Source organism: Trichomycterus rosablanca, chromosome 3, assembly GCF_030014385.1.
Source record: "Trichomycterus rosablanca isolate fTriRos1 chromosome 3, fTriRos1.hap1, whole genome shotgun sequence".
Lineage (NCBI taxonomy): Eukaryota > Metazoa > Chordata > Actinopteri > Siluriformes > Trichomycteridae > Trichomycterus > Trichomycterus rosablanca.
In genome coordinates, this window is record NC_085990.1 from 34,717,687 (window position 1) to 34,946,778 (window position 229,092).

At 38.7% G+C, this 229,092-nt stretch overlaps 2 protein-coding genes across 2 annotated transcripts; both read right to left on the minus strand.

The window, feature by feature from the left end:
• Positions 1-95,524: 95,524 nt before the first annotated feature.
• On the minus strand, positions 95,525-96,523 carry LOC134310462 (C-C chemokine receptor type 4-like). Its single transcript, XM_062992054.1, has one exon. The coding sequence runs from the start codon at positions 96,521-96,523 to the stop codon at positions 95,525-95,527; it is 999 nt and encodes a 332-aa protein (XP_062848124.1).
• A 2,702-nt stretch (positions 96,524-99,225) lies between these two features.
• Positions 99,226-219,744, minus strand: si:dkey-225n22.4 (collagen alpha-1(XXI) chain). The gene is made up of 30 exons (XM_062991196.1): positions 219,560-219,744; positions 211,815-212,087; positions 199,827-199,942; positions 198,338-198,898; positions 197,766-197,931; positions 196,386-196,611; positions 186,460-186,633; positions 181,149-181,226; positions 181,014-181,025; positions 180,845-180,937; positions 179,407-179,451; positions 178,613-178,666; positions 178,472-178,525; positions 176,283-176,336; positions 175,643-175,696; positions 174,685-174,738; positions 153,884-153,937; positions 137,645-137,689; positions 132,723-132,776; positions 129,346-129,399; positions 129,054-129,107; positions 127,478-127,549; positions 127,192-127,227; positions 123,184-123,228; positions 120,347-120,379; positions 108,716-108,862; positions 108,144-108,198; positions 102,103-102,294; positions 101,883-101,960; positions 99,226-99,955 (listed from the first exon to the last, which is right to left on the minus strand). Exons 3-30 carry the CDS (start codon positions 199,900-199,902, stop codon positions 99,765-99,767), a joined length of 2,811 nt encoding a protein of 936 aa, XP_062847266.1. The 5' UTR covers positions 199,903-199,942; positions 211,815-212,087; positions 219,560-219,744; the 3' UTR covers positions 99,226-99,764.
• Between the last annotated feature and the right edge of the window lie 9,348 nt (positions 219,745-229,092).

A 229,092-nucleotide genomic window follows, 5' to 3' on the forward strand; every position in this document is an offset into this window, starting at 1 on the left:
AAATAGGAATGACTTTTTACTTAATGTTATAAAGGATTAATTTAATATTTAATAAAAGATTGTTGAATTATCTACAGTATAATAAACATTTATTATGAGCAAGCCGTAGCCTAGTGGTTAAGGTACTGGACTAGTAATCAGAAGGTCGCTGGTTCAAGCCCCACCACTGCCAGGTTACTTGAGCAAGGCCCTTAACCCTCAATTGCTCAGACAGTATACTGTAACTGTAATGTAAGTCGCTTTGGATAATGGCATCTGCTAAATGCCAAAAATGTAATGTAAATGTAAATTATGTATATGTTCTTGAAACTCATTTGTAGCATTCAACCCTTACATCAATTCAGTAAGACTTTTTTTCTAAAGACCTTATGCAAGTCTTTAGCTTTCTGGTCCATCATAATGTGTCACACACGAGTCACATCTGAACAGAAGGCCGGTCTCACATCAGTCTTGTGCCTGCATTTTCTTATTACACAGCCATGCTGTGGTAACACACTGAATAAATGTGTTATGTTGAAATAAGCACGCACATCCCTAAAATGACACCTATAAGTGTACATGCTGTATCTTAGTGTTATTAGTGCCTACTGGCCACTAATTAAACCCAATAATATGACACACTGGTAACAATATGTATTTTTTTCTTTTGGATGGAACACGGTGTCCATTATTTAAAAAAAATAAAAATAAAAATAAGAAGAAAGGTTAACTTTCAGACCACAATACTTATTCACACTGTATCAGCCTATTTTAAGTAAGTTTAATTACAGAGAAGTCATTGGTGTTTCTGGGCAGTTTTTATGCAATACAATCTAAGGGATCAGTGGTAGGGGAAGCAGTACTGAATGCCAGTGACTTTTAATCCCTCAGACCTGCTTCTGTAATTAATAGGGATGTAACAATACACTACCCACGATGCAATACAATTCATGATATGATGTTTTCCTTTTTTTTTTTTTTTTTTTTTTTTTTTTTTTTTTTTTTTATAAAAACAAAATGAAGTTGAACACATTATGACAGTTTCCCTTTATTATTTCTCTTAAACTAAAATAAAATAAAATACTCCATTTGTGCTTATCTTTTATTTATTTAAATAATGAATGCCCTCTTATTTCTGAGGTAGGTACAAGCTATGCCAAATAATGCTTATTGTGTAAAAAAGCAAATGAAATTTTAAAACAAATCCAACATATAAATAAATAAATAAATAATACAAATAAAGTATCCTCAAATAAATACATTTGGCTGAAAAAAATCCCCCTACCTGGCAACTTTGTGAAGTGCCATCAACCAGGCGAGGTGAATAGCGCCAGTGCCCTCTGCTGTTTAAAGTGAATATTGATTTATCTTAAATGAAAAAACGATTCGAATCGTGGCACATGTGCACCGATTTTTAACTGTCTTGTGGTGCCTCGTTACATCCCTAGTAATTAATGTAACCACGACCAAAATACTTGTCAGTAAATGCATTTCATTGCTGCATATATGAAAGGATGGTAAGACTCTACCATGCAAGGTGAAAGCGATATGTTAACATATAGAAAAGCCACAGACTTCTTTGAGCTCAAGCTTATCTGACATATACTTGTACAAAGATTAAACGTGCTGTGGAATGGCGAGTCCAGCTTTCTTTCTTTTTCTTTTTTTCCCTTACTTTTTGGAAATAATAGATCTTATTTTGTTATTTGGGCCAACCAGGAAAAGGATCATCATAAAAAGAACAACCCACATTTTTTCCATCCAGGCAGCATCCTTTTTCAGACACACCTGCTTGTTTTAGCAAGACAAAGCCAAGCCAGGGGTGGCACAGTGGCTTAGTGGGTAGCACTGTCACCTCACAGCAAGAAGGTCCTGGGTTCGATCCCCAGGTGGGGTGGTCCGGGTCCTTTCTGTCTGACTAAGTCGATGACTTATTAGAATCCTCTCTGCTTAGGCTGCCTAGGTTTTTGTACACACCCATAGTACTCAAAACCTTCACTATATACATGGTGAAATTAAAACATTTTATATTCTATGTACTTATGACAGTAAAATCAGCCACATGCATCTTAAAAAATACTGTGATATAAATATTTGGTCATACCGCCCAGCCCTAGTTGAGACCCTAGTTGAAAATTTATTTTGAGTGTATAAAATAATAATAAACATGATTAAAAACAGTTAAAAAAAGTTTAAACAATTGCCTTTGTTCTCTTCTCAGGTAAATAAGATGTTTCTAGTGTCCCAAAGAATTGGCAATGGATTTGTATTTATTTAAGTAAAGTTAAGATGTCAGAATATATTAACATTATCTCTAAGCACAGTATTAGCCAAATAGATAGTTCTATTAAGCTCTGAAAGTGGTACGTAATTGAGTCCAAAGGACATGCATGTAAATCAGCTCAGACATTTCATTTTAAATGCCCTGAACTAAATAGCACAATTAAGATAATGTGTTTTAAATTAGACTTGAGTTTCTTAAAAATGTATCCTGTCTAACCTTTTGTCACTATTGAAAATAATCTACATCGTTTAATTAGAATATTTCTGATGTTCCTGGTTCCATTAACAATTAAGTCACAATGTTAATGCCAACATAATGTCATTATGCTCTTAACCTTGATATTTATTGTGTTTGTTTAGCTGCCAGTAATGCACACTGCCCTCTTACTATCATCCTAAAGCACATAAACACAGATGCCTGGTGATATTTCCCATCTGCCATCCAAATGGATCTCTGTATGCTGGATAGCTTGTCACCACTTATTTCTATCTCATCCTTGCCAAACACCTGTAGGCATAAACCAAGGGCACCTTTCAGGCAAGCAGACAAAGGAGGAAAGCCAACTCTCGATACAAATGGATAAATCATTTTTGTTTATTGACATACAGTATTTCTTCTACATGTTCTTGTAAAGAGACGGCTATCAGTGCATAAATGAATATCATATCTTATACCTCTCATAGACTAGACAATGACCTCACTCACTCACTTTCTTAACCGCTCAACCAGTTAGGGTCGCGGGGGGTGCCTATCCCAGCTTTTCAATGGGCGCAAGGCACACATTAACACCCTGGGCAGGGTGGCAGTCCATTGCAGGGCAGACACACACACAAACCCCACACAGAAAGGACCCGGACTGCCCCGCCTGAGGATCGAACCCAGGACCACCTTGCTGTGAGGCGACAGTGCTACCCACCGAGCAGCCCTAGACAATGACCTGTATTTTAAAATTAAATGTTAATAATATTAATATTATTATTAGCTACTTTGATTAGCAGTATGAAAAATAATTTTAAACATTTAAAAACAGCCTCCCTTTCCCAAGTGTGTTAGGAAAGGTATGTGGTGCATCAGTGTCCATGGCATCGGTGACTCGCATATGTGTAAAGGTAACTTATAATTCTGAGGTGAAGAAGGTCCTGGGTTAGATCCCCAGGTGGGGCAATCCAGGTCCTTTCTGTATGGAGTTTGCATGTTCTCCCCATGTTTGTGTGGGTTTCCACTGGGAGCTCCGGTTTCCTCTCACAGTCCAAAGACGTGCAATCAGGTTAATCAGAGATACGAAATTTTCCATGACTGTGTTTGACATTAAACTTGTGAACTGATGAATCTTGTGTAACGAATAACTACCGTTTCTGTCATGAATGTAACCAAAGTGTAAAACATGCCGTTAAAATCCTAATGAATGAATAAATAAATAAATAAATAAATAAATCATTCTTAGGTGTATATTTCTATTTTGAAGAGACGTGCTGCTATTAGGGTGACATCTTTACCAGTGAATTCTGTAGTTATTTCAACAGGAGTGTATGTGCCTGACTGGCCTGCCTGTAGTTCATATCTGTCTCCTATTGAAAATATACACCGATTAGGCATAACATTATGACCGTGTTTCTACACTCACTGTTGTAGTCTACACTGCACTTTGTAGTTTTACAATTACTGACTGTAGTCCATCTGTTTCTCTACATACTGTTTTAGCCCGCTTTCACCTTGTTCTTCAATGGTCAAGACCACAGAGCAGGTATTATTTGGGTGGTGGATCATTCTCAGTACTGCAGTGACACTGACATGGTGGTGGTGTGTTAGTGTATGTTGTGCTGGTATGAGTGGATAAGACACAGCAGTGCTGATGGAGTTTTCAAACACCTAACTGTCACTGCTGGACTGAGAATAGTCCACCAACCAAAAATATCCAGCCAGCAGTGCCCCGTGGGCAGCGTCCTGTGACCACTGATGAAGGTCTAGAAGATGACCAACTCAAACAGCAGCAATAGATGAGTGATCGTCTCTGACTTTACATCTACAAGGTGAACCAACTAGGTAGGAGTGTCTAATAGAGTGGACAGTGAGTGGACACGGTATTTAAAAACTTTAGCAGCGCTGCTGTGTCTGATCCACCCATACCAGCACAACACACAAACACACCACCACCATGTCATTGTCACTACCTAAATAATACCTGCTCTGTGGGGGTCCTGACCATTGAAGAACAGGGTGAAAGCAGGCTAAAAAAAAGTATGTAGAGAAACAGATGGACTACAGTCAGTAATTGTAGAACTACAAAGTGCTTCTATATGGTAAATGGAGCTGATAAAATGGACAGCAAGTGTAGAAACAGAGGTGGTTTTAATGTTATGGCTGATTGGTGTATGATCCATCATAAAATAGAGAACCAGACGATGGTGACCATAGACTGTTGAGCAGCTGAAGTGTTGTATCAAGCATAAATGGACTTTTTGAGTGAGCCGCAGGCATCACATTCTAAGTGTGTTTACAAAATCAGTAAAATTGATCAATGGTTGTCAGTCCTATCTTTCTACTTTTGTCAGTTCAATAAAGATTAAAGAGAATTAACAAATCAGATTCTTCTTTTAATTGCATTTTACAAAATGTCCCAACTTTTCTGCAAATGTGGTTTGTAAATCAGGTTACTTCAGTACAGCCAATACTCCCAAGAGAGATCCTGAAAGTCAAGAAGACAACGTTTAACCGAGCAGTCTTATTAAAGAAGTCCTGACCCAGGACCTTTACTATTTTTATCCATCTCTATATATAAATACAGACATGCTTTTAACCTCTCTCCTCCTAATGTTTCATTAGTAGCCGTTAAGCTATATCTGAATGACCTGTAGTCTCTTACTACCTAAGTCAGATTTGTGTCGACCCGGCCCTACAAGTACAGCGCTAAAACTCATTTTGTTAGCAAATGTAAATATTTGAGTGAAAATGTTAAAAAATAAGTGAATTTACCTGTGTACGGGATGCATATGTGTGTAAAAAGTGTTGATTAATTTACTTCTCCAGAAACAATCTAAATGCAAATTGGACCTCTCTCTATCTGTATGTTCCAGGACATAATGAGGTTTGCATTCAAATGGCCTGCTTGAATCTCACTTGCTAGAAGTACAAAGTTAAAATTTAGGACAATACCTCATCACAAACTGAAATTATTGTCAGAGTGGCATGTTGGATCAAATAAACGGTCATATCTGTGGTCATACCAGTCAACATTCAGTTCTTACATTTAGTATGCATACTGAATGTTTTAGGAATTCCTCCAGCTTCAAATCATGGTCTATAGATTTCAATCTGTGGAAATGTTGTAACATCTAAATTGCATTATCAGTTTGCATTACTTTGCTTTCATGTTAGCCTTTTGTTTTGCACTTATGGTAACCGATGCTGCCCCGAACCCACAAATGGTTATTAGGCCACCCTGGCCTTATTAGATGCTGCTGAAAGGAGGTCTTAATTTTATTTCCTGTGCTTTCTGCCTCTCATGAAGTCAATACTTGGGACATAAAAATTCTAGTCCTGCTTACAGTTTCATCCTAAAAAGCTTTAATGTATGCTTAACCAGATTGCTGGGGTCAAGTCCAGGATTTTATTAAATTTTTGTCTGCTTGTGAGTAGTTGATCTGTAAAGAACCTTTTTACTTTGTGGGTAAGGGTGACTGAGTCAGAACCTTTTGGAAGCCATAAGAACTATATCACATTTCCTGTTATTACTTTAACCAGAATTGATTATCAGAATTAAAAAAGTAATAACAAAATCGGGCGGCACGGTGGCTAAGTGGGTAGCACTGTCACCTCAAAGCAAGAAGGTCCTGAGTTCCATCCCTAGGTGGGGCGGTCTGGGTCATTTCTGTGTGGAGTTTGCATGTTCTCCCCATGTCTGTGTGGGTTTCCTCCCACAGTCTAAGACATGCAAGTGAGGTGAACTGGAGATACAAAATTGTCCATGTGATGTCGTGTGATATTAGGTACTGGGTTATTTGCCAATTAGCCCATAACTTGGCCCATATAACTAATAAAAGTAAAGAAAAATGTCAGACACACATGCAATTCTATTAAATCTACATATAAAGCTTTAATGAAGAAAGATGTTGACATTTACATATAGGGACACACAATGTATCATATTACATCTTAACTTAAGTGGCTACACATACTTTAGCATGTCTGGCATAAATGTCATCATTAGGTGGCAGATCATCTTTTACAATTTAATCCTAGCAATACTTAGCTGCTGTGTATTGCAAATACTGAACAGGGTTTTTTTTTTTTTTTTTTTTTTTTTTTTTTTTTTTTTTTTTATTTAAACATACAGCATCTGGAGGTCCTGGGTTCGATCCCCAGGTGGGGCGGTCTTGGTTCTTTCTGTGTGGAGTTTGCATGTTCTTCCCGCGTCTGCGTGGGTTTCCTTCAGGAGCTCTGGTTTTCTCCCACAGTCCAAAGACATGCAAGTAAGGTGAATTGGAGATACTAAATTGTCCACGACTGTGTTTGACATTAAACTTGTGAACTGATGAATAATTACCGTTTCTGCCATGAATGTAACAAGTGTAAAACATGACGTTAAAATCCTAATAAAACAAACGTACATACAGCTTCTAGAGAATGTATCTAAGCATTTTGAAGTATGCAGCTTAGGTACTTATTTAGATCTTTATTATCTTAAGGCTTGATTACTTAATCTTGCTTCTGTCTTAACTTATTACATTTGTCATCATTGTCCAGCAAATAATCCAGAATGCATAAGCCTGACCTATGTTTAATCTCTTCATTCATACATGTTGTTTTTGCATGTAATTTTTATTTTTTATAATTAGGTTATATTCTTGTAAGAACAGGTGTGGCCAAAACATCTAAGATCATGAGAATCAGTAGGGGTACATTTAGTGTGCATTTGCCAAATTTCATGCATGGTAAAGTAATATCTGACTGCCTAGTATACACTGATCAGCCATAACATAAAAACTTGTTTCTACACTCACTGTCCATTTTATCAGCTCCACTTACCATATAGAAGCGCTTTGTAGTTCTACAATTACTGACTGTAGTCCATCTGTTTCTCTACATACTTTTTTAGCCTGCTTTCACCCTGTTCTTTAATGGTCAGGACCCCCACAGGACCACCACAGAGCAGGTATTATTTAGGTGGTGGGTCATTCTCAGCACTGCAGTGACACTGACATGGTGGTGGTGTGTTAGTGTGTGTTGTGCTGGTATGAGTGGATCAGACACAGCAGTGCTGCTGGAGTTTTTAAATACCGTGTCCACTCAATGTCCACTCTATAAGACACTCCTACCTAGTTGGTCCACCTTGTAGATGTTAAGTCAGAGACGATCGCTCATCTGTTGCTGGTCATCTTTAAGATCTTCATCAGTGGTCACAGGACGCTGCCCACGAGGCGCTGTTGGCTAGATGTTTTTTGGTTGGTGGACTATTCTCAGTCCAGCAGTGACAGTGAGGTGTTTAAAAACTCCAGCAGCGCTGCTGTGTCTTATCCACTCATACCAGCACAACACACACTAACACACCACCACCATGTCAGTCACTGTAGTGCTGAGAATGATTCACCACCCAAATAATGGTCCTGGGAGAGTCCTGACCATTGAAGAACAGCATGAAAGGGGGGCTAACAAAGCATGCAGAGAAACAGATGGGACTACAGTCAGTAATTGTAGAAACTACAAAGTGCTTTCAAATGGTAAGTGGAGCTGATAAAATGGACAGTGAATATAGAAACAAGGAGGTGGTTTTAATGTTATGGCTGATCGGTGTATTTTAGTATTTGTAAAGAGACTTGTTTAGAAAAATATTTTCATTTACAAGTAAAGTCAAAGCTTTTACACATACCCAAGTGTATCTAAAGTAAACACAGGCAAAACCAATCTTATATCTATGTCTTGTTTATCTTGTGTAAATTTCATATCATATGACATTTTGGAAGTAGGAATTACTCTATGTACTTAGCAAATTAAAAGTACAGAGTTAAGATCATTTACTTTCAGCCCTGCTGACACTATGCTTAAGCTAAGGGAGGACAATTATTATTTTTTTATCTATGACGCATTCCATTTCGTTCCAAGGTTTATTTATAAATCCTTTAAGTAAAACCAACAGAGTATGCTGCTTTACAAATTTAACATTGCAGCTAAAACACTTTGAAATAAAGCTTCAGTCGTGCTTTGGATATACTTTTTGTTATTTATTTATTCATTAAGGGATATGTCACCACCAGTCTGCATTTAGAAAATATGGATAAATGTCCCAAGTAGAGCACTTGGTGAACTAAAGGTGCTATTAAAGGGCAGATCCTCTGACATGACATTTTCTTTTCTTGAATGCCTCTATAGTGGATTTAAACATTGTAGCCCACTACTGTAAAGAGGTGTGTGCCCTTTCAGCTAGAATCCAGATAAAACCCTCAAGCTAAAAGAGAGCACTGAATCACCCACGTCTGAGCAATATTATTTAATTTATTACTAAAAATAAAACAAAATAACTGCTTGTAATTTTGTTGCAACAGTTCAGGAAAGGCATTGATTTTTCCCCTGTGCACAAAGCCATGAATGATTTGAGTTCAGTAAGAAGAAATTACTGTGACCTAGCACAGAGACCTAGTTTCAAAAGCTTAATTTGAGTCTGATTTAGTCATTCAAAACCAGTTTTAAAACACCCAGTTGCTTAAAAGATGTAGACATTATGAGGTAATCTTACTTTTTTATACTTTTATCATACTTGACTGTATTGTTGGGTTTAAATGCCTAACCTTTTCTCTTTCCAACATAGTTCTGGTTATTTTATTAAAATAAATTAATATTTTAATACACTAACTACAAAATTTTTTTCCCTTGATGTATTTGTCCTTGTCCATGTGATAAGTGAAAATTAAAGGGGTTTCATTCTTTTATAGCAATCACAAAGCCAATGACAATGTATAGCTTGCTAAACTCTAAACACACATGTTCTAGCATCTTCTAATTTATGGCAGATGTGTTTTTGTTCTTAAATTATAGTTTTCTTTTTTTGAACTTTGCAATGAGACTAATGCCTATTTTATATATATATTTTTTTTATCCATAACTATAGGCAATAGTTCATACAGATGATTTACTTATGATAAAGTTGTTTAAAAATGGCCCTATTTATATTGGTAAAAAAGTCACCAGCTCTTCATAATTAGTAACTCAACATCAGAAGGCTATGCCACACAGTATAATAATAATGTTATATGTTAAATAACGTAATAATGTTAAATTGATTACATTTTAACAAATTACACCAACAAACCAATATTCTTTAAAATAAAAAAAATTAAAAAAGAATAGAAAAGCTTAAATCATTAAAATCATTAAAATCCCAAAGCTTTAACAACTTACATTATATGGCCAACATATGGAAAAGCAATTCATGAGCTTGTTGGACATCTCATTTTATAACTAGGGACAGTAATAGGAAGTTTCTTTTTGTAGCTATAATAAAAGCCTATAAAACCTTTTTTATAGTCTATGGGAATTTGTGGCCATTCAGTCAAAATAGTATTTTTAAGGCCTTGGCTATGTTAAAGAAAATGACTCTTACTCCAATTGCCTAATTTTTAACAATAATTGTATCAGTAAGTGTGACTAAAACACCTCAACTCAATATCACGTGTTCACAAACTTCTGGCCATATATTGTATATGTTTTTTACAATATAAACATTTGACTTTACCTGTAAAAGCAGGGAGCATTTAGAATCCAAATAAGGACGCTGACAGTAAACTTAATCCAGGTGTTGCATGTGAAAGTAGTCCAGCTTCCAAATATCCAGCCAACAGTGTCCACTGCTTAAAAACTGACTAGTAAAATGAGTATAAAATAAATCCATCGTGACAACGTATTTAAAAAATGTGAAAGGTTTTACTCTACCCATGCCAGCACAGGTAGTTTTATGTGTAATCTCAAAAATGATCACACAGAAGGAATCGATTCATACTGAATTTTTGTTAGTGAGTTTACGTTATTGAATAACAAACTCCATTTCTGGAAAAGTAAGGACATTTTCATAAATGCAATAAAAACGTTTTTTTTTTTCATTCTCTTATCCAATAAACCTTTATTTATATGATAAAATACAAATAAATGACTTTTAAAGTTTTGGTTGATTGTATTTACTGAATATTAACAGTTATTAATTTGATGCCTCATCACATTAAAAAAAGGCTGAGACGGGTCAACAAAGTAAAGAGTTTATATTTACATTACATTTGCTACATTTAGCAAGAACTTCTGTACAAAGTGACCTACACTTGTGACATGATCAGTCCATGCGGATAAGGGTAAATGATGTTCCTCAAGGGCCCAACAGTGGCAACCTGGCAGATGTGGGGCTTAAACCAGCAACCTTTCAATTACTAGTCTAGTACACTAACCTCTTTATAGAACATTCAAGTTACACCATTTCTAAAACATTGCACAATAAGCAGGTAAATTGGTAACAGGTATCAACGTTAGATTCTAAAGGCTTAGTATTTGCAAGTGAAGATGGGTCACAGCTCATCACTTTGTCTCAAACTTTGTGAGAAAATTGTCAATATGTTCAAAAAGAACATGTGGGTGGCACGGTTGCTAAGTGGGTAGCACTGTCTCCTCACAGCAAGAAGGTCCTGGGTTCGATCCCCAGGTGGGGTGGTTCTTGTTCTTTCTGTATGGAGTTTGCATGTTCTTCCCTGTGTCTGAGTGGGTCCGGAGCTCCGGTTTCCTCCCACAGTCCAAAGACATGCAATTAAGGTGAACTGGAGATACTAAATGGTCCATGACTGTGTTCGATATAACCTTGTGAACTGATGAATCTTGTGTAACGAGTAACTACCATGTCTGCCATTAATGTAACCAAAGAGTGAAAAAGATTACGTTAAAATCCTAATAAACAAACATACAAAAAGAACATGTCATAAGTCAAAATGGCAAATAATTTAGGTGTTTTACCATTGAAACATATTCAGGAAATCTAGATAAATCTCAGTTTAATGTGTGTGACTTTTGAGCCCTCACATGGCATTGCATGAGAAAGTCTTGTAATTGTTATAAATGTAGCCACATACTGTATGTTCGGGAGTACATTGGAAAACCATTGTCATTTATCACAGTCTACCACTATCAAGAAATGCAACATACATCTAATACCTAAACACCACACATCAGTTCTGTGCAGAAATGCTATCGAGTTTTTTGAGCTTATCTCAGATAGACAGTGAAAATGTCTGCTGTAGTTATGTCAGTCCATGTTTTAGCATATTGTCAGGTAAACAGATGTTAAACAGACTGTTATCACCAAAAGGTGCAAAAGCCAACATCTGTAATGGTTTTTTGGGTGCATCATTGCCCACATAATGGGTGAACAGTAAATATGTGAAAGTGCCATTTAGAGAGATGTACAGTATATTGGGATTGTAGAGAGATACATGCTGCCATCAAGACGACGTATTTTCTAGGAAAGCCCATGGTTATATCAGCATGATGATGCAAGGCCTCTTTTGGCACATGCTTAGGTTTTCATTGAGTGAGTAAGTGAGGTGAGTGAGTGAGGTGAGTGAGTAAGTGTTGATCGTTTTTACTACCTCATTAATGTAAATATTATAATTTTTATTGTTATTATTTTGCACTGTTTTTATTAATATATTATTCTATTTTATATTTTTTGCACATGTAACTGTTCTGTATATTTTTGTTCTTTCTTATTTTTTTTTTATATTTCCCTGTAACTTGCTTTGGCAATCCGAATGTCCTTATTTGTCATGCCAATAAAGCTTCTTTTGAGTGTGTGAGTGTGTGAGTGTGTGAGTGTGTGAGTGTGTGAGTGTGTGAGTGTGTGAGTGTGTGAGTGTAATAGTACTGTACAGTAGATTATGCAATAACAGATTTAGACCCTTTCTCTCTGTGCATTTACTGTTAAACCTCTAACCCCTCTGTCTGATCACAGCCAAATTACTGTGTTCATCAAAAAGACAGAAACTAACCCCACCACACACACACGGCCCAGTAAGCTGTACAACATCCCCAAATCCTACAGATGGGCCGAGAACAGCGCAGAGGAGTTCCAGAAAGCAATTAGCAGCACAGAAATCCAAATTAGCTTAGATAACTTTCTGGACACTGTGTACATTCACAGTAAAGAAGGAGTAAATCAGGCAGTTAAAAATATTAATCAGATCTTTAAAAATACAGCAAATAAAGCTCAATTAAAAATTTAATCTAAATCAAAACCTAAATCTACAAAAGATGACAGCTGGTTCGACAAAGACTGTCAAATCCTAAGAACAGAACTCCGTAAAATATCAAACCAAGAACACAGAGACCCAAACAACAGTAACACACAACTTCTTTACTGTGAAACCCTCAAACAATATAAACGTACACTCAGAACCAAAAAAGCTCAGTACAACCAAAAACAACTAACAATTATTGAACAATCAATTAACACACACCAATTCTGGGACAATTGGAACAAATTAAAACATAGAGAACAGGAAGAATTGGCCATTCAGGATGGGGATATCTGTACAACCCATTTCCAATCACTCTTTAAAAATGTAGAATTAGATTCAAATCCTGAACAAAATCAATTTATTAGTAAGTTAGAGGAACTGGAACGGGCTGTTAAAAACCACCAGAATTCTCTAGACTCTCTCATTACTGAGCAGGAACTTAAAGACAACATTAAAAAACGAAAAACAAAGAAATCATCAGGACCTGACGGGATCCTGAATGAAATGATCAAACACAGCAGCTCCAAATTTCACCTGGCAATGTTAAAAGTCTTTAACCTGGTTCTGAGTGTCGGTTCCTTCCCTGAAATCTGGAATCAAGGTCTCATAACACCCATCTACAAAAGTGGAGATAAATTCCACCCTAATAATTACCGGGGCATCTGTGTGAACAGTAATTTGGGGAAGTTATTCTGTAGTATAATTAACTCACGATTATTACACCTCCTTACCCAACACAACGTCCTGAGTAAAAGTCAGATTGGTTTTCTACCAAATTACCGCACTACCGATCATATTTACACCCTACACACCCTGATCGAAAAATATGTAGTTCAAAATAACTCTAAAATATTTGCATGTTTTATTGATTTTAAAAAAGCTTTTGATTCCATTTGGCATGAAGGATTGTTTTATAAAATGTTAGAGAGTGGTGTAGGGGGTAAAACATATGATCTTATTAAATCCATGTACACAGAAAACCAGTGCGGAATAAGAATCGGCAGTAAGAGAACACATCTCATCTCTCAGGAGCGTGGAGTGAGACAGGGCTGCTGTTTAAGTCCAACTCTATTTAACATCTATATTAATGAATTGGCCTCCATGTTAGAGCACTCAGCCACGCCCGGTCTCACTACACGACTCCGAGATTAAACTCCTGCTGTATGCAGATGATCTGGTCCTGCTGTCCCCCAGCGCTCAGGGTCTCCAGCACAAACTGGACCTGCTGCAGCAATACTGTCAGACCTGGGCCCTGACAGTCAACCTCAAAAAGACCAAAATTATGACCTTCCAGAAAAGAGCCAGATCTCAGGGAACCAAACACACATACTGTATAAATTAGGACACCATGAAATTGAGCACACTAAAGATTATACTTACCTCGGACTAAACATCAGTTCCACAGGAAACTTTAATCCGGCAGTAAATGAACTGAGAGAAAAAGCTCGCAGGGCCTTCTACGCCATAAAACGTCAAACATTCGTGGAAATTCCGATTAGAATTTGGCTTAAAATTTTTGAATCAATAATTGAACCGATTGCTCTATATGGCAGTGAAGTTTGGGGTTCGCTTACACACCATCAATTCCATAATTGGGACAAACATCCATTAGAGACCCTGCACACAGAGTTCTGTAAAAGCATCCTAAAGGTGCATAGACACACCACGAACAATGCATGCAGGGCAGAATTAGGCCGATTTCCACTAATTATCAACATACAGAGAAGAGCAATCAACTTCTGGAACCATCTAAATAAGAGCGACCCCCAATCTTATCATTATAAAGCCCTGAAACGCCAAGAGCTGAGCAAACATACCAGTCCCCTCATCCAACTGGTTCTGAGTCACTACACCCATACACCACTAACACACACAGAAACTATAATAACACACGCCGACACACCACTAACACACACTAACACAATAAAGACTCAGGAACAGGAGAAATCTGTAAACCCAATTAGAATAAACCAAATTACACAAAAACGCCGAACTAAATATCTGAATTATTGGGAAACTGAAACTAAATCTCAAAGTAAAATGCAGTGTTATTTGGCCCTAAACAGACACTACAGTGCAGCAGATTATCTGAGCACAGTATCCGACCCTAAATTAAGAAACACCCTGACGAGGTACAGACTGAGCGCACACGACCTGGCCGTGGAGACGGGGCGACACACCCGGTCCTGGCTGCCCCGGGAGGAGAGGTTGTGTCAGCACTGCACTCTCAGTACAGTAGAGACGGAGCTGCACTTCCTCACCCGGTGTACCAAGTACCACCACGTCCGCTCCCAATTCTTCCCTAAATTTAATAACATCATCCCCAACTTTACCTCCCTCCCAGACCCCGACAAACTGCCCCACCTACTGGGGGAGCACAGAGAGAGCTGCACACTAGCAGCACTCTATACTCACACCTGCCACCAGGTGAGGGACAGTGGGTGACCATGTCTCATACACACGCACACACACGCACACACAAACTGATCGTTTTTCTACCTCATTAATGTAAATATTATAATTTTTATTGTTATTATTTTTGCACTGTTTTTATTAATATTTTATTCTATTTTATAATATTTTTTGCACATGTAACTGTTCTGTATATTTTTGTTTTTTCTTATTTTTATTTTTATATTTCCCTGTAACTTGCTTTGGCAATACGAATGTCCTTATTTGTCATGCCAATAATGCTTCTTTTGAGTTTGAGTTGAGTGTGCGAGTGTGCGAGTTAGTGAGAGAGACTGACTGGTCTGCCTGCAGTCTAGATGTGTTTCCTTTTAAAAATGAATGGTGCATCATATAGAAGACAGACAAAGGTGATGTACCACCATGATGATGTTACACCTTGCTAAACATGCAACTGTCCTGGTTTCTGAGTGTATTGATGACGTCACATTCTAAATTTAGTTTTTCACAAAATACAAATAAGTTGGTCTGTGGAAAACATTGGAATTTTTGTGTATTTTTGTAATTTCTATGTAGGTTCATGATAATTTACTAGATGCCAGATTACTGTTTTTATAGCAGTTTACAGAATGACCCACCTTCTCTAGAAATTGGGTTTGTAATTATATTTCTTCCACAAAAAAAATGGTATAACCCTATAATGCAGTGCGTATCATATATGATACATGAGTTTTAGCGACCTCTACGTCATCAGTATGTATATCATTTTCCTGAAAACTTGACGTGTACAATTTGACACTTGTCTTTTACCCCCTGTTGGATTATTCATGTACTGCATGCACCAGAGGATCTTTTATTGAGAGATCCAAAATGGCTATTTTTTTAAAGCAATTTTTTCAGTGGATGTTTTTATAAATTTTGTGAAATATAGGGTTAAAAAACACATTTTTACTGATCTTTTAATAGGAAGAACTAGTGGATTAATGCAACTTATAAGTACTAGATATTTTATAATTTATTTTGTTGTAAAATCAGGTTGAATATGTGTGTATCAAATTATATACTGCAGGTATTTAGGGCAATTGTCGTTTTATGCATTTTATCCATAATGAATTCCACAAAGCAACATACACTAATTATTTATGTATTATGTTTTAATTACCTAATTGAAAGTCAGATCAAGACTCATTTTATTTAAAATTTTAGTGGCGATGCAATGGTTTTTGGGGTTTTTGAGACCCCAGTTATTTATTTATATGTTTTAAATTACCAAAAACAAAAAAACATAGTGTTAATAGAAAAAATTTAATATTTGACCGAAATAATCATTTTCAAAAAAAAAAAAAAAAAAAAAAAGACATTTTGGTATCCACCAGGAATTAACTGTAAGCTGTGACGTAGTGTCTACAACAAAAAAATACAAGAAAATAACTAAAATACCGGGTAAATATACACTCAAGGGTTATTCTACCTTTGTTGTTGTTCTTTTATGTCATGTCACTACGGCATCATTGCTTGTGATGGTTGGCTGCACAGATCAGCTTTCTCCAATGCCTTCTGTGTCATGTCACTTGTAGCAGTCTAGCCCCTGAAAATTCAATCTACACTTCTTGTATACTGAATTTAATATAGTCATGTTAAGAGTTCAACTACATCTGAGCTGGTATAATATGTTTAATAGATGCTCTTTACTTTTTTACTGTGGGACCATATCTATTATTTAAGTAATGAGACAATGTTCATTACAGCATTGATGACAATTGATGAGAATTTTTCCCAGAGAAATGTAACTGCAATATAGGACATGATTTCTCCCCCAAAGTCAAAATCCCAGACAGAGAGGTGATAATTTACTAGTTATTTGCGGTGACAGTGAAGGCACACACTACCATTTCACACACCACAAAATGTTTTCACCTTTCAGCCTCAGGGCATCATCAAACAGCTCAAGCCACTGGGAAAAGAAAGTAACTGTCTGATTCTATCCGAGTGTCCAAACAAATGCTCTGATTGCTTGCTGCATCACATAGAAGCGCTGTGACATACTTCCTACCCAATGAGTGCAGCCAATTTCACTCTCAGCAACATCATGCCTTGGGCAGCACAGACACTACTGAGACTCTGACTCACTGCTGCATTGCCAAAGCTGGGCTTTAAAGGCATGAGCTTATTAATATTATTATTCTGGTCTTACGCCAGAAACACACTAAGGTACAACAAATATATACTAATAGCAGGTTTTTAGACTTATGCCATGCCATAACTCTCTGCCATCTAAGCCTATTCATATCTACACAGATTGGACAATGTAAAGCAACTAGAAACAGCAAATGAAGTACCTTAATGTCCCCTTCCCAATCTCCACTACTTTTTGCTACAGTAGACCCCTGACTTACGAATTTAATTGGTTCCGAAGGGCTGTTCTTAAGTCAAACTGTTTGTTAGTTAAACCTATTTTTCCCCATAAGAAATAATGTAAATACAGTTAATCCATGCCAGACCTCACAAACCCCCCCCCCCCCCCCCCCCCCACCTAACCTTTCTAATGTCTTAAATGGTCTTTTTTGTTATAAATACAAGTATATTTCCCCTTAAATCTTAAATTATAGAATAGACATTCCTGTAATAAACAGTAATAAACAACAATACAGTAGTACTGTACATAAATCACATTTCAGTACAGTACGTGTGCTGGACCATACACCATAACAAATTTCCTTTTTTTTTTATATAAAATGTATCTACCAGAAACAACGATAACTCTCATATTTCTCTATTGTTTCCTTCTTTATTTCAGTAGTGTTGTATTTTGTAGGTGTAACTGCACGAAAGAAAGAATACGTTTCGATTTCCTTCTTCTCTCTCACTAACTGTTCCCTCTGTCTGATACACTGACAGCTACTGACAGGTGTAATTATACAACAACAGAAAGTAATGGATTTGTTAATTTTCTCACCACTACGCTTCTTCTGCACATTCTTTGGGGCCATTTTAATGTAGAATTTTACAAAATATAAAGGAAACACCGAAAAAAACACTGTCCGCTGTCCGAATGTTCGCTCACTGTATTTATGTATATATATATATTATATATATATGTGTGTGTGTGTGTGTGTGTGTGTGTGTGTGTGTGTGTGTATATATATATATATATATATATATATACAGTGTATCACAAAAGTGAGTACACCCCTCACATTTCTGCAGATATTTAAGTATATCTTTTCATGGGACAACACTGACAAAATTACACTTTGACACAATGAAAAGTAGTCTGTGTGCAGCTTATATAACAGTGTAAATTTATTCTTCCCTCAAAATAACTCAATATACAGCCATTAATGTCTAAACCACCGGCAACAAAAGTGAGTACACCCCTTAGTGAAAGTTCCTGAAGTGTCAATATTTTGTGTGGCCACCATTATTTCCCAGAACTGCCTTAACTCTCCTGGGCATGGAGTTTACCAGAGCTTCACAGGTTGCCACTGGAATGCTTTTCCACTCCTCCATGACGACATCACAGAGCTGGCGGATATTCAAGACTTTGCGCTCCTCCACCTTCCACTTGAGGATGCCCCAAAGATGTTCTATTGGGTTTAGGTCTGGAGACATGCTTGGCCAGTCCATCACCTTTACCCTCAGCCTCTTCAATAAAGCAGTGGTCGTCTTAGAGGTGTGTTTGGGGTCATTATCATGCTGGAACACTGCCCTGCGACCCAGTTTCCGGAGGGAGGGGATCATGCTCTGCTTCAGTATTTCACAGTACATATTGGAGTTCATGTGTCCCTCAATGAAATGTAACTCCCCAACACCTGCTGCACTCATGCAGCCCCAGACCATGGCATTCCCACCACCATGCTTGACTGTAGGCATGACACACTTATCTTTGTACTCCTCACCTGATTGCCGCCACACATGCTTGAGACCATCTGAACCAAACAAATTAGTCTTGGTCTCATCAGACCATAGGACATGGTTCCAGTAATCCATGTCCTTTGTTGACATGTCTTCAGCAAACTGTTTGCGGGCTTTCTTTTGTAGAGACTTCAGAAGAGGCTTCCTTCTGGGGTGACAGCCATGCAGACCAATTTGATGTAGTGTGCGGCGTATGGTCTGAGCACTGACAGGCTGACCCCCCACCTTTTCAATCTCTGCAGCAATGCTGACAGCACTCCTGCGCATATCTTTCAAAGACAGCAGTTGGATGTGACGCTGAGCACGTGCACTCAGCTTCTTTGGACGACCAACGCGAGGTCTGTTCTGAGTGGACCCTGCTCTTTTAAAACGCTGGATGATCTTGGCCACTGTGCTGCAGCTCAGTTTCAGGGTGTTGGCAATCTTCTTGTAGCCTTGGCCATCTTCATGTAGCGCAACAATTCATCTTTTAAGATCCTCAGAGAGTTCTTTGCCATGAGGTGCCATGTTGGAACTTTCAGTGACCAGTATGAGAGAGTGTGAGAGCTGTACTACTAAATTGAACACACCTGCTCCCTATGCACACCTGAGACCTAGTAACACTAACGAGTCATATGACATTTTGGAGGGAAAATGACAAGCAGTGCTCAATTTGGACATTTAGGGGTGTAGTCTCTTAGGGGTGTACTCACTTTTGTTGCCGGTGGTTTAGACATTAATGGCTGTATATTGAGTTATTTTGAGGGAAGAATAAATTTACACTGTTATATAAGCTGCACACAGACTACTTTTCATTTTGTCAAAGTGTCATTTTGTCAGTGTTGTCCCATGAAAAGATATACTTAAATATCTGCAGAAATGTGAGGGGTGTACTCACTTTTGTGATACACTGTATATATATGTGTGTGTGTGTGTGTGTGTGTGTATATATATATATATATATAAATATATATATATATATATATATATATACTGTATATATATATATATATATATATATATATATACTGTATATACAGTGTATCGCAAAAGTGAGTACACCCCTCACATTTCTGCAAATATTTTATTATATCTTTTAATGGGACAACACTATAGACATGAAACTTGGATATAACTTAGAGTAGTCAGTGTACAGCTTGTATAGCAGTGTAGATTTACTGTCTTCTGAAAATAACTCAACACACAGCCATTAATGTCTAAATAGCTGGCAACATAAGTGAGTACACCCCACAGTGAACATGTCCAAATTGTGCCCAAAGTGTCAATATTTTGTGTGACCACCATTATTATCCAGCACTGCCTTAACCCTACTGGGTATGGATTTCACCAGAGCTGCACAGGTTGCTACTGGAATCCTCTTCCACTCCTCCATGATGACATCACGGAGCTGGTGGATGTTAGACACCTTGAACTCCTCCACCTTCCACTTGAGGATGCGCCACAGGTGCTCAATTGGGTTTAGTCCATCACCTTTACCTTCAGCTTCCTCAGCAAGGCAGTTGTCATCTTGGAGGTTGTTTGGGGTCGTTATCCTGTTGGAATGCTCTGTTTCAGAATGTCACAGTACATGTTGGAATTCATGTTTCCCTCAATGAACTGCAGCTCCCCAGTGCCAGCAACACTCATGCAGCCCAAGACCATGATGCTACCACCACCATGCTTGACTGTAGGCAAGATACAGTTGTCTTGGTACTTCTCACCAGGGCGCCGCCACACATGCTGGACACCATCTGAGCCAAACAAGTTTATCTTGGTCTCGTCAGACCACAGGGCATTCCAGTAATCCATGTTCTTGGACTGCTTGTCTTCAGCAAACTGTTTGCGGGCTTTCTTGTGCGTCAGCTTCCTTCTGGGATGACGACCATGCAGACCGAGTTGATGCAGTGTGCGGCGTATGGTCTGAGCACTGACAGGCTGACCTCCCACGTCTTCAACCTCTGCAGCAATGCTGGCAGCACTCATGTGTCTATTTTTTAAAGCCAACCTCTGGATATGACGCCGAACACGTGGACTCAACTTCTTTGGTCGACCCTGGCGAAGCCTGTTCCGAGTGGAACCTGTCCTGGAAAACCGCTGTATGACCTTGGCCACCATGCTGTAGCTCAGTTTCAGGGTGTTAGCAATCTTCTTATAGCCCAGGCCATCTTTGTGGAGAGCAACAATTCTATTTCTCACATCCTCAGAGAGTTCTTTGCCATGAGGTGCCATGTTGAATATCCAGTGGCCAGTATGAGAGAATTGTACCCAAAAAACCAAATTTAACAGCCCTGCTCCCCATTTACACCTGGGACCTTGACACATGACAACAGGGAGGGACAATGACACATTTGGGCACAATTTGGACATGTTCACTGTGGGGTGTACTCACTTATGTTGCCAGCTATTTAGACATTAATGGCTGTGTGTTGAGTTATTTTCAGAAGACAGTAAATCTACACTGCTATACAAGCTGTACACTGACTACTCTAAGTTATATCCAAGTTTCATGTCTATAGTGTTGTCCCATGAAAAGATATAATGAAATATTTGCAGAAATGTGAGGGGTGTACTCACTTTTGTGATACACTGTATATATATATATATATATACAGTGTATCACAAAAGTGAGTACACCCCTCACATTTCTGCAGATATTTAAGTATATCTTTTCATTGGACAACACTGACAAAATGACACTTTGACACAATGAAAAGTAGTCTGTGTGCAGCTTATATAACAGTGTAAATTTATTCTTCCCTCAAAATAACTCAATATACAGCCATTAATGTCTAAACCACCGGCAACAAAAGTGAGTACACCCCTAAGAGACTACACCCCTAAATGTCCAAATTGAGCACTGCTTGTCATTTTCCCTCCAAAATGTTATGTGACTCGTTAGTGTTACTAGGTCTCAGGTGTGCATAGGGAGCAAGTGTGTTCAATTTAGTAGTACAGCTCTCACACTCTCTCATACTGGTCACTGAAAGTTCCAACATGGCACCTCATGGCAAAGAACTCTCTGAGGATCTTAAAAGACAAATTGTTGCGCTACATTATGATGGCCAAGGCTACAAGAAGATTGCCAACACCCTGAAACTGAGCTGCAGCACAGTGGCCAAGATCATCCAGCGTTTTAAAAGAGCAGGGTCCACTCAGAACAGACCTCGCGTTGGTCGTCCAAAGAAGCTGAGTGCACGTGCTCAGCGTCACATCCAACTGCTGTCTTTGAAAGATAGGCGCAGGAGTGCTGTCAGCATTGCTGCAGAGATTGAAAAGGTGGGGGGTCAGCCTGTCAGTGCTCAGACCATACGCCACACACTACATCAAATTGGTCTGCATGGCTGTCACCCCAGAAGGAAGCCTCTTCTGAAGTCTCTACACAAGAAAGCCCGCAAACAGTTTGCTGAAGACATGTCAACAAAGGACATGGATTACTGGAACCATGTCCTATGGTCTGATGAGACCAAGATTAATTTGTTTGGTTCAGATGGTCTCAAGCATGTGTGGCGGCAATCAGGTGAGGAGTACAAATATAAGTGTGTCATGCCTACAGTCAAGCATGGTGGTGGGAATGCCATGGTCTGGGACTGCATGAGTGCAGCAGGTGTTGGGGAGTTACATTTCATTGAGGGACACATGAACTCCAATATGTACTGTGAAATACTGAAGCAGAGCATGATCCCCTCCCTCCGGAAACTGGGTCGCAGGGCAGTGTTCCAGCATGATAATGACCCCAAACACGCCTCTAAGACGACCACTGCTTTATTGAAGAGGCTGAGGGTAAAGGTGATGGACTGGCCAAGCATGTCTCCAGACCTAAACCCAATAGAACATCTTTGGGGCATCCTCAAGCGGAAGGTGGAGGAGCGCAAAGTCTCGAATATCCGCCAGCTCCGTGATGTCGTCATGGAGGAGTGGAAAAGCATTCCAGTGGCAACCTGTGAAGCTCTGGTAAACTCCATGCCCAGGAGAGTTAAGGCAGTTCTGGGAAATAATGGTGGCCACACAAAATATTGACACTTCAGGAACTTTCACTAAGGGGTGTACTCACTTTTGTTGCCGGTGGTTTAGACATTAATGGCTGTATATTGAGTTATTTTGAGGGAAGAATAAATGTACACTGTTATATAAGCTGCACACAGACTACTTTTCATTGTGTCAAAGTGTCATTTTGTCAGTGTTGTCCCATGAAAAGATATACTTAAATATCTGCAGAAATGTGAGGGGTGCACTCACTTTTGTGATACACTGTATATATATATATATATATATATATATATATATATATATATATATACATATATATATATATACACACACACACATATTTATATACATATATATATATATATAGAGAGAGAGAGAGAGAGAGAGAGAGAGACGGTCGGACTTGTTCGTGACGTCACGTGTTTCACAAATTTCGGTTCGTAATCCGAAATTTGTTTGTACATTAAGTTGAAAAAGATCGCTCATAACCCGACATGTTCGTATGGTAAACCATTCATAACTCAAGGGTCTACTGTAATATAAAAATTATTATTATTGATGTTAATAATAGTCATAATAATAATAGTTTTAGATCCTTATATAAATGCATTATAAGACTAGGAAAGTATGAGGAAATGTGCAAAATAAAGATTGTTTCATTCATTTAAAAAAGGCTATGTAACACGTCACCCATGTCAAAAAAAGTACAGATTGTGCTATTTTGTGCAGCAACAACTGCAATTAGACTCTTACTAATTAGAGATTAGTCTGTCACTAATGTGGAAAAACTATGGCCCTTTTTACATAATAACTTTCGTTTAACCAGACTGAACGGCTTTATAAGGAAACTGCTATTATTGTTCAATGGGTAGCACTGTCTCCCCACAGCAAGAAGGTCTTGGTTTCGAACACCAGGTGGGGCGACCGGGTCCTTTCTGTGTGGAGTTTGCATGTTCTCTTCGTGTCTATGTGGGTTTCCTCAGAGAGCTCCGGTTTCCTCCCACAGTCCAAAGACGTGCAGTCAGGTTAATTGGAGATACTAAATTGTCCATGACTGTGTTTCATATTTAACTTGTGAACTGATGAATCTTGTGTAATGAGTAGCTATGGTTTCTGTCATGGATGTAACCAAGGTATGTAAAAACATGACGTTAAAATCCTAATAAATAAATATTCATTGTTTTGTCAATTATGGCAAATGTGTAGCATTTGGTGGTACATTAACGTGGCAAAATGCTTTAATGTATGATCAGTGATCTTTTTATTTGAGCATTCATTGTCATCATTGTCATAGTCCAAAGATTAGAGATTTGTCCATAACCATAAACCATAGGCAGGCTAGACATGTTAAACATCAAGAGATCAAAAGAACAAAAACATGAAAACAGGGCAAGGAACATAAAATAAGAAGAAAAAACACAAAACTAAAGTCAGGAAGAGGACACGGAGAAACAACAATACATAATACAAGATACAGAATATCAAAATATTTAATTTTAGAATAGAAAATGATGCATTGAGATGGGATAGAAGCTATAGCTTTTCAGACTTTGTGTGTTTGTGGGGCACAATTACCCTTGGTGGTCTGTAATGACTTAGTTATAATCAGTACTAATACTGAAGTGATTTCCAAGTTAGAACTCTTGGATTCAATTTATAATGGAAAATGATGCATTGAGATGCAAAGAAGCTATAGCTTTTCAGACTGTTTGTGGGGCACTCAGGTGGCTACACAATATATGCAATGGTAAAGAAAATTCCCAGAAGCCAGTGACACTTGTGGTGGAACCTCTGTCCCAACAGCAAGACACTCCAGAGACAAGGCATCTGCATTTTGATTACTCTTTCCTGTGTGATACTTAATAGTAAAATTGAAGGATCCCAATTGGGATGCCTACTCAATACACTGCTCAATTGCCCCAAGCTTGGCGGTCTGTAAATGTCTCAAAGGATTATAATCAGTAATAATGGTAAAGTGATTTCCAAGTAAAAAACAGTCACAGCCCATTTAACTGTGATGCATGGCTAGCATCTACTTCCAAAATGAAGGCCTTGTTAGTCAGCATATGCCAAAACTAGGGCAGAGGCCAGTCGCTATATCCAAAACTGAAATGCATGTGTGCACTCCTTCATAATTCCAAGCTGCTGTCAGAGAAGTTGATGTGGTCTTTCTGTTACTAGTAGTAACTTGTAAAACCAATGACATGGGCACCTTCATTCCTTGACCACTTCAATCACCTTACATTTACATTTTTGGCATTTAGCAGAAACTTTTATCCAAAGCGACTTACAGTACTATGACAGTATACACTCTAAGCAACTGAGGGTTAAAGGCCTTCCACAAGGGACCAACACAAACTGCAATCTAGCAGTGGTGGGGCTTGAACCAATGACCTTTCCATTACTAGTCCAGTACCTTAACTGCAAGGCTATAACTGCTCTAATCTTCTCCCCAGATACCACATGGCCCTCGTAGCTCACCTGGTGTCTGAAAAAAACAACACTTTGACAATTAAAATTTCAGTTCTTGTTTTTGGAGCCGGGCAAACAGTTCCTCTGGCTTTTCTATATGCTGTTCCACAGTGGCCGAAAACACAATCTCATCGTCATTGTAAAGAAGCACACACAGATGGCTTGTGGTCCCCAAACATGTGCTTCATGAGGCACTGAAATGTAGGTGGAGCATTCCAGAAACTGAAAGGCATTCTATTAAATTTGAATAATTCAAAGTGAGTGTGAAAATGAGTCTTAAATTTGTCTTTTTCAGCAATGAGCACTTGGATGTACCCGCTGGCCAGGTTAAGAGTGGAAAAACATCTTGCCCCAGACAGTGGATGTAAGGACTCTTTGATACCAGGAAGAGGATATGCACTAGGTAAGTCTCTGAAATCAACTATTGATAATCCATGCAAAGCCAAAGACTTCCATCTTTCCTGGTCACCAAGACAATAGGAGAAGAATAAAAGCTGCTACTTACTCAAAAACCTTGGCTACCCAAAAGCTGTTGATGTGTTTCTAATCACCTTTTTTCTTTTTCCCACTAATGCTCTCACATGAGCTTCCAATTTGAATAAAAGTGTGATTATAATGACAGCTTAGAACATAAAAAGGGGGAGTCCATATTCTTTTAGCCATGCAGTACCCTTTTGTTATTCACTCATCATGTAGCTTTTAGTTTTCTTTAAATAAAAACCTGTTGTATCAAATTCATAATGAGTGCCATCACAACACCTGATTTATTAGGAAAACCAACCCACATTACTGTTTCATCACTGAAGAATCATGTCAAATATGGTACAGATGTTCCCCTAATCCAATCTGAATAGGGCATTACAACACTGCTTTTTTTTTTTTGTCATAAAACCCTTATGCCATAAAATAGTCATCTGTTCCACGTGTTGTGTATATTTATTGCTTATTGTTTCTACAGATGACTAAAAGATGGCAAGAAAAAGAGAACTGCACATTGCTTCATTGACTTTTAGTTAAAATTATTGTTTTAGTTTAATAGGTGCAGTAATACCGCAGTATTTGAATGGGCACAGAAAAGTCATCAGCTGCAGTGAATTATAATCACTCACAAAGTTAACTAGCAGTGAAACCTCATACACTACCAAATTAATGTACATTAAAGTTTGCCTAATGTACATTATATTTTAATCTAACTGATTTTGTCATGGGCCCTAGCACTGACACCTCACAGTAAGAAGGTCCTGGGTTCGATCCCCAGGCGGGGCGGTACGTGTCCTTTCTGTGCAGAGTTTGCATGTATTCCCCGTGTTTGCGTGGGTTTCCTACAGGGACTCCGGTTTCTTCCTACAGTCCAAAAAACATGCAGTCAGGTTAATTGTAGACACTGAATTGCCATATAGGTGAATGGTTGTGTGTGTGTGTATGTATGTATGTGTGCCTGCCCTGCGATGAACTGGTGCCCCGTCCAGGGTGTTACTGTGTGCCTTGCACCCATTGAAAAGCTGGGATAGGCTCCAGCAACCCCCCCGCGACCATAATTGGATAAGCGGTCAAGAAAGTGAGTGTAATTTTGTCATATTGAACTGAAAAGCCGCAATTAACTCATAAAAGAACTATTCTTTAGATATAATTTAGATATAATAGCAAGTTACATAGACCAAAATTAAGAATACACACTATAAGGAATTACATTATACAAACAAGTATCTGTGTAATCACAACACACTACAACAGGACCTGTGGGTACATATGGAGGTGTTATTTGGGTATACATCGTAAGGCTAGTATAGATTGTATCAACTGTAAAGTCTAAATTATAAAGTATACAGTGCAAAGATAAACAATGTGTATGTGAATGTGCAAAGAGGTGCATATGTGCCTGTCTGTGCATGTGCCTGTCTGTGCATGTGCACACACAGATGTGCCCATTTTAGTCAGAGAAAAGAACAGCTGTAAAAAGCACTGAAGTTCCAAAACTGGCCCATCATGCAGTACAAGTGTATGTAAACTTTTGACCTCAATTTAAAATCAAGTCGACTGTGTTTTTAATCACTATTGAATACAGCTACTTCTGTTTTTGTTTGAGCCTCTATGAATTTCTTGTTTTACCTCTTGTTTCTTCAAGACATTATATGAATCGTGGTCAGACACATGCACACATGACCACTTTCAGCATTTTATGTATTCTCTTCTTTTGGTGATTTGTGCCTGACTGCTTCCTCTTTTCCTTTGATGAAGCCTGATCCATGCCTTGTGGGCTCTGTCTGCTCTTACCCCATCCAGTAGATTAGGCCCGTTCATTAAAAGATGATGTAAAGGCTTTGCCACAATTTGCTGACTGAATTCTCACTTCATCCAGACGTGTTCTCTTCCTGTCTGAGAGCCAGATAGGAGCAGAGGGATGTAGACTGATTTGAATAGATGGCTGGTAGAGTTCTGAAGTCTTGTTTAAGCCTTTATTGGCTGTTTTTTATAAGGTAATTTATTAGAAATGGCTTTAATTTAGAGTGTTTGAAGTCTAAATTAAACCGTGTTAACAGTAGCCTTTTCCTATAACCATTAAGAGGTGGGATAATGACAGTGTTCTCAGAATGGAAAATAGACATTAGAACCTAATCTCGTTCAAGATTCTTTAGAGTTGTAGTGAGTAAGGATGACACAGTGGTGAAATGAATAGCGCTGGTGCCACACAGCTCTAAGGTTTTGGGTTCTACATATGGATATGATAGTGGATCTGCCCTGCTTTGCTTATTACATTATAATATTTAAAAAAAATCATTAGTAAGTAAGTAAACAAATAAATACGTTAATGAGATTAAACTTTTGGCTGTTTATGCTTATAAATAAATACATTCTGTTAACTAGTAAAAATGTCATAATGTATGATGTGTCAGTTCAACATACATAAATATACACACCGATCAGCCATTATATTAAAACCACCTCCTTGTTTCTACACACATTCTCCAGTTTATCGGCTTCACTTACCTAAAGAAGCACTTTGTAGTTCTACAATTACTGACTGTAGTCCATCTGTTTCTCTGCATGCTTTGTTGGCCCCCTTTCATGCAGTTCTTCAATGGTCAGGACCACCACAGTGCAGGTATTATTTGAGTGGTGGATCATTTTCAGCACTGCAGTTACACTTACATGGTGGTGGTGTGTTAGTGTGTGTTGTGCTGGTATGAGTGGATAAGACAGCAGTGCTGATGGAGGTTTTTAAACACCTCACTGTCACTGCTGGACTGAGAATAGTCCATCAACCAAAAATATTCAGCCAACAGTGCCCCGTGGGCAGCTTTAAGATCGTCTCTGACTTTACATCTACAACGTGGACCAACTAGGTAGGAGTGTCTAATAGAGTGGACAGTGATTGGACACAGTATTTAAAAACTCCAGCAGCGCTGCTTTGTCTGATCCACTCATACCAGCACAACACACACTAACACACCACCACTATGTCATTGTCACTGCAGTACTAAGAAACATCCACCACCTAAGTAATAACTGCTCTGTGGTGGTCCTGTTGGGGGTCCTGACCATTGAAGAACAGGGTGAAAGCAGGCTAAAAAAAGTATGTAGAGAAATAGATGGACTACAGTCAGTAATTGTAGAACTACAAAGTGCTTCTATACTGTATGGTAAGTGGAGCTGATAAAATGGACAGCGTAGAAACAAGGAGGTGGTTTTAATGTTATGGCTGATCAGTGTGTGTATGTATGTATGTACAGTGTATCACAAAAGTGAGTACACCCCTCACATTTCTGCAAATATTTCATTATATCTTTTCATGGGACAACACTATAGACATGAAACTTGGATATAACTTAGAGTAGTCAGTGTACAGCTTGTATAGCAGTGTAGATTTACTGTCTTCTGAAAATAACTCAACACACAGCCATTAATGTCTAAATAGCTGGCAACATAAGTGAGTACACCCCACAGTGAACATGTCCAAATTGTGCCCAAATGTGTCGTTGTCCCTCCCTGGTGTCATGTGTCAAGGTCCCAGGTGTAAATGGGGAGCAGGGCTGTTAAATTTGGTGTTTTGGGTACAATTCTCTCATACTGGCCACTGGATATTCAACATGGCACCTCATGGCAAAGAACTCTCTGAGGATGTAAGAAAAAGAATTGTTGCTCTCCACAAAGATGGCCTGGGCTATAAGAAGATTGCTAACACCCTGAAACTGAGCTACAGCATGGTGGCCAAGGTCATACAGCGGTTTTCCAGGACAGGTTCCACTCGGAACAGGCTTCGCCAGGGTCGACCAAAGAAGTTGAGTCCACGTGTTCGGCGTCATATCCAGAGGTTGGCTTTAAAAAATAGACACATGAGTGCTGCCAGCATTGCTGCAGAGGTTGAAGACGTGGGAGGTCAGCCTGTCAGTGCTCAGACCATACGCCGCACACTGCATCAACTCGGTCTGCATGGTCGTCATCCTAGAAGGAAGCTGACGCACAAGAAAGCCCGCAAACAGTTTGCTGAAGACAAGCAGTCCAAGAACATGGATTACTGGAATGCCCTGTGGTCTGACGAGACCAAGATAAACTTGTTTGGCTCAGATGGTGTCCAGCATGTGTGGCGTCGCCCTGGTGAGAAGTACCAAGACAACTGTATCTTGCCTACAGTCAAGCATGGTGGTGGTAGCATCATGGTCTTGGGCTGCATGAGTGTTGCTGGCACTGGGGAGCTGCAGTTCATTGAGGGAAACATGAATTCCAACATGTACTGTGACATTCTGAAACAGAGCATGATCCCCTCCCTTCGAAAACTGGGCCTCATGGCAGTTTTCCAAAAGGATAACGACCCCAAACACAACCTCCAAGATGACAACTGCCTTGCTAAGGAAGCTGAAGGTAAAGGTGATGGACTAAACGCATTTGAGCACCTGTGGCGCATCCTCAAGTGGAAGGTGGAGGAGTTCAAGGTGTCTAACATCCACCAGCTCCGTGATGTCATCATGGAGGAGTGGAAGAGGATTCCAGTAGCAACCTGTGCAGCTCTGGTGAATTCCATGCCCAGGAGGGTTAAGGCAGTGCTGGATAATAATGGTGGTCACACAAAATATTGACACTTTGGGCACAATTTGGACATGTTCACTGTGGGGTGTACTCACTTATGTTGCCAGCCATTTAGACATTAATGGCTGTGTGTTGAGTTATTTTCAGAAGACAGTAAATCTACACTGCTATACAAGCTGTACACTGACTACTCTAAGTTATATCCAAGTTTTAGTTCTATAGTGTTGTCCCATGAAAAGATATAATAAAATATTTGCAGAAATGTGAGGGGTGTACTCACTTTTGTGATACACTGTATGTATGTGTATATATATATAATTCTGTTCATAAGTACAATACAACAGTACATTTGATCTTACCTGATTCAGGATTGTTAGTTAAATAGTGGGCTGACTGTTGTGTTTTACACAACAAACATTTTATAGCTTCCAATCAGCTTACAATAAGACCACAGACAGCAAATAAAGAAAAATGAAGGCGTTTAAACTGGCTTTACACTCAGAGCGTTTAAGGTGAACACAGGCTTGGCGACTGGCAACATTACATTATGGGCTAACAGAAGTTGAATTTAAGTAAAGCCTGAACACAAACACAATTACCACAGCAAAACAAAAAGCAATGACTAAAATAAGTACAACGAATTACTCATAAGGACAAAGCCACAGTTTGCAGGAACATACAATTATCTCACAATGCTGTATGATAAATATAAAGAAAGAATTTAAAGAAATAGATACAATTATTTTAGGTACAGAAAAGATTGGCTGACTGTGCATGGACACAGAGCAACTACAATATAAAATAATTATCTGATTATAAACGGTGGCTCGGTGGGTAGCACTGGCACCTCACAGCAAGAAGGTCCTGGGTTCCATCCTCAGGTGGGGCGGTCTGGGTCCTTCTGTGTGGAGTTTGTATGTTCTCCCTGTGTCTGTGTGGGTTTCCTACCACAGTCCAAAGACATGCAAGTGAGGTAAATTGGAGATACAAAATTGTCCATGACTTGTGTTACATTGAACTTGTGAACTAATGAATCTTGTGTAACAAGTAACTACTGTGACTGTCATGAATGTAACCAAAGTGTCGAAAACATGATGTTAAAATCCTAATAAATAAATCTGATTATAAACACACTAAAGTAATATTGAATGGCTATCCACAGTTTGCTTTCAATGACCACATTAACTCCTCAGTTAAAGTGTCCTGGGGCCAAGTGTAACACGGCTCAGCTGCTACAGAAGTTAAGCAGTAAGCCACGTTGCAGTCCTGTCCTTCTGCATAAGCATTTTTGGCCAGGGCAGGGGTCTGGCCATTTCACGCTTTTAGCTGCAGGGTGTGACCCACCCCATTACATCAAGGATTTAATTCACTGTCTCTTCTTTAGCTTTGCTTTTTTTACTTTCCAAAAGGTGGAGTGGTGACTTCGGTTTGCCTCTAGGTGTGAACAATGTTCAGAATGAAACAGGTAATTAAAATAAATAAATGCTGAAGCAACAGAATCAATAGAATAGGATGTTAAAAGACTATTATATAACTCCATTACAGTTATTGCTTAAAAAAATCATTTATTTAACAAGCCCGTGTACCAGCTGAGTGGATTATTTTATGCCCTTAAACTAAAGTGTGATGAAAGTGGTTCTTAGTTTTACTGTTATTAAGCAATAGTTCTATTTTATTCTGTTTTATTAAACAATTTTCATCCCCTCAAAATAAAGTGACAGATTTAAACAATGTTAACTTCATATTTAAAATCCTATCCCGGGTTTCAGCATTACATGTGATTGGATTCAACAGGTGCCTAGACACCCACTCATCACATTTGCAGGTGTAAAAGCTTCCACTTTTTAGCCATTACCATTTAGCCATTCTATTGTTTCCCATAAGATTATGAAGTGTGTCTGTGACATTTTGGGCCCATTTGTAAGGCATGGCATTATTGTTCATCAAGAAGACCTTAAAATTCAAACACAAAACCAAAAGGCTACTAGAATCCATCCACACCAAACTTTTTAAACCATATGTTTATGAACCTAACTTTGTGCACATATGTGCAGACATGCTGGAAAAAGAAATGGCTTTTCCAAAACAATTACCACAGAGTTTGAAGCATACACTTTATTTTATTTTTTTATAATTTATGTTTAACACTTGTGCGGCATATAGTGTATTTTATTATTGTATTTTTACATTTACATTTTCAGCATTTAGTAGACACTTTTATCCAAAGTGACTTACATTACTGTGACAGAACATTGTCTAAGCAATTGAGGATTAAGGGCCTTGCTCAAGGGCCCAACAGTGGCAACCTGGCAGTAGTGGGGCTTCAACCCCACACAGGAGATCACCAGAGCAGATATTATTTGGGTGATGGATCATTCTTAGCACTGCAGTGACACTGACATGGTGGTGTGTTTGTGTTTTGTGCTGATATGAGTGGATCAGACACAGCAGTGCTGATGAAGTTTTTAAACACCTCAGTGTCACTGCTGGACTGAGAATAGTCCACCAACCAAAAACAACAGTGCCCCATGGGCAGCGTCCTGTGACCACTGATGGTCTAAAAGATGACCAACTCAAACAGCAATAGATAAGCGATTGTCTCTGACTTTCCATCTACAAGGTGGACCAACTAGGTAGGAATGTCTAATAGAGTGGACAGTGAGTGGACACGGTATTTAAAAAATTCAGCAGCACTGCTGTGTCTGATCCACTCATACCAGCACAACACACACTAACACACCACCACCATGTCAGTGTCACTGCAGTGCTGAGAATGATTCAACACCTAAATAATACCTGCTCTGTGGGGGTCCTGACCATTTGAAGAACAGGATGAAAGCAGGCTAAAAAGTATGTAGAGAAACAGATGGACTACAATCAGTAATTGTAGAACTACAAAGTGCTCTTATATGGTAAGTGGAGCTGATAAAATGGACAGTGAGTGTAGAAACAAGGAGGTGGTTTTAATGTTATGGCTGATCGATGTACGTATGTATATAATTTCAAACTGCCCATAACCACACTTAAAATAAAATTTCCAGTTCCAATGTACCGTGTTTTGTTTTACATAAATAATTAAATGTAAACATTTGAACATATCTAAACAAGTTTCAACATAGGCTTGAAAAACAACTAGCATTTCTGTATATATTGTTTATGATACGCTTTTAAATGTGTTATAAAGACATTGTGCACATAGTCTTTAAAAAGTGTTATAAAAATAAAATAATTAATAATTATACCTTTGATTTATATAGTGCCTTTTACAAACTCAGTCACTCTACAATTGCAGTACCATAAAAATAACAATTGTGTGGAAAAAAAACAACTATAAAACAAATACTGTTTAAAAGCAGTGTCTTCAAAAGAGGAAAGAGGAAACAGACAATAATAAGTCATGAGGAGTTTGGGGCAAGGAAGTCCTAAGCTGGTGGGCTGCACTGATCTGGCACCCACTGAGAAGAGCCTAGTATAAAGCAACAGTGAGAAACCTGTCAACAGATGAGTTAAGTGTGCCAGTGCAGCTGGTTAAGAATAAGGGTGATGTGGGGACATTTTTCTGGTACACTGTTTCAGTACATCCAAAAGTTTTAGTTGTACTAAAGTGTATTGATCACTTAACTGGTAGATTGATATGGGATAATATAAAAGCATGAACCAATGTTTGGCATCAGTAGTAGTGAGTAATGGGCACATTTTACAAAGATGGAAAATATGCAGATTGGGTTAGTGACAATATGAGTCTCAAATGTGTGTGAGGAATCAAAATGTACTCCAACGTTCCTTACATTAGGAGAGGTTTTCCTTAAAACACCATAAATGTCAATAGTGGTGTTAAAAATGCATATGTAGTCTTGGTCATTTAAACTCTGATGAAAATAAAGGTCAACTAACTTGTTTTAATAACAAAGAAAAAATGCAGTGTTTCTTACATTTACTTTGACTTTTATTTCATTGCAGACAGTTTGAACCTGAGATAGTTCATGTTTTATCTACTCAACTTCATTTTATTTGTTAATATACATCCATTCCTGCATTTCAGACCTGCAACACAAGTCGTGACAGTAAAGCATTTAACACTTTGTAATGTTGCCATTCCTTCTCACAACTCTTAAAAGACGTTTTTGGCCCCAAGGATAACAAGCAATGAAGTGTTGTCATCAGGGCACGGGGTTGTCATCACGCTTTTTTTGTTTCAAAATGTTCCACACCACTCTCGTACTATCTTCTTCTTCAGCCATGCCTTTGTAATGTGTGCAGCATGTGGTTTTGCATTGTCTTGTTAAGAAATGCATGGGCATGCTTGGAAAAGATGATGTCCTAAAGGCAGCATATGTTGCTCTAAGATCTCAATGTACTTTTCTGCATTAATGCTGCCATCACAGAAGTGTAAATGACCTTTGCCAAGGACACTGAAACAACCCCTTACCATGACAGACCCTGGCTTTTAGACTTGTTGCTGTTACTGTCTCAATGGTCCTTTTCTCTCTTGGTCCAGGCACACGGCATCCATTCCTGCCAAAAATGATCTAAGTGCATTTGTGAATGTAACTCCGAATTGTAGTGCTTGACTGGTTTGCCAAAGTAATCCCTTGCCCATGTGGTTATATCCGCTATTGATGAATGATGGTTCTTGAATCAGTGCCATCTGAGCGATCAGAGATCACATTTGTTCAGCTTAGGTTTGTGCCCTTGCCATTTTGCACTGAAATTCCTCCAGATTCCTTGAATCGTTTAATGATATTATGCACTGTAGAGGGAGAAATATGCAAATCCCTTCTGATCTTTCTTTGAGAAACATTGTTTGCATTTGTTGACAAACTGGAGATCCTCTGCCCACCTTTGCTCAAACGAAGACTCAGCCTTTTGTGAGTACTGCTTTTGTACCAAATCATGATTATAATCACCTGTTGACATCACCTGTTTGAAATCACATCATTAGTTAGATTTTTCATGCCTCATTACTAGCCCTAAATTTGCCCCTGTCCCAACTTTTATTCGGAATGTGCTGCAGGCCTAAAATGCAAGAATTAATGTACAGTATATTAACAAATAAAATATCTTGGTTTTACACTGTCTGCAATGAATTAAAGGTCAACATTTTCTTAAATGCATTTTCCAAATGTTTCTGAATTGTATATTTATTTATTGTTTTTTTAAAGTTATGAAAACCTAATGTAGGTACTATTTACATAAATGTTATGGGATATTAAAAACCCAGTGTAGGAGGAAATTATTCACATAGTGATGCTATTCTAGTGCACATTCGTGGCCTAATGGCCTTTCTGATGTAGCTTAGCAGCACTGCGTGGCCATAAACGCTACGTGTGTTAAAAAGACATGACTAAGTTTACACTACAAATATTTTAACTCAGTATATTTGTATGATAGGAAAAGCATGATAATGATGCATACTCTATGGGATTACCTACCTTTTAAAAGAATATGCTACCTGGAATTTAAACTTGCAGTAGTATAACAGTGTATTAAGAGTGTTTTCACATAAGAAATGAGATGATGCTATATGTATGGCTAGAAGTTCTGCTCTTGTTTACTTTTTTATTCCTCAGTATTTATACTAGCATTAATAACCAAAATCATTTAAACACTTGACCATGAGCTGGTTGGGCATCCATTTTTAAAATTCTATTTATGCATTTCTTGTTTTTTCTCCCAATCTAGTCCAATTACTCAAGAGGGTCATACCTAGCACAAACCCCCTCCGACACGTGTGCAGTTGCCAACTGCTTCTTGTCACCTGCTTCAGGCAGGTTCACATAGGGATCAGTATCGCATAAGAAGAGGTACACTCTGCTCTCCATTATCCCCCATCTGCCAAAGGCAGGCACCATTGATCAGCCAGCAAAGACCATAACTGCATCAGTGATAAGAAACCCTTCCAGCTCTCCACCTGGCAGACATTAGCCAGCCATGTCTGTGTATAAATGCCTGGCTGGTTGGTAGCAGAGCTGAGATTTATACCTGAAAGCTTAAGATCTCAGCCCTGATAGGCTAGTGTGTTTTGGACATTCATTTGTGTTCATTTGAAGTTTCACACCCTCTTTGCAGCTATAACAGTCTTCTTCTGAAAAGTCTGTCTATAACATTTTGCAATATCTGAAGGGATGTGTGCTTATTTAGTCAAAGAACATTTACGAGGTGGGGCACTGATTTTGGATGAAAGAGCCTGCTTTTTTTTTTACATTTTGAAGTCAGGGTTTTGTGTAGGCTTTTACACTGAAATCTTACTCACCCCTGACCTCTAATTTTGCACAGGGCTTCAGTCATGATGGGACAGGAACTAGTTTTTTTTTTCTCAGTTTGTTGTTATGAAAGCAGATTGTCTTAGTACCTGTCAGAAACAGAATAAGCAGGTAGACACCACATCCATCAACGATGGATGGATGGATGGATAAATAGGTTGATGGATACATTCAGGTGTTTGAAAGATTCTTTTATCAAAAGCGGCTTACAAATTTAACACAATACAATTAAAGTAACTGAAGCTTGGGAACATTGCTTGGTGGTGACAGTGGTGTGGCTTGAACCCTCAACCTTCTGATCAATAGTCCAACACCGAAACCTCTGGTTCAACATTGCCCTGGACATTGTGATTATAGGATTATGTAATTGTGTGTGTCTGCTCAGCCATTTCACAAAGCTCCTGACAAAAGCTTATGACATACATGCTTTAGCATCTGTCAGTTACATTCTATGTTGGCTTACCTTTTGGAACCTTGGTGGCTGTAGTTGTGCATCTAAATGTTTTAAATAAATAAAAAATAAATAATAAACTAAACATAAAAAAAAACTCTAGGGCTCCAACAGCAGTCATTTACCTGTATATGTGGCCAAAATTGCCAAATCAATGCAGTACACATTGATTTATAAGTAATGCTATTGTAATATATTTTAAATTTCAGGTTTAGCAGAATAATGAGTTTTCTACTGTGTAGTTCTTGCCAGTGGCACTTCAGGCACTGACCTCTCCTGCACAGAAATAAATAATGCTGTCCATCACTGGCTCTGATTCACAGTTTTGCCTTCTGTCAGCAATAAAAAGGCACGATTCCTTTACTCTGGCTAGTCCAAATGCCTACTCTTAAACTGAATATTTTAGTAGTGTGTGTTATATAAATCAATGCTTCACTTAAAGAAATCAATAGTGTTTGATTTAGGAGGGAAAATATGCTACATTTTTAGGTTCAGGCTCAGTGTGTGAGATATTATATTTGTAAAAGTAAAGATCTGTGAAAAAAGTATTAATAAACTCTCCATGTTCTCTTTTTCTTTCTTTCTACATACACATATCAGGCATAACATTATGACCACCTTCATAATATTGTGTTGGTCCTCCTTTTGCTGCCAAAACAGCCCTGACCCATCTAGGCATGGACTCCACTAGAACCCTGAAGGTGTGCTGTGGTATCTGGCACCAAGATATTAGCAGCAGATTCTTTAACTCCTGTAAGTTGTGAGGTGGGGCCTCCATGGATCGGACTTGTTTGTCCAGCACATCCCACAGATGCTCGATTGGATTGAGATCTGGGGAATTTGGAGGCCAAGTCCAACACCTCAAACTCGTTGTTGTGCTCCTCAAATCATTCCTGAACCATTTTTGCTTTGTGGCAGGGCGCATTACCTTGCTGAAAGAGGCCACAGCCATCAGGGAATAGCATTTCCATGAAAGGATGTACATGGTCTGCAACAATGCTTAGGTAGGTGGTACGTGTCAATGTAACATCCACATGGATGGCAGGTCCCAAGGTTTTCCAGCAGTACATTGGCCAAAGCATCACACTGCCTCCGCCGGCTTGCCTTCTTCCCATAGTGCATCCTGGTGCCATGTGTTTCCCAGGTAAGCGACGCACCCGGCCATCCACGTGATGTAAAAGAAAACATGATTTAGACTAGACCACCTTCTTGTTGCCGCTTTCGGTAGTGGACAGGGGTCAGCATGGGCACCCTGACTGGTCTGCGGCTGTGCAGCCCCATATGCAACAAACTGCGATGCACTGTGTATTCTGACACCTTTTTATCAGAACCAGCATTAACTACTGACCACTGCAGACTGGGAACACCCCACAAGAGCTGCAGTTTTGGAGATTCTCTGACCCAGTCGTCTAGCCATCACAATTTGGCCCTTGTCAAACTCACTCAAATCCTTACGCTTGCTCATTTTTCCTGTTTCTAACACATCAACTTTGAGGATAAAATGTTCACTTGCTGCCTAATATATCCCACCCACTAACAGGTGCCATGATGAAGAGATAATCAGTGTTATTCTTTTAGCATATAGCAGACACTTTAATTCAAAGCTGTTTACTACTCCGAGCACCCAGAGATGCTCAGATGAATCCAAGGTAACACTAAGTGTAATAAAAATGTAAAATGTTAATCTCACAAAACAACACTGTGACTTTAATCAGGCTGTGCATATGTAAAATAAACAAATTGCACCCAAAGGCAAAATCCCACCAACAGGCAGATGTTTTTATAATACTGATGTATCCAAAGAGGTGTCAAAATTTCCCACAAACTCAAACATGAAATAATGTAGGCCACTGAGTGAAATCATTGCCAAGCAGGACAGGATCAAGTCCCAGAAGACAAAGCTGGAAATACTCAGCCTGGAGGATCTTGTGGCACCGCTGCTTCAGATGCTGATGTGACAGATCTATAACTCACAGTGACTGCAAGCTGGTGCCAGTTGCCTGGTACTCGGTGGGCACCGAGCCCACCGGTGCCACTGGCAGAAGTGTGCTTCTTCTTATATCAGCTCAAGGCAAGCAACATATGGTTCAATGCAGCCGAGGGACAGTGCAGTAGTTCTGGCATGCCACATTATCTAGAGGGAAAGAATGCAATACCCCTGCGAAAACATTAAACACTTTAATTATGTTAAGTTGAAGTCAAAGGATTACAAACAGTTATATGAGACATGTCCTGAGAATTCAGTAATTACTGCAAATGTTTTTAAACTCTTTAATACAATTACACATATATTAATGGTACAGTAAAGCTTTTACCATTTTATAATGTTGCCATTCTTTTTCACAACACTTTTACAGTAAAGTTTTACATGGCATATGTGAATGTTACTTCATATTGCAGTGATTGAAAAATGTTTGCCAAAGTAATCCCCTGCCCATGTGGTTATATCAGCTTTTGAGGAAAGCTTGGCTTGACCCTTTACACACTAAATTCCTCCTGATTACCTAAATAATTTAAAATTTTATGCACTGTAGATGGAGAAATATGCAAATCCCTTCCAATCTTAATTTACAAAACATGTTTTAAATATTTTAATAATTTGTTCACTTATTTGTTGACAAACTGAAGATCCTCTGCCAATCATTGCACTTCAAACACTCAGCCTTTCGTAAATACTGCTTTTGTAAGTACCAAACCATGATTATAATTACAATTATCTGGGTTTTTTTTTAACCTCATTACTAGTCCTTAATTAACCCTATCCCAACTTTTATCAGCACAGGAAACAGCATGTGTTGTAAGCCTGACATGTAGGAATGGATGTATATGAAATATACATGTACATGAAATATCTTGGTTTCATACTGTCTGCAATTAATTATAAGTACGGCCCCACCTAATTCACGGCCGTATCAGTCACTCATACCAGGCCAATACACACTAACACATCACCACCATGCCAGTGTCACTGCAGTGCTGAGAATGATCCACCACCCAAATAATACCTACTATGTGGTGGTCCTGACCATTGAAGAACAGCAAGAAAGCAGGCTAACAAAGCATGCAGAGAAACAGATGGACTACAGTCAGTAATTGTAGAACTACAAAGTGCTTCTATATGGTAAGTGGAGCAGATAAAATTGACAGAGTGTAGAAACAAGGAGGTGGTTTTAATGTTATGGCTGATCAGTGTGTGTGTGTGTATGTATATATACAGTATATATACTGTATATATATATACTGTATATATATATATATATATATATATATATATATATACACATATATACATTATATATATATATATATATATATATATATATATATATATATACGTATATTAGGGCTGTCAAACGATTAAAAATTTTTATCGCGAATAATCTCAGAATTTCATATAGTTAATCGCGATTAATCACATTAAAAAAAATCTGTGTAAATATTATAGAAAACAAGTTTTTTTAAGTGAAATGTTACAATTAAAATGGTGAACACATTTTATGCTAAATGTACTGATGTTAAAAACTGCTGGGACAAGAGAAAACTGTAAGGGAGTTTTATTCACTCACATACTAGGCAGTAATACTATCCAGCAGAGACCCTTGACTTCGTATATATGTCAGATGCGCAGTTATTGTAACAGACTTTTCTGTGGTTGTATCGTGACAATGGTTTGATGGACGTTTCTACACGAAGTGAGTGTGTTTTGACTAGGGATGCATCGATACCATTTTTTCCCAACCGAGTACAAGTACATGTATTTTTGTACTCGCCGATACCGATACTGATACCTATTTAGAATGATGCAATCTGGAGCATTATGGAATAGTGTAGTTTTTAGTGTAAAATAGTGCAGTCGAACAGTTGCTTGGGTTGCCATCACTAATTGTAAAAAAAACAACCACCGCACAGACATCATTGAGAAAGCTTCTGACAAGCTAACGTTAACGTTCATTAATAAACGCACGTAATTAACGTTGTGCACATCATACATGCGATGCGATTCTGCTGATTGAAATATTTACTTTAAAAAGATAATACAGTCCGATCCCATCTGAGCCGATTCTATCAGCACGTACATTCGTGGTTCACCTCAGTAAATCGTAAACGACTCTGAGTCGGCTCCCGCCCTGTGGTAATAAGCAGTATAATTAAGCCTGAGCTTAATCAGGTAAGCGAGTCACACAAAATGTTCTGTAGTAGTTGGTGTTTATTTACAACCGCAACATTAATTATAACAGTAAACACGGAGAATTGACTGAGAAAAGAAACTTACGCTGCGCTTACAATGAATCGATTCCTGAATCACTTGTATCGACACTGAACAGAGTATTGAACACACACACGTCCTATAACAGCGGTCGCTGCTTTTGTAACCGGTTATCTTCACCGTGAGCTCTATTTTGAAGGGGTTTTTTTGTCAAACGGAGCTAAATAACATTAAACGTGCGTGTGTGCGTGGTCAGTGAGAATAATTCAATCTGTCTCCCGTGGGTGAAAATGAATTGCTTTAGTTTTAGAAGTGAAAAAATCTCGTAATGTAATTTGCGTTAACGGCACTATTTTTTTTAATCGCGTTAAATTGAGATCGCGTTAATGCGTTATTATCGCGTTAACTTCGACAGCCCTAATATATATATATATATATATATATATATATACATACCCATAAATATGTTCCCATAAATAACATATTATGTTATTTATGGGAATTATGGCTTCTTGAAGGGAGCTCTTTTGGCTCTGTTCATTTTAAAGAGCCGTTAAAAAAAAAAAAGGCTCTTCCTTCTTCGGGAGGCGCTACTAGGTAAACTATAAGACAGCCTTGATATTAATATCAATGATGAACAATCATGCACATTTTGCTTCCTTGGCTTAAATGTAGGCCTAATTCAAACAACACTTAAATGAGAAAAAAAACTACAGGGAAGAGACATACTGTGGTTGCATTAAGTTTCAGAAAAATCCTCTCTTGTGCAGAGATGTACTTGTGTTTGTTTCTGCTTTAAAACATAAGCGCCATGAAATAATCAGATTTAACATAATAAAACAAGTTTATAGTTTTTTAATTATTTGTCATTATACTACTAGCTCTCTGTGTGTGTCTGTGTCTCGCTCGCTCTCCGTGATACTGAAAGTGTTTTCGGATTTGAATTTCGACAATAAACAGCTCTTATTATGACTGATTGATTCCCTCTACTGATGCCAAGCTGAATGGGTGGATTACAGCCGCTAAGAACTGCGCAAAAATAAAAAAATATATAACGGCTCCCATAGGCACGACTCGGTTCCTTTCGTTCATTTCAGAGAGTCGTTCAATGGAATCGGATCGTTCTCGAATGACCCATCACTATAAATTAGGTCCTAGTTCAAACATACTGTAGTCACCAAATAATGTAGCTGGAATATCTTTTCTTGGTTGTGATTTTTTTTTTGTAACAGCTGGTCATGTTTTCAGATTCATAATAGATATACATTTCAATAATTAAAATCCATGCATAAAATTAATTAAACAGTTACAATAAGTAGAAGCTGGCAACAAGGAGAACTTTAAGTACTCATATAAGTTATTATGTTCTGCCACTTAAGCTTGTGTTTCTTCCATCGCCCATTCCAGGGCTTTACCCGGGCAGTAGCTGTTGTAGCAAAAAGGTGATTCCCCATCTCCCCCCCTTGTCTCTCTCAGATACAGCCAATTGTTCCTGTTGAGCACTCAGAGCCACTTAAGCACTAACCAAGGTTGATTTGCAAACAACTCAAACCTCTTTTACAGATGCAAACAGAAGTCATAGCATCTTAGTCTGCCATGTGATAGCATTTATCCAGGGGCTCTTTGTTGTGTAATTACGGCAAACAGCAAAAAATGAGAACACAGAAAAAAGAGACGAGTAATTAACTGAATGCTCAGGTAATAGATTACAGGTGCCATCCACTGGTTATCCACCATTTTTCCCCCCACACCCACCTGCTACACATTGAATTATTCTTTTTAATTTCACTTGTTAAACTTTTACTTTAGTGAACCATTTGTATTCATGAGATGCAAGAATGGCGCCCCATTCATTTCCTTAATTCCAAGACAATGTAGTCATGGGGCAGTCTAAAGTCTGAAATAAAATAATCCTCAAAATGCCAAGGAAGTACTGCTTAAAAAGGTAGATTTCAAATGCCATAAAATAGCATAGCTCTGGGAAGCAATTAAATCTAAGTGGAAGGTGTTTTATATCCTTTTTTTATATGGGACAGTCTAATTATCTTTAAAAACGATGACTTGTGCATGTCCCTGTTTTAAATCATCAAGAACCTGCACATTAAAATATAACCTTATTTCAGTGCAAAGATTACTGTGCATTTAATCCCTTAGATGTTCAATTCTCAAAGGAATAATTACTGTGGGTATTACTATGAATACATTAAATAAGGTCACAGTCTGATGTAACAATTTCACAACTATTCTCCAAATAACATTAAGAAAGTGTCACTTAATTGCAATTTACTGGTAGGAACTCAGTTTAAGGTGAAACAAACATTCAACAACGCATTGCGAGGGGAGGGTTTGGATTTATGTAAGCAATATGCAAAAACTTGCCTGAGTCTAAGTGTTGACAAATCTTAGCTGCTGCCATGGTTAATGCATTAGCATGATTTCTTTGATAAGAACCATCTCTGTCATTTATGCAGCTCCTAAAAACTACATTCTGGCTTAGCCAAAGTGAACTGGTGTCATTATATTGCACTTTTCATTTTTCTCAATCAGCCCCTCCATCAGCAACATATTCAGCCATCTGAAACGCCATGCGGTCTGTTTAACAATCCTGCCAGGACCACAGGCGCACTTTTGTGCTTCAAGTAATTAATTTCCCCGGAAAAAGCAGCAAACTCGATTGGAGATCTGCGGAAAGATAGATTAGGCTTTTGTGTGGGTACTGCAGTACTTCTGAATAAATGTATTGCCTTGGGTTTTGATTTGACTGAGATGAAGCCAGCTTTTAGCATTCATTGAGTGGATGGATGAGGGCAGCTTCGTCTATGCAGTTTAAAATGACAACATTGTTTCAGCCACTTCAAAAATGGCTTTTTGCTAAAAGGATGGAGATGACGAAGTTGGGTCAAAGTATTAATGACAAGGTTTTATGCAGATTGATTGGCTGTGCTGATTGGTTGAATTTGGCCTGGCACCACTATTTGTTTATTTATTTATAATTTTGGTTACAAAGCCTGGAGCATACATAGAAAAAAATTGTACATGATTATAATTTAATCAGTAAAATACGTGGTTTGGACGAGTAATTGGCCCCTCAAAGTAACCTTTATACAACCAATCACCTTCCAGATCACACACCAGGCTAACTGACACACCAATTGTAGTAATATTGAATAATTTAGAATAAAACCAGCTGTTCCTTGTAGGAAAGCACAAGTTAGGAAAAGGATACAAAAAGATTTCAGCTACTTTAACTATCCCTCCAAGCATCATTATCAAAGGGAAAAGTGTATGGCACCACCAACACCATGCCAAGATCAGGCTGTCCCTTCAAACTAGATGACCGAACCAGGATGATCTTGATCGGGCAACTTACAAGACATGAGTGGATTAGACTGGTTGGTCTGTGTATGCGACCACAAGCTTTACACAGATCTTTACATGCGTGTATGTTAGTGATAAAGAAGCTGCTCCTGAAAAGTGCCATCCTAAAAGGCTTGAAGATTCTAACGTTATGTGGCAAATGATTTGATAGTCAGATGAGATTAAGTTTATTGGACTGAACTCTAAGCAGTATGTTAGTAGAAAACCAAACACAGCGCACCACTGAAAACACACCATACCTACCGTGAAGCATGGTGGTGACAACACTGACATATGAATATTTCTCTTTACCAGGAACTGGGAATAGGTCAAGATTGATAGGAAAATAAATTCTTCTGTCCAAATTCTTAAGGAAATCATGTGGCCGTCTGCTAAACAGCTAAAGATGGGCAGGAGGGTCATCTTCTAGCACAACACAAAAAAAAGTAGAATAGGAAGGTGAATGTCCTTTAGAGGCCAAGTCAGAGCACCAATTAAAAACTGATAGGACATCTGTGGATAGACTTGAAGAGAGCAGTGTATTGTTGGTCACTTCAAAATATAAGTGAATTGTACAAGGAAGAATGGGCCAATATTCTCTAATGTAGGTGTGCAAAGCTAGTAGGGACAGATTCAAACAGACTAATAGCTGTAATTAAAGCAAAGGTGGCTCTACAGAATACTAAATCAGGGGACTAATCACATTTCCAATTGTTATGTCTACATACACATACAGTACATACACATACACGTTTATATATATAATAACATTAAAACCACCTCCTTGTTTCTATACTCACTATCCATTTTATCAGCTCCACCATAAAGAAACACTTTGAAGTTCTACAATTACTGACTGTAGTTCATCTGTTTCTCTGCATGCTTTTTTAGACTGCTTTCACCCTGTTCTTCAATGGTCAGGACCACCACAGAGCAGGTATTATTTAGGTGGTGGATCATTCTTAGCACTGCGCTGACACTGACATGGTGGTGTGTTAGTGTGTGTTGTGTGTCCACTCACTTTCCACTCCACTCTATTAGACACTCCTACCTAGTTGGTTCACCTAGTAGATGTAAAGTCAGAGACGATTGCTCATCTATTGCTGCTGTTTGAGTTGGTCATCTTCTAGACCTTCATCAGTGGTCACAGGACACTGCCCACAGGGTGCTGTTGGCTGGATATATTTTTGGTTGGTGGACTATTCTCAGTCCAGCAGTGACAGTGAGGTTTTTAAAAACTCCAGCAGCATTGCTGTGTCTGATCCACTCATACTAGCACAACACACTAACACACCACCACCATGTCATTGTCACTGCAGAGCTGAGAATCATCCACCACCTAAATAATACCTGCTCTGTGGTGGTCTTGTGGGGGTCCTGACCATTGAAGAACAGGGTGAAAGCAGGCTAAAAAGGTATGTAGAGAAACAGATGGACTGCAGTCAGTAATTGTAGAACTACAAAGTGCTTCTATATGGTAAGTGGAGCTGATAAAATGGACAGTGAGTGTAAATATATATAAATATATATAAATAAATATATATATATATAAATATATATAAATAAATATATATATATATATATATATATATATATATATATATATATATATATATATATATATATATATATATATATATATATATATTAGGGCTGTCGAAGTTAACGCGATAATAACGCATTAACGCGACCTCAATTTAACGCGATTAAAAAAATTAGTGCCATTAACGCAAATTCTAGTTCATGTTGACACTTGACTGGTAGAACAAACGTTTTAATGTCGGACTTGCCACCGTTTTTCATTTGCGGTTTGTTAACATAATGTAACCGATCGTGGTAGTGATGCACTTGCATAATAAAGAAATAAATACACGCTATATTCACAAGTTGTCGGGAGCAGAACACTTTATTACACTTAATTAACTTCTTCTTCTGTACCGAATACCGGAAAGCTGAGTCGAGCACGTTAGTTCATGAACTATGGAAGCCCCAAAGGGTGAAAACACACTCACTTCGTGTAGAAACGTCCATCAAACCATCGTCACGATACAACCACAGACAAGTCTGATACAATAACTACGCCTTATCCCACCTAAAGCACCGCTGATCTACAATGTTTGCTGATGGAGAAATTCTAACCTACAATCTGACATTTACTGCCTAGTATGTGAGTGAATAAAACTCCCTTACAGTTTTCTCTTGTCCCAGCAGTTTTTAACATCAGTACATTTAGCATAATATGTGTTCACCATTTTAATTGTAACATTTCACTTAAAAATCCTTGTTTTCTATAACATTTACACAGATTTTTTTTAATGCGATTAATCGCGATTAACTATATGAAATTCTGAGATTAATCGCGATTAAAAATTTTAATCGTTTGACAGCCCTAATATATATATAAAACATATTTTTATAAATATATATATATATATATAATTTCAGGCTGTAAAACAGAACAAAAGTGACTATTTCAAAGGGGTATTGATATTTTCTATAGGCACTGTATATTGCAGCACATGAACTTTATATGAGAGAGAATCTGTTGAAGGCGGCTGGATTGTCTTGGGAGTTGGTGACGTTACTCATCAATGGCCATTGGCTATTGAAAATTACTTCATAACATACACGTTCACTGTGGCAGCTAGCAGACATGGTAGCGCATGGGCCAGACCTGTTTTCCTGTCTTGGTTTCTCACAACATGGCTTCTTTTCCAGGAACACTCAGGCAACGCTAAAGCAAATTCTGCTCTGTCATATTTTCCTTATCTTCATACTCCACTGCCAACAAAATAGTTTAACCTTGAATTCAAAGTCCTTCAATAAGCAGGTTTGAATGCTAAAGAGGTGTCTTCCTGTTCTATTAAACAGTTACTGGCATGGGAGCAAATGGGTGTAGCTGCTCCCTGTGTCTAATAGCTGTTTTCGCTTCACTTGCCTGTGTGTTGATGTTGATGATATCTTCGCTGTATGTGTGCTGCTTTGGGTGACTTTCTGAATACATTTCTGAATCCTTCACTCCCCCACATGTGCTTAAACTCTTTGAACATTACCTGTTGCAGAAACTGTCTAACATGATCAAATGTGTTGCCTGCAGTGTTTGGCTCCACAGAAAATATCTCTTCTCCTCACAATGTATTCTAGCTTCAGCTTAATATGCAAGAGAAACATTTTACATGTAAAATCTGTTCGAGCACCAAGGTGCAAAATATCTGATATTTTTGATAGTGAGGTTGCATTGCAATATGTTTCCTTTAAAGATTTCTGTAATGCAAAGAACACAACTTGTATCTTGAATTTAAGTTCTTAAATTATTATTATATTTTATATACATATATACACACCGATCAAGGATAACATTATGACCACCTTCCTAATATTGTGTTGGTCCTCCTTTTCCTGCAAAAACAGCCCTGACTCATCAAGGCATGGACTCCACTAGACCCCTAAAGGTGTGCTGTGGTACCTGGCACTAAGACGTAAGCAGCAAGTTGCAAGGTGGGGCCTCCATGGATCGGACTTGTTTGTCCAGCACATCCCACAGATGCTTGATTGGAGACGTGTTGTTGTGCTCCTCAAACCATTCCTGAACCATTTTTGCTTTGTGGCAGGGAGCATTATCCTGCTGAAAGAGGCCACAGCCATCAGGGAATACCGGTTCCATGAAATGGTGTACATGGTCTGCAACAATGCTTAGGTAGGTGGTACATGTCATAAGTAACATCCACATGGATGGCAGGACCCAAGGTTTCCCAGCAGAACGTTGCCCAAAGCATCACACTGCCTCCGCCGGCTTGCCTTCTTCTCATAGTGCATCCTGGTGCCATGTGTTCCCCAGGTAAGCGACGCACACGCACCCGGCCATCCACGTGATGTGAAAGAAAACGTGATTCATCAGAACAGGCCACCTTCTTCCATTGCTCCGTGGTCCAGTTCCGATGCTCATGTGCCCATTGTTGCCACTTTCAGCGGTGGACAGGGGTCAGCATGGGCAACCTGACTGGTCTGCGGCTATGCAGCCCCATACGCAACAAACTGTGATGCACTGTGTATTCTGACACCTTTCTATCAGAACCAGCATTAACTTCTTTAGGAATTTGAGCTACAGTAGCTCGTCTGTTGGATCAGACCACACAGGCCAGCCTTCGCTCCCCACGTGCACCAATGAGCCTTGGCCGTCCATGACCCTGTCGCCAGCTTACCACTGTTCCTTCCTTGGACCACTTTTGATAGATACTGACCACTGCAGACCGGGAACACTTGCTGAAATCCTTACGCTTGCCCATTTTTCCTGCTTCTAACACATCAACTTTAAGGATGAAATGTTCACTTGCTGCCTAATATATCCCACCCACTAACAGGTGCCGTGATGAAGAGGTAACTTAGACACTGGGTACAGCAGTTCCAGAATTAGACAGACCACATCCATGAAGTAGTTTGGTGTAAGTCTTTATTTCTTCATCTCTGCATTTGTGTTCTGGTTTTCTTACTTGCACATCAAGTCAAAATAGTTTTGGATTCGCTGGGAATATGCAGCCTCATTTGAGCCATAGTGCTGTAGAGCTTTTAGCTTTCTGGCATCCCTAAGCTGAGGTACATTGGAAGGACACACAGTTAAACGGTGTGTAGTTTAGGCATGATGCCAAGTTTATTACCAGGCTTGTGTATGTGTGATTCTCACTCTTTTGGTAAGCAGTTCTTTGTAGATGTGGAAAACGGTACAATATGGTTAATTTGTCTCAAATATCACGTTTCTGTAATAAACTCTACGCCAAAAAGCATGTAGACATTTGACCATAAGATTGTTATAAATTCCATTTAGGAATCATAGCCATAAATAGATGTTGCCTTTACGCTCATCCCTTTTGTTGGTTTGCTATAACAGCCTCTTCCATTGTGGGAAGGCTTTTATCAAGATTTTGGAGTGTCCCGTTTTATCAAAATAGCCTTGTGAGGTCAGACACTGATGTTGGATATAAAGTCATAGCAATGTGTTGTCCAGTTCATTCCAAAGCTGGGTTAGAATCAAGTGTCCATGCAAGCTACTGGAGTTGCTTCATACCAAACTCACCAAACTATTTCTTAATGAACCTTGCTTCTGCACCTGTTAGCAATGAGTGTGCAATGGAGTGGTGTCCACATACTTTTGGCCAAATAGCGTATGACAGTGATGAAAATGATTATACATATTGGATATATCTATTGGAAAAATTTCTGTGAAGGTTTATAAATCAGTACAAATGATATAGGCTTTTTTGAGCACCTTCATCAATGTTTAATTGGATATGTAGTATGTATAATCAATTTCTTTGGTTAGTTTGTCTTGTTTTATTGATTGAAATGACAACCGGCTGAGCAGGACAAATTTCCACTTTCTTGGCAATCTAATGAAAATCTGATCTTTGTGGTTGACTCTGTCAGGCCACTTCCATCTGTCTGTGTTTGAGAGATGGGGTGGGGCACGTTGATTTTTCTCATACCTTGGCAGATGCTCCATGTATCTCACTCCGGCATGCTTTACCGCTTTCTCAGTAGTTTGAATCTGTGAAGGCTTGGCCCACTGACTAGATCAGAGAAGGCAGTCTTAAAGACAGCCATCCCACCCCCACTTTTCCTCTCATCTAACATGGTGGCAGATCAATCATTTGAAAGTTGGAATGACAGCTTCATTCCCTTATTAATGCAGCAAAGAGGGCCCTGCCAGGCCTATGATCTATCTCCAAGCGGCCTCATTAGTCTTTGCGGTCCCCTCGGGTCCCACAGTGCAGGTGGAACCAATTTGCAGTCACTCCAGTGGTCCAACAAAAGTTAAGCCCAAGTTTTTCTTGTATTTCCTATGTCCATGTTGCTCGGGTGCCTCATTCTAAATGCATTGAATTAAGTTATAAAAACATCTAATTACTGTGTATGAAAAATAAAAGTTAAACAATTACATGAAAGCATTTTTAATATTCAGTTTTTGTTTTATCCTTTAACACAATCTTCTGATGTTTATTTTTAGACCATCAAGGGCACACGTTCCTCCTACAAACAAAGGAAATTATTCATTTAGGATTCACACCTACAGAGAAAGCAGGCTGGTTTGATGAGATATCTATATTTTCCGAAACATGGAAAACATGGCAACTCAGGAGTGTGGGTGCTGCACAGCAACATGAGTCCTGGAGACCTGGGGTAAATTCTCACCTCTGGTCATTGTTTTGTATGTCTATCCCCCGTCTGTCGGGTTACTTTCCACCTCCTTTGACTACGCTAAATCTCAAGTGATAGTGTGATAGCCTCCTTTCTGTATCCATCCTAGTTTCCAGTGTAAGCAAAGGGCATCAAATTCTTCAAACTGTGCAGCATAGTATATGAAATCTTAATACATTTTAACTGGCACAATGGAGTGGCTAGTAGAGTAGGTGCAAGGGTGTAGGCATCAGAGTGAATCCTTGTGTCATTGTTTGAATGTTTTTTGGTCCAAACCTAAGGGCAGTAAAATAAATTATTAATATTATCATTATTATTATTGCTTAGATACCTTATTACCTAATAGACAACCCCCCTTCCCCCCAACATGTGAAAAAAGGGACAGTTGTAGCTCAGTGGTTAAGGTGCTGAACTAGAAATCATAAGGTTGCTGGTTCAAGCCCATTCACCACCAGGTTGACACTGTTGGGCCCTTAAGTAAGGTCCTTAACTCTCAGTTGCTTAAACTGTGTTCAATCATAATTGTAACTCGCTTTGGATAAAAACCACTGCTAAATGCTGCAAATGTATATGAAAGATGCCGAACACTGCTCACAATAAAGCATATTCTGATCGAATGCCCCAAATATACCAAAGAGAGACAACAGCTACACATACCTGGAACTGTTAAAGAAACCTTCAACCAAGAAAATGCAAGATCAATCCTAAACTTCCTGGCAGGAACAAAAATGAAAACGAAAATATAAATAGACTTTCCACCGGTCGGCTAGGCGCCATCTGGTGGGCTTAATTGGCAGTGCCTGCAGCAGATCCTAATTGGCCACCGTACCTGCAGGGTGGGGACCGGACTATGTGTGGGTGGGATCTTCATACGCTGTGTAAGGACACTGATTGGTGGAAAAGACGCCTGTGCAGAATACAGGGGTGACAAGAGGAGGGCTGTGCACCTGTCGGAAGAGGCGTGTACAGCGACGTGCTCTCCTCGGATGCAATCTGTTATCTCTCAGCAGCGGAAGACAAATTGAGTGTGCTAAATTGGGAGGAAAATGGTGAGAAAATGCATATATACATATATATACAGCAGCGCTGCTGAAGACCGAAAATATATCCAGCCAACAGCGCCCTATGGGCAGCATCCTGTGACCACTGATGAAGGTCTCGAAGATGACCAACTCAAACAGCAGCAATAGAAGAGCGATTGTCTCTGACTTTACATTTACAAGGTGGACCAACTAGGTAGGAGTGTCTAATAGAGAGGACAGTGAGTGGACACGGTATTAAAAAACTCCAGCAGTGCTGCTTTGTCTCATACCAGCACAACACACACTAACACACCACCACCATGTCATTGTCACTGCAGTGCTGAGAATGATCCACCACATAAATAATACCTGCTCTGTGGTGGTCCTGTTGGGGTCATGACCATTGAAGAACAGAGTGAAAGCAGGCTAAAAAGGTATGTAATGAAATAGATGGACTACAGTCAGTAATTGTAGAACTTAAAAGTGCTTCTATATGGTAAGTGGAGCTAATAAAATGGACAGTGAGTGTAGAAACAAGGAGGTGGTTTTAATGTTATGACTGATCAGTATATATATTCAATGACTTAAACATAACACAGATCATGTCATAAATTACACAATCATGTATAAAGTGGCGTATAACTCAAATAAATAAATGAAACAAATATTACTCTACATCTATTGTGAACATCTGTATTAATACAGTAGTGACACACTTGAGAAACACACTATACTTAATTCCTCTGGTGGGAATATTGTTTATCAAGTCTAGCTAACAGGTCCTGTAAATCAGTAATGGATATGCAACAGCCACCATACCTTAAAATGTATTTACTGACACTGGTAAAAAAAATTGTATAATAATAAAATATATATTTTTCTATCTTATATCTTCCTTTTTCTGAATCCCAAAAACACCTTCTGCTATGATCAATTTACCCTAAGTACCCATCAGCTAAATGAGTGTCCAAAATGTGGTTAAGTAAATCACATTACTATACATTTAGTAAGGATGTCTGTCATAAATGAAAATAAATTTTCAGCCGTTTGACATTGTGGGTGCAGGAATCCAAGTTTAGTAGACATTTTCTTCAGAAACTGATTCATCATATAATGCATCGATGTCTGCAGGTTTAGCAGTGCTTCCTCAAGGGGATGGTAGGTGAATACAAAACTGCTGAGTGAATGTCACCTCTTCTATTGTTTGCCTCTGGGGCTAGTGTGAAACTAAACTGAAACAAACAATTTATTTCTCTGACCTTTTCTGATTTAAATTGTGATTCAGAGCATGGCATACATGAGTGTGAAAATGTGAGTTTTGCAGGAGAAAATAATAGGAGGAAATGAGATTAGGGATTGTGGTCTGAAGAGGGAAATGTAAAACTGCAGTAGAGTTGTATTATGGACAGGTCTCTGATGAGGTTTTGTGCAATTACCCTTTGGTTAAAATTTATTGAAACTGTTATTTGTCTGAAACTATGTTATTTGTCAAGCCCTTTGGTTGAAATGTATTGAAACAATGTTATTTGTCAAACAAGGTGGCATAAATACACCAAGTGGATTAAATAATGAAAACTTATAATATATTATCACAAAAAGACCTGCTTTAATCTTAAAATGCTGTCCAAGTTGTTTTATACCAGTGGACAGTGGTAGCCTAGTGGGTAGAGCTTTGGGCTATCAATCAGAAGATTGGTGGTTCAAATCCAGGCTCTGCTATGCAGCCACTGTTGGGCTCTTGAGCAAGGCCCTTAACCCTGTCTGCTCCAGGGGCGTTGTACTGTACAATGGCTGACCCTGCGCTCTGACCCCAGCTTACAAACAAGCTGGGATATGCGAAGAAAGAATGTCATTGTACTGTACATCTGTATATGTGTGTATATGTATACATGACAAATAATGGTGTTCTTCCAAAGAATGAAACAGATTGAGATTTTCATAATCAACCTCCAAAACCTACATTTAGTACGCCATAGATGGCAACAGACTTTTATCAAACCCTTCTTGAATAATTTTAGCACTATGTAGGCATTTGTATCCTGTCTTTGTGGAATATCATCACCATAAAAGACCCTTAACCTGTTGGTCCTTTGAACTTCATACCTGTTGGTTGTTATATGACAATGGCAAAACAACAGCTGGGCCTCATGATGGTGCTTATGCTATTATACTGTAGATCTATATCATGTATGCAGTTGACAGCAGAAATTGTGGATTAAAGACCACTTTTTGATTCCTGTAAATCTACACTATATGGCCAAAAATGTGGACGCCTGATCATGAGCTTGTTGGACGCTACATTCCAAAATCAAGGACATTGATCACTCAGGTGTGTCTTGCGCTAAAATTCAGGGGCAAGCCGTAGCCTAGTGGTTAAGGTACTGGTCCAGTAATCAGAAGGTTGCTGGTTCAAGCCTCACCACTGCCAGGTTGCAGCTGTTGGGTCCTTGAGCAAGGCCCTTAACCCTCAATTGCTCAGACTGTATACTGTGACTGTACTGTAAGTCGCTTTGGATAAAAGCGCCTGCTAAATGCCGTAAATGTAAAATTCGCACTTTTTTTGTTCCATATATATTTTTATATTTTTCTTGTGTAGCACTAGTAGCATAATCTCAGACTTTGTAGTGTAAAACATAAAATGCCAGCTCCCTTGTGCTAAAGCTTTCATAACTTATTTATTTTCTAGCGTCACAGGGCCTGACATGATCTCTTTCCGAGAATACAATGTGACTTAAAATTGCATGAAAATAAATTCTTTAAAAATTATTTTAAAAACTATTTATGTAAAAAAAGATAAGTTGACTGGATTTATTATTTTTTTCTCCTATACTGGGGAAATAACATTTTCTGATTATATATTAGAGTGGCACCTTGTCCAGGGTGTTATCATGCCTTTTATTTTTATAGAGGGTGCCAGAACCATAGCAATCCCAATATTTATAGAACACTTAGTAAAAGTACATAAATAATGGGGAGTGATGGGGGTTGGGCATAGTAATAGAATTATACCTGTCTGTAGGGTTGGGTGGTATGACCAAACGGTTTTTTGCAATTCTGACTTTCACAGTATATCATGTTTAATTGTTTGTTTCACTGGGACTTTTTATATGTCTGTGGCTGATTTTACAGTCATAAGTACAAAGAATATAAAACATTTTTATTTCTCCATGTATATAATGAAGGTTTTGAGTACTATAAGGTTTGCTTGGCCCCACAAAATGACACAATATATGATAGAATCAGTACACGTGAAACTATAGGTGCAATGTATGTACAGTATGATGTTTATTATTAATATAATATTTAAGTATTATACAATTACCATTAGCTGTCTATTTAACAAATAACAAATCACTGATGAAGTGAACAGTTATACTATTATACTGAGGTACATCTCCACTGATTGTACAACTTCATCACAGTTCTGTTGTAGAAAAGAGGATGACTTTATATTTCTACGCTTCCAGCTTGCTTTAGTGTTTGGTATAATGTTGGTATAGCAATTCAACTAAAGTATTTTCGCCTCTGTAGTAACAACGCCTAATTATTTGCTTTTTTGCAACAACTGTACCCCGACAAACTGTACAGTATATAGTGTTTTAATCTGTGTAGGAACAAAAAAAACTTGCCAACACAGCTTATTTTGTTGCAGTTTTTTTTTTTTCTCACCATATTGAGAAAACCGCTCTTATCTGTGAACACTGTTATGCTGACGCTACCTGGTTACCAAGTGAGCTGTATCTAATCTGCACGGCGCTCCATAGCGCTTTTAGCGGTGAACAATATTATATGATTTGGTGGCTATTGAAGATTACAGCTGTTGTATTAGCTGTGCTACGGTATGGCGGTATATGAAAAATCCATACCGCACGAGGAATCAAACCCGGTACACCAAATGTGCTGTCATACCGCCCAGCTCTACCTGTCTGCATTGCCAATAATGGCTAGCAGTCGAGACACAGAAGATCAAAGTTCTAAGCACCTTGCTGGGCATTTATTTGCTCAAGGTGGAAGTGTCTCTGGGTTTCCTTTATTTACTCTTTTTAAGAAAACCGGTGCTCTGAGCAGCTTGCCATATTGTGAAACCCTGTCTTAATCTCTGTTCCAACTTTTCCATTGCAGGCTAGGGATGTTTTGTGTCCTTTATCCAATGTGGATTAATACTTATTATACTGTTTTCATTATTTTGGCCACCACATTTATTTTCCCTTTACTGCAGTATTGTTATACTTTGGTTAAGCATCCTGCAAATTGGTTTTTTTTTATTCTTACAGGTGCAGGGCTACACTTGTATAAACAATGTTTTTACAAGTAAGTAAGTAAGTAAGTAATTTAAGTTATTAATATTCATATAAACATTTGTGTTGCTGTTGTTATAAGCTGTTATCTTCTTATCAAGCAAGTTAATTTCTAGTTTACATTTGTTTGTGCAGCAACTGTACATGCTTAATGACTAGAGATGCATTGTACATCACAGTATAATAGAGTATATGCAGATATTACCAGGATAAGAAGTTGCTGAACATAGTGCTCAAGGCAATCATATACTTAACTTCTGTTTAGACCACTTCTGTTAGTGATAGTGATCAGCTTGTAAAAGCAATTTGGCTGAAGTGTTCGAAAAATAATCACTACAGCAACTTAAACCAGAATCAATGCTCTTCCCCCACCAGCCCCTGAGCAAAAAAAGATAAGACTGCTCCATTGATCCCATGTCCGCAGTTATCTTCAAAGAAAGTTTAGATCTGCTTATTGACATTAGTATTGAAGTGGAGTCAGAGTTTTATTTCACATCTTTCACAGACTGCCATAGTAAAGCCACTGCTGTAACATCATTACGGTAATGCATGAATTCTCCCACTGTTTTCCTACTGTACATCTCAGTGGTACCCTGTTCTGCTTTACTAAAGATCTTTAATATAGGCTATGACTGTAATATACTTGCAATGTAAATGAAACATACTGACATGTAAATGAAATGATGTAGTTAATGCTTTAATTAGTTAATAATTATCACACATACAACATATATACATTATGTATATGTATCCCACGCTTGGAAGGCCTCCTTCTGCTTGACGGCTTACTTCACCATGGGTGTCCACCACTGGGTTTTTGTGTTGCCGCCATAACAGGCACAAACAAACCTTTTTTGGAACATGTGAAAAGATCCCTTAGAGCAGGGGTGGCCACATGAGAAACTGGGACTGTTGTGGAGGGCTGGACCAATAGGGTGAATTTAATTCTACTCAATTTTAGTTGTATCTCTTTAAAAAAACAAACAGTAAATTGTAGAGTTTTGATAAGCTGTTACTGTTAAGTGTAGATATTACAATCAGGCAATTAAAATGAGAAGCTGGCAAAATAAAAACATCAACATTATTTTATTATTTAATCAACTTTCTCCAAAAACAAATGTGTATAAAATGTGCAGGTTTTTAAATTAACTATACAAAAAATTATATTGCTCTTTAGTTTGAAGTCTAATTACCTCATTTCCTGTTTTTCAGTCATTTGTTCTTGTTGGATATTATTTTGTATATCACATAGCTGATCTTGACTGCTCCACTCCTGTATGTGTAAAACTTAATAAAAAGTCCTTGTTGCTTTTGCAGTTTATCTAGCAAAGCTTCAGATGTGAGCACTCAGCATTGTTCAAGTTCTTGAAATGTGTTTAGTATGGTAATGGCAATTTAAACCCTAGATTTAAATTGTGATACTTAAATAAGTAAGACAGATGCTATTTGCACCCTGGTGTAAGCAGCAAAGTGTACAGTTTGCACCCTGGTGTAAACAGCAATTTATACTATTTACACCCAGATGTAAATATCACAAGATTACAAATAATTTCACTATTTTTTATATTATTTTCAGATTGTATTATTTACATTATACATTATCTACACCCAGGTGTAAAATAGCAATATATACTGACATGCCAAAAGTTTTGGTACAGGAATTAGTATCATGTTAGGTACCCCTTTAGCCTGGCTAAGTGCAGCAGGCATTGGGTCCACAAGAGGACGGAAATATCTGGAGGGGTGTTGACCCGTGCCATCTGGATAGCCACACTCAGGTCAGTGGTATTTGTAGGTGCAGGATCTCTGGTCCCTCTGTGACATATTCCCAGTACATGTGACACTGGATTAAGGAATGTTAAATGTCCCACCCGTCTGGTACCCACAATCTTGCCTCACTCAAACTCCATTAATTCGCATCGCCTTGCCATGAGCACACTGGCCAGTGGTCAGCCTTACTCACAAGATAATACCTCACAACTTATACAGGTATGGGCATTCCCAAGCCGTCCCCAGGTTTGTTTATTTGTTTATTAGGATTTTAACGTCATGTTTTACACTTTTGGTTACATGACAGGAAACAGTAGTCTATCTTCACACAAGGTTAATCAGTTCACAAAGTGGACAAAATAGACAATTTAGCATCTCCAAACCGGAGCACCTGGAGTAAACCCACGCAGACATGGGGAGAACATGCAAACTCCACACGGAAAGGACCCGGACCTCCCCACCTGGGGATCGAACCCAGGACCTTCTTGCTGTGAGGCGACAGTGCTACCCACTAAGCCACCGTGCCGCGTCCCCAGGTAACGCCACTTTATGATCAATTTACTGCTATCCCTTGACCTTTAGCATGTCCATGTATAGTGTTTATATATCGTTGGTAGGCATGCGCAGTTGAGTTTGTTTGCTCTTTTTCTTTTTGGGGTACGAATAGCTGTACTGTGTGGGGAATGCTATGTGTACCCGGGTGCAAATAGACACTCCGAATAAGTAAACACTTAAGTCCATGTCATGTTAAAAACTCTACCGTCTCTATCAATCACACTCAGTTTTGTTTGCCAGCACATTACAGTGAAGCTAAATACACTCGCACACATGTAAATTGAAACTTACGTACATTTTTTTAGAAATACTGGCCCCTTTAAAATTAAAACAACCCTGTTGTATTGCATGTGTGATGTACATTTCATTACGTCTGATTTTTAATTGCCACTGACCTCATACAGGCTAGTTGGGGACAGCCAAAGTTCGTGCAATGCCCATGTGTGCCTTAGAGAGAATTTTTTGCCAGCAAACCCTAACTATACATTTGGACCTGCCAGGTCTGTCTGCTATCTCATCAGTTCACGAGTTGGCGATCATCGAAAGTGGTGGCACGTTAACACGCAGGGTCCTAAAAACTGTGCTATTTTGTAGATTTGTTGAATATTGTTTGAATATTGTTTGAATAACAGCATTCATAACTTATGGAAAGGAATTTACTCTTGTCTTGGGTCTTGTCCCTCTGCCTGACGGCTGGGCTGAGCGGCCACATGAACAACGATTGGCCTGTTGTTCATATGGGGGTGGAGTCTTAGCCGGATAGGGACTCTCTCATATCTGATGCAACTACGACCTCTGCTGGCTGGTTGATGGCACCGGCACAGAGACGGGGAAGGAGTGCGTTGATTAGGGTGTGTCTCTGTGCACAGGGCTGATCCACATTAGGGGTCGGCATTAGTGGAGAGAAAGCATGACGCAATTGGGCAATTGGACGCACTAAAAGTCAGGAGAAAAAGGGGAGAAAATGCATAAACAAAAAAAAACAAAAAAAACATATAGCCTTAGGTCAGAAAACATGACCACACAGTCTACCACTGACCTTTGACCCAAGATGTTCTGGTACCAAGTACACTAATGAGCAATGTTGTGTTTAAACAAGGTCTTTGTTATGGACAAACCATGGTTAGCATAGAAGTCCAATAACATCCCGGAGCTCGGGTTCAGATCTGGCAAGCTGTTTCTCCCAATTACTCCCCTCTAGTTTTCTCAGTCATTGCCAACATGAGCATTGAAGTGCATGGAATCCACCACAAAAATCCACCCACTATCTCCAAAAAAGCCAAATATTTTGTCCTGCCCCACTCATAAGGTTACATTCCACATGCCAAGGGCCATTTTCTGCTGCCAAGGTCAATGCGTCCAGGGGCTTCTTCACCCCTGCACTGTTCCTGACAAGCAAAGCACCTCACCCTGGATCTTGTACAGGCATATGTACTGTATCTTACAGGCATGGTGTCTTATTTATTGTCTATCATTATGACACTTACGGTATAATGGTGGTGGATATAAATTTGGTCAGCACACTAAAGTGTTTGTTCAAAGCCCAATTAAATCAAGATTTATTTAATTAAACAATAAATATACAACGCCAAATCAGAAAAAGTTAGGACAGTATGGAAAATACACATAAAAAACATTTCATACATTTACTTTGACTTTTATTTGATGTCAGACAGTTTTCTCTGCTCAACTTCATTTAATTTATTAATAAACATCCATTCCAGCATTTCAGGCCTGCAACACATTCCAAAAAAAGTTGGGACAGTAAAGCATTTACCACTTTTTAATGTTGCTATTCCTTTTCACCACACTTAAAAGACGTTTTGGCACCGAGGAAGCCAAGTGATTTAGTGACATGACAGACCCTGGATTTTGGACTTTATCTGATAACAGTCTGGATGGTCCTTTTCGTCTTTGGTCCAGAGCACTTGGCGTCCTTTTTTTTTTTCAAAAAAGACCTGGAATGCTGATTCATCTGACCACAATACACATTTCCACTGTGTGATGGTCCATCCTTGATGCCTCAGAGCCCAGAGAAGTCGACGCCCCTTCTGGACATGGTTAACATTAAACTTTACTGTGCAAAAAAAGAAGCCTTAAGTGGCATTTGTGCATGTAACTCCGTATTGTAGTGCTTGACAAAGGTTTGCCAAAGTAATCCCTCACCCATGTGGTTATATCAGCTATTGTTTAATGGCGGTTCTTGATGCAGTGCTGTATGAGGGATTGAAGATTACGGGCGTGCGCCCTTGGCCTTTACGCACTGAAATTCCTCCCGAATCCTTGAATCATTTAATGATATTATGCACTGTAGAGGGAGAAATATGCAAATCCCTTCCAATCTTTCTTTGAGGTACATTGTTTTTAAACATTTCAATCATTTTCTCACACATTTGTTGACAAACTGAAGATCCTCTGATCATCTTTGCTTATCAAAGACTCAGCCTTTCCTGGATGCTGCTTTTGTACCAAATCATGATCACAATCTTCACCTGTTTGGAATCACATCATTTTTTAGTTTTTTCACCTCATTACCAGCTCTAAATTTCCCCCGTCCCAACGTTTTTTGGAATGTGTTGCAGGTCTGAATGCAGGAATGGAGGTTTATTAATAAATGAAATTAAGTTGAGCAGACAAAACATGAAATATCTTGGGTTCAAACTGTCTGCAATCAAATAAAAGTCAAAGTAAATGTAAGGAACACTGTTTTTATTTTATTTGCATTTTCCATGCTGTTCCAACTTTTCTAATTTGGGGTTGTAGATTCCTCATTCCCATTCCTAGTTTTTGTGTTAGCACTGCTGTTTTCTCGGTTAAAATTGCACAGCGGAATGTTTAAATACACTTTGGCTTTTTACACAAGAAAATAAAAACTTCTCTAAGCTAATAAATACTGTAAGTGAAATAAATGAGATGTGCCGAATTCTTCAAATGGAAAAACAAATCCTTCAGGCAATCATGTTTATCCTCTCAGAAAAAGTTCACAGTCTCACAAGTCAAACTGAGGCTCCTAACAAGGGCATAGTCACTGCAACAGATATGATTGTTTTTGAAACACTTAACCTAAAAGCAGCTATGTTTTCATTTCATGCATTATTCATCATGTTTGTACACCCCGCATTACATTCTTATTTTCAAAGTTACCTTATGCTTTTATGTAAGTTTGATGCGAGTACTTTGATTTAAAAGACTTTTAGTTCAACAATGTGTTTAAACATTTCACACTTAGAGGAAGTTGAATGAGACACTAAATATTTCAGTGGGCATAAGTGCATAAAAGATTGCATTGTCTGCATATTCCCCCCAGAAACCTCTAAACACACTCTGTTTCAAAGATGCTTGTCTTCGGAAGTACTGGCTGTCTTACGTGGAATTGAGCCCAGGGGGGCAAAATCGTTTACAATAAATGTACTACTGGCTTTGTTTCTGCCATCAGTTGCATTTAGACTGCTGTGGTTCTGTAGGTAACATCAGGAATTAGCATATATTCACCAGACTACCGCAGTTTGAAATAGGGCATCAAATGTTGTTTTTCTTTTTCTTTTTTTTTCTGTTTGTTTTTTTGTTTGTTTTTTTTGGACCTGTGGAACAAACAAACCAAATTTTAAGCTAAATTAGCCTGTAGTTTAGCCTGTAACTAGGATTCTGCTCTCTACTGTTGTGCAGGTGCCACAGTAGTATTAAGAACAATAGTATTTGCTTTCTAATTAAATCATAAATCTTCTACTCCACTCAACTACTGATTTAATACAACTGGTTTGCATTTTTATGTAGAAAATTATTTCAAAATTTGACCCAAATAAATCTTAGACATGGCTGCTAAAGTTATAATAGGGCTGGCTCGATACCACTTTATGTCCAATACCGATCCCACTACTGCAAATTGAGTATCTGCCGATACCAATACCAATCCGATACAGTCATTTCTCCTCTCAAACAACTAAGCAGTAATAATACATGTCTCAGTGCACTATGGTTAAACTAGCTATCTAAATAACAATGCTCCATTTCATGCTGTTCTTCAATGGTCAGGACCCCCACAGGACCACTACAGAGCAGGTATTATTTAGGTGGTGGATCATTCTCAGCACTGCAGTGACTGACATGGTGGAGGTGTGTTAGTGTGTGTTGTGCTGGTATGAGTGGATCAGACACAGCAGCGCTGCTGGAGTTTTTAAATACCGTGTCCACTCATTGTCCACTCTATTAGACACTCCTACCTACTTTATAAAGTCAGAGACGATCGCTCATCTATTGCTGCTGTTTGAGTTGGTCACCTTCTAGACCTTCATCAGTGGTTACAGGACGCTGCCCACGGGGCGCTGTTGGCTGGATATATTTTTGGTTGGTGGACTATTCTCAGTCCAGCAGTGACAGTGAGGTGTTTAAAACACACACTAACACACCACCACCATGTCAGTGTCACTGCAGTGCTGAGAATGATCCACCATCTAAATAATACCTGCTCTGTGGTGGTCCTGACCATTGAAGAACAGCATGAAAGGGGGCTATCAAAGTATACCGAGAAATAGATGGACTACAGTTAGTAATTGTTGAACTACAAAGTGCTTCTCTATGGTAAGTGGAGCTGATAAAATGGACAGTGAGTGTAGAAACAAGAAGGTGGTTTTAATGTTATGGCTGATCAGTGTATGTATATAAAATGGAGTGACTATGCAGTGGTATTATATTCATAACAAAAATGGTAAAATAATACTTATAATAGTGCTGTATCTGAATTTAAGGTTCACATATATTCTCTAAAACAAATACAAATGTAACAGTGATACCCCATACAAGAACATTTTCTCGGTAAAGGCAGAGTTTAACCTTATCCAAACGTAATTGACAAGTGGAACATTGTCAAAGCCCCCTGCCAGGACATGATCAATGTCAGAATGTGTGGCACCATCAACCATCGCAGGATTCTCTAACACCATGCCATCTGGATCCATCTAGCACAGAACATCTGCTGACTTCCTCTATCATCTTTAGGGATAATAGATTTTAGAAGCAGAGGGAGCCAGGGCAGACAAAGCAGTCACCCTATGTTGTTGTTTGGATGTGAGCCAGTTTCCACTACGCTACACGGGAGAGTGGATGGTTCACTGACGAGCTAAGATTTATAAATGCTTACCTGCCTGAATACTCACTAGTCTTCAGTCACATATAGGGGTTTTTGCCTTCTGAAACCAATTTACTTCTGAAAGCAATGAAAGAAGCATGTGGGAACTTTACAATTAGGTATATTCAAGGTTGAATAACAAACTCAATAACAAACCTGGAGTACTGCACCCACTGCTCTGCCATGGTAAGGTTATTTGGCCATACGGAGCCCAGAGACATTTCACATTTACGGCATTTAGCAGATGCTTTTATCCAAAGCGACTTACAATTGAGACTGCATACAACTACAAACAGCAGTTAAGTGGCAACTAGACTGAGAAATAGTAGTTTGAGAGATTTGATTGCTTGTGTATTCCCTTGTCCTCTTTTTTTTGGCAAGGATACGATACACCATTGACAGGGCACTGATCCATTTATGGGTTCATGCACTCACTCATTTATTCACTATTTATATTGGCCAATTCACCCTTAGCATGTTTTGAGTAGTGGAAGGAATTCAAAGAGCATTCAGTACACCCATGTATACAGAGGAAGAATTTGTGAAAGTTTTCACTGACAGTTTCTGGAGGCGAGGATTAAACTTCTCAGGACCCATGTTTCAGTGCAGCACCAATTCTACCAGCTTCTCCACTATGCCTCCCAGCCCATAAACTACTTGTACATTCTTTCCTGTTCAATTACAAAGCAATTTGCATAATGTGACATCAAAAGAAAAATATAACGGTTTTATTTGAGTAAAACTCATTTTACTCAAATAAAATAATAATATACACCGACGAGGCATAACATTATGACCATGTTTCTACACTCACTGTCCATTTTATCAGCTCCACTTACAGCCTGCTTTCACCCTGTTCTTCAATGGTCAGGACCCCCAAAGGACCACTACAGAGCAGGTATTATTTAGGTGGTGGATCATTCTCAGCACTGCAGTGACACTGGTGTGTTAGTGTGTGTTGTGCTGGTATGAGTGAATAAGACACAGCAATGCTGCTGGAGTTTTTAAACACCTCACTGTCACTGCTGGACTGAGAATAGCCCACCAACCAAAAATATCCAGCCAACAGCGCCCCGTGGGCAGCGTCCTGTGACCACTGATGAAGGTCTAGAAGGTGACCAACTCAAACAGCAGCAATAGATGAGCGATCGTATCTGACTTTACATCTACAAGGTGGACCAACTAGGTAGGAGTGTTTAATAGAGTGGACAGTGAGTGGACACGGTATTTTAAAAACTCCAGCAGCGCTGCTGTGTCTGATCCACTCATACCAGCACAACACGTACTAACACACCACCACCATGTCAGTGTCACTGCCGTGCAGAGAATGATCCACCACCTACATAATACCTGCTCTTTGGGGGTCCTGACCATTGAAGAACAGGGTGAAAGCAGGCTAAAAAGTATGTAGAGAAACAGATGGACTACAGTCAGTAATTGTAGAACTACAAAGTGCTTCTATATGGTAAGTGGAGCTGATAAAATGGACCGTGTGTGTAGAAAACAGGAGGTGGTTATAATGTTATGGCTGATTGGTGTATAACATTTCCACCTTTTCCATTTCTCTTATTGTTGCATATTTGTCACCCTTATGTTTTTTGGTTTTTTTTGAGAATAGCGCATGCCAACCAAGGAGTAGATACGGCCCATATTTAAATACAGCTTATTTTTACCCAAGTATTTAGACTAGAGACATGGGTAAAACACATAAATAACTAGATACTACACATAGCTTGTTTTGTAAACATAGCTGTGCGGTATTGTGCGTGGAGCATTGTCATAAATTGCAATGTGGTTAAGACGCACTTTCAGGGCGGCATGGTGGGCCTGTGGGCAGTACTGTCGCCTCACAGCAAGAAGGTACTGTGTTTGATCCCCAGGTGGGGCAGTCCGGGTCCTTTCTGTGTGGAGTTTGCATGTTCTCCCCGTGTCTGCGTGGGTTTCCTCCGGGTGCTCCAGTTTCCTCCCACAGTCCAAAGACATGCAGATAAGGTGAATTGGAGATACAAAATTGTCCATGATGTGTTCGATATAACCTTGTGAACTGATGAATCTTGTGTAATGAGTAACTACTGTTCCTGTCATGAATGTAACCAAAGTGTAAAACATGACGTTATAATCCTAATAAGCAAATAAATAAGACACTTGAGCGTACACTTGTAGAAGATGCTAAGAGTTCTGACTGGCATGCTCTCTCCTGACCGAGCAGGGTCATGATCGTTCCTTTAACATGTGGTCAGTACAAACCCATATCTTTTCACCTTCATGAGGCTGGTTCATATGGGAATCTGTTTCACCCATGGAGAGATATGCACTGATCCCATTTAGCCCATCAGTCAGTAGAGGTTGCAATTGCAGCAGTTATACCCTGTTCAGCCATTTTTTTGCCCCGTACAGACACACAGCCAGTCATGTGTCTGTGTAAGCAACCAGTCAGCTGATAGCAGAGCTGGGATTCAAACTTGAGAGCTTGGGATGTCAGCACTGGTGGGCTAGCATATTTTACTTCTGTGCCATCCGATCGCCCAACGCCACAGAATTTAAAGGTCTTTACCCTATGTGAAAAAGTAAATGCTCTCTAACCTAGTAATTCAACCAGTTAACCATATTCAGTTGACAACTGGGTTCAGTGTCACTAGCCACAGTCAGGGGGGGATTACTGACAGATCTGTTTCATCTAAGCAGCACTTAAATAGAAGTAATGAAGTAGAATGATGGGACTAAAGAAGCAGAACATTCTAAATGACACATTGTAAAGAGATTCAAATACAGATGCAAAACAAAGTCATTGTAATCTACCAGTCTGTAAAGAGTTACAGGGTCATTACTGGGACTCTAGCAAACCATAGTGAGAGCCATTATTTAGGACAAGCTGTGATCCAACACAGAATATTATCCCACTAACTCATCTCAGTTGCTTAATAATCCACACTTGTATAAGACATCAGGCTCCGAGGGTGAGACTGAGTAAGATATTTATGGAGCAACTATGACCAAAGTATCACAACAAAAGGTGTTTTTACATCAGGAAAGAGCACTTTAATAAAAGTAAAAGCAAAAGTTCACTTAATGAGACTGTATCAATTCATGTTAAATGTAGGCCACTGGTAAACATGGTGGTTACATCATATTATTGGGATTTTGTAAGCAGCCTAATAGACAGGCTGACCCAGAGTGATACTCGGACAACAGACAGATTGAACCATTGCTGTGATCAGCAGTACATAATGCAGAGCTGATACATAAGAGCTGTAATGTTAAGGTAAAAATTCTTCATAATTTTCCCCTCACAAAACCACCAAAATAGGTCAGTCAAATGAGTTACCCATTAGTTTTAACCAAAACGTTACCACTATCACTTTAGTGTATATATACTTTGGAGTAGAGAACCTCCTACACTAATAGTAAAAAGACTCACAGATCAGTCATAACATTAAAACTACCTTCTTGTTTCTACACTCACTGTCCATTTTATTAGCTCCACTTGCCATATAGAAGCACTTTGAAGTTCTACAATTACTGACTGTAGTCCATCTGTTTCTCTACATACCTTGTCAGCCTGCTTTCACCCTGTTCTTCAATGGTCAGAACCACCACAGAGTAGATATTATTTGGGTGGTGGATCATTCTCAGCACTGCAGTGACACTGACATGGTGGTGGTGTGTTAGTGTGTGTTGTGCTGGTATGAGTGGATAAGACACAGCAATGCTGATGGAGTTTTTAAACACCTCACTGTCACTGCTGGACTGAGAATAGTCCACCAACCAAAAATATCCAGCCAACAGCATTCCATGGGCAGCGTCCTGTGACCACTGATGAAGGTCTAGAAGATGACCAACTCAAACAGCAGCAATAGATGAGCGATCGTCTCTGACTTTACATCTACAAGGTGGACCAACTAGGTAGGAGTGTTTAATAGAGTGGACAGTGAGTGGACACGGTATTTTAAAAACTCCAGCAGCGCTGTTGTGTCTGATCCACTCATACCAGCACAACACACACTAACACACCACCACCATGTCAGTGTCACTGCCGTGCAGAGAATGATCCACCACCTAAATAATACCTGCTCTGTGGGGGTCCTGACCACTGAAGAACACGGTGAAAGCAGGCTAACAAGGTATGTAAAGAAATATATGGACTACAGTCAGTAATTGTAGAACTACAAAGTGCTCCTATATGGTAAGTGGAGCTGATAAAATGGACAGTGAGTGTAGAATCAAGGAGGTGGTTTTAATGTTATGACTGATCAGTGTACATAAGTAAACACAGGACCTAAACATCAGATGAGATGTTTGATATTAATGGTGTTTTGGAAATATCTTTGACTGATGCATGAAGATTAATCATTAAAAAAACAATGTCAGCCATTATCTTTCAGAGGTTGTGCTTTGTTTTCCATGAGGATTTGCCAGGTATATTAAGCACCCAGAGACATTTGAATGTCAGCCAGTGGATTGCAGTAACTCAAAACAAAAATGAGATTTTATATTTTCTGCAGCAACTCAATTATACCAGAATGACACAGGTCACATTCTGCGCTGCTTCATTCCAAACAATCGGCACCTCCCACGAATAAGTGAGAACTGTTTGTCACTGCACCCCGGAGCAATGAATACATTCTCTCTCACGCCAGTTTGAAACACTGTTGCCTCTGCTGCAAGCCGCCATAATGATGTCAGCCAGGCTGGAAGTTACCTGAGGCCCTCAGGCAAAGATTATACATTCAGAGCTGGCCTTTTCAATCATATTTTTGCATATAACAAGTGCCATGTTTTAAACATCATTTCTTGTAAGCTGAACTTACAACGAGGATTTAAGCCTTTCATAATATTTGTAATTGTGTGAAATCTACATGAACTAAATTCACTGTACTGGTCACAGTATTGACTTTACATTGTAAGCACTGTGAGTTTATTTTGATCGATGGATTGAAACACATCAACAAAATGTTTGCTGTAACAGCATCATGACAGAACTAAACCCATCAGGCATGACATTTTAACCTCCTTCCTAATATTGTGTTGGTCCCCCTTTTGCAGCCAAAACAGCCCTGACCCGTCAAGGCATGGACTCCACTAGACCCCTGAAGGTGTGCTGTGGTATCCGGCAACAAGATATTAGCAGCAGATTCTTTAACTCCTGTAAGTTGTGAGGTGGGGCCTCCATGGATCGGACTTGTTTGTCCAGCACATCCCACAGATGCTCGATTGGATTGAGATAAAACTCGTTGTTGTGCTCCTAAACCATTCCTGAACCATTTTTGCTTAGTGGCAGGGAGCATTATCCTGGTAAAAGAGACCACAGCCATCAGGGAATACCGTTTCCATGAAAGGATGTACATGGTCTGCAACAATGCTTAGGTAGGTGGTACGTGTCAAAGTAACATCCACATGGATGGCAGGACCCAAAGTTTCCCAGCAGAACATTGCCCAAAGAATCACACTGCCTCCGCCGGCTTGCCTTCTTCCCATAGTGCATCCTGGTGCCATGTGTTCCCCAGGTAAGCGACGCACATGCACCCGGCCATCCATGTGATGTAAAAGAAAACGTGATTCATCAGACCAGGCCACCTTCTTCCATTGCTCCGTGGTCCAGTTCTGATGCTCACATGCCCATTTTTGCCGCTTTTGGCGGTGGACAGGGGTCAGCCTGGGCACCTTGACTGGTCTGTGTCTATGCAGCCCCATACGCAACAAACTGTGATGCACGTGCATTAATGAGCCATGGCCGCCCATGACCCAGTCGCCGGTTTACCACTGTTCCTTCCTCGGACCACTTTTGATAGATACTGACCACTGCAGACCTAAGAGCTGCAGTTTTGGAGATGCTCTGACCCAGTCGTCTAGCCATCACAATTTGGCCCTTGTCAAACTCACTCAAATCCTTACGCTTGCTCATTTTTCCTGCTTCTAATACATTAACTTTGAGGATAAAATGTTCACTTGCTACCTAATATATCCCACCCACTAACAGGTGCCGTGATGAAGAGATAATCAGTGTTATTCACTTCACCTGTCAGTGGTAATGTTATGCTTGGTCGGTGTAAATGTGTATTAATAAAATGCAAGTACTGCACAGATTTAGTGACCTAGGTTTAATTTCTGCCACTAGATTTTGACTATTTGCTGTGAGGCGACAGTGCTACCCACTGAGCCACCGTGCCACCCAACAAACAAACAAAAAAACATTTCATATTTTTTTGTGTGATTGGCTGTAATAACCAAAAATACTGTTTTATACAAAAAAATCCTCAATCCTCACCAAGAGAGTCAAATCTGAAGCTAGTTATATATTCAAACGGTATAAGATCAAAGAGCATTATTTTGACATCAAACATACCAAAAATATCACCAAAACAAGCCACATGTTATGCTATTCAGCCTTTTCAGAAATAAGTAAATAAAATGCGTGCTACTCAAGTGGATTAGCAGTTGAACAACAGTGAACTGTGTCCCAGTTAGTCCTAACAGAGGAAATTGTGACAGCTATGATGTATCATCAGCAAAAAGCTGCACTACCTGAAAGCAATCAATCATCACTTTAATTCAAAGCTGCTCTCTTTATCATATTGTCAAAGAGATTGGCCTCTTAGCTTAATGCCAAAGCCCTGCCAGGGCTAAAGCAAGTCATAAGCAAAAAAAAGGATGATTGATAATAAGAGGGAAGAAAGACTGCCACTGAAATCCCTACATTTGTTAATATTCTTCAGATGATTTTGATAAATCTCTGTTGGTTAAACAGTCTGATCCAACATCAGATAAGAAAAATGTCTGAAGCAATAAATTGTTACTCGCTGTTAATCTCTACTAGTTATTCATAATATACAACCAGTGTTGGTTGGTTTTTCTTGGTATCTAATGGATTTGGAGAAAGGGCCAAACTCACCAGTGTTATATACAAACTCGATTTCCAGAAAACGCAATAAACATAAATCTGTGATCTGTTAATTTTCTAACTTTTACAGTGGTACCTTAAAACTCAATGTTGAATTTGAAAGGCGTTGAGTTTTAAGGTATTTTTTTTTACCATAAGGATGTATGGGAAACCTGTTGATGCATTCCATGATCCCATGGACTTGCATATATTCTAGGCTGATGTAAAATAATCGGGTGGTTTTTGACACTTACACACAAACATAATAATAAATAAAACACTGAAATACAATTATTAAGCAGTTAAAAATGTATATAAAAATACAATAAAACCTGCTCTTTACCTTTATTTCTTTATTGAATTATATTGCAGAATAAATATGTAAGATGAATTATTTGTTTTTTAGTGTCATTATCCGTCAGACTCTATACACATGATATTTACCCCCTCCCCCATTTCTTTCTCTGTGTAAAACTGAATCGCTGAATAAAAACAAGTCAGAAACGACTCTTTGACTTTGGAATCGAATCAGGGAGCTGTGCTCTTATCTACGGTAAAGATTCATTTGTTTTGTTCACTCTGTTTCATTATGGTGTTGTGCGTAAACAACTCCATGGATCAGTGAATTTGTTTTAAAGATTCAGTCGTGGTTCAGGCGTTGATAAACACCTGTTTAAACTAATCTGAGCTTTCAGATTTTGGACCGAATTCCAGTCGTTCCTCTAATCCAAAGCAATATATGCTATTTTTTTTTATTTCTCCAATGTGTGACATTTTGGTAAGCTGGCAGTGGAAAAACTCTCTCTTCATTGGTTGTAGAGATATAAGTGACACCTTAGATAACAAATTACCAGTTTCAGCTTTTTTTAGCCGAGAGAATAATGTATCTGACTGAGACGGTTTTTGTTAGTTAGGTGGACTGACACAGTTGGATATGGATTTATATATTCTGGAAATATTCTGGACACATACAAGATGGCCAGCAGTAAGTGAAACAAGTGGATTATATTCCTAATGGAACAAGATATGGACAGATATAGATTTGGTCTCAATTAAATGAAGAGAAGCTCAGGTAAGCAGCGTTTATGATTTTATGCTGCTGTGTGGTTGATCTGTGTTGCGGTGCTGCTGTTTACCGTGCGCTTTCATTTTGCAATGATAGCACATCATTATCAAATATTGAACTTTTCGGGATTTTTTATGCTCATTTATTTGAAATAAAACAGACAGTATGAATGTGATTGTGATATTCTGCTGGTTTGTTTGATAGAAATATTGTCAGTATTAATACTTTGATGACATTTTACCACACCGCTCAAGCCTAGCGCTGAACAAAACGGCGGTCGCACACACGTGTTTAAAGGTACAAAGATTTTGAGTTTGGGGGACGTTGAGTAACAAGGTACCACTGTACTACTTAAACTTACTGGCCTTTTATATTAGCAACACATGCTGTTTGTACTTAATTTAGGTGACTAGATGTAGTTTATATGTTCATGCACAATATCATTAATGTTAATCTTCCAATAGTTTTTTATTAGTGGACACTTTCTGAATATGCAGCTACACTTCTCCTACAGTTCTTCTTCTATTTTGTCATCATTGTTTTTTCTGACTTTTACCTCATAAATTAAAAAAAAAATCCTTAAAAATCCTTTTTAAATAAAAAATTAAATAACCAAACCTGACTGATTCCCCTTAAGTCAGAGTCTGAAAAAGTCAGCTCTATCATTTAATCTGAAATGTAACTGAGAGGGTAAGACAAGCATTGTACATACAGGGTGTGAAGTACAGGCTTGGTGTACAACCTCAAAGATAAATAATAGAAAATAATAGTTTACAATAAATGTGATTGTTAGTTATTTTTTGACAGCCTGCAATTTAGAGCCAAACAATAAATCACTCTGCTATTACTACTGACTCTGGCACTGAAAAAATGACAGAAGATGGAGCTGGAGCTGGCAGAGATAAAGATGCTGTGATTCTCGTTGGGTGTGACAACAATGGACAGAATTAGTAATGAGTAAATTACAGGGACAGTACAAGTAGGATGTTTTGGAAACAAAGTTAAGGACAAGAGATTGAGATGGGTCGCCCAGGTGGCGATAGCACACCAGCACCGAGATTGTGAACTTCTCGGTTCGAAACTCTGCGTTGCCACCGGTGTCTGGGTGCCATCTAGCGGGCATAATTGGCAGTGCCTGCAGCAGACACATTTCTTCTAGGGCGGGATGACCGGACTATGTGGGTGTGGTCTTCAAACGCTGTGTGAGGACCCTGATTAGCAGATAGAGAGGTGCCTCTGCAGAGTGCATGGGTGAAAAAGGGTTCCGCTAAGGGCTGCATGTGACCCGCAGGAGGCGTGAGCAGCAATATACCCACCTCGACTGCAATCAGGGATCCCACAGCAGCGGAAAACAAATTGAGTAAGCTAAATTGGGAGAAAATGCATAAATGTAATAGAAAAAAGAGATTGAGATGGTTTGGGCATGTGCAGAGGAGGGATGAGAGTGACATCAGGAGAAATGTGTTGAGGATGGTGTTGCCAAGCAGGAGGAAAAGAGGAAGGCCAAAAAGGTGATTAATGGATGTTGTGAGGGAGGATATTCAAGTGGTGGGGTGACAAAGAAGGTGCTCAGGACAGGGCAAGATGGAGATGAATGATCCGTTGTGGCGACCCCTAAAGGGAAGAGTTAAAACTAGAAAAAGAGGAAGAAGAAGAATACTGACTCTGGCACTGTCACTCCCAACAATAGTTACGGCATCTCCAGCTCCCTTTTCTGTCTTCTTGTCAATGATGGACAGAATTAGGAATGAGTAAATTACAGGGACTGTACAAGAAGGATGTTTTGGAGACAAAGTTAGGGAGGAGAGATTGAGATGGTTTGGGCATGCACAGAGGAGGAATGAGTTACATCAGGAGAATGGTGTTAAGGATGGAGTCCCCAAGCAGGAGGAGAAGTGGAAGGCTAAAAAGGTAGTAAATGGAAGTTGTGAGGGAACCATTTACGTGGTTGGGGAAGAAGAGGAAGAAGAAGAATACTAAGAAGAATACTGACTCTGACTCAGCATCAGAAGTGAGTGAGTCGGTGAGGGAGGAAGTAAGTGAGTCTGTGAATGGCTGACAGAGCATGTGTGTGTTTACCTACGGTATGAGCTCAGAACACAAACTGCTTTAGTAAACATGAGCTTGATTTATTAGTTCAATTATCCTTCATTTCCACTGGAGTGATCAGCAGAGTGAAATATTCAGGAATGTATAGCAGGGCTTAATATAATTCTGCTCAGACAGAAGGTAGTCTTCACATTTTCCTTACTATGGAATGAATTGTGAGTCAGAGAGGAACAGTTTATGGATAAATACATAAATAAATAATCATATGACTGAATGACTATTTTAAAATACCTTTATCTGCAGTATAGTGTCTGTAGACTAGGGCTGGCTCGATACCACTATTTTATGTTCGATACCGATACTGGAAATTGAGTATCTGCCGGTACCAATACCAATCCGATACCGTCATTTCTCCTCTCAAACATCTAAGCAGCAATAATACATGTGTCAATGCACCATCTTTATCTGTATTTAACAAATAAATTATAATTGCAATATAAAATTCTAGATCTGTCAACTCTCAAATCTACACCTTGAAGAGGCAGCAAAAAAATTATAAAATAAATAATAAAAAATATTATTTATAAACAATAAAAATGAGATAATTAAATAATAAAAAATAAACAAATGTATCTATCTTGTCCCGGCTGGGAGATATCTCACATCCTCAATGAAATTTAATCCATTAGTGTTATGAAATAAAACAAACTACACTGTTTCCCATTCATCCAGCAGGGTGTTTTAATAAGCGTGCTTTGGTTTTTAATAATCTAAAAACGTGACACAACTTTAACGGAAAATCTCAACCAAACACTCTGTCAATTCTAATTGGTCCATCGCGTTTGATTGACATCCACATCTTTTAGTTAGTTGTGGCAGTAGTAGATGATAGTCAATCATCCTCTCACTAATGCTGGTCCCTGCTCCTGATTGGGGAGGACGAGGCTGCTCCACGCCCCCTCCGACACGTGCACAGTAATCGAACATCTTATCACCTACACTTGACGAGTGCAGTGCAGTACAGCGCTGTGTACGGAGAGCCAAACCCTCTACTGCACTCTTTTCCCATCTCCGTGCAGGCACCACCAACCAGCCAGCAGAGGTCGGAATCGCACTAGTCTGAGAGAGAGTCCCCATCCAGCTTAATCCTGCCCCTTATCTGAACAACAGGCCAATCGTTCAAGTAGATCAGTGTGTTTTAATTTTAAAATGGCCTTATTTACATTAAGTGTTATACTTACATTAAGTGTTGTTTATAGTAAGTGTTATTTACATTAAGTGTTATTTACATTAAGCAAGAGTATCGGATCAGATTACAAATTTTTTTCCCTCCGATATCCGATCCAGTGATTAGGGCCAATATCGGACCGATAGCGATACAGCGTATCGGATTGGTGCCAGCCCTACTGCAGACATCCGAAAATTTGTAAATGGTGTCAAACTAAAACAACCAGCTATTGGATAAATCACAACCATATAGAAATTGCTCTACTTAAAAGAAAAATGTAATTAAATTGTTGGGGATGTCCATAAAATATTTTACATTATTTAATTTTACATAGTTTTGTTCTTCATTTCCATTGTTTTCCATCTTATTCCCTGATAAAGTGAAACCCAAACCAAGATAATTACAAATTGGGACATGGATACTTTTTATGTTTTTTGGCATCATGTCTGTCCACATGGTAACAGTGATTTCTCGAGTGATTTCTTTAAGCCACCCAAGGAGGATGGGGGTCCCTACTGAGTCTGGTTCCTCCCAAGGTTTCTAACTGTAATTTTACCCTGTGTCTGCATGGGTTTCCTTCGGGAGCTCCGGTTTCCTCCCACAGTCCAAAGACATGCAAGTGAGGAGACTTGGAGATACAAAATTGTCCATGACTGTGTTTGATATTAAACTTGTGAACTGTAATGAGTAACTACTGTTTCTGTCATGAATGTAACCAAAGTGTGTAAAACATGACATTAAAATCCTAATAAATAAATATATCCTGTAATTTTAAGGGAGTTTTTCCTTGCCACTGTCATCCTTGGCTTGCTCAACAGGGGTTTTTGGTCTGTTGGTCCTGGATTCTGTAAAGTTGCTTTGAGACAATGTCCATTGTAAAAAGAGCTATACAAATAAATTTGACTTGACTTGACTCAATTTCATATGCAGAAGTTCCCAGACGACACCCGCAGTTGTGGGGTGTATTATGAAGGGTGGGGAGGGGGTGTGTACAGGAGGAGGTGTCATCATCACATAAAAAAATCTTCTTCCTCTTAAAGCTTTTTTGAGCGGTCGAAAAAGGTGGAAATCAGATGGCGCTAAATCCGGACTATAAGCTCTCTCTCAATCTCTCAGACTCCTCCCTCCCTCACCATTTCCAACCAAAATATAAAAGTGCGGAAACTTGTACATGGGGCTACAGCTAAATAAATAGGAAAGAACAGAGCCGTCTTTGCTTTTCCGGAGGCTTTGGTACTTTACAATCTGTAAAAGAAAAGAACTTCTATAGTGTCCTCTTCTTTGCTGTGTTGTGTTGGGGTATCAGCATGAAAAAGAGGGACTCAGCATGGCTTGACAGGCTGGTGAGAAAAGCTGGATCTGTTGTAGATACTTTTATGCAGGAGGCTGAGGAAAGAACCATTAACAGCTTCTATCCATCATGGATAAAACACACCACCCTCTGAACAGCATGAGCAACAGTCAGAGAAGTGTGTTTAGTCACAGACTGCTCAGCAGACAGGCTGAGGAAGTCTCTTGTCCCCTCGGCAGTCACACTGATTAACGGCACAAAACAGCGGGGCGGACTCTTCACACATTTACATGAATACTTTCTAAATCATTCATACGGCTTTGATATTTTATATTCAATTTATACTTATGTATATTTATTAATTAAAATTTGGACTTTTAGTACTAAGACTAGAACTATTGATCTGAGTGTTAGTGCTGAAACTTTATTTGGTACTGGAATTAAAACCTGTAGTCTGGAACTGAAACATTCAGAACTTAAACTAAACACTTTTATTTTTGGAACTACAGTGGAACCTCTATTTAACGGACTAAAAGGGGGGTGCACTGGTCTGTAAAATGTGTTTGTCCCAAAAAGTGATTTTTTATTTTATTTTTCCAGGGGGTGCGAAAATATACGAAACCACAGCACTAAGGTCCACAAAAGTGCTAAACATGCACATATGATAAACAGTAAAATGAACAACATTAATAGATATGTGAATATGTAATGTAAAAGCTATTAAAAAAAAAAAGAACTAAGGCAAGAACTAAGCAAGCCTCCCGACAAAATAAAGCCTATCACTAATGTAAACAGAGAGACATGTGCCGGCTAGTGGATAATTCTACTGATTTTGGTATGCTTCTCGTGGGAATAGTGATGGAACAATGGAACATTCCATTTGGTTTTCCAGACTATTGTCTGTTAAATCCGAATCCAAATTAAATGGAAGTTCGTTAAATCGAAGTTCCACTGTATATCCTTTTGTACTAAAATGAAAATATGCATCTCTGGAACTAGAATTTGTGTTCTCAAATGTACATTTATTTTCATTTATAAGAAATGTATCATTTAGTACTGAAACTGAAGCCTTACCTACAGGAACTGGTAATCTTGCTTTTGAAAATGAAACAGTATGTTCTGAAACTGACATTAGTTTTTAGTTTTAGAATGGAACTAAACATTTGGTTCTTTAACTGGAATTCTTGTGTCTGAATCTTAAACTAAAAAGTTTGATTTGGTTACTGGAACTAAAACATTTTGTTATGGACTGTTTTCAGGACCAAAAACTTATATAATTTACTTAACTTACACTGTAAAATTATACTGTGTTTAAAATAACACATTAACACATTACGTTTGCAAGTTCCTTCTCTTGATAGTATTGATACTAGTTTTAGGACTATTAATTAAAACACACACACACAAAGTGCTATGCAGATAAACTTCCACCCTTTGCAAATCCTCTTGAATAATATATTGCTATGGATCCAGACATTCCAGACAAAAAAACCAATATGCTGATTTTGAAAACATTTACTAATAAATCAATATGAACAAGATGATCTATGTGAAATAAAAATCATGAAATAATTTTAGTCATGCTGTAATGCAGCATCTGTAAACTATATTGTGTATATAAAGAAGTCAAACTAAAAGAGACTAAAGTATAAAAGGCTACTTCTGAATTAGTCATACAACCATGTTATTAAATGTTTTAGACAAATGTGTTTTGTCTTTGGGGGGGTCTTTGTGATGTAGTTAAACCATCAACAAAACAAATCATACAGCACCATCAATACTTTGGTCAGTCATAGCAGGCCACAGTAAAAGGCTGTCTCCTTTAATGCATTATGTCAGTGGTTGTGTACTGTACTGTAGTACCTAAAAAGGATTAAAAATAAACACGCTAGCACACCAGGGATGACAGTTTGAACCTGTTATTTCAAATCCCAGCTCTGCTAGCTGGGCGCCTACATGATCGACTATTGGCTGTTGTTCATACAGGGTGGAAGCTGGATGAGTATTACTCATAACTGATGCAATTATGACCTCTGCTGGCTAAATGATGGCACCTGCAAGACAAGGGATAATGTGTTGATTAGGGTGTGGTGTGAACAAAGCTGATCCGCATATGAACTCTCCTAGTGCAGGTGAAAAGATGCAGACGGTACTGCACATGTTTTGGAGGGGGTGTGTGTTAGTCTTGGCTCTCCTCAACCAGGGTGGAGATCAACATCAGTAGAGAGGAAGCATAATGCAGTTGGGTAACTGGATGCACTAAAAGTCAGGAGAAAATGCATAAACAAAATAAATAATAATAGAAATAAGTAGATAAAATCATACATAGATTTTATTTGCATCCGTAAATAATTTTTAATGTGTGGTTATTCTCATAATCTATTATTATTATTTTGTTGTTCTTGATGATGCACTTGCAATCTTGTCTTATGAATCAGACCCTGAACACCCTGACCAGGATAAATTGGTGGTAAAACATACAATAAATGAATGAATAAATACACTGATCAGCCATAACATTAAAACCACCTTGTTTCTACACTCACTTTGTAGTTCTACAATTACTGACTGTAGTCCATCTGTTTCTCTACATACTTTTGTTAGCCTGCTTTCACCTGTTCTTCAATGGTCAGGACCCCCACAGGACCACCACAGAGCAGGTATTATTTAGGTGTTGAATCATTCTCAGCACTGCAGGGGTACTGACATGGTGGTGGTGTGTTAGTGTGTGTTGTGCTGGTATGAGTGGATCAGACACAGCAGTGCTGCTGGAGTTCTTAAATACTGTGTCCACTCACTGTCCACTCTATTAGACACTCCTACCTAGTTGGTCTACCCTGTAGATGTAAAGTCAGAGACGATCACTCATCTATTGCTGCTGTTTGCATCTTCTAGACCATCAGTGGCCAAAAGACGCTGCTCACGGGGCGCTGTTTGCTGGATATTTTTGGTTGGTGGACTATTCTCAGTCCAGCAGTGACAGTGAGGTGTTTAAAAAATCCATCAGCGCTGCTGTGTCTGATTCACTCAACCCAGCACAACACACACTAACACACCCCCACCATGTCAGTGTCACTGCTGTGTCTGATCCACTCATACCACCACAACACACATTAACACACCACCACCACATAAGTGTCACTGCAGTGCTGAGAATGATCCACCACCCAAATAATACCTACTTTGTGGTGGTCCTGGGAGAGTCCTGACCATTGAAGAACAGCATGAAAGGGGGCTAACAAAGCATGCAGAGAAACAGATGGACTACAGGCAGTAATTGCAGAAGTACAAAGTGCTTCTATATGGTAAGTGGAGCTGATAAAATGACAGTGAGTGTACAAGGAGGTGGTTTTAATGTTATGGCTGATCGGTGTATGTACATAGAATTAAAAAGGTTTGGGAATACTAAAGTTGTTTCTTTGCAAATGTCAGGTAAGCACTGCTGTTTTTCTTTGTTAGAAGTAGTTTCCTTCTTGCTACCCTCCCATGAATCCCATTATGTCTTATTTATACTGTGGAATTGTTGACGTTGACCTCAGCTGGGGCTGGATTGTGTTTGACCTTCTGGTTTTGTTTTAAACCCTGACATAAATTTCAGCAGGCAGGGCAGTCATGGATAGATTCATCACTGCTTCAGATTTCTTCTGCTTGGACATTGCTTTAATAGTGGTTCAGTAGAAGAAAGAACTTAAACGTGTTTTTCAATGTTTTAACTAGTGTTTGATTAAAGTATGTTGAAAAATGAATAGTGGGAAGGGTGGGGGGAGGCTGAAATAGCATTGCTGTGAAGCTTGGATTTAATTAAAAATTTGGAAGTCTTTATCAGACTTTAAAGCATCTGGTAGCTAGTTTAAAGAAACTTTTTTTTCATGAAGTTGCCTCATCATCCCAAGGGGTGCTGACGGCATCACATTAACGGTGAAACTGGCCAATCATTGCTTTGCCTAAGGAGGTTAAGCGTCTCTCAGGTCCACTCGTAGACACAGCACACACACACACACTTGTATCTACAGGCAAGAAGAAGACTGGTTAAAGTTTTCCATACAGTCAACAAGCCTGAGGAGAGCATTTTCTCATCCTCTTTTCTCTCTGTTTGGAGCTGATTTTGGTTTAGTGCTGAGTGCTGTTGTTACAAAATGGGCTTCATGTGGAGAGAAACTAATGAGGTCTGAGTATTAGAATGTAAGATTTTATATACAGTATACTAATGCAGTAAAACATGTGAATGAGTGTAGAGAGTGTAATACATACATACTGTATATACACCGATCAGCCATAACCATAAAACCACCTCCTTGTTTCTACACTCACTGTCCATTTTATCAGCTCCACTTATATAGGAGCACTTTGTAGTCTACAATTACTGACTGTAGTCCACCTGTTTCTTTGCATGCTTTGTTAGCCCCATTTCATGCTGTTCTTCAATGGTCAGGACTCTCCCAGGACCACTACAGAGCAGGTAGGATTTAGGTGGTGGATCATTCTCAGCACTGCAGTGACACTGACATGGTGGTGGTGTGTTAGTGTGTGTTGTGCTGGTATGAGTGGATCAGACACAGCAGCGCCGCGGGAGTTTTTAAATACCGTGTCCACTCTCTGTCCACTCTATTAGACACTCACAGCTGTAGATGTAAAGTCAGAGACGATCGCTCATCTATTTCTGCTGTTTGAGTTGACCTTCATCAGTGGTCACAGGACGCTGCCACGGGGCGCTGTTGGCTGGATATATTTTTGGTTGGTGGACTATTGTCAGTCCAGCAGTGACAGTGATGTGTTTAAAAACTCCAGCAGCGCTGCTGTGTCTAATTCACTCAACCCAGTACAACACACACTAACACACCACCACCATGTCAGTGTCACTGCAGTGCTGAGAATGATCCACCATCTAAATAATACCTGCTCTGTGGTGGTCCTGTTGGGGGTCCTGACCATTGAAGAAATGGTCAGAGGCTAAAAAAGTATGTAGAGAAACAAATGGACTACAGTCAGTAATTGTAGAACTACAAAGTGCTTCTATATGGTAAGTGGAGCTGATAAAATGGACAGTGAGTGTAGAAACAAGGAGGTGGTTTTAATGTTATGACTGATCAGTGTATATACACTATATGGCTTAATATATGTGCATAGCTGACCATGAGCTTGTTGGACTTTCAGGTTGATCTCACAAATGCTCTTTTGACTTAATAAGCATTAAAGTTGGACAAGATGGCCTAGCTTTAAGTGATGTTCCGATTAATCTCAAAGGTGTTAATCTGGTTTAGGTCAGAACTATATCCTACTACCCACCAAGCAACACATTAGTAACCATCTAACACCTAAGCAACCTCTTGATACACATTTTCAACATTTAGCAGACACTTTTATCCAAAGCGACTTACAGTACTATGACAGTATATTGTCCAAGCAATTGAGGGTTAAGGGCCTTGCTCAAGGGCTCAACAGTGGTAACTTGGCAGTGGTGAGGCTTGAACCAGCGACCTTTCGATTACCAGTCCAGTACTTTAACCACTAGGCTACAACTGCCTTAGCATCCACCTAATTACAGCTTAACAACTACTCGATATGACTTGGCAGCTGCCTAGCAACATCTTCTCAACCATTTAGCATCACCTAAGCAAATAACCTTTAGTATAGCAACTGTCTAGCAACAACTTAGCAACCACCTAGCAGCAGCTTAGCAGCCTCAGTACACCTTGTCAACTGCATTAGCAACCACCCAGCAACATCTTAACAACATGTTAGCAATTAATTTGTTAACATAGTAACCACCTAGCAACACATTAGCAACTACTTGGCATTATCCTAGTAACTACATAGCAACTGTCCATCTATACATAAACAACCACCTAAGAAAACCTTAACAACCAAACGTACACACCACCTAACAACACAATAGCATCTGCCAAGCATCTCCTAAGCTGCAATTACTCTCGCATTGTCCTCAGGGAATTCACCTTTCTAATTATTATTAGTATTATTAATATTCCACTTGTTTATTATCTGGCTCTCATCTCCTGCAATTTTTGATATATCAACATCCTTCCAGCTTTCAAACACATTCCATCATTTTTAAAGGCACGTTAATCTATTCTACTTTTGCTCAGCCAACAGACACAGTTTCAGATATATTATCTTAAGGCAGGCCCACCACCGCAAATTCAAATTTGTTTTCACCCACACTTGTTTATTTTTTTTTCCCCTTTCCCTTGTTCCTCCCATTCATTTTCACACATGACCAAGCCAAAAGCATTTCACTGACCTGACAGCCACCAAACTGCATATATTCCCTCAGTACAGGTCAACAAGCTCTAGTTCACAGCCATACTCACCCATACTCCTCAGTTTCTCCTTTTCATGCTACTTCCTCCCACTCACCACAAACACACTGACTTTACAAATATATACATTCAATCTTACCAAAAGTATTCACACCCCCACCAAATACATGCTTGCACATACACAATGACATGTATGAGCAAAAGTATTCACACCCCCACCAAATACATGCTTGCACAATTACAATCACCCGTCTGCGCAAGTATTCTTATTCTCACCAAATACATGCTTGCACATACACAATGACATGTATGAGCAAAAAATCCACACCCCCACCAAATACATGCTTGCACATACACAATGACATGTATGAGCAAAAGTTTTCACGCCCACACCAACTAGATACCTGCACAATTACAATCACATGTATGAGCAAGTATTCACGTTCCCACCAAATACATGCTTGCATAATCCCATCTGAGCAAGTATTCACATTCCCACCAAATACATGCTTGCATAATCCCGTCTGAGCAAGTATTCATATTTCCCACCAAATACATGCTTGCATAATCCCGTCTGAGCAAGTATTCACATTCCCACCAAATACATGCTTGCATAATCCCGTCTGAGCAAGTATTCACATTCCCACCAAATACATGCTTGCATAATCCCGTCTGAGCAAGTATTCATATTTCCACCAAATACATGATTGTATAATCACCCATCTGAGCAAGTATTTATATTGCCACCAAATACATGTTCGCACACACACAATCACATATCTGAGCAAAAGTATTTACACCCTTACCAAATTACCTGTCTGAGCAAGTATTCACATCCCCAGCAATTACATACTTGCACACACAAATGTTTAAGCAAAAGTCTTTACCACCACATACATTCTTACATTCACACACTCACATATGCCACTATCCTCAGCCGAACTGAAGAAAAAAAACTGCAAAATGCAATGAAAGATCACTCTGTATCTATAGGACATATAATCCACATGAGCTGAGCTGCAATGTCTGGCATGGCGGACCCACCCCAGGCATTCATCTGCATGGATGTCATCACATGCCTCCTCCATTGCCTGGAGTTTTGCCACATGCTCATGGGTTTGCGTCCATACATTTTCTACCACTCTATTGGATTTAGAAATCAGGAATATGGTGGAAAGGACAGCACCAAAAAGTGAGTTGTTGTTACAGCAGTCATGGACCAGAGGAAACTTACATTATCCCAAATGACAATATACTGTAGGTGGGCTGTTCTGTCTCTTCCTGTGGGCACTTGAGAATATATTTAGGTTCATTAAGGAACATTAGCAAACAGAAAGTGTTGTAAGTTGGACATGGTTATGTATGACTTTATACTGATCAATAACAGCAGACATTGTGACATTTCTGTCACACTGCCCAGGGACACTGACATTGGCATGGTTGCCAATGATGTTCCTGCCCCACCGCCTGGTCTTCTGCCTTATCAATGAGGATATATTGATAGGCATCAAGTTTAAACACTTTCTAAAAAAAGAGAATGATGATATTAGACAAAAGGCCTACATACATTATCACTGAGTGTATACTGACAGGTCTATACAGAGTACTAAGAGGATGCACTCAAATGAAACAGGATATACCTAAACTAACCAGGTCAGTTTTTCTGAAATGGACATTGTCTTTCAGGCCTTTCTAATTTCCCTTAGTGTGATGGAATTATTTTCCAAAACCATGTTGACTATGGTAGTCTCTTGCTCAAAGTCTGTTAAATGATGCAATTTGTGTTCAGAGATTCAAAAACTGTGATTTACAATGATATCTGACTGAGGGCAAATGATTTGAGCTTATTCCTGTATTCAATTCAGGAAAAAAATAGATCAGTAATGTCACTGCTCTTTTCTGAAAGGTCAAGATACTCTGACCTACTATAATGGCAAAACTGGTCAAGGATTTCTAAAGAAAAATATTGTTGTTAGGTTGTTTACAAGAGTTAAACACCTAGAGCTAAACAGTAAGAGCACAACAGAATTTTAAATTGTGTGAGTCCTCTGTATTGAGTGTTAGAACACCAGCGGAAAGGGAGTAAACAACATAATACACATCAATAATTGTCAAGTAGGCCGCTCAGGTGGCGCAGTGCTAAAAACACATGCTGGAACACCAGAGCTGGGATCTCGAATACATCGTATTGAGTCTCAGCTCTGCCTGCCGTCTGGGCTGAGCGACCACATGAACAATTATTGGCCTGTTGTTCAGATAGGGGTGAGATATTAAAGCCAGATAGGGACTCTCTCATAACTAATGAAATTATGACCTGCACAGAGACGGGAAAAGAGTGATGTCAGGGTGTGTCTCTCCGTACACAGTGCTGATCCGCACTGCACTCATCAAAGTGTAGGTGACAAAATGCGTGGGGCTGCTGCCCATGTGTCGGAGGGGGGGCGTGGGTTAGGTTCATTCTCCTCAAACAGAGCGGGGGCCAGCATTGGTGGAGAGAAAGCATGACGCAATCGGGCAATTGGACACGCTAAAAAGGAGAAAAGGGGGAGAAAATGCATAAACAAAAATATTAAAAAAAAAAAAATAATAATTGTCAAGTGTAGGCTAAAGTACAGTGGTACCTTGTAACTTAACCTCCCCTAAACTTGACTTCTCGTTTTCTTAAATTCGACATGTTCAGCCTTGTTCAGTCATGTTTTGGTTTTTTTTACTTTTGTTTGAGCAAACGTATTCACATTTATGTAATTACATACACATAATTTAATATCTAAGCAAAAGTATTCACCACCACATACATTCTTACATTCACACACTCACATATACCACTGCTTAGAAAAGAGTGCTGTCAGGGTGTGTCTCTCCGTACACACTGCTTATCCGCACTGCACTCGTCAAAGTGTAGGTGGCAAAATGCATACGGCTGCTGCCCACGTGTCGGAGGGCACGTGGGTTAGCTTTGTTCTCCTCAATCAGAGCGGGGGCCGGCATTGGTGAAGAGGAAGCATGACGCAATCGGGAAATTAGACGCGCTAAAAGGGAGAAAAGGGGGAGAAAATGCATTAACAAAAATCTAAAAAAAAAAAAAAAAAAGAAATAATAATAATAATTGTCAAGTGTAGGCTAAAGTACAGTGAAGCCGGTTACATCCGTAACTTCATATTTTATTATAAGTTGATGGATTTGAATTGAGATTTTTTGGGATTGGATATGTAGCGCAAAGCAGAATTGTACTGTAATAGCGTTGTATGTCAACTGCCAGTGTACAACCTATTCCTGTCACTGACTAAGGCTTTTAAAGCACTATATGAACTATTTCAGGCAGTGTTATTCAGCACCTCAATTTATTTTCAATTTTAAGAAATGTTTGATTTTATTGACCCTTTTGGACATAACAGCTTGTGACAAGTTCTACACCCATCCGTCTATACAAACAAATTTTAAATGCGCTTTTACTTCCACTAACCCACACTACCCTTCCTTTCCATGTGAGCTTGTTTTCTCAATACAACTCTCAATTGAGCAAATATAACAATGAAAAATTGCTGAGCTTTAGTCTGGGAATACATTTTCTCAGTGCATCCTGAAGCTGATGCAGCAGCTCTGTGCTAAGGTAATGGAATGCTGATGGAGTTTGGCATTCTCAGGTTAGAAGGCAGATGTGCGGGTGCCTGTATAATTTTCACTGTATGCGTATGTCAAAGGCAGTGGCCTGGAAATTGCCTTTGAATCAGTAGGTGCAGGCTTATTTTGCATTGATGCTTAAAGAGACATGAACCCTGACTCACAAACAGCTAGGAGGCGCATATAAATCAGAAAGCCAATGGAGGAGTGAGGTGAACATTAAATTGCAGCCTATTGTGGTACCACAGGGTACTGTGTGTGTCAAGGTACATGTTGTACATGCTAATGTACTCCTATATTTAAGCAAAATGTATTTTTTGTTTAATTATAGGAGTTCAGTAGCATGTTCACCCGATTGCCTCCAGATTGCCATGACCCGACTGCATATCCTGAATATCCTACCCAAGAAAAAGAAAAAATTAGTAGAATTAACGCACTGTTTTGTTAGGCGCAACATGTCTCTGGACAAACTAGTGTCCACTCCAGGTCTTAATTGAGTATTTCTGTCTGCTCGTTGGATTGTGAGTGTAATCTAAAGGACAGGTCAATGAAGGTCCCCAAGAGCCAACAGAAAGCCTTACAAAACTGGCTTGTGAACCGGGACCCCCATACAACACTAGATCACAGGTATGCCATGGACTCTGACCCACATTTTTTTGGAAAATCTCTGTGTTCCCCTTAGCTAAGAGAGGGCATCAATTTGAAGGCTGTTGATGACTGGTCAACCACAACCAATGAGACTGCTGTAGTTCTGTGATAAAACTAAGAAATATACGGGACCAATGGTGTAATGGGATGGATAATTGGTGCAACAGGAATTCTGGGCATGTCCAGGGCTTTTTGTTGTAGGTGCAATACTGGCAGGCCCCAACATGCTCATGTACGTCCTTGTCCATTGAAGGCCAACAAAAATGGCAACTTGAGAGTGTGATTGGCCTTAGGGTGCCTTGGGTCAGGCTTCTGCCACTACGCCTCTCACATTGCTGCCCTAAGCCCCCAACAAAGGTTCGCTACAATCTGGGATCCCGATATTGCTAGAGAGATAGGAAGCTGGAGGCTTCTATTTTCTGATGAGGAGGTCTTGGCTTGGACTAGAAGCTTTAATTGGTCTGAAACCTGCTGGAGCACTTGCCCATGTTGACTAATGACACCCTGCTGTTTTATAGCTCTGTCCAGCTCCGCTGGGTCCATAGCTGCTTAATCTCTCTGTAACAATTGTGGTGAAGGGTGACTCACTACTGAGCTGGTTCCAGACCCAAATGCAGGGGCTGAACAGAATCAGGCTAAAGGATGCCTAAAGAGGCTAAAGAGTGGCACACTAAATCTATGTGAGTTATAAAAGAACAAAAAAAATACCATGGTTTAGAGCCCTAAGAAAGTGCCCTCTACAGCATGTACTAACTGGCAGCTTGGCAAACAAAGGCACTGAGCAGCTAAAGCCAAAAACTGAAGCTGAATGAGCTGAATCAGTCTAATTGCAAACCCAAAACAACTAACTAAAACTAGGGCGAAAAGAAAGCTAGGCTGGCACCACAACTAAAAACAGTGTCAGCTGCTGTATCAAGAAGAAGGAAGTGACCCAATTGCAGAAACAATGCTTCTCCCTCTATCCTAAGAAAAGGGAACAAAGGTTTAGCAGATCTGTTTAAGAACTTGCATAGAGCAAGGATTTTAACATAGAGAGCTCTCTTTTTATTAAAAATTCATGCACTAATGCTAAGTTCACACTACACAACTTTCAAGGTGTTCAGATCGCTGTACAGTTCACACTACACGACTTGATCTCTTGTAATCTGGAGTCTTTTTAAGTCAGTGTGGCTTTCACACTACACGACTGATCGGCGATAGGGAGTCACACACTACACAATCTATCACCAGGAGGAATCACAGATGAATCTGTATGGTCTCCCAAACTACATTTTGTCACGAAAACACGTGAGAAGTGACAAGAGGTACGACATGACGTCAGCAAGAAGCGAGCAATCAAAGTTGTATGTGTGCTGATGTGCAGTGTAAAAGCAAAGAGAAAAAAATAAATGAATCTGGGTGAAGGAGTGGATTTGATAATGCGACCAGCAGGGATTGTTTATACTGTTCTGTAGTGAGCGTTGGAAGCAAAAAAAAAAACATTTTTTGCAATGCAACGTTGGTATTATGGTTTGCCGTGGACAATAGGTCACAAATACTAGTGATGGGTCGGTCGCGAACGATTCGGCTCTAAGAGCCGGCTCTTTAAAGTGAACGACGGGATCCGGCTCCTGATTGGGAGCCGATTCGTTTTTTTCCGGTTTTTTTTTCTGTCAAAGCCGCACGTGATTAGTCAAGATACGTGGTGGCGTTTGTGTGTTTACACTGAGCAGGGGGGGAGGGGTTAAACACACACACACACACACACACAGAGACAGCGTGCACACGAACAGGAGGGGGAGAGAGAGAGAGGGAGAGAGAGAGAACTCGTCGCTTTACACAAATCAAATCAAATCACTTTATTGTCACGTCACATTAACACAGGTGTGAAAGGTGAGTGAAATGCTCAGGTGCTCAGTCCCTCCATAACAGAAAAGAGAAACAGGATCAACCCATCAAAGATGAGCTCGGTTTTTCTGAATGCTAATCTTTACGAAATACTTACAAATACTGTCACCTGGATGCTGATTTTTCTTTTTGTTTTGCACATTTTCATTTATGTTTTGTTGAGTGTGAGTGATGCTTCGTTGATGTTGTGTTTTTTCACTCTAGATGCTTGTTTATTTTGTTTTGTTTATTAGGATTTTAATGTCACGTTTTACACTTTGGTTACATTCATGACAGGAACACTCACCTCACTTGCATGTCTTTGGACTGTGGGAGGAAACCGGAGCACCCGGAGGAAACCCACGCAGAAACGGGAAAGACATGCAAACTCCACACAGAAAGGACCCGGGCTCTTCACCTGGGGATCGAACCCAGGACCTTCTTGCCGTGAGGCGACAGTGCTACCCACTTAGCCACCGTGCCGCCCCACTCTAGATGCAAATTTACAAATAATATACACAATCAGATCTTTTTGTCTAATTGAGATGGGATTTTATAATTTATTGTTGTAGCACTCTGTTCCATGTTGAGTATATAAATAAAGCAATTTAAATAATACTCCACTTACCATATAGAAGCACTTTGTAGTTTTACAATCACTGACTGTAGTCCATCTGTTTCTCTACATACCTTTTTAGCCTGCTTTCACCCTGTTCTTCAATGGTCAGGATCCCCACAGGACCACTACAGAGTAGGTATTATTTAGGTAGTGGATCATTCTCAGCACTGCAGTGACAATGACATGGTGGTGGTGTGTTAGTGTGTGATGTGCTGGTATAAGTGGATCAGACACAGCAGCGCTGCTGGAGTTTTTAAATAGTGTCCACTCACTGTCCACTTTATTAGACACTCCTACCTAGTTGGTCCACCTTGTAGATGTAAAGTCAGAGACGATCGTTCATCTACTGCTGCTGTTTGAGTTGGTCATCTTCTAGACCTTCATCAGTGGTCACAGGACGCTGCCCACGGGGCGCTGTTGGCTGGATATTTTTGGTTGGTGGACTATTCTCAGTCCAGCAGTGACAGTGAGGTGTTTAAAAACTCCATCAGCGCTGCTGTGTCTGATCCACTCATACCAGCGCAACACACACTAGCACACCACCACCATGTCAGTGTCACTGCAGTGCTGAGAATGATCCACCACCCAAATAATACCTACTCTATAGTGGTCCTGAGAGAGTCCTGACCATTGAAGAACAGGGTGAAAGGGGGCTAACAAAGCATGTAGAGAAACAGATGGACTACAGTAAATATGAAATAGGCTGACATTATAAAATGCCATTTTCTTTAACACAGGTTAGCTCTGTACTTTGTAAAGTCAATGACTAAGTTACCATATTGAGAAGGTATAAGCAATTTCCCCAAATGTTTGTGAAATAATGAACAATCTGTGACTCAGTAGGGGAAGAACTCAAAGTGTGGAGCTTAAGACTCAAGTGGCTTAACTGGATCAACCCTAATTCTTTTATAACAGACATTCCTTTGCTTCTGTATAATATGAGGAAACAAGTATAATTTGACATTTTGTTCAGTACCCCTTCAGTGCATACATTCATTAAAACAACACATATGATGTCTTGACTTTAAAGTTTTAATGTCTGTGGTTTTATATTATACATGAGATTAGGTGAGGACTTTTAATTGCCTGCTTAATAACCTTAATACTGGCTAACCTTAATGTGTCTTTTGGTTGGCACTGGTTTATCCCTTGCATACCATTACCTAATGCATACCATTAATTATAGTTAAGAAAATATTCTTTTACTCACTAATGTCTGCAGTTCCCCAGCTGTAATCAAGATTTTTTGGTCACATGAATCTTCTTTCTTGATATGTGTGTGGTCAATATAGACATACATCCTTTCCTGGTAGATTCTCGACATCACCATTCACTATCATACAACAAGAAGTATGGGCCCTGTTGAGCCTGGATTCTCTGAAGGTTTGTTCCTTTTTAATGTTTATTGAGTTTTCTTTGCCACTGTCACCCTTGGCTTGCTCATTGCGGGTTTTTGGACCTGGAATCTGTGAAAATGTTTTGGGACAATGTCCACTGTTTAAAGCAATGTACAAATAAAATTCACTTGACTATAAACTAGCAAAAATAAACTGTTTAGGTGTTTTATTTTATGTATTAAAATGTTTGTATGGGGCGGCACGGTGGGTAGCACTCTTGCCTCACAGCAAGAAGGTCCTGGGTTCGATTCCTAGGTGGAGCAGTGCGGGTCCTTTCTGTGTGGAGTTTGCATGTTCTCCCCGTGTCTGTGTGGGTTTCCTCCGGAAGCTCTGGTGTCCTCCCACAGTCCAAAGACATGCAAGTGAGGTGAATTGGAGATATAAAATTGTCCATGACTGTGTTTGACATTAAACTTGTGAAGTGATGAATCTTGTGGAATAAATAACTACCTCTCCTGTCATGAATGTAACCAAAGTGTGTAAAACATGGCGTTAAAATCCTAATAAATAAATAAAATGTTTGTATATATTGTATGTATGTAGGCAGCTAGGTGGCTCAGACTTAAATTGTGTAGCACAACAACCCTCTGTCACAGATGATTGGCGTATGAATATGAGGTGACACACATGCCTAACTGTCTTATTCATGGATCACTATGAGAACGTCCAGAGAATACAGCAGTGTTACAAAAAAAAAATTTCTAAACCAATTAAGTCTTCTTAAAACTTAAATGAACTTTAAAACATGAAATATAAATGAAATTACCTCCATTAGATTTTACTCATAATAACTTGTAAAGGTGCCAAATTATTGCAAAACACAGAGATAGAAAAACTAAATACGATACAAGAAGGTCCTTGGTTTGAGCCCCAGATGGGTCAATCTGGATCCTTTCTGTCTGCGTGTGTCTGCGTGGGTTTCCTCCGAAAGCTCCGGTTTTCTCCCACAGTCGAAAAACATACAAGTGAGGTGAATTGAAGATACAAAATTGTCCATGACTGTCCATAAGTACCATTTATGTCATGAATGTAACAAAAGTGTGTAAAACATCACGTTAAAATCCTAATAAATAAATAAATATGGTTTTGGGTAATTATCTTTGTACTTGCTATCATTGTACTTCTAATGAAGGGAAGCTTTTTGTTATATTTTATGAATTTTTATTCTATTTAGTTCAGGAAACACATCAGGAAACTTTTGTTGGAACATGTTTAGCAAGCAAGGATCCTAATGTCACTTCAGGTCAGTAGCATAGGCTTTTACCAATGATTAATGGGTACAGGGGAAATGATAGAGGCACTTTGTATGTAGACTATTATTATCTGCAGCTTATCTATCAATTAGATGTACCTGATAAAATAGCAAGTTAAGTGTAGGTACAAGACATGTCTACCTAATGCATTGAATACATACAGTATATGCATATTGCCAATTATATAAGTATTAGGAGCTATGAATTTTATTGATTTTATTATTATTATATATATATATATTTTTTTTTTTTTTTTGGTTATGGCAATCTATTTTTTTGTCCAGTTTGTTATGAACAAAGAACAAAAGTGTGACCATTTCAAAGAAAGGATAAAACTTTATTTGGTTATTTGTCAGCCAGTAGCTTTTTCCAAATCATTGCATGACTTTGCATCATCAGCTGAATTTGCTTTGGTTCAGTGATTCAGCCTCACTTCAGCCTTTCTCTGTCTGAAGTTCTCAGAGTAGCCCTTGGGTTCACAATGCTCACTGAAAACCATCATCTCCTCTGTGCAATCAGGGAGTGCAATTTGCTCCAGATTCCCTTTAAGCACATCACTGAATGCATTAGCACATTTACCCAGTATCCACATTACAAGGTTGAAAAATAAACAGCCAGAAGAAAACTGCAGTTCTCAAGGTGTTGTGGTTTACTAGCTGCACCATGTTAAACATGGAATGTGTGTGTGTGTGTGTGTGTGTGTGTGTGTGTGTGTGTGTGTGTGTGTGTGTGTGTATTTATATAATTCCAATTTTGGAAATGTACACTAGTCAAATAGATGCATTACAAAACTTTGCAAGTGTAAAGGCATGATCAAATCCTAATTATTCGTAAATACATCGATCAGCTATAACATTAAAACCACCTCCTTGTTTCTACACACATTGTCCATTTTATCAGCTCCACTTACCATATAGGAGCAATTTGTAGTTCTACAATTACTGACTGTAGTCCATCTGTTTCTCTACATGCTTTGTTAGCCCCCTTTCATGCTGTTCTTCAATGGTCAGGACTCTCCCAGGACTACTACAGAGCAGGTATTATTTAGGTGGTGGATCATTCTCAGCACTGCAGTGACACTGACATGGTGGTGGTGTGTTAGTGTGTGTTGTGCTGGTATGAGTGGATCAGACACAGCAGCGCTGATGGAGTTTTTAAACACCTCACTGTCACTGCTGGACTGAGAACAGTCCACCAACCAAAAATAAATCCAGCCAACAGCGCCCTGTAGGCAGCGTCTTGTGACCACTGATGAAGGTCTAGAAGATGACCAACTCAAACAGCAGCAATAGATGAGCGATCGTCTCTGACTTTACATCTACAAGGTGGACCAATTAGGTAGGAGTATCTAATAGAGTGGACAGTGAGTGGACACAGTATTTTAAAACTCCAGCAGCGCTGCTGTGTCTGATCCACTCATACAAGCACAACACACACTAACACACCATGATCTACCACACAAATACTACCTACTGTGTGGGGGTCCTGTGGGGTCCTGACATTGAAGAACAGGGTGAAAGCAGGCTGAAAAAGTATGTAGAGAAACAGATGGACTACAGTCAGTAATTGTAGAACTACAAAGTGCTTCTATATGGTAAGTGGAGCTGATAAAATGGACAGTGAGTGTAGAAACAGGGAGGGGTGGTTTTAATGTTTGGCTGATCGGTGTAATAGTCACCTGTTAAACTACTACAAACTAATGCTGGTTTAATAAAATGGTCTGCTATTTTCTTTAAAATTTTAATTATCAAAGGACCTAATCAAGAGCAGAACCAATACATACAACATTTGGAATTTAATACTTAACAATATGTAACATGAATTAAAAAGCAGATGAAGTTAAGCATGGAGATTTGTATTCTACCTGCAACACCAAAGTAAATGTTCTAGAGCTTAAGTGTTCTAGGGATTATTTACATCGTTAAAAAGCCAATATGTTTTGCACAATCAAGGAGATTTGCTGCATGCAAGTGGTGTATTGACCTATTAAACTAATTTGCGTATTGATGTACCATACCCCACAAATTACACAACCCATGTACAGTATATCAAAAACATAAAGCTGTTATGCACATAATGTATTTGTTTTATTTATTTATTTATTTTTTACATTTCATTAATTATTAAATTATTATGGTTTTCCTTTATTATTAACAAATTAACTAAATTTTTACATTCATGACCATAAACCATATGCTTTGCTTACTATCACAATATTGTTTGCTAACACATTGGAAAACGATAAAAATGTTCCCCTATTTTTAAACAAACACTAAGTATTTATTAACAAGCAAAAGTTTCCTGTGTAGATGTGCAAACTCAACAAACTTGGAATTTTACCTGTGGTATCCAAACTTTTGCATTTCAAAATTTGTAACTACTTAAAGTTGTTCAAATTATGTCTGTTGTCCTTACCTGAACAGGCTTTTAAACAACATATGACTACATGTGCTTTTTCTTTATCCTGCCTATAACTGTTAAACATACTAAATGAAACACTTCATTAAAACTATGACAACACAGCATAATTAAATATAAACAACAATCATACAAAAAGGAGAACAGTTGTTCTTTAAGCAATTATCAAAACATCTAGACAGGTGACCTCACTCACAAATTACGATTTCAATTTCTATTTTCTTTGACTAAATAAATAAAACACAATATTTTAAGGTTTTTTTTTTGTTCTGTATTATAAAAAGATGCTGAGTCAAAAATAAAATAGATGATTTTATTCATTTTTATTATCATAATGATTAACTTTGCAATGTAAAAATGTTAAAATTTTACTTTATGGCATAACCCCCCTAATTGTTGTTAGTGTTCTCTTGTCGAGATAAAAAAAAAAACAAAAAAAACCCGCCATCTGTCACCTTATGGTAAGAAGATATTCATTAGTGTGGTCTGATAAAATCCAAAAACAAACAAAATACAGATGATATTAATCAAACAGTACACAGTCGAGCTTCTTTCTTGCATGGCAGGGCGATACAGTGGCTCAGTGGGTAGCTGAGTTCCAACCCCAGGTGGGGCGGTTTAGGTCCTTTCTGTGTGGATGTTCTCCCTGTGTCTGCGTGGTTTTCCTCCGGGTGCTCCGGTTTCCTCCCACAGTCCAAAGACATGCAAGTGAGGTGAATTGGAGATCCAAAAATGTCTGTGAATGTGTTTAACATTAAACTTGTGAACTAATGAATCTTGTGTAACAAGTAACTACCTGTCCTGTCATGAATGTAACCAAAGTGTGTAAAACATGACATTAAAATCCTAATAAATAAATAAATAAATTCTTGTATGTCAAGCTCACTGGATTGTGGGTAGAGTGTTCTAGCAGCTGCTAATGTATGTTAATGTATAACAACAATGTTATGTTTGTTTTTAATGAGTACAGTCAAAATATTCCTATTTAATTAGGCACATAAAAAGATTAACTAGAAAGTAAGACGTTTTATTTATTTATTTACAGAAAGAAGTACTTACAGTAAGTTATTAAAAATCACAAGGCTGGAATCAAATGCATGTTACTAACAAGTATATATGTACACTTCAGACTTGTATATTATACATTTAGTGCTTTTATTTGTATAAGTGCAAGTAATATAAGGTAATAATATGCTACCTGTAAACAATCGCCTATTAAGCAAGAATAAAATGTGATTATTGTCCTAAAACCCTGACTGAAATTGCTCTAGTTATCAAGTAGATAAAAGAGTTTGTCTAAATGTTTCTGTATCTTGGCTTCTGAACTTTAGTAACTAATTAGTTACTTTGCTTTTTTGGGCTTACCTAGAATACGACCTGATGCTTGTACTGACAGTAATATGATCCTTTAAACATGGTAACCGAGTTACCAAAAGCTGTCGCACATGATTTTGAAATTTTCTTCCCAAGAAAGTATAAAAGATCGGGTTGATACAGAAGTATAAATTAGCGATGTTGTGAGTGATATACTGCGGATAGACAAGACTGTAATCACAAGAACCTTCATTAACAATTTCCTTCATTAACAATATGACATTGTATGGGGTCCAGCACATAAAAAATAAAACCACAATGGTAAAAATCAGCTTAAGAGGCCTGTGTTTGCTCTTCATTCGGCTGGAGATCACCCTCAGGCCAATCCTGATGTAGCAGTACAGGGTGATGACCAAGGGGAAGACGAAAAACATGGCAAACAAAGCATATGGCCCAAACACCCTAAAATCAGGGTCACTAGTGTCACCACAGATTAATCCTTGAACTATATCATCCTCAACATCATGGTTGAAATATGTTTCCAAGCTAGCAACAGCACTAATGATCCAGATGACAGTAGATGCAGCAAAGGCATAGCAGCTCTGCCGCTGTTTTGCGGCAGCCACCACGTGAACCACGGCCAGGTAACGATCAAAAGTGATGAGTGTCAGGAAAAGGACAGAGCTGTAGAAGCCAAGGAAGTAGGTAGTGTTCATTAACTTGCAGCCAAGACTGCCAAAGGTCCACTCTGAGGAATGGTAGATTGCTTGAAAGGGCAGACTCAGAGTAAAAACAAGGTCAGAAGCCACCAGGTTGATGAGTAGTATATTATTGACAGTGTTCAGCTTTTCAAACTTGTAGATTATAAACAGGACCAATCCATTTCCCAAAATGCTGACGATGAATATTATTATGTAGAATGGAGGCAGAAAATATTTACCAAAATTACTTATGCCTTCCATGTTACATGGAGGCATGATGATCATCGACGCATTATCATCATCATAGTCGGCCGTCGTCTGTGTGACAAACTCATTATCATCCATGGCAAAAGAAATTAATAAATAAAACTCTGCCAAACAGATTGATATTAAAATGTGTTAGATTAAGTAATATCAATGTTATCACAGCAAATTGTATGATGGGAAAAAAAAAAAACACTTACTGGTGATATTCAGTGTGTCCTGTCGTATTCTCAAGCCTGACTGAGGAGTTAGATGAGGGTAAAACTTAAAGACTGCAAATACTCTTTGTGTCTGTGAGTCAGTCACTAAAAAGCACAGGTCAGTGTCAGTCCTAACTGGAAGTCTTAGTATGTGTGTGTGTGTTTCTAGCAAATTCTGAGTCATTTACTGCTTCCTCCATTAATACTTTTTGCTCTAACTCTAACATTGCTCTTTCAACAACAAAAGCAATGCAGTTACATCATTCTTAATGTCATTATATGCTGTAGCCATAACATCAAAACCACCTCCTGGTTTCTACACACACTGTCCATTTTATCAGCTCCACTTACCATATAGAAGCACTTTGTAGTTCTGCAATTACTGACTGTAGTCCATCAATTTTTCTACATACCATTTTAGCCTGCTTTCACCCTGTTCTTCAATGGTTAGAACCCCCACAGGACCACCGCAGAGTAGGTATTATTTAGGTGGTGGATCATTCTCAGCACTGCAGTAACAATAACATGGTGGTGGTGTGTTAGTGTGTGTTGTACTGGTGTGAGTGGATCAGACACAGCAGCAATGCTGGAGTTTGTAAATACTGTGTCCACTCACTGTCCACTCTATTAGACACTCCTACCTAGTTGATCCACCTTGTAGATGTAAAGTCAGAGACGATCGCTCATCTATTGCTGCTGTTGGAGTTGGTCATCTTCTAGACCTTCATCAGTGGTCACAGGATGCTGCCCATGGAGCGATGTTGGCTGGTGGACTATTCTCAGTCCAGCAGTGACAGTAAGGTGTTTAAAAACTTCAGCAGCACTGCTGTGTTTTATTCACTCATACCAGCACAACACACACTAACACACCATCACCATGTCAGAGTCACTGCTGTGCTGAGAATGATCCACCACTCAAATAATACCTACTCTGTAGTGGTCCTGTGGGGGTCCTGACCATTGAAGAACTGAAAAAGTATGTAGAGAAACAGATGGACTACAGTCAGTAATTGTAGAACTACAAAGTGCTTCTATATGGTAAGTGGAGCTGATAAAATGGACAGTGAGTGTAGAAACAAGGAGGTGGTTTTAATGTTATGGCTGATCGGTGTATATAATACTGACCATTTCTGATCATTTTTTTTTTACCAAACTGTAACCTCCCCCTGGCATCTGCCTAATCCAAATAATTCATGGTGCATTAGAACATTAGCAAACCTGATTCCATTGATTAAAATTAAAATTTAATAATGCTTTCAACCATGTGTATGGCATTTGGCATTGCACATAGTGAACTTAGGCTTGGGTAAGGCTTTTCCAAGAAGAGCTTAGTCATGCTCTTTTAGGTGATGAGGCAACAAAGAACAGCAATTTGTAGTTCAGTTCAGTACATTTCTGCAGCCAAGGTCTTGCTGCTGCTGGATATTTACAGTTTACAGTACTAAGGCAGATAAAAAAAAATTGACAAACCTATTTATTGTAAAGCTGACATGATTTAACACTAATTTAACACTAAAACCACATTAATATTCACTCCAATTCTTTAGTATGTATTTCAATAATTTATTCTATCTATCTATCTATCTATCTATCTATCTATCTATCTATCTATCTATCTATCTATCTATCTATCTATCATCTATCTATCTATCTATCTATCTATCTATCTATCTATCTATCTATCTATCTATCTATCATCGCTTTATCTATCTATCTATCTATCTATCTATCTATCTATCTATCTATCTATCTATCTATCTATCTATCTATCTATCTATCTATCTATCTATCATCGCTTTATCTATCTATCTATCATCGCTTTATCTATCTATCTATCATCGCTTTATCTATCTATCTATCTATCATCGCTTTATCTATCTATCTATCATCGCTTTATCTATCTATCTATCATCGCTTTATCTATCTATCTATCTAAATTAATTAAAATTGTTGTCCATTGTTGCTTTTGTGTATAGAGTATCTTAAATATCAATTTATATATAATGTGTTAATGTGATAAAATGTTGGATAAACTACAAGCAAGTCAAACATAATAAAAATTTTGACCAGCACCTTTATTTGCTTAGTTAAACAAAGTACAAATGTATTCATGGTTATATTTTACTACTACATTCTTAAAATACTTCTGAAGAGAATACAATTTATAAAATAAATAACATTTCTTAACCTTAATACCTGTAGACCTGCAGTATGATTAACGTACAACCAAAGCAAATAATGCAGACAAACATAAGCAGCATTTATTATACGTACATATGAAGTCAAAAATACTGTAAAGGACAAAGATGTCCTATGGTAATCTTTAGATTTCATTTTTTTTCTTTGTGACTTGATAACTAAAAACATATGTCTTAGTCCAATGAAACATTTAACAAATCTTCTTTCAGGACTATTGTGGATTTTAGATTAGAAAGACTAATTTAGATTATTAATCTGTTGGTGTAAAAAACTTCTATGATGATTTTTTTTTGTTCATAATAATTTTTAATTGTAGTATATATATATATATATATATATATATATATATATATATATATATATATATATGTATATATACTGTATATAAATAATTCAAATAGAGAGCAAAATATTTATTTTTAGCTGCATTTTTAGAAAGGTACATATAACAGTCATCCAAAAAGAGCTACTGCAGCAGCTCTTTAAATCCCAAGACTGCCATAGCATACTGTGCATCTCCCTTACAAGTGTGTGTAATTGCTTTGTAAATTGTTAAATGCTGAAGATATAATAATACTGAGTATATAAAAGATGAAATAATCTCACATTAACTACCTCTAAGTCCACATAGAGGTAGCTTCCCTAGGGCAGTGCGAATGTGGACCAGAGAACATCTATTTCTTTAAAGATGAACAATTCAGCTGATTACTATAATCCCATAAGTTTCTTCACTTTTAATCACTAAAAACAGTCCATTAAAATATTTGAATACAAGCAAAAAACATCTTGACTCTTTTTATACATTTAATGTATAAAATGATAAACAATATGTATAAAACAATACGCCCTGCTTTTCTCCCAATTCCACTACATACTATTTTCTAGGATTTTCTGAGCGATCAATCATACAAAGTATGTGGATCTCAAAAGTTGGGTCCTTTGCTGTAGTGTTCCTCCCTGATATTATAGGATGGGTAGCAGATGGACATGTCGCAGACTCCAGCTGGTCCTGGGGCTCCTCGTTTGCCTGAAATGCCCGAAGAGCCAGGTTTGCCTGGAATTCCTGGAGGACCAGGCAATCCAATTCCATCAGCACCATGTGGACCCTGGATCCCTGTAGTCCCCAAAACAGAATAAATCATGCATTATTAAGAATGCTTTAGTATAGTTTGCCTCTTAGTTTAAGATAATACTTCACATTTTATAACATATGTTTTCATTTACACTGCTTAAAGCACAGAGGACTTTAATAAGGAGTGAATTTAAGTCCTTTTTTATTAACTAAAATAATTTTGTCCCTCATCTTTAACTAAACAATTCATAATTCTTTTTTTTCTATTTTATTTATACATTTTCTCCCAATTTAGTGTAGGCAGTTTGTCTTTCTCTGCGGGAGGATCCCTTGTTGCAATCGAGGTGGGTATATTGCTGCTCACGCCTCATCCGACCCGCGCACAGCCCTTAGCGTAACCCTTTTTCACCTATACACTCTGCACAGACGCCTCTCTATCTGCCACAGCGTTTGAAGACCCCCACCCACATAGTCAGGTCATACCGCCCCAGCAGAGATGTGTCTGCTGCAGGCACTGCCAGTTATGCTCGCTAGACGGCACCCAGCCGACCGGTGGCAACGCCGAGTTTTGAACCGAGGAGTTCAGAATCTCAGAGCTGGTGTGCTAGCGGAATATCCCGCTGCGCCACCTGGGCGCTATTTTTGTAACTTATAATAGCCACTAATATTCTAACCCTGTCCATAAAGATGTATTTAAATTACATGCAGGTAGGCCTTTCATATTGGACAAACAGTCTTTTAATGGCTGGTACATGGTACATGGTTTTTTTATGCACTCAGAAGTAAGATCCCCAAACAAATCTGATAATTTGACAATGTTACACCTTTTATCGCCTTAAACATCGGCCAGGTAGAATTCCACTACAATTCCTGTTCATTTTGCACCACTTTTTATTTACTAGGTAGACCATTTACTTTAGTGCCTGCTGTACTCGATATTTAGCCAAGTTTTGATGGGTTTGAGGACTGGGGCCTTTGTTGACTAATCAAATTCAACATTCCTCTATAGAACTGTTTATTTAAAGTATGTGACACTAAATAGTTAAAAAAAAACACTTTAGAGATCAACCCTCCAAAGAACTGTCCTTAATAAGCTGTTTACTTTAATTTGTGACTTATTTGAAAGTAGTTACTAGCTCCTGACAGTAGAATCTGCAGGGAGACTTGACTATCAGCTGCAGACACCTTTACAAATTCATCACAAATCAGATGTTAATTATTGTTTATACACTCAAAAAACAGTGGTCAAGGTAATGGAATATTGCCCTAAACCTTCAATTGCTTGCATCGTACTTAGTGCCAATTTATGAGTACCATATCAATTTGACGGAAACCCCAATTTACAACTTGTCACTTGTTTATTCTGGTTCATATTAGTCAGTACTGTCTGTATGAATATGTCTTCATACTTATGTACATAATATTGTACAAACCTCACAATTTGGTCCACAACTCAGGTGGTATAGCGATAAAACATGCTAGCACAACAGATCTGACATCTCGAACTTGTGAGTTCGAATCTCAGCTCTGCTACTGGCAGGCCATGCGCCTATACGGAACCAATGATTGGTTCGTTCAAGGAGATGTTGGAGGGAATTCCTCATGACTGCTGCAAGTATGGTTGTTCAATAGCGCCTGCACATCATCGGAGATGAGAGATAATGGAGATGTGTGTGAATCTCTATGTGCAATCTCCCCATATAAACCAGCCTTGTGTAGGTGAAAAGTAGTCGGCTACTGCACACGTGTCGGAGGGAGTTGTATGCTACTCACGGCTCTACTTGGTCAAAAAGCGAAATACGATTGAGAGAGTAATGTACTATGTAAGACAGATTTGCATTGGCCTAAAATGCTTATTTTAGAAGGGCTTCACACACAAGGCAAGTAATTATGGCAAAAATAACTAACTCTTTTTTTTTGCAACTGAATTCTTATGAGAAGCACACATGGCTTGATATACAGCACTTACCTCTTTCTCCTGGAGGTCCAGGTTGTCCAAGCCTGCCTTCTCCTTTGTTGCCTTTAAAGCCCCTCAGTCCCATGTCCCCTTAAGAATGTAACATCACACTTTATTTACACCACATTCTGTTGTCTACGCAATTCGCATGTTTTCGTAATGTCAACTATCATGCAACCTTTTTCTCTCTCATGCATGCTTACTATTTTTAAATTAAATACAGCTATGTTACCTTTAATCCCTGGTGGACCTTGTAAACCAGGTGACCCTGGATAACCCTGCGAGCCAGGCCTGCCTGGGTACCCTGGGGTTCCGGTAGAACCTTTTAGACCTGGAATTCCAGGTGTACCTGGGGGGCCTTTCACTGTCTCGCATGGCTCACACCTTTGAGGAATCATTGTCTGTAACATCTGGGAGAGCTGCTCTGAAAGGGGTGCAGAGAGGAAAATATTTACTAAAGAGGGACTGTAATTGTACACAGCAAATAGGTTTAATCTATTCTCCAAGAAATGTGTGTCCGGGCTTTAAATGGTACTGTTGCTCGCTGGTTTTTGTGTGTTGGACATGATGGCGAACAGGTTGAGACTGTCCTGTAAATCATCTTACACATATGAAGCGTGTTTTGTAAATAAATTATTTCCGCCATTCAAGTGTTGACTTGATTTTGACTCACCTTGTATATACAGTTGAAACCAGAAGTTTACATACACTATATAAAAAGACACATGTGCATGTTTTTTCTCACTGTCTCACATGAAATCAGAATAAACTCTTCCTGTTTTAGGTCAATTAGGATTACCACAATTATTTATATGTGCTAACTGCCAGAATAATGAAAGAGAGAATTTTTTAAGGCAATTTTTACTACTTTCTTCAAAGTCAAAAGTTTAAATACACTAAGATTACTATGCCTTTAAACAATTTGGGACAGCCCATATGATCATGTCATGTCTTTGGAAGCTTCTGATAGGTTTATTGGCAACATCTGAGTTAAGTGGAGACACCTGTGGATGTATTTTAAGGCACACCTGAAACACACTGCTTCTTTGTGTAACATCATGGGAAAGTCAAAAGAAATCTGCCAAGATATCAGGAAGAGAATTGTGGACTTGCACAAGTCTGGTTCATCCTTGGGTACAATTTCCAGATGCCTGAAGGTGCCTCATTCATCTGTACAAACAATTATACGCAAGTACAAACAAGATGGGAATGTCCAGCCATCATACCGCTCAGGAAGGAGACGGGTTCTGTGTCCCAGAGATGAACGTGCTTTGGTCCGAAATGTGCACATCAACCCAAGAACAACAGCAAAAGACCTTGTGAAGATGCTGGCTAAAGCTGATAAGAGTGTGTCATTATCCACAGTGAAACGAATACTGTATCGACATGGGCTGAAAGGCCACTCTGCCAGGAAGAAGCCATTACTCCAAAAGAAACATAAAAAAGCCAGATTAATGTTTGCAAATGCACACAGGGACAAAGACTTTAATTTTTGGAGACATGTCCTGTGGTCTGACGAAAGTTGAACTGTTTGGCCATAATGACCATCGTTACGTTTGGAGGAAAAAGGGGGAAGCTTGCAAGCCTGAGAACACCATCCCAACTGTGAAACATGGGGGTGGCAGCATCATGTTGTGGGGTTGTTTTGCTGCAGGAGGGACTGGTGCACTTCACAAAATAGATGGCATCATGAGGAAAGAACATTATGTGGAAATACTGAAGCAACATCTCAAGACATCAGCCAGGAAGTTAAAGCTTGGGCGCAAATGGGTCTTCCAAATGGACAATGACCCGAAGCATACTGCCAAACTGGTTACAAAGTGGCTTAAGGATAACAAAGTCAATGTTTTGGAGTGGCCATCACAAAGCCCTGATCTAAATCCTATAGAAAATTTATGGGCAAAGCTGAAAAGGCAGGTGCGAGCAAGGCGGCCTACAAACATGGCTCAGTTACACCAGTTCTGTCAGGAGGAATGGGCCAAAATTCCTGCCAACTATTGTGAGAAGCTTGTGGAAGGATATCCTAAACGTTTGACCCAAGTCATACAGTTTAAGGGCAACAGTACCAAATACTAATGAAATGTATGTAAACTTTTGACTTTGAAGAAAGTAAAAATTGCCTTAAAAAATTCTCTCTCTCATTATTCTGGCAGTTAGCACATAGAAATAATTGTGGTAATCCTAATTGACCTAAAACAGGAAGAGTTTATTCTGATTTCATGTGAGACAGTGAGAAAAAACATGCACATGTGTCTTTTTATATAGTGTATGTAAACTTCTGGTTTTAACTGTACATATACAGGTGTACAGTAAAACAAAATTCTTTCTTTGCATATCCCAGCTTGTTTTTGTTTTTAGGAAGCTGGGGTCAGAGCGCAGGGTCACCCATTGTACGGTGCCCCTGGAGCAAACAGGATTAAGGGCCTTGCTCTAGGGCACAACAGTGGCTGCATGGCAGAGCTGGGATTTGAACTCTTAACCGTTCAGTTGAAAGCCCAAAGCTCTACCCACTAGGCCACCACTGTCCCCTGAATGCTGAATGTAATTGATTACATTCAGCATCAGTCAGGGTGAACAAGTTACAACTTAACAATCAGCAATAAACACACATGACTGGATTTATCTTTCAGTAAGGATTTACTTAGACACTGACTCATTTCCCACTATTCACATTATGAGAAGTTATTAGTGCCGGGGTGGGGGGTGTCAGTTAAGCCGGATTGCCACAATACTGTAGTAAATAGTTAATATGCCTAAGAAGTCATCCAATGAGGTTCTATGTACGTATATTAATGCACTGCTATGGGTTGCATGTGCAGAAAACACATGCAGTTACATTTATGTTGACTTTTGAGGCTGAAAACTACTACTACCAGTTCAAAAGTACAAAAAAAGTTTTAAAAATTAATAAAGACTAAAATTAGATTAACATGGTTGAATTATAATATGACGGCAATTTAATACTTTTAGAGCCACCTTAGTCTCTTTGGATATGTCTCTACCAGCTTACATTGAGGAATATTTCCCCCTTTTGTCTTGCAGAATTGAATTGTTCAAGTTTAGTCAGATTTCATAGTGTGTTCAATGGACTCCTCTCCTTAGGTCCATCCAAAGGTTAAGATCAGGGCTCTGACTTGGCCTCTAAAAAAAAATTACATTTTATTCATTATACTCCTCACATAAAAAAGTCATACTAATTAGAAGATTGGGGAAGATTGGGGAAAAAAGACGTTTGTAAGTAGAGCTTGTTGTTTCAACCTTAATTCCCTACAAAGTTTGAAAAGTCATTCTTTACTTTAAGTTTCTTCAAAATCCGGTCTGTTTCCATACAATAAAATCCACCCCAACAAAAAAACTGGTTATTTCAAACAGTCCCTTCTCATTTATTTAAAGGCACATACACTGATCAGCCATAACATTAAAACCACCTCCTTGTTTCTATACTCACTGTCCATTTTATCAGCTCCACTTACCATATAGAAGCACTTTGTAGTTCTACAATTACTGACTGTAGTCCCTCTATTTCTCCACATAACTTTTAACCTGCTTTCACCCTGTTTATTAATAGCAAGGCCCCCCCAAAGCAGATATTGTTTAGGTGGTGGATCATTCTCAGCACTGCAGTGACACTGACATGGTGGTGGTGTGTTAGTGTGTGTTGTGCTGGTATGAGTGGATCAGACACAGCAGCGCTGCTGGAGTTTTTAAATACCGTGTCCACTCACTGTCCACTCTATTAGACACTCCTACCTAGTTGGTCCACCTTGTAGATGTAAAGTCAGAGACGATCGCTCATCTGTTGCTACTGTTTGAGTTGGTCATCTCCTAGAACTTCATCAGTGGTCACAGGACGCTACCTACAGGGCGCTGTTATATATTTTTGGTTGGTGGACTATTCTCAGTCCAGCAGTGACAGTCAGGTGTTTAAAAACTCCATCAGCGCTGCTGTGTCTGATCCACTCACACCAGCACAACACACACTAACACACCACCACCATGTCAGTGTCACTGCAGTGCTGAGAATGATCCACCACCTAAATAATACCTGCTCTGTGGTGGTCCTGTGGGGGTCCTGGCCATTGAAAAGGGTGAAAGCAGGCTAAAACAGTATGTAGAGAAACAGATGGACTACAGTCAGTAATTGTAGAACTAAGTGGAGCTGATAAAATGGACAGTGAGTGTAGAAACTAGGAGGTGGTTTTAATGTTATGGCTGATCAGTGTAGTTATTTGTAACAAGTCAACCTGATACCACTGCTTCCACCAGCAAAAGGAAGCACAGTAATAAACTAAATAAACTCTTATACCTCATAACAGTAGCACTGATGCACGACACCTTAGCTCAGCACCCTAAAGCTGTGCTTTCAGTTCAGTGCAGTGCTGAGTCTTTGCAGTATGTTTTGACTAACAAGGCATTTTAGACAGCATTCTTTTTAAAAAGTAAAACTATTTTAGTGTTTAGTGTGTTGAACCTATTAAGGAATCAGTCATCACCACAGTCATTCTTTCTTTTAGTTAGGTCTAAAGGGAAAAGCATTGGACTGTTATCATGTTGTAGCACATTGGTGGAACCAGTAAGCAGCATGATGTGCCAATCACAATTCAATAAGGATTAGTTTATTAGTATATTCTTTTGTTTCCGCTCATGAACTGCTCCGAATTCACTGTTACCCAACTGTGTTTTGCTTCCCCACCTCATAGGCTCTAAATTCCCTTTGTTTCCATTCTCTGCTGCTTTTCCGGTTACCTCGCATTGTAGAGCATTTGACTCTGACGCTCTTCAGCGTCATATTGATTCCTGCCTCAGTCACTATGTCACTATGCAGCAGCCCTTCCTCATTAACTATTACGGTGAGGCCTAGCCAATTATGGACCAAGTGGAGCTGGACAGAGTTAAGGAAGTCGTAAAGCCTCAAGGCACCATTTTGGATCTGCACAAGCAGGTGCCTAAGCAGATCCTGGTCCAGTTGAAGACCTTAGTACCGGCCCAGACTGTGGCGCCAGCACCTGATTCCCCAACAGCACCACCCGCTAGTGAGCACCTTCCTCATTTCACAAAGGACCCAACCCCTTACCAACTCCTGAATGGCCATCTTCTTACTGCCCTCTTCCAGCAGTTTATAAATAAGGTACTCTGGGAAGTTCTTTCATTTGTTTGATTTACTGGCCCAGTAGGATGAATACTAAGACAGACTCTAAGACTTCCTTTCCTCACAGTGAGTCCATTAAAGCAGGGTGTCTCAGCGGCAGGAGCCCAACTCTTTGGAATGATTTTGGGTTCCAGCCTCACATGTTAGACCCAGCTTATGTTTTGTGCAGCCTTTACTCACCATCTATTACAGGTTTTCATATGTCTGCTTTATACCTATATACACACAACTATCTATACCTATACACACACAATTATCTATCTAACTAAGATGCTACCTAATTCACAACAGTAAAAATTGCGTCACAGACCGTAAAAAGAGCCATTTCACGTGAAATATGCAATTTGCTGTAAAATTCTAAATTTAGGGTTTGTGTTTAGCAATTTAACATTTTTCATCCGTGTACCGTATATGAGGGACAATATGGATGGCATTATAATTAAGTTCGTGTAAGAGTCTTTTCTGTGGTGTAGTGTGCTGATAATGTTTGATGTGTGTGTTTGTGTTGAGCGCATTTTGTCACTTTAGGGATTCTGTAAAGTGTGCTTCTCTACACAGGTGATCATCTCTCTGTGGTCTGTGCTCAAAGGAACAAGCCAGTAAAGTATTATATTACAGGTAATTTGTCTATGTACAGTTTCTTTCTTTCTTTATAAACTCAGCAAACTCTAAAGACGCTCGATTACATTAGCAATCAATTAGACAAAATGTCCAAGATGTCGAAGTCTAAAGCAGCTAAAAGCACTACTAAGATAACTGAGTTTGGAAAACTCCCAACTGATTATGTGGACACAGAGGGGGGTGTCAAAACACAGATGAGTATTTTGGTCTTTGAGAGGAAGCTATTAAAGTAGGCTGTGCTGTGTATTGTACCTTCTTTTGATTCTATCATTCAATTTATGAGTGTAATTTAATGACTGCCGTGAAATGTGGCACTTTTCTTTAAAAATCTGTGATTTTTTTTTTTTTTAAAACAAGGTCTGTGAAAGGATGCACATTTTCTCATAAATTTAGTAGGGCCCTGGTTATAACACATCAGTTACAATACTGCCTACACTTGTAGTATTTACTGCTCACCAGCTTCTTATATAAAGTGCTGACTTTTGCTGAGGTCAAATACTTACGTCTTAGTACATCTCCACACAGCTTTTTCAAGTGTTCGTTAGAAGGAGGCTTTCCCTGAAACACAGTTTGGGCAGTTTCTTAAAATGTTTGCAGTTTCTTTTGCATGTGTTATTGCTGTTACAAAAACAGACCTGAAAATTGTATTTATGCTACATTTAACAAATCATTACCTACTTGATTAAGACACGTCTATGAAAAATCACATATTCAAAGCAAAATAGGAAAACATGCATAAAAACACTTAACACTGACTTCATTGCAAACATCTCCACAGTTTAAACAGGAGGAGAAAGGTACTTTAAACAACCTGACAAAAATACTCAAGAATCTCCCAAATAGCATATCGTACTAAATCTAACCAAATATATAACACCACCAATGATATTTCAATTTCAAGTACTATTTAGAATTGTAGTATGTAATTTCAGACAAAGCAATATTGTGTATATTTTCCAAAGACTTCAAGTCAAAGCTTCAGTCGTTTCTTTGTGCATCTTTACTACCAAATAACCAATGTGCTCATCTGATCATTAATGGCTTCGGTAGCCTGATCTAAAGAAAGTAAACTCACAGGTTTGCCTGGATGTCCTGGAAGACCTGGATGGCCTTGTAATCCATCCTGTCCAGGAGAACCACGTGGCCCAACTATTCCTACATGTCCTGAGTCTCCTTTCTTTCCATCAAGGCCTCTAACTCCAGGCTCACCTGAAGAACCTCTCTAAGTTATGGAAAGCAAAGCATTAGTGATTCAGAAGGATTTTGATTAATAACATGTACATTGTTAACTGTAAGCACAGTCATGATGAAATACATTGCATGTCATGAAACGTACACTAAACAACAACAGTACAATTGTTACAAAACAAAAGTACAAAAAAATAACATGTCACTGGCTTGCATGTCATTAGACACTATAAAAGCATTTTTATTATAACATTTTATATACATAACAGTGATGGACAGTTGTGGCCAAAGTGAAGTGTATCCAGTCAAACTATGCAGTGCTATGGTCATAGCCAATGTTCAGTATCTGAAAAAAAATAAAAGGAAATGAAAGAATGGCTTTGTTTAAAAAATGACTCAGGCTACAATAAAATTTTAAATATGCATCTTACGTCCCTAAAAAAAAAAAGAGAAAGCTAAATATGATCAAATATAAATTGCAGCCGCTCAGGTGGCGCAGTGGTAAAATACGCTAGCACACCAGAGCTGGGATTTCGAATACATTGTATCGAATCTCAGCTCTGCCATCCATGTGGGCTGGGCGGCTACATGAACAACAATTGGCTGTTGTTCACAGGGTGGGACAAGCTGGACCAGGGCTCCACATAACTGGTGCAATTACAACCTCTGCTGGCTGATTGATGGCGTCTGCGCAGAGTTGGGGAATAATGCTGATCAAGGTGTGGCTCTCTGTGCACAAGGCTGATCTGCATATGAACGCGCCTCGTGCATGTGAAAAGATGCAGTCGGTACTGCACACATATTTCTGCAGCAATTTCATATATATATACAGTGTATCACAAAAGTGAGTACACCCCTCACATTTCTGCAAATATTTTATTATATCTTTTCATGGGACAACACTATAGACATGAAACTTGGATATAACTTAGAGTAGTCAGTGTACAACTTGTATAGCAGTGTAGATTTACTGTCTTCTGAAAATAACTCAACACACAGCCATTAATGTCTAAATAGCTGGCAACATAAGTGAGTACACCCCACAGTGAACATGTCCAAATTGTGCCCAAATGTGTCGTTGTCCCTCCCTGGTGTCATGTGTCAAGGTCCCAGGTGTAAATGGGGAGCAGGGCTGTTAAATTTGGTGTTTTGGGTACAATTCTCTCATACTGGCCACTGGATATTCAACATGGCACCTCATGGCAAAGAACTCTCTGAGGATGTGAGAAATAGAATTGTTGCTCTCCACAAAGATGGCCTGGGCTATAAGAAGATTGCAAACACCCTGAAACTGAGCTACAGCATGGTGGCCAAGGTCATACAGCGGTTTTCCAGGACAGGTTCCACTCGGAACAGGCTTCGCCAGGGTCGACCAAAGAAGTTGAGTCCACGTGTTCGGCGTCATATCCAGAGGTTGGCTTTCAAAAATAGACACATGAGTGCTGCCAGCATTGCTGCAGAGGTTGAAGACGTGGGAGGTCAGCCTGTCAGTGCTCAGACCATACGCCGCTCACTGCATCAACTCGGTCTGCATGGTCGTCATCCCAGAAGGAAGCTGACGCACAAGGAAGCCCACAAACAGTTTGCTGAAGACAAGCAGTCCCAGAACATGGATTACTGGAATGCCCTGTGGTCTGACGAGACCAAGATAAACTTGTTTGGCTCAGATGGTGTCCAGCATGTTTGGCGGCGCCCTGGTGAGAAGTACCAAGACAACTGTATCTTGCCTACAGTCAAGCATGGTGGTGGTAGCATCATGGTCTTGGGCTGCATGAGTGTTGCTGGCACTGGGGAGCTGCAGTTCACTGAGGGAAACATGAATTCCAACATGTACTGTGACATTCTGAAACAGAGCATGATCCCCTCCTTTCGAAAACTGTTTTCCAACAGGATAACGACCCCAAACACAACCTCCAAGATGACAACTGCCTTGCTGAGGAAGCTGAAGGTAAAGGTGATGGACTAAACCCAATTGAGCACCTGTGGCGCATCCTCAAGTGGAAGGTGGAGGAGTTCAAGGTGTCTAACATCCACCAGCTCCGTGATGTCATCATGGAGGAGTGGAAGAGGATTCCAGTAGCAACCTGTGCAGCTCTAGTGAATTCCATGCCCAGGAGGGTTAAGGCAGTGCTGGATAATAATGGTGGTCACACAAAATATTGACACTTTGGGCACAATTTGGACATGTTCACTGTGGGGTGTACTCACTTATGTTGCCAGCCATTTAGACATTAATGGCTGTGTGTTGAGTTATTTTCAGAAGACAGTAAATCTACACTGCTATACAAGTTGTACACTGACTACTCTAAGTTATATCCAAGTTTTATTTCTATAGTGTTGTCCCATGAAAAGATATAATAAAATATTTGCAGAAATGTGAGGGGTGTACTCACTTTTGTGATACACTGTATATATATATATGGCTTAACCAAGACCCTTAACCTTATATATGTATATATGTATACAGTGGGGGAAATAAGTATTTGATCCCCTGCTGATTTTGTAAGGGCCAGTGATAGCTCAGTGGTTAAGGTACTGGACTAGTAAACAGAAGGTTGCCGGTTCAAGCCCCGCCACCACCAAGTTGCCACTGTTGGGTCCCTGAGCAAGACCCTTAACCCTCAATTGCTCATTGTGTTCCGCTCAATGTGTAAGTCGCTTTGGATAAAAGCGTCTGCTAAATGCTGAAAATGTAAGTTTACCCCCTTACAAAGACTTGAACAGTCTATAATTTTTATGGAAGGTTTATTTTAAGAGAGAGAGACAGAATATCAACAAAAAATCCAGAAAAAAAACATTAAATAAAAGTTATAAATTAATTTGTATTTAATTAAGGGAAGTAAGTATTTGATCCCCTACCAACCAGCAAGAATTCTGACCCCCCATGAGGCACACAAATTAGTCCTGTCCCTGTATAAAAGACACCTGTAACAGAATCAGTTTCTTCCATTCAAATCTCTCAACCACCATGGGCAAGACCAAAGAGCTATCAAAGGACGTCAGGGACAAGATTGTAGACTTGCACAAGGCTGGAATGGGCTACAAGACCATCAGCAAGAAGCTTGGTGAGAAAGAAACCACTGTTGGTGCGATACTTCAAAAATGGAAGAAATACAAGATCACAGTCAATCACCCTCACTCTGGAGCTCCATGCAAGATCTCACCTGGTGGGGTAAGAATGATTCTGAGAAAGGTGAGGTCAGTCCAGAATTACAAGGGAGGAGCTTGTCAATGATCTCAAGGGAGCTGGGAGCAGAGAAATGCTGGATATGACCCCAAGAACACCATCCCCACTGGGCATTTCTCTGCCTCCAAATACGGCGAGTGGAGTTGATGCCAAACAGCTCAATTTTGGTCTCATCTGACCATATCACATTCTCCCAAGCTTTCTCTGAATCATTCAGGTGTTCATTGGCAAACTTCAGACGGGCCTGCACATGAGCCTTCTTGAGCAAAGGGACTTTGCGGGCACTGCAGGATCTCAATCCATTACGGCGAAGTGTGTTACTAATGGTTTTCTTGGTGACTGTGCTCCCAGCTCCCTTGAGTTCATTGACAAGCTCCTCCCGTGTAATTCTGGACTGACCTTACCTTTCTCAGAATCATTCTTACCCCACCAGGTGAGATCTTGCATGGAGCTCCAGAGTGAGGGTGATTGACTGTGATCTTGTATTTCTTCCATTTTCGAATTATCGCACCAACAGTGGTCTCTTTCTCACCAAGCTTCTTGCTGATGGTCTTGTAGCCCATTCCAGCCTTGTGTAGGTCTACAATCTTGTCCCTGACGTCCTTTGATAGCTCTTTGGTCTTGCCCATGGTGGTCGAGTGATTTGAATGGAAGAAACTGATTCTGTGACGGGAGTCTTTTATACAGGGACAGGACTAATTTGTGTGCCTCATGGGCACATAACCGGTCTGTGGGGGTCAGAATTCTTGCTGGTTGGTAGGGGATCAAATACTTATTTCCCTTAATTAAATACAAATTAATTTATAACTTTTATTTAATGTTTTTTTTCTGGATTTTTTGTTGATATTCTGTCTCTCTCTGTTAAAATAAACCCTCCATAAAAATTATAGACTGTTCAAGTCTTTGTAAGGGGGTAAACTTACAAAATCAGCAGGGGATCAAATACTTATTTCCCCCACTGTATATATATATATATATATATTAGGGCTGTCAAACGATTAAAATTTTTAATCGCGATTAATCTCAGAATTTCATATAGTTAATCGCGATTAATCACATTAAAAAAAATCTGTGTAAATGTTATAGAAAACAAGGATTTTTAAGTGAAATGTTACAATTAAAATGGTGAACACATTTTATGCTAAATGTACTTACTGTATGTTAAAAACTGCTGGGACAAGAGAAAACTGTAAGGTTGTTTATTCACTCACATACTAGGCAGTAAATGTCAGATTGTAGGTTAGAATTTCTCCATCAGCAAACATTGTAGATCAGCGGTGCTTTAGGTGGGATAAGGCGTAGTTATTGTATCAGACTTGTCTGTGGTTGTATCGTGACGATGGTTTGATGGACGTTTCTACACGAAGTGAGTGTGTTTTGACCCTTTGGGGCTTCCATAGTTCATGAACTAACGTGCTCGACTCAGCTTTCCGGTATTCGGTACAGAAGAAGAAGTTAATTAAGTGTAATAAAGTGTTCTGCTCCCGACAACTTGTGAATATAGCGTGTATTTATTTCTTTATTATGCAAGTGCATCACTACCACGATCGGTTACATTATGTTAACAAACCGCAAATGAAAAACGGTGGCAAGTCCGACATTAAAACGTTTGTTCTACCAGTCAAGTGTCAACATGAACTAGAATTTGCGTTAATGGCACTAATTTTTTTAATCGCGTTAAATTGAGGTCGCGTTAATGCGTTATTATCGCGTTAACTTCGACAGCCCTAATATATATATATATATATATATACTGTATATATATATACTGTATAAATATATATATATATATATACAGTGTATCACAAAAGTGAGTACACCCCTCACATTTCTGCAAATATTTTATTATATCTTTTCATGGGACAACACTATAGAAATAAAACTTGGATATAACTTAGAGTAGTCAGTGTACAACTTGTATAGCAGTGTAGATTTACTGTCTTCTGAAAATAACTCAACACACAGCCATTAATGTCTAAATAGCTGGCAACATAAGTGAGTACACCCCACAGTGAACATGTCCAAATCGTGCCCAAAGTGTCAATATTTTGTGTGACCACCATTATTATCCAGCACTGCCTTAACCCTCCTGGGCATGGAATTCACCAGAGCTGCACAGGTTGCTACTGGAATCCTCTTCCACTCCTCCATGATGACATCATGGAGCTGGTGGATGTTAGACACCTTGAACTCCTCCACCTTCCACTTGAGGATGCGCCACAGGTGCTCAATTGGGTTTAGTCCATCACCTTTACCTTCAGCTTCCTCAGCAAGGCAGTTGTCATCTTGGAGGTTGTGTTTGGGGTCGTTATCCTGTTGGAAAACTGCCATGAGGCCCAGTTTTGGAAGGGAGGGGATCATGCTCTGTTTCAGAATGTCACAGTACATGTTGGAATTCATGTTTCCCTCAATGAACTGCAGCTCCCCAGTGCCAGCAACACTCATGCAGCCCAAGACCATGATGCTACCACCACCATGCTTGACTGTAGGCAAGTTGTCTGTTGTCTTGGTACTTCTCACCAGGGCGCCGCCACACATGCTGGACACCATCTGAGCCAAACAAGTTTATCTTGGTCTCGTCAGACCACAGGGCATTCCAGTAATCCATGTTCTTGGACTGCTTGTCTTCAGTAAACTGTTTGCGGGCTTTCTTGTGCGTCAGCTTCCTTCTGGGATGACGACCATGCAGACCGAGTTGATGCAGTGTGCGGCGTATGGTCTGAGCACTGACAGGCTGACCTCCCACGTCTTCAACCTCTGCAGCAATGCTGGCAGCACTCATGTGTCTATTTTTTAAAGCCAACCTCTGGATATGACGCCGAACACGTGGACTCGACTTCTTTGGTCAACCCTGGTGAAGCCTGTTCCGAGTGGAACCTGTCCTGGAAAACCGCTGTATGACCTTGGCCACCATGCTGTAGCTCAGTTTCAGGGTGTTAGCAATCTTCTTATAACCCAGGCCATCTTTGTGGAGAGCAACAATTCTATTTCTCACATCCTCAGAGAGTTCTTTGCCATGAGGTGCCATGTTGAATATCCAGTGGCCAGTATGAGAGAATTGTACCCCAAACACCAAATTTAACAGCCCTGCTCCCCATTTACATCTGGGACCTTGACACATGACACCAGGGAGGGACAACGACACATTTGGGCACAATTTGGACATGTTCACTGTGGGGTGTACTCACTTATGTTGCCAGCTATTTAGACATTAATGGCTGTGTGTTGAGTTATTTTCAGAAGACAGTAAATCTACACTGCTATACAAGCTGTACACTGACTACTCTAAGTTATATCCAAGTTTCATGTCTATAGTGTTGTCCCATGAAAAGATATAATGAAATATTTGCAGAAATGTGAGGGGTGTCCTCACTTTTGTGATACACTGTATATATACTGTATATATATACTGTATATATATACAGGGGTTGGACAAAATAACTGAAACACCTGGTTTTAGACCACAATAATTTATTAGTATGGTGTAGGGCCTCCTTTTGCGGCCAATACAGCGTCAATTCGTCTTGGAAATGACATATACAAGTCCTGCACAGTGGTCAGAGGGATTTTAAGCCATTCTTCTTGCAGGATAGTGGCCAGGTCACTACGTGATGCTGGTGGAGGAAAACGTTTCCTGACTCGCTTCTCCAAAACACCCCAAATTGGCTCAATAATATTTAGATCTGGTGACTGTGCAGGCCATGGGAGATGTTCAACTTTCACCAGTCTTGCTGTGTGTTTTGGTGCATTGTCATCCTGATACACGGCACCGCCATTGGATGCACATGGTCCTCCAGAATGGTTCGGTAGTCCTTGGCAGTGACGCGCCCATCTAGCACAAGTATTGGGCCAAGGGAATGCCATGATATGGCAGCCCAAACCATCACTGATACACCCCCATGCTTCACTCTGGGCATGCAACAGTCTGGGTGGTACGCTTCTTTGGGGCTTCTCCACACCGTAACTCTCCCGGATGTGGGGAAAACAGTAAAGGTGGACTCATCAGAGAACAATACATGTTTCACATTGTCCACAGCCCAAGATTTGCGCTCCTTGCACCATTGAAACCGACGTTTGGCATTGGCACGAGTGACCAAAGGTTTGGCTATAGCAGCCCGGCCGTGTATATTGACCCTGTGGAGCTCCTGACGGACAGTTCTGGTGGAAACAGGAGAGTTGAGGTGCACATTTAATTCTGCCGTGATTTGGGCAGCCGTGGTTCTATGTTTTTTGGATACAATCCGGGTTAGCACCCGAACATCCCTTTCAGACAGCTTCCTCTTGCGTCCACAGTTAATCCTGTTGGATGTGGTTTGTCCTTCTTGGTGGTATGCTGACATTACCCTGGATACCGTGGCTCTTGATACATCACAAAGACTTGCTGTCTTGGTCACAGATGCGCCAGCAAGACGTGCACCAACAATTTGTCCTCTTTTGAACTCTGGTATGTCACCCATAATGTTGTGTGCATTGCAATATTTTGAGCAAAACTGTGCTCTTACCCTGCTAATTGAACCTTCACACTCTGCTCTTACTGGTGCAATGTGCAATTAATGAAGATTGGCCACCAGACTGGTCCAATTTAGCCATGAAACCTCCCACACTAAAATGACAGGTGTTTCAGTTATTTTGTCCAACCCCTGTATATATATATATATATACAGGTCCTTCTCAAAAAATTAGCATATTGTGATAAAGTTCATTATTTTCCATAATGTAATGATAAAAATTAAACTTTCATATATTTTAGATTCATTGCACACCAACTGAAATATTTCAGGTCTTTTATTGTTTTAATACTGATGATTTTGGCATACAGCTCATGAAAACCCAAAATTCCTATCTCAAAAAATTAGCATATTTCATCCGACCAATAAAAGAAAAGTGTTTTTAATACAAAAAAAGTCAACCTTCAAATAATTATGTTCAGTTATGCACTCAATACTTGGTCGGGAATCCTTTTGCAGAAATGACTGCTTCAATGCGGCGTGGCATGGAGGCAATCAGCCTGTGGCACTGCTGAGGTGTTATGGAGGCCCAGGATGCTTCGATAGCGGCCTTAAGCTCATCCAGAGTGTTGGGTCTTGTGTCTCTCAACTTTCTCTTCACAATATCCCACAGATTCTCTATGGGGTTCAGGTCAGGAGAGTTGGCAGGCCAATTGAGCACAGTAATACCATGGTCAGTAAACCATTCACCAGTGGTTTTGGCACTGTGAGCAGGTGCCAGGTCGTGCTGAAAAATGAAATCTTCATCTCCATAAAGCTTTTCAGCAGATGGAAGCATGAAGTGCTCCAAAATCTCCTGATAGCTAGCTGCATTGACCCTGCCCTTGATAAAACACAGTGGACCAACACCAGCAGCTGACATGGCACCCCAGACCATCACTGACTGTGGGTACTTGACACTGGACTTCAGGCATTTTGGCATTTCCTTCTCCCCAGTCTTCCTCCAGACTCTGGCACCTTGATTTCCGAATGACATGCAAAATTTGCTTTCATCCGAAAACAGTACTTTGGACCACTGAGCAACAGTCCAGTGCTGCTTCTCTGTAGCCCAGGTCAGGCGCTTCTGCCGCTGTTTCTGGTTCAAAAGTGGCTTGACCTGGGGAATGCGGCACCTGTAGCCCATTTCCTGCACACGCCTGTGCACGGTGGCTCTGGATGTTTCTACTCCAGACTCAGTCCACTGCTTGCGCAGGTCCCCCAAGGTCTGGAATCGGCCCTTCTCCACAATCTTCCTCAGGGTCCGGTCACCTCTTCTCGTTGTGCAGCGTTTTCTGCCACACTTTTTCCTTCCCACAGACTTTCCACTGAGGTGCCTTGATACAGCACTCTGGGAACAGCCTATTCGTTCAGAAATTTCTTTCTGTGTCTTACCCTCTTGCTTGAGGGTGTCAATGATGGCCTTCTGGACAGCAGTCAGGTCGGCAGTCTTACCCATGATTGCAGTTTTGAGTAATGAACCAGGCTGGGAGTTTTTAAAAGCCTCAGGAATCTTTTGCAGGTGTTTAGAGTTAATTCGTTGATTCAGATGATTAGGTTAATAGCTCGTTTAGAGAACCTTTTCATGATATGCTAATTTTTTGAGATAGGAATTTTGGGTTTTCATGAGCTGTATGCCAAAATCATCAGTATTAAAACAATAAAAGACCTGAAATATTTCAGTTGGTGTGCAATGAATCTAAAATATATGAAAGTTTAATTTTTATCATTACATTATGGAAAATAATGAACTTTATCACAATATGCTAATTTTTTTAGAAGGACCTGTATATATATATATATATATATATATATATATATATATATATATATATTAATATACATACACACAACGATCAGGCATAACAAAATTCCTAATATTATGTTGGTCCCCTTTTTGCTGCCAAAACAGCCCTGACCCATGAGGCATGGACTCCACTAGACCCCTGAAGGTGTGCTGTGGTATCTGGCACCAAGGTGTTAGGAGCAGATCCTTTAACGTGTGAGGTGGGGCCTCCATGGATCATCCAGCACATCCCACAGGTGCTTGATTGGATTGAGATCTGGGGAATTTGGAGGCCAAGTCAACGCCTCAAACACGTTGTTGTGCTCCTCAAACCATTCCTGAACCATTTTTGCTTTGTGGCAGGGCGCATTATCCTGCTAAAAGAGGCCACAGCCATCAGGGAATACCGTTTCCATGGAAGGGTGTACATGGTCTGCAACAATGCTTAAGTAGGTGGTACGTGTCAAAGTAACATCCACATGGATGGCAGGACCCATATATACTGTATGTATATAAAATTGCTGCAAAATGCTGATGCTAATTTTTTGGTTAACAGGATTAGCCAGATTTAGAGGAACTGCCAGTGTTTAGTTTATTAAGTTTTTATTGTCATGTCCTACACTTTAATACATTGAAAAACAGGTAGCTACATTATTCATCATTCATCAGTTCAAGTCAAACACCGTTAGATCTCCAATAACACCCAACTTACTGTCTTAATGTCTTAATGTCTTTGGACTTTGGGAGGTGTCAATTTTTTTTTAGGAGTAATGTTTTAATAAAATTACACTCTCAGTGACAAATTTCCACTCAGTTCTCAACATGACTATTAGTTTGTGATTATTCCTAATGTAGTGAATCCACCTACTGGAGGGACACCTATTTTCAGAGTACATTTAAACATAACCTAGCCATCAGTTTCCTGCAGTTTCTCATATTGAAGGCCATCCATTTTTCTTAGGAGTATAATACAAAACACACACACACACACACACACACACTTTTGAATAATTTGTGTATAAAACTGTACACTTAATGTCTATCAGAATTTGAATTATGTATAAACAGTTTTTTTGTGTGTGTTTTGTGGTTCAATGATTAGATAACATTTGTCACTGTCCAAACAAAAGACAGTAGAAAAAGAAAAAATAAAAGAAAGTATATAAATATGGATTTGAATTTTTTGTGTCTATTAGTACAAAGTGGATGAAACAGTGGTCTATTTGCCAAAGTCAGGAAAAAAACTATTATCTCATGATGATGAAAATTATGTCTGAATGGTCAGATGTAATCCAAAAAAAACAAAAAAAAACAGGCAAGATTTAAAAGATGCTGGAATAATGGAATGGAGGGGCAAGCCATAGCCTAGAGGTTAAGGTACTGGACTAGTAATCAGAATGTTGCTTGGTCAAGCCCCACCACTGCCAGGTTGCTGCTGTTGGGCCCTTGAGCAAGGCTTTTAACCCTCAATTGCTTAGACTGTATACTGTATACTGGATAAAGGCATCTGCTAAATGCCAAAATGGAATATAGCTGAAATTCTTCACAGCTAAGCAATCTTTTCACTGCCATAGGCTTAAATTTTGAATTGGTGAAATCAGAAAATTAACTTCCAGTCCACTCCAGAGTGTTTGCCTGCGCTGTTGTACAAAGACAATGATACATGATAAATGTTAAAGTTAATGTAAAGCTAATAGGTCTGTGCAGATAATTAAAATGGTTGGCAGAATTGGTTGCTCATCTCACTTTATCATCCTTTAAATATAACTTCTTCCACCCAGACAGCTTAACTAAGTGAAGGTGACTGGCAGGTCAGGAACATTGCATTCCTTTCCCTCCAGATGCCCTTGCGCTAATTTAAAATTAGTTTCAGGTCACTAAAATCAAGCACGAAGCTGCCCGCACTTTATCTTAAGCTCAGTCGACCTGATAACTGTCAACCTGTCAGATGTTAACACCCTACGAACGTGTCTATTATTTCCATAGCAAAAACTTTTTTTCTCTCTGTGTAACACAAGGTCAAACTGATTATGTTTAATTCACAAGTATAATTCTACAAACCTCTCCTTTGCTTCCTTTGGGTCCAGCCTCACCCTGATACAGAAAAAAAGAGAAACAAAAGAGCCTGTTAAAAATGGAAACAGCAATATCATAAAGAAAAGTGTACCTTGTTGAAAAGGGTATTTTTGTTCTCGGTGAGAGGGAGAAGATTAAAGTACATGTTCTGAAAGAACAGCTATGCACAAAAGCCTTTATTCTTCAACATTAATTACACTGATTAATGCCCATTGCTGGTGATTACGTAGTTCACTGTCCTCTATTTTAGACCACTGAAAGTGGTGACTTTCTAATGATGCCAGTAGAAAGCTTTGTATTGACTATTTGTCAACCAGATGACTTCAGGAAGATTTTCTACACTTCCACAGTGTACACAAGCAGGGCTAGATTAAACAGAAAATAACAATGGACAGGCTATTTTTCTTTCCATTCTTTCTACCTTATTTAAGTACATGCATGTACAGGTCAGACAACAAAGTGTTGCATTGTCCTGCAATATGGAAACATGGATTGCACCATAAGATGCACCTGTCTTTACATTCGGTGACAACCATGCAAAGTAATTACTGGAACTATTGATTTCCTAAAGAAGCAGCCCATAACATTATAAAAGTAATTACTGGAACTACCGATTTCCAAATAAGCAGCACATATAACATTACGAATTCTCCATGGTACCTCAGTGTGCAGCAAACCTTGTGGGTGGAAATCGGCCTATGGCTTTTTAACAAATACAGATTTTATGACTGTTCAGGAGTCCAAGATGTTACATTTTATCCTGGTTGGTAATCTTCCACTTATGAGCACTGTCCCTCTTTGCTTAAGGTTGTTGCATTGACATTTATGTATTTAATAGGGATGTAACAATGCACCACAAAACAGTTAAAAATCGGTGCACATGTGCCACGATTCGAATCGGTTATTCATTTAAGATGAATCGATATTCACTTTAAACAGCAGAGGGCACTGGCGCTATTCACCTCGCCTGGTTTATGGCACTTCACAAGGTGGCCAAGTAGGGGGATTTTCCAACCAGATTTATATATGTGAGGATACTTGCTTTATTTGTATTATTCATTTATTTATATAATGTTGGATTTGTTTTAAAATTTCATTTCAGTTTTTAATTTACACAATAAGCATTATTTGGCATAGTTTGTACCTAACTCAGAAATAAAAGGGCATTTATTATTCAGATAAATAAAAGATAAGCACAAATACAGTATTTTATTTTATTTTTTTAAAGAGAAATAATAAAAGGAAACTTTGTCATAATTTGTCTTCAATTTCATTTTGTAAAAAAAAAATCGTATTGTGAAACCAGTATTGTGAATCGTATCACATCGTGGGTATTTATATAGCATTTATTTTGAGCAGCAAGATGGTGCAGCAGGAAATGTTGGTACTACAAAGCTATGAGTTTTTGGGTTGGCATCTTTAGTTATTGTCTGTGTGAACTATTCTCCCAAACTTGAATGGAGATGGCAAGTGGATTTGTCATATGTTTGGCCCACCTAAAGGAACGACTGTATGTATTTTTTTACATATATTTAAATCATTACTGGTAGTAATAGTAGTAGCATTAGTGATGGCAATGACAGCCAATCATCGTATTATTATTGTCTTGAAACTAACACATTTATCTGTCAGACTGCCAGCTGTTAAAGAACAATTCAATATTGCATAAAATGTTTAACTGTTCCAAGGTCCAATAGCCTTATGTTTTATTCCACTTAAGCTGATTTCAGGCATGGTGATCTTGGGCTTGTATGTCGTTCTTTGGCAAGTTTAACCATTAAAAATATCATGTTTTCTTTTAAAAATAAATAAGACGTTCTGCAAAATTAAGCAGACATGTTTTGTAAGATTGTGTTAACTACCATTTAGGGACTAAGCAGTTATTGCTCCGAGACAGTTACAGTTCACAATAGCAGCAATGCAAATGTAACTGGGGCAGGAAATAAAGTCCGTTGCGGCCGCTCAGGTGGCGCACCAGTAAAATACCGCTAGCACACCAGAGCTGGGATTTTGAATACATCGTATCGAAACTCAGTTCTGCCATCTGGCTGGACTGGGAGGCTATACGAACAACGTTTGGCTGTTATTCATCCAGGGAGGGAGTGGAATAGGGATCTCATAACTGGTGCGATTATGATCTCTGCTGGCTGACTGATGGTGTCTGCACAGAGTGCGATCAGGGTGTGGCTCTCCGTGCACAAGGCTGCTTCGCATATGAACTCGACTCATGCAGGTGAAAAAATGCAGTGGGCTACTGCTCACGTGTCGGAGGGTGCGTGCATCAGTTCGCTCTCCACAATCGGGGCAGAGGTCAGCACCAGTAGAGAGGAAGCGTAATGCAATCAGGTAAAAATTGGACACGCTAAAAATCGGGAGAAAAAAGGAGAAAATGAATTAAAAAATAAAAATAAATAAATAAAATAAAGTCCATTGCCAAGGTGGTTTCCTTTGACATAAGTCACACTGGCACAGACTTCAGAGATGATTGTATGTTTTTTAGTCTTTAATTTATGGTGTTAGCAAAATGGATGTGGCTGAAAGAGTAAGATCCATGAAATGGATGTTCACATACTTTTGGCTATATATATATATACTGTATATATATATATATATATATATATATATATATATATATATATATATAACCTACTTGTGCCCTATTTTTGGCTGGCTGGCTGTCATTACATTGTGAGTCAGTAAGATGAGTCAGCAATGCACTCACAGCTTAAACAAACAAAATGTAGCATTAATGGGCACCTGTATGTAGTGTGCTGTCACCCTGTGGACAAAAGGTGTATTGGTGTACATGGGTGTAAACTCACCAGAGGGCCTGGCACCCCAGGAGCTCCTTCGCTACCTCTCTCCCCCTAAGAGAAGATGAAGGGTAGTCTCTTTTAGGGGTCTCAAATTCTGAAAGGTTGTCATTAGCTTTTAATGTCAAACAGCAACCTGGGGTCCTGGATAACCTTTAGAAGTCCATGCTCCGAGTGCATACTGCCAACGTGCTTAGTGTGTATACTGTCAATGATACATACACCAATCAGGCATAACATTATGACCACCTCCTTGTTTTTACACTCACTGTCCATTTTGTCAGCTCCACTTACCATATAGAAGCACTTTTAAGTTCTACAATTACTGACTGTAGTCTGTTTCTCTGCATGCTTTGTTAGCCCCCTTTCATGCTGTTCTTCAATGGTCAGGACTCTCCCACAGGACCACTACAGAGCAGGTATTATTTGGGTGGTGGATCATTCTCAGCACTGCAGTGACACTGACATGGTGGTGGTGTGTTAGTGTGTGTTGTGCTGGTCTGAGTGGATAAGACACAGCAATGCTGATGGAGTTTTTAAAACACCTCACTGTCACTGCTGGACTGAGAATACTAACAAAAATATATCCAGCCAACAGTGCCCCGTGGGCAGCGTCCTGTGACGAATGATGATGACTGATGATGTCGAACTCAAACATCAGCAATAGATGAGCGATCATCTCTGATTTTACATCTACAAGGTGGACCAACTAGGTAGGAGAGTCTAATAAAGTGGACAGTGAATGGATACGGTATTTAAAAACTCCAGCAGCGCTGCTGTGTCTGATCCACTCAAACCAGTACAACACACACTAACACACCACCACCATGTCATTGTCACTGCAGTGCTGAGAATGATCCACCACCTAAATAATACCTGCTCTGTGGTGGTCCTGTGGGGGTCCTGACCTTTAAAGAACAGGGTGAAAGCTAAAAAAGAAAGTATGTAGAGAAACAGATGGACTACAGTCAGTAATTGTAATAGTGTAGAATGTTTTTGTAGAAGTGCTTCTATATGGTAGATGGAGCTGATAAAATGAACAGTAAGTGTAGAAACCAGGAGGTGGTTTTTATGTTATGGCTGATCGGTGTATATGTGTGTATTTATATGTAAGATATATACATTTAAACATATGCATACTGAAACAATAAGACTGCCTTGGATATCGGTATGCAGTGAGAGACAGGGAGGGCTTTAAAAGTGTACTGTGGGCTCATCAAAGTTTGTATCAGAAAGAGAAGTTACAGTGAAGTACAAAAGAGAAGATGTAGAGAGACAAGCTAAACATCAGACGCTCTGTCAAAATAAGACACTGGACTGTTCAGGGTTTAACTTGACAAGTTATACCAAGTAATATTTGGTAGTGAAATGGAGAGACTGAACATCAGCATTTGTGAGTTTGTGTAGTTCTGAGACTTTGTGGTCAGGCACTGGACACTTCAAGACACTAGATAAACACAGTGCTGTTCATAGAGTGGCTGTGTGGGTTCACAGAAACGTTGTTACATGCCTTACATCACATAGCCCAGTGAGTCATATCAGCCACTAAGCAAAGAGATGCGAATAATATCCAGTGTTATGCAACTACTGATAAACAAGATGAGAAAATTGACCAACTCTGAGGAGATTGAATGTGTACTTGCAGTGACTCCCAGGCAAAATGTACTTGTAATTACTGGTGATTTCATAAGTTGGTTAACATCAAAACACTGTTCCGCCTACACAACAGGCACAAATGCACTTGAAAGAGTCCAAATCAAGAGACCAGAACTCGGATTGACTGCATCCTGATCAGTCAGCAGTGGAAATCAGTTAATAATGCATGCACATGTCTCAGTGCAGATTGTAACACTTATTACAATCATGTGATGTTGACGATTAAGCTTAGACTCAAAAGGAAGTAAATCAGGAAGCCTGATGGACCTTGAAAAACTCAGAAATTACCAATTTGAGCAGCAATAACAAGTTGAGGTTCCCAACAGATTTGAAGAGCTTGAAAGACCTGAGGAACCACACACACCAGACGGGCTGTGGAAGCAGATTAAAAATGTCATGCTGAAAACTGCTAAGGAAACGGAACAGAAGAACTGCAGCAAATGCAAAAATCTGGCTTCCAGTAAAACATTGTGGATAAGAAAGGAGCATGAAGCAAAGATGAATACATGAAGTGCAGAAGATGCTTGGAAGAGATCAACAAGCTGGGTTGGATTCATTATGTAGTTATGGTTCCCGATAGTGAAGAAGCTAATCAAACCATTTCAACCTCAAACTACAACCATCAAGGACAAAAATGGGACGAAACTTGTCGTAACAAGGATCATGTGTCAAAGATGGAAAGACTACTGTGAGGAATTGTACAGTGGTGAAGAGAACAACATACAGATTGATGTTCAAGAAAGAGAACTGCCTTCCTCCACTAAAGAAGAAGATCAAGTTTTACCATGCTAGAACTAACTTAGCTAGAAAGGGGCCTGGTTTAGATGACATAGCAGTTGAACTGCTAAGGTTTGCTGAAAAGATGACTGAACAAGCTGCATAAGGTCTGCAGGTAAGTGTGGGAGACTAGGATCTGACCAGAAGAACAGACACAATCGGTCTTAATTCTATTGCCTAAGAAAGGTGACTTGTTCCAGTGCAGCAACTACAGGACCAGTGCACTGGTCTCACATGCTAGCAAGAGCCTGTTGTAAGTAATCCTGGAACTAATGCAAGCCAAGCTCAAAACAGGACAGCCGATCACACAGCATGGTTAAGGGTAAGAAAGGGAGTCTGACAAGGATGTAACATCTCACCAGGTCTATTTAACATCCTTGGAGATTAAGTGATGAGAAAGGCGCTAAAAGGATTTGCCAGAGAATTGTTGGAAAGGCCATAAGCAATTGCCGGTATGATGATGACATTGTATTATTGGTCACATCACCAGAAGAACTACAAGAGCTTGTGTGGTGTATCGAGAAGGCTGCAAAGAAACATAACATGATTTTAAATGTAGCTGAAACAAAGGTGATGATGAACACTGAAACTAGTGAGTACTAGTGATTATGATGGTAGGTTTGTTTGTTTATTAGGATTTTACACTTTTGGTTACATTCATGACAGGAAACAGTAGTTACTCATTACCTAAGGTTCGTTAGTTCACACAAAGGTTATATTGAACACAGTCATGGACAATTAAGTGTCTCCAATTCACCTCACTTGCATGTTTTTGGACTGTGGGAGGAAACCTGAGCACCCGGAGGAAACCCACGCAGGCACGGGGGGAACATGCAAACTCCACACAGAAAGGATCCAGACTGCCCCACCTGGGGATCGAACCCAGGACCTTCTTGCTGTGAGGCGACAGTGCTCCCCACTTAGCCACTGTGCCGCCCCTTATGATTGTAGGTAGAAGATTGGAACAAGTGAACTCCATCTTATATTTAAGAAGGAGAGTATTGAATACTGGAGAATGTGCTGGTGAAGTGAAGTCAAGATTGCAATGAATATGGCGGGAATGGTAAAATTGTCAAGGAAATGGAAAAACAAGTCTCTTAGCACCATCACCAAGCTACTATTGATGAAAACCTTGTTCTGGCTAGAGTGGATGTAAAGCCTTGACACTAAAGAGAGAGGAAGAATAACAAATTGAGACTTTTGAGAACAACTGCATCAGAAAACTATGATAACCACTGAGCAGGTTTGCATTACAAAAAAAGGAGCCACTGAACCTACTTTGGGGATGTGATGAAGCACCCACATGACAGCATTGAAGGCAGAACTTGTGAAGGGAGTCAGAGATTGAGCAATACCAAGATTAAGCTTTATTTATAACTTCACAGTGTGGATTGCATTATAAAGGGCTGATCTGATACAGATGACACGAGACAGTGAGTATTGGAAAAAGCTGACCATCTGTGTTGACAACCATCACAAAGCAATGACGACACAGTAATAAAACATGATGTGAAATTTCATACATTATGCTACTTTGCCTAGTAAGTTAAGCAAGTGAAAACAAAAAAAGATCAAGGGCTTTACCTGCTCACCCTTTAAACCTGGTTCTCCAATGTCCCCCTCAAAAACAAAAGAGACAAAGAGACTTTAATTCAGAATAATTTGTGGTTATACTGTACATGTAATCACTGAAATGCACAGGTCCCTTTTTTAAATCGTTTATTGCTAATACTATGTAAGCTGTACTACCATGTCACTTTCAAAATATAACTTATGAATGTTTTACATATTCACATCAAATATCATTTAGTCAACAATGATAACATTGAGTATTGATAATTTCTTTTCAACCTTTTCTGGCATGACTTACCTTGTGTCCTTTAAAACCAGGATGACCCAGAGCACCTTGTAAACCAGGAAATCCTGGTTCCCCTGTTGCACCCTGCAAATATTGGAAAATCAAAACAAGTACACTGGGTTTAACATTTTAAAGTCATCCTAAACCTATTTTAAAGTTCTTTTCTTAAAATGCAATAAAACAAGAATCTGTGTTTTGGTAATTCTCTTGAATCTTTATTCAGATGGCAAAAGTACAAAGAAATGACTTTTAATGTTTTGGCTGACTGACTTCATTGTATTTTGTAAATATTACAAAGTTATATTATTATTATTAAATACATTTTTATTAAATATATTAATCAATATATTTAATATAATTAAATATATTAATCAATATATTTAATATAATTAAATATATTTTTTTATTTAATATAGTAATAAATATAATTAAGTTTTAATTTGAGACATGTAACCCTTTAAAAAAGTTCAGCCAGGTGCAAAATAAGAATAATAAGTTAATATAATTTTCAGGTTACACTGTTTATAAACTTTACACAATGAGCAGTAAACTGGTCATAAGTCAGTCACTTTTCTAAAAGAGTGAACATTCACCACCTAACCAACCCCATTTCCAGAAAAGTTGAGCTGTTTTGTTAAACGCAATAAAAAGAAGGATTTGTGATTTGTAAGTTCTCTTAAAAGAGGAATTTTTTTTTTTTTTGGAAATATACACATTTAGAATCTGATGCCTGAAACACACTCCAAAAAAGTTGGGACAAAGACAAAATAATAGCAATAAAATGCTAAATATGAATAAAATATTAAAGTTAGAATATTAATATTAAGTTACAGTGTTCCAGTGGGTTTCCTCCATGGTGGGTAGCACTGTCAACTCACAGCAAGAAGGTCCTGGATTCGACCCCCAGGTGGGGCGGTCCGGGTCCTTTCTCTGCAGAGTTTGCATGCTGTTCTCGTGTCTGTGTGGGTTTCCTCCGGGAGCTCCGGTTTCCTCCCACAGTCCAAAAACATGCAGTCAGGTTAATTGGAAACACTGAATTGCCCTATAGGTGAATGGGTGTATGTATGTGTGTCTGCCCTGCGATGGACTGGCGCCCCATCCAGGGTGTTACTGTGTGCCTTGTGCCCATTGAAAAGCCCCCCTGCCCCGATGACTCTAATAAGAGTATCAAGATCCACCAATGCATCTTTACAAGCAGTGATAAGTTGTGGCTCACCGCTTTGTGCCAAACTTGAGAAGAGAATTGCCAATCAGTTCGAAAGGAACATTCTCAATGCAAGATTGCAAAAGCTGACTGACAAAAAAACTTAGCTGTGTCACCATGGGAACTAAGGTGATAGGAAGAATAGCCATTGATGTACAGTATATGTGTACAAGTGTGATAAGTTAGAACTTGTTGCTAGCCAGGTACTGAGAGTTTAGATGAAAAGTAATTTTACACTGAATTTTTTTGAGAGATAATAAGTCTTGAGAAACAAGAAAAACTTCAACACAACTGCAACAGAGATGTTATCAGTTATATGTTCTAATCCTAGCAAAATAGCTTTATTAAATGGCTGAATAGATGTTTCAGTATGTTAAATCTTACCTTTAGTCCCGGTGTGCCCATAAGACCAGGTAATCCTTGATCCCCTGCAGTTCCCTGTACACAAGCAGATAGGACTCAACAAACTGACCATTCAGCCACAAACTCACCCACTTGTCATGCATTGTGCATCATGTCCACAGTGCCGCATGCTAGCCGTATTGTCTCAGTAATCATTTTGATAAGAATATAATTTCTGAAGCAGAATAAATGTCATTTCCATAAGACCATACCCACAGGAGGAAGTCATTACATTAGCATAATTGCTAAAGGTGATTTTTAATGCTAAACTAACCTTAAGGCCGATTTGTCCATCTGCACCGGGGGGTCCTGGTGGACCCTGAATGCCCTGAGGTGTTGAAGCAGAGAGGACACCGAGTTAAACATTGTGTGACTACTGTGCTCAGAGAAGATAACACGTGCTGAATATAATCAATATAACCATAGTGCCTGTATATAATTACTGCTGTGGCTAAAACAAAAGGTTTAATATGATGTAACTTCACTTTTTAAGCCCTACATTCATATGTGAACACCAAAGAACAGAATAATTCCAAAAATTACATAAAATATTTTGCCTAAGTACAATAGATGGCCAAAAGTAAGTCACTGCTCATTATTATTAAATTCACATTTTCAGCAACACCAATTGCTAAAAGGTGTATCAATCGATTTTATAGAATAAATTATGTCATCCCCTACAAAAGTGGTTAAGGTACTATACTAGTAATGAGAAGGTCCCTTGTAAATGCAAGTACTTGAGTAAGGCCTGTAACCCTCAGCTGCTTGGATTGTATATGGTCACAATATAAATTTATTTGAATAAAAGCATCTGCTAGATGCCATAGATGTATGAATTTCTCCTTCTAGTTGTTGCCATTTCCTCCTTTGCATTTCCCATGTCACTACACTGACCGAGAGAGCTCAGACTATCGTGTGCCACCTCTTAGAGTCCCCAATTCTGTGGAGGAATCTCCCAGAGAGCCACACCGCTTCCTGAGAGACACGCTGTAAACAAATTCCTCATCACTGGTGCAGGCATCCTGGTCAGCTTTGCAGTGGGTTTTGGCAACACCCAGTTCTTACATTGGTAAGAAATGATATTCAGTTACATACTAAAGTACTTTGCTAGAAAGGAGGATGCACAGCCCCTTTTCAGGTTTAAAACTCAAAATGACTGCAGGCAGGCCAGTCCAGTACCCGTACCCTCTTCTTCCACAGCCATGCCTTTGTAATGTGTGCAGCATGTGGTTTTGCATTGTCTTGTTGAAAAATGCATGAAAAAGATGATGTCTTGAAGGCAGCACATGTTGCTCTAAGATCTCAATGTACTTTTACTGCATTAATGTTGCCATCACAGAAGTGTAAATTAAAAGGGCACTAAGATAACCCCATACCAAGACAGTCTCTGGCTTCTGGACTTGTTGCTGATAATAGTCTGGATGTTTTTGTCTTTGGTCTGGAACACAATACTCGACTGTGTGATGGTCCATCCTAGATGTCTCCGAGCCCAGAGAAGTCGACGTCACTTCTGGACATGGTTAACATAAGGCTTCTTTTTTGCCAAGTAAACTTTTAAGTGGCATTTGTGAATGTAACTCTGTATTGTAGTGCCTGGTTTGCCAAAGTAATCCCTTGCCCATGTGGTTATATCAGCTATTGATGAATGACAATTCTTGATGTAGTGCTATATAAGGGATCGAAGATTACAGGTGTTTAGCTTAAGCTTGCGCCCCTGCCCTTTATGCAGTGAAATACCTACAGATTTCTTTAATATGTTTTAATATTTTTTACGTCAATGCAGGAATAGATGTATATTAATAAATAAAATTAGGTTGACTTGATAAAACAAAGATTCTTGGGTCTTTTTTCTAAATTTGAATTTTCCATACTGTCCCAGCTTTTTCTGATTTGGGGTTGTACATAAAGTTGAAAGGTGTATAAAATTCACCACGCTATTAATCAGAATTCTATTAATATATCAAAAATCTGCCAAATCATTAGTGCATTAGCATCATTAATCATGTTTTACCTCTGCTGTATTTGAAGCTATGCAAATTCAAAACTACTTTAGGGGTGGGCAATACAGCATCTATCTTGTTATTTGTAATTTATCACAGTATGTCAGGGTACATAATGAAAATGTTGCATTTTAGCTTGATGTAAGTTTTTTTTTTTATGTATTTCTATTTAAATGACACAATTGCTGTGCTTTTTAATTACATACTCTATTATTGCATGAATGACATCTCACTCTCCTCTGCCATGCTCTATCATTTCTGCAAAGCTAAAGTTAGATGAGTAACAGTGTGTTTTTGATAGTTTATTTATACTGTGGTGTAGCCCCTCTCTGGGGGGAAGGGAGTTGACATATTTATAAGCTGACCCACAACAGTGGCCAAAAGACACAGACTTGTGAGCCACAGACAGGCATTATAGGAATAATGGATAGCACAGAAGTGTGTGCCAGTCCTCCATATGTCACAATCTGCAAATGTACCACAGGTAGGAGGTTGTAAGACCTTCCAATTACTAGTCCAGTACCTTAACTCTTAAGCTACCACTGCCATTTTAGGCATATAGAGACTACTCACAATTGTAGGTAGCGATATAGAATGCCCAGACACAATGCAAGCAGGAGTTGAGGGTCAAAAGCCTTGCTCAAGGGTCTAACAGTAAGAGCTAGATTGTGGTGGAGCTTGACCCAGCAACCTTCCAATTAATAGTCCAGCACCTAACTGAACTGCTGCTGTCTGACGAATCGTGTTTTATCCAAGATCATGTGGAGAGTTGAACCTCACTCATATTTAAAGGGAATTTAGAGCAGCACTTTTTTTACCTTCAGCATTATTTGGAAGGTAAGAGTACCATGGTTTGTTTGTACTCAAGTTTTCTTTCCACACAAAACTTTCAGCCAGACTTTAGTGAACTGAACATGTTATTGATCCAACCACTACTGTGTACAGCACAGTCGCTTCACAGCAAGAAGGTCCTGGTTTCGATCAACATGTGGGGCGGTCCGGGTCCTTTGTGTGTGGAGTTTGCATGTTCTCTCGATGTCTGTGTGGGTTTCCTCCGGGAGCTCTGGTTTCCGCCCATAGTCCAAAGACATGCAAGTGAGGTGAATTGGAGATACAAAATTGTCCATGACTGTGTTTGACATTAAGCTTGTAAACTGATGAGTCTTGTGTAATGAGTAACTACTGTTTCTGTCATGAATGTAACCAAAGTGTGTAAAATATGACATTAAAATCCTAATAAATAAATAACTGTAGATCTGTAAGTAACACCACAAGATGGCAGCAACTAAGTCAGTAAACTGCAATTTTACAATTGCAAAGCATTGTAATGCTTTACACTCACCAACAGAGGTCCCACTACTCTGGGGTCTATTTGGTTTTCAGACACATCAAAACACTACCATTGCTTCTCTTACACCTTCTGTAGACGTTTGTGTGTGATTACACTTTGACCACGTCTAAACTGCCTTTACCTGCCCTTTTGTCGCTGTTGACATAAGAAGCTAGTTTCCAGTAGAGTGAGATAAGTATCAATGATTTTTATAACATGTTCAATCTTAGCAGGTCAACAGTTACAAACAGAAGCTATAGAGTACAGAGAGATTACATTAGAGAGGAGAAGCTGCAATATGTGGAAGAGATGTTCACTTACTGGAGGTCCTTTAGGTCCAGCAGGTCCTTTCTGTCCTGGTGATCCTTTTACCCCCTAAACTCCAGACACAAAGCAAAAATCAATACCAATGTGATTCTTGGGAATAAATCAGCTAAAAGGGATGGTACGGGCACATATTGCCCCCATTCATCAGTATGTCTGAGAACTCAAAGTACGGAACTAAGAACTCAAAGGAAATCAATAAGCAGAGAATGATTATATTATATAGCAGTCTGTATAATATGGGTTTATATACAACTGCATGGGACATGTATGTCATGGCAGTCTTGAAGTTTTATGTCAACGAAAAGCTGAAACAGCTTCATATTATAGCTCTTATATACACACTGATCAGCCATAACATTAAAACCACCTTGTTTCTACACTCACTGTCCATTTTATCAGCTCCACTTACCATATAGAAGCACTTTGAAGTTCTACAGTTATTAACTGTAGTCCATCTGTTTCTCTACATATCTTTTTAGCCTGCTTTCACCCTGTTCTTCAATGTCAGGACCCCCACAGAGCAGGTATTATTTAGTTGGTGGATGATTCTCAGCACTGCAGTGATACTGACATGGTGGTGTTAGTGTGTGTTGTGCTGGTGTGAGTGGATCAAACACAGCAGCACTTCTGGAGTTTTTAAATACCGTGTCCACTCACTGTCCACTCTATTAGACACTTCTACCTAGTTGGTACACCTTGTAGATGTAAAGTCAGAGACGATCGCTCATCTATTGCTGCTGTTTGAGTTGGTCATCTTCTAGACCTTCATCAATGGTCACAGGACGCTGCCCACGGAGCGCTGTTTGCTGGATGTTTTTGGTTGGTGGACTATTCTCAGTCCAGCAGTGACAGTGAGGTGTTTAAAAAGTCCATCAGCATTGCTGTGTCTTATCCACTCATACCAGCACAACACACACTAACACAACACCACCATGTCAGCGTCACTGCAGTGCTGAAAATGACCCACTATCCAAATAATACCTGATCTGTAGTGGTCCTGGGAGAGTCCTGACCATTGAAGAACAGCATGAAAGGGGGCTAACAAAGCATGCAGAGAAACAGATGGACTACAGTCAGTAATTGTAGAACTACAAAGTGCTTCTATATGGTAAGTGGAGCTGATAAAATGGACAGTGAGTGTAGTATATGTGATATATGTGATTTGTTAATTCTTTGCTAGACCTTGCTTTGTGCACAGTAGCACAATGAAGCTGGAACAGGATGTTTTTAGGGCTGCATGAGCTATGCTGCCTGCACATGGCTGGAAAATTCTCTTTTAACAATCGTTGTCTCTGCATACTTGTTATTAACTGCGTTTTTTACATTTTTTTTTTTTTTTGCACTTAGCCTAACCTCCTAGTACAGCTGCAATCAAAATTATTCAGCAAACCCAATAAACCCATATTAGGTTTGTTACAAAAATTTACATTCAGCTGTTTGCAATAAACCATACAAGAACAATTTAATTAGCACAACAAAACTGATATAAAATGTGGTTTCTCCAAATTCTACACAAAATGCCACAATTAATGACTACTGCAGTCTCAATTATTTAACCTCTTCATGACAAGCATTTTTAGTACTTAGTAAAGCATTCTTTTGCTGTTATGATCTGTTGCATAGCCAGCTTATGGCAGCATTTTAGTGAATCTTAGCCCATTCTTTATAGACAATGGACTTAAGTCCACTACTTTTCTTAGGTTTGTGTTCCGCAATCGTCTTCTTTAAATCCATCAAAGATTTTCTATGGTGTTCAAGTCAGGCGACTGTGACAGCTACTCCAATATCTTCCAGGACGAATTCTAAAAATAAGTCTTGCTTGGGACCATTGTCCTTTTTAAAAGTCCAATAACACGCAAGCTTCAGCTTCCTTACAAAAGACATGACGTGTTCTCCTAGAATTTTCTGATACTTGATTGAATCCATCTTGCCCTCCACACGTTACAGCTTTCGAGTACCAGAGGAGGCAAAGCGGCCCCAGAGCATCACCATGCCAGCGGCATGCTTCACTGTAGGCAGGGTGTTCTTTTCAATGTATGCTTAATTCTCTCTCTTCCAGACATACCGCTGATCTATAAACCTGAAAAGTTTCAGTTTTGTTTTATAGCTTCACAAAACAGAATCCCAAAACGTCTGTGGATTTTTATATGGTTTTGAGGATATTTGAGCTGACTAGTGCTTTTGGGTTACTAGCGGTGTACATATTAGAGTTTGGGCATTTAGTATCTGCCTTACTGAGCAAACTGAAACCTCAGTGCCTGTTGCCACCAAATCCTGCTGCAGGTCTTTTGCAATCACTCGAGGGATTTTGACCACCTGCCTTCTCAGGGAAATGGTGATGATAGCTTTCTTTCTGCCACATCCAGGTAGTGTAGCCAGGGTTCTGTAAACTTTTGAACTATGCTTTCAAGTGTTTCTCTAGGAACATTTAGGGCTATATTTTTGTATCCTTTTCCTTGTTTGTGCAAGGCAATTTTCTTTCAACTTTTTGGCCATATTTCTAAAATGCAGTCAAACACCACAAAAAAAAACCCCTAACCAGGCCAGGTTTTTGATGTCTTTTATCTCAAGCACACCTGATGCAACTAATGAAGCTCATAATTAGTTGCATCAGGTGTGCTTGAGACAACACCTGATTTGCAAATGTGCTAGTTGATTAATTCTGAAACAGCAGTAGTCAGTAAAAGTGACATTTTCTGTTAAATCTGGAGAAAATACTTGTTATGTTACTTGTGCTGAGTTGTTTAAATTGTTCTTGTTTGACTGCTTTATTGTAAACAGCTACAAGTTTGTACATTTTGCTAATAAACCAAATTTGCAATGGGGGTTACATAATTTTGATTGCAACTGTAAATAATACTAATGTCAATTGTTTTCCACAGAATTTACTACATTTTAAATCTTTATGTTTCATGTTTTTGAAGCTTTTTATCTGTCAACCACTAAATCTGGCATTTTAACTATTCCTGTTTAGCAGAAAGCAGTAACACTGTAAAGTTATCAACAACTTATTTTAGGTGTGTTTATATTTCTTCTTTATAACAAAATATAGTTTGGCATAGATTTTTAAGGTCCGGATAATGAATTTCAATTTTCCCCTATTCTTTAGCACTCCCTGTGAGAGCCCTGGAAATTATTTGGAGCATGCCAGTGTGTGACACTGTTACATCAGGATGCATGATGGTACAATTGCATCAGATTCAGCAGTTTAGCTGTTAGTAAGCCCCGTTTTCACTTTCTAGCCACTGTAAATGCATAACAACTTAAATAATTGACAGTCCTTTGTCTACTTCGAACCAGACACAAAGGGCAGTATTAAAGATTTGATATATTAATCAGAAGTGTAATAATATCTGAACTTGACCAAGCATAGAAAACATGAACCTAATGCTAAATAATAAATGGTATAATTACCCAAATAGTTTGGACAAATCAGTATTGTTTAATTGTATCGAACATTTTGCTGTTAGTGCTGCACTCACATTTGCCCTGTGGCACTTATTTTGCTTTGTTGCATGTTATTCTAATTAGCCTGTACACCAAACCTCCTGTCTACAACCAATTATAGACACGTTTTATTGGTTCACTTTATGGGTCCAATTAAGGTTAAATCTCATTCACCGTTATTGTAAAGTTCTATTGTATATGTATTAAGACAATTTCTAATAAGCACTCACAGAACAATTATTTTGATTCACACCACATGTCAAAGTGCAAAGGCAATAAATACATTTTTTAAGTTATCTTTACTAGTCTGAGTAGTTTTAACCAACATGCAGGATCCACTGCTGCATCAACAAATAATGTGCTTACACCAATGTTCCTAGGACCATATAAGTTAAGTGCACTAATATTAAACTATACCTGTTAAACAGTCAGTGATTAAGAGCAATATATGGAATACACTGATCAGCCATAACATTAAAACCACCTCCTATTTCCTACACTCACTGTCCATTTTATCAGCGCCACTTACCATATAGAAGCACTTTGTAGTTCTACAATTACTGACTGTAGTCCATCTGTTTCTCTGCATGCTTTGTTAGCCCCCTTTAATGCAGATATTGTTTGGGTGGTGAGTCATTCTCAGCACTGCAGTGACACTGACATGGTGGTGGTGTGTTAGTGTGTGTTGTGCTGGTATGTGGATAAAACACAGCAGTGCTGATGGAGTTTTTAAACACCTCACTGTCACTGCTGGACTGAGAATAGTTCACCAACCAAAAACATCCAGCAAACAGCGCCCTGTTGGCAACGTCCTGTGACCACTGATGAAGGTCTAGAAGATGACCAACTTCAACAGCAGCAATAGATGAGCGATTGAGTCTGACTTTACATCTACAAGGTGAACCAACTAGGTAGGAATGTCTAATAGAGTGGACAGTGAGTGGACATGGTATTTAAAAACTCCAGCAGCACTGCTGTGTCTGATCCACTCATACCAGCACAACACACACTAACACACCACCACCATGTCATTGTCACTGCAGTGCTGAGAATGATCCACCACCTAAATAATTCCTGCTCTGTGGTGGTCCTGACCATTGAAGAACAGGGTGAGAGCAGGCTAAAAAAGTATGTAGAGAAATAGATGGACTACAGTCAGTGATTGTAGAACTACAAAAAGCTTCTATATGGTAAGTGGAGCTAATAAAATGGACAGTGAGTGTAGAAACAAGGAGGTGGTTTTAATGTTATGGCTGATCAGTGTATATGGTTAAAAGTATGTGGGCACCCCTCCTACTTTTTAATTGTAGGTGTTTCATTAATAGCTAACAAGTCTACTCCATGGCCATGCTTGTGGTTTTGCAAAAGAATGCCTAATATAGTTCAGGTCTACCTAATGAACTGAGATCCATTTATTAAGCTGAGTGTAAATTAATATCTTAAATGTCATTAGATGCTAAATGTTTTACCCGAGGTCCACTTGGCCCAGTCTCACCAGGAAGTCCATGAATACCCTATAAACAAAGCACAGAAACCCATTTATTGCTATTACAAACCAGCGTATGACAGACAGATTATATAGAGCACACTTTAAAGAACAGAGCTCACATTCACAGTCATTAATCACAATCCTAATCTCTAATTATACTACGGTAATTACATTTCTCTTCATTACCATTAATAGTACCATATTAAATACACATTCTGCCTGAGTTATTGAATAGTTGGTAGCGTACCAAGAAAATGACAGTAATAGAGACAAAGACATATATGGGATGTGTGATAGAGGATTTTTGATTGTGCTCCCTGTCTCATTTATGAAATTTCATCTGCTTCCTATAAGTCATGTTACTTGCTCTTACACAGAATGAATGGCTATTAGGGTAATGGTGTAGGAATTCTGCCACGTACTGACTATATTAACATAAAGGGGGTTTTAATAGGTGTAGTGATGATTGTATATTAGCCTAAGGTATTCTTTCCAAGTGGCAAAACACAATGGAAATGTATGCATTGTAATAACACTATTATCAGATCAATTACACTATTTATCAGATACTCTTACACTCAGAGTGACAGTGAATTGTTTGTAATTTTCTCAGTAGAAGTGGGCAGCTTAGTAAAAAGTCATTTTATTTTGTTTAGTTATTGTTTTCATAGTAAAATCGAGGACTGTGCACAACAACTGTGCAGTTGAGGCCTAGCGGTTAAGGTACTGGACTAGTAACCAGAAGGTTGCTGGTTCAAGCCCCACCACTGCTAGTTGCTGCTGTTTAGGCCCTTAACCCTAAATTGCTCAGACTGTACACCGATCAGCCATAACATTAAAACCACCTCCTTGTTTCTACACTCACTGACCATTTTATCAGCTCCACTTACCATATAGAATCACTTTGTAGTTCTACAATTACTGACTGTAGTCCATCTCTTTCTCTGCATGCTTTGTTAGCCTCCTTTCATGCTGTTCTTCAATGGTCAGGACCTCCACAGAGTAGGTATTATTTGGGTGGTGGGTCATTCTCAGCTCTGCAGTGACAATGACATGGTGGTGGTGTGTTAGTGTGTGTTGTGCTGGTATGCATGGATCAGACACAGCAACGCTGATGAAGTTTTTAAACACCTCACTGTCACTGCTGGACTGAGAATAGTCCACCAACCAAAAATATCCAGCCAGCAGCGCCCTGTGGGCACAATCCTGTGACCACTGATGAAGGTCTAGAAGATGACCAACTCAAACAGCAGCAATAGATGAGCGATCGTCTCTGACTTTACATCTACAAGGTGGACCAACTAGGTCGGAGTGTCTAATAGAGTGAACAGTGAGTGGACACGGTATTTAAAAACTCCAGCAGGGCTGCTGTGTCTGATCCACTCATACCAGCACAACACACACTAACACACCACCACCATGCAGTGCTGAGAATGATCTACCACCCAAATTATACCTGCTCTGTGGTGGTCCTGTGGAGGTCCTGACCATTGAAGAACAGGGTGAAAGCAGGCTAAAAATGTATGTAGAGAAACAGATGGACTACAGTCAGTAATTGTAGAACTACAAAGTGCTTCTATATGGTAAGTGGAGCTGATAAAATGGACAGTGAGTGTAGAAACAAGGAGGTGGTTTTAATGTTAAGGCTGATCTGTGTATACTGTCACAGTACTGTAAGTCGCTTTGGATAAAGGAGTCTGCTAAATGCCATAAATGTAAATTATATACTTTGAGAAATATGTGTCTATCATAATATAAGCACAGCAAGAGACTTAGCCAGACAGCAAAGGAAAGTTTATTTCACCACCAGGGTGCCTGTACAGAAAACAGCCTACACGTCTGGCTTCCAGGAGTCCCGAGGGTAGGTCAAACTAAGTCATGTTTGTTATTTGCTGATTCCAAGTTGCTTTAAATTTGGGCACCAGATAATAAACACTTAAAAAAGAACATTACATCCATAATTACTTCTAAACTAATTCAGTTCACTGGCTAATTTCCTTATTAATGACTGTAAACATTCTACCCTTAATGGGGTCAGTATCCAAACACTAATCACTAAGCAATATCCTACATTATTTATTTGGGCGGCACAGTGGCTAAGTGGGTAGCACTATTGCCTCACAGCAAGAAGGTCCTGGGTTCGATCCCCAGGTGGGGCAGTCCGGGTCCTTTCTGTGTGGAGTTTGCATGTTCTCCCGGTGTCTGCGTGGGTTTCCTCCGGGAGCTCCGGTTTCCTCCCACAGTCCAAAGACATGCAAGTGAGGTGAATTGCAGACACTTAATTGTCCATGACTGTGTTCGATATAACCATGTGAACTGATGAACCTTGTGTGATGAATGACTACCGTTCCTGTCATGGATGTAACCAAAAGTGTAAAACATGACGTTAAAAACAAACATTATTTATTTATTAGGATTTTAACATTATGTTTTACACTTTGGTTAGATTCATGATGGTAGTTTGGTTACACATGATTTGTATCTTCAATTCACCTAACTGTGTCCACCTAACTCACAGTCGTTGGATTTGTAGGAGGTAGATGTAGCATGCAAACTCAACACAAAAGGGACACGGACCACTCCACCTGGGAATCAAACCCAGGACCTTCTTTCTGTGATGCTACCCACCGAGCTGCCAATATCCTACCTTTACTAGCAAAATAATTGTATTGGTAGAAATGTACAGCTTTACATTTTGAGGTATAATGACTGGCACTCACAGGAAACACCTTCACTCAGCTGCTGTAAACAGATTAAGGAGCTGTGCTCATATGGGTAGAGAGGGCATGTATCCTGTTACACATTTGCAGATGTTTATAGAGGAATTGGTATTGTTTGTTCTGGAGAAACAGGAAAGGAGGGATCATTTTCAGACCAAATGCAGGTTCTGAAAAGATACAAGGGTGTGCCATCACTTCACGTTAAATGAATTCTTCAGAGTTACTTACCTGAATCTCCATGAATAGCAATTGGAGTGTGTGCAGCCAAAAACTATTTTACAAACCTGTATCACTATACCCTGTATTAGGAAATAAAATAAAGCCATGTTTACCCAGTACTTAATAAAACTGGAGTGTATAGGCCAAACCAGAACTGCTCTTGTGTAGATTACCCCACCATTTTAACATACTTTCCACTTCTTCCAGGGTTTTGTACTATCCGGTGATCAGAGCCACTTAAGCTGGTAATTCATTATCAAACATTAAGAGTGTTAAGCTTTAGGGTTTTTCCTTGCATTACAGTCCTTGCATAAGGTCTTTCGATTGAGTGTTTCAGCAGTTTGTATTCATGGCAGATCTGTTTTATAGTGATTCCTGGATTGCTGATGATCCAGATGAACTGCCTTTGATCATAGGGTGACACTTTATTCTAAAAATCACAAAGACCACTGTAAATGTGTGCTGTTACACTACACCTATTAATTGTAAATGAGCACAGTCAAATCAACAGCTACATTAGATCATAATTATCAATATGGAATTAGGGGGCTCTTTTTGTTTCTACACTCACTGTCCATTTTATCAGCTCCACTTACCATATAGAAGCACTTTGTAGTTCTACAATTACTGTCTGTAGTCCATCTATTTCTCTGCATGCTTTTTTAGCCCCCTTTCATGCTGTTCTTCAATGGTCAGGACTCCCAGGACCACTATAGAGCAGGTATTATTTAGGTGGTGGATCATTCTTAGCACTGCAGTGACACTGACATGGTGGTGGTGTGTTAGTGTGTGTTGCGCTCGTATGAGTGGATCAGACACAGCAGTGCTAATTGAGTTTAACACCTCACTGTCACTGCTGGACTGAGAATAGTCCACCAACCAAAAATATCCAGCAAACAGCGTCCCATGAGCAGTGTCCTGTGACCACTGATGAAGGTCTAGAAGATGACCAACTCAAACAGCAGCAATAGATGAGCAATCATCTCTGACTTTACATCTACAAGGTGGACTAACTAGGTAGGAGTGTCTAATAGAGTGGACAGTGAGTGGACACGGTATTTAAAAAGTCCATCAGCGCTGCTGTGGCTGATCCACTAACACACCATCACCATGCAATTGTAATTGCAGTGCTGAGAACGATCCACCACCTAAATAATACCTGCTCTGTGGTGGTCCTGACTATTAAAGAACAGGGTGAAAGCAGGCTAAATAAAGTATGTAGAGAAACAGATGGACTGCAGTCAGTAATTGTAGAACTACAAATTGCCTCTATAAGGAGCTGATAAAATGGACAGTGAGTGTAGAAACAAGGAGGTGGTTTTAATGTTGTTGGTGGCTGATCAGTGTATTTGGACTCAAAACCATAAGCTTGTTGGACATCCAATTTAAAAAACAAAGTGAAACATCTGTGTGATCTTTTCAGCTATAACAACAGCCAATGTTCTGGGAAGCCTTCTCACAAGAAAGTATGATCATCAGATCCTTCCAAAGTTTTTAGTAGTGCAGAGGTCAGGTTTTTTTTTTCTACATGTCTTTATAAACCTTGCTTTGTGAAATTCCAAAAATACCATGGCTTACAATACATGTCCTCTACAAGAGAACATTATGCAAACTTTAACTGTGGTTAGAATCTTCCTGTAATAGGTCCACCTGCTGTGGAGAACAGTAGGGGACATGATTCTGCAACCCATGGCATGTGCTATGCCATTATGGCCAGCAGGGGACATGGAGACACAGAGGACTGTCAGCAGTGTTTCCTTTAACAAACAGTCTGTGTATGTTATCAGTGTCAATGTGCTGCTTTTGCTGGATGTACTGTGTCATTTTGATTTCAGCTTCCATTCTGTTAGTCACCCTTTACTTTTACTTTTTTTCCATTTTGGTTTCAGCCACAGTATTGTTCTGCCTTGGTTAAGCATCCTGTAAATTTGGTTTAGTTTCAAATCTTACAGTCAAAATGCTATTTTGACCAAATAGGCACAAATCTAAAAAGATAACATAGAGGTCACTCTATTTTAATACCATTTGTTTTTTAAATTGGATGTCCAACAAGCTCATGATCTTAAGTCTAAATATTTTGGCCAGTAAAATACTGCTAAGTTCTATAATGTTATAATGTTAAGATTTTAGCTGCTGATTTGTCTGTGCTAATTTACAGTATATAGGTGTTGTGTAACAGCACACAATAAAAAATATTTGCATTCTGAACTCCTCGGTTCGAAACTCGGCGTTGCCACCGGTCGGCTGGGCGCCATGTGGCGGGCATAATTGGTAGTGCCTGCAGCAGATACTAAATGGCCACCATATCTGCCAGGACAAAAAAAATGGGGAAAATGGGGGAAAAGGCATTTATATATGTACAGTATATATATATATATATATATATATATATATATATATATATACACACACACACACACATATATATATGTTTATCCTGTGACCACTGATGAAGATCTCAAAGATGACCAACTCAAACAGCAGCAATAGATAAGCGATCGTCTCTGACTTTACATTTACAAGGTGAACCAACTAGGTAGGAGTGTCTAATAGAGTGGACATTGAGTGGACACAGTATTTAAAAACTCCAGCAGCGCTGCTGTGTTTGATCCACTCATACCAGCACAACACACACTAACACACCACCACCATGCGAGTGTCACTGCAGTGCTGAGAATGATCCACCACCTAAATACCTGCTCTGTGGGGGTCCTGACTATTGAAAAACAGGGTGAAAGCAGGCTAAAAAGGTATGTAGAGAAACAGATGGACTACAGTCAGTAATTGTAGAACTACAAAGTGCTTCTATATGGTAAGTGGAGCTGATAAAATGTACATATATATTATATTTATTTGCAACAGTGGTCTTTGCTGTTTTCTGGATGACATGTCACTTTATGCTCAAAGGTAGTTCATCCGGATCATCAGCAATTTAAGAATCACTATAAAACAGGTCTACCATGAATACAAACTGCTAAACCTGTGAGCTCTTGGTCCTAGACTTTTTACAATTGGTCCCTAATTGCACAAATGGTTAGGGACCAATCTGATATTAATGTCCATGGTTTTGTAATGGATCACGATCAAGTGTCCACATACGTTTGCCCGTTTCTGTATATACTGCACTTTTAGTGATACAGCACATGAGATTTATGATGAGAGAATCACATAACATGATACACAGGCTCTCTCTACCTGTCTCAGCAACACTTTGACCCCAGGTTAATTAAGCACCTACAACTCAAGAGACTAACAGCAGTGTAGAAAAAACATCAAGAGCTCAGTTTGCCCATCAAGCCTGTGTAGATGTAAAGGGGAACAAGTGAATAGGAGCAGATGTGTCACTTTGAAGTGACGCCTACCGCATAACATGCCACATAATGAGCTGCTTTCTAGTGAGAGAAATGTGTAGATTAGTCTTAAATGAGACAGGATCAAACAGTGAGACTAAAGAGATTGCTGAAGGAAAGGATATTGAGAGGTAGTTCTCTGTGGAAGTGTGATAGTGGGGGGTGTAAGATCATGAATGCAATGACACATGAGAAATGAAATATCCGAAGAGAACAAAGAATTCCAAAGAGATAGCAATATAGAGTCGTGTAATTATCCAGAGCTGTACTCATGTACTAATGCCTACATACAGCCATGCCAACTTTAACTTCCATGTCACTCTGGAACTTTACTCTTAATAAATTAAGACCAAGAAAAAGATGGAACTTAATTATATTCTTTTTTTATATACACCGATCAGCCATAACATTAAAACCACCTCCTTGTTTCTACACTCACTGTCCATCTTATCAGCTCCACTTACCATATAGAAGCACTTTGTAGTTCTACAATTACTGACTGTAGTCCATCTGCTTCTCTGCATGCTTTGTTAGCCCCCTTTAACCCTGTTCTTCAATGGTCAGGACCCACACAGGATCACCACAGAGTAGGTATTATTTAGGTGGTGGATAATTCTCAGTACTGCAGTGACACTGACATGGTGGTGGTGTGTTAGTGTGTGTTGTGCTGGTATGAGTGGATCAGACACAGCAGCGCTACTGGAGTTTTCAATACCCTGTCCACACTTTTAGACACTCCTACCTAGTTGGTCCACCTTGTAGATGTAAAGTCAGAGACAATCACTCTTCTATTGCTGCTGTTTGAGTTGGTCATTTTCAAGACCTTCATCAGTGGTCACAGGACGCTGACCACAGGGCACTGTTGACTGGATATTTTTGGTTGGTGGACTATTCTCAGTCCAGCAGTGACAGTGAGGTGTTTAAAAACTCCATCAGCATTGCTCTGTCTTATCCACTCATACCAGCACAACACACGCTAACACACCACCACCATGTCAGTGTCACTGCAGTGCTGAGAATGATCCACCACCTAAATAATACCTAATCTGTGGGGGTCCTGATCATTGAAGAACAGGGTGAAAGCAGGCTAAAAAAGTATGTAGAGAAACAGATGGACTACAGTCAGTAATTGTAGAACTACAAAGTGCTTCTATATGGTAAGTGGAGCTGATAAAATGGACAGTGAGTGTAGAAACAAGAAGGTGGTTTTAATGTTATGGTTGATCTGTGTATATACTGTGTATACTGTGAATTTAGAAAGTATTCAGACCCCCTGAAGTTGTTGGTGTTTTCTTGTTTCTTGTTTTCTTGTTGGTGGATTTTTGAATAGACATAATTACCATTTCTTTCTACAGTTATTCACCCATCCACTGGGGCAGTGGTAGCCTAGTGGGTAGAGCTTTGGGCTATCAACTGAAAAGTTCGAATCCCAGCTCTGCCATGCAGCCACTGTTGGGCCCCTGAGTAAAGCCCCTAACCCTCTCTGCTCCAGGGGCGCCATACGATGGCTGACCCTGCGCTCTGACCCCAGCTTCCAAACAAGCTGGAATATTTGAAGAAAAAATGTCATTGTACTGTACACCTGTACAGGTCCTTCTCAGAAAATTAGCATATTGTGATAAAGTTCATTATTTTCCATAATGTAATGATAAAAATTAAACTTTCATATATTTTAGATTCATTGCACACCAACTGAAATATTTCAGGTCTTTTATTGTTTTAATACTGATGATTTTGGCATACAGCTCATGAAAACCCAAAATTCCTATCTAAAAAAATTAGCATATCATGAAAAGGTTCTCTAAACGAGCTATTAACCTAATCATCTGAATCAACAAATTAACTCTAAACACCTGCAAAAGATTCCTGAGGCTTTTAAAAACTCCCAGCCTGGTTCATTACTCAAAACTGCAATCATGGGTAAGACTGCCGACCTGACTGCTGTCCAGAAGGCCATCATTGACACCCTCAAGCAAGAGGGTAAGACACAGAAAGAAATTTCTGAACGAGAGTGAAATTCCCAGAGTGCTGTATCAAGGCACCTCAGTGGGAAGTCTGTGGGAAGGAAAAAGTGTGGCAGAAAACGCTGCACAACGAGAAGAGGTGACCGGACCCTGAGGAAGATTGTGGAGAAGGGCCGATTCCAGACCTTGGGGGACCTGCGGAAGCAGTGGACTGAGTCTGGAGTAGAAACATCCAGAGCCACCGTGCACAGGCGTGTGCAGGAAATGGGCTACAGGTGCCGCATTCCCCAGGTCAAGCCACTTTTGAACCAGAAACAGCGGCAGAAGCGCCTGACCTGGGCTACAGAGAAGCAGCACTGGACTGTTGCTCAGTGGTCCAAAGTACTGTTTTCGGAAATCAAGGTGCCAGAGTCTGGAGGAAGACTGGGGAGAAGGAAATGCCAAAATGCCTGAAGTCCAGTGTCAAGTACCCACAGTCAGTGATGGTCTGGGGTGCCATGTCAGCTGCTGGTGTTGGTCCACTGTGTTTTATCAAGGGCAGGGTCAATGCAGCTAGCTATCAGGAGATTTTGGAGCACTTCATGCTTCCATCTGCTGAAAAGCTTTATGGAGATGAAGATTTCATTTTTCAGCACGACCTGGCACCTGCTCACAGTGCCAAAACCACTGGTGAATGGTTTACTGACCATGGTATTACTGTGCTCAATTGGCCTGCCAACTCTCCTGACCTGAACCCCATAGAGAATCTGTGGGATATTGTGAAGAGAAAGTTGAGAGACACAAGACCCAACACTCTGGATGAGCTTAAGGCCGCTATCGAAGCATCCTGGGCCTCCATAACACCTCAGCAGTGCCACAGGCTGATTGCCTCCATGCCACGCCGCATTGAAGCAGTCATTTCTGCAAAAGGATTCCCGACCAAGTATTGAGTGCATAACTGAACATAATTATTTGAAGGTTGACTTTTTTTGTATTAAAAACACTTTTCTTTTATTGGTCGGATGAAATATGCTAATTTTTTGAGATAGGAATTTTGGGTTTTCATGAGCTGTATGCCAAAATCATCAGTATTAAAACAATAAAAGACCTGAAATATTTCAGTTGGTGTGCAATGAATCTAAAATATATGAAAGTTTAATTTTTATCATTACATTATGGAAAATAATGAACTTTATCACAATATGCTAATTTTTTGAGAAGGACCTGTATATGTATATATGACAAATACAAGCCTTCTTCTTCTTAAATAACGACAAAGTGAAAACAAGTTTGTAGAGTTTTTTTTTATGTATCAAAATCATAAATTAAAATTAGATGCACCAAATGTCAAGAAAGAAGAGAACTCAACAAACACTTTAAAAGAGCTTTAAAAGTCCTAAGCGTAAATGGGCAAACCTATTGGACAGACAACCCATCACGGTGGCTAAGTGGGTAGCACTGTCACCTCACAGCAAGAAGGTCCTGGGTTCGATCCCCAGGTGGGGCGGTCGGGGTCCTTTCTGTGTGGAGTTTGCATGTTTTTCCTGTGTCTGCGTGGGTTTCCTCCGGGTGCTCCGGTTTCCTCCCACAGTCCAAAGACATGCAAGTGAGGTCAATTGGAGATACAAATTTGTCCATGACTGTGTTTGATATAACCTTGGGTGAATTGATGAATCTTGTGTAATGAGTAACTACTGTTTCTGTCATGAATGTAACCAAGAAGTGTAAAACATGACGTTAAAATCCTAACAAACAAACAAACATTATGCCAGCGTTGCAATATAGAAGCCACTACTGAGTTGAAGTTTGCTAAATGCCATTTGAAGGACTCTACCAACATAAAAAAAGGTTTTCTAAACTGATGAGACAAAAATTTAATTCTTTTGGCAGAACAGAAGGCAGAGATTGTTTTACTGAACAGGGTGGATAATTGTAAACAAACAAGCAGCTCGGCTAGTTTAAAACATCTACTAGAAGTAAAGTGTTTATGCTAACGTGCAGTAAAACTTTAATAACTGTAGAGCAAATAAGTTATGGTACTATACAGTGCAGATCACATGGAGATGTATGGTATTTTTGCACAATATTTTTTCATTGCCAGTTTTGTCACATAACTTAAACTAGGTTAGGTAAAATTTATAGTTAATTGGTGCTCAGGTGGTGCAGCGGTAAAACATTCTAGCACACCAGAGCTGACATTTCGAACTCGTCGGTTCAAAAGTCAGCTCTGCCATCCGGCAGGCTGGGCGCCTACACAAACAACTATTGGGCTGTTGTTCAAGGGCAGGGTGCCGGGGGGAACCTCATAACTAATGCATACTTTTGGCTGATTGATGGCGCCTGCACAGGAACGAGGAATAATGAGAATCAGAGTGTGTCTCTCCATACACAAAGCTGATCCATATATGAACTCGCCTTCTGCAGGTGAAAAGATGCAGTCGGCTATTGTACATGTGTCGGAGGGGGTGTGTGTTAGTCGTGGCTCTCCTCAGTCAGAGTGGAGATCAACATCAGTAGAGAGTAAGCCTAATGCAATATCTCAATTTCATTCTGGTTCTAGGGAGGTTGTTTATATAATTACATAATTAAAATAGCTTTGACTTTATCTATTTGTTATAGGAAACAAAGAATTAAGAAAGGCTGAAAGATTTTAAGGCAATTATAGACATAAAATGTTATAACATGCATTTGATAGGTTTTATCAAAATTACATAAATGTAATATTTCAAAGTACAAACATAAAGCACTGAGACTCTTGCAGTGTAAACTGCAGTGTTCCCTATATTAATAGGTTTAAATGGTTAACAGAGTTGAACTAAATAACTGAGGCTGACAGTAATGATAAAACCAGCCTCCACAATTTTCTACAGAACACTGGGTTTATTGATGTGATTTGTAACACAGCATAAGTGTTTATGCTGATTCTGTTTGATTCTTTTAACCCAGACACAAAAACTTAAAACTGTCTGGTCATTAGTTTCATCGCTGGTCTGTGTGCTGTTCTCAATTTTGCAGTCAACAAAGCAGCCATTAATTTCTCACAGATGTTGGCCAGCCCACATCAAGATCACCGATGCCTAAAGACGGTTGTTGTTACCACTGCTGCAAATTAGCCGTAGTGGGAGCTCAGCCGTATTCGCCACACTGTTTTAATGGCTTGCTTTTTGCAGATAATGCAGGCCAGATCTTTTTCTGCTTTATTTGAAGTTGTCTTGACACTTTCATTTTATCATGTTCTTAATAGGCACCTAGAGTACCTGTCTTATAGGTGTGATGTGTGCCTTGTACTCTGCTTTGGATACATTTCTTTCTTGACTGGGCATTTCAGGGATCTGTTTTAGGACCAATTATTTCTGTCCATTCACATCAGTGGTCCTTAAACTTAATTGACCAAGTACCAATGAAAAAACATCTACCACCTAAAAGTCATTCTACAAAAACACACACCCACATTCACCCTCTCATCTGCACAATAGCCTAAACATGCATTAAGCCCAGGATTGTGCTTTTGGTAGTTTCTCCATTAAGTAAATCCCTAAACTAAATGTGTGCTACCCAGAGATGTTCACAAGTCACAAAATACGAGTCCGAGTCGAGTCACGAGTCTTTAGGCTAGAGTCCGAGTCAAGTCACGAGTCTTTAGGCTAGAGTCCGAGTCTAGTCACGAGTCAATATAATATACACAAAACATATATTGCAAGTGTAGCGTAGAAATAAACAAATAATATGTAAGTTCAAATAAAAAACAACAACAGATTTGCGACTGTATTTGCCTTTTACTTTCCTAGGTACCAGTTAAAAGCTTAAACTGACGTTTTGTTTTCATTGCAAATTACGGCACAGCGGCCAAAATCCCAAACACAGCAAAAAATCCATAACACTGCTTACCTTAGCTTATGTTGTTTCAGATGCTCTTAAATTTATAACCGTGTGTCCCATTAGGAATATAATCCGTTATTTTGTAAATGTGCTTATAATTAAAAACCTCCAAACTTTTCCCGGTTGTAAAGTAAAACACGAACCCATTAGAAAGTCAATCAAGTGTTTTATTGATACATCAGCTGTGTGACGCTGCAAACTAAATACATGCAAATAACAGCATTTCTTACTAAGAATTAAAATCAGAAGGTCTGACTGGTTCAGAAAGCGGTTCTTAAAATCATTAGTGCCAATTCTGTAGGAGCGTTCTATTCACATTATCTGTTACTGTGAAGTGCACTACGTAGGGTATTCCACCATTTTAAGTAGGGAGCGGCGCTTCATCACTTCGTCGGAAGCTGGAACATTTATCTATCAGAACTGGCATTACTCTTTGAGGCATCTGTTTTTTTCAGCTGTAATACAATGCTTGATATATTGTGGGATATGTGGTTGCAGCCAAAAAAATCCTTATTTATTAATTTCAAGCACATTTTATGAAACTTTCAATAAAAGAATTAATAAATGCTACACATGTAAATCTATTTTGACCAGCCTGGCTACTCGTTAAGAATATTATAATACAGCTCCCAATACTAAAATAATAAAAATAGCACTCTTAATATCCATAATTGTTATTATTATTTTTATTATTAGTAGTAGTAGTATTAAAGTGGGGTATACATCTAAACCTATCAGTCTAAAAAAAAGTTCAAGTGCTTTAGTTTTGACAGAGTTTGATAATGAAATTGTATCCAGGGCTGTCAGTCCTATGCATTTTTGTTGTATGTACAGGATGTTTTGACAGGCTGAGCTTTTAAAAACCCATTAAGTAAAATGCCAGCATTTAAGTGGGAAGAGATTGAAAAGTGAGATATTTAGCTTGTTGGCATTGTAGCATCCACTTAAGATGTAAACAGAATGACTTGATTGTAGATGCCATCTGCACTTAAAATTAGAAATTTTTCAAGATAAGGAGCAGGTCTCTGCAGGTCTGTATCCGACTGCCTCTATAAAAGTTTAGTTTAATAAAAACATTGCCAGGAATTTTGCAAAATAAGACAAACCATTAATACCTTAGCATGCCTGTCAAAGTGATGTAGACCCCAAAGTGATGTAGCAATGTTACGTTTTTCATTTATGGATTGATGTTGTCATACTTGGATATGTGTACAGATCCCCTAGAAAATATGAATTAATTGCTACTGTATATATCTACTGTTCTAAATGCTCTAAATGTTCCAATCCTCTTCATATTACCAAGTAGTTTATGCACATGACTGTGAAATTCAGCTTGATAAACCAAAAAGAATGAGTTTATCCTGCATTCATTCATTAATACAATAAAACACTTGGGTCTTTAAAACACTTTAATCATCCTCATTCACAGTTGTAACAAATCGGCTTGTGGCAACCTGTGCCACCAGCAGAGGGAAACGCAGGTCAACAAGCAATAGTTTGGGCAAACTACATGATTTAGAGGCCCTAGCGCTCATCAGCATTAATACACTGGAGCTGAGCTCAGACAACAGTATAATATATAATATAAAAAAGATTGATGCTTTAAAGGGATATGTCCTCCCAAAATCCTTCTCTTTACAGATAGGGCTTAAGGGAAAAGCATTGGTGTTTTTGTCATGGTATGTTCGTGGACAGAGTAGCTGGCGTGTCATAATCGCAGTACCACTTAGCGTTTTTACTTTCTTTAGCTTTTAGTTAATTTACCTGTGTTTATTTTCCCCTCACAAACACAGTTCTACAGAAAACTGATCATGTGTGCTAACTTGCCTTTCAGACCCAGGCAATTTGATTCTTCATTTTTTTTTACCCAGCTACTCTGTTTAAAGTTACTTATAGTTCTTCCTTTTGGCTATTCTTTATTTCTGATATTGTCCAGCCACTGCACTTATGTCCAAAATCTTCAGGTGGTGAGTCTGCTGTGGCAGCCTAACTTCATTGCCCCATTACACATATTAATATATAAAGAATACAACAAACACAAAAAAAGATGTTACAAAAACTATGCAATGTGTGTCATTGCTCTCAAAATTTAACTTTATCACTTTCAGTACACAGTATAGTGTATAGTCTAGTATTCCTGGCTGATAAGATTACTTTTTCTCTAATGTGTCCTCTGTTCATGTTTTCCATTGATGACATTTAATGGCCAAGTCAGTGGCGTAACTAGGAGCTCATGGGCCCCAGTGCAAAAAAAATAATTTCATATATATATTTGTGTATATATATTTGTGTGTGTGTATATATATACTGTATATATATATATACAGTGTATCACAAAAGTGAGTACACCTCTCACATTTCTGCAAATATTTCATTATATCTTTTCATGGGACAACACTATAGACATGAAACTTGGATATAATTTAGAGTAGTCAGTGTACAGCTTGTATAGCAGTGTAGATTTACTGTCTTCTGAAAATAACTCAACACACAGCCATTAATGTCTAAATAGCTGGCAACATAAGTGAGTACACCCCACAGTGAACATGTCCAAATTGTGCTTGTTCGGCTCAGATGGTGTCCAGCATGTGTGGCGGCGCCCTGGTGAGAAGTACCAAGACAACTGTATCTTGCCTACAGTCAAGCATGGTGGTGGTAGCATCATGGTCTTGGGCTGCATGAGTGCTGCTGGCACTGGGGAGCTGCAGTTCATTGAGGGACATGAATTCCAACATGTACTGTGACATTCTGAAACAGAGCATGATCCCCTCCCTTCGAAAACTGGGCCTCATGGCAGTTTTCCAACAGAATAACGACCCCAAACACAACCTCCAAGATGACAACAGCCTTGCTGAGGAAGCTGAAGGTAAAGGTGATGGACTAAACCCAATTGAGCACCTGTGGCGCATCCTCAAGTGGAAGGTGGAGGAGTTCAAGGTGTCTAACATCCACCAGCTCCGTGATGTCATCATGGAGGAGTGGAAGAGGATTCCAGTAGCAACCTGTGCAGCTCTGGTGAATTCCATGCCCAGGAGGGTTAAGGCAGTGCTGGATAATAATGGTGGTCACACAAAATATTGACACTTTGGGCACAATTTGGACATGTTCACTGTGGGGTGTACTCACTTATGTTGCCAGCCATTTAGACATTAATGGCTGTGTGTTGAGTTATTTTCAGAAGACAGTAAATCTACACTGCTATACAAGCTGTACACTGACTACTCTAAGTTATATCCAAGTTTCATGTCTATAGTGTTGTCCCATGAAAAGATATAATGAAATATTTGCAGAAATGTGAGGGGTGTACTCACTTTTGTGATACACTGTATATACTACAGTATATAAATTGCTGTATGCTGACAGCTGATCAGAATGAATTAAAAGTACTCACTCAGAAGTTCATGTGGCATGCCTTCAAGCGGATTCCTCTGTAATATTTCTGCTCTTGAAGTAAGCATTCAATTTAGGAAGTTTATTCAACTGCTCTGACTGCTCACGCCTTTCTTTTCGCTTCTGAGCACTGCTTTTTTGCTTTAATTTACTGTGCATTTTGCCCGTTACCACTTAGCTCACCACAGACAGATCCGTTTGGTTCATAGTAGTCAAACGTCAAGTTTAGCCGGGTGTTCCATTGGCCTAGTAATGTTAAGCAGGTTACACAGATTCCCAAAATCCCTTGCTGTGCACTCACTGTATATTTTGATTACGTGTATTCTTTTAGTTATTTTAATATTGTACTTAACAAAAATATTGTAATATATTAATAACCACCTGGCGAGTGCAACCAGTTGGGGGTTGGGTTTTTTTTCCAAACCTAAATAGATGAGTTCTATCTAATCATTGATTTAACCGCACATCTCTATGCTTCTTTTCAAGCAGTGTTTGGGCTTGTGTATGAATGAAGATAATTATTCATAATTCAGATCATTCAGCAAGTACAAAGTCAAAGAATCGTGTATAAATTTATTGTGGGCATATGTGTTAAAACACACAATTCCCTTTATGATGACACTTAATTATTTCAATCAGGAAAGTAATCAACATGTAGCAGCCATACTGGTCTGAAAGTGCTGACATATACATTTCATAAAGGGAAAAAAGCCCTTACTGGCACTCCTTGTGGTCCATCTGCTCCAGGCTGCCCGATATCTCCTTTATCACCCTGTAAAAGAGTTATAATCAATTTAAGTCAGCTGCACTTAACAATAATTGTCATTAACAACAGCACTAAAAGGCATCAGAATTTAAAAGCATCGGTTATTGGTTTAAATGGTCAAATTTGTGGAGCCTTAGTTTTGTACTGATTATGTATTGAAGAAAGGATCTCTATGATTCTGAGGAGTAAACAAGCACTAAAACCATAAAATGTCTTAATTTTAACATTTCAGTCAAGGCTACTTGAGGTACTAAGCTATAGTAATTGCCTTATAGTGTCATAATTGAACAAATTTACTACATTTAATAGATTATTGGGTTTAATTAGACTAGACACACTCTAGCCCTGTTAAATCTAGACATCACTTAAATATAGTGATAAAGTAATAGAGTAAATAAAGTATGCTAAATGGTTTCTACCATCAGCACATTATCTAGAAGACTTGAAACATAAAATGGTTAAAAAGCCATTTCTAAACTTCTTGTAATCTAGCAAACCACAGTAAAAGTCATTATTTTCAGACGGGAAAAAAAACGTATATTATATATAACATAATTATATACTCCCAGAAGTTGCAAGCCTACCAAATACCTCAAATTAAACAATTTTTACAAATTAAGTCTTGAGTAAATTGGATTATATTACAAGTTATCATTATGTGATCTTTCATGGTGCTAAACATGGACTAGTAAGAACAGATTCTAACATGTATTTTCAGGTGTAAACTGGCACAGGTGCTACGCTCTTCACGAGCTTCAAAATTACAGCCCTTATAACTCTCCAAAGAACTCTCTGCTGGCAGTAGAGTTTAAGTGGTTTTTCAAAGAAGACAACCCCTTAAAAGAAAGACACTTGACATGTGTGAGTGCCACCTTGTTCAAAGGGAAACTTATAATTAAGATTTTCTATGAAAATCTTATACATATTACAATTTCGCAGACTTTCGGAACCAGAGTTGAGTTAGTGTGGACACATGCGTGTATACACATACACACCCCTTGGGCAACATGCCCGGTAGGTAGATACCAAGAGTATTTTAGGCAAAAACGCATTTAACACTCGTGACTAACCTTCCTTATCAGAGTTCAGTGCTATGAGTTGCTATGCCCAGCACACTGCCCAGACATAATTCTTATTAAACACGGTTAGGATGAATTATAATGCTCCATCGCTTTTTGGGGTGGGAGTGGGGTAATTTTGGCACATCTCCTGGCAAATAGTCTTCAATTCTTTACACACACACACACACACACACACACACACACACACACATATATATATATATATATATATATATACAGTGGGGTCAAAAAGTATTTAGTCAGCCACTGATTGTGCAAGTTCTCCTACTTAGAAAGATGAGAGAGGTCTGATAGGTACACTTCAACTATGAGAGACAAAATGAGGGAAAAAAATCCAGGAAATCACATTGTAGGATTTTTAAAGAATTTATTTGTAAATTATGGTGGAGAATAAGTATTTGGTCACCCACAAACAAGCAAAATTTCTGGCTCTCACAGACCTGTAACTTCTTCTTTAAGAAGCTTTTCTGTCCTCCACTCGGTACCAGTATTAATGGCACCTGTTTGACCTCGTTATCTGTATAAAAGACGCCTGTCCACAGCCTCAAACAGTCAGACTCCAAACTCAACCATGGCCAAGACCAAAGAGCTGTCGAAGGACACCAGGAAGAAAATTGTAGACCTGCACCAGGCTACGAAGAGTAAATCTACAATAGGCAAGCAGGTTGGTGTGAATAAATCAACTGTGGGAGCAATTGTAAGAAAATGGAAGACATACAAGACCATTGATAATCTCCCTTGGGGTCAAGATCTCATCCCGTGGGGTCAAAATGATCATGAGAACGGTGAGCAAAAATCCCAGAACTACACGGAGGGACCTGATGAATGACCTGCAGAGAGCTGGGACCAAAGTAAAAAGGCTACCATCAGTAACACACTACGCCGAGAGGGACTCAAATCCTGCAGTGCCAGGCGTGTCCCCCTGCTTAAGCCAGTACATGTCCAGGCCCATCTGAAGTTTGCCAGAGAGCATATGGATGATCCAGAAGAGGATTGGGAGAATATCATGTGGTCAGATGAAACCAAAATGGAACTTTTTGGTAAAAACTCAACTCGTCGTGTTTGGAGAAAGAAGAAGAACCCAAGAACACCATACCTACTGTGAAGCATGGGGGTGGAAACATCATGCTTTGGGGCTGTTTTTCTGCAAAGGGGACAGGACGACTGATCCGTGTTAAGGGAAGAATGAACGGGGCCATGTATCGTGAGATTTTAAGCCAAAACCTCCTTCCATCAGTGAGAGCATTGAAGATGGAACGTGGCTGGGTCTTCCAGCATGACAATGATCCCAAACACACCGCTCGGGCAATGAAGGAGTGGCTCAGTAAAAAGCATTTCAAGGTCCTGGAGTGGCCTAGCCACGGATCTGCATGGAGGAATGGGCCAAAATAACAGCTACAGTGTGTGCAAACCTGGAAACGTTTGACCTCTGTCATTGCCAACAAAGGTTATGTTACAAAGTGTTGAGTTGAACTTTTGTTATTGACCAAATACTTATTTTCCACCATAATTTACAAATAAATTCTTTAAAAATCCTACAATGTGATTTCCTGTATTTTTTTTTCTCATTTTGTCTCTCATAGTTGAAGTGTACCTATGACGAAAATTACAGACCTCTCTCATCTTTCTAAGTAGGAGAACTTGTACAATCAGTGGCTGACTAAATACTTTTTGGCCCCGCTGTATATATATGGGTTGTCACAGGTATTTGGAGCCATGCTAACTGCAGTGCATCCCACAGCCACTGGAGGGTGCGTGTGGGCCGATTCATAGAGCAAACACGACGATCGAGGTGGTCCCCAATGCTAAATTGGGTTCAAATCTGGGGAATTAGGGGGCCAGGGTAGTACAGTACTTGAAAGTCTTGGTCATGATAAGTGACATGTCGCATTGTCTTGCTAGAAGAACCCATCCGCCACAGGGAAGATGATCAGCATGTATGGGTGTACATGATCTGCAAGAATGGATAGAAATGGGTTGAAAGTGCCCTCCACAGGGATGCATGGGCCCAGAGAATGCCACAATAACATTCCCCAGAACATAATGCTGCCACCACCAGCTTGTGGTATTCCAGCAGTGGTTGCAGGGTGTTTGTTCTCTGATGTTTCTCGCCTCACACGCCAAAGTCTATCCATTCAATGAAGCAGAAAACGTGACTCATTAGAAAAGGCAACCCTTTGCCAATCATCAGAGGTCCAATTTTGCTGTCAATACTGCCGTGAAAATTGAAGCCTTTTCTGCTGATGCAACTTCTTTACATTTACATTTTCATTTACATTTTCAGCATTTAGCAGACGCTTTTATCCAAAGTGACTTACAGTATACAGTCTAAGCAATTGAGGGTTAAGGGCCTTGCTCAAGGGCCCAACTGTAGCAACCTGGCACTGGTGGGGTTTGAACCCCAGCAGAGGTGCAGTGACCAATATGCAGTAGAGTTGGCTGAACTGTTGGCTTTCAGACAAACGCTAAGGTCTCCCAGCGGTCCACCCTCACGCACCTTTGTGGCTGACGTTCACCTCTCACATCAATGACACGTTTGTCCACTCACGATACACATTCACCACAGCAGCACACGAACAGTTTACAAACTGCAGTTTCAGAAGTACTACCACCCTTGGTCCGAAAGCCAATAATCATCCCAGAGTTGTATCTCTTTTTGCAACTGATAAATCGGCTCTTTTACCCATGACAGCAACAAGGGATATGTGTGCAGACAGCCTGTCGTGCACCTTATATATCCACCAAGTCTGCTCACGAAACGTGACTTCCTTCATGAGCTACGCGCTGATGTCGTTAAAAGAAGGCAGTGGTCATAATGATGTGACGCGACCGTGTATTTATATACAGTAAGCCAGTGAATAGAAAGCAGCAGTGGAGTGATGTGGCAGTAGCAGCAGGGGTTTAACATGGCATCCACAGCTAAGGTTCGCCAGCTCACGTGCTGCTTGTAAGAGAAAGTGAACATTTCCATCAACACCAAGATGAACCTCTTTCAAATGCTAATCCTGCCAGTACTACTGTATTAATCTGAGAAGTGGACACTGCTTAGGTCAGACACTGCGATTATCTCTGAAAAAAAATGTCAGACTAAGATGCAGACGGCAATCCACAATAAATGCTAGTGTACTACCACACAAACTAGTCTGGAGCCAGCAACACACACAGGGAAAGTACAACGAATGGTGCCAAACAAGACATTGGCAATAGAAGCTGAGAAATGTTTAGAGAGATCAGAGATTCATTCTCCACAATGCCAGGAATGTTGCCCTTGATCATTAAGCATAAAAATGTATTATAACAGAGGTCCAGAACTCAGCTGCACCAAGAACAACAAACTGGCTTTCACTATCTAGGGTCCAAAAAGAAAGCTTTATGGAAGCTTTAAGGACAAGAGATATTGCATTAAATGGTGACAGGGGCCAAACCTTCTCTGTGTTTGGCACCTGCTCAAGTCTTTCTTATTAGACATAAACACAGTCATCAATGTTGGCAGGTAAACAGTTTTTTTCAAATTACACAATTACAGTTCTATTTCAAAATAAAGCTCTATACAGAGAGCTCAGTGAGGTTTGGTTTTAGTCCTTCACCAAAAGGTCTAAACCCAGGGTTCTCAATCCAGCCCTCAAGGCATGTGACCCTGAAACTGTGAATCCTAAGAGTCTGGTTATATGGAACACGTATACTAAAATCTAGGATTGAATCCAAATACTTAGCCGTGTATAAAAAAGACCTCAAGGGCTGAGGTGAGAATTGGACTTTAAAGATTTCCTGTACGGATGCAGGGCCAGCATCGACCTTTAGTAATCCATACTGCATTTACACTTAGCAAGGGTTGCTGATCCATGAGCAGCACCTGCTCAAAGTATCTCACAGAAAGATGGTGAAAGCCCTTACACTCTGAGTGGAGTCCTGACAGCCCAATTATATGACCTCAGCATTCTCGCTCTGAATGTAAGGAGGTGTGAAGGTGTCTGTTTGTGTGTTTATTGATATGTCAGCTGTATCATGTATGTACCAACTGATTTTAAAGTAAGCAGTAAACTTTATCATTTATTTGCATAAACATACAAGGGTTTCGGCACTTGGTCTGTACACCATATACAGTACGTACAGGCATGAACCAGGAAATAAACCAGACAAAAAACAAGGACATGGTAAATGAGATGAAACCAAACATAAACAAGGCTTGGAATGGTTGGCAAATGCTCAGCAAGACCTCCCACAGAACAAATTGGAAACACAGGACAGAAATACACAAACTAGGGAAAACAAGACACAGGTGTAAACAATTACGAAAACAAACCAATAACGAAGCAAGAGCAAAGACACGAGTAAAACAAAAGGACACATGGTGCCGTCGCATGATATGAAGTGGGGGTGTGACAGTGGTCATTAAGCAGGCCAACCTGTTTGTATTATCATAAAAAGCTGATGGCTATTAATTTCATATTTTTATCTTCACCTCATTGCACAGCTTAGGCATTTTTAATTTATTTTGTTTAGGTTAGATTGTTGAAAAATGGATACATGTAAAAACATCCATGAGCCTGATAAGTGTAGTCCTGAGGTAAATTGGCAGTTTTCTTATAAATGTTTTTATTGCATTTATTATAATATGTTTATTTATAGGGCTGGCACGTCCGATATTGGCCCAAATCACTGGATCGGATATCGGAAGGAAAAAAACGTTTAATCCGATCCAATACTGTTGCTTAATGTAAATAACACTTAATGTAAATAACACTTGATGTAAATAAAACCATTGTTTGTGTGTAAAGCAAATAACACACGAAGATACGTTCCAACAGAGTGCCGTTTATTGCCAGCTCACTAGGCAACTGCCATAACAAGGTGCATCTTGATGACATCATTAGCATGTGCCACTGATCTACAACTCATCTGCAACAGCCATTCAGAAATGAAAACACACTGATCTACTTAAACTTTTAGCATTAAAAAAAAATCATCTACTACCGCCACAACCAACAACACTGTTTAAACACAATAACAATCACTTTATAAATAATAAATCGCTCACCTGAAACCTATCTTGTCCTGGCTTGAAGATATCTCACATCCTCAACGATTAATTCATTAGTGTTATGAAATAAAACAAACTACACCGTTTCCCGTTTAGCCACAGATGTCCTCTTCAAAATCTAAAAATGTGACAGAAGTTTGATGGAAAATCTCAACTCTGCGTCAGTTCTAATTGGTCCATCACGTTTGATTGACATCCACATCTTTGACACTTTGGACGACACGCCATAAAGCGAGATGTGTCACTTGAACAACAGCTCGAACGTAAGTGAAACCAAAAATGCTGCTAAATGTTGTGTGTGTAAAAGTTAAGCAGTTTTGTATAAGTGTGATGTTGTAGGTTCTGTATTTAGAATATTTGTTTCACAGTCTGAGCATTGTTATTTAGATAGCTAGTTTAACCATGGTGCATTGACACATGTATTATTACTGCTTAGTTGTTTGAGAGGAGAAATGACGGTATCGGATTGGTATTGGTATCAGCAGATACTCAATTTGCAGTATTGGTATTGGTATCGGACATAAAAAAGTGGTATCGAGCCAGCCCTACTTAATTATTTTTGTATGTATTTTTTACATGTAGCACAGTGTACATTGTTAAATGCAGTGCTACTTCATAAAAAATAAATCAGACAAATTGTTATCAGACTCAGACCTGACCTAACAAATGCTATTTTTACAGAATAGGCATAAACTGCCACAGATGCACTTTAAAATCTTGTAGAACTGTAGTTTACTGGTCGATTAGGTAAAATATTTTATGTTTCTAAATGCGGTTTTGACCATTAAGCCCTGATTAAGCCATAATTTCTGTCTGTTAAAATACAGTCTCATACAATAGAAATCAATGCATAGTGTAAAATAAACCTCCCAATTACTATTAAAACAGTGTATACATTCAGTCTTCTATATGCTTCTGTCTGTCAAAATCAGTCTCCTGAATCAGAAGCTGTAATTCGCCATGTTGTTTAAATTCAAAGGACAAAAAACATGTGCTCTCTTTAATTACAAGACCTAATCCCGAGTGAAATCAATGTGATGAGAGGTATCGACTGGCAAAAGCCAAAGTAGACTCAGTATTCTCCAAATTACATGGTAGTAATTGGATTCCTTTATACATGCCCATGTAAAACTTGTCTCTGATAAATATAGCATCCGTGCTGATTACAAATTAAAGCACGGACTCAGTGATGCATAGCACATCTATGTATGTGAATGCTGCTACTGTCTCGTTCTGCTAGCATATGGTTTAAATAGGTTTAAAAAAACTGACGTTATACGATAAGACATGCAATAAAAAGTTCAGCTGAATGGTTGGGAATGAATTGCAATTTAGGTGATGTGTGGAATTTGAGTTACCAAATCTACAGTAGTTCACATGCATAATGCACTACAGTCAGTACATGCAGTATAAGCTGTAATTATGTCTGATTACAACTATAATCAACAGATTGAGGACCCTTTTAGGAATACAGGCAGCCAACACATGTGGCAAGGACTCAAAGTCATGACTGACTATAAAAATAACAGAAGCTATACAATAGACAATGACTTAACATTGGCCGACCACCTAACTAACTTATTTGCTTGTTTTGATCCGTGCAACAGATTTAAGCCAGCAGGAATACAATCTCATTCTGTAGAGCAGATGTTCACAGTCAACACTCTAGATGTGGGACAGGTATTAAAGAAAATTAATGACTGGAAGGCTGCAGGCCCTTATAGTGTACTATGGCAAGCTCTAAGAGGAAGAGTGGAACATCTGGCAGGGGTATTTACAAATATCTTTAATCTGTCTTTGTCTAAAGCAAAATGTTCTAGATGCCTCAAAAGGATTGTCCAAGTACCAAAGAGATCAGCTACCATTTAGTAACTAACACCTATCTTCATTAAATGTTTTGAGAGTCTGATAGGGCAGTTGTAGCCTAGCGGTTAAAGTACTGGACTAGTAATTGAAAGGTCACCTTTTCAAGCCCCACCAATCTCAGGTGGCCACTCTTGGGCCCTTGAGCAAGGACCTTAACCCTCAATTGCTTATATATAATATATGCTTTCACAGTACTGTAAGTCGCTTTGGATAAAAGCGTCTGCTAAATGCAGAAAATGTAAATGATTCTCTTACAGAATAAAGCAGTCAGTTAACCCTTCACAGATCAGCATCAGTATAAATTTCATTTGTGGAAATTGGACTAAATGTAATTGGATTAAATATTGGACTTTTTACTATCCCAGCCAATCAGATTGGGCTCCTGTCTTTCCACAACCTTTACAGTAGTGTCTGGGGACCCACAAGGTTGTGTACTAAGCCCTCCTCTACAGCAATTCTATCTTTAATGTAGAAAATGACTGATCTGATTTGGCTAATCACAAAAATGAATTAGCCTACAATGAGGAGGAAGAGAACCTTATGTGGTGCTGTTCACAAAAATATTTTACCCTGGACATCTACAAGACCAATGAGGCACTTATCAATCAATGGAGACATGACGAAAAGAGTGTCCAAGTTATTAGGGGTAAATATATCTAAGGACATAAAGGCATATCTAGCGGCCCTAATAAATACAGTACTAAAACATTGCATGGTGGTGTGAAGGCAGCCTCACAAAAGATCATAAACAATGTCCAGAAAATTGTAGGAATACAGTTACAGTGCTATCATCTGTAACGATTCTTGTCACACATGCATTAAAGTGTTTGCTCTTCCACAATCAGGAAGGCGTTATTGGACCCTCAAAATAAACATCAGCTAAGAAAAAGCTTTTATCCAAAAGCTATGAACATTTCAGACAACCATTTTCTCTGATAACCCATAACACATTACAATACACAAAACACAACATTTCTTTTCGTTGTGTGCAGTAATTTTCGCATTTTAAACTGCTCATAACATCAGAATACACCCAACTTGATCACTATCATAAGTTTAAACAGTCACTTTAGCTCCTGTAGACACTATATACAAGGGATCTTCAAAAAGTTTTTCGCACTTTTATATTTTGGTTGGGAACAGTGAGGATGGGAGGAGTAGTTATTGGTCGTGTCTGAGAGACTGAGAGAGAGCTTATAGTCCAGATTTAGTGTTATCTGATTTCCACCTTTTTGGACCACTCAAAGAAGCTTTAAGGAGAAGAAGATTTTCATGTGATGATTCAAGATGATGATGTGAAAGCAGCAGTGCATCAGTGGCTACTTGCTCAACCAAAAACATTTTTTGCTGATGGCATTAAAAAGTTGGTATGATGCTGGAAAAATGCATCGGAAGGTGATTATGTAGAAAAGTGATGTAATTTGTTTTTGAAATTATTAACAAATAGAGTTTAAAAAAGTGCAGAAACTTTTTGAAGAACCCTTGTATATCCTTGACTGGGTCACTATCCTAGTATATCCTTGACGAATGTAAAGTCTGCTGGCTGGTCAAGACACCTGCACAAGAGGTGGTAAAATCAGAGTTGTATAGTGGGTCTCGCGGTATGCTATACAGCTCTCTGTAGGATCTCTAAGAACTGCCACTGAACCAAAGCATACCTTTACCTTGGTTATACTTGTAATTAATTTTTTTCTGTTCATAAGTATAAAGTTTAAATGCATTGTCAATTTTTAAAATATTTTTGTTTATGCATTTTCTCCCCTTTTTTAGTGCATCCAATTACCCAATTGCATTACGCTTCCTCTCTATTGATGCCGATCCCCACCCTGTGGGCAAGACTGACACACGCCCCCTCCGACACGTGTGCAGTAGCTGACTGCACCTTTTGACCTACACAAGGCGAGTTCATATGCAGATCAGCTTTGTGTACGGAAAGCCATACTCTGATCAACGCATTATTCCTGGACTCTGTGCAGGCGCCATCAATCAGCCAGCAGAGTTCGTAATTGCCTCGGTTATGAGGAGTCCCTATCTGGCTTCCACTCTGTATGAACAACAGCCAATCGTTAAAAGTTTGGGTTTTGCAAATAAGGTTACTTTTTTAAATAGTTGAACATTAATTTGCAGATGTAGATGACTATTGTTTTATGCATAGTTAAAATAAAGAAAGCAGCATGCGAGTGTATCAGCAAGTACTTATAGACTTAAGTACTTGGCAATATATCTGACTGTTTGCATAAATGAAAGCGACTCTTTTATTGCCCTTATTTAAGTAATTATAACATGTTGAGTGTGTATTACCAAGCACATTGATTAATTTGTAACAACAGCTGCTTGTTGCTTTAATTAAGTGGATAACTGGGGATTGCAATGTGTGACTCATCCACTTAAGAATTAAAACGCTGTGAACGCACCGTAATGTGTTCATAGATTAAATGTATATGTAAATTAATCATTGTTATTGCCTAATGTAAGCAATGATGTGCAGGTTACATATGCCAGTTCATACTTGTTTAAAGCCAGTGTCTCATAAGAGGTGACAAGTGAATCAAAACAGCAGCCTGTCAAACACAGAAACCTCATTCATGAAGTCCAAGTCTTCCAAGTACTTGATCTGTCAAAATGACCAAAATATACACACCCATTATTTATTTTTTGGTCTTTTTCTCCCCTCATTCTTGATCTGCCAAGTACCATGCTGTCTTATATTTCCTGACTACTGGATCATATTAATAATTGAAGTAGGCAAAAGCTGTCTAACACTTAAACATCTTCTCCATTAAGGGTAAAGTTGGTCTTTTCAGTTGTTTGTCATTACTTGTGTCTTCTTCCGTGTAATGAATTAATTGGTAACTAATTGTATTTACTGTATTTAAGACTCAAAAGGTATGACATTGATATCTGAATGAGTGCTTTAAAAGTAATATTATTACTGTACTTCAATTCAGTAGTGCAGAAAAATGTGTTTGGCCCCATTAAAATGTAAATACAGTTAATCTGTCAGTTTGCAATAGTAAAGCATTTATAGTCCTGATTTTACAGACCTATAAAGGTGCAAAGACAAAGCTACTACACTACACTAAAACAGTCTAGTAAAAATGGAAGCTAAAACAAATGCAGAGCGCACAGCGTCACTGTAACCAATCTGTGTCCGTGGGTGTGATTGTGTCTGTGTTGACTGACTTAAAAAGACCTATCTTAGCTGCCAGTGCAATTTATTAATTAGACATTTATGTACATTTGGTGTTTGTGTTTTATGTATATTTACATATATCAAGCACAGGCCTGCAACATTACTCAGCCATATAATGTCACACCATGAAAACCACATCACAGCAGAACGACCCGAAATGGCCTTATTATCTAACAGCTTCGCTTTATGTGCAGCCACTGCAGTTTTATGGTCTTTTAATTATCCTCGTAATCCTGAAAATGATGGCGTCCACCCAGGATTTCACTACTGGAGGTTATCTACTTTTACTTTCCTGTAGTAGATGTTTAATATAACAAACCCAGCCAAAACACGATCCATACAAAAAACGTTGAGGTTTTTTGTTGTGTCTGCAAGGTCAAGTACTTCTAAATAAGCATGAGAAAATATAACAAAGCAAAATTAATTAAACACAGGTATGAAAAGGATAAAATCTTTAAACCTCACAAAAAGCAACAAAAAATAACATATGAACATACGTATATTCTAAGTCTTTAGGCTAGAGTTTAAATCAAGTCAGTATATAACATACACAAGGCATATGGTAAATGTAGTGTAACAATAATAACTAATATATAAGTTCAGATCAAAAAAACACAACAGATTAACTTTGTGTGGAAAATACAACTGTATGTTTGTTGGGAGTTTCTTACATTTACTTTGACTTTTATTTGATTGCAGACAGTATAAAACTGAGATATTTCATGTTTTGTCTGCTCAACTTTATTTCATTTATTAATAATCCATCCCTGCATTTCAGGCCTGCAACACATTCCAAAAGAAGTTGGGACACTAAAGCATTTACCACTTTGTAATGTTGCCATTCCTTTTCACCACACTTAAAAGATGTTTAGGCACCGGGGATATCAAGTGATTTAGTGTTTCAGCTTTTATTTTGTCTCATTCTTCCTGCAAACACGTCTTAAGATGTGCGACAGTACGGGGTCGTCGTTGTCACATTTTTTGTTTCCAAATTCTCCACACATTCTCTATTGGGGACAGGTCAGGACTGCAGGCAGGCCAGTCCAGTACCCGTACCCTCTTCTTCTGCAGCCATGACTTTGTAATATTTGCAGCATGTGGTTTTGCATTGTCTTGTTGAAAAATGCATGGACGTCCCTGAAAAAGATGACGTCCTGAAGGCAGCATATGTTGCTCTAAGATCTCAATGTACTTTTCTGCATTAATGCTGCCATCACAGAAGTGTACATGACCTTTGCCAAGGGCACTGATACAGTCCCATACCATGACAGACCCTGGTTTTTGGACATTTGACCACAATACATGTTTCCACTGTGTGATGGTCCATCCTAGATACCACCGAGCCCAGAGAAGTTGACGCCACTTCTGGACATGGTTAACATAAGAGTTCTTTTTTGCACAGTAAAGTTTTAAGTGGCATTTGTGCATATAGCTCCATATTGTAGTGATTGACAAAGATTTGCCAAAGTAATTCCTTGCCCATGTGGTTATATCAGCTATTGTTGAGTGCCTGTTCTTGATGCAGTGCCGTCTGAGGGATCGTAGATCACGGGTGTTCAGCTTAAGCTTGCGCCCTTGGCCTTTACACACTGAAATTCCTCCTGATTTCTCGAATCGTTTAATGATATTATGCACTGTAGAGGGAGAAATATGCAAATCCCTTCTTTCTTTTTTTGAGACACATTGTTTTTAAACATTTCAATCATTTTCTCACGCATTTGTTGACAAACTGGAGATCCTCTGATCATCTTTGCTCATCAAAGACTCCTGTTGACATCACCTGTTTGGAATCACATCATTATTTAGTTTTTTCACCTCATTACTAGCCCTAAATTGCCTAAACTTTTTTTGGAATGTGTTGCAGGCCTGAAATGCAGGAATGGAGGTTTATTAACAAATGAAATGAAGTTAAGCAGATAAAACATGAAATATCTCAGGTTCATCCTGTCTGCAATCAAATAAACGTCAAAGTAAATGTAAGAAACTCTGTGTTTTTATTTTATTTGCATTTTCCATACTGTCCCAGATTTTCTGATTTGGGGTTGTATTTCTTTCTTCAACATTCTTTACAACTCTTATTCACAAAAAATTACAATCTCTATTTGATTGTTGACTACATTGCTATATATTTTGCTTGTTTCAATTCTTAATGTCAGTAGGTGTGTCAGAATCTTTGGAACCTGTTAAAGTATTTTAACCGTGTCAAGCCAGGGTAAGCTTAGGAGAATGAGATGAAAAAAAAGTATTTTATATAGCTTGATTGACAGCTATACGGCTAGCGTAAAGTAAACAAACCTATTCAGGTGTGTTTTCAGATGTCTTATGAAGTTTGATGTGATCGATCCAATGTCTTTACTTTGTTTCCCACATTCTTTGCACATTGCTGCTCTTTTGTTATATCTTAGGATTTTTAACTCCCAGTAGCCAAAGACTACCACCTACAGTGCTCCTGCCAAAGCCATGCTAAGCTGCTTTGTTTACACTTGATGCCGCTCAGCGATAGCTGGATGTTGTGACGTGTCACATGAAGTGTTTGTGTCCTAAATCAATAAAAAAAGCCCTAAGACTTAAGGCTTAACAGACTAAAGCATTTAAAAAACAGGTTTTAGGATTTAGCCCACTACACCACCCCAACTTTAGAGATGAGGAAATTCTAAGAAATGTGGATCCATTAAATGGCAAAGAAAGAGATTCTCCATTTACACAGGCAATCTGTCCATTTTGAAGGACTGCAAATTGACATACAAATTGTTTATTACAAATTTGGTATCTAAAAAATACACAGTACTTTATATAGAATGGCTCTAAAACAAACAAATACCTTTCATTAAAAAATAGAGCCAATGATCAATAGTGCTTAAAGATTAAAAGAGCAGTAGAATTTGAATAGGTTTCAGGATAAGGGCAGAGCATCATGGGGAATAAAGAGTTAAAAACAGATTAATACAACAATGGTAGTCTGGTCACTAAAATTACCAATGTACAGTGTGAAAAACCCCAACCAAATACATAAAACAATTCATCACAAGTTAGGTGACTTAGCAATATAGCCCAACTATTAATATAGGCCCCATCACTCTGGCTGAAGCCTAATGATCCTCACCAAGTGCTGTGCATAAACATTAATAAACAAGTATACACACTGGTTTACACCAGCTGGCTGGAAGAAAACAGTGATTGACCCTGTCTAGCAACTAGCAGGATTCTGTAAAAAATACCTCCAATTAGCATCTGCCAGACAGGGCAAGTTATGCTAATAAAATAATTCCATTACCATCCTGTCAGTGCTAGTTATTTAGGTACCTTGTTACTTGAGTACTTTAGGGCAGTGGTCCCCAACCACTGGACTGCGGACCGGTACCGTTCCGTGGGTCATTTATTACCGGGCCGCACAGAAAGAATAAATAATTAGAGATTGCTACATCAGCAATGAAAACACTGCTTCCATTTCCAACACACAGGTGTTTATCATCTCATATCACCCCCAGGTGGAAGCAGCGTCTCGTTTCAGCAAAAAAGCTCATTGTGAGCAGTATAGTTATTCTATTTAAAATCCTCCCGCCCCTGCCGGTCCGTGGTGCAAAAAAGGTTGGGGAGGTGGTTTAGGGACGGTGGTAGCCTAGTGGGTAGACCTTTGGGCTATCAATCAGCATATTGTTGGTTCAATCCAGGCTCTGCTATGTTGGGTTCTCTTGGGTTCTCTCAGCTACTGTTGGGTTCTTGAGCAAGGCCCTTAACCCTGTCTGCTCCAGGGGCACCGTACAATGGCTGACTCTGCGCTCTGACCCCAGCTCCCAAACAAGCTGGAATATCGAACCCACACCAAATAAAAACATAAATTTACTGTTAAAAGCACACCAATAGGCTACGCTTCACAGAATAAAAAATAGGCACAATAGTCACCTAAAATGGCTGCTGCTTTGGCTCAGTAAACTAGATGCATTCAGACAATTCTGTGCCCATCACTGATAAATAAGTCTTCAAAGAATTATTCAACCTTTTTTTCTTGGAGTTTTTTTGTGCCCTTTGAATCGCCCCCACCTTTGCCACCTTTCACAACAGACCTACACCGATCAGCCATAACATTAAAACACCTCCTTGTTTCTACACTCACTGTCTATTTTATCAGCTCCACTTACCATATAGAAGCACTTTGTAGTTCTACAATTACTGACTGTAGTCCATCTGTTTCTCTGCATGCTTTGTTAGCCCCCTTTCATGCTGTTCTTCAACAGCACCCCCACAGGACCACTATAGAGTAGGTAATTTTTTAGGTGGTGGGTCATTCTCAGCACTGCAGTGTGTTAGTGTGTGTTGTGCTGGTATGAGTGGATAAGACACAACAGCGCTGCTGGAGTTTTTAAACATCTCACTGTCACTGCTGGACTGAGAATAGTCCACCAACCAAAAATATCCTGCCAACAGTGCCCCGTGGGCAGCATCCTGTGACCACTGATGAAGGTCTAGAAGATGACCAACTCAAACAGCAGCAATAGATGAGCGATCGTCTCTGACTTTACATCTACAAGGTGGACCAGCTAGGTAGGAGTGTCTAATAGAGTGGACAGTGAGTGGACACGGTATTTAAAAACTCCAGCAGCGTGTGTCTGATCCACTCATACCAGCACAACACACACTAACACACCACCACCATGTCAGTGTCACTGCAGTGCTGAGGATGATCTACCACCTAAATAATACCTGCTCTGTAGTGGTCCTGGAAGAGTCCTGACCATTGAAGAACAGGGTGGAAAAAGGTTTAAAAAAGTATGTAGAGAATAGATGGACTACAGTCAGTAATTGTAGAACTACAAAGTGCTCTATATGGTATGGCTGATTAGTGTATAATGCAGCATGTGCCTGCGTGTGTTTAAACTTTTAATGTAAACTTCATCGATTATACAACTAATATGTGCTCATTTAATTTGACTGATGTAATAAATACTTTTTTAACTGCAATTACCTAAACTACTTCCCTAGTATAAAGTAGTGGAGTTGCCCTGATGAACACCTTGTCATTGTCATGTTGGGCAAGTTTTATATATGGTATATAGGTTATGTTTTGTGTCTTTTGCAGTTTGATATATTTTCATTTCAGTTTTATAGATTTTTTCCTGTCCTGTATCAAGTTTACCTTGACCCACTATAACAGGGTGGCAGCCATTCATAAACTACTACACGGTAGAAGTTGTAATAGGGAACTGGTGTCATATGGGTTCCACCCGAGTTTTGCCTGAACCGTCTGTTCTATTTCCGAGGGCTCATTTGTCAAGGATGGCCAAAGTATCCTGTCATATCATGATATCCATCTCTGATTGCTGCAGTTCTAATCCCTTTTCTATCAACTTTCACCGTTGCAGGTCGCAGATGTTTTCCTGTCTGGATTTTTATTGTGGAGTTTTAGTAACAGTATTGTTCTACCTTGATAAGACATCTGAAAATGGGCTTTGTTTCTGTTCCTTTTGGTGTGTGGGGATTTGACTCACACTTTCTGTAGCAAGGCTTGTTCCAAACCCCATTAAACCTAGAGTATGTTATGTACATGAAAAACTGCAGAAATCAATATATGATTCTGAACATGCATGTTAACAATTTCGTTATTATTTTATTAGTTATTGTTATTATTCACTTCACTATTACAGGCATTGTAGCATTCAGCAGCAACAGGCTACATAACTTTTTAGCATGCCTGAAGTTTACAAATTATACGTCTAGACATACACACTACATACCAAATGTGTCATAGGCCTACATTGGGCTTTAAGCTAAACAGAATATGGAGTATATGTTAAACTGGGTGGTGGACGCAAATGAAATGGACCATCACTGCCTAAACTAACACAGGTCTCATTCAGGTTTCTAATCCATACAGATTTACCACAAACATATTACATCAGTGCTACTGTATGTGTACGCCCAAAAACCGGGCTTCTGTATCGTCGGCCAAGGTTTTTATAAAAATATTTTCTACAACCCCCCAATAAAAGCAAAAAAGTAGACAAAATAGCTAGATCATGCTAGAATTAAGCTTGAGGAATAGCCTTTTAAAAGCCCAGAACTCAACCTCATAGAGAATATATAAAGTTTACTGAAAAATTATAAATTTATTTATTTATTAAATATATTTATTTGGCCAAGTACCAGGGCCAAAAAATTACCAAGAGTTGTCAAAGGTGTTTTAATAACATTTAAAACAGACCTTTTTAATCCACAATTATATATATATATATATATATACAGTATATACAGGTATATATATACAGTATATATATATATATATATATACTTTGTTTATGCACTTTTTCCCCTTTCTCTCCCAACTTTTTAGCACGTCCAATTGTCCGATTGCGTCATGCTTCCTCTCCACTAATGCCGGCCCCAGCTCTGATTTGAGGAGAACGAAGCTAACCCACGCCCCCTCCGACACGTGGGAAGCAGCCGTATGCGTTTTTGTCACCCACACTAGGCGAGTGCATATATGCGAATCAGCGTTGTGTACGCAGAGACACACCCTGTTCCGCACTCTTTCCCCGCCATCAATCAGCCAGCAGAGGTCGTAGTGCAACAGTTACGAGGAGTAACAGCTTATCCAGCTTAATACCCCACCTCTATATGAACAACAGGCCAATCGTTGTTCATATGGCCACTCAGCCCAGCCGGATGGCAGAGCTGAGATTCGATACGATGTATTTGAAATCCCAGCTCTGGTGCGCTAGCTTTTGTTTTTACCGCTGCGCCACCTGAGCGGCTATATGTTTAAATGATTAAGTCATGTAAACTAACAGAAATTCCAAGACATGAAATACATTTTATTACAAAAAAAATTTAACTTTGAAGTTATCTGTAGTTATTCCATTGTTATAACATTTTATTTAATTAAAATGAATAAATTAATTAGTATGGGCTTTACTGTACAGTACAAATATCATTTTTACTCATAACTCATTAGTGTAATGCTGTGTACATTTAATTCCAAGATTGATTATAAAAATATTAATTGTAAACATCTGTAGCTAATTTAATAATTAAATTAAACATGATACAAAGTATTTATGTCCTTATTGCAGCTAATACTATCAACACAATTAACCTGACATAACTTGGCCAATCATCTTGATTGTTCAAGCAATTGTTGTACCCTTATTATACCACATTTATCTATATGTATGGCTAAACAATTAGTCAAGAATGTGTACATGGCAATTAGAGAAAACTTGTGGTCAGCTCAGTGTTTTGCTTGAGTTGGATCTGCTTAGTGTCCCTGTTCACTCACAGTGGCTCTAACATGTGTTTTACATTAGCTACTACATTCATAAATGCCTACAAAATGGGACGTGTTAGTGGGGTAACTGTCCTTTCCACACACATACCTTTTCTGCTCAGCTTTTACTTCATTTCTTTATCACTTTAATAACAGGATGTACTCCTCAATTACTTTGATCACTTCCACTGCTTAGCACAACCATATTTCCAAGAATTTATGGAATAACATTACTACAGTGGCGTAATTGTTAAAGAAGTCCTTTCTGCACTTTACGCATGACTGAAAATCTTTAAGATGTGTTTGATTTTACAGCTGTGGTCATTTGGTAAGAAAAAATGTGTTCTAAAATTGAGTAGACATTTTATTAGACCAGAACTGCACCAACACAATAACACAGTGCTGAATCTAGTAAGCCTTGTTTAACATTAATAACTGTGAAATTGCTATCCGATGAGCCTGAAACAGCTTTGGGTGGAACACAATTCTCTACAAAGACATTCAATTAGACCTGTAATTCTCTTTCACATATACAGTAAAGGCTTAAAGAGTATTTGAGCCCAAGCTTTTATTGTATCAGTAAAACCCAAAAAGAACTATTTGAAAAATAACTGTTTAAAAACATAAAAGTTCATAAGCACTTGTATACTTATTTGAGCCAAATCTGGCAGCTTTTATATCCAGTAGTACTTCTGAGTTTTTAACATTAACATTTATTTTGTACGATTTAATTAAGAATTAAGTACAGAGAGCCAAAACACAAGAACTGCTAATGCTTTTTTAGTTGAGATTGTATAATCTGACTGATGTGCCTTGTTAGACAAGACATTTCATTAGGGATTCTTTTGAGACACAATCTTTTTAAAGTAGCATATGTTTTTATGTTCTTTAATATTCTTTCTTGCAATTCCTTTATAAAGGTTTTTTGTAGCACATTGCACATGGTTGACTCAAGAACATTGCCTTCAAATAAAGTCATTTAACAGAGTAACAATTATTTTTACTGTGACCATTCTAACCACTAAGGGGACACTACGTTTACAGTGGTAGCCTAACCAAGCATTGTGGATCTAATTTTATATTTTATCCACTTCTTTATAATAGTTTTAACTAAGCGTTAAGGTATGTTTAGAACTCTCACTTAGATGAGCAATGTGCCCTTACATAATTTCACATAAAGTGAAAAAGGGAAATAAAAACCACAGATGCACAGATGTCTCAGGTTAAATCTTCAATTTTTTTTTCATTTCACAGCGCATTGTGCAACAAGCAGCATAGGTGCTACAGCACCAGGGTCCTGGCAATCAGGGTTTACCAGTGGTTACTGTCTGTAAAGTGCTTGGCATGTTCACTCTGTGGTTTCCTTCAGAAAATTCAGCTTCTTCTTGCCCTAAAAATAACTTGCTCAGGTTTGGTGACGGTGGGGAGATGGGCGCTGATGTCCTGTGAAAGCCTTCATGACCTAGTTACCTGCTCGCTCTCCCTTTTAGTTATGCTGTAATAATTAGGGCTGCCAGAGTCTAAAACTCTCTGTAAAACTGTTTGTCAACCAGCATTGTACATTATTGACTACATTCTCTGTTGTTTTACCCCGAGGGCATTCTGATGGAAACCTGTTTACCCGCCGAGGTTAAGGATTGAAGTCGAGACTGCCGGGACAACGATGCTTCTCCTGTCAGATGTGACGGGTCTGGAGTAATTGCAACGACAAGAAATCACTACAGACTTTATTGAAGACTAGAGCGGATAACAACTCTATTATTATTTAATTGTTTATTTATCTATTTATTACCAGTTATGACTTTTAGATCATTTAATTCTGTGTTTGTATGATTTGTGTAAATCGTGTATTTATTTAAAGTATCCTCCAGGCCACCCATGAAGGATGGGCCCTGCTGAGTCTGGTTCCTCTCAAGGTTTCTTCCTGTAATTTTCAGGGAGTTTTTCCTTGCCACAGTCGCCCTCGGCTTGCTCAACAGGGGTTTTTGTATCTGTTGGTCCTGGATTTTGTAAAGTTGCTTTGAGACAATGTCTATTGTAAAAAGCGCTATATAAATAAAGTTGACTTGACTTGACTTGCAAAAGCTGGCTTCTGTAAATTGCCTTACAGTGTGTGTGTGTGTGTGTGTGTGAGTGTGTGAGTCAGGTATGTTTTGCCATGCAGATAAAGAATAAAGAACATTTAAAGAAAAAAAAAATTTTAAATATGCAATCTGAGAACGACAAGCATTTTAGGGAGCTTTTCCAACTTTTTCCAACCAACCCACATGTTAAAAACTCATTTTAATACACATTTTATAACATACTGACCTTTAGTCCCATTGTGCCAGGTAGTCCATCAGTGCCTGGAATTCCTGGGTCACCCTGTGTGTGGGAAATAAAAAGAAGACAAACAAAGATTTAACTATAAAACAACATCTTTTTTTCCTTAACTGAGCCAATTTAAGCCCAATTACATAAATTAGTCCCCCTGCCCTTAGGATACAAAATAAACCAGGAGGAAGTGGGGTAGGTTGAGAAAGGAATTCTTCTATATTACATTTGTCCGCACACAGCACCAATACCATGGTTCAAATCACTGATTTAATGGTCTACTGTAAATTATCCTGTTCTTTACTTTGAAATGTATAAAAACATTTATGGGACCACCATGAGCTTACAAAACATGTGTGAACTGCATATGAAATGAGACATGACTCTTGAAGAGTGCACTTGACTGGGGGTTTGCACTATTTAGGTACGGGCAACTGTGGATAAATAGTAAACACACAATTTCTGGTTTTGAAAAGCTGGTGCATATGGTTCAGTACTGTGCAGTGACTTTACTGGTTTTATTAAAAGTAAAGCTCACTTAAGTATTTTTTGGCATACTTCATGTGTATTGTTTACTGCCCTACATTAAGTACTTGCACTAAAGTTAATTCTGAGATAATAACAGTCCCAATTTAACTGAACAGCTAGAAAAAATATAAATTTATTATTGCATTTATTTGATGATTTGTTTTTAGCCCTAAGCCCTTAAAATGCATGAATAGATACCTGGATTGGTATCTGTCATATATTGGGATAATGTAACTAATGGGTAAAATCTATCTAATATATACAGGAACCTCTATTTGCAATTAAATAGCAAAATAATTTTACTTTCTTTACAAACACATTCAATGTTTTAAAAGCCTTTAAAGACAGTGTGAATCTGGCAGCCACAGAATAGAAACTAATTGATTGGTGTTATTAATCAACTGCATCTTTGTAATTAATAGATTACCTTTGGACCAGGCTTTCCAGGGGGTCCTTGTTCACCTTTTCCACCTTGAGGTTGCTGTTTGAAAAAATGTTAAATTTGTCAGTATATGGTATGAGCATGTTTGCTTATTTATTATGATTTTAACATCACGTTTTACACTTTGGTTACATTCATGACAGGAACGGTAGTTACTGGTTACACAAGATTCATCAGTTCGAGTTCAATGTCAAACACCATAACAAGCAATTTTATATCTCTAGTTCACCAAATGTGCATGTTTTTGGACTGTGGGAGAAAACCAGAGCTGCTGGAGGAAACCTATACAGACATGCAAACTCCACACAGACCCAAACTGCTCCATCTGGGAATCGAACCAAGGACCTTAACATTTATTTAGTTATATTTAGTGTTAAACAGGACAACATGTCTGCCAGCACCAATCACACTGCACAAAGGTCTTTGACCGCAATAAAAAAAGCAACTATAAACTCCCCTTCCTAAAAGATTGTAAAATTAATTTTATTTAGACACACATTTCATGTATTTGGAAGAGACAGATATTTCTCCTGCCAGTGGCCAAGCTCATTAGGACAGCCATTGCTGTTAAAAAAATCTGCAAAACAAAAAAGAACACTAAAAGAAGCTATGTATCGGAGCTTACCACGTGTCCTGGAACTCCTGGTTTTCCTGGAAACCCTTGCAGACCCCTCTCACCCTGTAAATATAGAATGACATACGTTACAAGTAAAATGGCACACACTGTTACAAAGTAAACTGGATATTGTACTAACAGCAATAATGTGAGAAGCATTATACTAAACATCAATTTTGTTACATTTTAATCTCTGTTCAGACTCTTTGATCAAACTTTGTGAAGCCTGCCAACACCATCATCAATGCAACATCATGGTACAGTTAAACACACATTGAATAGAGCACGTAAAGCTGTTTTTCTTGTAAGAAATAACTTTACTGGATATTTACTGGATAGACAGGGGAGAGAGAAATGACAATTATACTATTGAGGATTCCCAGCAGTCTGTCAGAGTAAACTCATTAAACAGAATTGCTTAGTTAAGTGATCTAGGCATAACCATTAAAAAGCCCCAAAAAGTCATTGGCTGCACCAAAGCAATATCAGAAATGAGTTCTTGTGGACTAACTAAAGTGATCATACACAGAGAATCTCTGAAATACGTATTAAACACCTTTTTAAAAGGAAATTGGTGTATTTCTACTGTATTTCTACCAGGCAGAAACTAAATCAGATTTGATTTATTAATTGCCCTAGGATCAAGTTCTACTGATTAAACAAGTAAATTCCAGTATAGATTTTTTTGGTTGTAAATGAAAACCAGCAGTCATGCAGACCTAAAGTAAATAAAATCGGACACCACTTTTTTCAGAGGGACAACCTAAACAATAAATTGTGGTGCCAGTGTAAATCTGATTATTTAAGGGCACCAGGCACATCTATATGTTCATTGGAAGAATGCAAAAACACACCACAGTATAATGGAAACACAGTGAAATGTAATGCTAAGGATATTATGCTAAACAAACAAAATACATAATAACAAGCAATTAATTACACCCTAGGTTAAACACTATGATAACAGAAATGCTAACTTGCCAAGCTAAAGACCAACATAAACGCTATGCTAAATGCTAACAAGAACTCTATGTACAGTTAAACTAATTATCAAACAAAAGTACAAAGAACTACAACATAAGAGGAATTAGATAAAGCAAAACTGAGCAAGAAGTAAGTCTAATACTGGCCACTGAGTCTGTAGAGGGAAGGGTACATGTAGAACTCTTGATGAATGTGGAATGGTGGGGGAAAATCAGGTGATGTGGGGATGATCAGATGATGTGGTGTGCAGGGACTGATAGAGCTTGTAGTGTTAGATTCATTAAATAATAATTTTTTGAACCTTCTCTGCCTGCCTATGGCTATATAATCTCATAAAACGTGGTCACATAGCAGTCAAAATGTAACACTTTTAAAAAGCAGGTAATGAAGTGTTTAAAACTGGGTTTTTTTTATCACCTGACCAATTGGGACTTACAGTTAATGCAAGATACAGTTTAAGCAAGTGAGGGTTTAAAGCCTTGCTCAGGGGTCCAACAATGGCAGTATGGTGGTGGTGGGACTTAAACCCTTAAGCTGCCAATCAGTTGTCAAGGTATTCTACAGTGGCAGAAGTTCTTTGATATACGAGGGATCTTCAAAAACTTTCCGCACTTTTATATTTTCATTGGAAATCGTGAGGGTGGGAGGAGTAGTAATTGGTTGTGTCTAAGAGACTGAGAGAGAGCTTATAGTCCGGATTTAGTGTCATCTGATTTCCACAATTTTGGACGCTCAAAGAAGCTTTAAGGGGAAGATGATTTTCATGTGATGATGATGTGAAAGCAGCGGTGCATCAGTGGCTACACGCTCAGCCAAAAACATTTTTGCTGATGGCGTTAAAATGGTTCAATGCTGGGAAAAATGCATCGCAAAGGAAGGTGACTTTGTGGAAAAGTGATGTAATTTGTTTCTGAAATTTTAATAAAAAGAGTTTTAAAAAAGTGTGGACACTTTTTAAAAAAACCCTTGTAAATGTCGAGGAATAATTCTTAAAAAATATTTTCTTCATAAAAGATAATCTAGATAAGAAGTTTATTAGTCATTTAACTGGTAGAATTAGATTAAAACTAAACTAAGCTAACAGTGTGCATGTTATGAGACTTTTTTCTTAACTTATATCAACCAGTCCCAGCACAATTATTATTCCATATCAAAGATGCCAAGTCTAAACATATCCTAAAGGTGCGTAATTTAAATAATTTGGTACAACTTACTTTTATGCCCTTAATTCCTGGATCACCTTTAGGCCCACGTAAACCAGTTTCACCCTACAGTGTGAAACAAACGTAACTGCTTGGCACAATATTTTGTAACACAGGAATGTTACATCGTGATTGAGTGAATAAACATCTTACCTTTTGACCTTCTTTACCAGGCGGTCCTGGCATTCCTCGTTCACCTATAATGCCCTTTAGTTCAACATTTTCAACAGTTAATTTTAGTTACCTGACTGAAAAACCAACTTTAGTGCACCGTTTTAGAAACAAGTATTTAACCACTTTAGTTTTTTGTTATTTTAATATACTTGCAGTGCACACAACCACTTTAAATGTTGTTAAGAAATACAAAATCAAAAGAAATGTAATTATAAAGATAAAGTACCCAGGCTAACTATCAAAAGCAAATACAATGGGCATGCAGGTATTAGAACTGAACATCAAAGCAGTGGAATATGGTTAACTGGTATGACAAATCCTATTTAAGGTGACACCAGGATGCACTGTAAAACCATTTTTTGCAATGTCTGCAATGTACAGAGGATGAAGGACCTGCTGCTAATGTTTTGGTACTAGATAACTCAGGACTCCTTAAACTGTCTTGTGTAGTCCAGAGCTTTTTGACAAAATATTAGTGGTCCGTGGTTTAAATGTTATAGAACATATGTATTTTATAAATTTTGAGTTCGCCAAAAAAATGGACCAGGATTATAAAAACATAAAATATATTTGTGTTAGTACTAGTATTAGTTTCTTTGCAAAGAAATTGATAGATTTTGTTTATATGTACAAATACAATTTTACTGTCACTGTGGATAATATATTTAATAGAAAATATAAAGTAGTTGAATACTTGTCTCTCCTCACTTCATTTCAATTTTTATTTTCAAAAATAATGATTAAAGTTAAGGAAAAACATTACTGATACTTACCGGCTTACCATCAGGACCGGGAAGTCCAGACTCTCCCCTTTCACCCTGCAGAGGAATTATAAAGCACAACATTTCTTATATATACACAGTTGTGTACACAGTATATATATACACAGTCTTTTTATTATGTAAGCAGGATCAGCAAACACTTGGCCTAAGGCAGGAATATATCCTAGATAGGGTGACACTCCATCACAGGGCATTACACACTCACCAATTTACCCACTCACTCACATCTAGGGCAATTTAGAGTAGCCACTACATCTAATTACATACTTTGGTGGGATCAAAGAATACTGAGTACCCTGAGGAAACCCATGTAGAGACAGTTAAACTCTCAGTTAAAATGCCAAACTCTTCATGGACAGTAAAGGAACACTGGCTGAACAAAAGATTCAAGTTAAAAAATTTTACTGGTAAAAAATGTGTAGTTTGTTGAGAGTAAAATTACATAACCATGGTCATTGGAAACCACTATCATCAAACCAGTAAAGCCTGTATTCAAAATCAAAATCATTTACAAAGAAATCAAGTACAAATTAAAATCAGTTTGCATTAATTTCATCGTGGCAACTTATAATGTGACTCAGTAGTATGTATGGACTCTTAACAATATCTTAATTTTAAAGTAATATCTTAAAGTCCTTAATTTCCCTCAGGATTAATAAAGTATCTATCCATCCATCCATCCATCTATCTATCTATCTATCTAAGCATGCTTCTAATTAGATGGTGAATGGTGTCCTGGGGGATCTTCTCCCAGACCTGGAGCAATGGATGCACTCATACATAACTTCCCAGAGGTTCTTAATTGGATTTGTGAGGGTCAGTCAATAGCATCTATGCTTTCATCATCCAGGAATTGCCCGAATACTCCCAGGGCCCACTTCACCAGCATAGGACTGACAATGGCTCTGAGAATTTTATCCCGGTACGTAACAGCAGTAAGGGTACCAGGGTCACATGGGGGTTTGTGCGACCCTCCAGGGATATTTCTCCCCAGACTATCACTGATGATGTGGCAGGCAGCATATTATTTACCATGGAGTCAAATCCACAGTGATGCCAATAACAGGTTGCCAATTACTGTCTGTATGGGGGGTGGTATATGTATTACTGCATCATGCCCACCATGTGAACTGGACCCGCCATGACCCTGACAAGAATAAAGCTACATTTTGATGCAAAATCATTTTACTTAGTGTGTGGTACACAACAGAAACACTGTCTGCATGGAGTTTTGCATGTTCTCCCCATTTCTGTGTAGGTCGTGGGTACCTCCCACCTTCAAACACATGCTGAAACATGCTAATAGCATAACGTGTTTCTTTAAAAAGTCATCTTAATATGTTGTTCATGTGTCTTTTCAGAATGTATTACTAAATACATTTAGTACAGTATTTAGTATGCAAATACAAACACTTTGCCGAATGCTGACCTTTGACCCAGGTGCTTCAGGAGGTCCTGGAATCCCCTGATCGCAGTCACACTCCTCCTCTGTTTTTTCAGGCACCTCTCTGTCCAGAGGGCACTGAGGAGAGAGACACAAACTTTTATCAGGTTCAAAACCATTTACACAACTTAGAGAGACTGGCAAAACAACTTACCCTGTCATCATCCTGTACAAGTGGAGAAGAAGGTGCAGAGACAGAGAGTTAGAAATGTAACAATTAAAACAGATTAAAGTCCTTAGATTAATTTGTCCATAATTAATTAGTAAGGTATACTATGTGTCATCTTACCACAGAGTAGATCTCACATGCAGTTTCTCTTTCACTTTGCATTGGGTCACAATAGAGCCTCAATTTCTGAATTGTAATCTATTAAAAGAAAAAAGAAAAAAGAAAAATGGGTTTTAATTCAGAGGAGGCTAGTAGCAAACAGCATATGTCTGTTTTGCTTACATTTTATTTATTTGTTTTATTTGGGGCTACAAATGCCCTCAGTATTGGGCATATAGTGTATACAAAAATACCAAACTCAAAATTGCACTAATATTTTAAAATAAATAAAAACACAAAAAGAATTTTGGACATTCAGATATATTTTAATTAATTTAAATCCTGACAGAAGTACAAAGAAAAATTTACAATGTTTACACTGACCGACCTAATTGTATTTGGTAAATTTAAACAAATGTAGGCGTGTATACCACTGTGCTTTATCACCTTCCATATTAATTATACTTTTGAAATCTTTTGGGACCCGAGGGTAATAACTGTTGCAGTTTTACATGTAAAACTGACTGACTAGTGGAGTCTTTTATTTTAACATTTTTCTCTGATTCCTCTGCAGTTTGAAGCCAACTGTTTGAGGCCACTTGACAAACTCACTGCCACTCTGGACAGCATGTTCCATCCCTCCATGACCTAGTGGTTAGATAGCAGAATACAGACTCATTGTGCTCTGCTGTAGCAAGGAATGGTACAGAAGATTAGGTACATTTCTACCAACAGTGACCACTGTGTACTAAGCCACTTACAGGGCACACAAATGAGTAACAGTTTAACCTGTGTGAGTGTATCTATCACACATAGCACTCTGCTATGTCACTTTGTTTTCCAGATTATTCAGGAAATCACATACACCACTGCATTTTTCTAATATTTAATTGTATTTTATTTATGTTTCATAAATACAAATAAGGCTTTATTTTATCTGATACTTTTTACTACTTGTTTGTAAAGCTGTAATGTGTGACTTCTGGGATCCATTCATCCATCCAACTATCCATCCATCTATCCTTCTATCCTTCTATCCATCTACCCAACCAGTCTTCCATCCAACTATCCTTCCATCCAACTATCCTTCCATCCATCCAACCATCCTTCCATCCATCCACCCACCCATTGATCCATCCATCTATCCTTCCATCCATCCATCCATCCAACCATCCTTCCATCCATCCACCCAACCATCCTTCCATCCATACATCCATCCTTCCTTCCATCCAACTATCCTTCCATCCATCCATCTATCCTTCTATCCATCTACCCAACCATTCTTCCATCCAACTATCCTTCCATCCAACTATCCTTCCATCCATCCAACCATCCTTCCATCCATCCATCCAACCATCCTTCCATCCATCTACCCAACCATCCTTCCATCCATCCATCCTTCAATCCATCCACCCAACCATCCTTCCATCCATCCATCCTTCAATCCATCCACCCAACCATCCTTCCATCCTTCCATCCATCCACCCAACCATCCTTCCATCCATCCATCCTTCAATCCATCCACCCAACCATCCTTCCATCCATCCACCCAACCATCCTTCCATCCATCCACCCAACCATCCTTCCATCCATCCATCCTTCAATCCATCCACCCAACCATCCTTCCATCCATCCATCCTTCAATCCATCCACCCAACCATCCTTCCATCCATCCATCCATCCATCCTTCAATCCATCCACCCAACCATCCTTCCATCCATCCACCCAACCATCCTTCCATCCATCCATCCTTCAATCCATCCACCCAACCATCCTTCCATCCATCCATCCATCCATCCTTCAATCCATCCACCCAACCATCCTTCCATCCATCCATCCATCCATCCATCCTTCAATCCATCCACCCAACCATCCTTCCATCCATCCTTCCATCCATCCACCCAACCATCCTTCCATCCATCCATCCTTCAATCCATCCACCCAACCATCCTTCCATCCATCCATCCTTCCATCCATCCACCCAACCATCCTTCCATCCATCCACCCAACCATCCTTCCATCCATCCATCCTTCCATCCATCCACCCAACCATCCTTCCATCCATCCACCCAACCATTCTTCCATCCATCTACTCAACCATCCTTCCATCCATCCATCCTTCAATCCATCCACCCAACCATCCTTCCATCCATCCATCCTTCAATCCATCCACCCAACCATCCTTCCATCCATCCACCCAATCCTTCCATCCATCCATCCTTCCATCCATCCACCCTTCCATCCATCCATCCTTCAATCCATCCACCCAACCATCCTTCCATCCATCCATCCTTCCATCCATCCACCCAACCATCCTTCCATCCATCCACCCAACCATCCTTCCATCCATCCATCCTTCAATCCATCCACCCAACCATCCTTCCATCCATCCATCCTTCCATCCATCCACCCAACCATCCTTCCATCCATCCACCCAACCATTCTTCCATCCATCTACCCAACCATCCTTCCATCCATCCATCCTTCAATCCATCCACCCAACCATCCTTCCATCCATCCATCCTTCAATCCATCCACCCAACCATCCTTCCATCCATCCACCCAATCATCCTTCCATCCATCCATCCTTCCATCCATCCACCTTTCCATCCATCCATCCTTCAATCCATCCACCCAACCATCCTTCCATCCATCCATCCTTCCATCCATCCACCCAACCATCCTTCCATCCATCCACCCAACCATCCTTCCATCCATCCATCCATCCATCCAACCCCCCCCCCCCCACCCTTCATCCACCCACTAATCCATCTATCTATCTATACACTAAGCCTTTAGTGGATTCTCATTTTATTCCCATCATCAAAGCCTTACCTGTTACCAGTTTCCTTGCTTATTGTAAAATATTTTAAAATGATGTAACAAAACTTTCTATTATTTTGCCCCTGTCTCAACTTTTTGGAGTCTATTACAAGCTTCTAATTTAAGATTTGTTTATATTTCCAAAATACATCAAGTTGATCAGCCAAAACATTAAAGTAATTTCACTGTACATTTGTCAGTTAAATAAAGCTTAACAAGAACTATTAAATCACAAATTCCTGTTTTATTGCATTTTAAAAATATAATAAAAGAACAGAATAGACATTTTTTTATTCCAATTGCACAAGTACAATGACATAAAGAAGCAACCTTATTAGAATGCTATGGAAAATAATAAATAGAAAAGCAATAAGAAATACAATTGAGTAAATGTGCAAGTGTAGCAGTCAAGTAAAGTATTATATAGTGTCTGGCAGTATTAAAGAATACAACAGCTTAAATGCACAAAGCAGCAGCAAAACCAGAGCAGAAAAGAACATGGACAGAGTCACAACAAATAACACAGTGAAATTAATGTGTTAATCCCTAGAAATAATAATGATAGAATTTGAAGTGCAAGGTAAATGATCAAAGGTTCTGTAAACAGCACAGAGCTGTGAGGAGATACTTCGTTTATATGAAACTTTGATCAGCTGGTTTAAAGCAATAATGGCTCTGGGGAAGAAAATATTTCTTAGTCTGGAGGTGTGAGCGTATATGGCCTTGTAGCATCTGCTGGATAGAAGGGGTTCAAACAGACAATGGCATTGTTGTGTGGAGTCCCTGTAGATGCTGGTAGCCTTCCTGAGACAACAAGAGCTGCAGATGTCCTCCAGGGCTGAGAGAAGTTTTCCAATGATCTTCTGTGCACTGAAGACAACCTGCTGAAGGGCTTTCCTTTCAGCTGTGCAGCTAAGATACCATTCAGAGATGCAGTATGTAAGGATGCTCTCTGTGGTACAGCGATAGAAGGTCACCATCAGCTGTTGGGGCAGATCAGCTTTTTTCAGTGTCCTCAGGAAAAACAATAGTTGTTCTGCTTTCTTGACCAGTGCAGTTGTGTTATTGGACCATGTAAGATTATATGAGATATGATGTTGGGCACTCCCGCTGCTCTGTCACCATTGATGGAGATTGGAGCATATGCAACATTCCGTGACCTCCCATAGTTGATTATGTGGAACAAACTTCCCCTGTCCGTTCGAACATCTAAGTCTTTCACTGTCTTCAAAAGATGATTAAAGATCCACCTCTTTACTAAGCATTTAGGCTGAGCAATAACAAGCTTGTTCTAACAGGGTTTCTTTTGTTGCTCTGAATTAGAGCACCTGCTAAATGCCAAAAATGTAAATGTAATCAGGTCCTTGGTCTTTACCAAATTGAGTTGTCTCTTTTTGGAAAAATGCCTTTATTTGTCATTTATACATATACACTTGTACAGTACAATGAAAATCCTTTTTGCATATCCCAGCTTGTTTTTGGAAGTTGGGGTTAGAGCACAGGGTTAGCCATTGTACTGCGCCTCTGGAGCAGAGAGGGTTGAGAGCCTTGTTCAAGGGCCCAACAGTGGCAGTATAGCAGAGCTTTTGAAATTGTAAATTCTTCTCAAAAACTAATTTAAATGCACCTTACCTTACAGTATGTTATAAGCAAATGTAATAGAAATTAACAAAATGTGGCTTAAAATGTTAAACATAAAATATTGCTTATTTTATTTGCAGGGCACTTGGATGAAAGTGCTGTTTGTAACGCTAGATTAAGTTTGAATTTTACCATTGTTATGAGCTGACCAGACATCTACAGAGACATGATTGGCTAGGCTCTGTGGGGTGGCCGAAGACCTGCAAAGGATTGGCACCCTGTTCAGGGTATTACTGCCCGGAGTTTCTCGGTGAAGCAAGACCTGCTGCAACCCTGACCAAGATAATGAATTTGGTAAAAAAATGCACTTTCATAAAAATTTTTATCTTCAACTTTCTTTGATTTTTGCTAATGCATGGTGAGGCTGTACTGCTCCGAATGTCCTTTGGAGTACCTAAAGCTAAAGCAGCTATAACAATTCTAAATGCTAAGACTAACCTTGTCATTTTGCCAACATGCATATTGGTATGGGTTTTTTTCTATTTATTTATGCCTTTTTCTTCCTTGTTCTCCTGATTTTAGCATAGCCAATTGGCCTTCCGCTGCTGGGGAATTCGTTGACGCGTGCACAATCTGTTGACCCCTTCTATTTCCCCGTGCCTCTGTAAATTCGCACATGAGGCTCCTCCACTTCTGCACAGGCGCCTCGGGCTGCTGACCAGCTTTTGAAGACCCACCCACTTTATTAGTTCAGTCTTTTTCCCACCCAGCACTGCCAATTGTGCCCGCTTGATGGCGCCCAGTCGACCGATAGCAGAGCTGAGATTCAAACCTGGAAGTTCAGAATCTCTGCGCTAGTGGAATATCCCACTATTGGTATGTTTATTTTTTTTACAGTCAAACAATTTAAAACTTTATAGCTACTTACTGGAACTGTGGTCTCAGTCTTGTAGCGTTTGGCAACCTGGGTTTTGCCATTGATGTAAATGGATACAACTGGCTCCAGATCAGCTTCCTGAATCACCTCGTCATCTAGAAAACAGACGACATGTGTTGGCCTTACAAGAATCTTCAGCTGGTGCCAGCGTTGGTCAAAGAGCCGCTGTAATGCAGAGGAAAAAGATTAGTTAGATTAATTATATGACATAAATGTTTCAGTTTTTATTTGCTAAGATAGGTCTAGATAAGCAAGCTTCTTTAAAGATCTTTACAACATATAACCCCAAAATATACATTTCATACTTTGACCTGTCATTAAAAAGTGAAATTAGTTGCTAGATTAGATCAGATAAAGAACGGGTGTGTACTTTTTCTCTGCTAGAAAGCTCCACTAACTACAAGTTGGCCTGTAGAGCCGTCCTGTCAGCATTGTCTCTTTTTCCACTTATGCTGTTGCAGAAAGAAGCCAACAAATGAGTGACTTATTACTTTCCTAATTACATAGACTGCATAAACATTTCAGAGTGGCAGATGTTCGGCGTCCAGGTGGCAGCGGGATATTCCGCTAACGCACCTGCACTGGGATTCTGAATTCTCTGAGCTCTGCAACCAGTCAGCTGGGTGCCCCGCAGCAGGCACAACAGGCAGTGTCTGTAGCAGACAAAATTAACCACTAGACTGCTGGGTAGGAAAAGACCAGACTAAAAAGGGGTGGGGGGGATCAGCATATGACTCGTGCGCAAGACTGACCTCACCCGTGAATTCACCAACATCTGGGTGGATAGAAGAGGTCGTGGGCTGTGCACGTGTTAGAGGGAGTGAGTGTAGTGCAAATATACCCTCCTTTGACGTAATCGGGGTCCCCAGCAGAGGAACTAACTGTGATTGTTGTCACCCTACTGTACTTCTGCCTGAACAAAAATATTCGCACCCCACTAACTACATACTTGCATACACACAGTCACCTGCCTGAGCAAAAGTATTCACACCCACACCAACTGTGTGCTTGCATAAGCAGTCATTTGCCTGAGCAAAAGTATTCATAACCTCACCATTATGTGCTTGCACATACAATCACCTTTCTGAGCAAAAGTATTCATAACCCCACCAAATATGTGCTTGCACAAACACACACACACCAGCCTCAGCAAAAGTATTCATAACCCCACCAAATATGTGCTTGCACACACACACAAACACCTTTCTGAGCAAAAGTATTCACACCCCCACCAACTACATGCTTGCATATACGCAATCACATATCTGAACAAAAGTTTTCACATCCTTTCCTTTTCATACATATTTGCCTACACCCTATCAATCACCTAGACACCAAAGCAACCAGTCAGCAGCACCCTAGCAACCACCTAATAACAGCTTTGCAACCCCAGTACACCTTGGAAACCACCTAACTACACCCAAGCAACTACAGCCTTCACATCTGAAGGTTGTAGGTTAGAGACCTAATGTAACAGGGAGACACACTGGTAACAGGTTAAGTAAATGCCAGTGCAACATGTTTATTTACAAAGTAAAAATAAAAATGACACTTTTGAATAATAGAAGCATTGTAAAATTTAGCATTAAATATATACTAAACACATAAGATATATATATATATATATATATATATATATATATATATATATATATATATATATATATATATATATATATATATATATATATATATATATATATACAGTGTATCACAAAAGTGAGTACACCCCTCACATTTCTGCAGATATTGAAGTATATCTTTTCATGGGACAACACTGACAAAATGACACTTTGACACAATGAAAAGTAGTCTGTGTGCAGCTTATATAACAGTGTAAATTTATTCTTCCCTCAAAATAACTCAATATACAGCCATTAATGTCTAAACCACCAGCAACAAAAGTGAGTACACCCCTTAGTGAAAGTTCCTGAAGTGTCAATATTTTGTGTGGCCACCATTATTTCCCAGAACTGCCTTAACTCTCCTGGGCATGGAGTTTACCAGAGCTTCACAGGTTGCCACTGGAATGCTTTTCCACTCCTCCATGACGACATCACGGAGCTGGCGGATATTCGAGACTTTGCGCTCCTCCACCTTCCGCTTGAGGATGCCCCAAAGATGTTCTATTGGGTTTAGGTCTGGAGACATGCTTGGCCAGTCCATCACCTTTACCCTCAGCCTCTTCAATAACGCAGTGGTCGTCTTAGAGGTGTGTTTGGGGTCATTATCATGCTGGAACACTGCCCTGCGACCCAGTTTCCGGAGGGAGGGGATCATGCTCTGCTTCAGTATTTCACAGTACATATTGGAGTTCATGTGTCCCTCAATGAAATGTAACTCCCCAACACCTGCTGCACTCATGCAGCCCCAGACCATGGCATTCCCACCACCATGCTTGACTGTAGGCATGACACACTTATCTTTGTACTCCTCACCTGATTGCCGCCACACATGCTTGAGACCATCTGAACCAAACAAATTAATCTTGGTCTCATCAGACCATAGGACATGGTTCCAGTAATCCATGTCCTTTGTTGACATGTCTTCAGCAAACTGTTTGCGGGCTTTCTTGTGTAGAGACTTCAGAAGAGGCTTCCTTCTGGGGTGACAGCCATGCAGACCAATTTGATGTAGTGTGCGGCGTATGGTCTGAGCACTGACAGGCTGACCCCCCACCTTTTCAATCTCTGCAGCAATGCTGACAGCACTCCTGCGCCTATCTTTCAAAGACAGCAGTTGGATGTGATGCTGAGCACGTGCACTCAGCTTCTTTGGACGACCAACGCGAGGTCTGTTCTGAGTGGACCATGCTCTTTTAAAACGCTGGATGATCTTGGCCACTGTGCTGCAGCTCAGTTTCAGGGTGTTGGCAATCTTCTTGTAGCCTTGGTTATCTTCATGTAGCGCAACAATTCGTCTTTTAAGATCCTCAGAGAGTTCTTTGCCATGAGGTGCCATGTTGGAACTTTCAGTGACCAGTATGAGAGAGTGTGAGAGCTGTACTACTAAATTGAACACACCTGCTCCCTATGCACACCTGAGACCTAGTAACACTAACAAATCACATGACATTTTGGAGGGAAAATGACAAGCAGTGCTCAATTTGGACATTTAGGGGTGTAGTCTCTTAGGGGTGTACTCACTTTTGTTGCCGGTGGTTTAGACATTAATGGCTGTATATTGAGTTATTTTGAGGGAAGAATAAATTTACACTGTTATATAAGCGGCACACAGACTACTTTTCATTGTGTCAAAGTGTCATTTTGTCAGTGTTGTCCCATGAAAAGATATACTTCAATATCTGCAGAAATGTGAGGGGTGTACTCACTTTTGTGATACACTGTATATACGTATATAGATGGAACCTAATCCTAGGCTAATCAATATGCTAAAGGAAGAGGTAAGGTAAAGGTTAACGTAACCCCTATACATAATGTTAAAGAAAATCTGGAAAATCACAAGAACAATGTAGCAATGAAAAACGGCAACGTAAGAACACACAGATGATTTGTAATTCTGTGCAATGAATTTATGGAGTGAAGCATATTATAAAGGCAAGAAAATTAGGTCTGGGATAAGCTTTAGATGGGGATGATCAGGTGATGTGGTGACATGCTGTGCAGGTGATGTAGTGTGCAGGGTATAGTGGGGCTTGTAGTGGTACACCAATATTATTTGCAATTAATATTACATACCACTTAATATTACATACATACTGTATTTAGTTCTAACTTATCTGAGTAACAGTTCAAACATAAATATTTATTGGACAGAAATAAAGTAGTGTTACCTTGTAACTCAACGCCCCCTAAACTCAAAATATTTGAAACTTGACACACTTCGTGAAGAAATCTGTACCCTTAAACTCAAAATTTCCCTTGAATTTGACGTGTTCAGCCTTTTAAAAAAATATATTTACAAATTAACAATGACAAGTTGCTTTGAAAATGTAAAACGTCATCAAAGTGCAAAAATGAGACGGATCTGCATTTGTGAGGAATAACCGTCAAATTCACTCTAAAAGCATCCACATGTATCTGTGTTTAGCTGGATTTTCCTTACTGTTTCACTCTTAAACTGTTATAGCTCAGGGTTCTGAGAAATAAGCTTTTTCAGAGTCTAAAACACTTATCATGAAAAAAAAGCTTAATGTGGATTAATGTACTAAAAGAATGACACAGGAACATTAACCTTTTTCTAATTATTACTGCTTATAAGTTCTCTCCACTGATGAAATTCCTCACTCGTTGTTTTAGTACAATAAGTCACGTTAAGTTTTGTGCATCGCCACAAAACAACGTGGGAAAAAGCGCAAAAGCAATTTTGGCCCTTCTATGAACAGAATACAGTATTTCAAGATCAAACATCTCCATGACTAAGAAGCATAAGAAAACAATCAAGAAGTAAAGTGCAGGTTTCTTGTATTTTTTTTATTGATTTTTAACTGTTTTTCAATTGTATTTCAGTGTTTTTTTCTATTATACTTGTGTTATTCTCAGTGTATAAGTGTCAAAAACAACCCCATTATTTAGCATTAGCCTAAAATATATGCAGTTCCACTGGACCACAGAACACATTAAAATACTTTGAAACTCAACGCCTTTTAAACGAGTCCTAGAACCAATTGGCGTCGAGTTTTAAGGTACCAGTGTATTAAGTATTAATTTAACAGAAAATCTATTTACAATTTCTTGGCTCAAACAGGTTGTAATGACACGTGTTAAGGTTTTGTCTATTGCATTTAAATGGTAAAGTCTGAAGAAGTAGTTTCTATATCTCAGACAACTGGAATGTATCTGATACTGACAATGTCTGTGCACTTTCTAGATGTTTCATTTTAACTCTGATTACTCCTTTTCAAACATATAAATAGCCATAAAAGGGGTGTTGTTTTAAATAAGTTGCCTGTATGGATGCAACTAAAGTCAGACAGACATCACTGTTAAAATTACACTGTAACTATTCACCTGTAGAACAACCAGGAACTTATGATGCATTCTGTTCCTTATACATATAGCCAAAAATGACAGTTAAGAAAGAATGACAGTGCCAAAATATGTGCCAAAATTTGACAGTTAAGAAAAGATGACAGTGCCAAAATAAGTGCCAAAATATAAAAAAAATCCACCCAATTTCACTATAGGGACTGTAAGGAAGGGAAGTGGAAATATTTTACTTTATTGCTCTTGGAGTGAATATGACCAGGAGCATCAGCTGGATATACAAAAGCTTATTCAGAATGTTGAAAAATATGGACAAGCACCCAGAGGACTGTGATGTGGTAAATTATTAAAAATACATTTACGTAAAGACAGCATTTAAAACGTTAAATGAACTGGAAGAGAAAAACAAACAGACAGCATTTATGGAAACATGGATAGTAACTTTAGAATTCAGACATTTATTTACCTGTTTGAATATTTTGAAGTCTAGACTGGTGTGCTTTAAAGCAGTAATTGTGTTTTAGTCTTTAAAAGGATTAGTATGTATAAAAAACCTAGTTTAATGAATCAAAGTTATTATGCATAGACACAGCTGACAAAAATGTGTTATCAGTTTACTTTAAAGCATGTGCTAATTTTTAAAAGCACAAGATTACCATGGGCATTTATACACCGATCATCCATAACATTAAAAGCACTTCCTTGTTTCTACACTCGCTGTCAATTTTATCAGCTCCACTTACCATAAAAAGCACTTTGTAGTTCTACAATTACTGACTGTAGTCCATCTGTTTCTCTGCATGCTTTGTTAGCCGCCTTTCATGCTGTTCTTCAATGGTCAGGACTCTCCCAGGACCACTACAGAGCAGGTATTATTTAGGTGGTGGATCACTCTCAGCACTGCAGTGACACTGACATGGTGGTGGTGTGTTAGAGTGTGTTGTGCTGGTATGAGTGGATAGGACACAGCAATGCTAATGGAGTTTTTAAGCACCTCACTGTCACTGATAGACTGAGAATAGTCCACCAACCAAAAATCTCCAGCCAACAGCGCTCCGTGGGCAGCGTCCTGTGACCACTGATGAAGGTCTAGAAGATGACCAACTCAAACAGCAGCAATAGATGAGCGATCGTATCTGACTTTACATCCTACAAGGTGGACCAACTAGGTAGGAGTGTCTAATAGAGTGGACAGTGAGTGGACACGGTTATTAAAAACTTCAGCAGCACTGCTGTGTCTGATCCACTCATACCAGCACAACACACACTAACACACCACCACCATGTCAGTGTCACTGCAGTGCTAAGAATGATCCACCACCTAAATTATACCTGCTCTGTAGTGGTCCTGGGCGAGTACTGACCATTGAAGAACAGGGTGAAAGGGGGCTAACAAAGCATGCAGAGAAACAGATGGACTACAGTCAGAAAATGTAGAACTACAGAGTGCTCCTATATGGTAAGTGGTGCTGATAAAATGGACAGTGAGTGTAGAAACAAAGAGGTGGTTTTAATGTCATGGCTGATCAGTGCACAGTATATGGGCATTGAAAATTTAATAATTTTTTAGCTGTTCCTGTTCTTGTTTGGTGAAAAGCAACATTAAATGACCTTACAATCATAATATTTTATTTACCATTTTTGTCGAAATAATTTAGCTACATAAATTTCATCTGTGTTCTTTTTAATAAAGTGCTGTCAAGTCGATTCCAACTCCTGGACCATATGGATAGTGTTTCTTCAGAACATTGTTTCTTCTGTTTGGGTCTTTAGATTTCATAATGACTTTTTCAGTGTTTATATAATTGTGTACATCAGTTTTATTGCTCTTCTTTTTTTACCTTCATCTCTTCAACATATTAGGGTATTGTCTCTTTCAGGGAACTGGTTTCTCTCATAATGTGTCCAAAACAAGAAAGCTTTAATTGGGTAATCTGGACTTTAAAGTAACAGGCTAGGTTTTATTTGGTAGAGGATCCATTTGACTGACTTCTTTGCCATCCAAGGTACTCACAAAAGTTTTCACCAGTGTAAAGGCATCAATATCATTAAAGCAACTAAAATGTCTGGGGTTACTTTGTTATTTAGCAATTTTTTATTTATGAAATCAGATACCTTAAGTATTACAAGGTTCTAAGAGCTAGTCAACAGAATTAATACACTTTACAGGTATCTGTGTCCAATCAGTATCCATGTTCTAATGCCTTAACAGAAAACAGCAACTAAAGGCAATAAGCTTTTGCAGGAAATTGTAATTTTCTGGATTTCTACAATAATTACTTTTTTGCTAAAAATTAAATGTGCTCTGAACCAGAGATGGGGACTCTGAGTCGCACGTAAGTTGCACATACAACAACTTCAGATTTGACTCAGACTTGTTTCAATGACTCAGACTCGACTCGTGACTCGCAAAAAATGACTTGTGGACAACAAAAGTTAGCAACATTAGTTACGTGTGACAATTTTATATATATATATATATATATATATATTATGTATATATATATATATATATATATATATATATACACACCGTATATACTGTGTATATATATATATATATGATCCGACATCATTCTGATCATGTCATTTTCTGCTCTCTAATAACGCTCCAGCCGTTTTAACCCACAATGCAACAATGGGTAAATGTTACAGCCAGCTTCCGGTGTAGTGATGAAGCGTCACTCCCTAGTCCCTACTTTGAATATTAATCTCACTTAAAATGGTGAAATATGTAGTGCACTTCACAGTAACAGATAATGTGAATGAAACTCTCCTACAGAATTGGCACTAATGATTGAAAAAAACGCTTTCTGAACCAATCAGACCTTCTGATTTTAATTGTTAGTAAGAAATGCTGTTATTTGCATGTATTGCAGCGTCACACATATGATTGTCATGACTTGACTCGGACTCTAGCCTAAGGACCCGTGACTCGACTCGGACTCGTATTTTGTGACTTGTGAGCATCTCTGCTCTGAACTTTATGCAAGTCATGATAGACAAACACATTGTGCCCTGATTATTGTACATACTTATTAGCTAACACATTGATTGGCATGTCATAATTCAGGCTGGAAAAAGTATGTGAACCCTTATAGCTGCCAGTTAGCCTTGCACAACAGTGAGGAGGTTATTTATCTATTTATTTATGTAATTATTTATTTAATTAGCAGTATAATTATATAATGTGGTGTTATTAAGCATATTTGTTTTGTATCCTGCAATTGTCTTTCGAGCTTTTTGAATAATTGTACCTTTTTGAGTTCTCTTCTTTTTGCATATGTCATACTAAATGTAATATTACACGAAGAGATTTTAAAGCATTATTTTAATTATTTAAAGAAAAATATGCAACACCTATATATCACCCATGTGACGAAAGTAATTACCCCCTTAAATGAACAACTGTTTCTGCCATCTGAAGCAGCTACAACCAAATGCTTCTGATAACTGGACATAAGTTGCATCACTGTGGTGAAATTTCCACCCTACTTTTTTTTGCACAGCTGTTTAATTTTAACCACATTAGAGCATGAACTGCACACTTATGGTGCTGTTACATCATTTCAGTGATGTTCTGGTCAGGTTAAAGTTTATTCATAGCTGATAGTTTCCTGTCTGGCTTGTTGGAGACGGCCAGAATAGCCTGTCATATTGTGAAATCCAGTTCTCACTTCTGTGCTGTCCCTGTTCTATTCACTTTATTCCCTGCTTGCAGATGTTTTAGTTATTATTTATTTGCGATTGTTGCTTTTCTTGTTAGTGGCTTTCAGTTACAGTATTGTTCTACCTTGATTAAATATCTGCACATGGGATTTGTTTTTTATGTGTGTGGAAAACTGCCTTACACTCACTGTAGTAAGGTGCATTCTAGCCTCATTATGGAAGGACCTGGCCAGTACATTAACCCAGCAGTATGTAATCAAAAGAGGCTGCTCACTTTTTCAATGTACAGTATATGTAAATACTGTACATACTGTGGTACCTTGTAACTCAACATCCCCTAAACTCAAAATCTTTGAAGCCCTTTGTTGAGAAAATTGTACCACTAAACTCAACGTTTCCTTTAAACTCAGTGTGTTCTGTTTGTTTTTAAACAATGTATCTGTGTTTAGCTGGATTTTCCTTACTGTTTCACTTTTAAACTTGTGTTACAGCTCGGGTTTCAGAAAAATTGTAAGACATCATATTATATTTGTGTTATTTTCAGTGTATAAGTTTAAAAAACAACCCCATTATATTACATAAGCCTAAAATATATATAAAATATCCTGTAAAACAATTTCCTTCATAGGATATGATAGTTCCACATCTGACTTCTGAGCTAAATCCACTTTCTCTGTTGCAGGTTGTAGATGTTCTGGTGTCTTTCATTTATTACTTTGTTTATAATAACTTCACCACTTATTTATTTATTTGCAACTGTCCCTTTTTGTTTATCAGAATGGTTTAACAGTATTGTTTTACCTTAATTAAATAAATGAACATGGGTTCTAGTCCCATTCTTGCAGGTGTGTGGGATCCACCTCACGCTGTCTGTAGCATGGAGGATTCTAGCCCCATTACACGCTCCTAATCCTTTTATCTTTTAAGCAATTCAGTGTGGGATTTGCTCTTGTATCATTTCTTGTTGCATAAACTAATGATGATGACCAGACATTCTGCTTTAACATTTTTGGAAGAGAGCAGGATTCATGGTCCAGAAACACTTTAGATATTGTTTTATATTTTTGACCTGATCTGTGTCAATTAGGATGTACCTAAAAGCAATGTGGCATGCCACAGAATACGGTCTGAATACTTTTGTAAATATAACATTTCAAGGGGTCTAAATACTTTATAAATTTGCTGTATCTATGTCAAATGAAATTATGTATCCTGATTCAAAAGGCATCTGTGCAGAAAGTCACTGCTACAGAATAGTAAAGGCACTGTATATGGTGATACTTTATTACAGACGTTACTCACCTGGATGCCTTGTGCGTCAAACGTGATTTTCTGTTCCTTATTTGCCATGTTCGTGGTGGTAAAAATGACAGACTTGTTCAGTCCGTTTAGCATCACAGACACTTGAACTTCTTGATCTTTAGACAGCACCCTCCACAGGTCAAACTTCTCTCTGCTTGCTGGGCCTTTTAACTGCACAGTGGCTACAAACACATATGCTGGAGGAAGGCCTTCAGGAAAGATCTCACTTAAAAGCAATGAAAAATGTGTAATTAATAATTAAAATATGATAATAGAAAAGATTCATTATTTATTAATAAAACATACTATAAGAGCTTGGACACATTTTTTAAGGGTTTAGAGGGGCATAATCAGCCATAACTGAGGCAGTTGTAGCCTAGTGGTTAAGATACTGGACTAGTATTTAAAAGGTCACTGGTTCAAGCCCCACCACTGCCAGGTTGTCATTGTTGAGCCCTTGAGCAAGGCCCTTAACCCTCAAATGCTTAGAGAGTGTACTGTCATAGTACTGTAAGTCACTCTGGAAAAAAAGCATCTGCTAAATGCTGAAAATGTAATGTAGATGTAAGTGCATAAGTACATATTTAACACACGTACAACACTCTATTTGACCAAAATTATGAGGCCACCAGCCTATGAGCTTGTTGAATATCCCATTCTAAAACATGTACATTAATAAGGATTTACACCCAGCTTTCATTTGCAGCTAACAACCTTCACTAATCGTACACAAAAGCTTTTTACTCCTTCTTTCAAGCTAAATGGCTAATTATAATTAGTATTAAAACTGGCTGGTTTGTTTAGATTATGATTTACTGTTTTTGTAAAAAAAACCTTCAGGTGACTGGTTTTAAAGTGATATATATCTTTTGAAAGGGACAATAGGTTATGTCTTCTCTGTTACCCCAATAGCAATGAATGTATTAAGTGTGAAATGTTTTCAAGTCTGTCCTATATTGTGTATGTAATGGCTCAGATGTCTGTTAACATTTACTTACTGACTTACTTACTTAAGTGGGTGCAATTTAAAGTAGTCAATCCAACATTTGTATGTTCTAAGAAGGTGGCAGGAAACTGGATTTCCCTGAAGGAATACTTAGAGAACCAAAACCTCTCATAGACAGTGACCGGAGGCAACATTTGAGACCCTGGTTCTAGGTAGCCCCACACTACCTTCAACTCAATCTGAATGGATTCCAACTGTAAATGCAATGATCACAGGTGTTCTGGATTTTAAAATTAAGATATTTCTGAATGTTTTACATAACATGCCTTAACAACATTAACTTTCTATGATCTGTGTTAAAAATACAGTAGCTGGCTTTAGGTGTACCTAACCCTCCCAAACTACTTCACTGTTCCCATTACAGATTTACATACCTTGTCTTCTCAGTAATATCGACCCCTTTATCCAGCAGGTAAGCCTTCTCAGACAGCAGAGAGCCCTTTACCTCCTTGGCCTTCTGATGGATTTTCATTCCAAGCATCAGCTCAAAGCCCTTCTCATCCCGAGAGGCCACAGGAATACGGGTGGGACAAACAGATTCTGTAAAACACCAAAACCCATACAATATAGCATCATCTTCTGTGTCAAATATTTGCATATTAGTTTATTGTAGTTAAAAAGTTCTGGGCTGTTATTTTAATTTGTGGCATGATCTATTTTTTTATTAGTAATTATAATTGCAATTGGTGACTATCCTGTGTCCATGTAAACAAGGTTTGTTTGACCGCATGCAGTACACATAAGACAGTGGTATTTGTCAAAAAAAACTTTGTTCTCACGCTGATGACTGTAAATAAATGTTGCCAATGGTAAGGTAAAGGTTGCTTGACTGTGGACCGTCACCCATGTTTTAGTAACTTCTAATTCACTGCACTTGATATTTAACCATCCAACATGCAAAAACATTTGGCACTTTCCACACAAGCCTCAGAAAGATTGGCCTCACCCTCACAGAGTTTCTGCTCCATGGATTCTCGGATGCGATCAATGGTGGTGTAGTCCTCTGCATATAGCACATAATGGCTAGATGGTTGGTTTGCAATAGCAGCCAGCTCTGAAGTGGTGATCTCTGAACCCACTCCCACTGCAAACATGATGATTCCCTCGGCTCGGGCGTCCATGCTAGCATCCACCACGTCATCCTGAGACTTTCCATCACTCACCACCACAGCAATGCGGTTCTTAACAGCATCACCACGCCGCGAGGACGAGAATACATGTTCGATTGCGAATTTAATTGCTCGTCCAGTCTGCGTGTTGCCACCCATGTAACGAATGGCCTGTATGGCTTTAATGAGCTCTCCAGCGTTTTGATGTGCACCGAGTGGGATCTCCAGTCGAGGAGTATCACTGTACTGCACCACAGCTACCTGTGAGTATTGGGGGCTTACATCAAAGCCACTGGTGATGTTCACCAGCCAGCGTTTGGCTGTATCAAAGTCCTTGTATCCCACACTCCAGGAACCATCAATAATGTAAACGAGATCATTCACAGCTGTGCTGCAACCTACAAAACACAAGGTTTTTAATAAGACAGAGGACAATTGCGAATTAATAAACAAAGTAACAAATGAGAGACACAAAAAAATATGAAGTCTGCAACAGAGAAAGTGGATAGAACAGGGATAGTGCATACTGAGAACTCATTGTCAAAAAGCTGCTCTGGCCATCTGCGATAATTCAGTTCTCGGAAAAAAAGGAAAGATAGCGAATCCTTATAGCTGCACCCCGCACATAACATGGATTTATAGGCTCTGGAATAGGGACATCACAGCACCTCTAGGGCAATTCGCTTTCTCAGGATGGTTCTGTAATCAGGCGAAAAAACTGAGTTCCTAATAAAATAGATAGTATGTTGGCATTGCACGCCAGTAGAAAACTAGACTGGACCAAGCAGCCAGGCATCACAGTTTTAGAGATATAACGTTTGCTAACAGAGAAGCTGGCAAGTGTGAGAGGGAGAAACCATAATATGTAGAAAAACTTCCATCTGAAGCAAATTAATGCTTAGGTGTAGGTGATTGCAATCAAGAGAAACTGACACATCCATCATCTGCTCCTCCATACCCCCTCTGCTGGCCAAAATGGTAATTCTTAATGGCATGATTCTTACCGTGGTTCACTATGTGGTTGCAACTTCCGTAGCCTCCATGTTACACATATAAATACATCCTTTTTGTTCATATTTATTATATTTAAATACTTAAATAAAATACTTTTTAACTAAATAAATTAAATACTTTTTTTCTCCCCACTTACTTAAAAATTCTAAGATTAAAAAAGACCATAAACACATTAAGAAAGACACATGGCTACTTAAATAATTTATGATGTAAACAGTATAATGCTAAAATAATTCATTTAGTTGTTCTATTCACTGTATTTTCTAATAATGAAGAATTAGCATAAATAAAGTTAAAAAAGTATATACATACCAGCTCGAACATCCTCCTCCGTGATCTGTGTATACATAACGGGCAACAGCACTGACATTAACTGCAATATTAACATTGTTAGGAATGCTGCCTTATGAGGTTCCCTTTTCAGGTTTCTGCAAAAATATGAAACAGAATAGACTTGATTAAAAAAACATGTATAAAACTATTTTTATATGCATTATAATTTGCATTAATAATACAAGAACTGATTTCCTGGAAGCTATACAACTATTCTTATACACTTAAGGGTGGCATGATGACTCAGCGAGTGGAGTGGGTGCCACAGCTTCGATCCAGAGTCCTGTTGACCTGCTCTTGAATCTTTGCCTCTAGTAAGAGTCTTGTCATGTTCTTTCCATGTATGGATTTTTCTTGTTATTCTTTTTTTCTTTCCAGCTTCCAAGGACACTAACAAAACTAGATAAGAATCACTCAGGAATGATAAGGACCAATTTTTTGTTTGTGGTCACCACCTGCAAAACCATTCCCTTTAGCCTCTCCATTGCTTCTGTTGTCACCAAAACAAATGAAACTGATTCACAATCGCTTATAATTCCTAACCGGACAGTGAATAAAATCACTGAAGTTTGATTATTGTGGTGTTATATTGAGATTAAGGGTTAGTTCTTAATTTTTGAGAAGTGTGTTTTGATCCGACACCATTTGGTGTAAAATGTGAAAACAAATATTTGTGTCGGGTAGTACATTTTGATGGTACTAAAAATCCCATTTCCAGAAACGTTGGAACATTTTGAAAAATGCTATGAAAACAAAACCATGGACTACTGAGCAGAAGTTTTGTATCAAGCAAGAATGAGCAAAAATTCCACTTAAAAAAACAACAATTAATGTCCTTTCAAATCTGTGTATTTTTACAATATACAATAAGATTGGTCAGTAAAAGCATTTAAAACATTTTTTTTTGTACTTTTATCAGGTAAATGAAGGTTAAAGAGAATTAATCAAGCACAGATTCTCGTTTTTCCAGAAATGGAGGTTCTATATGGATATGTTTGACTTTAACTGTACACACATTCAAAATACACAAATGCAAATAAACACTTAAGCCAATAAAACTAGAGACATTGTGTTGCAAACATTTAGGCTATACCACATGCATCTAAAAGATTAGAGCTGGCAATTGTTCAGCTGTTCTTTTAAACACCTTGTTTTGCTTGCTTTACTCATTTGTAAACTCAGCTCAGTCACATCCTGTTCTGCTTAGTATAGGGGCGCAAAAACAGCATCAAAGAAACTAATATGTTTTAGGAAATTCTGTACTGACGCCTTTTTGGGAGGAAAAAGGACCTCTTTCATTTTGCTGAATGTCATTTTTTTCAATATGTTGAGAGTTCAGTTTTATTCCTTCTTGTAATTCTTTTAAGAGGTGTTTTTCTCAGCTGCTATATGACTGCATGTTCCTGTTTTTGCTTTGTTTTTCTGTCTGTCAGTGACGTGTACTGGCTATCTTACAGACCTCAGACAGAGGCCAAACAAAATAGCAATCTAACTTGAAAGCTGGTCAGTAGATTATAAAAATAAACTTTTTACTTAGACCTCAACACTGCAGAACTGTGGACATGCACATGCATAGTGCTAAGAAAAAAAGAATTCATGTCTTTTTTACATACATGTTTTTTACAAGCTAACTTGGAGCTTTTATTATTTAGTCAGGGTAGTGGTGGCTCAGCAATATTTATTTATTTATTTTATTATTTATTTAGGATTTTAATTGTTTTACACACTTTGGTATCATTCACAAGTTTAATGTCAAACACAGTCATGGACAATTTTGTATCTCCAATTCACCTCAATTGCATGTCTTTGGACTGTGGGAGGAAACCGGAGTTCCCAAAGAAAACCCACACAGACACTGAGAAAACATGCAAACTCCACAAAGAAAGGAACCAGACTGCCCCACCTGGGGATCGAACCCAGGACCTTCTTGCTGTAAAGGCGACAGTGCTAGACTCAATGGACTGTTGATTAGAATTCTAAGTTTAATCCACCAACAAGCTGCTACTGTTGGGTCCCTAAGCAAGATCATTCATTTTTGGTTGCTTGAATTGTACCCTGTATTAGTTTTAAGTCTCTTTGATTAAAAAACGTTTGCCAGATGCTAAAAAATTAAAAAAGGAAAATGTAGTCATTTTCTCAGAAAAGATATAAAAAGAAACTAAAATGTTAGATGCTCAACTAAGATGAATACCTAATACCTAAGGGATAAATACCTAACACTTGCTATTTCAGCTGGAAGTACAAACCTAAATACAAAAAAAAATTGAACTGTAGCCAAATCTAAATAAATACAGACAAAATGATTTGCTAAACTATTTGGCCTGCATTTAATTGACTTTAATTTAACAGAAAGATGATGTATTTAGTTTTGTATTTAGTTATGTTTTAGTTAATCAATGTGTTAAGTAAATATATATTATATATTGTACAGATATACAAGGGTTCTTCAAAAAGTTTCCGCACTTTTACATTTTGGTTGGAAAGGATGGGAGGAGTAGTAATTGGTCGTGTCTGAGAGACTGAGAGAGCTTGTAGTCCAAATTTAGCGCCATCTGATTTCCACCTTTTTGGACCACTCAAAGAAGCTTTAAGGGGAAGAAGATTTTCATGTGATGATGATGTGAAAGCAGCGGTGCATCAGTGGCTACGCTTAAACAAAAACATTTTTTGCTGATGGCATTAAAAAGTTGGTACGATGCTGGTAAAAAATTCATTGGAAGGTGACTAGAAAATGTATGTAATTTGTTTTTGAAATTCTTAATAAATTTTTTTTTTAAAGTGAGGAAACTTTTTGAAGAACCCTCATATATCTGTACAATCCCTCATATAAGCATTTTAAATTTGATGGTACATGAGCAAGTATATCATTGTTTTATTTAATCTTTTCTTTTAACACTGTTTTGTAATCATTTGGGACCTGATGACAGTTGTTGTAGTTACAAAGGTGAATTTATTTCTATTGTTGTTTAATATAACACTTTAGCTAAACAACAGTATAAGGTCTCTATTGTCCTGTATCCCATTTTATAATGCAGCACACATTTTAATGAGAAACAGGTCTGGACTGCACAAAGGCCAAATCTAGCAGCTGCATTATCTAACTGCTACTTGTCACACTGTTGTAACAAAATGTGGCTATAAAATGACTGTCATCTAACTGATGGTATTTTATGCACATACCAATGGTATAATCAAGCCGTAGCCTAGTGGTTAAGGTACTGGATTAGTAATCAAAAGGTCACTGGTTCAAGCCCCACCATTGCCGTAGCCTAGTGGTTAGAGTACTGGATTAGTAATCAAAAGGTCGCTGGTTCAAGCCCCACCATTGCCGTAGCCTAGTGGTTAAGGTACTGGACTAGTAATCAGAAGGTTGCTGGTTCAAGCCCCACCACTGCCAGGTTGCTGCTGTTGGACCCCTGAGCAAGGTCCTTAACCCTCAATTGCTCAGACTGTGAACTGTGATGTAAGTCACTTTGGATAAAGGTGTCTGCTAAATGCAGTATATGTAAAAAAAAAAGCAAGTTACCCCAACAAACAACATACTTTGTTTTTTGAACTTTGCATTGGTAACAATTGCTAATATTTCTTTTTTTGACACAGAAAACATATTTGGTGGACTCCTTAGATCACAGCACAAGTTTTCACTTTCCACACCACAGCAGTCTATCTCAGATGAGCTTGAGCCCTGAGAAGTTAATTATGAATCAGAATGTTGTTGGTATATGGCTTTCTCGTTGCATAGTTAAGTTTAAACTTTGTAGGTGCATTGATACAGGTTTTCTCAAATGTTTATGAGCCCTTGTGGTCAAATTCATTACAAAAGCATGTCTGTCATATTGGTTTTTGGCCAATAGATTTCATTGGATTTTAAAAATATTCAATAATGCTAATAATTTGTTCTTAAGCTGTTGAAGAACTTGCTAAAGTAGTTTCTTTGCAAAGTGGCAAACTCTGACCCATCCTTGCAGGTAAACTGAGCTTTTTGTTTATGTTCATTTTAAACCCAATAACGTCACCATCAGCTATGGAAAGGACTAAGATTCCAAAGCAGGTGTTTCCACCAACTTTCCAGTGTCCTGTCCCAACCTTTTTGGAATTTGTTGCAAGCATCAAATAAGGAATTAGTGTTTATTTAAAAAAATAAGAACTGAAATGATGAAGTAAATATTACATTCATACAATCATTTTCTTTGCACTGCTTTATTTGAACAGCAGCAAATAGTTGCACTTGGGTCAACCACAACCTCTGGCATTTCATTCAAACACAGCTTTTTTACTTTTACAATTGCTACCACAGCCACATACACGAAGCAAGTTGCATTTTTACTGGTGCTTTATGAGCGCTGTTTTGAACTGAGTCACCCTTAAACACAAAAATGGCTTCACATCAGTCATTCCTACAAAAACAGGGTTTTAAACAATAGTATATATATATATGTGATTGTAACTTCTGCTGCTGCTGCACCACCCCTGACATTTATCTTTGTCTTTCAGACTGACTGCATGTAGATGCAGATGTGTACTAACTCTTTTATCTTTTTGAAATGAGTTCTGTAAGTATCTTTGTTGTTTCTAGTGTCAGTTTGGCTCTGCGCTGATGCTTACACTCCTTTGAGCACAGGCAAAGTCAGACTATGGGCGCTCAGATGGTGCTGTGGTTTAATGGGCTAGCCCACCAGAGCCTAGATTTTTGCCCAGTTGAATATCTGTGAAGAGACCTTAGGATGGCAGTTTGCAGACACTCACTATTGAATATGACAAAGCTTGAGTAGATCTGCACACCTATTTCACCTTCTCCACTTTTTATTACATTACAGACTCATTCTATAATAGATTGAGTTCATTTTTGTCACAAAATTCTACACAATACAGCCCACAATGACAAAGTGAAAGCAGGTTTTTATACATTTGTGCTAATTTATTAAAAATCAAAATGTAAAATATCATATGTACACAAGTGTGCACACCCTTTGATATCAGACCCAAAAGTGAGCTGAGGTGCATTTTGTTTTCACTGATACTGCTTAAGATGTTTCTACAATTTAATTGTAATTTAGTCCAATTAAAAATTCAATTGATTGGACATGATTGGTGATTGCCAACACCTGCCTATATAAGGTCCCACAGTTGACAGTGCATATCAGAGCAACCTAAAAGCCATGGGGTCAAAGGAATTATCTGCAGACCTCAGAAACAGGATTGTGTCAAGGCATAGATCTGGAGAATGGTGCAGAAAAATTGCTGCAGCTTTACAGGTCCCAAAGAGCACAGTGGCCACCATCATTCGTAAAGTTTGGAACCACCAAAAATCTTCCTAGACCTGGCCGCCCGGCCATACTGAGCGATCGGGAAAGACGGGGTCACTCTGACAGAGCTCCAGGAGAACCTATCAGAAGATCGACCATCCAGGCAGCACTCCACAAATCACGCCTTTATGGTAGAGTGGCAAGACGAAAGCCACTTCTTAGTAAAAGGTACATGACAGCCTGCTTAGAGTTCGCCAAAAGGCAACTAGAGGACTCTTAAACCATGAGAAACAAGATTCTCTGGTCTGATGAAACCAAACTTGAACTTTTTGGCCTGAATACCAAGCCTTGAAGCTGTAGTTGCTGCCAAAGGTGCACTAACCAAGTATTAGGCTAAGGGTGTGTGTAGAGATATGTAACCCCTAAATAAATCATTTTTGTCAATAAAATAAAATTGCATATTTTCTAAACCCTGTTTTCACTTCGAAATGACTGGTGATTGTGTATAGATGTTTGAGGCAAAAAAAGAACTCAATCTATTATAGAATGAGTCTGTAATGTAATAAAACGTGGAGAAAGTGAAAGGGGTATGCAGACTTGATTGTCTTGACTGTATAATATCAACAAATAACTCAAGCATCATACTTATATTTTGTTACCTTTTATCTCTAATCATAAACAGATTATAAACAAAAATCAGCATCCTGAAACCATTCAAATGAGTTCATACTAACTATTATTTCTCTTTCACCACTAACATTGAAATAACCCAGAAATACATGCATGTGGCTGTACTTAGAGTGGATATTGCTGCATAACAAATAAACAAAATCATTTTTATTCAGAACGTGAGTGCATGAGAGGCAGGCATATACAGCTGGTGAACATGTGGAGCAAAGCTCATGCTCAATCGTGTGCCATTGCCCATTTCTGTGTTTTTTGCACCCCTGGTTAAACCCACTGATTGGCTTCTGAACTGAAGGAGACTCAAAACATGCTATGGTATACTATTTAAAGGTTTTTATAATGTCCTTAGTGTTGACTTGAACTTTATACAGTAGAATAAGAAAGCACTCCAAATTTTTTTGCACATTTTGAACACTGTGTTGAGGATTTGATTTTAAAATAATGGAACTGCTGTTTTTTACCCATCTACATGTAATTACTCACAATAACAAAATAAAAACATGACATTTTTTAAATAAATTACAAATTACAATTGTATAATTATATATATATATATATATATATATATATATATATATATATATATATATATATATATATATATATATAATTATACATTTGTAATTTGTATTTCAGCCATAACATTAAAACCACCTCCTTGTTTCTACACACTGTCCATTTTATCTACTTACCATATAGAAACATTTTGTAGTTCTACAATTACTGACCCATGGGCAGCGTCCTGTGACCACTGATGAAGGTCAAGAAGATGACCAACTCAAACAGCAGCAATAGATGAGCGATTGTCTCTGACTTTACATCTACAAGGTGGACCAACTAGGTAGGAGTGTCTAATAGAGTGGACAGTGAGTGGACACAGTATTTAAAAACTCCAGCAGCACTGCTGTGTCTGATCCACTCATACCAGCACAACACACACTAACACACCACCACCATGTCATTGTCACTGCAGTGCTGAGAATGATCCACCACCTAAATAATACCTGCTCTCTGGTGGTCCTGTGGGGGTCCTGACCATTGAAGATATGTAGAGAAACAGATGGACTAGAGTCAGTAATTGTAGAACTACAAAGTGCTTCTATATGGTAAGTGGAGCTGATAAAATGGACAGTGAATGTAGAAACAAGGAGGTGGTTTTAATGTTATGGCTGATCAGTGTAAATATATAGTTAAATTATTCTAAAATGTGGTCAAATACATTTGCTTTAAATATCCTTGATATGTGTCTAGAACTTAATTGGAGTCTACCTGTTGCAATTTAAACTGAATGGACATAGTTTGGAAAGACACACAACTAGATATACAGTGCCATCAGAAAGTATTCACACCCCTTCACTTTTTCCACATTTTGTTACGTTACAGACATATTCGAAATCTGATTTGAGTATAGTTTTCTTTTAAAAAATCTACACAAAATAGCCCATAATGACAAAGTGAAAACATGTTTTCAGACATTTTTGTAAATCTTTTAAAAATGTAAACTTTTAAACATAATAGGTACATAAGTATTCACACCCTTTGCTATGACGCTCAAAATTGAGCTCAGGTGCATCCAGTTTACACTGATCATCCTTGAGATGCTTCTACTACTTGATTGGAGACCACCTGTGATAAATTCAGTTGATTGAACATAATTTGGAATGGCACACACTTGTCTATAAAAGGTCTCACAGTTGACAGTGCATATCAGAGCAGAAACCAAGCAATGAAGTCAAAGGAATTGTCTTTAGACCTCCGAGACCGGATTGTGTCAAGGCACAAATCGGGGGAAGGATACAAAAAGATTTCGACAGCATTGAAGGTCCCGAAAAGCACTGTGGTCTCCATTATTCGGAAATGGAAGAAGTTTGGAACCACCAGAACCCTCCCTAGATCTGGCCGCCCGACCAAATTAAGTAATCGGGGAAGATGGGCCTTGGTCAGAGAGCTGACCAAGAACCCAATGGTCACTAAGGCAGAGCTCCAGTGTTACCTTGTGGAGATAGGACAACCATCCAGTAGGTCAACTATTGCTAACACACTCCACCAATCAGGCCTTTATGGTAGAGTGGCCAGATGGAAGCCACTCCTCACTAAAAGGCACATGGAAGTCAGCTTAAGGATTCTCAGACCAGAGGAATCAAAATTCTCTGTTCTGATGAAACCAAAATAGAACTTTTTGGCCTGAACTACAAGCGTCATGTCTGGAGAAAAACAGGCACTGCTCATCGCCTGGCTAACACCATCCCTACTGTCAAGCATGGTGGTGGCAGCATCATGCTGTGGGGATGTTATTCTGCGGCAGGAACTGGGCGACTAGTCCGCATAGAGGGTAAGATGACAGCAGCCAAATATAGAGAGATTCTTTAAGAAAACCTGCTTCAGAGTGCTCTGGAACTCAGACTAGGGCGACGATTCATCTTCCAAAACGACAATGACCCAAAGCACACAGCCAAGATAACAAAGGAGTGGCTTCAGGAGCAGTCTGTGAATGTCCTTGAGTGGCCCAGCCAGAGCGTCGGACTTGAATCCAATTGAACATCTCTGGAAAGACCTAAAAATGGCTGTCTACAGATGCTGCCCATGCAACCTGACTGAGCTTGAGAGGATCTGCAGAGAAGAATGGGAGAAAATGCCCAAAAACAGGTGTGCCAAGCTTGTACGGACATACCCAAGAAGACTTGAGGCTGTGATTGCTGCCAAAGGTGCTTTAACAAAATATTAAGCCATGGGTGTGAATACTTATGTACCTATTATGTATAAATGTTTACATTTTTAATAAATTTACAAAAATGTCTGAAAACATGTTTTCACTTTGTCTTTTTGGGCTATTTCATGTAGATTTTTTAAAAGAAAACTACTGTATACTCAAATCGGTTTTCAAATATGTCTGTAACGTAACAAAATGTGGAAAAAGTGAAGGGGTGTGAATACTTTCTGATGGCACTGTATAAGGGCCCACAAATTACAATACATTGTCAGGACAAAAACCAAGCCATTAAGTCCAAGACACTGTCTTCAGAGCAATGATACAAAATATTATATTAAGCTTTGCTTGCTCCCTGGACAAAAGTGGCCTCAATAAATTTTAAATGGAAAAAGTTTGGCACCACCTTAAACCTTCCTAGACAATTGGGTGCAAATTGGGCATCAAAGCAAGAAAGGTCTTGGTCAGGGAGATAAGAAAGAACTCAACAATCACTCTAAAAGAGCTCCAAAAGTCATGTGCAGGGAAGATAGAACAATAATCAGGCACTAACAGCAGAGTGACAAGACGGAGGACACTGTTAATTAAAAGGCATATAAAGAAAAACCCATAAAACATGTATTTAGGTTCTCATCATGGCATTAAGTTTTTATTATTATTATTATTTTCATCAGCTGCTTTGTACTGATCGGGGTTGAAGCGAATTCGGTTTCAAAGGGGAAAACTGGGCACAAAGCAAGAAAACCCTGGACAGGACGTCAATCTATTGCATAGGTCTGCTGAAATTCCAACCTGGGGCATTTCTATTCAAAATTAAATCCACAACACAATAAGATTTAGCAATAATTTAACTTGAATGCTTTTGTTTAAATGTATTTAATGCTTTTGTTTAAATATATTTGTATGTAGCTGTATTTTAAGAGTATTCTGAATATTTTAGTATTTTGCTTCTGAGTTTATCAAAATATATAACTGAATATCATAAGGACAGTGTATTCTGTCAGTGATTCTGCCCAATCTGCTAAATATATGCTATTTTTCACATTTCAATCCCAGCTAAGAATTTCTGTGTTTCAAGCCACTAGACGTAAAATGTGTGCTTCTCTCTGTCAACAACATACACTGTCTTTATTAGATGCTTCTTTACCTGCTAGACTGCACACATTGTAAACAAGTTTACTCCAAATCTTTGTTGTGTTGTTAGATGGCTGAACCTTTGATCTTTATCAGCCTGAGCTCAGATGGTACCATGGAGAAACAGGTCAGTCATGCTACAACTGAAATATGATATGACCACATACTGTGCCAGGAGGGCCAGTAAGGATTACAAATAAATTATGTACAGTTGACCTCAGTAAATTGCAGTAAATAGAGTAAGCATGTACTAAACAGTGAAGTGGGTTACAAAAACATGATTAACTGCCTGAGTAAAACATTTGTAGCATTCCTACCAGCTACAAGAATAGATTCATCTTTACTGACAGCCAAATTACTACTATACATCTATCATTATTTAATAATTCATTAGTTCATTCATTAATTCATTCTTTTTTTAATTTTTAATACCCACTTTTTCCTGATGAGGATTATGGTGGGTACAACACAACCCAGGAACAACTGGCTGTAAGGAAGTGTGGACACTGGACAGGGCACCAATGCATCATAGGGCACAAAACTTACAACTAGGGGCAAGTTAGAGCAATGTACCTCTTACATGTTTTAGAAAGTGGGAGGAAACCAAAGAAGCAAAACTAACCAATGGACATCCACAAAGACCAGACACAAAACAACAGACAGTTGCAAGATAACAGTTAAGAAACACATCCAAACAATATTTATACAATTTAAATTGTTTATATATTAATTTTACACTGAGATTTATTATTTACAATCTGAATGGATAACGTGTGTGAACCTTAATGTGAATAAATTGTCCAAAACTCAATTGTTTCTGATAATAACATGAGCTTTGTGATGTAGGTCATAGAGTTGCCCTGACATACAAAAAGCACAAAGGGTTTTTTTAAGATCATAACATGAGCACAATATGCAGCGTTGCTGAAAGCGAATACACACAAAATATAAGACACAAAATATATTCTCTTTAAACAGATGACAGAAAAGGAAGATCTTTTTGGCAGATATACAAAACATGTAGCCATGTACACTAACACCAAAATGTCATCCAAACTGAGAAGCATGGTGGAGAATGCATTATGGTTTGGACTCAGGGTCTTGCAAACAGGGTCTTGTTTGTTTGTTTTACACCTTTTACAGTAGATTGTCAGGGTGGTGATCTATCACTTGAAGCTTAGCAGAAGTGTAATGAACAAACAAGACAATAACCAATAGATCACAAACAAATTAATACCAGAATTGTTTGAATAGAGGAAGATATGGCAAGGGTGGCAAATCAGATTTCTGTTCATTAGAGAACTGTCAGAATAGTCTAAACTGCCTTGGTTGCTATCAGACAGACAGATAGATACCAAAACTTATACAAACAAACTGGCAAAAAACTCTGGCAACTATATACACATAAATGGGCGCATTTTCTGACAGTTCATTCTTATGCTGCCTAAAAATACACTACCACAAATTGCTGCTGCCTTTCATACTATAATAAATGACGTGTCTGCCATTGTTGTTCTTATTCTTAACCTTTTTTTTATTTTGCTTTTTTACTGGAATACTTAAAATAAACTATTCCTCCTTTAGAACCCTGACCAAATGCTCTTTCTGAAGCTCCAGGGTATATAGTTATACCACACAAGTCCCTTAGAATAAGGCAGGCTAGTATTTCAGTGTTGTTGCTTTTTACGAGAGTAATATACTAGACTAGTATAAATTCAGTAAACAGTGAAAGTTGAATTTATTTAACTGATCTTATGCTCCTGCACCTATGTTGTATAATGGGATGAAGTCAAAGTGAATACAGATGCAGTATCAATTGGAAAAGAAGCATAAAACTAAAACATTTGAATAGTTTGGTATAATTTTCATAATCAGTATTGCTAGATTAACCATAACGCGCACACCTGACCTGTAGAGGGCGACACAGCTTAATAGTTGAAACGCGTCCTCTTAATGAATTGCAAAATATTAAACAAATTCATAGATAAACAATCTAAACATATATAATATAATGATTGATGATTATATATAATAACACCCCAAACCTGAAAGTCTGCAGTAAATGGTAAAGATAACGTAGTTTACATTTGTAATAAATATATTTGTATTTTATAATAACTAATTAGCTAATAATAATGGAAAAAATGCTGTATGCAATATCTGTTTAAAGAGGTTTTAAAAAATCACACTTACCTGCTTGCATTAGAGAAAACTTCTGTTAAGATGAAAGACTGAGTTGGAGTGTAAGATCAGTAAACTTTAGAGCAGAGAGAGGGAGAGAAGCAGCAGCGTGTTTAGCTTGCACAATGTGCAGTTCCGCGCGGAGCCGCTGGGTGGAGCCTCATCATTCACTCCGCGCGTCCTCTCTTATCCTCCTGCAGACAGTGACGTCATGCTTTCCGCTTTGGTACTGTGTTGCCATATCAAGCTTTTTAAGCCCAACAAGATTAATTCCACCACGCAGAACTGAAATATAAATATAAACTGGGAAAACCTGAAAAATACTACTGCTACAACAAAAATATAATGTATCCAGACACTAGAAGAAATATCCCAAAATTTGAATAATGCGTAATAAAATTAATACATTATTTTCTTTTTGTTTAATTAATATTATTTATTAGGATTTTAATGTCATGTTTTACACACTTTGGTTACAGTCATGTCAGAAACAGTAGTTACTCATTACACAAGATTAATCAGTTCACAAGTTTAATGACAAACACACAGTGGTGTATAGTAACGAAGTAATAATAGTTTCACTTTTACTCCACTACATTTTCTAAAGAAATTGTGTACTTTTACTCCGATACATTTGACGTATGCATATTCGTTACTCGTTACAACAAAATAATAATAATAAATAAGCTAAATGATGTGAGATGTGTGACAGACTGCAGCAGGTTTGGCGAATCTGCGCTTGAAAGTTAGTTCGGCGGTTACACACATTAATGCGCATGTGCAAACAAAGTGAAGCGCGTCGTTCACCCAAAGATACGAAAATATCGGCGTATCAGAAGCTCCCCGTGCAACACACGCTGATGTAAGTTAACGATTAACAAAGTAAATTCGCCGCACCACTGATTTTTTATTTCATTATATTAACATTAACATTGTTCAGATATCTAGCTTACATTTTTGATTACATTTGAATCACAGATAGAACGTTTCACTAAATTTGTTTGGAATTAATTCAGTGCAAAACTCATGAAGAAATGTCCATTTATAAAAACTCACCTGCCGACTAATATTTCTTCATCTAATTTCTGTATTACACCGGCAGAGGAAACATTCATGGTGTTGAGGAAAATGCACGTCTTTAACCCTTTAATGTCTCAACAAGAAAATGATGTTAAAAAATATATATTTCTTTGCTTTTCCTAGTTTTCAACGTTTCCAACTTTTCATGGATGATTTTTCAGCTGCTGCTTGAAGTTAGAAACGATGTTTTCTTAAAATAAGAATACCAATATTTTTTTTGTTTAAAACATGCCAATCAGGGAGTAGATACGACCCAAACAAGATGATTTAAATACAGCTTATTTTTACCCAAATATTTCGATTTAAACTAATAGTTGAGCAGAACATTAAAGGGTTAAAAATGCCACACGATTTGTTAAACTTTTGAGTTAATATATATCTATGACTTGAATGTACTACTCAAATAAAAAAAAATGGGACAGTATAGAAAATGCAAATGAAATGAATGCAGTGTTTCTTACATTTACATCGACTCTTATTCCATCGTAACCCAAAATATTTCATGTGCTGTCTGGTTAACTTCATTTAAACTCTTAACATACATAAACATACATTTTAAGCTACAAGACATTCCAAAAAAGTTGGAACAGGGCAATTTAGGGCTAGTAATAAGGTTAAAAAAATAATAATAATTATGTGTTTTCAAACAGGTGATGTCAACAGCTGATTATAATCATGATTTGGCACAAATCATGTTCAGATAAAGGAATAAAATGTATTTAATTCTATACATTCTTATGTTGTGAAGACCTGGATTTTCTTCATATTTTTCAAAATTCTGACCACTTCAGTTTATACTAACAGCATTTACTTTTACTTCTACTTTTAATACTTAAGTACATTTAATATCAGATACTTTTGATACTTAAGTACATTAAACATCAGATACTTTTAGACTTTTACTCAAGTAATATTTTAAAAGGTGACTTTTACTTCTATCAAAGTACATTTCTGGTAAGATACTTGTACTTTTAATCAAGTATGGACTTCAGGTACTTTATACACCACTGCAAACACATTAATGGACGATTTTGTATCTCCAATTCACCTCACTTGCATGTCTTTGGACTTTGGGAGGAAACCAGAGCTGGAAAAAACCAACGCAGACAAGGTATTTACCTATAGGGCAATTCAGTATCTCCAATTAACCTGACTGCATGTTTTTGGACTGTGGGAGGAAACCGGACCTCCTGGAGAGAACCCACACAGATACGGGGAGAACATGCAAACTCCTCAGAGAAAGGACTCTGGATTGAACCCAGGACCTTCTTGCTGTGAGGCGAAAGTGCTACCAACCAAGCCACTGTGCCCCCCTATTATAATTATTATTATTAAATAATAATACCAACCACATTTTTAAAAAAGGTAACACATTTTTGTCATAAGCAAATAAAACAAGAAGCTGAGATTTGGTAATTCTCTTAAACCTTTATTTAACTGGGAAAAAAAAGGAAAATTAAAATATTTTGGCTGACTTGATTATAGTTTGTAAATATTAACATTCTCAGTATGATGCCTGCAACACATTTCAAAAGTTGGGACAGCGGAAAAATAAGATTGAACAATTTGTATAATTTTTAAGTTTTATTATTTTTTAAATATTCCACAATGAGCAGGTGAATTGGTAACAGGTGTGGGTATCATGTTTGGGTATTAAAAAGAATCTACCAAATACTCTTTGCAGCAAAAATAGGTCATGACTCACCACTTTGTATTACCAGATTGTAAATAATTGAGGTCTTTTAGGATTAAGCAAATCTGAAGAAATCTTAGTTTGTGTAAATCAGTCCTGGAAACCCTCTGCTGAATGTGAGTGACCTCTAAGCCTTTGCATAAGAAACCATCATGTTTCTCTAATAAATATATGAGAAAACAGTTGTCAGTTAACACAGTCCACTGCTGCATCAGAAAATGCAACCTGAAACTCTGTTGTACAAAGAAAAAGCCCTACAGCACTTTTATGCAGAAAAGCTGCCAAATTATTTGTGCCTGAACTAATCTCAGCACGTGTGCTGTGGTCAGATGAGTCCATGTTTTAGCTTGTTTTCAGGAAAAACAGACACCAAGTTCTCAGTGCCAAAGACAGAAATGAACATCCAAACTGTTATCAGCGATCATTCTAAATACTATATTTATACTGCGGCAGTGGTGGAGTCAAGGCCAGGGCATTAGGAAATATTTTGCGTTCTTTTATTGAGAAAAAAATGCTTTTGATGTGTAAGAAAGATCTATTTTTTCACCATGGTTGGTACACACAGGAGGGCTAGGGTAATCTAAAGTGTTAAGCCAGGTTTTACATTTTATTGCAAATCGTATATTGTATACTATGTATGTGACCAATAAATCTTGACTCTAATCTAATAAATCTATTGTTAAGTTCCTAATAAAAACACAACCATATTTAAATCCTGTTTCAGATTACAATGCTTTTTAACAATTAATTGTGCACCGGCATTTTTGGTCATTTTTTTGTAAATCGCACATACCCTTGCTTCTATTTTTCAAAATTAGACCTAATTTACAGTATATTAGTATCTTGATCTATTGGGTATATTAAGAAACAAAAACAATAGTTTAACAGTTCAGCCTTAAAAAGTTCCATTTGCATCTCAAAGGATATGAATATAATGGGTCGGAGTTCAAAACACATGAAGTCACGCCCACACAGCTCTGTAGCTATTACTGCAGCTGGCACGGTGGGTGGAACTTGTCATAAAGATAACAATAACAAAGCCCACCCATTTAGAGCGACAATCTGATTCTCCATTCTCCATGTGAAGTTGTTCTCTGATTGAATTTAATGGCTTTAACCTCTATGAATTTATCGATGTACCACCATTTACAACATTCTTTGTAAAGATTGCTTAGATTTGCATTAGTGTAAAACCTTGATTTCCTTGAGTTTCTGTTCTTAATTGTGTTTTGCTGGAGTTATACTGACATCTACAGGCCCATAATGAAACTCAGGCAGTTTCATAACCGTTTCAGTAATAATCTGAACTGTTGTATACAATCATTTGTAGATGGCAGCTGGCAGCAGGTAGCAGCTATCAGAGAAACATCCCTGACTGCAGAATAATTATGGGCTGCCCTTTGTGGCTGCATTATTTAAAGCTCTATCAATCAATTAAACCTGACTGACCAGGTAACCAACCAACTAGGCTGTTTATTTATGGGGGGGTCTTAAGGTCTTAAGTACTAAAAATGATTTTTTTTTATTTTTCTTATCTGGAAATTAAAACCTGATTTAAAATGCTTGATGTGTAAGGGCTTTAGTTCCTGATAACATTTTACTGTAAAGACTTGGACTCTGAGGGGGGCAAATTCATTACAAACAAAGCTAAGCAAAACTATAAGTATAAAGTATACATTATATAATTTACTATATCAAAATTCCTTTACATACAACAATTTGGCTGTGTTTTAAAACCTTTAAATAATTTGGAAAATGCCTGATTATATTCCAAATCATTGTGGCTTTAGAAGCTTCTGATAGGCTAATATACATCATTTGAGTTGATTGGACTGTACCTGTGGCAGTATTTAGGGCCTACCTTCAAGGCCTACTTGCCTCTTTGCTTAACATCATCAGGAAATAAATAAAAAGCAGCCAATCTATCTGACCTCTATCTGACCTCTACAAATCTAGTACATTCTTGGGAGCAATTTTAAAACACCTGAAAGTACAACATTTATGTGTCCAAATGATAAAATGCAAGTTTAAACACCATGGGACCATGCAGTCATCAGGAAACAGACTATCAACAGAAAATGGTAAAAGAGTAGAATAAACCTTATTTACTTGAAATTTGTTTTAATTTAAAATGGTAACATGTATTTATCTAATTTGTGTATATGAAATTAGACCATTTTTTAGATGATTACAAATAAACTGGTAATCTCCAAAATATTTCCTGTTGCTCTCTGTGGTGTGTTTAAGTTTTTAATCCATTTTGCATACACAATTTACATTCATTTTACTCTCGTTTTACCCTCTCTTTGCTGCTGCAATCCTATTAAAGGTTGAGCTTAAATCAAGTAAATGAAGTCTTTGTAAAGGACCTATTCTTTAACGACAGGTCAGTGATTATACTAACTGGCAGAGTCACTTCCATATATTTTAATACTTGAAGTTTCCAAAACAGGTTTTAAAAATGGGAACATTTTCCAGTAACCAGTAGAGTGCAGTAGTGTTATGTCTAACAGTGTAGTGTTCTCAGGGTAGATATGCTTCGTTCCAGCACTGCACTATCAAATGTTAAAAACAGTTAAAAACTGATTTTCGTATATAAAAAAAAGGACTTGCTCAGAAAAATGCAAAAATCCTGATTTGCAAAAGGGTTGAAATGTAAGATTATCAGCAATAATAATAATAATAAACTGAAATTAAAAGAAAAGGTCAGTCACCCCAAATTTGGATTTGAGTTATATAGGGACCACAATGGAAATAAGTCTACGGATTTTTTGTGTTATCCCTGACTGTTTCAGTTTCTTATAAGAGGCATTGCATCTATTTAGAAAATGTGAAATGGTTCAATAAAATCAATCAATCAATCAATCAATCAATTGATATAACTTTTGCATGTACTGTATGCTTTAGAAATAACTTCCAACATTTATTCCTGTGTACGAATATTGCTGCCTTTTATGGTTGTTACAGAGCGACTTTTATTTAGCTTTAATTTTCTTTATTTGTTTTTACATAAATAAAGTCAGTTTTTAACATTGCTTTAAATATTTGGGACAAGAACGGGGGTAAACACCAATTAAGCTACTATGCTAATTGCTAATCTAAAGCTAAACATAAAAAAATCCCTTACTTAAAATTATCTACCCTAGAGGGCAGCACAGTGGCTCAGTGGGTAGCACTGTCAAGAAAACAAGAAAGTCCTGGGTTCGATCCCCAGGTGGAGCAGTCCGGTTCTTTTCTGTGTGGAGTTTGCATGTTCTTCCCACGTCTGCGTTGAGCTTCAGTTTCCTCCCACAGTCCAAAGACATGCACATTGTCCATGACTGGTTTTTTTTATGCATTTTCTCCCCTTTTTCTCCCTTTTAGTGCGTCCAATTGCCGGAATGCGTCATGCTTCCTCTCCACCAATGCCGATCCCTTCTCTGATTGAGGAGAACAAAGCTAACCTACACCCCCTCCGACACGTGGGCAGCATGCCGTATGCATCTTATCACCTACACTTTGACGAGTGCAGTGCAGCTCAGCACTATGTATGGAGGGACACACCCTGAGAGCACTCTTTTCTCTGTGCAGGCACCATCAATCAGCCAGCAGAGGTCGTAATTGCACCAGTCATGAGAAAGAGAGAGACCCCATCCGGCCTAGTCCCACCCATATCTGAACAACAGGCCAATCGTTGTTCATGTGGCCGCTCAGCCTAGCCGGCAGGCAGAGCTGAGATTCGATACGATGTATTCGAGATCCCAGCTCTGGTTCCAGCGTGTGTTTTTACCATGATAGTGTTTGACATTAAACTTGTGAACTGATAAACTGGTGTAACTACCGTTTCTGTCATGAATTTAACCAAAGTGTGCAAAACATGACATTAAAATCCTAATAAATAATACATAAAAAATAAATATCTACCCTAGACTAAAACAAACAGAACATGTTAATGACTACACTAAGCTAAATGTAACCAATATACAGGACAAGCAAGACAGTGACAAAATTAATAAGGACAAAAAGACAAGAGCAAAATATCACCAGGAATAGAGCTAGGACAGAAACAATCACAGATTCTTAACAGTACAGACATTCATTAACTCACTTAAGTGACTGCAAACAAAGAGACATATACTATACACTGGGAACTAATAGAGACATGAGGCACAGCTGGGAGTGTTTAACACAAGGATGAATCAGAAAGAGGAGGTGGAGACAAGGATCAAGTGTACACAAAAACAAACACAAAGATACCATGGGCTCAACAGAAAGACTAGACCTTGACAATGCACAATATTTATAGGTAAATTGAATATTTTCCATGCTGCATTCATGGCTTAGCTGCACAATTACAACAATTCTACAAACACCTCTATTCCCTCTATTCAGTATGTTTAGAAAGCATGTTGAAAATCCCCCCCTTTTTTCCCCCAGTTTTTATCCCCCAGTCTAGTCGTGTCCAATTACCCTGAATGCGTCCTCTATACTGATTCGACTCTTCACCGCTGACTGAGGACTCCTCTCAACTGACTTGCGCCCCCTCCGGTACGCACAGTCAGTACAGATAGTGCATTTTTCACCTGCACGAGTCGAGTTCATACACTTGACGGGCACTGTGTATGGAGGGCCACACCCCCATCAGCATTATTCCTCAGCCCTGTGCAGGCGCCATCAGTCAGCCAGCAGGGGCCGCAGTCGCACCAGTTATGAGGACCTATGATCCGACTTTCTTACCCTCTAATCCCTGAAAAACAGCCAATCGTTGTTCATACAGCCGCCCAGCCTAGTCGGAAAGGCAGAGCTGAGATTCGATACGATGTATTCGAAACCCCAACTCTGGTGAGCTAGCGTACTTTTACCGCTGCGCCACCTGAGCGGCTGAAAATCTTTTTTTAAATATTGAAGTGAAACCCATGTTTCAAGGAACAAGATTTAAACCCTTTAACATTGCAATACACTGCAAAAAATTGGTGGCTATTGGTGTGTAGCACTGTCGCCTTACAGCAAGAAGGTTTGATACCCAGGTAGAGCGGTCCAGGACCTTTCTGTGTGGAGTTTGCATGTTCTCCCCGTGTCTGGATGGGTTTCCTCCAGGAGCTCTGGTTTCCTCAGGGACAGTGGGACAGCAGGGACAGTAAGGTGTTTAAAAACTCCAGCAGCGCTGCTGTGTCTTATCCACTCATACTAGCACAACACACACTAACACACCTCCACCATTTTATGGTTCATCGGTGTACTTCATAACTATATGCACAACGTGCATCAATTTGGTACTCATAACATGTCTAATTTATTCTTTTTAATTAAATAATTTGTTTAATAGATGTTCAAAATATTGGTGGCTATTGGTGTGTAGCACTGTCGGCTTACAGCAAGAAGGTTTGATACCCAGGTAGAGCGTTCCAGGACCTTTCTGTGTGGAGTTTGCATGTTCTCCCCATGTCTGGATGGGTTTCCTCCAGGAGTTCTGGTTTCCTCCCACCAAAAGTGTGTGTGTGTGTTTGCCTTGTGAGAGACTGGCAACCAGCCTGGGGTTTCCTACCTTTCCCCCAGCGAAGTGGACCCATCTAATAACCACCTCAATAATAATAAAGCAGTGGTAAAACAGACAATTAATGAATAAATAAATGGACAACTCTCCTAATTACTGAGTTTAGCTGTCAGCCATACCTATTGTTAACAAGTGTAACAATCAGTTATGTAAAGTGTTTGTTTCTGTCACCCCATTAAACACCCCTGAGATAAAGTGGAACACTGTGAGTGAGGATTTTCACATTTGTGTAACAAGTCATCTGTGTATCTTTGTTTTTTCCTGTTTTCCAGTAAGGCAATATAAAGAGTACAAGACAAGACAATCTCCAAAGACCTTGGCATCCCAGCCTCGACAGTTTGAAAGAAGTTCTTTAAGCATTTGGGTCTTGGCCTTTGTCCATGAAGCCCTGTTTTGTTTAGTGTGCAGCATATGAAAGTTTAAAACCATCTCTCAAGATGTCTCCAGCTCAGCCTAAAATTCTCTGGATGTTTCTTGTTTCTTTGCCACATTTTGAATCACGCTCTGTTGAGTTCACTGATCGATTTTCTGTTTTTGCATTTATTTGGTCACTTGTCTGGTACCATGTCTGACACTGGATGTACATGCAGGCTTATTCCTGATAAAATAAATCTGATCATCATTTTATTACAAATGTTGATGCGGGCACACTTCTCTCATCCAGCACATGACTGTCATGGGAACTACAATATTAGTTCCATTATAAGTGGGGTGTTTTGCCCTTTTGCCATCTCAAAAAGCCTGAGATAGAACATGGCGTTTTGATTTAAATCCTACAGTGTTTATTAGTGCTGTCTACACTTAATGCCCACTTTATTGGGTACACCTCATTACAAAGGTGCACATTGATGTCTTATCTGTAAAGGTACAATTACTGACTGTTGTCCCTTTGTATACTTTGACACCAGCAAAATCCCATTCATAAATCAAGTCCCCCAAAAGACAGATATTTTATGCATGATAAACAAAATAGTTTCTAACTGTACATCTGTAACATTTGCGTGTGCTAGTAGGGTAAGTGTTACTAATAAAAATGACAGTAATTCCAGTAATACCAGACACTAACACCTTTACAGCACACACTCCTGTGTTAGTGTTATAGCCTTTTTAAAAATTGTCCACCACCCATTTGGTCTGTGGGGAGTTTCCCCCTTCCATTGATGGATGAAGTAGGGGATGGTGGCAAAACAACATAACTATATACAAACTATATACACTGATCAGCCATAACATTAAACCAACCTCCTTGTTTCTACACTCACTGTCCATTTTATCAGCTCCACTTACCATATAGAAGCACTTTGTAGTTCTACAATTACTGACTGTAGTACATCTGTTTCTCTGCATCTTCACTGGTCAGGACTCTTCCAGGATCACCACAGAACAGATATTATTTAGGTGGTGGATCATTCTCAGCACTGCAGTGACACTGACATTGTGGTTGTGTGTTAGTGTGTGTTGTGCTGGTATGAGTGGATCAGACACAGCAGCGCTGCTGGAGTTTTCAAATACTGTGTCCACTCACTGTCCACTCTATTAGACACTCCTACCTAGTTGGTCCACCTTGTAGATGTAAAGTCAGAGACAATCGCTGCCCACGGGGTGCTGTTGGCTGGATATATTTTTGGTTGGTGGACTATTCTCAGTCCAGCAGGGACACCACCACCATGTCATTGTCACTGCAGTGCTGAGAATGACCCACCACCCAAATAATACCTACTCTGTAGTGGTCTTGGGAGAGTTCTGACCATTGAAGAACAGCATGAAAGGGGGCTAACAAAGCATGCAGAGAAACAGATGGACTACAGTCAGTAATTGTAGAACTACAAAGTGCTTCTATATGGTAAGTGGTGCTAATAAAATGGACAGTGAGTGTAGAAACAAGGTGGTTTTAATGTTATGGCTGATCGGTGTACCTCATAACTATAGACGCACAAAGTGCATCTATTTGGTACTCATAACATGTCTAATTTATTCTTTTTAATTAAATAATTTGCTTAATAGATCCTCTTCAACATTTTGTACCAGTCAAATCACAGTGTGAATTTCCTTTACAGACTTAAATTTAAGTGTGTATGCAGCTACTATTACTGACACAATAATGAGGAGTTGTTCCTTTATTGCAGTCAGTCTGAATAGTTTTTTTTTTCTTAATGAGCAGGGTCTTACCTTACCAGGGTCTGAAGCTGATATTTTCCAAGTAGAATTGTTACCCATTTTTACTTGATACAAAACTGCAGCTGTTCAACGGCCTATATTGGCTGATTCTCTATTTCATGATGTGCTATACATTTTAATAGGAGACTAATCTAGACTGCAAACATGCCAGTTAAGCACACACATTCTGTGTCTATAAAGGCATGCTGCTGTTGCATGTGCAGAGTGAGACCTTGCATTGTCTTGTGAAATTAACCATAGACTTTCTGGGTAAAGACTTTGCCTCAGTGGCAACATTCGTTGCTCTAAAATCCCAATATATGCCTCTGTGTCAGCAGTACAAAACTTCAATAACTTTTAAAATATGCATCCAATTGTTCCAAAACAGCTGTACTGTATCAAGTGTAACCCACATTACACACTACAGCTGACACATTTACACTGTTTTACACATAAGTGACCCATGCTGGTTGATGCACCCATACCATGGCAGATATTGGCTTTTGAATCTTTTGCTGATGACAGTCTCAGTTATACCTTTCATTATTAAAAGTGTCCATGAAAAGTCTTATTGCCAACATTGGGTAAAAAAACCCCAAACTATGTCTTTATGCTTAGAGACTATTTGTCTGATAGATCTGATTTAATTTAAGAAGCAATACTGTTTAATGTCAAGTATGATCTACATTGAAATAGAGCACTTGTATTACATCCTTTAAGCATGTTTAGATGAAAAGCTGTGTGCAGTGTCATCAATGTTTCGGCATTTTCTAGTTCTTTCCGCAAAAACCACTTGATTTTTTTTCAACTGACTTTCGACTGTCAGCTTTCCTGTTGACTAAATAAATGAAGAAGCTGTTAAAGGTGCTGAATTACCCCCTTTAGGTTAAACCCAATTTGCCATAAATCTAATGTGGACTATGGAATTGAACATTTTGGTTACTTAATACAAGCACATACAGTATAATAGTTCAAGTTAAACCAGCAGCTGTTTGAGAGCTTGCCCTATTTCCCTCCAGCAAACCTGAGATTGGATTTCCATTTTCTTTAAAAGGATACTTAGCCACAGCTTGCTTGCAACACAATCAGCAAAGCGTCAAAGGAGTTTCAGTACCCTTTCTTTCAGCAAAAACTTGCACACTCAGCATCAACAGGAATGGCTTTTATTATGGCTGACATTTTGTCTTTAAAGAGAAAAATAAAAACATTATTAACACAGACTTAAACTTAAACCCTAAAACAGGCAGCGTGCACCAGGAGATACAACATATTTAACCGCCTAGAGGTAATTAAATGTTTTTACCCAATAAAGTTATCATTTTTTAAAAGTGTCTGGTATGAGTAGGCAGGTCACATGACTTTGTTCATGACTTAGGTTTAAAGGAGGTAAGCAATAACATTAAATTATTTTTTACAACTAATCTTCCACTCTTGGCTGTTTAAGGGTTAAACTGATTCTGAAAGTGATTCCAGTACTTGATATCACAGCGTAGAAGAAGGATCACATAAGTATTCATTGATCCTTTTTATATGATGATTCTGACTGTGTTTGCAACAAGAATAACATGCCCCCTGCCCACATTCCCGATCTCCTATTACCAGTGCACAAGCATAGACCAAATGCAGAATTGAAATGTCCTAACAAATTACATGGGTCTTATTGAGCTTTACAGATAAATATATAAGGTTAGTCCAAATCTTAAATTAAGATTTTTTGCAGTGTTTTCTACATTTACTTTGACTTTTTTCCAATTGTAAACAGCTTTTTTTTTTCAAGTCAACCTATTCTGATTTATTGATGTACATACATTCCTGCACCTCAGGCCTGCAACACATTCCAAATGGCAATTTAGGGCTATAATGACATGATTTAAAACAGGTGATGTCAGTAGGTGATTGTAATCGTAATTTGGTACAAAAGCATTATTTACAAAAGGCTGAGTCTTTGAGGAGCAAAGATGGGCAGAGGATCTCCAGTTTGTCAACAAATGCATAAGAAAATTATTATCAATAAATTATTGAAATATTTTAAAACAATGTTTTCAAAAGAAAGACTGGAAAGGATTTGCATATTTCTCCCTCCACAATGCATAATATCATTAATAGATTTAAGGTACCTTAGGGCAAGACTGCAAGCCTAAGCTAAACACCTGTGATCTCTGATCTTTCAGACGATGCTGCATCAAGAACTGTCAATCATCAATAGTTGATATAACCACATTGGCAGGGAATTACTTTTGCCAAACATTTGTCAAGCACTACAATACAGAGTTACATTTAAATAGTCACTTAAAACTTTGCAAAAAAAGAGGCCTTAATTTATACCATGTCCTGGAGAATTGTTGTGTTAATGTAATATAAAGTTAACATAATATAAATACAATATTAATATAATATAAAGTTATTTTATAAATTTATTCAGCACTGAACCAGAATAGTCAGGTTGTATATTAAGCAGTGGCTGTATGGGCAGTATCCGACTCGGCAGTGAAACTACACATAAACCTACTTGCTCAGTAAATCCAAACACAGACAACTAATCAGTAAAGTTACAAATGCACACATTAATGCAAAACAGGATTTAGTGGAGAACAAACATCACCAATATTAGCATTTGATCTCACACAACTGGTATGTTACCTTGCTATAGAGCATTACCACAGGGAAACCCAACAAGTTCTGTGCCTTAACCTAGAGCCAAAATAAAATCTGTGAAGTCCTTATCGGCCCCTAATGTAGAGGCGCCTCTGAGGTTAAACTCCTAACCTCCATCACAATGGATCACTTAAGATTCATCAGTCTGAGCTTAATTGCCAGTCAGTCACACACAGAGAACATTTTTATCGTATAGCAAGACCAATTAGACTCACCCAGTCCTTAAAAGCTTGTGGCACAGAGAATAGAAAAACATATTTGCTTTTAGTAGAACTACTTCTTAAAAGATCTTAACAAATTTCTTATTATTACCTACATATTAAGCTATTGTTATTACAAACCTTTGGGAATTTTAGTAAAATGCAATAAAAATCTGTTATTGATTTATTTTCTTGAATCTTTATTAAATAAACAAAAGTAAAACAACAGATTTCCAATGTTCGCACTGATCAACTTTTTTGTATTTTGTAAATACACTGTCTGGCCAAAAAAAAAGGTCACACACTAATATTTTGTTGGACCACCTTTAGCTTTAATTACGGCATGCATTCGCTGTGGCATTGTTTCCACAAGCTTTTGCAATGTCACAACATTTATTTCTGTCCAGAGTTGCATTAATTTTTCCCCAAGATCTTGTATTGATGATGGGAGATTTGGACCACTGCGCAAAGTCTTCTCCAGCACATCCCAAAGATTCTCAATGGGGTTCAGGTCTGGACTCTGTGGTGGCCAATCCATGTGTGAAAATGATGTCTCGCTCCCTGAACCACTTTTTCACAATTTGAGCCAGATGAATCCTGGCATTGTCATCTTGGAATATGCCCGTGCCATCAGGGAAGAAAAAATCCATTGATGGAATAACCTGGTCGTTCAGCATATTCAGGTAGTCAGCTGACCTCATTCTTTGGGCACATAACGTTGCTGAACCTAGACCTGACCAACTGCAGCAACCCCAAATCATAGCACAGCCCCCACAGGCTTGTACGGGGTGCATCACTCTCTTCTTACCCTGATGCGCCCATCACTCTGGAACAGGGTAAATCTGGACTCATCAGACCACATGACCTTCTTTCATTGCTCCAGAGCCCAATCTTTATGCTCCCTAGCAAATTGAAGCCGTTTTTGCCGGTTAGCCTCACTGACAAGTGGTTTTCTTAAGGCTACACAGCTGTTTAGTCCCAATCCCTTGAGTTCCCTTCACATTGTACGTGTGGAAATGCTCTTACTTTCACTATTAAATATCCCTGAGTTCTGCTGTAGTTTTTCTACCATTTGATTTCACCAAACGTTTAAGTGATCACCGATCACGATCATTCAAGATTTTATTCCGACCACATTCCTTCCTCGAAGATGATGTTTCCCCACTGTCCTTCCACTTTGTAATAATGCGTTGAACAGTTCTTAACCCGATTTTAGTAGTTTTAGCAATCTCCTTAGATGATTTCTCTGCTTGATGCATGCCAATAATTTGACCCTTCTGAAACAGATTAACATCTTTTCCACGACCACAGGATGTGTCTTTCGACATGGTTGTTTAACAAATGAGAAGCTACTCACTGCATGAGTTAGGGTTAAATAACTTGTTGCCAGCTGAAACATAATCACCCATGCAGTAATTATCCAATGGGAGGCTCTTACCTATTTGCTTAGTTAAATCCAGGTGGTGACCTTTTTTTGGCCAGGCAGTGTATAAACACATTTAATGCCTGCAACACACTCAAAAAGTTGTTACTGAGTCAAATAAAAAAATATATGTATTTACTTAAATTCACTCAAATGTATTCACTTAAATTCATCTATTTACATTTTTGGCATTTAGCAGACGCTCCAAAGCGACTTACAGTACTTTAACAGTATACAGTCCAAGCAATTGAGGGTCAAGGGCCTTGCTCAGGGGCCCAATAGTGGCAACCTGGCAGTGGTGGGGTTTAACCCATTAACTTTCTGCTTACTAGTGCAGTGCCTTAACCGCTAGGCTACAACTGCCTGTAAATTCAATTCTACATTTGTTTATATTTAGAAAAAACAATTACATTGATAAGTAAAAGCATTGGAAATCTTTTCTTTCTACTTTTGTCAGTAAAATAAGATTTAAGAAAATGAACATTTTACAAAACGTCCCAACTCTTTTCATAATTTTGCTGAAAAAGTGAAACAAACACAGGGAGCTTGTAGCATTTATGCCACACAGCTTTAGGGTTGTGCAACTTTGGAGTCAATCCTCATCTTTGATTACTGTGTTGTTGAATCTGGCATGTTTGCCATGAACTTTAAACACAAATACTAAAGACAGAAGTACTAGTTATTTTTTTGCTATAAAGCATTAATAATGTTTTCTCTGTGGTGCATAGTCAAGCATAAAATCACTACAACATAATAAACACTATAAACATGTTAACTTTCCTATTTTCCTTTTTACTCATGCACATACATGGTTACTGCTTTGTAGTTGGGCGGGAAAGTATGCTCAGCATCAATCCTAATACAATTCTTCTATCCATATATTTTATACAGAATTAAATATTTACTAACATAGAACAGGCCTATCTATAGTTGGCAATAATGTAAGTGTTTGGGAGGATTAAGTTCTTATGTGGCAGTAAAAGAAGGCAAAATGTAACAATTTGTGTGAAACAACATTGTGTGAAACAGATGAATGAAAAGATAGATTGACTCAGATAAACAGGCTCAGATAGATAGATTAAAGGTTGCATGGATTGAAAAACAAGTGGATGGGCAGATAGACAAAAATATAAACAGACTTTATGTTCAGAAGTATGTAAATTTGTTGGACATTCCATTTCAAAACCATGCCAATTAATACAGAGCTGCCCTCAACCCACATATAATTTAGCAACGTCTAGTGTTCTTGAAAATATTTCCCCAAAATTTTGGAGTGTGTCTGTATACATTTGTGCCAATTTAGTTGCAAAGAACATTTGTGAAGTTGGACGTGAAAGCCAATTTAGTAGAATTGTAAAATAGGATGGTGCCTTCCCAAACTGTTACAACATAGTTGGTAAAGTAAAACTTATTAAACCAAGTTTTTATTATTTATTTTTTTACACACTGCTAAAATATGTGAACTCAGTGATTAGAAGGGGGTCTATATGCTGGATGGATGGATGGATGGACGGACGGACAGACAGACAGATAGATAGGTATGATTTTATAACAAGTTAAACATTATATATATATACTGATCAGCCATAACATTAAAACCACCTCCTTGTTTCTACTCACTGTTCATTTTATCAGCTCAACTTACCATATAGAAGCACTTTGTAGTTCTACAATTACTGACTGTAGTCCATCTGTATCTCTACATACTTTTCTAGCCTGCTTTCACCCTGTTTTTCAATGGACAGGACCACTACAGAGCAGGTATTACTTGGGTGGTGGATCATTCTCAGCACTGCAGTGACACTGACATGGTGGTGGTGTGTTAGTATGTGTTGTGCTGGTATGAGTGGATTAGAAACAGCAATTCTGATAGAGTTTTTAAATACCATGTCCACTCATTGTCCACTCTATTAGACACTCCTACCTAGTTGGTCCACCTTGTAGATGTTAAGTCAGAGATGATCGCTCATCTATTGCTGCTGTTTGAGTTGGTCATCTTCTAGACCTTAATCAGTGGTCACAGGATGCTGCCCATGGGGTGCTGTTGGCTGGATATATTTTTGGTTGGTGGACTATTCTCAGTTCAGCAGGGACAGTGAGGTGTTTAAAAACTCCATCAGTGCTCCTGTGTCTTATCTACTCATACCAGCACAACACACACTAACACCACCACCACCATGTCATTGTCAGTGCAGTGCTGAGAATGATCCACCACCCAAATAATACCAGTTGGACTACAGTCAGTAATTGTAGAACTACAAAGTGTTAATACACATTAGATTAGATTTAGATTAGAAGTATGATTTTATAACAAGGTAAACCTATGCTAATTTGAGGTGAGTATGGTAAACACTAGGTAAGCTGGGTGGAATGAAGACCTCTTGGAGCCTTGTCTCAAATGTGACAGGCAGTAAGAATGTAAACAAGCTAGGTCGGGTTTGTTTTAATGTTCTCAGTCGTTGCTTGTTGTAATCATATTGTTTTGACTCTTCTGTTTCATTTTAGCAGTGGTTTGAGATGTTAAAAGATTTTTAGCATGTGTGTAGCCC

Excerpts from the sequence above, each read along its gene's own strand:
- LOC134310462 (XM_062992054.1), bottom strand. The coding sequence starts at position 96,523 with ATGGATGATAATGAGTTTGTCACACAGACGACGGCCGACTATGATGAT.
- si:dkey-225n22.4 (XM_062991196.1), bottom strand. The coding sequence starts at position 199,902 with ATGTTAATATTGCAGTTAATGTCAGTGCTGTTGCCCGTTATGTATACA. Across the intron at positions 175,697-176,282 it reads CAGGAGTTCCAGGACACGTG|CAACCTCAAGGTGGAAAAGG; the intron begins GTAAGCTCCGAT and ends TTTTTCAAACAG. Across the intron at positions 137,690-153,883 it reads ATGGACCACAAGGAGTGCCA|GGTATTCATGGACTTCCTGG; the intron begins GTAAGGGCTTTT and ends CTTTGTTTATAG.